Source organism: Nyctibius grandis, chromosome Z (assembly GCF_013368605.1).
Source record: "Nyctibius grandis isolate bNycGra1 chromosome Z, bNycGra1.pri, whole genome shotgun sequence".
NCBI lineage: Eukaryota > Metazoa > Chordata > Aves > Nyctibiiformes > Nyctibiidae > Nyctibius > Nyctibius grandis.
Genome location: NC_090695.1, coordinates 57,198,857 through 57,487,214, shown reverse-complemented (window position 1 = coordinate 57,487,214; position 288,358 = coordinate 57,198,857). Strand labels below are relative to the sequence as shown.

Below are 288,358 nucleotides of genomic sequence, written 5' to 3'. Positions count from 1 at the left end.
TGGTGGTCAATGGGACAGAGTCCAGTTGGAGGCCTGTGTCTAGCGGAGTCCCTCAAGGGTCGGTACTGGGACCAGTACTATTCAATATATTCATTAATGACTTGGATGAGGGAATAGAGTGCACTGTCAGCAAGTTCGCTGATGACACAAAACTGGGAGGAGTGGCTGACACAACGGAAGGCTGCGCAGCCATTCAGAGAGACCTGGACAGGCTGGAGAGTTGGGCGGGGAGTAATTTAATGAAATATAATAAGGGCAAGCGTAGAGTCCTGCATCTGGGTAAGAACAACCCCAGGTACCAGTACAAGTTGGGGACAGAGCTGTTGGAGACCAGCGTAGGGGAAAGGGACCTGGGGGTTCTAGTGGACAACAGGATGACCATGAGCCAGCAGTGTGCCCTTGTGGCCAAGAAGGCCAATGGCATCCTGGGGTGTATTAGAAGGGGTGTGGTTAGCAGGTCAAGAGAGGTTCTCCTCCCCCTCTACTCTGCCCTGCTGAGGCCGCATCTGGAGTATTGTGTCCAGTTCTGGGCCCCTCAGTTCAAGAAGGACAGGGAACTGCTAGAGAGAGTCCAGCGCAGAGCCACGAAGATGATTAAGGGAGTGGAACATCTCCCTTATGAGGAGAGGCTGAGGGAGCTGGATCTCTTTAGCTTAGAGAAGAGGAGACTGAGGGGTGACCTCATTAATGTTTATAAATATGTAAAGGACAAGTGTCATGAGGATGGAGCCAGGCTCTTCTCAGTGACATCCCTTGACAGGACAAGGGGCAATGGGTGCAAACTGGAACACAGGAGGTTCCACATAAATATGAGGAAAAACTTCTTTACGGTGGGGGTGACCGAACACTGGAACAGGCTGCCCAGAGAGGTTGTGGAGTCTCCTTCTCTGGAGACATTCAAAACCCGCCTTGACACGTTCCTGTGTGATATGGTCTAGGCAATCCTGCTCCGGCAGGGGGATTGGACTAGATGATCTTTCGAGGTCCTTTCCAATCCCTAACATTCTGTGATTCTGTGATTCTGTGATTCTGTGATTCTGTGATTCTGTGATTCTGTGATTCTGTGATTCTGTGACCTGCCATTCAGGGCTTAGTATTAGATAACAGGAACTCCAACACTGTCAAATATCATTTGGGAAAAATCACTGTCCAGCCCAGTTTCCCACAAGCATGTCTTAAGGCACAGATCTTTCCATTTGCATTTTTTTTTCTGTGATGGTCATAACTTCCTTTGCCAAATGAGTGGAAGTTAAGTTCATTATATTTAAATGTAGTTTAAGATGGTCAGAGTGAAGGTCATATAGCCTACTCTCAGCAGAAGTTGCCCTTTATTTCATAGTGATGCATGCCAGGTGTGATGCCTTGCTCTATAGCACGGCACTGGCTGCTATCAGAACCAAGTCATCAGAAGAATGAATGATTAATTTCACAATATTTGTGTTTCTGCTTATCATAAATATAAAATTGAAATCTTTCAGTATATTCTTTGTCCCACAAGCCTCCACAGTATTTTTTCTAAGAGCTTCATTCTGTAGTCAATTCCATGATTCTGAAGCTTTTCAGTGAATCGATCTTAGTGAGCAAGAGATTAGACTATGGCAGGGGAAAGAGACATTTTTTTAATTGTGTTGTGCATCATTGTAACTATCAACCCACTTTTGGCTTACTATTTATTTTTTGCCTCTCTTTGCTTTTTAGCTTCCCCTCCATCTTTTTTATTTCAAAGATTAAGACAAATTTATTTAGCTTTTTCTTCATCACTTGTTCAATTCAACAAATTTTCTTTCACTCCCTTTGAATGTTTAATTTGCATCTTTCTTCTGTTGTAATGTTTGATATTTTCATTTTTCATGTGAAGCGTTTGAGCTGGACAGTTATTTTTAATAAAGCTGTGCTACTGTGACCAATACAAGAGACAACATAACTGAGTGGGAGCTATCCTTCAATTCATTTAATGTTTCCTTTTGCTTAATTGAATATTGAGAAGTTCTTTCTCCTCCCCACTCTTATAAACACAATACAATTACCAGAATAGCCTATATTTTTATTACAATATCTCACAAAAAGCTATACCAAAATTTCTGGGTCCATTTTGACTTTGATTTAGATACTTAGGGTTTTTTCTTTTTTTATATAAAAGCTACCACAATTTAAAGTGTTCTAAATAAATGTTACAACTATATCAGTGAAACAGTAGGATTTTTGAGAACAAGGGGTATGTTTATAGAATTTAATACCTTGCCCTGAATATTGCAAGTCTGCTAAATTAAAATATCAGTGTCATTAATGTTCATTCTAGAAAGTACTTCAAAATGCAAAACTAAAATCCATGCAATCGAGATGGGGGAGACAAGCAAATTCAGATATGCGAGCAACTGAACCTGCACTCTGTAGCTGCCTCTTCTATGCCAGCTACTGACAGAACGTCATCCTCCAGATACCTCAGTTCTTGCCTACTGTTAGTTCAACTTGCCTGTGGTATGTTAACTGCCTGGCTACCAAGTACATCAAGCGAGAGAGAGTACCCTACGTACAGCCCGTTTCAGGCAGTGATGGACTTCACTAGCAGGAAGAAAGGAGAGTCTTGAACCTTGCTTGTTCTGCATTATAACTCATAATAAGTGGGAATATGTTTTCATTTCTTCATATCACACCATGAACTGTAAAGATGATAACAGATAGGGCAGCACTCTTCATTTTGCTTCCATCTAATCATCGTATTGCTGCCTGAATACAGTCTTTGGGTTGCATACTTACAAATGCTTCTAAAATAACAAAACACAGACACATCACTCATACTAAAGACACTAACAGGTATGATATGTTAGACAAGTTGATTTGATCTTTTGGAAATGGTTTAGTATCTAAAATTTTGTGTGCCATATATGAAGAAATAGTGCCAGCAGGATATTGAAAACCACAGAGAGCTCTGTAGGAAACGTTAAGAAAGAACAGGGCAACTAAATGAATACCCAGGGAAAACAGATACTATAAAATTGGATCCCTGCTATATCAACCTTTGTGGATGATATTGCCAATTTGGAAAACAGTAGATATCAGTGGTTTTGGTAACCAGAAGTTATATGGAATATTGCTTAAGTCTCTAGTTTTGCATTGGAAACTACAACACTCTCAAGTGTAATAGAAATAACTCTCTTCCTAGTATACAGCAAAATTGTTGTCTCAAATGGCATTATCTATTTGGATTCACAGTAAAATTGTTGAAAGGTGAAACAGTGCAGAAACCATCTGTCAGCTGTGACTGAGGATTAATTGACATAATTTTTTAACATATTTTATACTTACACTTCGTGATAAAACAGTGCATCTGTTACACTTATTTCCTTATAGAACAAAAATAATACGGAATGAAAGCCACACAAATATAAATTAGAAGTGAGTTTTACAGGCAAAAATAATGATTGAGTTTTAGTTCTTCAGTTTCTTTATGTTCAATTTAAGATACTAAATAGCATTCCATGATTGCTGAAAACTTAACTTTTACAAGTTTTTCAGGACTCTTAACCTGAAACTTCAAAATTTAAAATGCTGAAATCATAAGTGAACCTTCAAAACTTTGTCTTGCTAATCATTCAGAAGAAAGTCTATTTGCTAACAAATTTTTGAAAATGGTAACTGGAGAGAGCTTGTAGTTGGAAAAGTCCCCTTCTACCTGTTAGTTTCAAGTTCCTGTAACAACTGAAAATGAGAACTCTTTAAACAACATGCTAAGTTCACAATCTCCTATCAAATGCTGGCTTCAAAGAAAATTACAATTATCTAGAAGGATTTTTTTTCCCATACCTTTTTTAAAATGCTTTATTTTATCATGTTATTTCGTAAGCCTGTTGAGTAAATAATGTCGCATCACCCTCCTGTCTTCTAGGGACCTGTAATTATCGGATAGGCAGCCACTTCATTTTGCAGGAGGTTTCTTTTTGGTTTCAGAAATCAGCCACAGCATGCTGATTGATTTGCACTCAAATGTAATTGTTCTGAAAAGCTATGAAACCTTGACTCTCACAAGATACAGACAAAAGCAGTTTCCAAAACATGCATATTTGACATAAGACAGCCACAAACTTCAACGTGCATAGTAAAAGGAAGATCTTTTGCCTGAAATGTAAAGAGCTGGGATACATTTACCAGGGTCAGAAAACTTGGGTGATAATTAGTTTGGATTAATGATGTACAAATAACGAGCTGCACTTAAAACAACTCTGTTGTCAAAACATTGCTCTTTTAATCCCCGATAAATTATGAGGTTTATAAAAGCAGATTTTTGCAGATAATTGAAGATTATTTAAACATACATGGAAAGCAGATTAAATGTGAATCCTGCGTCACTAAAGTAAACTGTATGTCCGTCATGAGTCTTTGTACTTCACCATTTCATAAATCCACAGCTCGTTGTATGTATATTTTTGCTATAATCCAACTTTATTTTATGTCTAGACTTTTCACGTTAAAAAAAGCCATACATGAACTTAGTTTTAAGGTCCTTTCAGTGCATCAGATCAGAGTGCATTAGGTTTTAAAACAAAACAAATAGCTACCAGATTGGATCACCTGTTTTCACCCCTCTCCACCTGTCTTAAATGGGAAACAGAAGAAGCGCTTTCCTTTAGGATGTTTACATAGGTCCTTTGTTAGCAGAGTTGTGTCTTACTTGAAGCTGAGTGGTACATCTGCTTGATTTTACAAAAAATACTAAAAACATCCTATTGTTTCACTACAAAATTGATTTCCAAGTTAGAAGGAAACATACAAACTTCTGATAATTGATTTAAAAGTCCTTACGTTATTTCCTTTTTTTTTAATGATGGGTGAGTGTCTTCTTGTAGTTTATTGACTAAGTTTTGTGACATGAGGCCAATGGCAATAAGCTCCATCTTTAGGCACCTTTTAAAGTACAAGTACGCTAAAAGTAATATTTCTAAACATTTATATTGTTAAATAAAATGAAATTAATAATTAAAACTGTAATTTAACATTAAGTGTTCTTCATCTGGCTCTCCTCCTTCTGCCTTCCCTTCCACAAGCATATGCAGTCCTTTTTCTCAGAAAGAACACGGTAGATCATATTGTGATACTGTGTTTTGCACTTGGAGAAACAGCAGCTGACAGCTAGGTGCTGACATGTGTGAAAGGTTGTCCACTGAGCACACCCAGCAGAGTGACTCCATTCCTACTTAACTGACGTCAACCAGAGCCACAGGTAGGAATAAATCAAAAAAAGAGAATGAGGAGTCTGTAATTAGTGATACCCACAAAAACTGTCAGTAAGAATCCTGGCACAGCAAAAGCAGTAAGTGCTGAAGAATGAAAGGATTAGCTACAGGGCTAGATACAAGATGATGTGCAGTGGCCATTTTAAATGCAAGTATACTAATTTCACATAACATTTGAGATTTTTGTAAACCAACACCCACAGGTCAAGCTCTGCTGCCTGTGCTTCCTCAGCGCTTCCTTGCTCTGCCTTTGCCAAAAGTTGTGTTAATGATTCTTTACTCTTTGCTGCCAATAATTTCCTGATAATGTCAATAAAACAGACACGGACAAGTCAACTTCCTAAATCTAATAAAATTTAAAATAAAACAAATATTATTCTTCTTGCAGCTCTGAAATGAAGAGGCTTAAACAGTAAAACATTCTTTTCTTGGCATCTCTCCCTGTCAACTTTGTGGACTGCCAACTGCAGTACTCAGAGTTTGTTGCCTTCATTGCCAGATCAGCATCTTACAAACCTACTATATGCCAACCAATGAAAACAGAATTTGTGTGAAGATAAACAGCCCTCTGTCTGCTTCTGAACAGTAACAACAAAGTTGCGAGTAACATGAAGGTGCCAATTGACAGACCCAAGCCTTTTGTAATCCATCATACAAGAAAAAGAAGATGTGTTACTACTGATGTATCTTTGAAGATACAGAATGCAGGTATTGCATTTAGTGACCTGGCCAAAAGATCTTCTCATTGTGGGTCTCAAACCAGAGGCAGCAATGCATAGGTAAGGAAATCAAAATAGTCCATTTCCTTCTTGCTGGGGATTGTTTTTGTTTTCAAAGTACTTTTAGCCAGAGACATGTTGTTGCCTTCAAAAATACAAAGTTGGGTGTACATTGAATACTCTATTTTTTCAGTTTACAAGACTTTATTTGGAATCCCTAGGAAAAAACCCAAAAGGATCTAGATCATCATAATAAGATGAACAGTTACTACTGTTTTAGACAACAGCTGCTATAATGTCCTCTAGGAATAAAAGTTGGATTGGTTCACTGATTGGGAAAACTGTAGTTTCAATCCTTACATTTCCATCATTTTTCTACATTTTGCATCTGCAGCTCTCACCATCAGGATACTTAGAGAATAAGGGAAAGACCACACCTGTGATCCATATTCTCCACAGAATAGTCTAAATAACTTATCGTTATGGAGTGGTGGAGTTACACTCCATAAACTTTTCTGACCTACAAAAGTTTGTGCATACCTTTGCTTATGGGAGCATTTCCTATGCCCACATTTACATTCATAAATCCAGCCACTTGGGTCTGCCATTACCAAAACTGACGGAACACTTAAAAAAATACAGAAATACCTAAGTGAAAGTAAGTTAGACCTCCTTAATCGTGTTTGTACTCTATTTTGATGCTCACTTTCCACAAATATTTAAACTAACACACTTTCTGGCATTGTCACAAATTTTGATGAACACTTTTTAACATTTTCTATGTGCTGCATTGGGTGCAAACCATCACCTCCAGACTTTTCTGAATTTACAAAACCTGAGCAGTACCTAGTTTCATTGTCCATTAGTGTCTCCTAGCATTTGGAACAAGCACTTACTTTGATTTAATGGTCATTCCTCAGTTCCTCTCAGCAGAACCATCCCAAGGCAGCCACTTCCCCCAAAGTAGAGGGAAAATGCAATCTTCCAGCAGTAGTACAGCAGCTGATTTCATGTGGGGAGAGGAGACAGAGCAGCAGGAACTGTTGGGCTGGGCAATGAGTGGCCTGTGGGAAACTTGAGTTTTCTCTCGTTTGAAGCTCTTTTTTCCCCATTGGGGTCCTACATTTTCACCTCACTAGTACAGCCCATTTCTTACATTCCTCCTCCAGGTACAAATGAGGATTTTGTCATTCTCCCCACACTTGTCTATTTCTACCACACAAGAAGATATCTAAATTCAGTGAGATTTGTGTTGCACTTTTTTTAAGTTACCAAATCTTCTTTACCCTAGCATAACTGCATCTGCATTAGGTTATCTGAACTGATCTAAACTCCTGCTGTATCAAGACTGCCCCTTTCTTTTTCAGACAGACAGGAAAGCCACAAAAACTGCAGTTATAAAATACACTTCCTGGAATGTGTGAGATTTTGAATATTGTGTCCACAGACATGTTGTTAGAATTTATTTATATATTCTTGCCTTCACTAGTTGGGGTGAATTTATTTATTAGGTAGCTAAATGAACTTCTTACAGGGAATGATATATTGATTATATGATATTAGAGGACCTATGGGTAGGGTTGCAATGCACTCAAAGAACACAGGAAGCCTGAAGCACCTCCGAGTTGTCTGAGATAGCAGGATAACAGATTAGCAGCCTCTTCACACTGATGTTGCTCTCATACCTATTGAAAAGCAACATCAAAAAGTAAAGTTTACTTTACTCCAGTAAAGTAAATCTGATCTTGTTAAAAATCACAACAGGTTTGTTTTATATAGCAGCGAAATTATGCCAGCAGGCAAAAGGTGATTGTGCTAAGATAAATCAGAAGCTTCTCCTAGATTCTGCTCTGTAGTTAGTTAGATTGCCTATTCCAACTGAAGCTCTCTAAGCCTGACAAATTTTCTACTTTTTACCAAAATTTACTTGTACTGTGCAGAAAAATTTTTTCCAATATATTTACCAAAATTATTTCTGCAAAGTTGCGTAGTTTAAGTAGCCAGTTTGCTTTTAATTTGAATGCTCAAGTGTTTGTTAGCATGAATTCTTTTATCTTTTTCGAAAGTAATAAATTCTACATCCATGATTTTTATTCTATCTGGCTTTCAATGCATCCAAAATTTCTACTAGATAATTTAGAAGTTGTTTTTGCTGCTCAGTTTGTACCTTGGAAGATTCAGGGGGAGGGAGTGGCATCGTACTGCCGGTATCTGCTCTTAATGTATCTTCTAGCCACTTCAAAAACAATTACTTTGTCTCTGGCCCATGCATGATCCAATTTGACAGGCAGATATGAAGGATAAAGCACCTAGGAGCACGAGGAAAGATGAATAAGGTCATGCTTTCAGTTATAAGTACCCATTTTCTCCCTTTCCTTGCATCGGTCACCTCTCGCTCTGGTTGCAGCTCAGCCATCCACAGCTCCTCATCTTCTGTGCCCTACTCTCCAATGAGTCCTTCACCTGTGTAAAGTTATTAACACTTTTCTTTGGATTTCAGTATTATATTTAAACATTCACTCAACCAGCAAGCAGAAGCAGCAGCTCCACGTGTCTAAGGCAATTTCTTTTATCTTTTGGTGGGGTTGCCAGAAATCGTTTTTCTTTGATTGACTCCTCCTGCTACCCAAAGAAATGGACAGGGTATAAGTCTGGAATGTGCACTCATGCTATTCTTTCTGCCCATGGGCCAAGGTTATCTCAGGTCTGTTCCTGACACAGTCAGTGTCAGATGGTCTGCTGGACATTTTTATCTTAACCATGACACAAGCTCTGGGTGTACAATAAACGGAGATTTTTTTTTAAATTGTGATCCTATAGATACTAAGCTCAAATATCTCCTCTTCCTTTGTTTTTCCCTTTCCTTATACCCTTGCCTCATCTGCCTTGCTCTTTTCACACCCTGAGTCAAGGAGGACAGCTTTTGAGGGGACATACTAGCACAGCATTTTTCTGGCAAAGTCAGCAGTTGTGTCTCCAGTTGTTTAAAATATTTTTCTTTTTTTTTTTTAAATAAGCCATATTTCATGCCAGCAACATAACCAGAAGGTCAAATCCTTTGATTTTAAAAAGCACAGTCATATTCTGTGACAGAAAACTTAAATAATCATAAATGCTCACATATGAACTACAGAGGGGGGTTAGTTCTCCACAGTGTTTTGTCTCCACTTCACTTGGATTTATAATTTACGTTGGGGTGGAGAGTCTTGGCTAACTGGGACTCCTGAGATTTTCTGAAAATAGACACATGAAAAAAATAGGCAACCACAGATATAATTGTGTCTCGGACATTTCTAAAAACGGTACTACACAGAACAAGAGATTTCACTTTCTAACGGAGAGATAGATCACAACTGCATTACGGTTTCTCGGTAGGAATATGTCTACGTAACAAATTGCAGTGCTCATGTTAGCTCTAAGGATGCTAGCTGGAAGCTGGCAGAAGGCAGGCTGCATTAGCTGGGACTTGTGGGGGCTAACAAGCTGCTCCCAGGGGCAGGCTCTACACACCAAGGCAGGGCACCACACTAATATGAGGCTGTGGCTTCCAGACAGCCAACGAGTTCATTCAGGATATTATTGTGGGGCACGAAGCTACACTACATTGACATATCTAAGTGGCTCGGCTGTTTGGTCTCCTTATGCTTTGAAGGAGAAATAAAACATGAAAGGCAGAAAAGCAGCAGTGAACTATAACGTGCTGGACACTTGGTTGATCAACGTAATCCCACACTCCAGTCCACCTGCACTGTGTGACAGAGGCACAATTAAAAACGCACAAGGGCACCAGCTACCACAGGGCTATCAGTATTTTACACTTACAGCACACTGTAAAGATTTGGTTATATGCATTTGTACAAATAGAATAATCCAGCGATTAAACAATCATGCTTGAATCTTTACTGTCTTTTCTTCAGAGGGAAGTCATCTGATTACAACCATTAACTAAGAATACACACATGTTCAAACATATTGAAGGCATTACAATCCTCTGTTACAGTATAAAGAAAAAAGAGGTAATACAGGCCCAGTCTTCCTTGCACTTACATAAGCACTGCTGATACACTAATCCTTTCATTCAGAGATTAATGAATAAGGGAGACTGCAAAATTTTTAGGGAGCTCTTTGCCCAATAGAGAAAAAAACAATAGAAAAGGAGAGACTAAAAGGTAAACATATTTGACAGACAGGAAGAGTTCATCAATGTGTGAGCTATGACACACCTATTTTGTTATATGAAATTATATTTTTAAGACTTTGAAGAGTCATCAGAATTTTGAATACCTTCATTTGAATATAAAATGGGCATTTTTTACTTCATTTTTGTTCTTTGTTAAATCAGTATTTTTTCTTATAGGAGATACTGACTTTTAATCCGTAACTTACAGCTGAAATACACATAAAAAGAAATTCAAATACACCTTTATAAGTCATCAGCAGTATACTGTGTGGACTTAAGGAGCACTTTTACTGTTCTTGACTCACATAGGTAAGTATCTTCTCCCTGTGGCAAATTAAAGTTTAAAATCTCACATTTGTAGCTAATCCCTGACTCTATCATGGGAAAAAAAATGAAGCATGGATTAAGAACACACAGAAAAATCATTATTCAGATGTACCTGCACCTCAAGAATATCTCCAGTTTCAATGCAGAACCCCAAACCAGCAAAGTTTCACTGGAAGAAGTCATGAACCATGTGAACCTTGGTTAAAATCTGGTCTGAATTTGTAATAAAATAATAAACCAAGTGAGTTTGTTTTGCCTACTTCTATGAGCATTTCAGAGAGATGGAGTTCTTATCTGACTTTTTCAATGGTGTGAAGCTGTGTCATTCATAAGCAACTAGGACTATGATACAGTCCAGACAGATGTTTTACTGAGGTACCTTTCTGTTAGTCAATGTAAGTGTTTTATAATAAAAATAAACTTGCTCAGGCAAAAGTGGTTGGAGACTCTTAGCTGGCATCTTTCGGCAGTGCTCAGAAAGCAGTAAGCATGCCTTCCCATAACATTATCTTTACCATTTTATTTGCATTACAGTCATGTCTATAAGCGCTTCCTGAAAGCTGCTGTAGTCTAAATAAAGATCTAGGGTTTCACCTTTGTTATTTCTGCTGCTAATGCACCAAATTAAAAACAAAACCAAACATACTTAAAGAAATTATGTGAGATGTAGCAAACAATGCCAGCATCAAGTTACTTTCCCCAAAAATGTGTTTCATTTTTTAAACAGAGACAGATCAAACCCAAAACATTACATGAAGACAATTCAGTGCCAAAGGGGGCAAAGGGTGACATAAATCACAGCCGGGTGCTCTCTTGCATACATCAGACTCTAGTCCTGATCTATTAATGTGGGGACACCTTCACTGGAGTCCAGAGGCACTTTGCCACCTCACTATACTTGAGGCTTGCTGGGAAGATTCCCATTGATGCTGAAACCCATGACAGCAGGAAATTCTACACAAGAACTTGAAAAATATAGCCTCATATGTTGAGTTTCCCTGCTTTCTTACAGAATTATTTTTAAACATGCATGTACATATATATTATAATATATATATATTACTTTTGTTCCTCAGCGCAAGCTATGAAATCTATGAAAGAGTTACATAAATTTCTGTGAATTATAGTTAATTTACAGATGTGTTTGATTCTTTTTAATAGTGAAGATGAAAAGAAGCATCAAGGACACTATTATTCTCTTTGTAATAATCATGAAATCTTCAAACATAGAAAAATTCCACAGCTTAACCTTTTGTGTGGAAGGAGTTCCATTAGAACAAGCTAATAACATCTGATTCACATCTAAATGAGTCATTCTATTATGCCACAAGGCAACAGAATGGGCCAGGACTTGAGGATAGTCTTGGCCATTGGATATGCTCTAAAAGCATCTAAAATCAGTCACTTAAGAACTGTAAACAGATAGGAGAGATTTATTATAGCATTCAGAAGAGCATGGCACCACTGCTTTTGTATGCAGCTATGAAGAGTGAGTCCATGCTGATTTTTGAATTGGAAATGGCAGCATTCCTTCCAAATACAAGCAAAGAGGAGGGAGGGGAATAAACTTTGCTCTATATGCCCTGCATCTCACAATATGCTTTTTAGTGGTGCTCTTTGGTGTTTTATATTTTTACAGTAAACACACACACAAACAAAACAAAAAGGAGAAGACTGAAAAGCAACGCAATTGAATTAAATACTTGCCTGAAGGAAAGCACAAATCTTTCACAACTAAGGGCCCAGCTCTGTAGTCCACATAGAAGCACAGCTCATATTAAAGCAAACAAGTGCACTGCCACTGTGAGAACCAAAGGACTGGAATGTAAAAAGGAAAAAAACCCACACCAGACTTTCATGCCATTTTGAATGCACACAGTAAAATCCTACCCTCTACTATTAGAAGGTCACAAAGAGATATGGTCAAACGCAAGACACTGTAGCTGAGCACAAAACAGATAAAAAATTTGCACCAGTTTTGCATCAAACACCCATCCAGTTTAGACAATTTCTGTGCCTTCAGCTACTCAGAGCATGCAGGGACGGCACCTGGATAATCACCATGCTCCTAACCTGGTAGCAAGGGAAGGGCAAACTCCCTGTCATTGACTGACACTTAGCCATGTCAGGGAGATTAATTTGATCACCATCCATATGTTTCCCATGAGGAAAAGGAACAAAAGCAAAAATCTGATTCTAGCTGCAAATGACGTGTAATTCTCGCACTTAGCACTTGAGTTTAGCAATCTTTGCATCTACAATTGTATTAAGAAAGAACAACTGTATTAGTTATGGTAATCTCATTCGACCATTTTAAGTGACATGTTGTTTGTGTGGGTGCTTGTAGCCTGAATGCCTGCCAAACCAAAAAGGAAATAAACAGCAGGGAATTAAATTATTTTTTTCAGGCTTCTAAGAAACAATTACAAGAAAGAAAGAGTAAAACCAAAAAGTACAAGAAAGCACTTAGCAGTAACTGAGGCTTCTTGGGACCTGGATCATGTTAAAGGATCTGTTCAGGTGTATCCAACCTTAATGTATTATTGTAAATTCACAGATTTTTAAGTCCAGGAGGGTTCATTAGTTGTGATCATCCATTTTCATCTACCACAGGCTATACAGAATTTCTCCCAATGGGGCCTGAATAAAACCTGACACTTAATGAAGCAGGAGACCACCTTTTAGGACACAGCCAATTTTCATGTAAAACTTTTGGTCCTGCTTATTCTTGGGAAAAATGTGCCAGCTATGTATCCTCTTCTGCACATTTTAAGTATATTCATCACAGGACTAGCAGGAGTAAATTTCTCCCTTGCATAGTACCTGAAGAGGAATAGGAAGCAAAAACTTAGATGGGATTCCAGCAGTGGTCAGTCAGTAGCATAAATTTTATCCTTTGCCAGTGCATATTCACATTAAAAGCAGAAACCCACAGGGAAGACAACAAAGCCTTTCACTTTCCATTGCAGTGTCTTGTTCACATCCAAGGGCAAAAAAAAAACACAAACCAAACTAAAATTGTCAACATGAAACAACAGAAACAATTAATTCTCAACCTCATGGAAAGGAAGAACCAGCAAATGGAGAAACACTGTGTCATGAGCAGCCCAGATGAGACTGTAGCACAATTTGGTGCTTCTGTTGTTGGGTCTGATATTCTTCTACCCACAGCTTTTTTCCCCTGCGTGTCCCTTCTAGACTCCCTGGTCTAGGTTCTCACCAAATTTGAAACTATCTACCTTGTTCACCAGCCTCCTCTTTCATTAGCAGGAGAGCAGAGAGGGGATTATCACTCTACCTGCTGGCCCCACTTGTGTGTTGCACATATGTATAATAAATGACTTTACTGTCATAGCAAAAATCATCAGTGAACTAACACCCAGAGATGTGGGAAATTTTATTTAGCTTGGATAAACAACAAGCCTCAACATTTTGTTTCTTTATTTCAACACCAAACCCCTCCTTTCTTGGCAATAGGGTCTTCCTTCATTTCCTTTACTGCAGAGAATAACCATCATGGATTAATCAAACTTTCCACTAGACAAATGAAAAAGCCCAGTTGTAACATAATAGCTATAAGATAGCTCAGGGTAGACTGATGAAGTAGACAATAGACAAGAACTGAAGTTTACTCATAAGCAGGGATACAATAAAAAAATTCCATGTCTGCTGAGTCCTGCTTTCCTTCTGACCGTGCAGAGAAGCAATAACCAGTATTACTCAGGTGATAGGGTACAATAATCCTTATGAGGGGCTACACAGCAATTGTTTCAGAAATTTGCATTTTACCTCAAAACCCCTCACAGGGGTCTACCTCATGTTGACAGTAAGCACTCTGACTTTCTGTTCAAGGAAAGTATTTCCATCACTCTTCTCAGTGGTGCCCAGTGACAGGACAAGGGGCAATGGGCACAAGCTGAAACATGGGAAGTTCCATCTGAATATGAGGAGAAACTTCTTTACTTTGAGGGTGGCAGAGCACTGGAACAGGCTGCCCAGGGAGGTTGTGGAGTCTCCTTCTCTGGAGATATTCAAAACCTGCGTGGATGCAACCCTGTGCAACATGCTCTAGGGGAATCTGCTTTGGCGGGGGTTTGGACTAGATGATCTCCAGAGGTCCCTTCCAACCCTTAACCATTCTGTGATTCTGTGATTCTATTTCACCTAGGAACATCAACCCCTACGTGAAAGGGTTTTGTATACATGTATTATAGGCCAAATTTCAGTCTCCTATCTGAGAACAGATGTTATCCTTCTGTGACTAGAGGCAAAAAATAAGAGAGAAAAGAGAAGGAAAAAGTGACAAGAAGCCACAAAAATTTTCCCCTAAATTGTGAAGGTTGTTCTTTCACCTTTGCAAATAGGCTGCATTTTTGTTAGCCTCCTATTACTACTCTGTGTTCTGCATGTATCGCACCAGGATTTTAAATACCCAGTACTGCATTTTTGAAAAGTTTTGAATTACATGAATATTTTCACTGAAGAGTGTCTAAAAACTGAGCTACCACTAAGCTAACCTTCTGAAACTCAGCATGAAAAAACTTCAAAAAAGCATTTATTCTGAAAGTTAAAAGAAAAAAAAAGAAAAATTAATTATCAGAATCTAAGCCTCAAATGATTCTGTTGTATTTTATCAGGTATTTCATTATTGTTTTTTCCTTTCTGTCAGTGTTGCCCGAAAGTTTTTCTCTGGTTATTTCTAGAAAAGGACTATCTTAATTTCCAGACACAAAAGCACATTAGGACTATACCCAGTTCAGAGCTAGTGAAACTTAGAATATAAAAATACAAACTCTCACAGTCTCTTAAAGCTCTTAATATTAGACTAAAGGTAAGTTTAATAAAGAGAAATCACAAGCAGGTAAAATACTGCTTCTCTTTCTCATTAGGGTGTGGTGAAAATTAATTCCTATGCAGAAAGTGCTTTGAGACCTTTGCATAAAAGGCATTGTTTTGGTTAAGAGCAAACCATTATTATTAAGTGTTATTAAAATAAATTGGAGGCAGAGAACATCTCAAATGTTTCCCTGTAGGTTAAATATGAGAACTGGTCTCTGTTGCATTGTAGCTCAGCTTTAACCTTTAGAGCACCAACATCATATGCATCTCATTTACACTGCAGAGATAAGGATCCCCTGGGCCTTGCAACCTTCCAGTCATGGCCTAAACAGCTAGTTGACAGACTGTAATTGCCAAGGAACATTGTAAGGTAATTTTGGATTACAAAAGGAAGCAAATAATAATTTCATGTTTAAATTTGTTTTCTTTTAAGGATACACAATTGTAAATACACAATGTGTGGCTCAAGTGCAAACCTCTTGGTTTTGAAGCCCATAATTTTATATTATGAACCTCAAATCAGTGTCTACCCATACAGAAATTCCAAGACTTGGAAGGTTTTGCTGAAAAGGAATTAACTGAAGGAGCAGCACTACCAGTTTTCTTTCTGATTCTTGCTGTTGGTTTTAGTGCTTTAAGATGCTAACTAAAGCTATTAAAATGCCAGCCCTGGAGACCTAGGTGCTCTGTGTAATCACAAAACAAGCATATCACAAAGCAGCATCAATACATAATTGCTAAATCATCAGTAGTGCCCACATGCAGAGGCCTGACAAGATTGTACTGTTCATGAATTTGCTGTTTCAAAAATCAGGCCGTATCTGGACATAGATAAACATATCAATTTAAGTCACATTCAGTACCCTGATATCCAGCTGGATTGTGAGCGTTTAGGACTTAGGCTTATAAATACAAAGCACTAGTCATAAAGCCTGCTTAGAAAGCTGTTAACTAAGAATGGGAGTAGAAAAGAGAATGTAGTGGAGAAGAACCAAGAATGTTAGACACTTCAGCTATTAACTCTGACATTTTTTGGTTTTGATTAAGATGTCAAAAATTGAGAGAGCGATGTTTAGTTTATAAAATTGTTACTATTGACATATAAAAATTTTAAAACTTTAAAAATATGTAAAGTGGCCGATAAAAGAAAATTCATTTTGTATTGTTCTCATAAGGGTTATTTAGAAAGATACCTTGGCGCAGGCAGAACTGTGTATCCTCTTGTGAACACCTGTGAACTGTTGAGTTTAATTGGGCAACAGCTGGTGTTGATTGTGGGTTTTCTTGCTGTATTTCATTATTGGTTTCCCCTTTGCTCTTTCCTGATTCAGTGTTGCTGATGTGTGCTGCTTAAAGGATGTTAGCAGAAATAGTTAAAGATAGTCAAAGAAAATTATTGAAATTGTTTCTGTGTACTTCTGTGTGCTGTTGAGCTTATTCAGACTACAGCAGATGTGTGATATACGTGGGTGGTGGTCTGAGGATATCACACATTGGCTGGCAGTCCTCACAGTATCTTTCATTCTCCATCTATGCATCAAGTTTTTCCGCAGAGATTAGAAGAACCTGTCATTTAAAGCCATTTACCGGCCAAAAAGCTCAAAAAAAGTGTCCATAAAAACCTTGCCATTTTGCAATGGAATATATTCCTTGCTTCTCACTTCAATAAAATTATAAAGAAGTAATCATGTATGTCCTACTGCATTATCTTGCTAAGCATACTCAGGGCAAAGCCACCGATCCTAAGAGACAAACTACCATCTTTTGCAATGTTTGGGAGAATTAGGAGTTCAGAGAGAAGACATTTTGAGTGCTGACCTTGTCAAAAGCAGAGAAAATCAGAGTGCTTAAAGTGGGAGAGTAAATGGCTGATGAAAAATTAGGTTTTCTGGAAAAGATTGTTGAAACAAAGTGAAGGAAAAAGCCCTCTGCAGTGAAATTATCAGCCAGATGCCTGTTGCAAAATAAGAACATAATTCTGAGAAAGTCTGAAATTTATAACAGAAGAAAAACACTAAAAATAGAAAAAGTTACTTGCTAATGAATTGAGTGAGACAGAACTAGACCGAGACCACATTCTTTTGAAAATGGAAATTTCAGCGTATTTTCCTGATACATAAGTTCTTCTGCAGAGAGAAAACAGGATTAAAGTTAGCCCTTCAGCTAGTGCTCTTCAAAAAAAAATCCCAAGTCATCAGATACAGTGCTCTGAAATAGCTATTCAGTGAGCATTCATTTTAGTTTTAGTGGATAGTAAGTTTAAATATAGGTCAATGAAGATGATTTTAATACTGCAGATTTTCAGTTGATATTTACAAACAGATAACTTTCCATTTGTGTAACACTACAATATATTATGAACATAATACTGTATACATTGACATTAGCACCATACAGTTTACATATTATAACCACATAGAACCATTAAATATTTTGTATTTCTAATACTGTTTTGATTTCCAATGCCTTTAACATTAAGCTCCTTTTTAATTTTCACCTCTTTAAGACCTGGAAAAAGAAAAGCAGGCAACAAAGAAGATAGATAGTAATGCTGTATGCAGCAAGTTAAAAAAGGTTTTAATAACATAACGCTTTGGGGTATAAGTATAATTTACTTATATATATAAAATTTAAAGTCTATTTTATCGACGACTGAAGTGAAAAGACTTAATCTTTGCACACTGAGGTGATGTAATATCTCCCTAAGTGGTATAGGACAGATATATATTTGGACCTATTTTATCTTTGCATAAGGTAGAAGTATTGAATATATAAATATGCTCAGAAACACTTATACCTCTGAGAGTACCTAACAATTACAAATATTTATAATCCTGAATTGTAAAGAGTTGGAGTTGTGTTAATTTGCATTACCATTGATAGCTTTAGATTTACCTATTAGTATTCTCATAAATCTCATTAATAGAGGTCCCCTTAGCAATGTGCTTTTTACTAATTCTGCAGCTGCAGCAATACAAAGCATTAAGGTGTTTTGAGACAATTTTCAGCTTGTGGCACTGCATATAGCAAGACCTATTTATTGTAGCGTTGTGTCTTTATCTTTGTTAATGCAGTATTAGCATTGTTATTACACTCAGAAGAGAATTTCTATATACAGAGAATACCTAATAATGAAGAAAGAATTTATTTACTGATCCTTTTTAAGATAAGAAACATATTTGTCATGACTTGATGGAAGAAACACATTCTTACTTAAAGATCACAGTCTTTGTATAGAATCACATAAATGTTAATATCAAGTATACTGTCAGTGTCATGTTTCTGGTAGCTCCAAAATTTGTAGCTAATTTAGACTATAATATTTTGTTACTAAAATTTATTTTGTCTACTAGGCTACTGGAGCTTCCACCTCAGCACGAGGTGGCAGCTAGGTTCTGTGTTTGGAAAAAAGAACTCACTTATCACCTCCTTGCTTGTTAGGTAGCTGTTCCCAAAAGAAACTGTGCACATATCCATCCCATCTCTGTCAGGCCCATGTATTTTCCTGAGTCAGATGCAATGACAGACCCATGACAACATCCCTCTGCTATGCTAAATGGCTTCCTCATAAGAGGAAATATGACAGGTGAGTTCACAAGGAACTAAAGAGTTCTCTTTAAGATGAAGACAGATACAACATTCAGCAAGACTCAGAAATTATCTCTTTTTAAACACCAGGTAAAAAATTCTGGGACTGCAGCATTTTTAAAAATCTAGATAAACTTCCTGAAATTCACCACAGTAAAATTAATATACCTTTCCTAAGCTTGGTTGCAAACAAGAGACAGGCCTTTAAGCAGCTTATAGCAATATCAAATAAAATCAGGTTATGGCAAGTTACCTCAGTTTCGTCATACATTTACCTGCATCTTAGTTGCAATTTATATCAGAACCAAAGCGGTATTTCCAAAGGCTATAGACTTTTACATCAAAGGCTTGATTCTTGGCAGAAACAACTAGCCATTTAAAGGAATAATGCCACAAATGCAGAAATACTAGTTAGTTATGTTCAGAGAAAGAAAGTAGGTTAATGACAGTAAAAGCTGCTAAAAGCTTTACAAACACCTGACCCTTCCTAGACTCATCACACCACTTTTAGCCACTCAGATAGTCCTTGGAAGGTTTTCTTTAGGCCCCTATGAGCCATTAGAAAATTTGTTAACTAATTTTAATGTGAGATTCATATAACACACAAACACACAGAATCACAGAATCATAGAATCGCAGAATCACAGAATCGCAGAACCACAGAGTGGCTGAAGTTGGAAGAGACCTCTGGAGGGCATCTGGTCCGAACCCCCTGCTCAAGCAGGGCCAGCTAGAGCCAGATGCCCACGACCATGTCCAGACAGCTATTGAATATCTCCAAGGAGGTAGAATTCATGAACTCTCTGGGCAACCTGTGCCAGTGTTTGGTCATCCTCACCGGGAAAAAGTGTTTCCTGATGTTCAGGAGGAACCTCATGTGTTTCAATGTGTGCTCATTGCCACTGGTCCTGCCACCAATGAAAAGAGGGGGGCTCTATCTTCTCTGCACCCTCCCTTCAGGTGTTCACATACATTGATGAGATCCCCCCTGCACCTTCTCTTTTCCAGGCTGAACAGTCCCAGCTGTCTTAGCCTTTTGTCATAGGAGAGGTTCTCCAGTCCCTTAATCATCTTTGTGGTCCTTCATTGGACTCTCTTCAGTATGTCTATGTCTGTCTTGAACTGGGGAGCCTAGAACTGGACACAGCTGAGTTCAGGTATAGTCTCATCAGGGCTGAGCAGAGAGGAAGGATCACCTCCCTTGACTGACTGGCAACGCTTTTCTTAATGCAGCCCAGAATACCATTAGCCTTCTTTGCTGCAAGGGAACATTGTTGGCTCATGTTCAACTTGATGTTCACTGGAACCACCAAGCCCTTTTCTGCAAAGCTGCTTTCCAGCTGGGGCAACTCACTGTATTCATAATAATAGAAAGACAAAGAAGGAAATCACTATAGAAAAAGAAGCAAAGAAGCAACTGACTATTACCTATAACCATTAGAAAGGTGGACAGTCAGCAACGGCATGAAGTTTAACAAGGGAAAGTGCCGGATTTTGCACCTGGGACATGGCAACCCTAGATGTACATACAGACTGGGGAATGAGAGGCTGGAAAGCAGCCCTGTGGAAAGGGATCTGGGGGTTCTGGTCAGCAGCAAGTTGAACATGAGCCAACAGTGTGCCCTGGCAGCCAAGAGGCACAACTGTGTCCTGGGGTGCATCAAGCATAGTATTGCTAGCTGGTCAAGGGAGGTGATTGTCCTGCTCTACTCTACACTGGTGCAGCCTCACCTTGCATACTGTGTGCAGTTTTGGGCGCCACAGTATAAAAAGGATATGAGGATACTAGAGAGTGTCCAGAAGAGAGCCACAAAGATGGTGAAGGGTTTAGAGGGGAAGCCGTACAAGGAGCAGCTGAAGTCACTAGGTCTGTTCAGCTTGGAGAAGACTGAGGGGACACCTCATTGTGGTCTATAACTTCCTCACAAGGGGAAGTGGAGGAGTAGGCGCTGACCTCTTCACCCTGGCAATCAGTGACAGAACTCGAGGGAATGGCAGGAAGATATGCCAGGGGAGGTTTAGGCTGGATATTAAGAAAAGGTTGTTCACCCAGATGGTGGTGGAGCACTGGAACAGGCTCCCCAGGGAAGCAGTCATGGTGCCAAGCCTGACAGCATTCAAGAAGTATTTGGACAATGCCCTCAGACACACTGTGTGAATTCTGGGGTTGTCCTATGCTGGGACAGGAGTTGGACTCGATGATCCCTGTGGGTCCCTTCCAACTCAGGACATTCTATGATTCTATGACCATTATTCTGTATTCACATATAGCCAACAAGCTCCAAGAGCCATATTCAAATTTATGAAATCAAAGGAGCCTGCATATGTGTCTAAAATGAAATCTAGCCCAAGTAGTTTTAGGTACGTATTTGTTCCACAAAGAGTCTATGTCCAGAAAGAATCAAAGCTTGTCCCTGTGATTGGATAGATGAATTTAAAAATTGTGCAATCATTTTGTAGATATCTACTTGCTTTGGGAATCTCCACCTCTGAGATAAGCAGAGGGTCTTTGAGTCTAATCCAGATGACTGTGTTTCACAGAGGTCTGAAAGCTGAATCATCTCTTCCTAACAGGAGGAAATGCCATAAGGAGAGGTGATCACTGAGCAAGCAAAGATAAGGACCTGAAACATGAATGTTTCTCATGCCCACATGCCAACACGTAGAAACTTACATGTAAGGGAGTTCAGGAACCTGTCAGGTTGGATGGGAGGACACCCATATTTTTGGAGATGTCAGCAGACATCTGCAGGCACAGTGCACAGAGCCTACCAGGGACAGCCACTGAGGGCATGATTCTGTACAAACTATGTGGTATCATGTCCAAACCCATCAGTGCTGCTGCTCAGCAGGTTTAATTACTGTTAGTGCAATGCTGCACTGATGGGGGTCTACACTGTTTCCGGATGCAGTCCTAGTTTAATCGTGTTATCTTGGGTGTGACTCGACCAGGCTCCACTGTGAAATGCCAGTATGTCCCAAGTCTCTACAGATACTTTGTAAGTAAGTCCAGTGGATATTGAGTCAGGTATGATCAGTAGCTCAACAAACCTCTTGGTCTGAGAGGTGAAAGCTGAAAGATATCTCTAAATCAGCAACCAAAGCCAATGTTTTGCAATAATTAAAAAAGGACTACAATGAGGCAGGATGATAAGGCCAACAGTGCTCAGGAATTCATCTCATAGATTACCATGCCTATGCCACTGTTACTGTGGCAGTAATACAGAAATGTGCAGTAAGGTGAAAAATTATAAAGTATCCAACAACAAAAGGTACTCTCTGTCTCCATTGATAAAGCTATAAATCGTAATTTCTCAAATAGCTAATCTGTTATTACCAATCGTTCTTTCAATTACCTGGGTGATGAGGGTGTTGAACATTGGAACTGAAAGCAAGTGAAAAATCACTATGGATCTATACACAATTTCCTATTTAGATCCTTATAGAATTGTCCATGCCAACTGTTAAAACAGCTCACAACAAATTATCACTAAATTCACAGTAAACCACAATAAATACACAATTCTCTTCCTGCTTTCCACAGGCAGCTGGGGACACAATCACGTTGTTTTGTCTTCTCTCCGTTGTTGTTCCTCCTTTTTTCTTTCTCATTTTGCCTTTGTCTCCTTCCTGGGTATTTTTAGCAGCGGCTTTGGAAAAGTGAAGTTGAAAAAGTGAGCCTTAGACTTTGTTCTGAAGGCAGTGAGATTTGTGGTCTTGTTTCCTCTGATAATGAGATGCAAATTTTTTGCCTTGGTGCCAAGGAAGCCCCATCTCCATCTTCCATGAGCTTCATCCTTGAGGCTGACAACCTCATAGTTTCTGAAGGAACATGATTATCAAAAGATGTCACCAACAAAAAGAGAGAGGTCCTCTCAGGGAAGACTTGAGTTGTGTTCATCAGTGGTCTTGAAAATTAATAATGGCACCTTGATTATGATCCAACATATTTATAATTTCATAATAAATTTATTAATACATTAGTTCATTAATTTTGTAGTTTCTTTGAGCTAAAATCGGAAAATGGGGTTGTAGAACTGAGGAAGAAGAAACATAGTGGGCTACCACTGAGTATGCTTAACTCATTGGAGCATTATTATTTAGTTTCTACCTTCTCTTCAGTCCAGGAACGACTTGTTCACCAGCTTTTAGTTAATTGACAGTTTCTCTATGGACAAACCGGAAAAAGCTAGTTATGAATCTTTTTTTCTCCATTTCATATCCAAGGGAACTGACAGGCAAGTCTTGCCATAGGAACTGGATTTGTGTATTACCCTTCTCCAGCTGTTTGTCCTGCTCCTTTGCTGGAGTTACCAGAAGTGGGTATGAGCCAGACTCTCAGCAGCTGTGGCTTACAACTCAGTATATCAACTCAAACTGAAGGTGAAGGCTGTTTAGACTAACACACCAGTCTCCAAGAAGTGCCCACTGAGGAGCCTGGCACAGATTCACTCTTGCTTCCTCTCCCACAGGGCAGTAATAGAAGCAGAGGGAAGAATGAACGCACCAGTCACCAGGGCTTGTCTGTCAGCGCCCTGAGGCAGGCATGGCGAGGCAAAACAAAGTCACAGCATATAAAACCAGGACTCTTCGCATGTATGTTGAAAGAAGCTTAACTTCTACCTCAGAGATGGCTGATCATCTCTACACAGATTGTCTTCTTCCCTTCAAAGACGGGACTTTTTGTTGCTCAACTACTTACAGCTCTCTAACCTCCAACAGCTGTAACAATTTTCATTCCTTAAAATATTGCCAGCATCCGTCTTAAATACTGATATCTTGACTATAAGAGGCATTTTTATCTCACTTGATCATATAAAGCCCAGATTCCGAGCTCTCAGCTGCTTCTACCAAGCAGGCTCCTGGTCTGACATTTATCCTTGTGCATTTTGGTGGACATATTTAATTTCAACTTCCTGTTTCATTTTATTTGCTCTAACAAATGTGCATGACATGTAGATTGTATTTTATAATACTGATTGAAGGTCTTAGCTGTCTTTATGGTAAATCTCACAAGACTGGTCACTAAAGTGAGTCATTGTTCAACCTTTACTACAATTCTTCATCATCGTTCCAACTGACATAGAAATTAAAAATTGTTGTTCTATCACTTTCTTGTAAAATGAAAGAAGCAATTCCACTTGGGGAAATGTATTTCCAATTTACGCCTTCCTTATTTATTTTATCACTTTACTACAAGTGTTTATTTCTTCCTGCTGTTTGGCCTCACAATAGAATTGCTCAGTTACATTTCTACGTGCTCTTCTTTATACTTCAACTCCTAACACATCATTTCAAACTAATGGATCAACTTATTTAAAAATTCCTTCCTTGTTTTCATTTGAAAACTTATCCTTTCCAACCCACAGTGGAAAGCCTCCATTGCTTTCACTGACTACTGAACACAGCCCAGCAGTGAGGCACTAATAAGGAACTGTACCCTGGACAGGAGGGCTGCTAATGTGGAGGATCATTGAATTGCCTTACTCCCAGCCTGGCAAACAGCAGGAAGCTCTCCAGGACAATGCTGAAGCAGGAAACCTGCCAGATACAATGGGTTTTGCTGACTCGCTTTCTGGTACCAGTTCCTTCATGATTTCTTTAATTTGACCTTTTCCTGTTTTGTGCTGTCGGCATTGCTGTTTCTTGCCCGTTTGTCAGCTTTGATGTTTTTAAGTTGTACAAAGCCAATATGTCAGCAATGCCAAAAAAAAAAAAATAAATTCCTTCTGATTATAATTCAACAAGAGCTTGTACCAGCTTGACTGTCCTTTACCTTAAGGCTACCTGACAATACCATAAGGCCAAATTCAGCACTAATGTGTAGAGGAGTTTTAGTTCAAAGGCTTTGAGGCTGGGCTGATTAACCTTCCTGGAATGTCAGGGCAGTCTCCTGCCTCACAGTCCAAGCAGGGATGAGCTCAGGTGGAACAGCTGACCATATTCCCACTACACTCCCTCAGTCCCCCTCTGGAGATGTGAGTGGGGGAGGCAGAGAAGACAGATGAGAAGAGAGTACATGGTGCTAGGCTGGAAGGGCAGTAAAGCCTCATAAGAGTACATTGTATCAGCATTACCAGCCTGATGACATCTGGCAATACGAATGCTCTTAATGCCATATATTGTTCTTGTTTTAAGGCTTTTCTGCAATGGAAGACCTCTGTTTAAAGTTGGCAGACCTTAGTGAGAGTTAAAGCCAAAGAAAATCCCAAGAAAGCTGTTCTGCCAAAGACCCCAAAAGCAGGAATTCAGAACCTAGATGGATTCTGGGACTGAACTGTGGATTATTTCCCCTTCCCATTAAAGCTCTGCAGGGGTTTATTTCTATGGATCTTTTCTGAGACCACTCAGCCCCCTCCTCTTTCTTTGCTTGTTGTTGCTGTTGTTGTTTTACAAAATAGATTGTTCTCTTATAACCTCTCCTACTTCCTAAAGTCAGTCATAAAAAATTGCTTAAATACAACCCCTGAACTTGAATTTATAGTATCTGTCCTCCAGCTACCCTCGTATGGATTGACGGACATGCTGCTTATGTCCAATACACCCCACAGAAACATCTAATGGACTTGGCAGATTGTTTAATGAAAGGAAAATGGAGGACTGCCTGCCAGTTTCATGTAGATCAATATAACAATGCAGGAAGCATTAATGGAAAATGGATGGATTAGTATAATATTTGATAAGATTGAAACTGAGATTTAGTTTACAGAAAAGAAAAAGAGCATATAAATAGATTTTATACTTCCACATTAATGGAGAGAAGTATCGACAGTGGTGGAAGTTTCTCAGAGCAACTACATCCAAAATGAAAAATTGAAGAACATTTTGGAAAGTAGGCACTTGCAAAATCCTTCAGAAGAGTAAGAACTTTCCCTAATAAACACTTATAATTACTATTTTTAAGAAACACTCACTATCATTGAGGGTAATGTAGCATTCCTCTCTCAGAAAGGTTAGTTTTCTGTTTTTTAAACAAGATAGAAAATTTGACAAACAGCCAATGAGGCAATAAAAGATGTTAAAAGATATGGAAGCTTTCTCTGATTCAAAAGTCATTACAGGATAACTTAAAGCAGATTGCATGGGGTATATTTCCTGTTTCCCTCCTCTGAAGAATCCTATTGTTTACCTCTGGAAGAAAGTGTACAATACGCAGGAAGGTTTCTCAACAGAAGATGTGACAGTTGTAAAAAAAAGGTTTTCTGGCACAGGACCTTGTTTCTGAAAGAAACACAAATAAAACAATAGTGCCTTATCTTCAAAACAAATGAACCAGAATTCATGTCTACAATGTTATCTTCCTCCTTATTTAGCCAGCATCAGAGCAAACAAGATTTTCTTGTGAAGCTAAAAGTTAGTGACTTCAGAATGGCTCCCTGTTCGTTGAATCCAGAGGTGGTCAAGGAGGTGCAAGAGGATGGCTTTACGTGTAGCTAACACACATGATTATATTAGTCAAACCTATTTGATGTCTCTGGCTGCCTTTGCCATGTGGTATGTGCACCCCATAGTCATGAAGACTAAGATACCAAGAGCTCTGCTTCGATCAGCTGTGGAGGACTTTTCTGTAGGAGGAGTTGAATGAAAAGCAGCTCCGTTTAGTTATTTTATCTGGGTCACCACTGCAAAGTGTCAGGCTCTAGAGCTACACAACAGCTAGTCTAACCAGGACTGCCTCCAGCCTTGGGCCAGGGGAGTCTCTGAGAAGCTGCTAGGAAACGGTATATAGAACAGGGTACAATAGTTTAGGGTATGGTATATAGAACAGGGTACAATAGTAATCTGTATAGAAATTATGTGTCTTGTAACAGAATTTTGCTTTCCAAAAAAGAGCAAATCATGACAGAAATGGGATTTTGTTCCAGTAATTGTTTAAGATAGGTGTTTGCTAATAGTCCTTTCAGGTCCTCATACCAGCTGTAAAGACAGAGAAAAAGACTGTCATCATGTCATTCTCTCAAAAAACCTGCTACTTGGATATATTAGTTAAAAAGAACGTAGTTCCCTTTAAAACAGAAAATGCAGTCCAGTCTTGATCATGAGGGAGAGGCTACAGGCTGTATCACCTGGCACAAGGAAGATGACACCAGAGTCCTCAGGCAAATCCCTCATGCAATACACCTGGCTGCAGATCAAAAATAATACCAAGTGTTTGTTCAGGAATGGTACAATAGTAAGAGAAACAAGAACATCAGAACGGAAGTGTCTTGGAAAAACTGATGTGCGAAACCTCATCCAGAGGTTGAGGAAAAGCCGGAGCAGGGGGACAGAGTGGGACTGAGAGGGCATCCACTAAACAGGGTGCACAAGCAGTCACAGAGAGGAGCAGAGGCTCTCAGTGGTGAGGACAGCCTGAGCATAGGCCAGCTACCTTGCAAACTGAGGAGCTCAGGCAGGGAAAGTACCCGCAGTAAATCCTGTCCATGAAAAAAAAAAAAAAAAAAGAAAGAAAAAAAGGAAAGGTAAGAGCTATTGCTGCAGAAGACTCATGGCACTGAACTGCAGCAGATTCTGTCACCTACAAACAAGCCTGTAAGTAGGGTAAAGTAGGTGTTCGCCTACCCAACTCTACTAGTATCACTTCATGTGGTGACCCTCCTTTATCATCTGTGCAGGATAAGTGATTCTGTTTTTTCTTGCTCTCCTCCCTAAATTGCATGCAGAATACACCCTTTACCATCCACAGTTTATATGGACTATAATTCTGGTCCTTTAAAAAGGCTGTGACTCCACAGAATATTGAAACTGTGACAGATGTGTTATGTTTAGAGAAAAGCGAAGCTGAAATAATTACATGATTGAACCAAGTTGACACAGAAAAGGAGGAAAAGGAAGTAAAAAGAAGGATTTAAATGTATAGGTGTTTTTACTAGTGGCACATTTGTGAAGCTCACAATGACCAGTTAGTTCCCTCCTCCCTATGCCAGTGGACCACAGAGGAATGGGCCCTTTTACAGCAGAGACAGCTCAAGAAGTAACATCAGGTGGGAGAAGCACAAAATAGAATGGAATAGTCGCAGTAAGTGTATTAAGCAACTGTGACAGTGTAGTTGCTGACATCTACTCCCCTCCTCAAAACCTTCCAAATACTGCTTCTCTTGAAAAGTAAGCACTAGTACACCCTGCATATCCAAATTCACAATGAGAAAATGTCAGCACCATCCCTTTCCCCTCCTCAAATCATATGATGTTGCAAGCTTAGGACAGGTTGGAGTGACTGAGCCTATATGGCATTAAAAATATTACCACACAAATAATGGCTAGTAAAATCTTCCCTACCAATCCCAACAGGGGGATTGTGGGGGAGGTGGCTATTAAAATGAACTTTGCAGTCAAAGTACACAAGAGAACTGTTTGGAAGGGAATTTAATTTTGTAAGTTGCTGTCTTGTAGCAATAATAAAAACGACAGCACTGCTGAGAGTTACTCATTTCCTGCAGACTACCTCATTTGTGATTGTGGTAGCAATATATTTCTAGAACAGAAGTGAAGCATTAGCTAGGCGGTTTTCCCCCTTAATTTTGTCAAAGCAGAGAATTAGGGATTTCCAACACTCCCACTTTTCTATTTCTAAACATGCATCTTCTTTCAGCAACCAAAATTTGACTCCTCTGCCCTATGCAATTACATTTCATGACTCAGGCTGGGTGTTTGTATTTTATCTTGTTGATTAATAGCATTCACATTTAAATGGTCACAACCAGCCTTTGAAGTCATTAATACCCCATTAAGATGAATGGCGTAACTTCACACCCTTTGTTTCAGTCTCCTGACTCTGGAACCAAAAAAACAGCAGCATATTGATTTACAGAGTAAAGACTACCCTCACAGTCATTGGAGGAAAAAATATGTAGGTTTAAATACAAGACAATGCTGCAATATTTGCTGAATAACTCTGGACAACCCACTATCCTGAAATTTCAACACCTGGAGAGTCATTGCCACCTTAGTAATAGGATAATGACATTTAAACCACTAATGAGTCTAGCACAGTTAGCACCATGATGCAAATAATTGTCAGCATGAAGTTTCCATTTAACATCTTCTTAGAGAAAATAAATAAGCATTTGCAGCATCTAACTTCTCTGGAGAGAAAACATCTCCCCAGGTTTAAATATCTGCTGACTCCGGTATATATTCTTATACATAAAACAATAATGTAATCCCTATTGTATCTCTGTCCAGGATGCAGCACTGATACACTACAATCTAGTTAGAATTAAGTGTGTGTGTGTGGGGGGGGGGGTGTTATTCACTATGAGTAATTGTAAGTGAAACCATATTGTGTCTACAGTAATGTGCTTTGTCTTAGCTCAGCTACATTAGTCTTGCTCAGCAGAAAATTAATTTACATGGGCTTTTGGAACGATCTTTCTACAGTGGGTTAATTTTGGGTTTTCTGCAGTAACAAAGAAGCTAAACTACGTACTAGACAAAAAGTCAATACTCTTCGACATGGTAAGATGTGGAAGCTCTCCCATGATCACATTTAAACCAGAGTGTACTAAAAAGTTAGCAAATAAGGAACAAAACAGGAAAAAGGACACCTTTCATATTCTGGCTTTGAGCCATCTTTGGCTCATGAATTTCCTCATAGGAAAAGGTGCTCCAGCATTATTATAGGAGAAAAATAATTTTCATTCACTTCTGCAGTACTGTCTTTCCTTTACTCTGGAAAGTAGGAGGCAGGTATCCTCCATCTCTGTGTGAAACATCCAGGTGGTTTATAAGAGATCATGGGGACCAATGATTTTTCAGTGGACTACTCCAGGTTTGAATCAGGTACTGATTTGGGACTGTTGACATAGGAAAGAACTGTTCAGATTGACCCGTGGTAACAGATTAATACGGCATTTAATTAATCTGCTTAACATTGCTGAGGGAGAGTTAGGCATTCTTATTGCTGTTCTAGAGAGACACAAAGAGCAGCAGAGAGGCGATGACTTGCCCAGGGCACTCAGCAATTCAGCGGCGAAACTATAATCAGGACTTGGAAACTCCTATGTCCCTGCTGCCAAGACCAAACTGCCTAATGAACTGCACTCTGCACTGGTTTGCTTTCATAAGATTGTTTCTTGCTCCAGATCCCTTGTGATGAAGTTTTCTCTCTGCCACAGTAGAGGAAAAACCAAATTAACTTCATCATTGAGCATTTAAAATGCAATGGACAAGCTGGTTGCAAGGAATGTTAATTTTGCTTTCAATAAGAAGAACTTGACCTGTTATACAGTGACAAAAGCAGAAAGGCAGCTCTGAATTCTTCAGCATCAAAAGCAGAAAGGTGGCTCTGATTTCCTCAGTAGTGATCAAGTAACCTCGCTTAGGCAAAATATCTGACCTTCAGACTGGTAGTTAATCTGCTTGCGAATTGGAGGCAGGAGATTCCTCTTATAGTCCCTTCAATATCTCTGCAGCGTTACATTTTAGTAATTTTCTGAAAATACTAGTCAGAGAAAGTGATCTTGTTAAATTTAGTTAGCATTAAGTTTGATGCTCTAGAGTTCAGTGTGTTCTGCGTAGAATTAACTTTGTGTGAGTCAGATAGATAGCTTTTATGATTTGAGGTTTGGGGTTTTTTTTATTGCTATCAGTTGCACAGATATCTCACAAGAAGTGTATTTCAGGAGAGCAAAGATTTAAACATCATTACCTACCCTTCACACTAGGTTTAAACAGGAACAATATGAAACCAAAAGTTCTTATTTCCTGTCTGGTTTTAAACTTTTTTTCCTTCATGGAACATGAAGAGAATCAATATTTCACAGCAAGTCTGTATAAAACACAAAAAAGCTAGAAGCTATGTGAAGTATGGCTACATTTGGGATAGAGTTTCAACGTTATTTAGATAGAGAAATCTGGAGCACTTTGTCTTGATTATAAAACCCTAAGGAATGCCCTGGGTGTTTCACCACATGCTAGGAGAAATGATGGGAGAAAACTGGCAGAAGTTATCTCTTCCCACCCAGTTTAACTGATTCAGACAGGGCAATTTTGTTGGAAGAGTCTGCTGGCAATCAATATGTCTCAGCTTGCTCCTATATGCCTTGCTGAGAGAGAGCGAGCTGTTGGAAGAGAATCAAGACATGAAACTTTTTCTACTCTAGTTTAAAGCTTATGAAAGCAAATGATCTCCAGGGCACTCATCCTTTCACCTTGGTAAACATGCAACGAATCTAAATGAAAGGAAAACAGAAGGACTCCTCACTCCTCCCTCCTCCTCCTCTTTCTGCAGCAGTACTGAGTCTTACAGGCCGCACAGCAGTACCTGCCTTGCCAGTCCACTGCAGACATCCTGTAAAGCTCAAATTTGTAAAAAAAAAAATTGAAGGTAACAAAGAGAAAGGAAGAATATATTCCCTGCCCATTTCTCAATGTATGTTTTCACACAAAAAGCCAGTACCTTGCCCTACATAAATAAGTACAGGTTTGACAAAGGTGAATCAATTCTGGCAGCCTCTTTGTTACTGCTAATGACAGGCACCCATTCTCCTGATCTGCCTGTCTTTCTTGGCACCAAATCTGGAAGTAAGAAGAACAGCCTGACTTTGAAAAACAATTAGAGATATTGCTTGTTCCTAAGGAGTTATTTAGCAGTGTTTACTTATTGACCAAATATTTTTGTACATGATACAAATAAACCTGACTTACTGAGCTCAGAAGGTAATATGCACAAACAAGATTTTTACTTGAGGTATTCACTTATTTACTTAACAATATGAGAATGGATTGTCAGTAATTTAATCTGGCAATTTACATAAAAGTATACCCTTCTGGAAATACAGGATCAGGTCAAAGAAGAAGGCTTTCTCTTTGCTCCCTTCAGGAACAAATGGTGTCCCTGAAAATAGTATTTTGTATATATCCTCCTAAAGGTAAAGTGAAGCAAAAGAGCAGTGAAATTTACAAAAGCTCCAGTCAAGTATATTATACTTGGACTTTAATCAGTGACACTACACCTTTCTTCACTGGAGCTGTATCAGTTAGTGAACCATCCCTGCCTGTTTAAGAAACACATTTCTAAGAGCTGCCAGTCTGCTCTGCACTGGCTTTTTCTAAATCCATCTGTTTCTTAGGGGAGATGATTCAGTATTGGTTACTTGCTGGCTAAATGATACAGACCAAGAAGACTAGATGCCCTGGCTTAAATTACCATGGGCTGACTGTGATCTGAGGAAAATGAAGATCAGGCCCAAAAGTTCACCACCACATGAATAGCAGATGAGATGGAGAGAGTTGGATTAACTTGAAAGAAAAGAATAAGTCATTGTCCAATATTTTACATGATAGCTGATCTATCTCATTTTTCTTCTTGGTATTGGTTAGAGATAGACCGTTGGCTGTCATGTCTTAAGATACATTTCTCCATGCTCTAGCGTTTTCCTTAAAAAATATGTATCTCTGAGGGGACAGAAATGTTCCAAACCTGCTATATTTATCTGGTTCATATGACACCAGGTAGGTGGTTACACTGATGGAGCAGGCCAAATTCAGCAAAACCTGCCTGATGTGCAGTAAGAGGCACTGCTGTGCCCAGACCTATCCTGGTGAAAACCTCTCCTCCTAATGTTATGCAGACAGGTACCTTGCGAGGGAGCCATAGGAGTTTTTGTTTTTCTGTCATGAGGCTCTGGTTAAGAGCATTTTTAGATGTTCTCTCGTGCTTCCCTTGCACCAGTAAATCCCATACAATGATTTCATTATCCCACTGCCACGGGACTACGGCATGTAACACAAATAATGATGAACAAACACATGGAGGCGTGGATAACTCACACATAGGGTTATCGGCTAGGGGACTTCCTCAGTCCCTATATATCTCACCTCTCACCTAGGCCGCGGGTAGATTTGCCTGCCTCATATTGCTCCTTCAGTGCGATTTCCATAACTTGTAGTTTACTCCAGAGTTTCAGTCAAAAAGCGTAGCATGCTTTTTGAGAAATTAACATGCATTTTCCCCTTTAGATGTTTAAAGAGTTAAATTAGCTGGTGCAGAAATTTAGTAGGAAGTCCTCTGTCTCATCTGAACTCCATAACATGGAGTAACTGTTAGGGGCAGGAATTACATTCTCCATTCATTTGCACTGCATATTTGGGTAGCTGGCACAGGTCAGTATTCAGTAGGAAAATGTATATAGGGAGGAGACCAGACATATGGTTGCAGAACACAGTTGCTAGGACTCTCCTCACCAGCAATCTTTCAGGAGCCCAAATGGACAAGGCCCATAGCACAATCCCACCCTCCATAGCCTGCTCTGAATTTCTTCTTCAGTGAGCCTTAATGCAGCACAGCCATGCAAACCCTGTGGTTCCTTCAACTACATTAAAAACAAACTAGCTATGGTTAAGAAGACTACTGTGGTGGCAAAATGATAAAAACAAGCCACTGGTAGCTTTTACAGATAGACATTCTATTTCAATGTGCACTTAAAAATATTTTCCTTGCTATACAGAGGCATGAAACCACAACAAAGATATTCAATATTTGCTTGTAAAGCATACATACATACAAAGAGCCTGAGACTGCCTCCATGTAGCCTGAAATCTTGGAACTGTGCTTAATGCAATCTGCATGCTGTAATACTAAAGCATGCTTGGACTAGCTGAGAGAGGCAATTAGGAGTTTCCTGACTTTGTTGCTTCATCAAGCCCTTTACAGGAATTTAGCATTCTTTTTTTTTTTTTTTTTTTTACTTTGGTTTATTTTCCTACCAAATGAAAGTGTGAAATGCTCTCATGTTGAAAATGCTGACTAATTCCAGAAGCCATTTGCAAGAGTCATCCAGTCACCCGGTTTTGAGAAAAAAAAGGAAAAGAATCAGTTCTGGCATACATAGAAATTTGTCTAGAACTCATTGATAGAAAAATATTCTGTTACGTTACTATTATGATAATACTAGTATTAGAGTAGACAGAAGGGACTCCACCTATGATCTTACTTCAGGGCATGGCAGAAACACATAATTCTTTCCGCATAAGAGTGACTAACAGTAATGGCTAACCAAATGGTTTTCTTTATCTCATTGTATTTGGGAGAGGAAAAAGGAAAAAAATGTTGTTCAAAGAACTGTGTGAAAGTGCATGTTTCTTTTATGCTGAAGATTTAACTAGATACAGCTGTATACAGATAATCAAGTTTTCATCTATCATATCAGAAGAATTTAGGAACTTTCACACAAAAAACAGAAATGTGGTCCATCTACCCCAGTATTCTGTCTCCACCAGAGGTCAACATCAGAAGCTTCAGAGGCAGGCAGCTGTCATATTATCTCCTCCATGACAGAGTATCTTCTTCACCTCCTCCTGGCAATCAAGATTGTATTCTAATCTTGATACTCAGAGATAAAATCTGAAGCATAACATTTTCTGTTAATATTAAGTCCCTGGTTTTGAATTGCATTTTATACCCATATCAAATTAACTGTTTAATCCCAAATGGTCTCTGAATTTATCTTCTACTGAAGTTAATTAGAGCACAGGAAGGCATTTGGAGAATCCATTTCTTGCTCAGTTCAGTTTTCTCTATGCAGTTGCAAAACTAAAGTTCGCTCTATAGTTTTGAAACCCAAAAAACTACAGACCAGTCTCTAAGGCTGGGGTATATTGGTCTTTTCTGGATTCCCTCACATAACTCCTAAAACCAGGAATGGTTTTAGGCCTAACCACACTACCCAGGTAGGTGCTACTGTTGTCTGAAGGGAAGAGACAACACAGCAATCAGGAAGAGAGACCATTAAAGTGCATTTGCCCATAAAATCCCAGTAATGATACAGTGTGCCCAAAACCGCCTTAAACAGACAGCCTAAATCACAGAAAAATTGTCTCAAATTGTGTTCCAGCCATATGCCAGAAGGGATTTCCCCCATGCTCTAATGAAAAAGTAGCTCAAATTCTGAGTACAGCATCAGAGTAAAGGCACAGCTCCCAGCACTCCCCATGTCCATCGGAGGCTCCAGCTGCTGATCCAGACCACTCATCCAGCCTGCCGCAACTCCACAACTGTATGTCCAGCAGCTGGTCAGCATATGCGCCTGTTTACCCCAGGGTTCTCTGCTCCAGCAGTCTGCACAAATGTTTGATCAGTGTGAAAGGTTGCTTACAGATGAAAGCTCACCCAGAGTGGGTGTCACTCGCAGGCAATATCTTCCACTGTGTGGGAAGACTTGCACATCTCTTCTGAGCATACATCCATCCTCTGGCAGCAATCCTTCTGTCGAGCATGAAGGAGACATCTCACAGGCTTCTCTCTCGGTGAGGCTATCCCACCTCAATTCATCTTCTCACCAGGAAGGACACCTGGGGGATATAAGAAGCCCTTCTTATGATGGCATATTGTGAAGGGCTACACAACCAACATTTTCAGAAAAATGAGAGGTTAAAACTTAAATTGACATAATCGCGTTTTGAATGAGATCTGTAGCTGGGTAAAAATACCCATAATATTTAGATTTGTGACGGTGTAGATACAGGTGAGGCAAGATTTTCAAATGCATATGGGTACTCAGTTCCTCTTGATATCACACAGACATAAGCAGCAGAGTGCTACTGAAAATCCTACTACCTGTCTACATGTTTAGCTGCTAAGTACCTTTAAATTCTGGTTCTTAAGAACTAAGGCTAAAATCCTAGCTCTGTTTGAATATGTGGCAAATTCCTATTGACTTCCAGAGTCCCGGGATTTCATCTTAAATCTGTATTCAAATACCTAAACAAATAATATGTTTTTTTCAGTATTTAAATCCCTAATAGCTCTCATATTTAGGTAAATATGGGTCCTGGAGCCAAAGTGTAAACTTTGAAGTTTAACTTTGGACACATATTTTTAGAAATCTTGCCTCTAATTGTACATAGAATCACAAAATCACAGAATCACAGAATCAGTCATGTTGGAAGAGATCTCTGGGATCATCGAGTCCAACCATTGCCCTGACACCACCTTGTCAACTAGACCATGGCACTAAGTGCCACGTCCACTCTTTTCTTAAAGAGAGTCACATCCAGAGATGGTGACTCCACCACCTCCCTGGGCACCCCTTTCCAATGTCTAATGAATCTTTCTGAGAAGAAATGCTTCCTAATGTCCAACCTGAACCTCCCTTGGTGAAGCCTGAGGCTATGTCCTCTTGTCCTATTGCTAGTGGCCTGGGAGAAGAGGCTGACTCCCACTCCACCACAACCTCCCTTCAGGTAGTTGTAGACTGCAATAAGGTCACCTCGGAGCCTCCTCTTCTCCAGGCTAAACAACCCCAGCTCCCTCAGCCGTTCCTCATAGGTCATACCCTCCAGACCCTTCACCAGCTTGGTCGCCCTCCTCTGGACTCGCTCCAACACCTCAACATCTTTCTTGAAGTGCGAGGCCCAGAACTGAACACAGTACTCAAGGTGCGGCCTCACCAGTGCCGAGTACAGAGGGACGATCACTTGCCTAGACCGGCTGGCTACACTATTCCTAAGAGAGGCCAGGATGCCATTGGCCTTCTTGGCCACCTGGGCACACTGCTGGCTCATGTTTAGCCAGCTGTTGATCAGCACCCCCAGGTCTCTTTCTGCCGGGCCACTTTCTAACCACTCTTCCCCCAGCCTGTAGCGCTGCATGGGGTTGTTGTGGCCGAAGTGTAAGACCCGGCACTTGTTCTTGTTGAACCTCATGCCGTTGGTCTCAGCCCATCTATCTAACCTGTCCAGATCCTTTTCATTGTAGTAGTCACTTTAAAGATAAGGAATACCCAAATACAGACTACTATCTTTTGAAAATAAAATGCCATGTGTGTACTCCTGAATATGCCATTCTTTTGCAGGATAACTTATGATAGAGATGATGATAGAGACAATGCAGTATGTGCTGCAGCAAAGCTGCATCTGCAGAGTTTTTAAAGGTCCATTTTAGAGGGTTGCAAATTTGATATGACTTCAGTGTTGGAGGTACAGGGAAGAAAAATAACACGTCTGAGTGTGCAAGTATAAGCAACTTATCACTGGAATGGCCTGAGTGTAACAGGCCGGGTTTGAAAACATTGTACCTAAATCTGGGGCAGCAAAAGACCAGCTGTTTTTGTAGCTGATATCACTTCTTTCCTAAGACAGTAAACCACTCCCTCAATTAAAAAAAAAAAAAAAAAAGAAAAAAAAGAACAATGCAACACTTGAAACAACCAAGCTACTCCACTAAATGATTATTGACATTTGTAAGTAAACATGGTTTTTAAATAATTTATTTTTAAAATTGCTCTTGGTCTGAGACCTCTGTTGAAGTTTCTGTCCAGATCAATTTTTACAGCTGAAATAACTCCAGAACTACAGAGCTTATAGCAGGACCAGCAACAGGTCCTAAACCGTAGCCCTATGTTCAGGTTCTAAGGTATAAAACCCCTAGGATTACTGCATTTTCCTTTGTTTGTTTACAATCCTATACAAAACAACACGAAAAAAAAAACACTAAAGCTAAATTCATTACCTTTGCTTTACTCCTGCAGAGCATTAATAGGTTTTAGAAATGAAATACTCTTATTAATTTTATTAAGTCAAAGGAAAATCTAAGGTTTCCATGAATAATTCAGATTAACATCATATCTTCGAAAGTCATATGTAAAACATTGTTATACCTCAAAAGTCCCTCACAGTCTAACGTACATTTAATTCTCAATAATGCTGATTTATAGTTTTATAAAGCAAAATAATAAATACAATAAATTACCCCTATATTTCCTGATCTCAGTCACTATAAAATAACTGCTGTAGTTTTACATTATCAGTGTGAAATATTAAATACATAAATCAAAACAAGTTTATTTTTCATCTGGAGCTGGGAACTGGTTTCTGAAACTGACAAATTCAATTTAGGTAAAATGAATGTTTTATGAATATTTATGAATAGAGAAGAAAAGAAAATTTTGCTATTGAGTTTACTACTTGAGGAAGCACTACTATTGGCATTAACATAAATGTTTCTTCACAGTAACATTACTTTTGTTATTGCAGTTTACTTCCTCAGCCTTTATTTTGTAGGTGTGTTTCAACAGTTCTGCTTCTAGCTGCATTCAAATTTTCAAGTTAGTATTTCTCTTCACAATTGCAAATAGATCCTACAGGAAATTAACTTATATTTGCAGCACTTCAGTATTGGGAGAGTAGGCTATTCTCTTCCAGTTGGAATTATTGGAAGACAAAGGCAACTGGATGTCACAAATTAATTAAACTCAGACAGCCAGGAAATTCATTAGTGGTACCTGTAATTCTCTGTGTTGACTCAGAGCCAAATCTCGAGATCTTTATGTGGCTCTCATTAAGACAAAAATCCACTGAGGTAACTGTGAATTTTATTTGCTCAAGACCTAGGGAAGGGTTTCAATTCGGCATGTTGTGGTTTTAGTCCTTCAGCCAAACTCTTACAGTCTGAAAAGGCAAAGAATCTTGATACCATCCACTTATTTTCAGACTAGCTGTATTTGACAAGAAAGGTGATATGAAATCTGGACTAAAACATAAAGAGCAATGCATAATATATACTGGCTGAGAAGTCTCTTTGTTCGTAAATATTCCACCACAAAGATATTTTAAATTTTTTATTCTTCTGGAATCAAAGTGTTCAGTAAACCATAAGTAGGTTGCTTGCAGAAAATATTAAATGAACAACTATAGAAAATTATGACCAAACAGAGAAAAAAATGGATGTTGGCTATTAATTCTGGCAAGTCCTTTGTAAGCTAATATGAAAAGACACAGCCATTAACTTCAGTTATACAGACTTGGAGCCTTGCTGGATGCTTCAAGGGAGTCAGTGATAGCGCAGTGGTTGAAAAAAGCGAAGTGTTCACTGCCAGGTAAGGCAGCGGTGGTGCATGTAAATGACCCAAGAATCCAGTCTCTCACTGTTTTGGGCTTCTCTGCATGCCATAAGCTGTGTCCCTTGCCTGTCATTTCCCAGTGGCCCAGCCCTAAATGAAACATGACATTTTCTTTCCATTTTCTTTTACAGAAAGAGAAAGTCTATGTCTGTTAGTCGACAGTTACCTCATAAAAGCAGAAAGGAGACAACAATTTAGAGTACCAGGTAAATGCATTGACAAAGAATCACATAGATTTCTAACACCTCTAACATCATAAAATAAGTTGTCTAGTTGTTTGTTTCTAAATTCCCTTTGGAGTTCTAGTTCAATTCAACCTTTATAAAATTTATCAGATCAGCTATTGTATGAGAGGACTTTTAAAAGTACCTTGAATACAATAATTCTTACGTCTAGTTAAGCAACAGTCCTTGTTTTGTTCACCTCTAACCATTTGTAATTTAATATTGTATTACTGCCACGTACTGTGTGATTAGAAAAGTATGTATATAGTATACAGATATATATAGATATAGGTTATGTATATAGATTCATCATAAGAAATCACAAGAAAAAAATATATTGTAACATGCTGTCTCATCCAAAGTTTTTAGAAATTCAAAGAAGTTCTCAAATTTTTTTTTCTTTTTTTGCTTTGCCTTCAACTGCTACCTTCTGCTGACTTTAAAGAAGCGAAGGAAAACCGAACAGCAATTCTCTTCCAAATACATAAAAGTAGTTTAGGTATCAGGTCATGTCCACAATATAATTAACTTCATCAGGTTTAAATTCAACACTATGTGTTGTTTTTAAAAATCACTGTACTCCTGTAACTGTCACTCAAAATGTTTTCCTGCATATTTGCCAGTTCTTACTTTCCAACTTAATGGATATGTTTTTAGATATTTAAAATACAGAGTTCTTACCAGTCCTCATGGTTAACCTTGAATTTTTACGTCCTCCTGTTGTTTTGAAAATTGCTTTCAAAGTAGAAAAAAGCTGTCAAAGAAAAGACAACACTAAGCACACATTGAACAATGAATATCTGTCAAGGTTACAAGACTGTGAGTCAAATTTAGTTTCTATCATCAAACCCAAGAGATGATGCTTTACAAATAGGTAAGGTGGAAATCAGATGTAAAGAACTTAGAGAAAATGGAAAAATTAACATGCTGAGACTTTGGAACATGCAGAATTGCTGTAGGATTTTTTCTGCTGCAGCATGTCTATGTTGAAATACTTAGAGTGAGAAAAAGGCTAATGGACCACACAGGAAAGAAAGGTTATGATAAATTGAAAGTGAGGAATTGAACAAAGATAAGGACAGTGGGTTAAGAGCACTATATGAGGAGCTGTAAATTAGGAGCTCATCACTTATCTAGAGAAAGAGAAGATAAAATTGAAGCTGACTACAGAACAATTTCACTAGGGGAGAAATCTCAACAGAGCACCTCCAGAAGGTGTACCCCTCTTCCAGGGCAGGCTGCCAAACCCAAATTCTCTGAAAGCCTTAATCCACCACACAGAGGGTATTCTGTGTCTCTCACAATAGCCATATCTCGTTAGGCATGTTGGTCATAAAGCTAACAACTTTGTTTAAACTGGCAGGGATCAAGCTAGTGTGGTTTACAGAAAGGCAGGTGCAACCCAGGTGTAAGGAAGAAGGAGTCATTGCATCATATGGAATGATGCCATGTGCCTTGACAAGTGGCTTTGCTGGAGAGTGACCAAAACCCATCTACTCTCATGTACGTATATTTTATATATGTGACTAATATACACAGATGGATAGGTAACACCAAGAAATTAATTACTAATATAAAATCACCTAAGAAAGAAAATCTTACCTGGAGTGGCCAGTTCACAAGTTTCTATGATTCCACTTTGCCTTATAATAAATCCTTTCTAGGGTTTGTGTCTGTAAGTAAGGCTCAAAGCTGATCGCTCATTATCTATCTGTACACGGATTTTTGCCTTCAAATTTTTACACAGCTCTGACAGGCTCCATTGGGTGATTCAGCTGTGAGGCATGCTCTGTACAGGAATTGCCAACATTCAAGTGTACTGCTTTCGCTTTAAGAAGTATGGTCTGTGCAATGTCCTCAACAAAATGCTTTGCCATACTAACTGCTTTTAGTCTTAGAATAAAGTTTTTAAAATAAAAATGTCCTTATTTCAACAATTAGATGAGTTAAAAACAATGGGCCTAAATGTGAAGACCAAGGTCATTTAACTCCAGAAGTAGTGCCAACTGAGTGAGGCTATTTGAACAGGCTCCAAGGCCCTGACTCAGTTGCCATCTCTTAGACGTCTGCTGCCATGTCAGATGTGATGCTGTATCCCACTTGGCCTCCATCTGTCTCTCCAGAAGGCTGCAGGCCTCCTCATGTGTTGTATCTACCACTTCAGGCAGATGTCTTAGATACTTTAGGGTGTCTAAATACCTATGCTTACACAACACAATCAACCCTCAAATTTTCAACTTCATTCACCTAAGAGTGCAATTTGGCTCCAAGACACATAGTACACACAGATAAATGTGAGTTACAGCTGTGCAGAAGCCTCACTGTCCAAAATCCCATTATAGTCAATGAGAATCTAATCAGCACAGTCTAGAAAATTGCATACACACTTTGAAGTAGGCACCTACGTTAGGTCTACTGCAGAAGAGCTACTGCAAATACCTAAATTCAGATATTTTAATCTGGATATTAATCCCATGCTAAATATCCAAAGAAAAAGATGCAAAGATGCAAAGACAGTAGAAGCTAATGTACAGGAACTTAGTCAGAAACATATGAAACTAACTCTAAAGAATTCAGAGCACAGAACAGGAGTAGAGTGTGTTCTAGACCAAAAGAATAATTTTAAACCCGAAAATCATTCAAAATTACTGGAGCAAACACAATAAGATTTGTGCCACTGGAGAATGAGAGAACACAAGAACAAAAAGCATAATCTGATATAGATCAAGTTCTCACCATGTTTCTGAACCTTTTCCAGTTTGTGAACTTCAATGGTTTTGCATCCGTAAGCCTATCAACCGCTTTGGTCTGCCTATAGATTGATTCACAGACTAACTATATAGGATATGTAACAACGTAATTTCCTAATCATGTCACAACATGAACCATCTTGTTAACTAGGAGTAATCTGACTGCCAAATAATGCTCACACCTATTTAGACAGAAACTTAAAACCTTAATGAGGCAGAATACTTTAAGCATTAAAAATGCAGATCTAAAGGGCTGTGAAGATTTTAAATTAGCAAATGAGCATCACACTGGTCTAGGCAACACAATGAATCATTGTGAATCACTTGGCAGAAACTGCAACTCAACTTCAAAGCAAAAATTAGTGGCTTGGACTCTGGGTGGAGGGAGCCATAAAATATTAACATCAGCTTTTGTATGTAGGAAGCTCATTACAGAAAGCTAACCCTGCCCAGTATCTTGTATTACTAATCTAGGGACTCTTCTTGCAACTCACCTTCTTTTCCTACACTCTCTCTCAATGTAAATGCAAATGCAACAAGTAATACCACTATGGTATGTGAACCCAGTTTCTCTCTCTGTAGGAGTCTTTCCCTTTTTATTTGCTTTGCTTGCTGCAGCAGCTTTCTGAAAATTCCTGTTTTCAGGGACAGCACTTCCAGACGAGGCTTCCAAAAGCATTCTCAAGTCATTTGACCAACCTCCCCTAGGATATTTCTCTTCTCCCTGCTCTGTTCAGTCCTCTCATCATTTTAAATTGTGAGCAACTGAACTGAGTTCAGTAGATTCCCTGAGTTTGAGTCTGTGAGAAGTGGGCATTTGGTGGAAAGCTGCTTCTATCCACCTCTCCTGCATCCTGTTGTTCTACTCACTCTGCAAAGCAGATGCAGAACAAGCTTTTCTTCCCCTAACTGTGTCTTTTTGGAGACCCAGTACTGAAATCAGGCTGGAAACACACCATACCACCCAGAAGCAACACAATTGATTTTAAAATTAGTCTCCAAGTATCAGAGAGCTAAATTTTTGTCTGTGACCAGGCCTTTTCCAGAACTCTGGCATGTGTAGGATGAATGCTAGGGACGGTCTTAACGACTTTACACTGTCAGAACAATGTATTCAAGCCTTCAATATAGATGAGAACCAGACACAGGATCTCTCAGTCTTGTATAAGTCAGCTGTGGAGATGTCTGCACTCACTAAGACTTAACTAAGAGTGAAACGGGACTGAGAAGATACCTTCCTACTTAAAGAGAACTAATTAAAAAATGGAATTAAAAATAAGTCCACTAACTCATCTTAAAAGGTAGAGAAGCACAGCTCATGCAGGAGAAGCAGCCCAACTGCTGCCATCCTCCCTCCAGGGCACAAAAGAGGACATCTGTGAAAAATCCTCCCTTCAGTTTCTCCAGAGTAGCAAGTGCAGGAGTTGAGAAGACATTAATCACAGTCTGAGTGTATTAAGATGTACACTTTGTATCTAAGGAAAAAAACCTCTGTGGGGGGAATAGCGTGACTGAGAAAAAACACCTACCTTTGGGATCAGATTTCATTATGAAATATAACACCTCTTTGTTGAAGAGGTTCTGAATCCCTGCGTTTATGTTAGTGGGAAGTTAGCTGTGTTTCTCTGTTTTACAGAGGGTAAGATTCCCATCAAATCTCACTGTCTCAGGATACCTTCCAGCAATGGAGGGGTAAATATATACAGACTTCTTGCAGCCCATGTATACTCCTAAGATGTTCTTTCAGACACTTAAGTAAATTCAGAGCTTTAATGGTCAGCACTGGTGCCACCACCCAATTAGTGCCTGTGTTATTAGAGCTCTCAGATGTGTGGGTGCTCTGTAGTAATTTTATTTGAATATGATTAATGTTCTTTACTTTCTAGCTCTTCAACCTGTGTTGCTTTGCACAGTGAAACAGTCGACACCCCAGTGATGCCTAAACTTCACCTGGTAGGTGAAGTGATTCATGCATACATATTATGTCTCTAAAAACACTTTGGATCCTACAGAATAAAAGACACATTTAGAAATGCAAGTCGTCTTTATCATCAATAAATTGGATGTTGGAGATACAAAAGCCAAATTCAGAGGCATGAAGATTTTTTTAGTTTCATTTATACCTAAAAATATGGGAGACATACACCACAGTGCTCATGAAATACTTCAAGCTGATTTTAATAACAGTCATTATGTTAAAAAATGAAACTTCTCCTTGTGTCAGAGATGAACTGGAAAGAAACAAAGAAAGAGAAGTAACTCCTGCAGCACCTTTGTGCCCTTCTACAATTGCTGTTCATCATTCTTTCTTTCAGCACTTCCCTTGCTCCTTTTGTGCAAAAGGTACCACCATCTAATGAAACAATTAAGGCCTGACAGTTTAAATATGCTATTCTGTTCTTTTCAAGCACAAGTGCCAGCCATCAAGACAAACTATACCCACTGCTTCACTATCAGCAGAGTCATTGTTATCGCAGATAGAGTGCCCTAAAAATAAAAGCCATTCTGTATGTGCAGCTTCATCAAGTCAGGTCATGTCACCCCTGCAGGGCAGGCAGCACTGTACTAATTTTAATATTCTATTTTTAAACATGGCCTCCTTAGATCTCTTAGTCTGTCCCACATAACAATGCAGAATTGACACATTGTACTCAAGTTCCTACTCCCAACCACCCCCAATTTCTGAATATCCCACCCGGTCTGTACGTTTGATGTCTAAAACAATGATGAAGTGGTCACATTTGGCTTAATGTCACCTGTTGTGCATTGCTTGGCTGTTCAGGGGTCATGAGATCAAATCAAAATTAGTATCTGCAAGACTGATCAGTACTAACAATTTAGTGGCCTGGGAACTATATTTCACAGAGGGCTCCACCCCCAAAAGCTGAACTGAATTTTACAAGCCCATGGACACAGTTGTAGTGGGAAGTTTTCATCTTGAATAACCTCAGATACAGTAATGGCTAGAAGTCACTCTGAGTATGATCGTCTCTCAGAGATAAAACAAAAATTCTCATATCTTTTTGGTACATGTGAGGAGTTTGGTCCCTGATAGGTGCCTTCCTACAACACCAAGGTCACCCAAGCTATCTAAGAGTTATAATGTAGCACAGACACAAAAATAGAGGAAGAATTGCCTATATTTTTCAAGGCAAATTGAAGGAACTCCATTGACACACAGATTTACACCAAGACATGGCTCTTAGATTACCTTTCATATTTGAACTTTTTACACCAGTTGACACTGATACGTTGTAGGGAAGCCTTTCAAAACAAAGAGCTGAACAAGAAAGTACTTTTCCTTCCCTTACACCTACTGCTTACAGCAGTAAAAATAAAAAGCTGATTTTACTCAAACACCAAACTTTTAAAATATCGTACCCTGCACCTGCAATTTGGGAATTAGCAGTTAGTCCAATGTTGACTAGAAACTTGAAGCAGTTTCAAGGTAAATAAAACATATTGCAGTTGGTGCCATGGTGGTGGTTTTAGAACATAACAAGAATCCATTCAGTGTTCAGCATATGCACAATAGCAAATTACACAATCATATGTGAGAGGAAGGTAAGGAAGAGGAACAAGGATGTATTCAGCAGTTGGGTGTAGCAAGTTCCTTAGATTTTCAAACTGTCATTTCTATCATAAGCAAGGTCATATTCCCAAGGGTCAGACAGGCACATTTTTAGGAGCTTTAGGTTGAATCCGTGGACAGCGAACAGTTCTCAATACCCTGTCACAGTATGCTCTGAAATAGCCATATTCTTTCCTTGCAGTATTGTCTGGTAATATCATCCCAAGAAAGTTTTGCACAAGATAACTAGATCATAGGAGTCACCAGGTTCTTAAAAAGGTCTGGTGCCTGCTGCACTGTATTGTTGGCTAATCCCCAGCAGGGCTTCTTCAAACTTGGCAGGGTGCTGCATAGGTTTTTTTCCTTTTGCCAGTTATCTCTTGGTATGTAAGGGTCTGGAGCTTGGTTTTTTTTCATTCCTTTTAACTGTTTGGGTTTCTGCCAGTAAGGAAGGAACATTGGCCCAATATTTGAATTGCACATTAGAAATTATTACTTAATGTCTTTCTCCACATACCTCATTAGCTAAGAAAATAGTACTGAAACAGGACTTAGAGGTGGCTATCATCTCCTCATCTGCTTGACTACTTCCACAAAAATGTATATACCTTTGTACATGTAAATGATCACCTAACAGAGCAGGATGATGACCTGCAAGAAACCCCGTTCATCTTGTTTCCAAAGACTTTTCTGCCAGAACAAAACTGGCTCATTCCAAGAACAGCAGACTGTAGAGAACAAAGAGCATGTTTTCATAGAAATACAGTGCAGTGAAAAATCATTGAAGCTAACTGTGAACAGGACAGTTTTAGGCACTAGTATGGCTGTGTTAACACAGCAGCCTGTCCAACACATTTGGCTCCTGAGGCGTCGGGAAGGTTTGCTCAGGTGATTTTTTTGCTACCCTAACACAGCTATGCTGTTGCCATTATCCCAGTCAGCCAGATGGCACAGAGCCCGGTATCATACCACGCAAATATATCCAAAGGACCGGTGTTAACTGGCCAGATACTGAAATGCAAACCTGACAAAATAGGTATGTCCTACATATTTATTTCAGTTTGCTGTTCTGTCTGCTTTTATTTCGTATTCTCTATCTGTCACTTAAATGATCAAGGCGACAGTGAACAAAGGAGGATGAGAGACCCAAGGTCTCTGTTTATCAGACACAGTCTGAAAGACTTGCCGCCTCCTGAATATTTCTCTCCATAGGAAGCAACCCTGACGTGTACTCTTGCCGTTGGGCAGATCAACTTGCCAGCTTCACACTTGTGTCACTAAAATTTTCTCAACTTTACTTGTCAGAAAAATGGAGAAGAAACATACCAAAAACTTCTCAGAAACACTTTCACAGCTTCTCCTTTAATGTATTTTGCAGGCAGGCAGAAGAATGCTGACAAGCAGCAAGCTATGGAGATGCTAATAAATATATTTGTTTGAAACATATTAAAAGCTGGGCTCATGCTGAACACATGGAACAGTGAAATTTTCACTCAAATCAAACCAATCAAAAATTATTTTAATCTGTCTCACCAACATACGCTTATGCTTCATGTCCTGACAGGCTGAGAGGTCTCCACAATACAGCTTTTGCAGTTTGAAGCTTCCACACACAGCCTCTCAGAATTTTGTTCTGGCAATTCCTGTCTAGCCATCTTTGCTGATGTAAGCTTTAAAACTGTTGCTAATTGGCAATTCTACTGGAAAGCAAAGACCTATCTGTGCTGTGAGAGCTTAAATCCCCCCAAAATACAAAATGCAGTGAAGTGACCTTTTCTTCTGCTTGTTCTGCTGCAGCACTGCGTTCATGTAGTGATTTTCAGGCCTCGTAGCTGACTATTTCTGCAGGACATTGGCATTCAGTGCTTCTTTGTTTCTGGATGAATATGTAAAAACAAAAGTGTCATGTTGTTTGAACAGATGTCTGGCCAGCCTTAATTTAGAACTGGAGTGTGCGCACATAGTTGGCTATTTCGAACTATCAGTCACTCCAAAAGGTTTGCTTTGTTTAGTTAAGAGGCGAAAAACAAGAGTTGGTGAGGCTAATTCTTGGAGGCTGGAATTCTAATATCAAACAGTGCTCTAAACTTGCGACAGCTCAATGTCTCTTCATCTGGCTTGTGCTTTTGGAACAAACAGTGCATGACTTACATAGACTCAGTTTTCATACACATCATGAACTCCAGCCAAATGGAAAAATAAAAAGAAAACCCTAGATTGTTATGACACGGCTATAAATACAGACAGTGAATTATAACAGTAAAATATGTTATGCAAATCACAGCTAATTTTAAAATAGCCAAATATGAGTGCCTACAGAGTGAGTGAAGAATTATATAGCGTTGTTCAAACTCTTAGTTCATTTTTTACCCCTTCGAGCCATTCCTATTACTCCCAAGTTTTTGGTTTTAACAGCTGTTGAAAAGGGATTTATATTGCCATGTAAAAATAGCAGTGGGCAGATCTGTAAAGCACTCTGAGTTACAGAATTTTTCTAATTAACATTTCTTATTTGCTTCAGGTGGACAGCTAGTGATTGCTTCTCCTTGTGCACACAGAGCTTCTGGTGTCTGCTCCTTTCTGCGACATTAGACAGATTTACAAAGATGCCATTTGGCAGAATATTTCAGAGAGATTTGTTTTAAGATGAGTGTTTCTTGAGTGTGAGGCATCACAAGTGGTTTTAGCCTCCCAGCTGTGTTTCTCAGCAGATGGGGCTGGCAAAAGCTGCATGTAATGTGACAGCACAGAATTAAGTTTGAAACAACACTTAAAGAAAAGGTTTGAAGAAGAAAACAAGGTCACTATCCATCTGACGGAAACCACACTGGGTAAACAAATTCAGTGAGAGGTCAATGAATTCTGGTTAAGAAAAAAACCCCAGATCTTCCGACTGGCAAGAGACAGTGCCTAAGAGCCATTTAAAGAGACCACACTACTTGTCACCCTCCTATTCTAGCTGTATCTGTCCTCTACGCCATGTAACATGTCTTACAAGGAGAGCTTCCTGGTTTGGGGAATACCTACACACCAGACAAAATGCTCCATCCTTCCCTTCACCCTCACAAAAGTCTGGCCAAGGCAGAGTTAATTACTATATATAAAGAGTTTCAAAGAAACAGGGCCAAGTGGGGGGAGGGGAGAGAGCAGAAAAATTGTATATTAAAAAACTTTTGGAGAACCAGCCAGGGAGCAATGCCAACCTCTGATCTTAAAGCCAAAATACGTTTGTCTTAGGGGGCTTTCCTGTCTCCCTGTTTCTATGTGGAGGACTGGATGGGGTTCATAAGGGAAAATCTCAGGTTGGGATGAACTGGAAACTCAGCAGTCCCCAGACTGCCTATTGCCTCTATCCTCATCCTGCCAGTATGTCCCCAATGGATGCACAGCCTATTGAAGTTAACACTTTTGAGCAAAATGAAGCCCTGTTTCCTATGTTTAATAGTCAGGCTCAGCACAGCCTGACAATCTGTTTACAATACTCCTTAGGGGCTGGAGCACTCTTACCCATGAATATGTGGTTTGTCATAGTCACGGTCACCTTCCTCTGTTAGAAATAGTATGTCATATAAGTTTTTGCCTGTGCAAAGGCTTTTCAACAACATACATGTATCCACACCTAGCATCCTGCCCAAACAAGTTTGTCACAGCATCTCTCCTGGCCGCCTATCCTACAGTACGAGGTAATGAAGGGAATGCTTTCAAGTTTAATTACTTAGAAATGACTGGCTGCTGGGGTTGGGTAACAGGGAGAGAGTACACTGGCTTTCAAAGAAGAGCCAATGTATTTTCTTCATTTTACCGTAGTTTGCTACCCATTCTTGCTTCCAGTCCATTCAACAACTGTTTTTCAAAAGATTCAACTTCTGCCCCTAGGTTTTCTTTTTAATTCCTAATGATGGAGTTACAAATTCCCTGAAAATAAATAGACAGGCAAATTACACAACTGAATACATACAGCACAGTAGTGTGTGAGTATATTTGTTAGTAGCTAAACTAGAAGGACTGTCTACAAGACACACACTGTGTGACACTACAGTGTTTAAATTCTGTTCTTTCCAGCATGACCTACAGACAGAATTGCTATTAGATATGCTACCTTCTCTTCTACGTTAGCTGGAGACAGACCAGAAATTAAAAGCCAGGGATCACAGCACAGCACCAGCTTCCCAATTCATAAAGTTCCTCTCTGTTTATTGCTAGATTTGAAACACTAGCATTGTTTCTCACTTGTCCTTTTCAACTAACAGTGGATACTCTGAGGTTAGATGACACATGATGGTTTCCAGGCTTGATATCACTCACTCTGTATATGCAATAAGCAGTGTATTGTGTTGATGTAAACAGCTCCCAAATCTGGCATGTTAATATTTCTTGCCTAACTTTTCCCAATGGAAACCGCTTGCCTAGTGAGTCACTGTGTGTTTTCTCCCTCCTTCAGAAGATTCTTCTTGGGAGTCTCCACACCCTGCTGCTGTACCACAAAAATGGCTTTCTTTTTCATTGCTCTGTAGGACGCCCAATTAGGACATTCTTTTGCTTCATTTTTTTTTTTCTCCCAAACTACATTGCAAGACTGCATGTATTTTCTTTTCCATTTCTGAAAAAGTCATCTTTTCCAATTCCTCAATCCCAGATTTAGTGTCTGGGATACATATTCCGAGGACTTGTCCTGGGTTACATCTGTCCCTGCTTCTGCAGATATAACAGGTGCTTCATGTGGCAGAGGTGTGTGTTTTCATCCACGACTTCTTCAGACTTCACTATTTATCCAGGAGAGAAAGAGGGAAATGAAGAGTTCTCATAATGTACTCAGCCTCCTGAAGCACAAGCAGCTAGCAAGCTGCATTACATCTCAAAATAGAAGAGTTTCATTATTCTTCAGTGTATTAAACCACATATTTAAGACATTTATCTGTTGCCTGAGAGAGCTGAAACTGGGGTAGTGGCTGCGATTTTAATTTACTCGTTTGTGATTTTCTTGTTTTAATTACGTTTGAAACAAAGTAAATAGCTTTTGTGGTGGCCTCTGGGACAAGTTTTCACTGAAAGCATGCAAAAAGTGCAAACAGTTGAAAAAAACAGTGACAAGACACCCAGATAATACTGCCAGGAATAACTTGCTCCATGATATTGGTTGCGTGTCACGTAGAAACACACAGAGAAAAGGATCTACCTGTTTCATAGCAAGCTTATTGCCCCTTGATGAAAGTTTTAAAAATAGAAAGAATTTTTCTTCTCTTCTGACAGTGTTAGATATAACACCAAATAAACTTCCATACGGAGAAGATGGCAAGAAAGTAACATAAAATCTATGCTGATTTATTTTAGTCTGCACTGAAGATCAAAAGTCTTCTTTTATTTCCGTGACTGTCCATCCATGCAAATGAAATCAATCTTTTTAAAAGCGCTCAGCTGTGACTTCTTTCAAGTCACTGTTTTAAATTTTATTTCCTTTTTTTTAAGACAAGTAATTTTACTATAATAAATTCCTTTATTTTGCCTCAAATGCATGTGATATCTTCTGTCTCCCTGATGCACATAGGTCCCCAGTGCCTAGTCCTAGGCAGCTTTTTCAGTCCAGTTCTTATCTGAATCATCTTTTAGCTCCTACTTTGAGAGCAAGGCTGCCACTAGGGGCCCAGTTTGAGGCCTGATCTTCATCAGATACGTAGTGAACTGCAGCAGGCAACTTCGCAATGAGCGGTGGGGCACAGCCCTGAACATCAGCCTCGAAGGACAAGTTTGGCCAAAGGTCAAAATTCAGGCAAATGGTTTTTGGTATCTCCAAGTGGAAAAAATATGGAATGGATAGCAGTTATCCAGGATCCAAACCAATCCCTGAACTGAGCATTTTTACTGGGAGAGTGGCAGCAGGGATGGAAGTGAAGCAGTCTGTCAAGACGACAGTGCAGGGAGGTGCTGGCTAAGAGAGAAAGGGTGAGCACACAGGTCTTTTAAGTGGGTGTTCCTTTGTTTGCTTGTTTGGCATTGCTTATCTACACGTACATTGCCTGACACCAGCTCCCACAGGTCCAGCACACCTAGGTATAGTAAACATATAATAAACCCTTGCCCTAAAATTCATCAGAGAGTAAAATGCTCAGTGTTCCCTCCAAGTGTGCCATTATAGTGACCTTACAGCATCTCACTTTTTGGCACTAAAGAGATTAGGCTTTTAGTAGTTGTGTCTATAAACAAAGAGGGTCATGGTCTTTAGGACCTTGCAGCTTCCCTGTACCTAACCAAAGATGAGACCTTAAAGAAATCTCCCTTCAGCATCATTCAGCTGTAACAGGGAGGAGCAGGGATTGCCCTTCCCTGCCTCAGCTCACGAGAACCATGATGGTTTGACTTACGGCCCCCAAACCTCTGTATCTTGTAAACACTTGTCAGTCAGTTGCTCCTGAACAGACAAAGCAAAGTGGCAGCTTCAGATTTAAATGCAAACACTGCTGGACAGTATCTGAAACAAACAGTGTTAAAAAGTTGAAGGCCCTTTGTTAGTGAAAAATGAGCTTTCTCAAACGGAGCATGTAAGAGGTGGCCATGGCACAAAGCATAGATAAAACACCTGCTTTCTGCAAAGCTATCTAAAAGATCTGCATGTCCTATCAGACTAATTTTGGTGCTAGAGGAAGAGGAAGGGGAGGTAGGCATTCACTGCTTGCTGCTCTCAATGGAGTCCCTGCACCGAGACGTTGCTGTATTAACCACTTCACTGTTTTGTGCCAATCTCATTATCTGTTCTTGTTAAAACCTTTATTATTCATGGATGCAAAAATCCCATCATTAAAACAGCAAAAATATTCATACTGTGTGCATTTCATTTAGCCACTTGGCAAAACTTCTCTCGAGTACAAGAGTTTTGAGAAAATCTGGCTAATGAGACCAGAGCACAGGAAATGTGCACGGTTTTCCTTTTTTTAACCCATAAATAAATGCAGAATAACTAATTAAATAAACAACAAAAGGGGCACGTATTCACTAGCAATGATGATATGCATGCTTGTTTTGGCTTCTATATCAAGGGGAATACAAGGCCTTTTGTAATGCAAGCATGTGCCAGAACCAGAATATCATACAACTAATGCACAAAACCTGATAAGCATCACTGCATGGGTTCATCCAGCTTTGCCTCATATTTAACATCTAACCATTAACCTTGTGCATGATCCAGACTCTTGTTCAATCCATTTTAAGACAGAGCAGCCATCTCTTTGCAGTGGTCCTAAATCGAAATGTACCTGTATCCTGCCCCCTGAAAGTCAGTTTATCTGCGCTCTGCACTCCTGATTCACCTTCAGGATCTTTTTGATGGCAAAGAGAAAACAACAACAAGTTTAAAAACAGAAGTAAAAAAAAGAAAGAAAACCAAGTTTAAAAAACACTATTAAAGTATTTGCTACATAGAGTGCTCAGCAATAGGGGGAGACGTCTCACAAGGGCCTGGTTCTTCAAAATCCTGAGCTGCCATCTCCACATGCTGCAGCTCCAGATACAGTCTTGAGGAGCCTTGCAGAGTGCAAGATTTCAAGTTTTTCCTGTTTTAGAACGGCAAGGTGAAGTGCATGTTTTTAAACGCTAGCAGGTTTTCAAAACTGATCAATGTTGGTCTGACTGAATGCTAAATCTTTCCCTGACTTCCAAGAGTATAATGCTTGACCAGAGGACCACTTATAGAGAACACAGTCTGGCACCTTGCAGATTTTCTATTTAACGTTTTTATGAATTTCAACAAATAAGCAAGACTTCTACTCATGGACAGTTGACACCAGTAGCCATTTCCTTGGCTCAAAGTCGGCTGTGTACTTCTCACTGCTGCTTAGTCATCTGTGACTGAATGAGCTCTCTCTTCCCCACCCCTTCTCCATCCTTATTGTAGCAAACAAAAGCATTGCAATACATGCAGTGCTATTTAATCCACAACATGCCAAGTTTTCACTGAAGCATTCACACCCAGCCAAGGGTCTGATTCTTCTGACCCTCCTCAGGCAAGGACAGTTGCTGCAGGACCACAGCTAGCCATTTGCAATATGTAGCACTCCTTTTATTCCCAATACCCAAGTAAAAAAGGATTGGAACTTCAGTGTCACATCAGGGTTGTGACTGCAGGCCCAAAAATGCTTTGCTTTTGTTGCATTGTTTCTAGACTTCTCATTCCTTTGTTTTGCACTAGGTAAAGTGACAGTGAGGGGAAAAAAAAAAAAGCCTCCTAAACTTCTTGAACCAGGTGATCAGTAATTAGTTGAAGCTTTAGTTAAGATACTGCAAGTTACAGTACATGAGAACAAAAGGCACAACTGGTTCTCAGCAGCAGAAGGAAATGAGGGATGCTTATACCTACAGTATCGTATCAATTTACTTGGCCTTTCCTTTTACAAATACCATCCAGACAAAAACTTCAGTTCTGCCAACAGCAGTTTCGTCTGTGCATAAGGAAATGTGTTTAAATGTTAAAATTAGTACTGTAAAATATATATTGCTAAGTAGGCAAGTGTGTCCCACAAAATAGCACTTAGGTAGCGCATACTTTGAATATGTGTGTGAGAATGCACATAAGATTGTATATACAGAAAGAGGTACCTTTCTTCCTTTACTTCAGAGATACATTACAAGGTGGATAAGCATCTAGAAATCATTCTACACTGATCTTGAAGGCAGTGTTCTAGACAAAACAGAAAATTCTTCTTTCCCTCCAAATATACATCTAGCTTGCCGCCCTGCAATTTCTTGTATTCATATTCCTCCTTGCGTAACCAAATGACATGAGAACTTGCTTGAAGAACCATCATAGGAAAAATGAGTGTTTCAAGTTGTGCTGGTGTCTGTTATCTTGTGTTTTGAATTCTTCTGAATGAAATACGACTGACAGTACCCGTCAGCTAACAGATTTATCTGGGGGAGGGAACCAACAAAAAAACTTGTTTACCCCTTCAATATTTTTGCAGTACCATTTCCATTTTGATTTTTCTTTAAAAGATATTTTTGCATCTAAGAAATATTTTAAAAGCTTCTACATGGTCTAGGAGGAAATTTTAATAAAAATTTTAAATTGGTGATACAAAACAGCTTGCTTTGATTTGTAGTAGCAAATCAAAATGATGCTGAAAGCCAACAATCATAAATAGCTGTCTCCTACAAGAGCTGTCTGTACTGCAGCCTTTACAGTGAAGACTGAGTCTTGATCTGGGCTCTTAGGAATACACCTATAACACAAAGTTAAATCATGTTTCAAACTAAACAAAAATAGTAGTTATAAGGAAGGAAGCACTTCTCAATCCTGTGCTGTTAAAGCCTGTAAAAAAAATTTAACCATCCTAGTTGGTTACTTCTCTAACCTATATGAATTAAAGCTTTGTTTTGAATGAATAAAACCACTTTGGCACATAACCATATCATAGTGGTATGATGCATGCCTGAATATTCCTAAGAATGCCCTCAGAGGTACACTGTGAGCAGAATTATTCTGCAGAAGGAAAGATGAGGGAGCACAAAGGCTCATTGTGCACGCTAATGCAGAAAAATGAAATACCATTCTCAGCAAAAGCAGAGTGTCTTCTGAACAAAGGCTATTAAGTGTGTCAGACTGCAGGATATTTTCTGGACATGGCTATTATGTTAAGACATACTGAACATGTGTCACTTATAACCCTGCCCTGGTAGTAACATCACAGCTCTAGAGGAAAGAAATCTGGTGCATCAATTCTTTGTATCAAATACTCACACACCCTTTTCCTCTCACCACGCTGTCACTTCTCATTTGTAAAGAAGGTTAGAGTAAGTTATAATTAGTACTTGCTGTCCTGTCAACTAATTAAATTTAATAAAAAGCTTTCAGTGAGTTTCATGCTAACACGGTGTAATTACAGCTGAGTTTTGAATTCACAGTGCATGTATTATAGGTTTTGGTAAGTGCCCCCCCACTTCGATGACCTAAATTCTTAGGTTAAACCTATCACACGGTTAGTGAATGGGCATTGCCAAAGACAACCATTTCAGACCTAAACACAAGTCAACCCCAATCCACTCCTGTGCATCTTTAGAGGCACTACATCAGCCTCTAGGGGCAGGGCTGGAAAGGAGGAGGAGAAATGGCCAGCCAGTCGCTTCCCCATTCTTCCTCTTCCCTTCAGGAGGCACCCTGCTCAAATTCTCCCACCCATGAGGCTCCAACTGCTCTCAGCCCTTTTCCTCCCTTTTGTAAAGAAAAACATGGCTGAAATTTCAAAGCCACTTGCAACCCCACCTCTTTGTCAGTCTGAGGGACATCCTGCGTAGAAGGGCCCCATGTGCAACTGCCCTGTTGGCACACCTCTGGGGCTGGCTCTATTCCTCAAGAAGCAAGAGTTACACCATACAACCTGATACCCAGGAGAGTAAGGACGACTGCTCAGGAAGCCCAGAGCAGGGCGAAAGTGATGATGGAAACCATGTAACGCTCCCGCACTTGATTGACATAGTTTTTTACTCTCTCAAGTGTTTGGAATAGCTACAAACACATAAAAAAAGGTGAGAAGCAGAGCAGCCAGGCTTTAGATCAGCCAGAATGCTGGTAGTTACAGCTCCAGTTAGTCAGTCTTTGTGCCCACCGCATTCTTCACACTTTCCCACTCATACTCCTCATTGCTTTCCATGGCCCACAAATATGCAAGGTAGGCACAAACAGCCCCCAAAATAAAGACGTAATTCATTGAACAAAAGTGTAGCCTAAGAGAACCAATTAAAATGATGAAAATCTTTAATTTTATTTAAGTATAATTGTACGGACACGTGTATATACAAACACAGATCTTATGGGGCAGGGATTTTGGGTGTTTTGTTTTTTTTTTTAACATTTTCTTTTAAGTTCATATAATGTAAGCATTTCAAAACCAGCACTCAATGAATAAGTGCAAAGAAACTGCAAAGCAGGGCAGTACAAGCACAGGACCACACTGAGCTGGACTTTCATACCCAGATGCATACACAATGAGTGTCTTCAATGGGATGTCAAGAGTAAGCATGGAAAGCGGATTTTGCAGACTCATGGGTAACCTCCAACATGCCAGCATCTATTAAACTGTACAGACAATGGCAGCAAGCTTATTGTAGGGAGATTTGTCTCACATCGAGAAGCTCGAGGGCGAATTCATGGGAAAAACTCAGTGATGCCAGACTAGAAACAGATCTGCCCATTCACAGCTCCAAAATAAAAAAGGAGGAGGGTGGCAGAGGAGGAAGGGCAGGAAGAGGGAAGAGAAGTGTGGAGGGTTGTACATTAAAACTGGTGATTACAAAATCCAAGTGTAATGAAAGGAGGGGAAGAGTTAACACTCTAAGCCTCTGAAAGTGACTGAACCATAGCTCTGACAAAGCAATGGATTAAGTTCAGTTTTGAGAGTTAGGGGTGGGAATCAACAGGTACAAATACAACCATTTTCCTTCCACAATTATATAGGAAAGGAAACAATCTACTCAGCTACTCTCAGTACCTCCCAAATTTGTTTCTAGTTCTTTTGGAAACAAACACATACATATATCGCACATGGCACTGGCAAGATCCTTTCTGGAAAAAACTATTAATGGAAACAAAACTAGAAGGAAAACAGGAGGGGGAAAAAATAAGAAACAAACAAAGAAAATAACAGAAGAGTTGTTATATCCCCAAAGCCTTTTTAGAAACAAACATGATACAAAAGAACAAAAACTAACACAGAAACCACAGGGCTCCAACATCAGACCTTTAAACACTGAGGACAAAACATTGATCATTAAAAGTCATGTTGTTCCAGGTCTTGACATTGTGAAATCTTGCAATAGATGAACGATTTTCAAAGATGAGTCCTGTATGCTGCAGTGTCATGGCCACTTGTCTCTCAGTTCTCAGCCATGATCACACTTGATGCTTCAAAGCTCTGTCTTGTAATCAACGTGTGATTTTAATATCCTGAAAGTCTATTGTTCTTACTTACAAAAGACATAAGAATCAAATTAATACTTTATTATCAAACACTATATACAACAGAGGTTGCTAATAATACAGAATTTAAAGAACATAGCTTTATGTTTTACTTGTCTTTCCTTCGCCATCCAAGCAAGTACAGTACAAAACAATATTCTAAACTAACACGAAATGTTACCTTGTCTATTAAAGGATACACAGTATCCACTAAACTGACTGATCCCTATTTCCCTGCTTCACATTGCAATGCCTTGGCAGCCAGGAGTGCAGGTCATGGGGGTAAGTAAGCCACCTCAGCTGAAGGAGAATCAGTCCTTCAGACTTGAGCTGGAGCAGATAAAAGGGAAAGGAGCAGAAATCTCCTTAATTTGCACCAACATCTGCATTTAAAGCATCCAGACATTTGCAATGCAACACAAAGCCCATTAGCATTTATGTACTTGGTATGACTGGGATTGCCTGATGCCATCAGGTATCACACTGATAGGGTCTGGTATGCTCAGGCAGCACAGGGACCTGCCTTGCAGCTGCATCATTCTTGTTGTTCCTCATCTACCCAGCAAGGCTCTGTGATAAAACAAAGGGTTGAATTTTACCAGGAGTAACACTAGCGAAAATCATTTGCTGTGGATAAATGTACATCTTCAACTCTGCCATCATTCAGATATAAAGGATGAAAAAAAAGTCACCTTTTCCACCTCAAATTGGTGCTACTGGTACGACTGCCTGCAATTGCTATGAATCATTTTAATATGGCTACCTATCATGCAATATTATCTGTGCTCTGGTTAATAATCCATTTGATAAGGTGCATTTTGATTAAGCTCACCTTAACCAAAGCTTTTTAATTCCTACCTACAGGAAGTATTAGTGTGTGTACCAAGCACATCCACATTAAAGAGAGAAAAGTACCAGATAGCCTGTAATGAGATGATGACTTCCCTTCACTGTTTTTGACTGCATATCTTTACTGCGTGCACTTCACACTAGAGGAAATTTCCTACATTCCTCCTGCAAGCACAGGCCCTGCATTAATGACTGCGTTGTATGGTATCAGGCAAGTCCAGATCATAGTTTAGCACACATAAAACCTTCCTTTACATTCTTAACTTTATTTCCTTCTTTCCTCCTTTTTTCAATAGTGGGCTGCTTCAACTTCTGGAAAGCTTTTCTTCATTAAAAAAGGCCCACAAAGATCTGTCCATTAATGGTATCACTCGATTTTGTTACAGCAGAATTTTTCTTCAGAATTAATATAGAAAACTCTTGTTTGGTTTGAATGTGCTCCATCTTTTGTTTCACATTCAACATAATTACCACAGTTTTTGTTAGAAAAGCTCTGTTTCAGTCTTGGTCTGATATTTCCCTGATCATGCTTAGCAGTTCAAATTTCACAGCAGCCTATCCAAAAAATACCCCAAGGCTTGCATTTCCTGGCAAGTGACTTTTGAAGTTCTACATTAGCCAAGGCCCAGATTCCTTAAACAGGGTCACTCCTAATTCCACCAAACAAACAAGACAGTCCCATTTCCTAATTGCATCAAGGGTTACCACTTCTCTCACATGTTTAAATAGGACAAACAAATATACTCACTCTCAGCATAAAGTATATCTAAATAATGTATTTTCTACTCTAGCGGATTTTTAAAAAAATATTTTGTTAAGTCTTTGGGAGCCCATCTAGTTTATCTCTGGATGATAAACACGTTTCCTCCACTCTTCAAACTGTGCTTGAAGGGGAAAAGATAAAAAATCAACACTTGAATTTGTATTCCACACTTCTTTTCTTTCCCCCCACCAAACAATGCTACTAGACTGTCCTGGATTCTTCTATGCGTGGTTTATTCCCATGATTGAGGAACTTGCAGGAGAGACAAATCAAGAGCACACTGGAGATCCTGTGTCCCAAACATGTTTCCTCTGGCCACTGATGTACTCTCTTAGCATGTATTAACACCCAGAGCAGCATCCAAGGCTATCGGCTACTAAGTCAGCGCTGGGGAAGGTCACTTTATTCTCAAAAGTGCCTCTGCATTTCAAGAAAAAAATTGTAGCACCACGGTGATTTGTTTTAAAAGAAAATAATCCGGTGTGCATTATCCCCTTAAAACGAAATAACAGAGGCACTCCCACCCCCAGTGAAGTTTCCTAAATCTGACCTTGCCTGCTGTGTGCTAACATTCCTAAATACTAACTTCCCCCTCTCACCAAAGACAGCATTTCTACTTGTGAGCACAAATTTTACTGTCAAAGATGTTTCAAGACAGTCCTATAAGAAACATTGTCTTTCCCTTTCAGAAGTCTGTTCATTTAGAAACTCCTGGAGGATATGGTGTTATATTATATCTGTTCTTATTATTTTGCCTCCAGTCCTGACATGGTGGCACGATGCCTTGCATGATCATCCTACAGTGCTGAACGAGAAGGCATAAATATTGTATCGGAGAGAAAAACTCTCCCAGGCTTTCACTCACTTGCTTATCCTTCACTGACTGCATCTGCCACTAGTCTTCCTTGTCCATATATGGGTGACATAGTGAGCTAACAGAGGTGACTTCTTAAAGGAGAATGCAGAGGAAAATAAGAATCACTAGTGTCACTATTTTAGTTTGGCATTTTCATTTGGAGTCCTTTTATTTATATAGAGGGGTTAAGAAAGTCACAGGGTAGGCAGGGATGGGTGCTGAATCTAGTTATCCCCTTCAAATTTTTGCTGAGTTCAGGCTAAAAGGGAGAAGAAAAGGGAAAAGGAAAAAATAACAATTTGACATCTGCAAAAACAATAAAGTCCCTTTCCTGGGATGAGCAGTTAGGTGGATCTTTGATGTTCCAAGACTCTGATATTTTCTGCGACAGGTTGCCGGAACATACTGTGCTATAATATCAAAAGCATTGCCAGGAGGAACAATAGAGTTGCCAAAAGCCTGCTGGGTATCCTTGGTGTCTGTGCCGCATTCTCACCACGGGATGGCTCGGCTGACTCATGTACGGTATCATCTGTTCAAACAGAAAGCATACATTCCAATGAGATTTTGCATCCTTAATAAACTCTCACTGAGCTGACAACTGTAAGTAGATTTCAGTGCCTTTATGAAATAGGGCAATGAACCTTGTGCTGTCATTGACTTTCACAAGCGTGTAATACCTCATTATGTAACCAACTTGGGGCCAAGTCCTGCATTTCTTGCTGGCAAAACTCCCGCTGAAGACCAGAGGAGCATAAAGTAAGTCTGATTTCAGCAGATTGAAGAATGAAAGATTCCTCCTCTAATAAAACACTGTAGCTCTAGCTTTGGATGGCTCATTAGACAGCAATGTCAATAGTGAGGCAGCTAAATAAGAACACCTAATTTTCAAAAGGGCTTGAAGAAGAGCTGCACATGCTCAGAATTAATTTTGCAGTTAATCCTCTTATGAGTTACAGATTTTGGCTCCTGAATTTGAAACGACAGCCTGTAAGCCCAAGCATGTATTCCACTTCCACGCATAAAATTTCCACTGAAGTATACTGCATTTGGGGATATGCAGGGGATATAAGACCAGTCTCCCTTTCTTGAAGACAGAATTTTAAAGGCTAACACATGACAATCTCTGACTTTATAAAACACATATAAAATTTTATAAACTCAATCTGGAAAACTTCACAGGTAACAGACTACCTTTTATGGTACACAAAATACAGATTTACATATATGCCACTAAAACTAATGAAAAAAAAGAACCAGCTGAGTTGGGAAAACATGCTTATACATTAGTGGCAGAAGAGAACACAGTAGAAAATACTAAATTTATTACATTAAACAAAGCTTTGTTTAGTTTTTGTAAACTAAAAATCAGCCTTAAAGCCACAGCTTGTACCATAAAAAAGGTAGATAAAGTCAAATTCAACTTTATTGTTGTTATAGGTGTGGTAATTTTCTCTGCAAAGCCCTCCACATCCACAGCTATCTAATTTGGCTATTTTAAAAGTAATCTGGCTGAGGTTTGCCATAAAAAGTCAGCTCTGGGTTTGAATTTTCTTAGTACTAAATGAATGAAATCAGCTAAACCATTTTAGGAAGTGTGAAGTGGCCTCAAAATATATTCATAACTTATTTTAGAGTGCTTAAGTTTCCAGGAAAATTAATAGTATCTCACTACTTAGTGTAATAAGCTCCCCCATTTTATGAGAGGTGTCGACATACCTACAATGTATCTGTCTCGTAGCTCCCATCTCAACAAATTGCACTGCCATGATTACACTGAGTGAGAGATGTGTAATTCCAATTAAAGGCACTAAGGGAAAAGGCACTGGGATCATCATACTGCTTCGGCATGGAGCCTTTCACGTCACTTAGCTTTAGCTAGAAATAAGCTCCCTTCCCTTCATACCCTGGTGCCTAGCACAAAAGCAGGTAGAGTACTTAGCATAATTTAGGTTAATAGGCTCTTCAGCCCCAGTCCGGTTACACAGCAAGATGCACAGTAAACTGGGTTAGCAATCTACCACGTTTTTTCCCAGCACTAACTGATGCTACAATCGAATCAGGCTTATCAACAGGTCATCAGTGCTGCTGAAGGCAAAAGTATGAAAAGCAAGCACTGATCAGCTGTAAATGTTCAGATGTAAAAACTCAGCTTACAAATGTTCACATTTGTAAGAAAGGGACATCATCAAATGAAAGTCCCACTGATGTCAGTGGGAAAGACTGGCTGGAATGACATTGGTTACAGCTCCTCACCATGTATAGCAGGGAGACCCTCCCAGGCACTTGAGCCCTGAATGAGGCCCTAATATTTTTACTCCAGAATTATTCCAAAGGAATCTAAAAATTTCAGTGAATGCTGGCTACTGAAAACTGCCAGTTCCAGTGGTTGTCAGTACCAAAAGCTGTTTCGCACCTCACTTCTGAGTTACATTCTTGTCCTTTGGTGATACTGCAATGAGAATACAGTACTTGACAAAAGCAGCTTCTCAATTAAATCATGCTCTAATAAGTTACGCGGGAAAAATATCCCTGTTCTAACTGTCAGCTCTACCTATTTTCATATATTTAGAGTCAGCTCTTTCCAATTTGGAAACATTTACTCACTGCTGATGAACTAAAACTACAGGGGAGAATGATGTGCATTATCTTCTACCTCTTGCATCACCAATAGAATTGCAAGTACGTCTGAATTTGCAACAGTGAATGTCAACGTTTTTGTCCTAATTACATCCATGAGTCAGCACTAAAACACAATAGGGCAGAACTAGTGTACAGCAGTAATAAATCCTCATTCTCTTTGACTATCAGATACTGCCAAGACTGGAACACTGGCTACTGCTAAAAAAAATCAACGAAAAAGCCCTAAACTAAAAAGATTACTTCTCTTGAATGAAAAATATGGAGATCTTCAATGATTCCAATTTTATAAAGCCATTCTTCAGAGGAGAATTAATTTTCATGCAACATTAAGGGGTTTCTTTCACAAAATCATCTGGGTTTTCTGTCAATGCAGTCCCAAGGTCTCTGCACTTCTATATTAGAGCACACAATTCATCTGTAGTTCTCAAAATCACTTTACAAATATGATTTTCCTTGGAGGTGCAGAGTTATAACACTGCACAATATTAAATGCTTAGGGAAAAGGTTTTGCTTTATTTTAAACGCTGAAGGCAAGTGATAAAGAGGACAAAATTCCTGAGTAAAATCTGGAAGGTCACTGCAAAAGACTGGGAATGCGAGCAGTAATTAGAAAAAATTATTTTTACTGTAATGAATTTTCCAGATCACATAGCTTTACATCATATGCTTCAGGTATAATTTTTCCAGATATGCACACCTGCAATTTTTGTTTAGGGACTATTCAGTTTCATTATTAAGGAGGAAGAGAAGGGGAGAACAGGAATAGGGCCAATTACTTTCATAATTTCTGAAACAAGTGTGATCTCTATAGACCAGTTTCCTACAAATTCCTGAATAAAACCAGTGAAATTACAAGGATTCAAAAACTACACAAATAGTGATTTTTAAAAGAAAGGTGATGGTAAGGAATCTACTGAACATGACCCTCCTGCCTCCCAATTCTTCTGTCTACTGTGGAAGAAGACAGTGGCAGGCTAGAAGAGAGCACAGAAGCAGAAGGTGCATGCCAGAGGCAGGTAACTTAGTACACGGCACAGATCACATGCAACAAGATCCACCAAGGCAGCAGCAAGTCTAACAGCCTAATAACAGAAAAGTGTGACAGCAGTTGGCAGATCTGGGAATGACTGATTATCTAATGGTGACTGGTCCAAATAATAATGCAAATATACACTGATGTCAGGAGTGAGACCTTTTTGGTACCAAACCTTCTCATTAAAGGTATCATTTCCTCCTGGTAATACACATAGTATTTCAACTCAAACTGTAGGATGCTCTGTATAATTTTGGTTCCTTGGTTTGCCCGCTGCTTTCTAATGATATGTTTTTGTGATGGTGTTAGATATAGCCATTCAATGGGAAGTGAGCAGCACTGCTCAAAAAAAATGCTCAGTGAGTTCACTAAAATCAGGCATTTATTACTCGGATGATCTCTTTTGCAACCCAGTAACAGGAGAAATACAAATTAATTAGTCCATGTTCACCAAATCACGAAACGTAAAAAAGTGCATTGAGCTTCTAGATTCATACGTTACCTAGAGGTAAGGAAAGATCATCCTAGTGACTTCTGTAGAAGAATACTGTTAATAAATGTATAAATGTATCTACTGCAAATGCACTCTCCTTGCATTTAGATTTGCTTAGAGAACATCTTTGATTCTCAAACCCAAAATTTTTAGTAGAGTTCTGAAAATCCTCCTAAAGAAAAGTAATAAAATTTATTGTGTATCCATAGGTAAATCACTCAAACTGGATAACTTCTGTATAAATAATGAGTTTTAGTTAAAGGAACTGCAAATAACTAAGAGCGAAAAAATAGCATGTTGCTTCATACCAAAGGAGAAGTCTCTCTCAAATAGCGTAAGAGGGAAAAAAAAAAGAACTTGGCAACCTGTTCTTCAGGGTACGTACTAAATGGTATGTGTGTAATTTTTTCTGGTATAATTTGTTTATTTAACTGTGTATTTTAGTATTGAGGCTCGAATACAACAATGTGTGACCAGTGTGTAGGTACATATAAAACAAACAGGTAATACTACTATTGCAAATACTTTTCCTACGTACCCACCTAATTTTATGTGATGAGCCATCCCACTGAAGTTGGTGGGATTACTACAATTAAACATGCTTCTATCTGTCATAAACCTGAGCCATACAAATAAGACACATGCACTTTCCACACAGAGACACATCAGCTTGACTGATGTGCCCAGAGAGGTTGTGGAGTCTCCTTCTCTGGAGACATTCAAAACCCGCCTGGACGCGTTCCTGTGTGATATGGTCTAGGCAATCCTGCCCCGGCAGGGGGATTGGACTAGATGATCTTTCGAGGTCCCTTCCAATCCCGAACATTCTGTGATTCTGTGATTCTGTGACTGATGGTGGAGGTTAATGCAACTTTGCCCAGGGCAGATGAAGGATTTTATCATAGCAAGCATTATTCTTTTCTTATTCTTAAGACAGTGTTTTGCAAAAAAAAGACAGAAAAGCCCTCCAAAATTAAGTTTGCTTCAATAAAAACAGGATAGGATTTTATATATATCAGAGCATATGTGTGTGCATGCACATATGTAAAAATGATACTTTGCCTAACCAAATATATGTACAAATGTATATAATTTTAAAGGACTAATTTCTTACTTAAACACTAACTGTCAGTTGCATGCCTGTGTCATGCACCAGCATTAAACAAGCAGTGGTTCTGTTTTTCTGAAAGTCTTTTGAAAGCAAATAATATATGAAGTGTGCCCATCGACTTTATTTCTAAAACTTTGGGCCCAGTTAGTAAATAGAGTGTTTTGCCAATATGCTGGGTGTTTGGCTTGGATGGGCCAGTGACTTCAGGATACTGGTGAAAATTTTACACTGGCACACACCATATTTTATTAAACCATGTCACCCAAAAACCAAATAAAGCAACATTTTTCCTCCCCTGCATTAAACAAGGATACAGGAAATATACCATAAGAGATAGCACTGGAGATATTAGCACTGGATAACACTGGAATGTGCAAAAGCAGAGCAGTTGTACCATGCAAAGCATGCAGAGAGAAGAGGAAAAAAAGTACTAAAGCACCAGAGGGGTACACGCATTTGTTAAAAGAGATTCTCTGAGCATACTAACCTGCTGGTTCTAATGAATTTTCTACTTTGTCGTTAACATCGAAAACACGATCATGAACACCTATAGTTTTCATACAGCTGTCTATAACAAAAATAGAGATAACAGCCAAATATGTTAGTGAGACACCCTTAAACTCCCCACTTTTGTTTTTTTCTCTCTCTTTTTTCTCTCTATTTACTATATATAATTAAACATATTCATATTTTAAAGTCTGTGGCACTTGTCCAAATGCCAGCATGGTCTTCCATTTGCACAACAGTTTAAGAAACAACAAGTTAGCAACCGCCATGTAACTAAAACAAAGCTTATGAAAAATGATAAGAAAATACGATGAAAATTGTAACACAAATGTTGCTGTACAGAACAGATACACAAGATTTAACAGTAAAAAAAAGATTTACTGCTGTTTGCTAGACCACACAGTAAAGCATGCGCTACAAAGCCGCCCTTGAAAGCTTAATGTGAAGAACTTACTTGCTGGTCGCACAAAGACCTTAAGCTTTAGACAGGATCTCCTTCCATTATCTGGGATCGCAGAAGCTGTAAATGGGGAAGAAGCAAAGACAAATGGAAGAGTAAGAGAGTGAAAATGCAAATCACCTTTTGTGCTAAAATAAAACATCCTTTGTCCTCCCTTCATCTGAAGGGCTGGACACATTTCAGGCTCTGCATGTAAGCATTTCAAGTGCACAAAGTAGCTTGATTATGCAAAAGCAGAGAAAAAACTTCGGATTTTATTCTAATTCCTTTTTTTTAATTATTTTACATGGAAGAAGTAAAGCACATGGTATTTTCAATGTTTCATTATCTCCTTTCACCTTTCCACACCTTTTTCTCAAGAGGTTGTTTAATATGGTTTCTGCTGTAATGCATGTGTCTACTCTGAAAAATTATACTTCAGAATAATTAAGATTACCTAGAGAAAAGCTAGTCTTGAAACACTAGGCCAGAGGCTTCAGGAACCCAAAAAGGGATGAAAAAACAAAACGACACTGAAGGTGATAATGCTAAAAATAGAACTATGTATCTACTCCCACAAAAGTAGAAATACACACCATTAAATTCTACAGCAAAATCAGCCTCCATATGCTCCAACACATCTGCCTTTGTTGAGAAAATACTTCTCTTGCTTCAGTCAAAACATGATTTCCCATGCTATATAACTAACAAACTAAAACCAGCTTATTCCTTCCTTCTGCCCTCCCTCCTAATTTCCCATTCAAAGTTCTTAATTTTAAGAGTACTTACTGTATTAGGAGAAAAACAATAAGTGAAAACAACATGTATATCACTAATGCAAAAGATCATACACATAGGACTAGTGTCAGCACCTACTTATTTCCCAGGAACAAGTGCTGCTGTGAAAACTTCCCTTCTAGAATTGTGCTTGCCTCAAAATACATCATCATAGGGAAATACACCTGCCTGTCACCACAGACTGGACTCCCTAGTATATTGTCTGCCAATCTGATCACGTTGGTACAATTTTGAAATTGTACATTGGTCTGCAGTTCAACATGCATACTGGCAACCAAGCAACTTGACTTGGGTATGCAGATTTTCACTTGTGAAAGACCATTTGCACACACTTTTATTTTTTCTGCCCTTGAGAAAACCTTCAAAAGCTATGGCTGAAAAATGTTGCCTGAAGAACTGCAAAGTAATTTTTATTTCATTGCCTAGTCCCCCCCATCATTCAAAAAGCTAGGTACTAGGGCAGAACAAGTTGTTTTTTTGCAGAAAATGGCAACTATTGGAAGCTGTCTTGTTTCTTGATTGGTCTGGCAATATAGTTTGTTCTGTTTATCACTGTTTCATCCATTTTTATTAATTCTGTCCCTGTTTGTGACAAATAACTACAATGATTTATACATACTTATGAATGCACTCTCTTTGTCTTCATGCTAAGCTCACACTTGAAGGGCTCCTCAGCTAACTTGAAATGAATTCCCTGAGTCTTTGATGATATGTTTCCAACGCAGACGACAGATTTTTCCGAGAAGAATTTACCAAGAAGAACCAGCAAATTCAGTACAAATACAAAAAACGAGCAAAGTGAGAGTCCAATACAGCTAATACTGTGGTTGTGCACCTGTTGGGAAGTGCTTGAAAAATTGTTTCTCTCTTTTAATCAAAAGACAAAAGTGTGTAGAAATGATGTTCCCCCCCTTCACAATGACAAGCAGTTAAGAAGTGTTAACAGCTGGCTTTGCTGTAGGCTTTTACTAAATCAAAGTCAGAAAAAACTCCTCTACTGACATTTGCAGTAACTGGTGTGTTATTTAGGGCACAATATTTGCACTTTGTGGTTATATTCAGGAAATTGTGTCCTTTCTGTGCCCCTCACTGAATATATGCAACTGGCTAAATGCTTTGCTCAGACTAAACAGGCCGTTGTAGATTTTTCAAAAGATAAGAATCCTATAGTCATTACCATATTACCAGTATAAAGGTGGGAATAACATTTCCAACATTAGCCGAAATAGAGTCCATACAGTAATTTCATTACCTATGGATTCTTCCTGCTCAGAAATTATTTCAGAAGTGCATCATGACACACATTTATCTAAAGGCAAGTTTAGCTTTGATGCTTACATGCTGTTGTTTATGTCCATAAAATAAGCACGTTTGGGCTCACTGATCTTTATTAGAATACTCTGTTAGTCACTGACTAACTAGTATACCACTGACTAGCTAGGATAGCTAACAATATTCTATCCGGAAGAAACAGAAAATTAATGCTTCGTACATATAAAGTTTACAAGTGTGCATAATATTCGCACACACTTCAGAACAAACAGCTAGCGATTGCCATGTTCTTTGGAAGAAAAATATTAAAATTGGTTCCCTGCTTAAATCTTTTTCCACCAGTCCTCACACAGTTTGCATACTAGACTATATCATCGGCTGCAGTCCTATGGCAACCATAGCAGTTGCACTTAACTCATCGTCCCAGAAACTGACACAGTTTTAGCTATAAGTATGAAAAAGTGCTTTTTTCCTTTCAAGGGAAGTTATGTACTGTCAATGTTTGCAGTAAACCCAGAAAGATTCTTCTTTAATCAGTGTTTTACTCCTTCAGAAGGAATAACAAAGAATAATAAAAAAAAATAAAACAAGTGACATATTGTTCTGCTCTCACATCTGCCTCAACAACCAAGAACAAGGTGATAAAGGGACACACTGTAACCTCTTTGGTGTTCCTGAGAAATTAAGAACTGTTTGCCAAGCTGGATGACTGCAATCAATTTTTTTTCTCCTCTTCTTCTCCCTCCCTCTCCCTTCTCCTTTTCATCTTAAAAGAAAAAACACAGACCAGTTGCAGTATTTGCTTTAAGACCAGAGGTATCACCCACAGGGAAGAGTCAGGTTGGCTCATATCATCTGTCCTCCCCTCACACACATCGCAGTAAGCTTGTCAGTATTGTTCTGTTCTCTTCTGTGTCTCCTTTATTCTGCATTGTTTTCCCCAGTATCCTATGTAAATCCTGCTTGTTGGATTAAGATGCCCAGGATATGATGGTGACAGCTGGGACATTTCCCCCCCTCTTTCAGCAACAAGCTCAAGATATTTTTTCTCTGAATGTTAATTACATCACACTTGATCTCTATTATGGAAAGGCAAGAGTCCTCATTAAATTTTTTTTTTTTTTTGTGAGTTAATGCCTCGAAGCTTGAACTGAAGTTGAAGCTTGAAGTCCTATTCTTCTACATGAAAGTAGCTTTAATGGCAACTCCTGCTGAAGATGACAAAACTCCAAATCAGGGTGACTTATCAAACAGCGTTTTGGCTAACAGCTACAAAGAAACACCAAATGACCAAAGCAACACAGTAGGAAGGATAAATGGCACATATTAACATTTACTAAGAATAAATGCTAAATATGCTTTTTCTTTAGCTGAAGTAATACCGCAGCTAGGATCTAACAAAAGCTGAGGCTTATATGAAAAATTCTGGGATCAGTTTGAACCATAAATCTCCTATCAAACTGACTGCAACTGTAAAAAATGAAGTCTTGACTGCAGGACCTAAGGGTAGGAAAGAGCAAAGCATTAGCAGAAGCAATTTCAGTGGTTTTAAAGTGTTTTACTTTCCAGGAAAGGTGGGTTTCCAATGCAGCAGAGTGTGGCAAACTCCCTGACGCTCTGTCACGTCCTTGCAAGACAGCAACGTTGCTGAATGCTGGAAAGGAGAAAGAGAACTGCTCTTTGTCATCTGGGATCTGTTAAAGTTGCTTCCCAGGTAAACTATTGCTGTTGTTGCTACATTCCACTGAAATTAGCTATTGTATAAGAAAAGATGTCCTTTCTAGGTGGTACAAAGAAAAATTTCATTCTCCTTTCTGCACAAAACCAGGTTAGCCCCTAAGGCTTTGGTATAAGCTTTTCTATTCACCCATTTTAAAGTTGATATTAGCTGTAAAATAGAGGCCAGTTCTGAGAGAACGAAGCCTCTGATGCTAATGGAACCTGTCCGAAGCAACATTTTCCATTTCAAAAGCCAAAATTCCCAAGGAACTAAAAAAGGCAATTGAAACCTTGCTGCACAACAAAAAGAAACCTTTGGAAAAAAGATCCCTTATAAGGAGCAAAAGAGGTTATATCCTCTTTTTTCCATGAATGATATTAGAATAGAAAAGGTCTGGCAGGTTTAGTTTCTGTCAGGAAGAATCAATGAAAAACAGAAGAGGAACTCTGCAGTGTTTCTAGTTTCTCTATTCCATTACAATTCCTGATACCTCTTTCCTCCCCTGCCCTACCTCACCTTTACCAGCAACTTCATGACAATCTCCTGGGTCTCTCTTTTAAAAAACATGTTTTAGATATCATGGTTACACAATGACTTGGGCTTAGAAGGAAGTGTATACTAAAATCCCCCTGAAATCACAAAATATATGAAAACACCTCAATGATTATAAAAATAACTGGTTTGGTCTCTTCATCTTTTTTTTTTTTAATACGAAAATTCAAAAATTAAGAAGAAATTTAAGTCACGTTCTCTGTATTTTTGAGATGAAAACTCCATCTTCATTAGTTGAACTAGAAAAAAAAAAAAACCCCATGCAATGAACTACTGCACACAGGACTAGATCCAAGCTGGATCCAAAAATGGCCCATAAAGACAAATTAGAAAATTTCTCTTCTCTGAACCACTTCTGGCTACCATTTTTATACCCTGTAAGGAAAGCAAAGACAGTGAAGAAAATTATTCTCTCCTCATCTAGGGCCAAACCATAAGTATTTCAGTATTTACTAGCTATATTTAAATATGGAAAAAAAACCAACCCACAGCTCCTTTCATCCCACTTCTAAGCAGATCTCTGCTAAAAACCACATGGTACATTATTAATATATTAGATATAAATAACAGGTTAGGTCGTTCCTCAGCCTGATAAGGCTTAGCAGTGTTATTCAATGACTGCAGGAAGCCACAGACAGAGAGCTTATAGAGAAACATATAGAGAAAACACTGTGGGCTTTTTTTCCCCCAACAGGTTTTGCAGTTGAATTTACTATGTTTACCCAAAAGCTCCTTAAAAGTCATCAAGATATAGCACAATCAACCTACAAAATAACCTAATTAAAAAGTAAATGTACAAAAAATAAAAGGTATTAAAATTTCAAAAGTAACCTGGTTATCAGGACCTGCTAGTTATGTGACAAAAGCTGTAATTAACTATTTTCTTTTCTGAGACAGGCAGCAGTTTGGCTGGCAACTATCTGAGGCCCAGTTTCTAACCTACGAGCAAGTTATTAGGATGCCACATGTAAGAACTATCTCAACCATCTTATTCACTGATATTCACATGTAATCAGTGGTTTCCTCTGCTTGTCTCCTCACTCATTCTTAGGTTTCTAATTACAGCATTGCACCTTTTCCTAAAACGCAAGTCCTGATACAAAAAAAAAAAAAAAAAAAAAAATCATAAATGCATTTCAAATCCTCACGTAGTACTACAAATATATATTTAATAGTCAAGGCACAATCCACTATTAGTAAAACTGGAACCGTTCAGTGTACAAATAGCACTCCATTTATCTAAGTCAGGCGGCATCTTTGTTGTAAAATGGGGGGGAAACTGGTAAAGGAGCATCCTTTCCTTACGCATAAGCCCAACACTCCCCAATGTGTCTCATCATGGCCCTGATAAACATGCTGCAGATACTCTGCAGATTATAATTCTCTTACTATTTTGTATTTCAAGTTTCTATTACCGGTTCACTTGGAGTACTCTCCAAAGGATTATAAAGCAATGCTCATGAAACACTGTGGAGACAAGTTTGTTCTCACTATATTTTTGAAAACTGTGATGAATGTTTTCTTCTGTTGTCTGCTAAGATGTATAGCCAGCAGGGCCTCCTTGTTGAGAAGATCTGAGAAATCTCACCAAGATCTCACCTCACTTCATTGTAGATATACTACTACCAGCACCCTCTCTGTGTTACACAAATTCTGGCACTGATAAGTACTTCCCAATCACAAGCACTGAACAGAAGTATTGGTTCAGACCGGGAAGCCAATGAAGAATTAATTTTGAACTTTTCCCCAGCACACTATATAGATATGCCGCATGCATATAGCTGGAGTAAACACCTAACACTTACTGCCCAGTCAAAAGGGTTGCAGTTGTAACTTCCATAGTCACCCAGAGAAACATGACAAAGAGAGAACTTGCAGCAACGCCATACACAGGATGCTGTGTGCTGTAAATCAGAAACTCGTGTTTACTCAGTCCTTCCACTCTTAGTCCTACATGTTACAATCTCTTCAGGAGAAAATATTTATAGCTGTGATTTGCCTCTAGCCCTTTCAGGCACAATACCACTCCCATTAGTCAAATCCAATATCCAGGTAACCTTATACAACCTGAAAATCATAATTCCACCAACCTGAAGTGTTTTAGCATCCAATGTCCTGTGTCAGCTACAGAGCTTTAGAAAGTTTTATTTTTAAGAACAGTTATCTGCTTCTTTCTTTGTAAAGAAATGAGTATGTGTGAGAGCATTAAAAATGCAGTCTTCCATTATGCTTGCCACAGGCAATATTTCTCAATTTGTGCAAGTCAAAAGAAAAAATAGCCTATTAGTTGTTAGAAGAGCTGAGCCTTTCCCCTGTAGGTTTTCATGTGATTTACCATACAACACAAATGTATGCAAATTAGCCAGGTAAATGCAGAATTAGTTATTAATATTCTTCTCACAGTTTAGATGGAAAAAAGTTACAAATTTGCATAAACGGTACAACTGAAAAAGTCAGCTACAATTTAATGAATCAATAAAACACTCCTTTGTGTGCATACATGAAGTAAGGCCCATACCTAAGGACAACAAAGGGTCTTCAACATTATTAATCAAAAAAGAAGATACTTGAAAGGATTTACCGATCATTTTCTCCTTGTAAGTGTTCAATCAAAAATTAAAAACAGATAAATCCTGGTCCTATGGAAATCACAGCTTTCACTAATACTTGAGTTTAATTTAAAAAAGAGTCTTTGCATGTCTGCTCTTTCACTCCAACATATGAGCAAAAGTTTTGTTCTAGTAGTATAAGCACGACTCCATTCTGAGAAAATTAAAATATTGAATGTCCATGACTTACTCATTCTTCAGATCTAATAATCAAGCTCACCTCCTCAGTAAATTGTGACTAAACTTATTTGCATCTTCACCATTGCTGAGTCTACCATCTCTCTGTATTCAGTCATCACCAAGATAAGCTCACAAAAAAAAATGACTGAGCAAGTTAAAGACTCAGAAATCTTAAGCCAACGGACAGGGAGAGAATCTTGTCTGGAAAACCACCTGATCTAGGACTGCCAAAAACACTTGAAAACTAAGAAAAACTACCTAACGAGGAAAATGAATAAATAAAACAAACAAGCAAACAGATGCAAGGTCACAGCTAATACTGCCTATAGCTTAATACAGGCAAAAGTACTATGGATACTAATATTTCCAAATGAAGTTTAAAAATCCACAGTATTAAAACGGCACCTAATACAAATCCATATTTTGCTTTACTCCTGCATGCTTAACTACATCCATATGAACTGAACGTAAAAACAATCATATTATATTTCTGTACTCATCTCTGTATGTGTGTACATACATACCTACACAAATAAACAGACTTATATTCTGCACTTCATGCAAAATATAAATCACTAAGTGCACAGCAATGGAGAAAAAGGCTTGAAAAAAGCAGTGTGCACAACAACAAACAGATTGTAAAATACTACTTTTATTTCCCAATGTCTTATACCTAATTTGCACTGGCTTTGCACTGTGTATAAACACTGGATTATTATGGCCTATCTCACAAGTGACGACTATATTTCTCAGAGCCCCTAAAAATAGGCTGGTAAATGGAAATGACTTGCCAGACAAATGCTCTTTTAGTGAGAGTTCTTGGAAGAAAGTAATACATAGTTACTGTTTCTGCATTAGCATTTAATGCTGAATTAACTGACCCATTGCAACTGCTTGGCCAGGAAGAATATAACTTTTCTTGCAGTTTCTATTCCATTGCAGTTTATATATCTGGTAGAAGGCTGCATGGATTGAAAGTAGGTTTCACATCAAAGTCATACAAAACAAAATCAAATCCTGTATGGTAGGAGATGTAAACCATGGACTTCCAGTTTAATTAAGCCACTTGTCCAATATCTCCTCTGTTAGGGGACTTAGCATGGTCTAGCCCTGTATCTCTCTCAGGAAAGTCCCTTATCTGTTCCAGAAGGTGATTTAACAACAAGACTTCTCTGTTGTTGGCCTGGCTGGTGTACTAGAGTCAGACTTTTTTAGTGCAGAATGTCAAAGCATCCCAAAGCCCAGTCCTCTACCATGCTGGGCACCTCCAGAGGTAAGCAGCAGCTGAGGGCTCATATGAGGCAGATAGCACCACTTTGGATCCAGTCAAAAGGTTTACTATAGTCATACTGTTATCATATGTCCTCCCAAGTTGCTGAGTCCAGTTGAGTTCAGGAAAACACAAGATCACCTCAAGTGCAGGGCAGCCTGTATCCTTCACACCTTCAGGAGAACAACAAAGCAGACATTTCATCAGTGGAAAAACCCAACCCTGTCTGAGTTGTTCCTCTGAATCAAGCCCTGAACCAATATGAGGACCAAGCTCAGTTGTTCTTGGCAAAGACTTTTTTTTTTTCTTCATAAAAGCAAGAACAGTTATGTTTGTTTATGAACCAGGGCAAACCTGTCATCTAACTGCAGCCTGAGCTTCCCAGAGAATCTGTCTTGCCTCTGTGGTGTTTCTTCTCATTAAAAAACAAAGCTCAGCTGGAAATAAATGAAAGGTGTATCTTACTTTGAATGGACCTTCAGTTGCATGTAAGCTCCTGTGAAATATAAGGTATAGATGAAGAATAGATTATACAGTTGCTCACACATGAAATATTTGCAGGCCTTTCTCTCATACAAGAAAGTTTCTCTTTCATAAATGCAAACTGTATTACGTACCATAAAATAAGGGCTAACATTTCTGTACTAGCACAATATAAATGACTGATGTCATACTTTTCTATTGCAACAAACCAATGCTTATTAACTAGAATGAAATAAAAACCTCAGATCTCATTACTGTTTTCAGTGGCATTAACAAAACCAAATATAGTTATTGTACAACATTAAGACTGTATTAGAGTAAATTGCTAATAAAACAAGTTAATACTATCAAATAGAGCACTTAGAGAAAAATATATCCTCCTCATACTTTTCATAAGCACTTTTGTACTTTGATTTTCCCTTGGTATCACTAGAAATAAAAATGTTTTTCTTCAAGCAGGCTACCCATTTTGCTAATTTCCATCTCTAAGAACTAAGCATAAGAAAATCCTTTGAAGAGACATTATAGTCTTGTTAGTAATGACCTTCTCTTTTTGATCTTTAAAGCAACATGTTCACCCACATGGAATTTGTGGGTATTGCATCATGTTACTAAACCTCACATACTTTAATGGACTTCATATATCCGTATCTAGCTTTACCACTGCTGACACTATAATTAAAGCAGAGAGAAGCATTCCATTCTGCTCCATTTTCATGGGCTTGCCACTATCTTTAAAATACATAGAAACGTTTCCAGCTTCCTATGCTATGCTTCTAAATTCTACCCGTTTATAAAAATACAGAAATTATAAATGTTGTATTGTGCTAGGAGTGTGACACACAGACATGAAAAGTTAGTTCTGCTGACTCACCTAAGCAAAGCAACAAAGTATCGTGTTTATGTCTTGTGGAGGAGGGAGAAGACGTAAAGGCAGGAAGAGATCTTCAAGAAGCTGCCTTAAGATCAGGGGAAATTTAGAAAAAAAGGACAGATTGTGGGTTGTATTTTGATGTTATTTAAAATGAAGGCAAACAGTGAGAACAACGCAAGTCTGAATGCGTTTGAGTGCACATGCATGCTCAAAAGTTTGCAAATACACTTCTTAAAGAGAATACCATCTCTCAAAAGATTTCTGAAGGGCTTTTTCTCTTGGCAAAGTTCTAACAGTACCTTGGTACAGCCTTTAGAAAAAAATGCCTTTATGCACACAGTCAGCTCGTACACAGATAAATCCGAATTTGAGCAGGATGGAAACCAGATACAAAATAGAAAGAGTGAAGTGTGTAAAACACATGATAGCCCACTGTAACTCAAGCCCTGATTCTGACAAGTAAAGATCCTCAGGGCAGAGACCTCCTGTTTCACTACACCTACTATGATGGGGTACCAGGCCATGACTGACTACAGTAACAGATGCCAACACTATATTAATAACAGTACATCTTTATCATGTGAATTCCCAGTTTGCTCAAGTCCTGCAGAGGGGCTATTGAACCTTCAATCACTCCACCATATCACGCAGAAACTTTTCTCCAGTCCTTAGAAGGACTTCCTTAACCCTTCATTTTGTCACCTTCACCATGAAAAATTCTGGAACACATCAAGCTGTAGTTTTCTCTTTAATCAAAATTTGTCCAATGTATCAGGGAATAGCAGACTTACTTAAACTTCTAGATCCCTGCTTCTTTCTTTCATTTGCCTGGCTTGTGTTCAGTGCCACAGGTTGCACTCATGCTTTGAAATCTGTATTTGAAAAGAGATAACCTATGTGAGAATAGCCACAGCCTCACCAAGGAGAACTGCTGCCTTGTCAGGAATTTGACATGTCTCACCTATGCCAGAAAAGGACTGTAGACTGTCACAACTATGACTGTGGGAAAGTCTAAAACACCCATGGGATAGCTAACCTTTCATTTTACTCTGCCACAAATTATTTCCTTCTGCGCTTTTTTTTTGAGATTAATGTATACCACAGGATGTTTAGCCCTATTTCCAGTGATCATTCCCAGATGAACTCAAAATTAGACGTATATGCGTACACTTCTCCAAAACTGAGACTAAAAAGCCCTGGTTGTTTCGAGACCATTTCTTAAAAGCAATGAATACCGCATCAGACTGTTGAAACACACAGGTACCTCTCAAGCTTTTCTCTTCCTGAATGCTGTAACAATTGTTCTCTCAGAACTGAAGCATTTCTTTCTCTACCACTCTTCCAGAAAAGTCCCTGCTTCACACTAACAATCTTCCCAAGGAGACTGGGAAATTCTCATCTCTATTTTCCACCTGCTACTTTCTGATCTCGGCAAGCACCTCCCCACTGCAAGCTTGCTCCTCTATTCTGTACATGTTAACCAGTTAAGGAACACATGTAACCAAGTTGTGAGCAGCTTCTAATGGTGCTTCCCATGCGTGTATAAGAGCATACATACGGAAAACAATATGGGATAACACCAACACACTTACTTGAAACCTCCTTGCTGATGCATATTTCACTTCAAAAGAGGTGGACAAAAGTTCTGCAAAATTAACTTCTTTCAGCCACATAGTATCCATCACTGCTCGATGTAAGTGCCTCTATGCTAACGTGGTGTCTCAGGACTCCTCAGGAGGTGGAGACCTCAAGCCTGGTCATACTAGAGCAACCCTGCCAGTGAAATGTGCAAACTCCATCCCACATTCTATACTCATGAAGATCTACTTACACTTGTATCTCAGTTCCTGGCTAGTCCATATCAATGAACATCTGAACTGAATATAATTCTGGTAGCTGTGCAGAGCTGCATGACAGTGTGCACCAGATGCTTCTTTCCCCTCATGTTTAAAAGCACGTGTATTGAGTTTCTTCAAAGATGACTGGATACACTCTCATTTACCTTAGTTAGGAAAAGAGTCACTTGAAATGCATGTATTTTCTCCTTGAGTTACTGCAGCAAAACATGCAGCACTTAAAAAACTCCCAACCAACCAAAAATAGTATCCATCTATAGGGCCTGGTTGTCGTGGGGGATTTCAACTACCCTGATATTTGCTGGGAGGCCTACTCAGCCAGCCATCCTCAGTCCAGGAGGTTCCTCCAGTGCATTGATGATAACTTTCTGATGCAAATGGTGGATGAGCCAACTAGGAGAGGAGCGCTGCTGGATCTTATCCTCACTAACAAGGAGGGTCTGGTTGAAGCGGTGAAGGTTGAGGGCAGCCTTGGTTGTAGTGACCATGAGATGGTAGAGTTCAGGATCTCATGTGGCAGGAACAGAATAGCTAGCAGAATCACAACCCTGGACTTCAGGAGGGCCAACTTTGGCCTTTTCAAGCAATTGCTAGGGGAAATCCCATGGGACAGGGTACTAGAAGGTAAGGGGGCCCAACATAGTTGGTTAGCATTCAAGGACTGCTTCTTCCGAGCTCAAGATCAGAGCATTCCAACAGGTAGGAAGTCAAGGAAGGGTAGCAGGAGACCTGCATGGTTAAACAGGGAACTGCTGGGCAAACTCAAGTGGAAGAAGAGAGTGTACAGATCATGGAAGGAGGGGCTGGCCACTTGAGAGGAATATAAGTCTGTTGTCAGAGGATGTAGGGAGGCAACTAGGAAAGCTAAGGCCTCCTTGGAATTAAACCTTGCAAGAGAGGTCAAGGACAACACAAAGGGCTTCTTCAAATACATTGCAGGTAAAACCAACACTAGAGGCAATGTAAGCCCACTGATGAATGAGATGGGGGCCCTGGAGACAGAGGATAAAAAGAAGGCGGAGTTACTGAATGCCTTCTTTGCCTCTGTCTATACTGCTGGAGGCTGTCCTGAGGAGCCCCGGACCCCTGCGGCCTCAGAAGAAGTCAGGATAGAGGAGGAATCTGTCTTGGTGGATGAGGGCTGGGTCAGGGACCAATTAAGCAACCTGGACGTCCATAAATCCATGGGCCCTGATGGGATGCACCCGCGGGTGCTGAGGGAGCTGGCGGAAGTCATTGCTAGGCCACTCTCCATCATCTTTGCTAAGTCGTGGGCAACGGGAGAGGTGCCTGAGGACTGGAGGAAAGCGAATGTCACTCCAGTCTTCAAAAAGGGCAAGAAGGAGGACCCGGGTAACTATAGACCGGTCAGCCTCACCTCCATCCCCGGAAAGGTGATGGAGCAACTTGTTCTTGATGCTGTCTCTAGGCACATCAAGGATAGGGGGATCATTAGGGGCACTCAGCATGGCTTCACCAAGGGGAAGTCATGCTTAACCAACTTGATAGCCTTTTATGAGGACATAACCCGGTGGATAGATGATGGTAAAGCTGTGGATGTGGTCTATCTCGATTTCAGTAAAGCGTTTGACACGGTCTCCCACAGCATCCTCGCAGCTAAACTGAGGAAGTGTGGTCTGGATGATCGGGTAGTGAGGTGGATTGTGAACTGGCTGAAGGAAAGAAGCCAGAGAGTGGTGGTCAATGGGACAGAGTCCAGTTGGAGGCCTGTGTCTAGCAGAGTCCCTCAAGGGTCGGTACTGGGACCAGTACTGTTCAATATATTCATTAATGACTTGGATGAGGGAATAGAGTGCACTGTCAGCAAGTTCGCTGATGACACAAAACTGGGAGGAGTGGCTGACACAACGGAAGGCTGCGCAGCCATTCAGAGAGACCTGGACAGGCTGGAGAGTTGGGCGGGGAGAAATTTAATGAAATATAATAAGGGCAAGTGTAGAGTCCTGCATCTGGGCAAGAACAACCCCAGGTACCAGTACAAGTTGGGGGCAGAGCTGTTGGAGACCAGCGTAGGGGAAAGGGACCTGGGGGTTCTAGTGGACAACAGGATGACCATGAGCCAGCAGTGTGCCCTTGTGGCCAATAAGGCCAATGGCATCCTGGGGTGTATTAGAAGGGGTGTGGTTAGCAGGTCGAGAGAGGTTCTCCTCCCCCTCTACTCTGCCCTGCTGAGGCCGCATCTGGAGTATTGTGTCCAGTTCTGGGCCCCTCCGTTCAAGAAGGACAGGGAACTGCTAGAGAGAGTCCAGCGCAGAGACACGAAGATGATTAAGGGAGTGGAACATCTCCCTTATGAGGAGAGGCTGAGGGAGCTGGGTCTCTTTAGCTTAGAGAAGAGGAGACTGAGGGGTGACCTCATTAATGTTTACAAATATGTAAAGGGCAAGTGTCATGAGGATGGAGCCAGGCTCTTCTCAGTGACATCCCTTGACAGGACAAGGGGCAATGGGTGCAAGCTGCAACACAGGAGGTTCCACATAAATATGAGGAAAAACTTCTTTACGGTGAGGGTGACCGAACACTGGAACAGGCTGCCCAGAGAGGTTGTGGAGTCTCCTTCTCTGGAGACATTCAAAACCCGCCTGGATGCATTCCTGTGTGATATGGTCTAGGCAATCCTGCTCCGGCAGGGGGATTGGACTAGATGATCTTTCGAGGTCCCTTCCAATCCCTAACATTCTGTGATTCTGTGAAAAAAAACCTGCCAGTCTGAGAATAAATCTCTCACTTTGGGGTGGGGGAAAGCATTGGATCTGCAAAAATGTGTGTACTCTTTGATAAGGAGTATTAAACAAGAAGTGTAGTGGATGCTTTCATACACATCTATGAAGTATACCAAATGGCATTGCTGGCTGGAAGGCCAAAAAACCCCTGAGTATGCCTACATGGATGCTGCATTAGTACTAGCTAAGGCAGGCTATGAACGCCTCCTTCTTGCCCATCCCGCTCTCACAGCTGCCTCAGGCACCAACTGTCCTGGAGCATGGAGACACATGGGATCCAGCATGCCTCAGCAGGCTTCCAGCCAGGACAACGGTAAATCTGTGTCTGTCTTGTGGCCTCCGTCAGAGACTGCATAGCCAGAAACAATGACACAGAAGGATCCTTCTCGTTCTGTGTTCCTAGATAATTTTTAAGATCTCTGTAAACTTCCAGTTCACCTTTTAGGGGTCACTGAATAATTCATTCTTTAGCCAAGTAAGAGTGCTTGTGGTACTTTCCTGCATTTTTCTGTTCTCCCCGTGTGAAATATCCTGCTGACACAAGAATTTTTTTTTTTTCCTTGGATTAAGCAGGATTTTTTTGGTTTTTTTGAAAGCCCACAAGGTGTGTAATCAAAGCTGGCACTGGAGCATCCTAATTATGAAACCCAGCAAGGAAGTTTGGCACACATTTTGTGGACTTCAGATTTCCTGTTCACAGAATCTTCTTGCTGGGAAAGTAGTGATTATGAGAAAAGTTCAGGAAACACAACCCAGAGTGGCAGTAAATAATTTTTCATTTCTGCCTTTAATACCAAGATCAAATAAAGAAAAATTGACCCTGTATTTGTAACATGTCATTCCATTTTTGTTTGAGAAAACATCCTGAACTCCTCAGAAGGAAGACTGACAGGGGCGGGGGAGGGAGGAGATCAAGGTTTGTTTTTGTTGTTTTATTTAGAAAAAAAAAGTACCTTAAAACAGAGCTGCAGAAATAAAGCAGGTCTGAAACACTATCAGTGCTAGTTGCTTTCTGCTGAGTTGAAGTGACCATTTTCAGATCCTTTCAATCTGTGGTGAAAAGATCATTACCATGCTAGTCCCGGGAAGTCAGTCCTCCTGCAAGTGAGCTCCTTTGTTATGAATATGGAACAGATGGAACCAAATCTATCTGCTCCATAGGAACAAAAACACTTACAACCTAGCTCTCTCTATTAAAGACTCTACTTAGCTCCTTTATAGCACTGGCTTTCTGTGCACTGCTGTGAGGTTTTGACTTTATAGAAAAAGGCACTTCATAAAAGCAATAGTTCTTACTCTTAAACCAAAAGCGGCCTAAGAACTGCAGAAGATGAATGCAGAGTTTAACCCGCATGGCTCCTTGGAGATATGCAAATATTCAATTATTTTTTTTTTTAAGCTAGAGAAAGGATTTTTCTGAGGAGGAAAAATAGCCATATGTTGCAAAGACTGTGCATCAATGGCAGTGAAGTACACAGATAATATGCTACTCACTCTAATAAAGGGTGAATCTATGTTATTGTGAGAAGGAACATGGATTTTATTTGTACATATGTAAGTGTGGATCAAGATGACACTTCTGCAAAGACATCTGTATCAGTCTTCTAACAATTGACTTTTTTGGTAGGAGACCAAACTCCCTGAAATTAGGTCCCCACCATGAACACAAAAAAGATTTAATGCAGCAATTTGTCTCCAAATATTGCATCTTGTTTGGCCTGTTTCCTAAGACTTTAACACAAACTACATCAATATTACACCAATTAACTTTGCAAATTGAAAATACGTGTAAACTGTAGCTGAAACCAATGGATGTACTGCTCATTTGCAGTAGAGTTAAGCAGGTACAGGTAGAGTGTTTGTCACTTCTACTATCAGAACAATAATGAATGTTTATTCCTAGCCATACATACACACAATATGGTTTATATCAACTTCTTACAAAAATCCATACAACAGAAGTCAGCGGCCTGCTTCACTCACTGTTTAATACGTTAATACATTTACCGTCTGGTTGCTTTTTCAGAAGTAATTGAAAAAAGGATTTCTGTTGCAGGATGCTTTGATTCTGACTAAATCAAGTCTTCAGGCAAATCTCCCCCTGCCAGCGAAGGCACAGCTTGCCTGAAGTCATAACCTTTGCTGGCGGAAGGGAACTGGCCTTGAAACAGATCATGAAGCAGATGTTTTATGCCAAATCAGAGTCTAGGAATACACAGGCTACTGCAAATAAAACTCTTCTCCTGTTTGTTCTGTCATTTCAATTCCCTGCAGTGTAAAATATGAACTTGCCAACAAATGGCCAGTGTGCTATGCAGCACAGCAGGGAGAGCAAGTGCCACAGATGCACCAAGAGCTGGAAAACTCCTTTATCAGGTCTGCTTTTCAGCCCAAGCTTCAGCAGTGACATGCGGGAGCCACTTCCAATGGAAGGTAATGGCATTTGTAAAGACAAGTTTCCATCAGCTACAATTATAGAAATTGTGTGCACTTGGTTGGGGAAGAAGGAGTTTCATATGGCTGTATCCACAGTTCATGGTCATTAGTGCCTCACAACAAAGGTGGGGATTTTTAAATTATTTTTCTTTAAGATTTTCCTACCTGAGACATGACTGCTGATAAAATACCCACCTACAGGCTCACAAAAAAAAAAATCCCATCAGCTTAATGTCAGAGCTCTGCTACACAACTTATGACAAAAGCCCTACAGGAAATCCCATTGAGTGGAGGAGCACCTTCATACCAGGAGAGGGTATGAGCCCTGCTCCCATCACCTCTGAGGAGCACAGCAGGACTCTGATGGCACCTGAGCAAAAGGCCAAGACAGTCCAATGCTCCAGCTCTCTCTGTTATTGTTCTCCCCATCTAGATGTTTTTGTCTGATTAAAGCATTATCTGTCTAGAGACACTCTTGCTCTTGAGAGCGAGTTGTTTAAAACACTAGCTAAACGTCAAAGAAACCTTGTACTTTCAAGTCAGTTTTCATCCACATCAACACTACAATGACTCTTCTAAGTGTTTCTAAGCTAACAGTTGCACTTTGTGTTAAAAGGAAGGAACAGTTAACAATACTAGACTATCTTAGCCCTTGATTACTGGAGAGCAGAAATGGGGCTCAAGTTGGTAAGAATATTGTATTTGCACTTAAAAAAACAACCAACCAAACAAAAAACCCAAAACTGGTAAAACACAAACACAACATTCAAAAGAACCTACTGACAAGTTTTCAAGATGTTTACAATCTGCAATAGAGATCACATTTTCAGAAGAAGTCAGTGCTTCATGTGCAAAGCATTTTAGAAATCTGGCCAACTATTTGGATACCTAAGTGACAGCTAAGTACTTCTAAAACTATGACTCTAATTGGGAATGCTAAGCACTTCTGACATATGGCCTGTAATACACAATCTATTTATTTTACCTACTTTTGGACAGGGATCAAGGAAGAACAGGATTGAAGAAGCATATGTGCAATTTACAGAGAATAAATTACATATATTATATCTACCCTAGGTTTAGGTGGATTGTGGTTTTTTTTTCTTTTTTTAAAACTTGTGTGTTCAGGTACGTTTCAGATCAGTCCCTTAAAGCCTAAGTAAAGATTCCACTCAAATGTAGATGCACAAAAATCAATGTCGTTTTCACTGATGGTTGAGTCAAAAAAAGACCACAATGATCAACCTATCTGTATGCACAGCTGTCAGAATTTTTTTTTCAGAAGTCCAGTTAACGTGAATCAGATTAATAATTTTTTGCATTCAATGTATATACACAATCCCTATTTACTTTTCAAATCTGAAGCAAAACCATCAGTGGGAAATTTATGTAAATAAAAAAACCTGTTTCTTAATGAAATGGCACAAAAAACCCCTTTCTACTACTTGCAGTCTTTTTTCTCCCCTGCCCTCACAGAAAGCTATTATTTCAAGATCTTCTTTCTTCAGCCTAAAATACAGTTGTTGAAGAGCTAGGACAATTTCATGGGACTTTCCGTTGCTGTTTTATTTGTGTGGCTTTCATTGCTGACTTCTTTGTAGAATGTACAAGTGCTTATAATTTCACGTAATATTTATAATGGTACAGTGCAGATTTACATGTACATAATAGTACACAGAATACCATATGCTCTTCACAAGCACTCTGTGGAATGGCATCCTCGTGAAAATCCAGCTGTACTCACACAAGTACCAAAAGTGTAATTTTAATTTAGATTTCTAAAGCACAATGTTCCTCACCCTCATAGTTGATACTGTTCCAAAAATTTTCTCTTCCTTTTCTGCCTACAACTTCCCCAAGAGATTTATTTTTGGCTTAAGATGATTTTTCACTCAAAATATTCTCTAGTTCACTAGAGAAATATCTCTTCTCAGGTAGGTTAGCATATTAAGTATTTACCCTAGATAGTCCTTTATAAGGACTTTTCCTAAGCTAACTCTTAATGCACGTCTTTTAGACCCGTGTAAAATCCAGAACAGATTATTGGATATCCAAATTATCCCATAATCTGGTTAGAAGCAATGCTATTGTTTCTGATGAGAACAAGCAGCTGGTGTGGCTGAGCAGAGAGTGGTGCAAGGGTTTGGGAGTGCACAGCACCCTGAAATCACAACTCACAGCAAACACCAACCATTACAGAGAATTAGGTGCCAGGTAACTGCAAAGCTACTGGAAAAGGCAGTTTCTCCCTCAATTAAGAAGGCAGCAACAGCATGGCATGACACACAGGTTGGAGAACTCCAATGAAAACGAACATTTGATATTTTGCATCCCAAGGATTTCGGTGGCAAAAAAAAAGGGTTCTTTTCTAGAAAAGTGGACATATTTCCTTACGTAAGCTGGAGCGCATCTGCAGAGAATGGCTCATTCTGACATTTTCTTCAACAGGAGAGATTTCAGTTGGAATGCTTCTCCTCTAAAGCACATTCATTACCACAATAGTTACCAGGAAGAAGGGGAGGGGAACTAAGCATAGCAGGGAAGTAAAGTTAACATCTCATATAGTCACACCTTTACCCTGAGAAGTATTGCAAGCAGTTTCTTATCTAAACTAGGGCTGAATTTATCTTTAACCTCATTTTCACTTTGGAAAGTGTGAACGATGTGCAGTGATAATAGCATGGTTACACCACATCGAGGACAAGAAAGAACAACTGGTCAGCTCAGCCCATAAAGGAGAATGATAATCCAGTGAAAGTATAATACAATGCCCAGAAGGTATTTCATTGGCATTTTATATTACAAACATCTTATCTTTCAGTAGAGTTAAAATTATGTAATTTGCAGTTTAACAAAATTAACATGTTTATAATCACAATAGCTAAAGCCTTTAACACAAAAAGATGATTTTTTATCAAAGATTTAACCAATATGTGACTTCATCATATTATTTTTTTAATGTATGTGTACATATATGCACATATAAAAGCATACAATCCATACACAAATAGTTGCTAAATAAATACATGATAAGTACTGGAAAAAAAGGACAGTGAGTAGAGAAGTAAACTGTTATAAATATTTTGCTGTTTTTGAAAGAACAGTACCTCTAAGACAACACTTGGCCTTAGGGAAAAAAGAAACAGTAATAGATTCTTCACTAAAAAGATTCACTGCAAATTTCACACATGCTTATACTAAGCCACGGACATGATCAAGTTCTCAGACCCCACTGAATTAATCAGCTGTCCTGTACTAATTCTGGGGAACGAGGGGGGCACATTAGCTCCGTGTCGCAGGAATTTCAAAACCTCCATGAAACAGAATCACCCCTGTGGAAATCTCTTAAGTTTGATGCCAAACAGAAGCCTTCCCTATTACAGTTTGAGTATTAGCTATAGTAAGTTTCTCAGGGGAATAACACTACCTCTACTGATTTTATCATGCCCTTTTCTTGTGAAATATTTAACTGAAAATAATTGGAACCTAATGATGCTTCAGAGGAGTCTCTACAGGAGAGAAAGAAATAATAGGAAGAAATGTTGCTTGATACTATACTTTCTTTTCACAGGATCCTTAAGGCATCCAATGGGAACCGTAAGAGCCACCAATCAATTAATTTTCTAATCTCTCTGTAATGAGTTTTTTTCTCCTTCAACCCCTGTTTGTCTCCTTCGTAGCAAACAGATGCATATTCACTTGTGTTTTGATTTCCTTCATTTCATACCATCCTAAAATGCAAAAGTGGAAGAAAAAGGTGAGGTAGCCATAACGGAACAAAATGCAGCACGTCTGTTCTCCAGTTCCTTGGAACATGATAAGCTCAAGAAGTAGTATGCTAGGAAATCGATTTTGTCTGTCCAAAACACATGAAAACGTGAAGGTCATGCTCGCAGTCCGCCCTGCATTGCTGTTAAACCCTGCAATATTCATTTTGACCTCTTTCTTATCATTCTAGTAATTTCTTCACACCCTGTACTGAGTTCATGGGCCGCTCCTACAGTACTCCATGGAACTACTTGCAGGTGCATAGAATATGAAGTGGTCATGCGTACTGCTTTTTCCTGGAGATCTAAATAGGGTACATGAAGCTGTCCTGAGGGAAAAAGAAAGAAGAAAGCATAAAGACAAAATGAATCAAAATGTGCTAAAACTTCTCCTATTGGAAATTTGGACTTGCCAAAAAATTAAGAAATGTGGGTCTGGCTAACCTTATTCTGCCTTGTTGATTAACCTGTTCCTGCTCTTAAAATGAATTACACCATCTTGTGTCTCCACTGTATAATTTTATCAAGGAGGTGACAAATCATGCTGGCAGTGACCGTCTGTGACGAAGTGGAATGTATAGTAAAATACAGTTTTCCTCAAATGAATTGATGAAACCGTTAATCTTTATCTAAATGCCCATAATAACTGTTTTGTTCTCTGTGGCAGTTGGGAGAAAAAAATGTCTTCCAGAAAGCATTTTGGCAGCCAATCTGCTTGTTAATAAAACCTGGCGAAACATTTGTGATTAATCTAAATTACTAATTCCACTTTTAATGCCTAAACGTGACAGTGACTAATTTACACAGTTTTGCTTGAGCTGCCACTGAGTTTTTCAAGTGGGACTGTGAACAAAAAATTCTGTTGCAGTGGTGTATGTTTCTAAGCAAAGCTACCACAGCTGCAGCGCTACAGATGAGGAACTCTATCTCTGGCAATAATTTCTAACCACGCTGGCTGATCGGTCTGCTTGGGCCTGGGGGCAAGGGTCAGCTGTGCAAGCTACCTAACACCCTCCTATTGTAAGTTGGAAGTGGCACACTTTGTACAGAGGTGGGAGTCAGTTAATCAAACTGTGAGGCTGCGAGGCGGCTGTTACTTCTGCTACCTAGTCAGCAGCGTACTGTAGTGCTACAATGGGAGACAGCTAAAATCTTCCTAATTTAAGTTCGAAACTCAGTACTGCAACAAAGCGTGTGGGCTGGAATGTGGGCGCTTCGCAGCACACCCCCGAACAGCTGTCAAGCAGATGCTCCATTTCTTGGAGGCAGTCTTGTGATCGCACAGATTACTCCATTGAGACCCAGGTAATAGATACAGCACTAGCAATGGTGAAAAATAAATAATATCCATATTTCAAGGCTTCAGACAACTGGTTCAACAACTAATATCTTTGTCTTGTTATAAACGTACTTTAAAAAGTATACTCTACACATGATTATTCATTTGAAACTCCAGTAGCATTATGATTTGCCTGCTTGTATTCAAATCCTAGTAATTTAAAAAGTGTTGTGAAATATAAGAAAATTTGAGAAAAGAAATTGCTAAACAATAACCTGCCCATGTTAGTTGCTCATGTTTGAACTATGCAACGCTCTCATCATCCTCACTAGAACATACCTTTATTTCTGAACAAACATATGCATTGCTTCTGCACCTCTCTCTGAGAAAGAAATAACTACCTTGCTGATTGATGTGCCTATGGAGTTTTGACTATGCCATTCTTCCCTTCTACTTCTTGATGCTGTTTACAAAAAAACCTAAGGAAGTCAGATCCCACCTCCATGAAGCACCAATGGGAACTGCACACATAACTCCATTACCCTGGGGAGAAACAAGTTCATGACTTTTCTGTGCATCACCAGCCAGAAGCAGAGAGGTGTTAATACTAAGCCCTCTTCAAGAGGAGAGGTTGCATTCTTTTACTGTCCCCAGGATGGTTAAGACAGACACAAGTTTTTTTCAGCCTAAGGCTACTTTATTTCTGCTCAAGATTGGCAGAAATACATTTACGTGTGTGCAGACAGCAACCCTGCTGCGGCTGCTGCTAGGCATCCTGACTTCAGTCACGATGCAGGGCTGTACGCTGTAGGATAATGCATTCTTCAATGCCTCACAGTTGAATGTGTTCTGTGAAACCCTAAAATATTAGGGAAAAGTAGTCCACATGCAGTTTTTAATGATACAGGCATCAAGATCCAGGAAGATGACCCAGTATTACTAAAAAAAAATACATAAGAAGAAATCCAAGCTCATATTTTCACAATATCCTCACCTACAACTATGAAAACATAATGTACGTTAAACCGTTCTGGTGTATTTTTCCCTGAACACATTTTGAACACCACTATGACTGAATTGTCAGAGCTCTTTAAATTGATTAATATACTGCCATTCTGATTATCCTTCAAATAATTAAGATCATTTCATCCCCAGAAGATCAGCAACAGCAACGTTATTCCCCATATCCATCATCAGGAGCCTGGTTACTTTTGTGCATAGAGGTATGGCACAAGTGAGATTCTGATACACCTTCAAGCCATTCTTAATTCCCTAAAGCAGTGCTGTATCTAGCTGGCTATACCACTTGATACTTTAAATATTAAATATCCATGATGTAAAAGGGAAGCCAGGGAGATTTTAGAGGCAGTAAAAATCTCATTTGGCCAATAATGTAGATCTGAGGATGACCTACTGCTTTCCTGAGGAAAAGTGGAAACATTTGGAAGTCTGAAAAGATTTTTCTGTGATTTTTCAGAATAAAGCACTTCTATGCATTTCTGAATACTGTGAAAAATCTTATTCTACATGATTTATATTGACTTGCCAAGAATCTCGGAGACAGGAGTATTAACTTCATGTGCCATTTTGAGCCCAGAGTCTTGGCCACCTTGTCTGAATAGTATGCATTATTGCGGAATAAAAAGAAAAAGTTTCTGAGAATTCTGTAACATTCTCCTATTTTACAGCATCCTCTAATATCAGAGGGCTAGGTAACTTAGAAACAAACTTGCTTCTTTTAAATTCAAGTATTTATGAAAACATGGAGTTGGATGTTTAATATTAACTTCTGAAACAAGATCATCAGCCAATTGCTCTGCATGTGGAAGCATTTTTTCATTGAGGGAGTTTGGTTTTGGTCTATTGGTTGCATACATGCATACACAGTTTGTATCGTGACACACAGACAGTATCAGCAGAGAAAGTGCTGCCTTGGTGAGTTAAGTCTGAGGAACAGGGAGACTAACATGCTGATGACATGGAGGCAATGAAGTACAACATTGTTATTCCAAATGTCACTGCTATGTTATTTCCATTTCTGTTGGCATCTGCTCCGTGTTACAAAATGCATACTTCCCATACAACAGCTCATTAAACAGGTTTCAGTTTGCTCAGAAATCAAATTAGAACTATGTTACAGAGTTATAAGTCCTCAGATCATTATTAATAATACTCTCCACTTCTATGAGCTCTTTCATCCAAGGAATCTACATGCTTCACCTTATTAATCTCTTAACATCCCAGTGAAGTACCACTGCAAAAAGCCTCACCCACCACTGAGGTGCAGCCACCTCTGAGATGTTAAGTTGTAGCTATTGAATATCAAAACTGATTTAAAGCAACGAATGATGAATGGTCTATCAGGATTCAAAGGGCTATGTGCAATTCATTCAATTGTACTACCAGCAGAACACTGGAATTTAAATACTTAATGAAAGTTGCAATGGGATTTTTACAAGAATCATAAATGTTAAAAATCACAGTAATCCATAGCCACCAGTATTAAACATTTAGTCACCAATTCCTTTAAGGCAGGTGTGTCACATATGGCCTTTTCAAGTTCCTAATGCTCCTTGGAGGTCTTTTATCCAAGGTCTAACCAATCTATCTTTTTAAGGTTTGTGATTTGACAGTCACATAACAACATTCAATACATGCTTATTTTCCTACAAAATGAACTGGCCTTTGTTGAGCACGTTAGATGAGAAGCAAAAAAAGACAGAGGGAATAAAACCCTGTTCCTCATCTTTTCTGCCTGTAGGCACTCCCTCATTCTTCTGACATCCAAAATCAGTACTTCAGTAGAAAGCAACACAAGTCACTGGTCTTCCTAGAGGGGTGAAGACATTATACAATATGCTCATGAGACAGTTTACCAAGTTGCAGATATATAGTATATCCTCTATATTTCTGCTGCTATCAGGATCTTAATGGCACTTGAATTTTTGAAGCACATGATTCCAAATCATCTTCTTTCAGCTTGTTATCTGAAACACATTCATTCCCTTTGAAAAACTCAAACAGTAGAGACCAGCACTTCCGTGAGTTTTCTCTTCATTTTCTTATATGGATTTCTCCCGAGACCCAAATTATTCAACAGATTTTAACACTCCCTTTGAGGATTCTAAGAACACTACCAACGTCAAAATCTATTAGACACTGGTGATTGTTTCTGCTTTCTTTTTAGCAGGACCAGTACTTAATTCTTCTGATGCTTTCTAAAAGAAACCAGTCCTTTAATCTACACACTAGGCTAAGCATGAATTCCCTTTTAAAGGTCACCTTCCTTGTCTGTCTAATGTTATCACACAAAAATATTTTTTAAAGTACACATTTATCAAACCCTTTCAATTGCTTTGATTTCATTCAGAACATCTCAAGTGATTCTGGTAAACCAGCTATCAAAGCAGGATTCGCAGCAGAGTGGCACATCTGAGCCCACTGCTGTCAAAGTAGCATCAGTGTTTATGCTGATCAGATCTTGACTGAAAAGTTAATGGGGGACCTGGCAATAAAAAATGTTTCCCCTAAAGAAAAGTGCAATTAACAGATTAAAAATGTTTGTAACTCCCTCAGCATCCTTTAATAATGTTCTTTAGTTAACCTTCATTTTTTGGCTTTTGTTGCGAACTAGGATGTCTGGAGATAAGAGTTCCAAAAGGGATCTTCTGACCTCATGTCTTCAAAAAGCAACAAGAAAACACAAACACCAGCAGTACCTGCATTAACTAACACCTGTTGAATTCAAGACAGATGGCCTTTTTTCACTTGCTGAAAGACAAATCCAGTCTTCACTTTCAAAGCAAAATATCTGCTACTTAAGTCAACCATTTCCATGAGTAGAAACAATTTTTAATAAAAGTTTAGCCTATGAAGTAAATACAGTCACTCCACTGCTCCCAGTATAAGCTGAGTATGGCATGACAAGACTTACTATCAATCTGCTCTACTCATTTCTGTAGAGCTCGCATAACCCTCTAAAGCTGAAGTCCAAACTTTGCCCCAAGCCAAATCTTTGAGTCCCAGTATTGACATATCCAAGGTGGGAAAATACTCAAATCAGGCCTTTTACAGCATAAAAGTAATTGATATGAGGGAAAAACCCACCCAAGTAGGGGTTTTGCTGTGATACCTTCTCATACAATTGCAGACTGTGCTCAGTGGAAAAAGCAAAATAATCTGTGTTCATGTATGGATAGTCTTATTTTGTCCTACAGAAAAAGGTACCATGGATATTGGTCAAGAAGTCAAATAGAGATTTAGCCAGAGAAATACAGAGTATTGCCATTAAAATGGAAACTAATTTATTCCCCATAACTGTAAGGACGCTCTGAAGAAGAATCAGTATTAGGTGCACTGGTGAACATCAAGGAGCAATTCTCCTTTACATAAAGGCAACTTTCAAATTAGGCTGAGAGTGTCTTTACATTTACATTGGTAAATGCATAGATAAAATAACCACTGTGCTTTCTCTGAATTTTCAAGATGATATAATTTGCCACTTATGCCAAGGTCAGTTTGCTGGTTAAAAGATTTGTCTTTACTGGTGTGACTGCTTAAAGAGAAACCATATATTCTAAGTGTTTGATGCAAAGGAAAAAAAAAAGAAAAAAAAGTGTTTCTAGAGTACTACTAGTTAAATATTACTGTGCTATCACAGCTGGGATACAATAACCAAAGTAACAGCTGACTTCCTCAAAAGAGTAAGTAACGTAACCATTAGCTGAACTGTCTACAATAACCCTTGATTGATTCTAATACTCTCCAGGATGCAACTGAGTAGTCACGTTGGGTTTTTTACATTATCTCCTTTTCTAGCAGAAATTTCCTCAAATAGGTCAGACTCAAAACCTGAGAAGTACTATACTTATGCTCTCAGACAGCATCTGCTACCAGCAGACGTACAGTCCGTGGTATAAACTGCTGCACTAACAACACCAACTGGTTCTGAAAAAGGGAGACTCCCAAGTCTAAAATAGGATGAAAAAAAAAGAAGTGTACATTTTCGGGGGGATTCACATTTACCTTTTCTGATAGTTCAAGATGACAGTTCACAAACTTTCTGTTTTGTGCTCCCATTACATCAAACTAAATCTCTGGCAAACACGCTGAGATCCCCACATCAAATAATCATCTTACAGTGAGTTGTGCCTGTTCATGCAAAACATTGTTACCCACTAATATTAAGCTGGTGCTCAAGCAAGACCAATGTGGTCTATGCAGCTGTTTAATACCATTCTTTGAGCACATGAAAAATACCAAGTAACTCTTAACAAACTACAGTGTAAAGATTTCTCCGTAGTTTTCTCCCATATAGTACCACAGGCTATTCAACCTTCCCTCTACAAAGTCCCCTTTCTTAATTCTTGATATACCAAAACCAATCCCAAAAGAATAATAGACAACCTGGCAACGTAGGAAGCTATTCCAGGTTTTTAGTCACAGAAGGCTTTTGTTAGGTCTGTGTTCATTTCCACAAAAAGTGGATAGCGCCCTTCCTATGCTAAATGCTGATTTGTATAGGGATATATACAGTACCTCCCTGTGAGTTACACTTCTAAACTCTGTCAAAAACTCTTCACTAACAACGAAAAATCCTTACCACAACCACCACCAAGCAGTGGTGGTTTCATGTTCTCTTCCATCTCCAGGAATTCAGTGGGTAGGCCACCTGGAGAAAGCATTTCAGTACAGGTTCTACTACAAGGATCTCAGGTGGAAAGGAAGGAACAGGAACGAGGCAACTTAATGATAACAATTTTAAAATATGCTTACAGCTTTGAGACAAAAAGCCAGTAACCCTCCCAAAAATTAACCTGGTCATGAAACATAGAATTGCACAGGACAGAGAAACTGCTAGAGGACTGTAGGAGAGACTAAAGAAAAATAATAGCACAAACACTCAACACTTAAACACACACTTACAAAACATGGCAGAAAGGAGAAGAGATAACACGTTCAACTTCACTGTCATCAGAGACTGTTACTGCCTCAAAAAGAGATAAGCTAACTACCTAATTAATAGGCAAAAGTAAGACAAAAAGAAGTGGAGGTATTATAAACACTTCTTTCTATTACTGTTTTTTCCTTAAGATCTTTGGAATCATAGAAGCCTCCAGAGGTGTGCAGATGGTTGCAGAGAGATGGTCCAACTACCTGGCAGCTGTTAAGAGAAAATGACAGGAGGATTCAAACAGTCCCACAGTTTTTAGAACATGGTGAGGACAACTTTCAGCCACAGAGATGGAACAACCTAACAGAAGGGAGACAATTTTATATTTGAAATTACAAAATTCACAAGTTCTCCTATAGAAGCAGCAGCTAAGACCATTAGGGTGCAATGTCATTTGAATAAAAGCCCTCAGGAGGTAAGAGTTGGAAATTTCAGGAAAAGAAGGAATTAGTGCAGGGAAACTAGGATGACAAGGAGCACAGGCAAACATGAGGAAAATCAAGGGAACAGGTAACAGCAGGTTCCCTAGGAACATATTCTATGAGGAAAAGGAGTACAGGAGAGCTGGATGTTACTAAGAAGAATTGTATGTACAACTGTAAGTACAACTTTACAAACTCAGTTTCTTAATTTAATTGCAAAGTTAAAAACGATTAAAAACATATTATTTATAACCATAATTGTATTCAAATCCTAAAAGCATACTATCCTGGTGTGGTGAGGAGCAACATGGTTACAATACAAGTTTCCTGAACCGACAGTTAGAAGTCTCATGCAAATAAATTTTGACAACAAAGATACAGTGATAATGACACAACATTAAAGGTGACACAAAGAAACAGCATAAGCATTTTGAAATAAAGGCAGAAAGACACATGCATGAGATGAAACAAGAAAGAAACAGCAACAAAAAAGGTTACACAAATAAGCCACGGGTAAGACAACCGGATTTTTAAAAGATGAAAGGAGCTCTTTTCTCAGTAAGAATGGAGAAAGAACCACTTAAGTTATGTTTAGATAAATTACATGTAAAGCCTGCTAACTGCTAGCAGAAACCTTCAAGATCTTGTGCAGAACAGGAAAGCAGCAAGAGGACTGTGAAGAGCAAACCTTCCTGGTCTCTCTAGGAAATGGGTCTAAGCATGTACAAATGACAATATTCACAGTGATCAAATGACTAAATAAAAAAATAAAAACAAAATCTTGGAGGATAAGATGATAAAAACAACACAGATTTCTTAAGGATAAATCATGTCAAATACCAAATTCTTTGATGGAGTAACTGGACTGATCACTCAGAGAAAAGCATATGCTACAGCTTAATATTAGCACCGCTTGTGACACTGCACCAATGATGATACATTGCTTTCAAGAAAAGAGCAATGTGGTCTATCCTAAATTGACACAGGAGCTTGGTTCAGAAACTGTGGTCAGGATTCTGCAGTAATCTGTACCAGTCTGGTTCTAGCCGTGTCTTAATTTTTTCATTTCATGTACATTTGCTAAGTTGTTACTAGTATTTTATTCAACACTTAGCACATTAATAAACATAAACCACCCATAATTAAGTTAAAGTAATGAAAATGATACCCTCATTTTGATTCATATAATTATATAACATTATACATTTTAGGATCTTTTTTTTTATCCCCTTCCTTGCTTTTGTGTTCTTCTCCCCATTCACAGTACCCCACCTTAACTTGCACACACCCAAACTTACTTTCCCTTCTGAAGGACATTAAAATCACTGTCATACCACTAAGTATTTAATTTCTGCTTTCTCCATATTTCATTTGTTTCTGTTTCACTAGTAATACTATTTTGTCTGTTTTCAGGCTAACATACAGTAACCTGAGGTGAGTACCTGCTAAGAACTAAGTAAAAATAGAGACTGCAGATCATGATCTACTTTTTGTTTTCCCCAGCCCTGCACTGTGCACTCCCTCAATAAATAAAAGTTAATTTCTCTGTAAATATTTAATAACCTTTTCTTCTTTCAAAAGTAAACTCAATCACTACATGCTGACTGCATGTCTGCAATGCTGAATTCACTTCTTCAATGTAAATTTGATATCAGACAGATTTTTTTTTTCTTGTATTTTCCTAGAATGAACATGCAAAGAAGGGAGATCCAAGTTAATCAGAGCAATATAAGACAGCAATAGCATAACAAAGAAAAGTGGCATTTTCAAAACCAACAATTCAGAAAAAGAGACAGCGATTGTTCTCACATTATTGCATTTTCTGAAAATAATGGAAGCAAGAGAGGCAACTCACGTCCTTAAAAGGTAAACTGTGAAGATTTTCGAAACAGCACCAAACAGACAGTAATTAAGCTAAATACCTTACCAACCACTTAATATTTCTGTCTTTCTAGAGGTCTAGACTACCCAACATATTTTGTAACCCTTAAATAGAATATACCAGACTGATGCTACATAGTCAGCCTCCCTGCTCTCCCGCAGAGAGGGCAAACGTTTCAGATCTGCAGAGGAAAGGAAACCTTCCCTGGCAAAGCAGTTATTTCCTTAACATGAAGACACAGAAAGGTAACAAAGGCAGTCTCGGTAGCCTGGACTACAGTCTGCTTACCATTTTGATGAGGAAACAAGGAATAGCTTTTCACCATCTTGTTTCTTCAGCACAAACTAAGAGAAAAAACATTCGAGGATGGACAACTCTTCCCTCAGAAGGTTTGCATTTAATTGTTAACTTAGTGTACAGTGCTTCCCTGCAACTCCTGCATTGCAAACCTTGTTACTGTCCTCAGCAGAGTGAAGGACGAAGGCAAAAAATACTTAAAACTACAGAAAAGGAGGGAAAATGCTTTTGTGTCCTTGAAGTACACCTAAAAATTTCATTTCAGTGAATACCTGGTCAATAAGCTACTAGTAAATGAATATCTCCTTGCTGCTAATTTTTTGCTATTTTACCTTTCAAAAAAAAAAAAAAAATTCCATCTAAACACAGTTGAATACCATAAAGCTCTTCATATTTTAAAGCACTTTGGAACAATTATTTTGAAGGGAGCCCTTGACAGTTAAATGACGCAGTTAAGTGAATGTTATAGAAGATCCATAATGATCTTTAGTGAAATATTGAATTTAACCACAAATGAGGAAAACCAGGCATAAGCAACCTGGTTGTATTTGAATAATAATGTCTTGCTTGAGAGTTCAATGGATTTTGAATGTTCGAACAATAAAGCTATTACCTAGACAGACCAAGCTGAGATTTCTCACATTTTTTTCCTTCACTTTCATGTTTGCTTTTCACCTTTATTAAACATTTTTCTTTCTTTCTTTTTTAAAATTCAGAAAAAAAAATGGTTTTTTATGCTTGCAGCTACTGATGCCATCCCTGTGCTACATTTTATTGCAACCATGTGATGGCAAAGACTACATTCCTTAGGTTAAGTAATCTTGCTTGTTTTACTGATGATGCTCGGGAACTGAATAAAAAAAACCACGCCAAACCAACCCACCAACCAAAAAAAAACCAACCAAAAAATCCAGTGTTCCCAGGGAGCCCGATATCAGGGTTTTGAATGACACAAAAATCCTGTTGAAGTTAATGGGAAGCTTTTGTGACCAACATGAGTAGGACTGGGCCTACACAGTAGAGGTTTATTTATCCTAGAACATTATCCACTTAACTCTGATATCTTTACATAATTTCTCACGACTATATTAAAAACCAGTTTTTAGTAACATTACAGTTTGCCCTTTAATTTTTTTATTATTATTATTATTATTGTGCTTCAGCAGAAGAACAAGGCACTGTTCTTCTGATGCTGAACCACCACTCATTAGAGGTTTTTATTTGTTGGAAGAAAAAGAAATGAATGGAAAACTACCCACTAGAAACGTATTTCCCTGCAGATTTAGAAAGGGAAAAGAAAAATCTCAGTGCTGAAGAAATGAGGCTGAAAAACAGGGATCATACATACTCAGTTTCTCTGGTGAAATGAGGTGGAATGACTGTTTCACAGTAGAAAGGTCAGCTACACGTATGAAGGCAGTATTTACTGGGACCTACAGTCTGTCTAAAGCTTTCAACTCTCTAGTCTAACACTAAAAACAGAAAAAAAACCCTACTACTGGAGCAGTCAAAACTTGTTAGGAGTGGAAGATTCAGGTACAAACCAAATTGATGAAATAAGATCTTTGTTGAAGGATTAAACAAGCAAGACAGATGAAGCAGTATCAGCTGCACAGTGGGGTCAGGCAATCAGTCAGCTCAACCCACTGTTTTTTAACCTCCTGATGTTTTTACTTCCTTAGCCCTGGATTTTATCCTGCATCTCCTCTGGGTGCCCAGAGCAGTCCCAATGGAGGCCTCCGTGGAGGAGAGTGCAGAGCTCTGGCAGGGTGCTCTCAATTGCTTTGGGGAGTGGCCGTGAGGGTGTGTGAGCCCATTCACACTCCTCTGCTTGCCACCTGCTCCCACGGCACCCAACATTGCCCACGCTGACAGAAACAGCTTGTCTGAGAAAAAGGGGAGAAAAAAAGGAAGGAAGAAAAAAGGAGCTGCATGGTGTGATGCTAGGAGTATTGCCTAAGAAATTAAAACTTTAAATATCACCGGACTACTGACATCAGCAGCCATACTGCTTCCAAACTACACAGACCTAACTTTCCTTGGGTGATAAATATCACAGAGACAAGAATATTTCATCTGAGCAAATAAGAAAATCCAGGAATTTCACGTGCAAAGGATTAATTATTTTTCCTCATATTTGGGGACAGCTTCCATCCTACTCTTCTTGACCTCAGCTTCTCCTCCTCCACCTCAGAGCACTGGAATAAATGTAATAGTGCGTTTTGCTTTAAAAGTCAGCCACGATTCAGTGAACAGGCTGACATGCCATTTCACATGAGAAAAGAAGCTGTGATTTAATCTCATTTTCACTAGCTAGATTCCTAGCTAATGTATCTGGAGATAGTTAAGCCCACATTAACTGTAAGACATCTGCATTATATACCGTTTGGCCCTCTGTATTTCCACAGAGCATAGGTGAAAAATTAGTACCTCCTGTGCAACAGTGGTAAATCTCTATATACTCACAGATGTAGAAATATTCCCGGCCTGGCCTGAACTCAAATCCTAGCGAGAAGGGCGTGAAGAGCTGGAACTTTTCAGAGAACTTCAACGGTCCATTTGGGGAATGTGGCCTATTACACTCCCACCTCTTGAACCCTTTGGAGGTGTGATCGCAGGAGCTGTAGCCATCAAAGTTCACCATGTACAGAATGTAGCGTTCGGTCTTATCTTCCGGCACTGAGTCTTCATAGTGAGGGCAGAAAACATCTAGGTAGTCATTGATGCACACATCGATGTGGTAGTCGCCCCGCTGGAACCTGAAATCACAGGAAGAGTTCAGACGTAAGCACAGTTAACTCAGGATGACCTTGTTGCAGGGTCTCTTTTATGACATTCTCATAAAAGCAGCATCAGTAATGGCACTTCATTACACTCCAGCTATGCACGTTCCCCCTCAAAAATAACCCTTACAATTCACCAAAGCTATCAGAGACTGCTTATACAAGACTATGATCATACGGCCTTCTAGATAAAGGTTTTGCTCTCTTCTCTTACAAAATCAGTCTCTTGCTAATGCACTCCAAGATATAGGCCATCATTCCCTATGGTTTATTGAATAAACAAAGTGTCTGCTTTATTTGGTTGTGATTTCTTTTGTTATCATTTGGAGAAAGAAGCAAGAAGAAGCCAAAGCTGTATCAGCCTCTGCAAATCAGTGTCTACATAAACATCTACATACGCATGCAAATAAATAACCCAAACATACGCTGTGCTCTGAATCACGCAGTAATCACCCCTATGCTGAAAGCTGATTTGACTGCAAGTACTTATAGTTACTACAAGAGCACAAACAGGTTTACTCTTTCTTCATGATTAGCAGCCATTTGTCAAGATGCAAAGAAAAGCCTGTACTGCTTTTTAAAGATATTTGAAAAGCAGTGCATCTCCTTTGCCAAAATACACAGTGGAGACGTTGCTCTGTTCAGCAATGATACGAATTATCAGCACTCAGCTGAACGTGACAGCTCTGAATGAGTGCCAGCTGAGAAATGCAGGCCAAGGTACCAGCCCAGATACACTTTATTATTACTATTATTATTACTGAGTAGTCCTTAGAGATGTGGGATTCTTGTTTTGTTGGGAGTGGGGAGGGTGTCCTTTTTTCTTTCCTCCATGTTTCACTTCCATTACTTCTCTAATGCCTACCATAATATCTGGAAGAAACTATGGGAACAAATTCACTGCTCCATGGGAGCTTATACCGTGATGGATTTAATGATTCCATAAACCAGGTCTGTACGTCTATCAAACTCCCTGGGGCAGCCAAAGAAACCAACCACTGACCTACTCCACTTCAGGCTGACTGGGCTACTTGTAGCTTCTCTCTTTCACTGCTGCAGTTGTCAAGTGTACCACAGAGCAATAAAAAGGCCATGACAGATTTAACTATAATACTTCTTTTTAGCTGAGGGGCATATTTTAAACACCTGATGGGCTTGAAATCTGCCATCTGGATCCTTCTATTTAATTTCAGAGAAAAAGCAATGATCTGCTGGCCCACCAAGGATAAATTCAGAGGAAATGACACCTTTTCATATCCCTACAATAATTTAACTTCAATAAAATAGCTTTTTAAAGGGGAAAAACTGTACACGCATCAAAGCATGACATATCTGTATAATTCCAGCCAGTGCACAGCCTCACAGTTCCATTCTGTAACACGGAAAAGCTTCTCTCAACCACAGTTATTCCAGAAGAATTCACATTTATCTAAATCATTAGTTAAAAATATATTTTTGTACTCCAGTGCTTTCAAAACCTGTCACTTGAACAGATACTGTCTTAACACATTTGTAAAAATGTATTGTTTTCAAATTGTTGTCTGTTCTCTGTATCAGTTAACAGCATTCCATTTCTTACAGGTAACGAAAAAGGGTATCTCATAAGTTATGAATAGGAAAGCCACATTCTGGCAATGGTATCTCTATTTTTTTTTAAATACAGTTTTAGCAAGTAAAAATTAATATAAATTTGTGTGTGTGTGTGCACATGGTTTTTTTTAACCATGCAGGTGACAGACGATGTAGTTTTCTCAAGGGATTCTCAAGGTTACCTCTTCTATCAGCCTGTGCCTTCACAATAATGCCCAATTACAGTTTTGTGACAGAAACTATATGCTTTCAGAACTACACTTATGTAATTGTAGACATTCAGGATCAGAGTGGTCTCCTTAACATTAGACTTTTCAACACAAATAACCTTATGCGAACTGCTTCTTCACATTCTCTTTAAGTCAATGGAGAGAAATAGGAACTTCTCAAGTTCAATTCATCTGGATTGTTTAGGCCCAAGGTACGCTGGAATGAGACAGATCACACTCCAGAAGCTGCTATTTCTCTCCCTTAACCAAAAGGAGAGTCTACACAGACATTTCCCAGACACAGTCTGTACTGTAAATAGATGAACTTGAAGGTAAGAACCTGACCGCACAGCCTGTGACAATGCAGATGATAAATACAAAGAGGCGGACAACTAAATTTGTGATCACACCTTAAATCTGTGTTAGCAATGAAAACAAACTTGTAAGCTGCACCAGTGAGCTGTTCTACCCAATACTGCAAACAGAGCACTCATCTGACTCGCTTTTGGCAAAGACCCCTACTGTATTCTTGTTAAACAAACAAAACCACAACACAGCCATTGTCTTTGATCACTGGTATTTTAGTAGATTCATTCTTTTTTCTGCTTCCATAAGTGCTGAAGCAGTTGAGTGTCTTCATTCACCTCAGCACATCCTTGCCTGTCAAACACGTGGAAAGAAGCAAGGGCTGCTTGCAAAGCAGGTCTGAGGGTGAAATACACAACCAAGTCCTTTTTATCCCAGTGTCCTTTCCTCCCCGCTCCCCTGCTCTCTCAGTATTTTCATTCCACAGTCATTCGCCATAGCCAGAAAGTGTTTACTTTTATGTGTTCAAAAAAAGGAAGACGATGGTGCATATTTTAAGTGATGTAAACTGGCCTTTAGCTGATATAGCTGGCACAGCAGTGAAGCTGCTACAGGGACAATGTGTACCAAGGTATTTTATCAAGTAAAGTCTCTTTACTCCATATATTAACAGCAACACTGAAAAGAGGTTATTAGCTAACTAAGAAGCAGAAAGCAGGTATTTATTTCCTCTCTTGTAATATCTTAAAGAAGACAGTAATCAAAACCTCAGCATGTGTACTGAAGAGATGTAGAACTAATTCTATTTTTCCAAAAGAGACCACAAGATCTCCAGCGTGCCTCTTGGAGTGAACTGAGACCATTCTCGTTTCTTCAGTTACAAGGCAGTGTGTTGTATTTACCTTCTCAAAGATGAAACACAAAGGCTTCTAACCTGAACAGAAATGCAAGTGATGGCCATGAGTAACTCACAAAAAAATTCATCAGCCTAGACTCCTCAAAGCTGTTAAAAGAAACACTTCAGAAACACATTTCCAAGAATTTTAAACCACATCTGAGTGGAAACCATTTAACATTTACAGGCTGAAAACCTCTTAGTAGTAGTGTAATGTCAGGTATTAGAGTGAAACAGAACTTCCACTTCAAATGAAAGCATTTATCAATGTTTAGCTGCCTACATATGTTGAGGAGCACAACATGTAGAAGGACGGTGGAATCTGTTAACAGATATATTCGTAGAGATGACAAGAATAGCAGATCTCCTGTTGACTGCATTTAAGGTTTAATAAGTTTGACCCTTTTTCCAGTCCCGTTCAGAATAGAAAGCGTGCTTTCCCACACTCTCTAGTAATGCTACTGATGTTCTTTTCCTCTTCTCAGTTAGGTCTTCATCCTGTTCTGGCAGATCCTCATCTGGACTCTCACGCCCTTCTGGAACCATGTGGTAATCAGGATTCTTTATATAAATCCCACCATGAGGTAGAACCAGACCTATCTAGATTTTGCATAACAGAACACTGTGTTGTGGTAGAAACCAATCAAAAATGTTTCTCCAAAACTCTGACAGGATCTACAAACCTTCTTGCAAATAATGTTATTTGTCTCCATGCACTCTGGCTTACAGACAGCAAAACACAGCTATTCTTCAGACATAATTAACCTTTGTTTTTTGTCAGGTGGCATTCAAATAGTGTCTTGGAAACCTGCATACTACACAGCTAGCTATTAGGCGGTAGGGCTATAAAAGCCATTTTGAAGACAGAGACAGATAGTTAAGTAGCTTCTAAACCTGAACATTTCCACAATCAACAAACATCAGCTTGCTACAGAAAATTTGCATAATACTTCTTCCAGCAAAGACAGTCATATGAATGTTTCTGTGGTCAAATGCCATTGATGAAATGTCCAGGTGTTCAGGATGCAGAGAAAGAACTTCATGGTAATTTTAACCACAGAAACACAAGACTAGCAAAACATTTTCAAAGTAATTAATGCCTTCTGCATTTTGTTTATCCATTAACACAAGTGAAAGTACACAGTCTGTGTGCATGCTTCTCTTCATAATTCTAAGCTCTAAAGCATGTGTCTCATCTTGAATTTAATAACTGCTGGTCACTGAAACAAGTGACGATTTATTTAAACAGATATTTAGAATGCAACAACAGTTTTGTGTGGTTGGGTTTTTTTGTTTCTTTCTTCCTTTCTTTCTTGGAATAAACATTATAAAAATCCAGTTTAAGAACAGCACAAATAACACTAATTGCCCATTATCATTTAGATAGACAAAAAATTGCAATAGCTTCTGCTTGTTGCTTCCCATACAAATCTTATTAGTTATATTCTATCACCCTTCCTGTAAAATCAACACAACAGATGCTCTACTTCAAGACAAGTGTATTGGAAAATTTTCCTTTTACTATGTCAACCTTTCTGTATTTGGAGTGTGTTCTGTCAAATGCATGCAGCAAGGCTTCATTGTGAACCAGAAAAGACTTCAAATAACGTCTCTCACAATGAATTATGAAATTCTGGTCTTCAGTCTGATGTCAGAAGGGATCAGATGCAAATGGCCCCAATCCTGCTGCCTGGAGTCTGCACAGCCAGTAACATCAATGCACAGAGGACACTGTCACTGCTGAATGCCTTACACTAGTTGCCTTGCTCTCAAATGATAATCTGAAATGCAAAGCAACATCAACAAAATTCACTGAATCTACTTATTCTTGGGGTAAACACAAACCATAATTACCCATAGTTCTTCAGAAACAGCACAGCAAAAAGTTACTTATTCTGTTTCCTAAGGAAAAAAGGCTTCTGCAAGCAGCACATGTGCATACCCCTGTAACTGCTGGTCATGCAGCTCCTCCTTTTTACTTTCATGGCCACTAAGCCAGTTTTAACTAAATTTAATGGAGACAGAGCGGTCTGAGAGAGAAGTCCATTCCTACAAGTATCATGAAAAAAGCAGCCAGGTGAGAAGATCCCATTAACTATCCCAACAAAGGCTGAACCACCAGTAGATTAAATGTTATTAGACAACAGAAACATCTCTTATAAATGCTCCAGACATAGGAAAAGCTTCAACTGGAAAAATACAGAAATAGGTTGAAAACTAAGTTTATTTCTTGCTAGCTAGTTATGAAATTGCTTGCTTAAATTATTAGTAACAGAGAGATGAGTATAAAGTAGGTATTTGTATATGCAATAATACACAAAACCCAGGCGTTTTCTGGAAAACATTAACATCCTTTAAAAGGACAACATTTTAATTGCTCTTAGGATATGATGATGTCAGTTATTTACCATTCCACATTACTGAGCTTGCTCACAGCTTTTGCCTCTGGTTAGGTGGCAAGCATAGTGCATTAGACCATCCCAAGCTCTACTCACATGCTGTGACACTAACACAGCAGGGTAACTTGTGCCTCATTATTCTTTTAGAAAGTCCAAGCCTCCTCATTTCAGCTAACTTAAAGCTGTTATGTGTGATGGGGGAAATCTTGTGGTTTTTAATTATCTGAGGGGTTGTGGGATTAAGTGTACCATTTTACTGCAGATAATTTTAAAGATGCTATTTCTGTGCTATGCAAAAATAACCTCTTTAATGCTTTTCTGCTCCTTTTACTGGCTTTGTCACAACAGTTAATAAACTCTGTTCCCATAGCTTTTCTGACATCAACAATGATTCTGATGCACAAACAATGAAGTAATCAAAGAGCTATTTTAATTTTAGCTCCATTCAAACCAAAAGAAAATTCAACATTTTCCAGATGCTAAGAGAAGTGGGTTTGCTAACAGCAGCAAGCCAGCGACATTTTAAACCTCTAGCAGGATATTGCTACCCTAAGCAAGCAAACAAAAAACCCCTGTAATATAAAGGAGATGTCTATGACCTTTTAGTCCTTAGGTTACAGTTTCACAAGTTAAGACAAGTCCAAAACACCATGAGAAAACACTATGTAGGAAGCAAAATACTGACTGACAAAACAAAAGAGAAACAATTAATCAAGGCTGTTGTTCAAAAAAACAGTATTCAAAAATTAACTGCAAGTTAAGTACACAATGCAGAAAGAAACTTATTCTCTTGTCATTAAGTCCTCTATTCAATTACCATTTATTGGAGTAATTAAACACTGGGAAAGGATGCCAGGCTAATTGTTAGATTATGATAATTACACAGCTTTGCTGTGCTACAGCTGATCAAAATAAGATGTGGTCACACGCACTCAGCTAAAGTTTCTCTGCAATCATCAGGCTTCCATGGAAAACTTATTACTATAATAATGCCACTTATTCCTAGTTCATTATCAATCAGGCAGAGCAACTTATTATTTGTAACCTTCGCTTTACTTTCCCACCCACTCTGCCCGAACAAGCCTCCCAAAAGGCTGCGCCCGAGTCTCCGCCTTCGACTGGCTCCCTTCCATCACAATTACACAGCTGAGCAGAATCAGGCTCCTGCACCTAAAAGAGTTCATCAGACTTCAAATTATTGTTTCACAACTGGCTGCAAGAGCCTATCACATTTCTTGAAAGAGCTGAGTGATCTTCCTGTGTGTTTCACTTCACACGCATTTGTCAGAGATCTACCTTCCCCTTTTATTCCTGCTGTGCGCCTCCTCTCTGGGAGATTTTTCACACTACTTGGATGGGTCCAAAAGCAAAAAAACCCAAACAAATTAAGAACAGCAAGAATAGAGCTGGATTAAGCTGGACTTCATGAGAAAAAGAGTCAGCTTTACATGGCTTGTCTCCCTGGAGAATCTCATGCCTTTTCACCTTCTTATCAGCCAACAGTACACAAGGGAGATATTGTGCCTTCCTATTTGGAGGGCTTTTTTTTTTTTTTTTTGTTAAATAACAGGATTCTGATCAGTTACCATTGTATCTGGTACTTCATACTGCCTATTTAAATGAGACAAGTGATCTACTACAGGGACTAAAACACAGGAAGAAACATGAAACAAATCAGTTTGAGCTAGAATTTTCATTTTTAAAGAAAAGAACTCATTAAGCACGGAGTAGCTCTGAAGAGTCAAAGAATGTTTGGCCAGAACAAAAGAAATTCACCAAAAAATACCAAACTGTTGATAATTATTTTTATTCTGTGCTGATACAAAAATTAGACCTTTTGAAATGCCAGAAGCACCTACTCCTGCATAGGCAATTGGTCTGGAAACTGTCCTTAGATAGGACAGGCCAAGGTTTACAACACTGGTAAAGTAACGGCTCAAGCTTCACTTTCTTGAACTTCATTTTTCCCATGCTATCGAAGTTTACAGCTACCCTGCAGATGACCACTTACAACCTTTTAATTCTCTTAACTTCCAGAACCAAGAAACCTCCTCAAAACTAGTCTGGTAAAAGACTTTAACTTGCTGGAAAAGAAAAAAAGAAACCAAAATTCCTCCACTTTTTTTTTTCTTTTAAAAAAACCTGATTGTTAAAAACTTCCTAATGTGCCTTGACTGAAACACATCCTTTGCAAAACAAAGCAAGCCTACAAAACACAGGAGGGAAGGAGTAAGTTTGAATGGGAAGGAGATATATGCTATTTAAAATGTAAGAGTTCTTTGAATGACATATGTTGTATCAATTCCATTAACCTGAGAGACCTGAAATACCTTTTTTTCTGATTCTGTTGCTAAACAAAAATTTCAGTTGCATCATAACACTAACTATGACATTGAATTTAAAGTACGGACACATCTTTTATTTACTTTTATGCTTTAAAAGCTCTTTAAGAAATAAATTGTTCAAAAATGTGTTTACTCCACTCACTGTTAATCATTTCCCCCTTATACTCATAACTGTGTTTATTTGTACAGCTGGGTCCTGTATCGATTTTTTATAGCTGGCACTGCAGAAAGATATATGTTCAATGATAATGCAAACATTAAAAAATAGAAACTAATTGCTCTTCCCTGAGTAGATATGAGGGAGGGAGGGAATAAACAAATCAACATTTATTTCCCACCTATAAATCTGAGTACTCCAGAGACTCTCAAGTACTGTTAACACCCTCACCCACTTAACTTCCCGTCATTCTGCACCTCCTAATCGATTAGCTGGACATTTTTCATTCTCTTTATTAAAACTGTTTCCTCAGATCCTGCATTTGTAAAATTTGTTCAAAGCTGGCACACATGACTTTCACCTGATCTCTCTTTTGCTGCAACTCCTGAAGCGAAACACTTGTTTCATCTTGGGGGCTTCAGTGACACAGTCATGCGGTGGATGATAAGGGTGATAAAGGGGTACAACATGTCACAGCATTGATCCCGAAGAGGTCAGGCTCTCATTCTCAGCCGTCCCAGCTCTGATAGCTTTAATCCCAATGACTACAGACTCTACCTGGCTATTGATTTTCCATTGCTGTGGGCATTTAACTTGTGGAGATGGATGAAGAGAGAAGGAGGGAGGGAAATGTAAAGGAAGAGTTACTATTCTGTCAAAGGCATCACTTAGACTTACAGGACAAACTTCAGTTCGAAGACCATAGTAACATAATCTGAAAGGTACCACACCCAGCCAGATACTAAAGGCAGCCTGAGATTTGTGTTTGGAGCCTCCACCCACACTGTGAATCCAAAACGTCTGGCCTGAAGCCAGTCTCTTTGTTGATTTATGGACACAAGCTCATTCCTTGTGTTCACATTAGTACTATTCTGGAGTACACCAGCAACATTTATCCCACTTTATCTGAGGTGGAATGAGGAGATCTAGTAATTACTACTCACATATTTTTAAATGTGGTCATTGATACCATCCACGCATGACTCTCCATTTGTCTACTTTAGACACACCACACAAGATGTCAGCTTCATCTTTTATTCTATGCTTTTGTTTGAAAATACAAAACCTACCTCAGCTACCTCTGGCCCATACCCGAAAAACTGAAGTTTGCTGATTCATTAGCACATCTACCTTTCTTTAAAAAGCAAGAAAGTCTTACCTTGATCTCTGCTGTACTAACACACACTTTATGATCAGGCACATTCGGCAGAAAATAGCCTCACCAGAGTTTAAATTCTAAAAAACAAACCAAAATAATAATAAAAAAGCCCCACAGGTAGGAGTACTACTAAAGAGTCCAAACTGGACTCTTAACAACATGTGTTGACCATGTGTCTAACCCAGAAGACACAGTCTGTCAGCCTTGATGGAATGTGATTCTGTGACTGGTATTTACTAGCCCTGCCCGAGGCATGTGCTGACATCTGTTAATGGATATGGAGAACAGTGCCCTATCTGCAGAAAGGTCTTGCTTCTCACACTCACAAAATGAAAGAAAAGAACACTTGCTCAACAAACATGTTGACCTGCACACTGAATAACAGAGATAAACTGCAGACTGTTTCCATGAGAAACTGTACACAATGCAAGTCAGCTTTGCAAATTTATTTTCCCGCTAATGTATGAAAAGCAGAGTGATGGCTAATCTGTATAAACTGAAATCTGCATCTTTTCCATACTCTTAAGGAAAAAAAGCTGCATCAGTTTGCACCAGTAAATATATGGGCAGTATTTAAGAAGAAACATACATTTTTATAAAAGTGCATATCTGTTGCATATACACCTACACTTGCTGTTGCATTAGAAATACTTTTCTCTGACATGAAGCCACAGCTGTTTATTATTACTCTCTCAAGCTGTCAACAAACTTAATTTTGTGATCAAATTAGAATTTGGAGACTCAGACACCCTAATAACTTGTAACTGGTAAAATCTACCCCTTAATTTCCCAATATATAAGTGTATAAAATGAAACTAATCCTCAAGATGCTTCACAGTATTTTTGTGTTTAATAAACTGTGTATGTTTTAATAAGCTATGGTCATAATCCACATCCTCCAGCTAAAAAGAATGAATCTAGATGCAATATAAAATAGCCTGAGCAAAATGTAGAGGAAAAAAAATAATCAGAGACCCACATAAACAGACACAGAAACATAAGAAGAAATTCCAGTATCAAACCATGACTTACTATTAACATGAACAACCTATATATTCAAATACGTTCTCAAAAGCCATTTGAACTTGTTCATGTAAAAACAAAGTTAGAATTGCTAACAAGTGCTAACAATTTGCTATCAGGAAAGAGGGCTTCAATCAATGAATTTATTTCTTGCTACATAACTGCCTTGTGTTTATTTAAGAGACTCAGAAGAAAAATATTTCCTTTCCTGACATGGAAACGGCATTTTAGAGAAAGTTCTATGGAGAAATCTGACAAATTAACCTTCTTCCTGTTACCCTTCCATATTAGTCTCTCTCTTACGCTAGGCAAACTAGCAAAAGAAAACAACCAGTTTTAGATTACAGACTGCAGCACCAAGTAGCACAGCTATTATTAATGTTAGAAATTTTTTCTTTTCATTCCTGTAGTTTCTTCTAAAGACTTATAGCACATAGACTATATAATTTTCCATTCGGTTTAATCGTCATACACATGGTCTTTGAATAATAGGACTTAAAATGTTTTTTTCACCTAGAGAAATTTATCTTAAGCTTTGTATATCATATGAACAAGATAGGGCCCGATCCAAATTGGCTTCTTTATTTACAAATATGACCTGAAAAGCTTTGCACTATAAACTGCCAATTAGTCTGTAAAACACCTAAGACATTATGAAGATTACAATCTGATGGACAACAATATTTTTTTTAACTGAATGAGACTGACAAACAGTGGAATTCAATGAAGCCTTTATATTATTCCCCCCATCGCCCCTTTTCAAATTATGAAGCTCCCATAATGTGGTTCCTATCATGGGGTTTTAGAATTCTTACTTCTTCAAGAGTGACAGAAACAGTTTTTCAATATGTATAAATAAAGCTTGAAATGATAAAAGGTGCAATGCCTGCTCATTTATTTTTATATGCGTGTGTAACATAGTCACATAGGAGAAAAATAGGGAGAAAAAAACCGCATTGCTCTCAGATCAGTCAGAAACTTCAGAGAGATAAAACAGAAGCTATTCTCTTCATTTCCCTATTGCATTTTTCCTAAAAGTCTTTCTAAATTAATCTTAAATTAATTCTAATCTTCAATCTGTAGTGAAATTGCTTCATTCACAACTGAACGATGATCTTGTCTGCATAAAACATAGTAAGTATTTTTAAAAGTACAGACACTAAGGTTTAAGATAAGAAGCAGAGAATAACACAGACAAATTAAACCAAACGTTTCTTTCCCTGACCTCCCATCTTCTTCCTGCTTATTATAAAGACACCTTAAGGCAGGTGTGACGAAGGGACTGCACAGGTCTGGGATGAACCATTATTGTCTACTGGGAAACCTTCGCATCCTTCCTGAGATGTTAAAATGAATTTTTGAACTATTTCTTCCTTTCATTCTTTCTCTTAAGTACTAGTTTAGCAATAAAGAAACAAAACAAATCCTAACATTCAAGAATGAAGTGTTCATAGTTAAGGACATAGTTGGGGCATAAACACATAATCTGAGCCTAAGGAGTCAGCACACCAATTGTGTGGGCAAAATCCCAATTACAAAGCACCAATGTGAAAATCAACGAGAGCAGTCATCCTGAGCCAGAGCAAATTCCATCAAGGCTAGCAAAATGCTCCCCACACTGGCCAATGGAAGATGTCTAGACTGCACTAGATACCTACATAGTCGTACCTCCCCAGCATATTCTCACAGCAGCCACCAATCTTTTGCACAGCCAGAGGTTTGGCCTTTCTGTGTTTACAGAGAATGACAGACTTTTCTTCATCAGTTGGTCTGATGATTTTTTGAACCCCTGGAAACTTTTGGAATTTGGTGCATTACAGTCTGTGGACACTGAGTTGTACAGCTTGGTTGCCAAATGGAGAAGTACCTGCTCCTCTGCATTTCTGAGCCTGACACCTGACAATTTCTACCAAAGGTACAGTTTGTACCACAAATATCATAGCTAAGAAAGTAATTTATAATCTATGATGCTGCATTGTTTAGAAGAAGAGTGATAAGAAATTATACAGCTGATTACAAGCGTATAACCAAATGCAGTAGTCCTCAAATGTTTATCAACTGAACATTTTCACCTTTGCTCCTGTAGCACTCAGAGCACACCTCGTCAATCCCTCAGAGACAAGATTCTTGTTTTGGAGTCAAATTTACTCGTTGGAGAAAAAGTAAATCTTGATTTCCATTATTCCAGTTCGTAATTTTAATCAAAATAAACACTCATGTAAAAGAATATATTAAAGTCTCCGTTTAAATGCATCTCACCAGCTCTCCAAGGAGGCTGCCACATAAAAAAGCCTAGACAAATGAAGGCTGGCTGGTTTTCTACTGTCTGCAACACATGTTTAGCTAAGGATTGACTGAAACAGAATACAGACCTGAAGATTTGTCCTTTCCTTTTGTACGTTCTGACTCGTAACAGAAATAATACAACTGAAAAGTCTTTTATTGCACTTCAAAGACATCATAGACTAACATTGCTCAGCTTGTCCCCTGTGCTTTTAGGGATGCACACTTCATAATCAGATGGCCATTTGTTTAGGAACTGTCTTCTACTGCTCAAGCTTGCTCTCTAAGGTTGTTGAGAGGTTATCTATGCCCCAAAGATGTGTTGCAAGAATTTTTACAGTGAAGCAAACATAATCAAACTTGTTTTACACCTGCTTTTTCCTACCACATGGCAAGAAACATCTGTAGAGACCTCCACCTCCTTCCCCCAAATGAAGAATCTTCTCCTAAATTATGTCTTACAAGCTCCCAGGAACAAAAGACAATTTAAGGCTTTGGTGTTCACCAAACTTGCAGACAATATGCTGAACAGCTCGAAGTCATTTGCTTTGTTTCCCTAACTTTTCCGTTCATCAATTAAGTGAAAAAAAAATCTTAATTATTTTGTACATTAAATACGTCAACTGAAAGACAAACCGTGGTTTTAAATATATTATCAATAAGTTTTGATTTATTAAGATGCTAACTTAAGTATAGTGATGTATCTTTTACATCAAAGAAACAAAACAGCCTGAACCTCCCAAATCCTTCAAAAAAAGGTTAACAGTTCCTTGGATTACAGAAAGAAATAAACCAACAGAAAACTACTGCCTTTTGCTAAGCTATTAGACTGTTTTTGCTGAGTTGCTGAATCAAGCTGTTTAACTGTTTCTTTCCATTTCATCAGTTATTTTGCCTTTGTTTATGAACTTGTTCTGCTCATGATCAAGGGTCTTCAGCTTTTTAGTGCGTTTTTCTCCTTACACCTTGGCATGTTTTAACTCAGGCATTTAAATGCACTTAAATATATGTTAAGAGATCTTTTGTTAGATTACAGAATGGTCTGAGTAACAGCGCATGAATATTTATTCTTTATTTAAATAATAGCTATGACTGATGTAAAAAACACATCCTGACACAGTAGCTTCAAAAGTTCCCAAAAGGTTACAGATATGTGAGTATTAATGTCCTCTGTTTTAATAAGCAGCTCTGTTCAATACAGCAATTAAGCTGATGCTTTAGAATTAAGCACATACTAAGCTAAAGGATTTAGGTAAATAGTTAAATGCTTTCCTGAATTGAGGCCTAACTGTGCAGAAACCATTCAACAGAGCAGTGAATCTGCATGGACTACGCAGTGGTGCAACATTATTCATTATTATGCTGATGTCAGAGGAAAACTACCTCAGCCAAAGAATGTGTGAACACAGCATTTTATGATATGAAACATGATAACGAATAACTTTCATATGAGAATCATTCATTACCAATATTATTACAGTAATTCCTCTTATGACTTTCATTTAATTATTCTATCTCCAGGAAACTGAACTACAGATATCTTAGTGGTCAATACTTGACTCTCAGTCCACAGTGGGAAAGGGTTAAAAAGCTTTTACTTTAATGAGCGGGCACCTTTTATAGCACAAAAGAAAAAATTCTTACCAGGATTAACATTTTAAATATGGTTCTTTGCTCCATTAGAAGGTCATAACATCACAACCACTATCCCCATGCTAAGCAAGATAAGTAACAACGTGAAACTTTATCAATATGCTACCATTGATCTCACCAGTAATCTGAATATAGGTGGCAGCACATAATTCCTGTGTGTTCAAACATTAAAGCTTAATTCACTTCACCCATGTAATTTTCTCGGGTTTATGTGCTGAGATGATGCTCTTGATTAAATACCCAGACAGCAAGAGACTAAATTGGCTCCACTGGTTAGTATTAGTTACGTATGTGTGCGCTGCATAGGAACACACAGTCTGTTCAAATGTGTGTGCTCATAACACATGGGGTATAGAATATCTACTCTTGTTAATGCATTAAAAATGAGTAAACTTGCATTAAGGCTAACTGAAACCTGTTCTTCCTTTCAAAATAATTATTTCACACTTCTCAAGCTGAAACACAGAGATCATTTTCCAGTGCAGCACAATAAAGAAGACGACTTCTTAATGTGTTGAGTTTGATTGGCTAAACATTGTTTCACTCATTTCTTTACCCTTAAAATTAGATTTTTAGTCCGCTGAACATTGTTATTTAAATTCTTCAAAGTAGATAAAACTCAAGAATCTCCATACTATTGTCTAACGCTACAAAAACCAGCTCCTGTTTCCAAAATTTTGTTCAGTCACAGTGGTAGCAAGATCACACAGCTAAAAAACAGCCACTTAGAAAGCTCAGTTCTTCCATCAACAAATATGGAAAAAGAATCATCCTGACATGAACAGTTACTTTTATGCATGGATTAAATTTTGTGTAAAACTCCCAGATTGTCCCAAGAAGCAATTCTTATACTCAATAATAACTGAAGGAATCGATATTCTGAAAAAAATTCATAAAAATTTTTCATCACTCCACACTAATTTTTATGCTAGAGAAATATGATGAAATTTACATCAATAGTACCAAAAAGCTTCAGAAAGTCATGGCAGGTGTTGGGGGCAAATTACTGGTTCAATCATCTTCTGTGCTCTTTTTCTTTTGCCTGTATTAGGTATAAGCTAAACATGCCTTTTATATTTTAAATACATTGGGCTTGTTTCATTTTTTTAACAATAGTAAACCACACTATACAAAAGGAGACTAGAAGCTGAAGAAATAAAAGAATTATTGAGTCATTAAGGGTTTTCAAGAATACAGCGGAGAAAGGGGATGATTAAGTTAATGTGACAGCTTGCAAATTTACTTCAGTTACACACGATCTATAAACAAAAATGTCCACCCCTCAAGAGCTACTGGATCAAATTTCGCCTTCTGTTGCAGTAGGGCAAAACAGGTAGCAACCCCCTGGTTTCAGCAGGTAAATACATGGGATGAATAGGACAAAATCAGGCCTACTAACTATAATATTTAGTTCATTTAGATATGAAGTAGACCACTTGGGTAGACAAACTCCAGCTAAGCAGAACAGCATTGGCTGTGTGCAAAAATAATAGAGGAAAAACAGAATTAATGACTGAAGCAGGCTGCTAGCGAAAGGAGTGTGTTGCCATTTACAAACACAAAGGTTCACCACATGACATGCCCAAGTTGTATATTCAATTACATAGCTGACTGTTTAAATATATGTTTACTCTATTATGAAATAAATGTTCCTCATAAAAATACATAATTAGGTACACACTCAAAACACATCCATGGTATATCAAAATAAGGTCTACGATTTTATACTACACATTAGAAACTAAAATTCTGTACTTATTGTCTAGCCTAGTAAGTTTTCTCTTTTGAAGGACAGCTAATGCCTTCCGGTATATAAATAAACATGCACACAACCAAGCACTTCAATAGAAGAAAAGAGGGTCTTAATGACAACAGGTGGAGCAAAACAGGTATTACTCAAATACTTGTTGATAGGATTCAAGAGTGCTCAAGGCCATCTGATGCTTAGGGCCACAGGAGAAATCAGCAGAGACCCAACCTAGCTAATTGTCTCCCTTGATTGTGATGGTTTTGATTAGAAGAATAATCAGCTCTCAGCAGCCCTTAGGCAAAAATGCCAACCGAGGGCTTTTTTGTTGTTGTTGTTTGATGATGATGCACTGCAGAATGAATGCCAGATCACATCATTAAACCACTGTTCCAAATATTAAAGGGCTTCCTATACGAACAAAGCCAATAATTTCCTTCATAATTAGCTTGAACGTTCTTCTGTCATTTTGAGATTGCAGTCATATAGACTAAAAAAATGCTGATATCCAGTTTTTCTTGGATATGGAGGACCAGTCATACTTTGTGACTGAAAAACAAGACCTGTGAAATTCCAGCAGTCCCTAGATCAGCAAAAGGTTATCTAATGTTAAATTAAATTATTAAGAGCTGGCTGCATATGACACAAATTAATTTGAATTCTTTTTTAGCAGTGTTTTGACTGATTTTATCTAAGTTTGTCCATCCACAATAAAACTTCCATTTTCCTTTCTGTAATTGATTACATCATCTCTCCCAGTTTTTTCAGTACATGATTTACATTCCCAGTCACAGGAAAACTTCAAGCCATATTGAAAACAGATTTGACACTACATTTTCTCGGTACTACTCTCTTCTGTATTCTGAGACTTTTGGTTTCTGACTACAATGTAATAAACGGGTTAACTTTGTTCATAAAATCGTATGTGGGTGTAGAGGACTTCACTGTAACTTAGCTAAGAGAAACCACAAACATACTGATAAGTAAACATCTGCTCCGCAAACATCCTGATAAGTAAACATCTGCTCACTTGCTTGTTGACTAATGCCATATACAGAAACAACTGCTGCCTTATCTATACGCTTGCTAAGCAGTCCTAAAAACTGTTTAATCAAGGAAACTGTCATATGCTTGTTGGAATCCCTATGACTAAGCAACTCAACGGAGGGGGTTGGTTTGCACAAACTAACTAAATTACCAGGTCCACTCCAGGACACCTGAGGAAGACTTCGACCTTCATTCCAACGACCACCAGGAGACCGATAACGACCAGGAGACCGATAACGACCACCTAACAACATTCTGGAGGCCACGTATGCAGGAACAAAGGACTGGGGGGGGCATAAATGGGATGATTCGTGTAATAAGAAAAATGTGGTCCTAGATGACCATCCTGTTAGGTAGAGATAGTAGGTTTAAATAACATATGCTGAGCTTGTAACTAGATAAGGAATTATCAACACAACCGACTAACGGCAAACACCGACAAGAGGAACTATCAGAACACAAACAGGAGGAAATTTACGAATAATGAGGGTTCCTGGAAATAATTAACATAATTACACCCATTCCCAGAAACTAATTGTAACAACCCTTACTCATCTTAATGAATATGTATGTTTTATCCAATAAATTGGTGTCTTCCGTGTGATTCGGTGCGCGCCGTTGGTGGAGTGGTGACTCCCCGGCCGCCCAGCGCTGTTTTTGCTCATTTATCGCTTGCTAAATTCATGTTAATAAACTTTCTTATGATTAATATAAATTGGCTTTCCCGATTTATCACGAGCTTCTATAACATAGAAGAATTTCAATCTTCCATTAGTTGCTTTCTGCTGTAAAAAAATGTCAGTATTCATTTGAATCCAGAGTAATATGTATTGACAATTACATTCCCAGGCTAGTAATTTTAAGAAGCACATCTTGCCACTGTTTTTGCACCATGGTAGATTAGCTGATTTAATAACTTCCAAAACTGTTAAGCATATCACACACAAAAAGCTTAAAATTAAAGGAACAAAGGAGCTCAAAACAGTTACTCTCTTCATGACTATCTTAACTATCATACACATGGAAGGAAAGACTTAATCGCAGCTTTCAGTGCTTAAGTAATGCAAGGGGATCTAGGCATCCTTCCACACAGCTGACTGAAAAAGCACACCAAAAGCATGTCTTCAAAAGAATTCTCTACAATGTGATACCAGCCATTTCATAAGGGAAAGCAAAGTCTGAAGCACCAGATCTTTCACGTTCTCCCTTTAAGAATGTCCACATTAATAAAATTAAATACCTCACTGACAACAAGGTATAAATGTCTGAACAGCAAAAAAAATTAAAATCAACAGCCAGTAAGTACACTTGACACCTGAAGGTAATTACATGTATGGGAATCCTAACAGGAGCGATTTCTCCTGTGTCCATTTTGAGCTATTTGTCTTCCAGAACGTTCACCAAAAGAATATGTCAAACTGTCCGTTAAAGGGACAATGAAAAAATGCAATAAACACATCCATATTTTAGCCTCTGACCCTTGACAGCGGGCACATTTTTTACATTTTTCTTGTCAGGATAAGCAAGAATCAGCTATCTGTGTGTATCTGCACCCAGACCCACTCACACTGCTAACAGGTCTTGTCCAGGGAGAGGCGTGCCTGGACCCTTACATTTACAGCTGTCAAGTGTCTTGCCGGAAATCATTTAACCAAAGAATGAATGAGCAAATGTGTGAAAGAGCTTACTGCAGACCTTGTTTATAGATCCTCTACATGTCAGGAGACTATATGTCTTTGCCAAATAGAAATTTTCTTGAAACAGTAACTGTCCCCTGCTCTCAGAATGCTGTGCAAGTATTGAGAGAGAAAATACTTTTTTCCCAACTCCAGCTCCCTCCATTCAAACAAATGTCAACTGACAAAATATTAGCTGTCTCTCCTCAATGTTGCAGTTGGGGCTCAGAGTATTCTAGAAACAGAAACTTTTTCAGATGGCTCAGTGTGAGCTGCTCATTTCACCAAGACTGCTAATGAACTGTAAAATCAACATTTTGGTTCAGTTAACATCGGCATCCCAGCTCCCATAACAGATGACCACACTGACCTACTAAAGCAGAACCTCTGCTTTTGAGTCTTCAGCATGTACATTTCACCTGCATAATTTTGTTGTGCTAGCAGGATTTTTGGTCCAATTTTAATGCGTATGTACACATGCACCTCCTATACCTTACCTTGGTAAACATATCTATATTACTCCAACTACTCTTCTGATATGAAATCCAGTAAGGCACTCAGCAACACTGCAATTAGAACCAACAGTTAATTAAAGCATCTTTTGATCGCACTGCTTTTTTTCTTTTATTAACTTTCTTGATGCCTGCTGGTTTACATTGATGTGACTGATAGCAGTAGTCAAGGGCACTGTCTATGCTCCTACAAAGCCTGGCCACTGCCAGAATCTGAGCCACCTCAGGATTTTGCTTCTCTGTCTGTCACCTGGTCCTCAGCCTCCACAGAGATGCTGGCGGACCTCTTCTGCAACAGTGTTTGTAGCCCTCTCCTCAACTCCAGAAACTGGTGTTTGGGCTAAAGGCTTCCCCCACCCTGCAAAAGCAGTGTACAGTAGTAGGAGTATACAGCAACACTACAGACATCAGAAGAGCCAGCTGCTCTCAGAACTGCCATGTAGCCAAGAGGGTTTGTATGAAAGAGTACGGATTTGCACTATTTTCAAGGTTCGTAACAGTAGCCATATGCAATCAATGTCTGCTTCAGCTAAAAGACACATCCCAGACCCTTCAGTACCCCTTAAGACTGCAGAAAATTTAAACATCCTCTTGGAACAAACAGCAAAAATCTCAGCATAAACAAATGTTCTTATGAGCTTAACCAAACCACTGATGACTCAAAAGCAGTCTCATACGAGGGTCAGTGAAGAAGAGTTGCCTTTGTCGCTGACTTATTACAACTTCAGGAAATAACTTAGGTTTTTGCACTGTAAATCCCTCCTTTCAGTAAGCCTTAGATTTACATCACCGATAAATGTTCTGTAGAGATGGCTTGGATTGGGCCGGCAGGGTTTATGCAGCATCTACAAAACTGCTTTCATTTTTGTTTCCAGCCTACTCTGAAGGATTTTGCAGGTCAGCATCAAACATTTTAATTGACACTCAATCAGCAGAATACCTGTGTAGAGTCCTACCATTTCACTTAGGATGGAGACAATAGTTCCACACTCTTCTCTGTTTCGGTCTGCTTTGACAACTCAAGTCTGTGTTATTTTCCATCCAGATGGCATACTCCAGAGCAGAGGTCATTTGACTTAAACAGAACTCCCACACCAGGAAAGTTAAATGACAGAAGACAGCTTTTAAAGCTCAGCCTTTCTAAGTTACCAACTGGCAAAGTGCAAGAAGCCTTTCCCCCGCACCTCCAGACTTCTTATCAGGAACTTGAATGCACTGAGGATTGTGCCACCCAGACACTTACCACCTGACTACATATTACTCTGAGACCCATCAGCTGATGAGCACAGAGTGTCTCAGCACCCTGATGAGATTGTTACCGCACAGGCTCCCTGTTACTCTGTTTTCTCCTGCAAAGAAGCTAATTTCTGCACAATTTTAACATAAAGAAGGAGGAGCTCATCAAGGCATTCTGAGAAACTGGAAGAGCGGGATGCATTAATAAATACATAGTTAGACCCTACTATGACTATCCACATTATTTTGTTAATATTACTCATTCTTGTCCATTATGGCCTGCAATAAAAAGGTAAGCAGATAGCCTCCATGAGAGGAAACAAAGCACAGAGCAGTAGATTAGGGACCTGAACAACGTGGTCCAGTGTTGGCCTAATAACAGATTTCCTGTGTGCTGCCCTTCCTCAGGTTTTCCTTGGTAACAACAGCAGTATTTCACTGCTGCAGGAAAATAACCACTGACAACTGAGTAATTTGGATACTATAAGGCCACATAAATATCTAATTAGGAAGATGAGATGAGCAGTGCATCCAACTTTCAGATTTATCTGCTATTCCTGCAGATAAACCCAGTTTATTTCAACACCCAGTTTTGCTTTCTGCAATGAATTTTGAGCAGCTGCACAGGCAGGAGACCTGCCAACACCAGGAGTAGCTTCTGCCACCTGAACTTCACCCAAATCTCTTCATACAGTCAGAAGCTATAGGGGCTTACACAAGACCATTTCCTTGCTGAAGCAGTCACCACAGGAATCAGCTGGAAGGAACTACCTGTAGTGTGTAGGATGAATAAACACGCAAGCACTACTGCTGTGCAAGTAACTTTGGTTTTGGGACATGGGGAAAGCTTAACTCTTATAATTTAATTAACACTTTTCAAAAATAAATTTTTATTTTTAAATACCAAAATGACTGTTTCACCTTTTGCAACTGTCTTCCCTAAAATGACTCAATGAATTGAACGTGAATTTATGAATAGCTTTAGTCCACCTGAATCTGATTTTTTAATTATTACTTTCATGCAAAGAAAAACAGATGAAAAACAGAACTCAATGAAACACACGATTTTATTTTCTTCCTCTCTCAATAAATGCTAAACAGATGTTCAGGAGCCAAACATAACAGATGTCAGCTCTTTTCACAACAGGCAGAACTCCCCTCATACAAGAGAAGAATGTGGGTGAGAATTTAATATGAGAAATAACAAAAACTACTCAGGATCCATATTAGTGGGTGATCATAACACATAAAACGAGCAATGGGAAGCTGAAGCATAAGATTATGTTAACAGAGGACTAGAACTTGCTATGATGGAGATCAGCTTCAGCTGGGCAAGGGCTCAACAGTCAAAAGGAGTCCAAAGCACCTTCCTCCTCTTTCTCCATGCCTGCTTCTGCACTGTGTTTCACCCCAGAAGTGATGCCTGGGGCTAACCTCCACTCCAGCTGCCTTCCTGCCTCATGGCTAGGGACCCCTCCAGAGGGCAGCAGCGTATGTCCCTCTTCTCTTCTACTCCTTCCGCACCCTCGGCTACGGCTTTAGCAGGACGGCTGGGACCCAGAGGGGAGAACAGCACTGCTTGGTGGGCAGGACAAACTGCAGGGGAATCCTTGCTGCCTCCCTGCAGGCTGCATCAGGACTCCCAGGCGCGCTTGCCAAATGCATGTCACTGAGGACATGAGGCACTTGGCAGTTCCGCCTAGAAACCTGTCTGGAAGAGTTTATCTCCCTTTTAACCTATTTTTTTTACTATTATTTTATTTTGGTTTTAATAACTGCATAACGTTTTGTTTAGGCACTTTACAACTGCAACACTGTAAAGTCTCAAAGTGTGCACCGTGCTGATATGCCTCAGAGCTAGTTTGCAGAACATGAGGTAACATTGGCTTTATAATTTAATTCCCAGTGCATTTAGCACAGCTGAGAATTAGAAATAAAATCAAACTAAGTTTCAGAGAGCAAGTTTCATCAGGCAGTGAGGAAGAAAAAACTTTTTGTCTTTTTAATAAGGGACAATGAAGCCCACTCCAGAGAAGGAATGCATTGGCTCCAAGCATCAGAGAGGTGGGTGACAACAGGCAGTGAAGGACTATACTGGAATTTGCACTCAGTGGATATGTTTATGGCATCAGCTGCCAAAGGTCGGTGAGTGCGCCTGTGTACTTTACAAGGAAAGCAAACAAGGGACAAGTCAGAGAGGAACAGTAACTGCACTGCATCCAACTGCACTCACATAAATGCAGAAGTCATTCTGACTTCCTTTTCTGATTGATTCCATATCCTGTTCTTTCAGGTTGCCATCTTACTTCCACCTCGTGAAAAAAACGTTTCAGAGATAAATCAGCGAACGGAACTGGACCGTTCCTAAACACGTGCAATACACCGGCAAGTGACACCTTCTGGATTTCTTTTTCTCCTTATTTACTGAGCTTGTAACAACATGTTACTCCTTCATTCATGCTATGAACTGCATCTCAGCAACAAAAGAAATACCCTGTGCTTTGTGTTACAGTAGCCTGGTCTCTGGCAAGACTGGCCTGCCAAGTCAATGCCTTTGAACAGAATTACATCCAATAAGCAATTACAGCTAGGCATGGCCCTTTTCTGCCAATCAGACAAGATAGAGACCTTTCCCTACCCTCATTTAACTTTTTGCCTGTTACAATGTAAAAGGATTGATTTATAAAGAACTAAGAGTGTATCTGCTTTTTGACTTACCATCTGCTTTGTACATATTGATGAGACAAGGAAAAAAACTGAAAGTGGATGAAAGAAGGACCTACTGCCACAAAGAAAGAGGTTGTGGACTCCATCATTTTTTGCTCTGTCTTCTACTATATCCAGCTGACTATTTCTGCTCATAAGAGAGCAAGAACTATCCACAAGTGCAAAATGGATACAGCACAAATTGATTTGGTAACCTCACACAGATATGTTGTACAAATAATGACGTTCAGTTGCAGCTTGTCACCCAGAAAACATATCAGCATAACTGATTTTTGAAAAGCTGACTGAGTAACACATAATTCACGAAAAGAAAAATATCAAAAATAACATCTACTCTTGATATAACATTCTTTTGCATTTTTAAGAAATTGTTTGCTGGGAAAAATAGTATTTAAAGTTACTCTGTATCATATCCCTGTTACAATTAACTCTGATAACTTCAAGTGAAAAACTGAGACCATCTTGCCCAGGTAATTTTTATTGCTAGTTAAATTCAAGTTCTTCCAAAAGAGCTCGTTCATTGGTGTGAAACACTCCAGAAAAAGCAGCAGCTCCATCTGAATATCTTCAGTCTTTAATTTCCAGTTATCTAGATCCTTCACAGTTATTTCGGAACTCAGACAAGGTCATTATCCAAAATGAGAATGGTAAGCAACATTATTTTGTTCTCACCAATTCACAAGCTATGCGCACTGGATACCAATTTATTCTCAGTCAAAGATGTAGTCCTCTTACGTACTCACGGACAGTATTTTCCTCTGACTAGCCATTCAACCTGTTCAGCATAATTAGGTGACTACTGTCATCTCTGAATTAGCTATGGTAAGAGGCAAGTTAGTACTATGGGTAATAGAAAAGCTTGGATAACATACCACAGAATACTTTACTTCAATACATTCATGTGGGTTCATAAAGTCCTGCTAGCTATGCATTAGCATGGCTTTGTCAGCCCTACACTGGTTCCAGAGGCACTCATCAGACATAGTATCAATCTCTTAGGTCTTAGGACACACTAGATAGACTTGAATGCAGGACAAGCGTCTTTATGCTAGCTTTTCTGTCCCAGAAATACCGTCCCCTTTGGTAGCTCATGCTTGGAAGTACTGCCTAGACTCTCTCCCTCTCCACTCGAGAAGGAAACCCCCAACCCAATGGGGTGATGATGGCCCACGGTAGCACAGCTCCTGATTAGCCTCTCTACCCTGCAGCCCCGCACAGATCTGCTGCCATGCACAACTCACGCTACTGCACCAAGTAACTGGCTTGACTGTGACCTACCCAGCTTCAAGACCAGGACAGCAGCTTCCCTCATTTACCCCCTGCACCAGATGGAGCCTCCCAGAAAGAAAGGGACATCCACAGACCATGCCACCTTCTTGCTACTTGGCTAGATGGCATTGCCTGCATCTGGGCAATCCGCATTGACACTTTGCTCATCATCCCATTGTATTAGCTGCCACTTTAGCTGAAAAGTGTAGCACCACTGAAAAGTGTAGTAAGTGACATGGAATAGAGGCTGCTGTCTTTTGCAGAAGACCACAGCAAAAATCTATGTAAAGCACAACAGACATTAAACAAATAAACAAAATGAACAATAAGCTCATTAACTGATTTAACCAAGCTGATTTGTAAAAAAGTCAATTACCTAATATAGGCAATACCTTTAAATAACCATCTGTAACTTACGCAGTGGCTCCTGCAGTATTCTAGACTCAAAGAAAGTTAAAACTGAGTTATTAATTCCTCACCAAATACTCTTAGAGGTTTGCAAAAAGGCTTGAAAGGAAGAAGAAACTTTCTCCTTCAGGCTACATAAATTCCAGTGTGTCCTACATACTGTAACCTCTTGATCAATTATTTCCTGCAACTCTTCAAAATGTTCCTTTTTAGGTTTGCCTTGATATGCCTTGGTATCTCAGGTCACCAATGAAACTGCAATAATTGTACTGCATGTTGAAGATCTTAACTGCATGCAGTTATTTGACAGACTAAGACACAAGCATTTTAAATGCACATAATAAGCTTTTGGCCAAAGCACCAAGACTTGCATTGAAGAAAGTAGCAAATAATCAGAAAATAAAACATCTGCTCCACTGTCGAGTTGGTGTTAGTTCTGTAAATTCAATTGCAAGCTTTTTTCCAAACAAGCCACCCACAATGCTGCATAAGAGACAACAATTTACTACAGGAGGTCTGAACCTTTTTCCATTAATGTCACTGGGAATTCTACCACTATCTTAAAAAGATTCCACAAAACCTCTGCTTCCTGGCTGCAGACTAAAAAAATAAATAAAAAAAAATCAGCCCCTGGGTGGCTAGAATTTTACGTGCGATTGTCTGATGAATCTCACGTGTGTTTTTAACATTTTTTTCTTGCATGTTTAGAGTAGCCTCTGGTCACTTTACAAAATGGAAAAACTTTTCTCTTTCCACTCAGGCAGCTTGAAGAAAAGGAAAGCAGAAAACCAACATAACCCAAGAAGTTCATTCAAAACAGCTGGACACTAACTCTGCGCCTACAAAAATGTAGGTTTTTTTAACAAACACAAGGAAGTATTCACACTGAACTACTTCCCTTAAGGAGTGATCCTCTTTCTGTATCTTTGAGACTTATTGTTGCTTTTAACTGTATGACCTTTCTCTGAACAATCCCAAAAGCCTCTTCCCAGCCAAAAATTAAGAGAAATGGATCAAATACCTCTTAAATCACTATGTAGCAAGGAAACAGATTAAGCTAAAAATATGTTTTCTAAAACAGCATTCAGAAATAAAATCACTTGGGCTTAACACTGCAGACAGTGTAAGAACGTAATACTGATACAAAACTGAACTGTAACCAATGGAATGACTAGATCTAGAGTATATGGTTGAGAAAACTCCTGCCAGAATTGATCTATGAATGATATAGCTGGATATGTTTCCCCACACAACAGCTGAATGGTATGTTTTATATAGTTTTAAATAAATCCACAAACCTCCCCACATCCCATTTTCTCCTTTCTTTGGGGAAGGGGGAGGGAAGCAACACGGAGAGGAAAGGGAGCAATAGACTTTCATCTGAAAATGCTACAATTGTACATGACTCATGATCTGTTTTAAAGGTATAAGGATGCAGTTATTGAGCTATATATCTGGGAATGAAGTGTTTAGCTGGGAAACCTCTTCTAAGCACAGCAGTAATTTTCTTATGCAGAGTCCACTTTCAGTAAGGCTGGAAGCAGGAGGGGGTTTAAGTGTTGAAGGAAAGTTACTCAAAGCAATACATAAAATTTAAAGAGCACTGAAAAACTTAAAGCATGAAAAGCTTTTAAGATACAGTAAAAGCAATTACTTGCTGATACAGCATCAGTAGGAAATTTATTACACACAATTTTGCTGAGAGACAAATAAGAGGCACTCTTGCACTGGAGCAAGTTACCACAAAGTATTTTGGCCCTGGCTTCACCCTTAAAACGTTGCAGCTTTTCATTCCCTGCCTGGCACATAATTCCACTTCTTGACTGAGGTATTAGAGCAAGTCGATACAACTTAGGCTTCCACTAAACTCAGCTGTCCTGAATTTGGAAAGAAAGACGCTGCAGGTTGCATCTCCTCAACCAAACTGAAACAAACTTCAGCTGAAATAAACTTCTTTCCTCAATTTCTCGACTACTACTTGCTTCAGCAGAACCTGGGATTAAATCAAATACTGTACGTGGCAGGTAATCGTCTCACACACAAAAGAAGGAATGTAAACTGAAGAGATAAAACATCTGGAGAACAGTTTACAGCTTCTCATTCCAAGCTCTTTTGTTTAACAGGGATGGGCTGGCATTTCATGGCAGACTGTGCATCCTTGACTGAGGAATGGTATCTGTTGGGAATGTAAAATTCTTTTGTTTTGTACTTGGTGTTAATGCACGAAGCTGTGGGCAAAACAGCACCAAAAGGTTTGTACTTATCACCCAAACATAACCAACCCATGTTTTCTTCAGTGACCATTTTACAATACACAATTTTGCTTTGCACCAGGCTGGTATTTTCACAGGACAAGCAGGTGACTACATGTGTCTCCTAAACACAGGAATACTGCTGAGTCTGTTGCTTTTAAAAAACATAGCTGTTTTCTCTACTGATTGCATTGTTTCTATAGGCTAGCATAGTCTTTCATTGGCTTAAGGATTACACAAGAAATGAACCGGCATTTCCCTCTCTCTATTCCCTTGAAAATGTCTTCAGGTCCCTTCTCCTCTTTAAAAAGAGAGAGAAATGCAATGTATTTAAGATTCTCTTACAATACCTATTTAAAACTGAAAACAAAACCTCTGGCAAAGGAAAATCATTGATGTATTCTTTCTGCAAACATGGCTTAACCTGTTGGCCAAGCCAGTCTGTTAACTATCGTGTCATAGTAACTATAGAAAGAATTCAGACCACTCCAGCTGAAAACATATGAAGCAGATAATCAAAATACTTATTAGACTTTGCTCCTAAGTGAATTCATCATAGGTTGCAGAAAAAATTCACTGAACACTTAATCATGTAGAGTTCCCATCAATTTCTATTCCTAGTTTTCTAAGGGGATTTCCACTTAGCAAAATGAGTTTGTCCAAACACATCAGTCTCACAGCTTGGGGACAGCAAAGAATGTAGAGAAAAACCAGACCAAGGTCATGGCAAAACAGTCCTCCCAGATTCCCAGGGAGGGAATGCATAGCCATGCTCTTTACACTCCTTGCCTCCTACACCATCCGCTGGAGAAAGTCGCCCAGATCACAAAGTGTATCTTGTGACTATAATAACACTTATGAAACTGTAACTGGGGCCCAGAAAAAGAAGTTGAGAGCAAGTGAATGAGCAACCATATGTATATGCATACACACTATGGTAGAAAATCTCAGGTCTGACTCCTGTAGTCGTTAAAAGAGTTCATACATATCTTGTCAAGGGCTGTGAACAAGTCAAAGCAAAACTCAACATCCCACTTAGATCTGTTAATTCAAACATGGAAAGCTAAAATGTTCACGTAATGATATTTATTTCTGAGTACTTCTTAGTGGGGATTACTTTTCTTTTATGTTGGTTAGGATATATTGCGCTCACACACACACACACAAACACACAGAGCATATTCATCTAGCGCTTGCTGTGACAATCACCTGCACAGTTGTGAAGCCAGCACAAATTATAATTTGCATGGATGTTAGAAGACAGTGTTCCAGAAGATGCAATAGTACAGCACAAATCATAGGGAATTAGGAGGAAAAGAAATAAACACTTGTTTTACAGCAACAGATTTTTTCCAGGCTGCGCATACTAGAGTAGAAAAGCACATATTACTAAAGGACTGAAGCTAGAAAAATGTATGGCGCCTGTTACTTAAATTCTCATTTCATATTTCATGTGGTTAGCATCTGCTTCGCAGGTTCTCTTACATGTATTTTGTAAGAAACAGGTTTGCTATGCTGTTTATAGGGGATTATTTGCTTTGCCTGGCTTTTTTGATGAGAAGGATGTGTTTCACTATTTCTCTTTTGGTCTCTGCAGAATTCCAGTTGTGTTTGGCTTGAAACAGAAAACTAGTATGCATGTCAGGTGCACAGCTATATAGATTAGATAGAACAAATATATCTATATAAAATCTGTCTTGAATGATATTTAAAGGAGCATTACAACACAGATGCTTATTTATTTATTTAAGTAAGAGAACTCTTGCAAATGTTTTTTCTCCCAATGCCTGAAACTTGAAAACTAGTTTACCACCAAATAAAATGGGATTATAACACAGATTTAAACCAGCAAGGCCCATATCACCAAAAAAAAAAACCAAAACAAACTTCATTTTAAACAATCTTCCTTAAGCAGAGAAGAAAACACTTTATTTTAATGATAACGTACTTTCAAGAAAAGGGGTGGGGAGGAGAAGATGTCTATGAGAACACAAACTAATGATTGTATTATTATGAGAGCAGAAGAAAATGAATTTTATAGTTTCTCACTCATCAGCAAACTACTTCATAAGATACCAGCTCATGCTAGAAGCGATCCTTTCACAGGCATTCCTGAATCATAATTGTGCCAATCAACATTATTTAGAGGAGTGGGCCCACTTTCCAAAGGTGTTTTTGAAATACTCCAGTATTGAGCTATCACACTCCTACAATACAAGGAGTTCCCTGGGGTCCTACAGTAAAACCTCTCCTTCTCCTCCCCTTTACACACACATGTATTTTGTTTTTAGGAAACAACTTTGAATCAGCAGCTCTGGCAGATCTAAGAACTGAAATTATATGCTAAAATCCACAAGACTGAAGATTAACCACTTGTACTCCAACAAAAGAGAACACAGCTGCAATGTGCTTTAAGGATTTAGTGAAAATGGACCTAAAGGGAACTGTTGAAATGTAACTGAATGCTAGTATGTATACCATTACGTAGCATTGGCTCTAGACAGTTGGTGGACAAACACTTTTTTTCATATTAAGTTAGTATCTTCACAATACAATGTCTGCTCATCTCCAGTTGACAATGCAAGGAAGTGAATAGAAGCAAGTAAAACAAGGACGGTTTTCCCCTCTCTTCTGTCTTGTCTGTCTGTCTTGTTCTCCCCTGTTCTGGAAAGCTCTGCTCTGCAGTTTTCCCTTCTCAGACAGTTATGGGAGAACGTCCTAGTGAAGGAAGCCTGAAGAAGTAGCACAACAGAAGGGCATCCCCTTCAGGGAACCTCTCCAGCCAGTAGGTACAGCAACTTGAAGGGAAAGGAAGGAGTTTTTCCAGTCAAGAAATCTCCTCTCAAACTTTTATTTCCACTTACCTTTCCGGACTCCTATGGCCCTCTATCATGATAGAGAGAAAGACTCCAACTATATTTTTGACAAATTTTCTTTTGAAACAGCGAATAGAAGAGGGAAATATCTGGTAAGCTGTCATCCGTTTGTACTCGGTGCTAGTTTGGCACAAATCTTTCACCCTAGTTGGCGCAAATGACAGCAATGCACAGGCCACAGACTGGCACAAAAACATGAGGAATAAGCTGCTCCACTGCCATCTTCATGAATATTCTCGCTATTGTATTTAGGAAGTGGACTGTGTTAAATGTGTGTTGCTTTGGTGTACACCTACTTATACTTACAGACTTTCACACCTTTTTTTCTCTTTGCTCAGTCTCACCAGACAAAATGGCACTCGAACCATGTAGCCATTGCTAAGGCTGATGAGATGATCTTACTACTATGAACTGCTTTAATGACTGAAGATAGCAATCCTTCAATGCTTTCAAGGCAAGTATTTGCCTGTTTTGATAAAGTGAAGAGACATTGTGACCATTCCCTATGTTTCTACAGTACATCTGAACATATAAATATTGGTGCTCAGTGGACAGTCAAACCCATGCCTCAGGGTTGTTATCATAAAGAATTTGAGTCTGGTACAAAGGAACAAGTTCAGTCATCTGGAATGGAAAAACTGCAGACCATCACTGTCAGCCTGAGCTTGCCACAGTGTAATTTTTCCATCCTTACTAATGTGTCTTTCAGCATAAGACAGAATGTACAAATGAGATAAAGAATGCCACTGCTCTTCTCTGCCAGTGAACACCATTATAGTATTTATACGACCCAGCAGTTCCTGTTTCTGTACAATAAACAATTTTGTCAGTGCAGTTTAGCCCCTAAAAGAAGTTTGACTACCCAAAGACAATAGAAACAAATTTCAAGAAAATAAAGATATACCTAAGTTATGCCTTCCCATCTAAAGATATGTCACATGTAGTCTTTCCTTATTCAGTGATTCTAAATGCACTTCCAATGTAAGAACACTCTCTGGTGATGAAATATGAAGAGGTGATGATTTCCTCAAATTAGGAGGACATTAACAATTAAGTGTTAATGTGAACATTGTTATAGTAAGGCAATTATAACTGTATTCCATGAAGAGCAATAGGAAATAATTACTCTTATTCTCAAGTGATAGATCTAAGCGAATGAGATTCACAATCTTAAACTCATTAGATGGGCAGCTCTCATTTCCTAGTCCAAGAAAGAATCAGTCTTTCTTTATTGGGAAGGTTATCTCCTATCTTTCATCAGTGAAGTGTGCATGCACCTTCAGCTCTGTCTGATAATATCAAGCAGTGAGCTAAAGATGTTTTCAGGATATCCATCTACCCCCAGGGGCAGGTGCAATATCCTCCTCAGGAACACTATTCATCTCTTCCAGATGCCTCTAAATGCTAAGTTCACCCAGAACCAAATAACACACATACCCATTTAGCACAAGAGATTCCTCATGTGTATGCAAGTACTCTCCAATTGATGGTCCTCTGACCCAGTCTGAGGAAAAAACTTATGCGGGGGACAGGTGCAAGTGCATCACATTGCACAATCACCACTTAAAATTTGCAATACAAAGAAGCTGGCCCATAGAAACTTGCATGCCAATGCCTGGCTGCCAATGATCTTTACAATCTAGATCTTCCAAGAAAGCAAGACTATCACAGTCCTTCCTGTGGGTTATTAAGCTTTGATGAAGTACTGGGGGGTGGAGGGAAGGAATCTTATTTGTGACTTTAAACAGCAAAGAAAGCCTAAGTGCATTTTTGGTGCAAAGCAAAACAGAATGTAGAAAAAAATTAAATCAGGCATAATGGTATCACCAACGCCTGAATGTCCTCAGAAGGCTGCATTCTTTGCTGAATTTCAGACACTTATCACTCCACACTCTCCATATTAAACAGAGAGGTACTGGTTGGCTGTAATAATTAGGAGAGCTTGCCAAAAAGATGTTAGCAGAAGGAATGCATCAGGTGACAGAACAGTGCCTCCAAGGACTCTGGGACCTGTCAACCTCTGTAACTATATCCTCCTGGCCTGTCACAGTAGAGTTAATTAGAAACATCTGTAGCACAGAGATCAAGCAGAGGCAGTAGCGGCAGCTTATTTGCACAACAAAGGTACAACTCATGTGGGACGTAAAGAGGTCAGAATCACAAACAGATACAGATCAGTTACATGAACCTGATCAGTTATCTGAGCTATATGCACTTCTGAAATAAAACTACCTAAGTAACGCAAATGCAAGACTGATGAAAAGCTTAACTATAACACTGGCAAACTGACTTACTGGAATCTTTACAGTGAGACCAAGTCTCCAATGACATATAAAACACCGTTCATCTGTTCAGACATTACGGCATAGGCTGCTCCACGTGTTCCTCTGAAAAGCAAACTATGTTGCTTTCACCTTATATTTTTGCTAAGGACGTTAGGACAAACTAAAAATGCTAATTTGTTTAATCACAGTTCCTGCTGCTGCAGTTTCTGGCAAGCAAATCCTTTCAACTGAATTCCCTCCTCCCTCCCACAACGGGACATACTTTGGGAAAGGCCTGTGTTAGAGGTGGAACTAGAACATTTATTTCTGCCATTCCCAAAGCGTGGATCTTTCAGTCTTTCCAAGAGAATGTGCTCCAATTCGCAGCTGCATGATTGACTATTACACATCAAACAATTCAAGAAATTCAAATGGCAAAATAAGTTTATGGCTGGAAGAGAACTTGGCAGAGTAGTGTACGTGCACAAATACAACTCAGAGAACTCTGCATTCCTACAACTCTGTCCTCCTACATCCTCATGAGAAACCAAGACCTTCTGATAAATCAGTACAGGGTAGCTGCAGACTTTTAGGCTGATCCCTCCTCTTTCAACTACAGAAAGTGCTTCCATGCCTGGGCACATCAAAACTTGTCAGAGAGAAGAAACAAAGTGAAAAAAATGAAGAATCGATTTTGTTTTATCTGTAAGATACATGATTAAAGAAAAACAGGATGCAGAGTCCTCGAAGAGAGCATGAAGAATTGCATAAGCAAATCACATGATCAAAATATAAGTCTGTAAACAGTTTTTGGCAGGCATTTTCTGAAGCACTCATTCTCTACTTAATTTTAATTTGATACATTGCTGACCCTTGGTCCCCCAGCACTTACTCCCCAAGCAAACAGTTGCAACTTCATGGGACTGTCACCCCACCATACCTCAGCCGTCACAAGCTGCCTGTTACCGTGCAAGTGCTGGCACGGTATGCCTATATGGAAACACTTGCCCATGAATCAGTAGGTCCACACTTTGGCCATGCCTGTTTTTTAGAAATTTTTAGCATTTCTAGAATCTACTAGAAATATTAATTCTCCTGAGGAATTTTGTGAAAAGAAGATCACCCCCAAACTTCCACAGCAATGCCTGTTTGCTGACTATAGTCCTTCTCCCTCCCTCCGTCCCTCCCTCCCATGTCCAGCAGTACCACTTCAGTCTTCTGTTTCAAAGCTCAAGAAGTCCCAGCTCTTCTTTAGTCCATTTGTACTTACTCTTCCCACTGCTCTTCTTTTCTTTCAATCCCAATTTCTTCTGCTCAGCCACTTGGAAATTTAGAAAGGTTTGTATTACCACATTGCAAAGGAACAATTTATAGTCATGGTACTTAAACAACTAATTATCAGATTTTGACATTTATATACTTATGAAAAAAAAAAATTTAATAAAAGAAAAGCTCTCAGCACTTAAAAGGAATATACAGAGCTGCATGAAATAACAGCTGGAAGCAACCACATTAGTGCTTGGTAAAGCTGGGGAGCTAATAACTCAGGACTGCAAAGATTTACCTGCTTTGGTTACTGATAACTCCAAGTGTGAATGTTACTGAATTCCATAGCACAGCCTGCAGCAACACAAAACTGCAGAGTGGTTGAGCAGAATGCAAAGATTATGGTTTTCAGGGCTTCATTTTAATGCCAAAAATTCCATAAGCAGTTTTGTATGGGTAAAATCTCACCATTTTATTCAATCTGGAGTGTGTGGCCCTAAAATCTCTAGCAGGAAGTCAAGAAGGACCTTAGTATCCAGACACTCCTTTAATATTCTATTACATGTAACGTACATCCTGGCAGAAATCCAATAGCCTGTGCTGAAATGGAATAATGCTTTCTTTTTCCAGATCACTTTTGCTGATCTGAAATATCTGCATCATATACCACTGTAGAAATACCGAAACCAAAAAGGATATCAGTATGCTATTTAATAAGGTACCCTGATACAGAGGGTACTTAAAGCAAAGATATGCAAAAGCAGGAACAGATTTTTTGGGGGTTTGTTTAGGGGTTTTTTTCTTTGGTTTGTCCTTTCAGCAAAAAGAGTGTTCCCTATGGAAAGAAAATCTCTTTTCTTTCACACCACCAGAGACTGCTGGCTGTTTCAACTGCTTTCAAAATCAAGTGTCTGTGCAATTACAAAAAAAAAAGAATTGCTGTTAATGTGTTTCTTCTTTAACAGTCATTAGAAAATAGGCATATATAACATTTTCAAAACATGCAAGTACAGGTTGCATTCCTGACCAAAGGAGGCATAAAAAAATTGTCAGGTATCCAATTACACAGATTTCTAATTACAAAAAATTGTCTAGATGTAGCCACACTGCCTAAACCTTTCCAAATCCATACTCTCTGTGTCAAGTTACGGCTCTGTTCACACAGTGTAGTTCGAGCTCCCCATGGCTTCCTAACTCAATTTAACAAGCCATCAATTAAAGGCAGATATTTAGAGGAAGCAAAACTGATTGGCTGCAGAGGGAATTCTGGACATTTTAACTGATACCCACTGAAAATACATGAGAAGGATTTCAAACTCAGAAAAAACTGACTGCCAAAAGCCCTGACAGATATATAATGCCATGATAGAAATACTACACATTATGTCATATCTAATAAGCCACTTGTGCCACATTACACAGCTGTTTTTGTTACACTGCAGTGCTAAATACAGTCCCCTCTCTCTTTCCCTCTTCCTCACTCTAAATTAACGAAAAAAAAATTAAACTAGCAGTTTTGTGGACACCACCTCTAGCAGAACACAAGTTTTACCCTAAACTGAAGTCACAAAGATGAGGTAAGTAATCTTGAGAGTGAACGAAATTTTTACTTGCTTTCCCAAACTCATTAAGAAAGGGCCTGATTCCCACAGGTTTACCCAGAATAATTAGCAGCAACAAACACTGGTAGGATTTCAGTGTGTATGTCAGCCTATGAGATTAGTCACAAAGGTTTTGTAAATTTCAGAAGATACCTACACAGATGTGTGGGGGGAAAAAAAAAAGAAAAAAAGGCTACATAATGGATGCAGCCAGAACCATTAAGTAGTTTAGAATTTCTAGGACTCCCACAACCAATAAATTTTATGGAAAAAGTCATGAAAGTCAGATGGTAAAAAAATACATAGCATAAAAGTTGCAAACTTCTAGACAGCTTGTAAAACAGTGGTAATGCAAGAGGGAAATGGTAAACACACTAACAAGAGTTCATCAGTCTAACAGGACAGGGTCACACGGGTTTACTTCTGGAACTCATAAAGGTCCCTAAGTATCTAATTATTTCTGAAAAAAAAGTCTGAGGTTTTATTCCCTTCGATTCCTCAACAGATTAGCTCATTCTTCATCAGATACCATTTTAAACTGAAATATACTCCTTTCAAGAAGCTAAGGTTTGTTTCTTATTGACATGATAGAATACTATGTACCATATGTTTTTCTTCCAAGGGAGTATTACTAAGCAATACTAAACACTACATCCTAATGGAAGTAACACAAAAAGTGGTTAAGGAAAACGTGGAAAACGTGGTAGGAAAAGTACATAACAAAATCAGTCATGGCATCAGGCTATATAGTAGCTTCAGATTTTGAAGAAAATGTCGGATTAAGATCAAGAGCTTTCACTTCTAAATTTCTACTTTACTGCAGACTACAGAAATGTCTTTTCTATCACCTTGCCAGGGGAAAGACAGGGCTATATTGTCATCTTTACAAGGAGGCAATCATCCTCCTCACTAGGCAGATTTTTAGTTCATTGGGCCTGACATAAAATTGAGAAGTGCTGCTTGTTCATGTTTTGGTGAACAATGATTTTATAGCACTGCTCAGGCTGATAACTTCAGAAATCATAAGTAACAAATGCTACCTTTGTGACCAACAAAACCAAATAATGAATAACGCATCTATAACTGCAGGGTACATATGTAAGCAAATGCATTGTAATGGGTAATAAAAATAGCACTTTGTTCTGACTGTGGTGCTAATTAGAATCTGATTTGCCTATTTAAAAGCTGTAATTGAGCAGAACCTATGCTACCAAGACTCCCAGGCGGGTTTCACTTTTTAGGAACTAATGTACTGACCTCAGCAGCTGAAAAATTAAAAAAGTGGGACTAAGAGGCCTGTAAAGGTACACCTGCCCTCTGTTACTTTGGCCAAATAATGATTTGTGTTCAAGTGAGATGCTTTTTTTGCTGAAGATGCCACTGCAGAACTCGCTAGGTACCCTTGCTGGCAAACAGGGCATTACCAGAGAGCTTTAGAAAGTAGGACAGGACACAGCAATCGATTTTGAGAGTGTCTTTCCCTCCTCCCTTCTTTTCCCTGGTTCCTTTTTTCTCTTTCCAAACACATTGCTTTGTTTTTTGAGCTACAAACCTATATTCCATAGTAGCATACTTAAGAAATTCAACCTCAAATACAGCAGATGATTACCACCCAAGATATAACATTTGCAAAAAGATTCATATTCATTAAAAATATAGCAAAACAAAACAAGCTAGACAGTCAGACTTCTTTTCATAAGCAATAGCATAAATATCAACAACTCCCAAGTTTTGCACTGGTTACACAGAACAGAATGTCACGTGTGCCCTATCAAAAGCAAAAATCATTATGAAACCCAGAGGAAAAATCAAACCTCCTCCTCCTCTCACCTCCAGAAAGCAACTGATGAAGCCTCAGCTAAATGATGTATCCACTATGTCCTTATTATGTTATCTCAGATATATATTCAGTGCCCCTCAGATATTACTTAAAACCCCTTGGGCTATTGTCTAAATTGAAATGTTCACTATCCCCAGTATTTCAGTACTGTTAAAAATACAACCTGAAGTCATAATGGGATTTCTCCCTCCTCATTTTCTCTAAGCAAAACTGTTCTTATACTTGTGCAGGCACCCCCAAGCACTACTCTCCGACATTCTCATCCAATATAAAAGTTTACTTAGGGTTCCATATGGTCATATCCCACACGCTGCTATGTATATTTAAAAAAAAAAGTCAAAAAATAGGAATCTATATTGCTATATTTCTGTAGAGTGGCAAAATCCTGGGTACTCTGTCCAATATCAAGAAATAGGAATATCTTCTTAGAAATGTCACAATACTGGACACATCTAATCAAGTGTTTAGGTATGGTGCAGAACAAAAAGAATAATTTATCAAACTAAATATAATCTATCAAATTATAGTTATCAAATTATAATGATAAATAATTACATTTATTAAAGCTACTGGCTTCCTAAAGCAAAGCCACTTCAGTACAAAGACAAATGTGTGTTCTAGAGAGTATCTGGAACATTTGCACGATTTGGCATGTTACCCAATTCGTGTGTCAACTGACAGAGAAAGACACAAATCCAAAGCTGCTGAAACACTTCGCATGACTGACACCTGTCATTGCTATTCCTCCATCCAGCCAACCTCCCGCAACGCGCACAGTCAAAGCCAGTGCAGTGTCCCTGTTTGCCTGCCTCCCCCCCAGTCACCCCGATGCTGGGTGAGCTAATTAAGAGACTTGTCAGCTCGCTTAGCATGGAGCTGGGCACAGGGCAACAACAGGAATCCCTTTGGGCCTCGTCATGACATCATTTGGGCAGTGTAGCCTGTGATAGCAGAAAATGAAGCTGGTATTTATACACGGGCATTAGAAGGGGGCCCTCCCGCATCGGGCTTAAGATGACAAAATGTCAGCTTCAATCATCTGACAGGCTTTGGTCTCCCTCCGTAACCTCTTTCGTTTTGGCTGCTCTTCTTTTATATACACATACGACACTAACAGAAAAATAAACTGAAAAGAGCACTGAGGCAGAGTGTATTTCATGCACTGGTGCCAATGTTTCATGTCTCATGAACCTCGGGAAAACAATTCCTCGAACTAATTAGTTTACAGTGTTTAAGCAGCTTGTTTCCTGTCTTTAATCTTCTTTATGTAATACTGCGAACAAAGCCATATTATCTTCTGATTTTTTTCTTATAGAGTTTAACAAATATAATCATTTTTTTTTTTTCCTGGGGATTACTTCATTTAGACATCAAGCTATCCTACCCTCCCTTACTTTTCTTCTTCTCGGGGAGAACAATACAAACAGCACCAATTCATTTGTTTTTCAAAGATCTTCAAGATTATGGTATACTTTTCCTTATTATTATTATTTTTTTAATCTTATCGAGTTAAACCAATTTTTCATTTTTAGCTATCCCTCAGAAAGCAACTGTGTTTGCCGCCTTCTGAAAATGAAACAACTGATCTTCTCCCTCATGGGTCCTAGTAATCAAAGAGCGTCCCTAGCTTACAATCTTTTTTCAACTTGTTTTAAAAAGTACTGGAAAAGCTATTAATAACTAGTCAAAAATAAACCAAGCAAACCTTTAAATCTGAAACAGGTTTTACTTTACTTTTACCTTCATCAGCAACAACTGGCTTGAATTAGAAGAAAACACATAAATAAACAAACAGACCAAACAATCCCTATCCAGGAGCCTGGAAGTATGTCTACTTCCTAATTCACTTACAAGTGCCTCTCGTGATGTTCAGGACTGTGAGTGTATCTGGAGCTGGCTCAGTCACAGCAGCTGACTACCACTCTCCCTATTTCATACTGGGGTCCAAAAACATGAGGTAAGTCCTTTGAAACGCTTGAGCCAGCTGGGACACAGTACAAAACCTGCAGGAGGCCAAGACATCACTGTCCCCACCTGGTCATTCTGCCTCTTGTCATTACCATGTGATAAGCAAAATCAGCAAAAAGCAGCCAGGTGCATATCGAGCTGCATCCGCATCAAGGCAGACAGGCTAACTTCAACCAATGCTGAAGGTGGGTTAACTAAACGAAAGATTAGACTTTCTCAGAGAGCTAGTTAGATTTTCAAGTAAAAACGTATGCTCAAGCCTATTAATGGACAATTGGGGACTGCAGCTTTTAAAGTGACTCCAACGAGGGTCGTGGGAAGATTGTCTTTTATGCCCAACACGTATAGGCAGTACTGGACAACTTCCTCTGTCCTTAGTTGTCAGATACCCAGTAACTCTTAATTAGTACAGAGAGGTGACACTGCTTCAGCTTCAGGAGCACAAGAACACCAGCGAGAGCTCTGTTCTGCTGTGCTCAAAGGACTTCTCCCTATTCCCCCAAGGTTAATGCCTGTAACTCCTCTGGGAGCTAGCAGCTATGCAGACTGCTTAACTGAAGATACCTGAAATCTCCCAGCTACTCAGGGATTTAGCAGTGACTGCAGACAGCTTGCATTGTCTTCTGAATGCCTGAAAGGTTACAGGAACAAACTTTGTAAGTGAGTGAAAAGCATGAAAAATATTAATGCTATATTAACTTCCATTAACCTTTAATTCACCTCCTAAACTGCTGGATTAAAACTTTACGGGTTGAAGTTTTGCTTAAAAATTTTCTCTTTAATACATGCAATCCCAGAACTGCCTAATGTTAAATATATGCCGGCTTTTCTATTCAACACAGACTGGCACCAGTAAACAGGCTGGAAGGAATGAAAGATGAGAAATGACAAAGCTGCATAAGAACGTAAATATTTAACCCTTTATTCACAGAAGGATTTTGCAAGCTTCTTAATTTCTCTCCTCATTTTATGGTTTAGTTTTGGACTGATTTAATGAGGAATGGCAAGGGATAAAGGATGTCTGATTGCTCCCACTTTCTTTCTCTCACTTAAAGCAAAAAGCATGTATTTTTTCAACTTATGTCTAATACTTAGCAATATATGAAGCAGAGCTGTTATTACACTTAATATAATCCATCAGTGTATCCCAGCATCCTATAGCAAGTTTTAACTGTTAGTTCACAAGGAAAGAGAAGAGTTTTCTTCCTAGAAAAAAGTGTTTGTGACTCATGGGAGCTGACGAAACAGGCAAAGTTTTGACGCTTGCAATACTTATTAAGAGAATTAACTGCATCAGCTAAGACCAGATAAGACCGGTTTGGCAAGAATTTTTTTTCTGGTCAGCAAGAAAAGTCAAGTCTCCGTTGGCTCATTTTCACAGATGAATCTTTTAGCTTTTTTTTTTTCTGATTTTTCTGAACCTATTACCATGATTGACAAAATATTATGAAGTGTCATATTAAATGTATTCAAGTGGATGAAATATTCTTATACAATATTTCATGTTTATTTCTCATCTGCATCCTGCCACTTCCTGAAAAGTTTTTTTTTTATTTAAGAGTAAATAGCTACATTATTTGCTGTGGCTAGAAAACCTCCATGCACATCTAGAAGGGCTCACATGTTCTTCCTTCTCTTCAGTTAAAGTCTACAAACAAGACTTCTCATTAAATGGCCATGTGACAGAAATCCATTATTGTTCCTACCAAATGCAACCCCTCAACTTCCATATTTTGCGATCAACCAAAAATACCACTCAATATCTGGCTTACTTCCACAATATTTTTTTTTTTAAATCACTAGCCAAAGACTGGCTGGATTCCATGTGTATGATGTCCCACTACCTTTTCTCAGTTTTTTTCCTACCTTCTCTTTGTTGTGTTTTTTTTTTTAACAAAGAACAAATTGTGCTTTGTACCTGATGACTGCTCGCCCTGACTGTACCTGCTATCATAGCTTAAATCATAGTGCATGCACTACACCTGGAACTCTCCCAGGCCAGCAGCAGCCACTGCTAACACCTCCTCACTTGACAGACTGACAGTGGTCTGCTTTAAGACTGACTCCAGTAAGAACTGCTAACAGAGACCTACAAATACAGATTAAGCCCAGAAATTATATCCCAAAAACAGCTGTTATTATAAAAAATGTATCCACCCACAGCTATTGTACCTACTCTTATCCAACGCACAAAGTTAGGAAATACAATATGAATTGAATGATGTATAGCACAAATACTGAAAGGAAGGATTTCAGCCTTGATCACACTTGAAAAAAACCTACCATTTTTTTCCCTAAGAAATCATTTACACAATTCTGCATTACAGATGTTGTGTTATAGCTGCTCTTTCCCAATGGAATTCTGACTTTCTCTTCGCACTCAGACATACACACACCTCTGCCTGAAAGGGCGAATGTTACAAGCCCTGCTTGCCCTTCACTGGACAAAATCTTCCCTTAGCGCTGCAGGACTGTTGTACTCTGCACATCAGCAGGGGAGGTTCCTGCCACCAATTTCAGCTCTGAATGGTTTCTTACACAACTCAATTTTTATGCAGACGTCTGTAAACCCCTCATCAACAGTGGCACAGGCACAATGCAGCTCTTCAGGTACATTATTAAAAAACAACTAATAATTAAAAAGATAATTGAAAAATAATTGAGGAAGACTGAGAAATAACTGTCCACTCCTGCTGCAGTTTCATCATAAAGCAACACCACTGGGGTTTACACTCTGTGTTTATAGGCATCAGATTGTTAATTACTAATCAAGCTGGCTCACAAGTATTAGTCAAAGATGCTTGTTGAACACTACTAAAAATCTCACACTTATAAGAGTCTTTAACTTATTACAGTTTTACCTACAAGAAAAAATAGATGCCACGCACTTTCCCCAAAGGATTATGGAAGCAAAAGGTGTTGCAAGATGTTTTAAAATAAACTTATTTAATTTGAACACTTAAACTTCCTGTCTACTGCTGTTTGCTACCTATCTATACAGTCTCATTTCAGCTTTTCATTTTGTATTTGAAAACTATTTGCTTTTTACCAATAGAAGAAGAGCACTCCTACAGTAAGGCTTGCTTCTCAAAGCTGTATTTTGATCTTTAAAAACATTATCAAACCCATCCCACTTGCATTTTCAGTAAAATACTGCCTTCTATTTTCCATAAAGTCCCTCTGTTGAAAACCATTGTCATAAAGAAAAGTGCAGAGCTTTATTCAGATGTGTACAAGTGCTCTTCAAAGTTGAGAGCCCAAAAGATAATAAATTGGACTGAAGTTGCTGCTGCGAATTGTGTTTCTGGCTGAGTTCGTGCTCTGAGATTTTTCAAACTATTCCAAGTAAGTGATAGCTGGTGTTCTTTCTACCTTGGTAAAAAGAAACCTGTTAGGTCATAACACCAGTGGTGGCTAATGTAGGATTTAATGCACGAACCTGACTACTTTGGCCAGATCACGTAGTAAAGACTGTAGCTAAAAACATATGGTACATCTCAGGAATAAAGGGAACCTAAGCTAAAAATGTTAAGAGACATAAAGAAGGTATATCTAAAAAAAACACAAAGCAATTACATGTCAAACACCCTCACATTTGTATGCATGTGAATAAGATCAGTCTTAAAAATATTTAAGAACTACATGAATGGAAATAGAGATTAGACAGGCATTTTCTTTACTTGAAATGCTTGACAGCATAAATTTAATGAGCCTAGCATAGTAACAATATGGCATAATTCCTTATTTTGCCAGTGAGTAAGTCACAAGAACAATTGTATTCCTACTAGCTGCTATCTGTGGCTTTGGTCAATGATAACAATGACCAGAAGTAATATTTCTACCTTAACAACCTATGAGGTATAACTCATAATAAACCAATATGTATTTAGATACGGATGCACTTTTATTGGTTTTCTTGTACTAAACCCTCTATTTTTATCATTAAGAAAAAAGTAAAATATATTTTGTGAATCAAACTAGGACATTGTGAACTGTTTTATGACAGCAGGCACCCTGTGAGTTGCTAATTTGGTATATAAGTATTTGATCAGAAAAATTCTGAATTTGTAATTCTGCAAATGTATTTTCTAATATGTAGACTGTATCAACTACAGACTTTTCTCTAGTTTTTCCCCTTCTTGTTTGAGAACAATCAAAAATGTATCAGTATATGAACATGCTGTTTCTTTATTATAGATCCTTTTGATTTAATGGAATATTCTAATCTTCCATCTTCTTTATGTCACAATATGAACTGGAAGGATTCCGATTGACTCCAATATTCTGTCTCTCTCTCAGTATTTCATATGATTGAATCTTAACCAGATCTCATACATATGACTGATAGGCAGCTGACAAAGAATTTCATCTTTTGAAAGTACCCAATAAGCATGTTCTGCTTAGAATAAGTTAGAACACTCACAACCCAATTTTACTTCCAAGTTACCTTTCCAATTATCTGGACCATCTCACTCAAAGACATTCTAATGATACAGAAAAAATATTTTGGCTGAGTATGTGATCAGCTTTAAGGTAGCTTTGAAAACTTCCAATTTTCTCTTTTTGTATGTGTTTCAATGTCTTTCAGAGAAAATCTGAGCAGCATGCATACTGAACAGGTATTTCTTCTAGAAGCCAGTCCTGTATTTAGAAGGGAAGAGGTGATCCTTGTACCTAAGCCATCATCAGTACCCAGTAATAGCTGGGTGAATGAAAATTTAGTCATAGAAAACACTTGTGCATTTTTACTGTCAATGCACAGGTGCTTTTGACAGCAGAAACTGGCTGTGAAATAAATTTTAAAACTTTGTTACCTTTGATAAATGACAGAAAATAATTTAGCTCTTCTCTGGTCCCTCCTGTGTTCGCAAAACTGAAGGTTGGGAGTGCAGATGCATTTAAGTGGACTGCAATACCAAAGGCATGCTTTTCTTTCTAACCGCAGCTGCACTTTTTAAATAAGCACAACTTGTAAAACTACACAAAGAGGCAAAAAGAGTGATGAAAAACGGTAAAGAAGGAGCCACCACATGCAAAACGGTGGGTAAAAAGGGCCAGCTGGCTGGCTTACGCTTAAGAACCTGTATTGTCTTTTTAGAACCTAACTACTCCAACAGCCCCTGCAAAAGAAAAAGTATCTCAACTCTCCAAGAGAGGTACAGAGAGTTTTCTATGTGGTAAATGAATAAATTACCTAACTGCTTGTTAATTACATCCTGCCACCACTCATCATCCCAAGTACTCTTACACTATCACAAGCGTCATCTCATCGTGTAAAAAAGGAACATAACATGATCACTATAATCATTATTTTCCAACAACAATGACAAAAAAAGCTAGGTAAGTACTCTTATTTGAAGCCATCAATGTGCAGAGAATCATAATTAATCTTTATGTAGCATTGCAATTTCTCCTCAGCTACTTAAGTGTCATCATAATTGCAGGTCCAAAACAGGAACCTCTTGGCTTTGCTTAATGATTCTCTTGTATGCTCTTCCCCCAAGACAAGGCTCTGATCTGAGAGCAGAACTGTGAGCAAAATGAAGTGAATATAAATGAGAACAAGAGCAAGGCAGGTCCTAATGTCTTGCCCTGAGGGGAAAAAAGGGTTAAGCTTAAGTAGTTGTTCATTGGACTGCTAGAAATGAAGACAACCTTGGTGATAAGGAGCAAATAAAGGATAGGGCCAGAGACCAAGTAAAGGCAAACACATTTCAGTCTGTATTTGCCCTCATTTGCTACATTTGTTTGTTTACTATGGATGGAATAGTTTTGGGGTTTTTTAAAATGTTTACAGTAAAATGCTCTTTAGAAAAAGCTGCTAAAGGCCAATAAAACCACTGTTTCCTCCCTCTTTCTTCTCCTTGAAGTTCAACTTTATCTACAGAATTGTTATCTTAAGTGAATAACTGATAAGAAAAATTAAAGGGCTCAGCAGCAGAATGTGTTAAGTAATTGGACCCCAGCTCCCCCACCTCTTTGTCTCTCTACTAAATATCCTCTTGTCTCTCTGCTAAACCAATCCACTCTAAGTATCAATCACAGTTGAGGCTGGAAATCACTGTTGGGCAAAAGAAGTAATAACAATAAAAATAAAAAAAAAACCACAAACAAAAACCTCCCAAGAAAACCCACACTGCATTTGCAAGGGCATAATTTTCTCTGATTTCAACCACTGCTTCATTTCTTCCCAGATTTATTAAGACCTTCTGATGCACAGTAGTTCCTCCAAAAGCGCAGATTTGCTTTGTGCCAACTCAGAGGTAAGCACCTAAAAACAACCTCTAAACAAGCATCTCTTTGTCAAGTCAGTCTACTGCCACAAAAGGAGTTACTTATTCAGAAAGATTATTACATCCACATTTAGCTATCTGAGGAAATCAGATCATTCCACTACACCAGAATAATTACAGAACGATGGCTATATCGCAAGAAATTCGTAGACAAAGAGCTTCAGAACAGAAGTGCATAATAGTTAGGGGTTTGTTTTTCTGGTATGGCTTACACAGCTTCCAGAACAACATGAACTAAAAGAGCAATGAAATTCATCTGTTTTATTCTGTAGTAAGAATGGGCACTGGTGAGCCAAAACCCTGTAGTCACTCTCACAGCTGAGCCAACAGAATGGAAAGGTGGGTCCTCCTCCTGCAAAGTCAGTTAAGTTTTCTCAAATGGTCTAAATTCAGGAGGTTTTATATTATTAATATTTCTTGCACAAACAAACTCTAGCAATGTCAATTGATCTTCTTCTAAATCCCATACGTCAAACTGATACGCATTTTAAATAAGAAGGGCTTATCTCACCACTACTCTGAATCCTCCAGAACACTTCTTTTCGTTAAAATTATGTATCAGTTGCTTAAGAATCTTCAAGAAATGCAAAACAGACCAATTATAAAACTGCTAATATGTAGCAGGATATACTACTGATTTTAGATATGATTTTAAGTAACCCAAAGCAAGTTTCCACGACACTGAAGACTTTTCCACAGGTACAAGCCAGAGCTCCTGAAACGTACTCCATATCTTCAGATAAAATTCTCACTGAATTTCTTCATAAAAGAATTAGGTACTTCTTACCTATCCCAGCTTGTTAAATGAAGGAGAGATCTAGGGGGAAAAAAGAGAGCTCCTCTGTTTTGGATGATTACGTTTGGAGCTTAACGAGTTCTTCTCTGGTTTTCACCTGGATCAATACTTGTAAAGTGTCTGTCCTGCATGAAGAATTCTGCAATCAAAGAAATATCATCCTAATCGCACGGGTGAACTGAGCATCTGCTTCTATCTTCCTTGGGTCTTGTATACATGAAAAAATTATTCCAAAATAAGACAGGCTACGAATTTGAAGTGCAATAGCTGTTCCAGAATAGCCACCTATAGGACACAGCTACTACAGTCTAAGAGCATTCAGCAGAGGTGGGGTTTTTTTTGGTTTGTTTTTTTTTGGTTTGTTTTTTTTGGGGGGGGGAGGGGGAGAAGGGGCAAAAAGTTACATTCAAAAACTTTATACTGCAAAGACTATTCATGTCCACTTCCAGTGCCCCTAGCAAGAAGCCTTCTCAAGATAAGGAGTGTTTCAATGTTTCTTTTCTGAAGTCCAGGTCTACTTACTTAGACTGCCATAATCAAGTGTTACAAGGTAAAGGAGCCCTTCCAATGGAATATACTTCCAAATATATGCCAAAAAAGACAGCACAGGGACTAAAATATCATTTCTAGTTTCATTGTCACAGAGCAAACCTAGAAACAGTGAAAATTACAATAGAAATATGGCACTTTTCTAACGGGTATTCATTCTTTGCCGTCCTGTTCTTCAAAGGAGAAGACACTCTGTTTGGAGGAGAAAAACCTTTCTGCTTTTTTTTTCTGCTGGTATATATGAATTATGTTACCACTGTAAAAATCATGCATAACAGACTTAATGTTGAGGCTTGCCAGTTGCTCCACAAAAAATATTACAACAGCCGTTCTAGTTTTGTAACGTTTTCCCCAGGTTGTGACTTCAGCCTTCAGGCTCTTCAGTAACAGTTTAATGCCCGGATCTACTTTAAATAAATAACCATACCAGTTATACTTCAGAATACCTGCTGACCTGAAATATTATACAGCCAGCCCTCCTGTAAATCCCATGACAAAAATCACATGCTGTTAAGTGTTGAAGAACTTTGTTTCTCACTCACGATCTACTACTCACTTACAGGGTCAAGGAAGGTGTCCTTAGGGAGCACTCAGCAGTATCCAAGTTAATTCATACTAAAAAGATAGAGTATACCTGCAACCAGCAGTTTAAATTTAGCAAGCAAACATAATCTTCTTTGCTTATTTTCTATCAGTACTTATTTGTACTTCTCTTATTTGGAGGCTTTTTCTCCACATGTTCATATCACCCTTGCTTTATGCCTTTTGTGGCATAAAAAGCTTGACATATTTTCACCCTGAAGCTGTGATCATCATCTTTTGAAACTAACAGGCACAGACAATGACGAAAAAGCCCATAAACCCTAACACTTGAAGCAAATGCCTGGCAAAAGTTCTAGCCCAGATGCATGCTAAATATAGAAGTATCAACTAATGACTACACCAGAATAAAATATTTTTCTGTTTTTAATTAAAGCTGCCATAACAAGGAGTTTATTTCTTCCACAGTCACTCTTTCCCTGTCAGTGTAAGCCATTTTATTGTAACACTTTGTTTCAACATGGAAGATACGAAGGCCCTAAGGTAAAGTATTACCAACACAGATGGATCAATTTTCCAAGCACGGAGTGACACACAAATCACAAAGCACTTAAACCAGAGTATCTGGAGAAAGCTAAATAAACAAAAACAGGTCAGTGGCTTAGTTCTGTGGTGCTCTACAGCCATTTGGGTAGAGTAACTTGCCTGGTGAAATCGTACTGATCAATAGCTCCAAGGCAGCTGTGTCTTGCCACTGTGACCTGCCTCTGTGACGCTCTATTGACTAGCGCCTTTTTTTTTCCCTTAATCCAAATGCCATACTTTTGCAGCCTGACCCAGGCTGCAAGGTCCCATCAGCAGATGTTGACATTATCTCCTCCTGATTGTAACAGCTCATCATAAACAAGTAGTCTGCTTTTTGAGCTTTGTTTTGGTTGGGTTCTTTGAAAAAAGGCCACATAAGGGAATAGAGGAGGGAAAGAATGATTATCATTTATAACTTGGTACGAAATGCACTTTGGCACTTCTATCGTGTTTTCATTATGATGAAAATAGCAGGATGTCATTAATCTGTATTTTCCTACCTGACCAAGTGCCATTATATTCTATTGTATGTTCCATTTCATTCAACAGACCACCTTAAGAAATGCCCAAAAGCAATGGGTTTGTGAGACTGTTGTCTAGTTGCATTTCTAAAAATGTCTCTCTTTTCTCTTTTGTATCATACTGCCAAGCACAAAAGCTGAACTCAAATACGCCAGACCTTCACCCATGCTTAAGGTCCACGACACATGCATTGTTTGTTTACTGTTTTACACTGCGTTGAACAGTCAACAATTTGAGAAGTGGTTCTGTGTTACAACCACGATCTTTAAATATGTCAAGGTAAGGGCCATGCTGCACCATGTAACCTTGACACTACCATATCAGAAATGAAGATTGAACTGTTCCTCATGCATCACCAAATCAGATGCAGCAGAAGAACAAAGCGCTACTGAAACTCTCTCATGAACAGCCAGCTGCCATGACCTGGAAAAAAACAATTCCTTTTGATGCAGCTAAGAGACTTTTCAAGCATGGCCTGGTGCACAAATTTATTCAAATGGTTTTATGATTTAGGCTATTGCCTATGGAAGCCTTCAGGGAAGCTACTGAGCACCATTTCATGAGGACCATTAGCTAGAACTGACCTGAAATGCCACAGTTAAATCTACAGAGCTCAAGACCAGCTCCATCCAAAAATCAGAGATATTTTTTATGTTGACATCAATTAAAGCAGAGTGGGATTAGTGGGAAAATATGAACCCAACTAACAGTCACACCTACAAATGCCTTGTTTTGGAGTCAGTGAGCAGTTGTACAGTGAAAGTCCAGTACCCAAAATGAGTAAGGCGAAAAGTGCTATGACAGATTTTAATTATTTCTCTGTTTGCTTGAGGTACAATCTGATAGGAAAGGCACGTCATCTAGCAAATTGGCTGCTAGATTCAGCATAGTCATCTATCTCCAAATACCAGTTTGATCAGCAACATGCTCTGTGACCCTCAATAACATGCTGCTTTATACCTCCGTTTCCCCACTTTGTCTTGTGCCTCTTCTGCACATTGCCCAGGCCTCACACTTCAATGCAGCAACCTCGCCACAAATAAATCCAGGTTATGATTCCAAAGGATATTGTTACACAAATAATTACTATAATTTGCAGAAATAGTTGAAGTTTGACATTTGGTTTTGGAATCACTGGCTACCATAACTAAATGTAAGATTTGACTTCACTCAGAAAAAAATGAAAAAGCTATCAAAGAATCAGCTCCAACCCACACATTTAACTCTCATCTCACTTCTCTTATGCAGTCTATACACTTGTGCAGTTTCTGCATGGAATTACACCTCGTACCATGGTGCTGCGTCAGAAATTCTCCTAATTTACTGGACTAGTGCAATCATCGCTGAAGATTAAATCTTGCATTTGCTAAATTCCAGCATTATAAACAGAACTGTATGAGGCTATTCTGAAACTCCCAAGTACTTTCAGTTCTTATTCCCCTTCAAGAAGGGAAAATACTCAATACTGAACTACTGACAGGGGATACTGAATACAGATCAGCAATCTTAACTCCTTAGCCACACACTTTATATTAAATATGCAGTCATAACATTTTGTCATAAAACTAAATCAAATACACATTCATTAATTTGTTAATTCAGGACTCCAGGAAGTTCTGGTAGCAGCATAAGATTTAGTAACTCTCATTACTTTCCTTTTTCTTGAATCAGGATACATGGATTTTGAATGTATGCAGTGTGTACGATACAGGAAGATTTTGATGGACGCACAATTTCTTATACCTTTCCCCTGCCTTTCCTGGTTCACAAAAGCTGAGAGTTAATGGAAGTGCCCAGATTGTACAGTTTGCCAACAGAAACTGTAGATCAAGTGGTGCCTCTACAGCATACCCTGTTATCCAAGCCGGATTTACGCTATCTGGACTGGTAAATTCTCCTTCCACTCTTGCTGACTCAGAAAGGAGATTTAAATGAAGCTGCTAACTCTAATGAGCAGCACACTGCTGCTTGTCTGAAGTGAGCTATACACCACTTACAATCAAACAGTAAACCAGTCATTTCACTTCACTGATCTTTTTCAGGCTTCCCAGAGTTTAACAGACAACTCATTATCCAGTCCATCACACTGCCTGTCTACTTCTCTCCTCCAATTGTTTCAAGACACAAGATGAAGCAACTCATGCTATCTTATACAACTGTTTTCCAAGTCTCCTTGAAGAATGAAGCTGATGCTCACAGTGGACTGAAGGGAAAAAACTCCAAACCAAAACAGAAGACCCCACACCAGCAGCAGACTGTGCTATCATCAACAACAAGCAGTTACAAATTTTCCAGCAAGAAGAATCTGTCAAGAATGGATTTCCTAAACATGATCCCCTAAAATGGTGTATTTCATCTGGCATCTTTTCAATCTGAAGTAAATTAACTAGCAGGAACCTCAGTAATGGAAATGGAATTAAAATAACCTAACCCTTACACTTTGGGATTTTCTCATTTTGTTATGAATAGCAGCTGTATCCCGTTATTTGGGATGGTAGTCTTGACAGCCCGCTGCTGGAAAGCACACACATGGTCATGCGCAAGTTGGGGAACAGCACAGAAGAATCAGGCCTTTTCTTCTGTTCACATACAAAACTGTGCCTCCAGAACTCCCCTCCATCAAACCCCAGCAGAAATGCTTGATGAATGGGCCCTGAGAGAGCACTTCTCCTTGCCTTGGAATGGCTTGCAGGCATATGACACTCCATCAATACTGAGAGCTGGCAGCTTGAAAGGCGGGAAGGACCTTTACTGATAGCACGCATCTGCTTACTAACAGCATTGGTGCTCCACTCCTTTTCCCATCCATTGCCTGCAGAAACGACTCCATTGAGAGACTCACCATCAACAGATGGTCCTAGGCTAAGGTGTAATCAGGAGCAGCTTGCTAAATTTACCCCAAACAAACAGAATTACAGGCTTTTGCTGAATCTGAACTGAACTGGGAACTCGGGTGGTGCAGAGAGTACATCCCAAAAACGATGATCTGAAATTGTCAGCAAAAATCAGCTCTGCCCTGAAGTTGCATATTTATACTCATGCTGCTTATTGTCTCAGCGTATACAATAGATGCTTATTTTGAGAGAATTTTTAGCTGCATCCTAATTAAGTCATTTACCTCCTACAGTCCTCTTTTCCCCTCAGGATATACTCTGCTAAAAATGTTTTAATGCAAAATCTACACTTCCATCACCTTCCACTCATGAGTATTTCAGTATGTCGACTTTTTACTCCATTAAGAAAATAAAATCTACTATTAAAATTGAAAAAGCCTTTACCAAAAGAGAAAACTATGTTATAACATAGGTTTGGATGTGTATATGCCTTGAAAGCATCATTACCTTCAAGTTATTTGCTGTTTTGTTGAATACAACATTTAAGTTTGGAATCATGCCCTGTTACAACTCGTTAATAGCAATTCCAAGCAGAAGAAAAGGAAAAAAGAGATTAATTTCAAATGCAAGTTCTGGATCGACATTTAATATTTGAATTTGCATTCACTGTGCAGAAAACAAATGTTTTCTTTTTAAATAAAAGTTTATACACCATCACCTTATTGGACAACATATCTTATTGCTAGAGATGTTAAGACCTATCTGCTAACTCTAATGACAAAAATAAGATTTTAAATATGCTAACTTGTTGTAGTCACACTGCACATAAAAATAGTTAAAAAAAACAACAGCCTCATCTGCCTCAAGAGAATCTTTTAACAAATCGTACCAGAGAAAAATCAGTTCTCTTCTACAGACTGGCATACACATGTAAAATAATACCCAGCATGCAAGTAGGCTGCACTAGTATAACTGGGGATCTAACCTCGCCAATGGATTTCATACAGTAATTGCATGCAGAATAATATGCATTTGTGTGTCAGTGATTGGAAAAATTTCATTTGTAGCAAAATCAGCAAAACTGACCATTGTCTTACGTATTAATTTGATCACTTGAAGGGCAAATTGTCCAGGTGACAAAAAACATGGAATATCAAAGTCATGAGTGTCATTGCTGAAGGCGACATGTCAGTGCTGCTCTGTGGTTAAAAACTACACATATGAAATGTAGCATTGCTCCATTTTATGTGATCCCACTGCCTTCAGATGGCAAAATCTGACTTAACATTGAAAGCATAATAAAAGCTAATTTCTTCAAACTAGCTTTGAAATAATTAAGTACCTTTGTTTACCTTGTAAAATTTAGGCCATTTACACAACTAATGATAACAGCCTCCTGCACTGTTATTCAACTAAAAGATTCCCTAAATGTCTCTCTCAGGACAGTGTACTGCCCCCTAATTGTACCAAAACAACTGTTTTTGGGGCTACAAGGTGGACCCCAGCACGTGAAGTGATTTGGTTAAGGCAGCAAGAGGTGGCCCACAGCAGAGTTATTTTTAATCTTGATCAATCCCTTGATCCATTTCATAGTGTGCAAGCTGTCAGCACAACTGAGAATGACAAATACTCAACTACAGGGAGATCTCAGCAGTCAGCCAAGGAGTAAGAAACTAGACCTAAAACTAGCTCTTTTGCCAAAACCCTTCACACCCTGGAGCTGTGGCTTATAAAAGAACTGTCTGCGTCATACATCACAATATCAGCCGTCAAGTTCGCACCACCATTTGTGCAGTCACCTGCTTAACCCCTTTTTAGCACTGAATGCTTGCCATCAAGAGCTCCTTCACAGTTACCATCTCTGCCATATAAAACTTTAGGTCAGAGCTTACTGCCCTTATGGGCCAGAGACTCTCCTGCATAATTAAAATCTACTACATCTAGTTGGTACACATACCTGCACTGCAAATGACTACAACTACAGATTTTTTTTTTAAAAAAAGCAACCTACAAAGACGATTTTTCATCCTTGGCAAGATCACAGCTACATTCTTCTTCAACTTAGTTATATAACAAATATTGGCTTTGATCTAAGTAATTGTCAACGTCAGAAATATTTTTCAAATCAAATCAGAAGAGGTACTTAGTGTGACTTCTTTTTATCTCATACGTTCTTTTTTTTTTTAAAAAAAGGAGCTATAGGTATTTACCCTTAAGAAAACAGTCAAGATCCAAGTGCTATGATTTAGCTGATAATAAATGTTCACAGAATCACAAAATCACAGAATCACAGAATGTTAGGGATTGGAAGGGACCTCGAAAGATCATCTAGTCCAATCCCCCTGCCGGAGCAGGATTACCTAGATCATATCACACAGGAACGCATCCAGGCGGGTTTTGAATGTCTCCAGAGAAGGAGACTCCACAACCTCTCTGGGCAGCCTGTTCCAGTGTTCAGTCACCCTCACCGTAAAGAAGTTTTTCCTCATATTTATGTGGAACCTCCTGTGTTGCAGCTTGCACCCATTGCTCCTTGTCCTGCCAAGGGATGTCACTGAGAAGAGCCTGGCTCCATCCTCATGACACTTGCCCTTTACATATTTATAAACATTAATGAGGTCACCCCTCAGTCTCCTCTTCTCTAAGCTAAAGAGACCCAGCTCCCTCAGCCTCTCCTCATAAGGGAGATGTTCCACCCCCTTAATCATCTTTGTGGCTCTGCGCTGGACTCTCTCTAGCAGTTCCCTGTCCTTCTTGAACTGAGGGGCCCAGAATTGGACACAATATTCCAGATGCGGCCTCAGCAGGGCAGAGTAGAGGGGGAGGAGAACCTCTCTCGACCTGCTAACCACACCCCTTCTAATACACCCCAGGATGCCATTGGCCTTCTTGGCCACAAGGGCACACTTCTGTCTCATGGTCATCCTGCTGTCCACTAGGACCCCCAGGTCCCTTTCCCCTACGCTGCTCTCCAACAGGTCTGTCCCCAACTTGTACTGCTACATGGGGTTGTTCTTGCCCAGATGCAGGACTCTACACTTGCCCTTGTTATATTTCATTAAGTTTCTCCCCGCCCAACTCTCCAGCCTGTCCAGGTCTCTCTGAATGGCTGCGCAGCCTTCCGTTGTGTCAGCCATTCCTCCCAGTTTTGTGTCATCAGCGAACTTGCTGACAGTGCACTCTATTCCCTCATCCAAGTCATTAATGAATATATTGAATAGTACTGGTCCCAGTACCGACCCTTGAGGGACTCTGCTAGACACAGGCCTGCAACTGGACTCTGTCCCATTGGCCACCACTCTCTGGCTTCTTTCCTTCAGCCAGTTCACAATCCACCTCACTGCCCGATCATCCAGACCACACTTCCTCAGTTTAGCTGCGAGGATGCTGTGGGAGACCGTGTCAAACGCTTTACTGAAATCAAGATAGACCACATCCACAGCTTTACCATCATCTATCCACCGGGTTACGTCCTCATAAAAGGCTATCAAGTTGGTTAAGCATGACTTCCCCTTGGTGAAGCCATGTTGAGTGCCCCTAATGATCCCCCTATCCTTGATGTGCCTAGAGACAGCACCAAGAACAACTTGTTCCATCACCTTTCCGGGGATGGAGGTGAGGCTGACCGGTCTATAGCTACCCGGGTCCTCCTTCTTGACCTTTTTGAAGACTGGAGTGACATTCGCTTTCCTCCAGTCCTCAGGCACCTCTCCCATTGCCCACGACTTAGCAAAGATGATGGAGAGTGGCCTAGCAATGACTTCCGCCAGCTCCCTCAGCACCCGCGGGTGCATCCCATCAGGGCCCATGGATTTATGGACGTCCAGGTTGCTTAATTGGTCCCTGACCCAGCCCTCATCTACCAAGACAGATTCCTCCTCTATCCTGACTTCTTCTGAGGCCTCAGGGGTCCGGGGCTCCTCAGGACAGCCTCCAGCAGTATAGACAGAGGCAAAGAAGGCATTCAGTAACTCCGCCTTCTTTTTATCCTCTGTCTCCAGGGCCCCCACCTCATTCATCAGTGGGCCTATATTGCCTCTAGTGTTGGTTTTACCTGCAATGTATTTGAAGAAGCCCTTTGTGTTGTCCTTGACCTCTCTTGCAAGGTTTAATTCCAAGGAGGCCTTAACTTTCCTAGTTGCCTCCCTACATCCTCTGACAACAGACTTATATTCCTCTCAAGTGGCCAGCCCCTCCTTCCATGATCTGTACACCCTCTTCTTCCACTTGAGTTTGCCCAGCAGTTCCCTGTTTAACCATGCAGGTCTCCTGGTACCCTTCCTTGACTTCCTACCTGCTGGGATGCTCTGATCTTGAGCTCAGAAGAAGCAGTCCTTGAATGCTAACCAACTATCTTGAGCCCCCTTACCTTCTAGTACCCTGTCCCATGGGATTTCCCCTAGCAATTGCTTGAAAAGGCCAAAGTTGGCCCTCCTGAAGTCCAGGGTTGTGATTCTGCTAGCTATTCTGTTCCTGCCACATGAGATCCTGAACTCTACCATCTCATGGTCACTACAACCAAGGCTGCCCTCAACCTTCACCGCTTCAACCAGACCCTCCTTGTTAATGAGGATAAGATCCAGCAGCGCTCCTCTCCTAGTTGGCTCATCCACCATTTGCATCAGAAAGTTATCATCAATGCACTGGAGGAACCTCCTGGACTGAGGATGGCTGGCTGAGTAGGCCTCCCAGCAAATATCAGGGTAGTTGAAATCCCCCATGACAACCAGGCCCTGTAACTGAGAGACTGCTCTCAGCTGCCTGTAGAAGGCCTCATCACCCTCCTCATCCTGATCCAGTGGCCTGTAATAGACACCCACAACAGTATCACCCCTGCCAGCCTGCCCCTTAATTCGCACCCACAAACTCTCAACTCGCTCCTGATCCGCCCCTGGACAGAACTCAATACATTCTAGCTGCTCACTCACATAAAGAGCAACTCCACCACCTCTCCTTAGCGGCCTGTCTTTCCTGAAGAAGACATAGCCATCCATGACCACATTCCAGTCATGCGAGGTGTCCCACCAAGTCTCTGTAATTGCCACTAGATCATAGCCCCCCGACCGAACACGGATTTCTGACTCCTCCTGTTTATTCCCCATGCTCCGTGCATTGGTGTACAGGCATTTCAGGGAGCAAGCTGAGCACACCGATTTCACCCTAGGGGGATGGGAGGCCTCCTGGTCTGCCTCAACACTAGAGCGTTGCCCCAGTGGTGCAAGCCCAGCTACTACCCCATCCCCCTTCGAATCTAGTTTAAAGCTCTCCGAATGAGCCCTGCTAATTCCTGTCCCAGAACCCTTTTGCCCTTACGACATAAACCTTTCCCATGTATTACCATCACGCCTGGTGTCTTATAAAACCAGCCATTATCAAAGAACCCAAAGCCCTGCCTGTAGCACCAGTCTCGTAGCCAGGCATTAATAGAGAGAATCCTACCATTCCATCCCACGTCATCACCTGAAAATGGAAGGAGGGAGGAGAAAACAACTTGTGCCCCAGACTCTTTCACCAACCGTCCTAGGGCCTTGTAGTCTTTCTTCATTCCCCTCAGACTACGGGATGCAGCTTCTTCCCCACCTGTCTGGAAGATCAGCAGGGGGTAGTAGTCTGTGGCCTTCACCAGGTTGGGGAGTTGCCTGGTGATATCCCTGATTCGGGCTCCAGGCAGGCTGCAGACCTCCCTGTGATGGGGGTCAGCTCTGCATATTGGGCCCTCAGTTCCCTTTAGGAAGGAGTCTCCAACCACTAAAACTCTTCTCTTCTTCCTTGTGGAGGAGGTAGCTATACGCCTGTCAGGTTTTCCTGACTGTGGTGGGACCTCTGATATAGGTTGCCTCTCCACCACATCCCCATTGGACCGGCTGTATTCCCCTAGGGCTTCATATCTATTTCTCAGAGGCACCTGTGGAGGCGAGGTAGGCAAGGAGGGCACTCGCCTTTTGCCACGGCCATAGACTTGCCTCCACTCACTCCTTTCCTCTAGGTTATTGTTTTCCACCTGAGAGGGGGAGAGTACAGGGGTCCCTCGATCCTGGGAGCTCTCCGGCAGGTGCTCCCATTTTTGTTGCAGGGAGGGCAGAGCCTGGCTCCACCACTCTATCTCCATTTCAGCCTCCCGAATGCTCCTAAGCCTTTCTACTTCGGCTTGAAGCCTTTCAACCTGGCTTTGCAGCTGTGCCGCTTGGCCGAGCAGATCATCTACCTGCTCACAGCGCACACAGCCCCCTGTCACCACAGAGACGCTGTAGCATTCCCTGCAGCCTGCAACCTGCACCATCACCTCCTTCCGTGGGAGCTCTGTCTGGGTTCCCACATCCATTTTGATCTTCTTCCACCCGGTGGAGACTATTGTTCTTTCACTGAGTTGGGAAATACCTGTTGGTGACACCCCTGGTTCACAGCTCCCTGACGCCTTCACAGCTTGGCTGGTTCACAGCTCCTTGGCACCTTCCTCGCCTTGTGCACTGGGAGGGAGTCAGCGCCCTCCCCAAAGAGCTGCCAACGGCTGTGGCCTCCCCCGCCCTGGGACACACCCAGTCACTGCTGACTCCCCCTCTCCCCTCTGGACAGGGACTAGTCCCTGCACACCCAGAGGCTCTTTATCACCCGATCACAGGGGGTGGTGTTACGCCCCCCCTCCCCTCCTGATTTGTTGCCGGGAACTTCCGGGTCCAGGGGGAAGCAGCTCGGGGCTGCTGCTCGGGGGGGCCCAAAGTATGAAAACCGCCCGGTAGAGCCCGATCTCGCCTCGCCCCGCACTGACCTCAGTCACTGCCGCTGCTGCCGCCGCTGCCGCTACTGCCGACATGTTTATCAGTTTATAACGGAAAGTCTGGCAAATGCTTATGTACTGCGACAGAAAATGTGAGTTGCGTGTGAAATCCCTCACACAGCCTGTGGTCCATCATGAATACCAGAGGCACACCTGATACCTCGTAGTGAGCTACGGAAAAGGAGATGCTTTCAGGAGTGGTCCTCAGATGGGCAACAGCTACCATCTCCAGTCACCCCTGTAGCTTCACCAAGGGCTAAAGCTGGGTTACCCTGGACTGGAAGCCACACCTGAACCATTCAAGAGATGCAAACTAGTTGTCCACTAGGTAGACAAACCAGGTGTCCATGTGTCCACAACACACGACCAAATACAATTGCAGCTTTGAGTAATACAACCCTCTGCATAAAAGCAAAAAGTTTTCTACTTGTTTCACTAAAATTATTAAGAGTTACCACGATGATAATAGCCAGTGAAAAAGACAGCCCAAGTGAATGAAAAGGAACGAGAAAAGTGGTACTGTAAGAATGCTACAGTAACACTTTTCAAAATAGAACAGATATATTCCAGAATAACAGAAAATAAGGCTGCGAAGTACATCTTCCCTGAGAGGTATCTGTTTCAGGTTTGGAGCTATATTCATTACTGTATAATTTTTCCTACATTTATCACATGTACTTTGTAACTAGTATTAATGTTCTGGTTTTAGAGCAAAATTTTTTTTGTATGATGAGAACCGGTGAATACTTAACGCTTGGAGAAGACATTGCAAACTGATGTCTGCCTCTGTAACACCAGCATTATCATATAAATTTAATAGAGCAGAGTAAAAAGACCAAGCTGTAAGTCTTACCACTTACTTGGGAAAAAAGGTAATGAAGTAATAACTTCAAGACTGCATAGAGCAGCCTGAGATGTATTATGTGTAAATTGCAGATCATGTACAAAATCCACCTAAGGAATGTGTAATTTGTAAATGCAAAACGTACCATCCACCTATCCGATTACAAAATCTAGATGATAAAGCTGTTTCATAAATGAGTCCTAGGTGGATTTCTGTGTAACATGTGCTGTCTTATGTTCCTAAGTCAAAAAAGGAAATTAAAGTGTCCTTTGTGGTATTTACTAAATTTGGCATTGAATAATTTTCTCTCTTTTAACTTTGTAAATCTGTAAGGTTAGCACGCCCATGTAACCATTAGCAACAGTTTTTACTGTTTGGCTAAACTGTGTGCCAGAAAAATCGCACAAAGTGACTTACTCAAAAGCCATCTATTTGAAAAAGTTATTAAAGAATCAGGCCTCTTCTCTGGGAAGTATGGCTTGGCTTCGTAGCCTTGGATAAGGAGACTCCTCAACTTGAGGTGCTCCACTACACTGCTGATCACAGGAAATCTGCCCATCTTAAGTAAAAGGAGAATTATCACCAGCGTGTTATTAAATTCCTGGTAGGCGGATCTGCCAGCAACACACGCAGACGCTGGCAAGTTCAAAAGGACGTTTCTGGTGTTAAGGATGCAGAGGTTTTCCTTTGCTCATTCTTAAATTCGTGCTAGCTGGCATTTAGGAAGATAAGGAATTGCCTAATGAGACCCCAATCTTTGTTTCTTTAGTTGTGGGATCATTTCAGATTTTTTTTAGCGATGCTGATCTCTCCTTGCTTGCATTCCCTGAGGTCTCACACGTAACTTGATCCACAAAAATGCACGCAGGAGCACAGCAGAGGTGCTTCTTTCTCTCACTCTCTCCTGTCCCCCAGCTCGGCCGCTTTCCTTTGCCTGCCATAAAGCCAGGCTGCTTCATGAGAATGCAGCCTGTGAAGTGCCTCTGCGGGGCCTCAGAGGGCACCTCTGGCTCCGGCCGTGTCAGGGACGCTTTGCAGAGGAGGCAAGGGGAGGCTGCCGGGTGGGAGGAGATGTCTTCCTTGGAGCCCTCCGCCACCATCTCGCTTCTGCTGAAGCCCAAGAGCCTCCCAGCCACCAGAGCCCCGCGCTTCAGCACACTCCCAGCTTCACGCAGCAAGCCTCAAGCAGAGGCTTTACTTTTTGTTCTTGATTATCTTGACGTAAATGTAAAATACAGGTAATTTAGGCTGCTCAGGTTATAGGCAATATAAAACAGAAGGAGGAAGCTGGCAGCAGCAGCCTGACTTCAGGCTTCAAAAAGCCTGTGAGAGCCTGCCAAAACACAATCTTAGCTAAAAGCATTAGCACATCTGAGCGCCCCCCCCGGATGCATAAGAACAAAACCAAAACAAACCTGAAAATGCTCTCTAGCAATGCCACTGTCTCCACCTCCAGGTGGGGGGAGAAGCAGAGCCTAATGCATGGGTTTTGGCTGAGAATCTAGGAGCCACCAGTAACTACTTCCCCAGATGAAACTATGTACGACAAGTTCTGCCTGCAGCAAGTTTATGCTGCCAAGTTATAAATCCCTCAAACAGGGTCTCATAATGAAAATGTGAACACTGTCTTAATAGATGGCACCTTGACCTGACAAAAATTTGGCCTCCATTCCTCTGCCACAGCAGCCTTGAGCCACAGAAACGCCCAGTCCCTCCCCCACCTAGGACGTTTGGGGAGGGAGGAGGGGGCTGACAGATGGTTTTGTGGACAAAAGAGAGAGGCATGAGGAATAACCTGCAAATTGTGCAGCAGAATAAAAGCAGGATGTGGTAAGGTAGACCTAGGTCAGTGTCACACAGGTGCAAGCCTTGGGATTAGTTTCCTGAACATCTGCAGCAAGCATAAAAAACAACTGCCAGTACCAGGAGGGAGAAAAAAATAACACATCTCACGTTGCATGGAGCAAACCAACCAACAAAACAACACAAGAGAAAAAAAAAAAGTTTTTTTCTGTGACCATCGCATTCGCTGGCCGCTCTGTTCCTAATTTCCTGGTTTAAGCTGTGTGTTTCCCTACATCATTAAAGAAAATAATAATCCTTCGGCTTTCCCTGAAACTGTTTGGAAACATCCCCCTGTTGAGACCTTAACAGAGCCAGTCTTCCAGATCGAAACAAAGGAGGACCATTGCACAGGGCTTCTAGCATGCCCCTCCCCACCCCCCCACCCCCCGACCCGCCGCCGAGTACTTCAGACTAAATACAAATTGGAGTCTCCTCCGAGGAATCCACAAAGATCCATCTTAACAAAATGTCCGAGTACGTGATAGGCAAGGAGTCATTTGTATGTTTTTCTTTGCTGATGAGAACGTCTGGGAGAAGAAGAAAAGATTACTGTTTTGCCCATAATTATTTCTCCTCCCCCTTTCATCCTTCCTATTCCCAGGGTAAGCAGACAAAACAGCATACCAGCACCCCAAACTGAATTCATTTACAGATCTTTAATTTTTCACGTAGCTGCGTACAAAGCAAATGTACTGAGGAATGACCGTTCACATGTGAAGGGCTAAATTAATTTGCCCAAGAACTTGAGTGCCTTCAGCGCTTACAGAAATAATGCAAACAAGAGAGATTCTATTACCTTGTCAGGAAAACAAACTCCTTGCTCAAAAAAATGAAACAAAACAAGTATATACCTTAAATATTCTTCAAACCTGTTTACTGAACCTCATGTTTTCCAAGTGATTGACTGCTTTTTAACGGTCAGAACTTTTTTTTTAACTACTTGGAACTAGTTTACCTCAGCTAGGAACATCACATCACAAAATCCATGAATAAGTATTTATTAAAATTATATAATTTTTTAAAAAAACACCTCCCAAAAGGCTCTATTTTGACAAAATGAAAGGATTCCCACAAAAGCACACTTTCAAAACACAAATCTGGCTTAGCTTTCCAACAGAAGCTGGTAGAAAAATGTGTACATTACTTACTATAAAACAAAAAAAGGATGAAAGGAAGTACTAGGAATAAAATAACTATATCGTGGAAGGAGACTGAGAGGAAGAGTTATTCAAATTACCTAGTGGTTTGAGGAGCTGGTATCTTTTCTCCCTCAAGATAAAATCCTGGGCACCAAAGAATTTGGAATAGCTCACAGCTGCCCCTGAACACAAGTCCTTTTATGAGGAGTATGGAAAATGTCAGAGAAAGAGCATTAAAAAATTAACAAATCCTGCTACATTTATCTCTTGATGGATAACCTCAAAGATGCAGCAAGGGCTGCTGTTTTTCTACAGGCACATCTGCTCCACAAACAATAGCATAGTTTGAAAGGTCAATCTCCCCATCTCGGTGCAAGACTCCTCCCCACTGTCTGCCTGACCACAGCTTGTAACTACAGCACCCCTAAAGCGCACGGGACATGCTTCAAACAGCTGCCCTTTCCTACCACAGCTGCAAACTTGTACACACATGCAAAAATACCTGTGCTGGAGGCAGCCACAGGTAACACACTAGCTAATTTGATGAACACGACAGCATATTTGCCCAGTTTTGACAAGGACAAGTGAGTCCTTTTTCACTCTCCTTTCACGTTCCTTTTTCAAGCCAACTAAAATGAAAATGAGAAGGCGGCAGCACAGGCATTCCTGATGCTGTAAGAAATCCAGCACTGCTAACGTACCGCAGTGAATGACCTTCTCCCTCCTCTGCAACTGACAGTGTGACACTGCTACTAGTGGTGGCAAACTGTCACACAGAGAAACCTGCAGTAGCTCAAACAGTGCAGTATGTCTGAGCAGATCAGTTCAAGTGGACAGGTATCTCTTCCTTTCTGCAGCCAGAGCTGGCTCAGACATCCTACTGTATCACACAGACCAACCTAACAGGGAGAAGAGGGACGGTCGCTTTGGAGAGGCAGGCAACAGAAGCTTCACTTCTTCACATAAGCCTTGCCCTGTTGTGCCTCTTACTTCCCAGCTTTGTCCCTTATAACACCCTGTCTTGCATAAAAGGCATTTATTTAATAAAAGGAACAGAGCTGTGGAAGAAGGATTTGTAGTTCTAGTCTGGAGTAACGATAGAAGGAAGACGAGATGGCAGAGGACTTTTGCATCCCTTAGTAAATGAAGCCAGGGGATACTTTGTGCTGAATTCCAGCCTGGGAAAGTCATCTATGGCTAGGATTAGTCTTCAAACTTTTTTGTGGGATGGTTTTTTTTTAATTTTTCAGGAGAAGGGGACTACATGGGTGTTTTTATTTAATAAAATGTAACTAACCAGAATGCAAAAAATGTTATAATCTGGATAAAGGACTTTTTAATGAAGGCACTGCAAATGACATTTTCCCTCTACTTTAGGATGCTGCAAATAGCAAATTAGCATACCTCAGAGTGGAATTTCTGCTACAGGAGAGATGAATAAACAGTAAGAATATGTCTGACATCTATTTAGAAAAGAAGGAGTCTCCTAATAAAAGCAGAGGCCCCACTTGATGCTCCTAATTCTTCTTCGGTGTTTGCATACACTTTCAAATAATTAGAGAAACCCACTCCAAAAAGCCCGACTGAAAAATAAAAAAAAAACACAAACAAAAACCACTGCAGACCTTGTTTGCTGGGCTTGTTTGAGGGCTCTGGAGGTCACAGTGACTGACAAGCCTTTGGTGCCTGTAGGACGGCTGATAATGCATAGACATCGCTTGAGAGGCAAGCTCTGAGTACTGACCATGCCTAATAAGCAAAGAGCAGCCAGGAGGCTGAACAATGTAGCAAGCTAACCCTCATGAACTAGAGGCGGCTGAAAGATTGGAAATTGCATTTGCGATTAATTGGTACCAATTAGAAAGCAGGAGGGTATGGTATATCATGCAAATAAAGATCTCCCCCCACTCCGAGGCATTTTCATAAAGCTACCTTTGTTGCCACTTCTTAGCGTGCACCTTGTTGCTACACACACATGCCTGGGCTCCCACGAGGGAATTTGCTGCAAGTGTTACTAGAACAGTAAAGTTGTTTAGAAAAGCAATTTGAGCCAGGGCACACAGGCTTGAATTTCTACATCCTACCATAACCTAAGTGCTAAGCCTGGGGTTTCATAAGGTGTGACAGAGACAGGAAACCACAGCCTCAGGCCAGACAAGGCTCCTTCCACACAGATCCCACCCCAAGCGCTCACTGCACCCTCACACGAATGCTGCCCAGCGCATCGCCGGGCGGCCAGCAGCTCTCAGTGGCTCCCCGTTCAGTCCCTGGTCTTCACTTGGACAGTGAAAGAGGAGAAACACCACTGGGGAAGTACATGATGACTCTTCCTTTTTTGTAACTCTGTCTAAACCAGGTCTTGTGGAGTTCGTGTGTTTGTTCTATGTATGGTTAAAGACAGCAAACTGCTTCCACAGGTGTGCTTGTAATGGTGGTTTATGATGTCACTCTAAGGATTTGTCCTCCTGTGTAAGTGCTTGTCTACTTCTGCAGCTGTTTTAACTCTTCCTTGCTGTTTTGAAGGCATGGTGTAACTCATTAGGTTACACCTCAAGTTGCATCTAACTTCAGCTGGCATTTTAAAGACAGCTGTGTCTGTTTAGCAAAGGAAAACCAGCCCTATTCAGTGTTTAAACGTTTCCATCAACGAACAGACTATGCTTTTCAAGCTTTAGTGAATCTCTGCATAGGGTAGAGGCATAATAATATAAATGTGATTAAACTTTCAACAACAGTAGGTGGCAAGAAAAAAAGCAGCAGTGTTATTTTATTTTACTGAAGTCACCTTAGGCACCACACTTGTAATGAATAACACTTTGATCTTAGCACTTTTCACTAGTAAAACTCAATAGTATTTTGCAAAGGAAGTCAGCGTTGCCATTTACATATAGGGTACCATTACTACACGAAGAACTACTGTTCATTTCTTTTCTCATGCACTTTTTCAAGTGCTATTGTGACAATTGAAAAAAAAAAATCCAGTAAAAATCACAGAGCCTTGGCACAATTATCTTTCAAAGACCTGCTGAGCCCTCATCTTTTTCCCATTCACAAACAGCTGGCCTTTTCTGTCCAGAAAGGATATGGGGCTTGGTCCAGTACTGGACACAATGGGAGCACCACTGTTGTGCGACTGAGCTCAGTGGGTAAGGCTGGGCTCTTCATCTATTTCATTTCATCTATTGTTGTGAAAGCCTAGTGTGCAGTTCAAGTGCAATATGGAAACAAGACAAGAGATAAGTGCAGCCACAAAGTTCCACGAAGAAAATAATACGTTCAACACTACAAGAAAATTGATGCCAGAGCCAGCAAAGTCCTTTCTTTTTTATACTTTCAAAAAAAAAAAAAAAAATACTGTTAGGAAGCTTGGTCGGGTAATTATTTTTGGCAAAACACAGGCATTCCTGGAAAAGCATGTAACACAAAAAAAGAATAAAATATGGGTGTACCTCCTAAAAGTGAAATTAAGACCTTAAATAAGTACCACAGTCTTGCTAAAAATGCATGGGGTTAAAGAAAAATGTAGTCTTGCTTAAATAGCTTCATTTGGAAACTTTCTTCGAAAGCAGAAACAAACAAAAAAAAGGCCATGCACACATTTGAGAAACATTTTAGTATTTCAGCAGCTCTGGAACTGAAACTAAATGATACCAGAGTAAGAACTGGTTTTCTCGTTTGAACTCTTAAGTACTGCTCAGCTTGTGTCAGGTGTGATAAAATGAGTGCAACTGTGACAAAGCACAGTGACTCACTTTCCCTCTCCCAATTTCTCATTCATAGCTTGTTTTTTCCTACTTGGAAAGAAAAAGGGGCCTTCCATTCATTTCCAACAGGGGCACAGAAATATTTCAGGAGGTAGAGGGACAGGGTGTCACCAGGACAACACAAGTAAGCACAAAAGACAGATACAAAGAACAGACCTCTTCAGTGGCATGTTTGTCGATGTTTCATAAATCACAGTGTCACAGTATTACAACAATAACTGCTCTCTTGTAATGTACTCTGGGTTATCCCTCTCTGTATGGGTTAGTTGATATAGTTTGCAAATACCACATCTGGGTTGTCACTAACTACTATAATGGAATAAACCACGAGATTGTTCCTCAGTTCTTGATATGCTCCGTTACAGACAGCTTTCACAGATGCAGACCACATGAGGTATTACCAGCCCTGATTATCAGGTTCAAGATAACGGCTCAAATAACAAGACCATCAAGAGGGTACAAAGGCCTGTTTCGTCAGTGTGCTCCACACCATGGTAACTATCATGGACCCGCTCCGCTGCGCTACCATGAGCTCTGCCACCAAGGTCGCAACCTGAACCTGTTCATTTTCAAGTGTTTTAAAACACATCTTTTTTCTACCTAATTTCATCCAATTTAATCTAGTTTGACAGTGATAAAGGATGGGTGGGGTCTTGGTGATACTTCTTCTGAAAATTCACTTTTCTTCCAGCTCCATAGCACGAGTAATCATCAGCTGCCGCAGGCTATTTATACAGTCAAACGCAGTGCTTTAAGGTTTGTGAGTAGGGCCTTGGTTTCCTCTCCTCCAAAGTCTCTGGCCCACAACATAGCACACACTTCAAAATATTTCTATTCAACTGGTAAAACAGTTAGAAAATGGTAGTCCAGAAAGAAAACTTACCTAAACATATTGAGCCAGTGTAGAAGAAGAAATAAGGTAAAAAAAAGAAACCCTCTCCAAAATCCTTCCCATATTGCAGCAACAAATGATGCAGCCACTTTGGGGCAGATTTATGAAAAAAAGGACCTTCACCAATTTCTGCAAATTGCATTTTCTAGTCTATTCTTTATTTCCACTACCCTTCTGTTGTTCTCCAAGTCTTGGTTGTTTATTTATTCACATGCAAACATACATGGTGGTCATGTCCGTGCAGTACATTGAATTCACTATTCATTTCTGAGTACTTAGTTTTTGGCCTGCCCATTACTTTCTGCTGTTGTGTCTTTCCCTAAATTTCAAGTCTGAGTAGCTTCAAACTAACACGCCCCCCCAATGTAGAGAACCCATTTTAAGGGTTTTTTTAAATTATTTTCAGTTATCACAAATCCAACTATGGTAAGCTCATGAGAAACCATGAAAACCTCTAAAATTATGTAAAATTTCATTAATGTAACTAAAAGCTACATGACTTTGTCTATTATCTGAAGCTTCCCCATGGCCACAACACTATTTAATTCTGGTAGCAGTGTTGCTGGCAGACATGACAAAAATATTTATAGGACATATGTATACTTAAGCATACCTGTTTAAAATTCAATAAACAAAGGTACATTAAAGGACAAATGAGGCAGTCAAACTGGATTAGACATAAATGTTTCACATTCTTCTGACATTACCAAATGACACCTGCCTTAATGTACAAAGTATATTCAGATATTGTTTTATCCGATTTCTACATTTACTAACATTTGCACATGTATTTTATTGGGTATTTAAAGCAGGTGGATGGGCTGAAGTAGAATACAAACATCTCATCTATGAAGTTGACTTATATCAGTGCTGTTCTGAAAAATAAAGACTGCCAAGCCACACAATCCATTATAGTAATCTGCTCAGATCGCTTAACAGATGTTGGTCTGAGAACCTAAAAATAACAGCTACAAAGAGCCCTTCATCATTTTCAAACTGAACAAATACTTTTAGCACAACAGAATATATACACCTTTTTTTAGGGAATGTGTTAAATGTCTAAATTAACTTTGAAATAACTCTAAACATGTGTGATGCACGTCTGTTGAACATCTTTTTGTAAAACCCTGGCAGTCCTTCCTTTTCTTAGTCCCTTTGGCTAACTTACGTACCAACATGCTTAATATTAGCTCCTGTACTGCTACTACCCAAGCACATCCCCTCAGAAGATGCCATCCATTTTGCAAGCACAAAATGGTAAAGCCAGGTCACCTCTTCACAAATGCAACATTGTGGGTTTTTTCCTTCCACAATGGGAAATAAATTACTTTTTTTTTGCAGGGGAGTGCAAAGGCAAGAAAGCTTGACATTCCTAAGTTTCTCTTGGAGCTTGAAACTTAAATGTTTGGAGCTATGCTCATCCTACCATAACCAAGTGAGTGACAGGAAAGGCTCCTTGCATGGGCCAATTGCAGCCTGTCTGGTTTTGGCAAGGCAGAGGAAGTGACTTACGTCAGCTCAGCTACTACATTTCTGAGACTACGACAAGAGAGTCAAAAGGCAGTTGCATGACTTTCCCTTTTTCTTAAGGAACAAGCCATCAGATGTTTTGATCAGTCACTTAAATCTGCCTACTACATAGAGAGCTCTGCAATGAAGAAATCTCCTCCTTGCCCTAAACTGAGATGCAACATAAAAAAAAATGCAGAAGTGCTCTCATATATATGTGTGAATATAAACCATATGCCATGGATTATGTCACTGGAAGCAGCATGTCCTTGTTTTCAAAGGTAAGCAGAAGGAAATCTCAGCAGTGCACCTGCAGACCAGGCCTTCTGCAAGGATCGATGCTTCCAGAGAAGCATGAAAGGAGACCACAAGCCAGGCCACATCGTATTTTCTCAGCAAGACTCTAGCACTAACAAAGAAGGCAAAGCTTATCGTGCTTGGTGCCCATATTCTACAAGCTTGCTGTAATGCTCAAAGGGCTTAAGTGCCCTTATCTGCCAACCCCCTGCTTCATTTCTTCATTGAAATAAATCCCTTTGTAATAACAAATGAGACTTGCTACTTAGCCTGTATGCAGATGAGGAGGGACAGAGCTGCTTTTACATCTGGCTGGCAAAAGACAATCCATACAGGTAGCGTGAACTGTTCAGGGATTACAGACAAAATTAAATGGATCTCCCTGTTTCCCCCCTTCCTCCACTAAATTCTTCAACACTTCTTATTATAACATTGTGTCCAATGCACAGTGATTTAAAGCTACAGCTTTCAACATAATTTTGGCAACTGTTGTTTTATTTAAATAATTTTTAAATTAGTGATGTTTAGGAACACATTCCCAGACTTGGAGTGAGTAGAAACAAGGAGTGAGGGGAGTGGCTTCAGCGCCAATTCCTGCGGTCCTGCCATAGGCTTTCACATAAGGCATAAGTCACTTACAGAGTTCAGGATACCCTACAGTTCACCAGCTTAGGAATGCTTTTAAAAATTGGCTGTGAAGAGGAGTACAGATGTTCATTGTAGTTATTAGAAATAAAAGGAAGGGAGTGATGACCAAAAGCTTATTACAGAAAAAGGATTTCCTGAATGTATTTACATATTCTATAGATGGCAATTTATAAATTACGTGTTTTTCAGTAAACCTAGAAATCAGAAAGTTACAAAAAAACTATTGGAGTAATTTTAAAATATTTTAAAAGCTACAGAAATAGCCTGAGATTTCATTCTGCAAGGGCACAGAGGTCTTGACTGCATCTGTGATTTCTATCATATGGAGCTTGAAGACAAAGAGGACATTCACATGAGTAAGGATGATAAAGGATTAGTTCCGAAATGCTGAATTGTCCATTATAAAACAAATTACACAAGTTTCCTCTGCAATTTAAAAGCCCTAATGTTTTACACACCAACAACTCAAAATTAGTAAGTCACTCTGCACAGTCGAACCTCAAAAGCACCATAACTAAGAAAAAAATAAACAAACTGAAGAGATAAACATGGCTTTACCTTCCTTCTCCCCAGCATTTAGTAAGTATTTACAAAAAGACTTAAAATTTGAAACATAGATCCATACACCCAAATCATACAGGGCTCGATAAAGGCTCCAGGCCATAAGTACCTTTAGAATTTTCTAAAAACAGAAACAAACTCCCCTCACCCTTTCTGTTGATTCTAATACCCTGATGTTATTCTTACAATATACTTTGCCTACAGAATTTAAAAATAAATTAGGTATTTATGCAGGTTATCAACACAAGCTTGTGTTTTGGAATGTCTTTCCATCCCTTCCTTCTCCTGTGGCAGCACTCTTATTTATTACCATATTTATGTAAAATAAAAACATAACATTTTTAGTTTATTCTCCGTGCTTTCTTAGTAGACTTCCTAATCTGTCCTTCAGTGTGTTGTCAGTGTAACAGCCTTCCTCCCTGCAGGAGATCATAAGCACTAAAAATATTTTGAAGATTTTTTTTCTTCTTTTATGCCAGAATTAGAAGAAACTTCACTTTCTATGTCATTTCAGGTTTTTTTATTTCTACTTGCAAGGCTTTGAGTTGTGATTGCGGAGACTGATGCAAACACCTTGCAATCAAGAACTGTCCAGTTTCTGGTGAACAGAACTGGACAGGTGGAGAAGCAGGATGCAGGACTAATTTCTGAAAGAAAGTGCTGTTCCTCTTACATATATCGGTATCACTGAAACCAGAACTTGCCTATCTACAGAAAACAAGCACTTTAATTGAGCTTTAAGATACCCTTTCATGTATTCTACCATAACATGAAAACTGAATAAATTTAATTCTTAAAACACCCTAACATTTTTTTATTTGGTAAGGGACAATGTAATCAAATAGGGTTTTGTCCAGCTTAACATGGATACTCTTAAATAAAAGATGCAACCAAGTGACCCGCTTAGTAGACGAGGGCAGGGCTGTGGATGTAGTCTATCTAGACTTCAGTAAGGCATTTGACACTGTCTCCCACAGCATCCTCCTAGACAAACTGGCTGCCCGGGGCTTGCATGGGTGGACTCTTCAATGGGTTAAAAACTGGCTGGATGGACGAGCCCAGAGAGTGCTGGTGAATGGGGCAAAGTCCAACTGGCGGCTGGTCACTAGCGGTGTTCCCCAGGGCTCAGTTCTGGGGCCGGTGCTGTTCAATATCTTTATAGATGATCTAGATGTAGGGATTGAGTGCACCCTCAGCAAATTTGCAGATGACACCAAGCTGGGTGGGAGTGTCGATCTGCTGGAGGGTAGGAACGCCCTACAGAGGGATCTGGACAGGTTAGATAGATGGGCCGAGACCAACGGCATGAGGTTCAACAAGAACAAGTGCCAGGTCTTACACTTTGGCCACAAAAACCCCATGCAGCTCTACAGGCTGGGGAAAGAGTGGTTAGAAAGCGGCCCGGCGGAAAGAGACCTGGGGGGGCTGATCGACAGCCGGCTAAACATGAGCCAGCAGTGTGCCCAGGTGGCAAAGAAGGCCAATGGCATCCTGGCCTCTATTAGGAATAGTGTAGCCAGCCGGTCTAGGCAAGTGATCGTCCCTCTCTGCTCGGCACTGGTGAGGCCGCATCTTGAGTACTGTGTTCAGTTCTGGGCCCCGCACTTCAAGAAAGAAGTTGAGGTGTTGGAGCGAGTCCAGAGGAGGGTGACCAAGCTGGTGAAGGGTCTGGAGGGTATGACCTACGAGGAATGGCTGAGGGAGCTGGGGTTGTTTAGCCTGGAGAAGAGGAGGCTCAGAGGTGACCTTATTGCAGTCTACAACTACCTGAAGGGAGGTTGTAGTGAAGTGGGAGTTGGCCTCTTCTCCTGGGCAACTAGCGATAGGACAAGAGGACACAGCCTCAAGCTTCGCCAGGGGAGGTTCAGGTTGGACATCAGGAAGAATTTCTTTTCAGAAAGGGTTATTAGACATTGGAATGGGCTGCCCAGGGAGGTGGTGGAGTCACCATCTCTGGATGTGTTTAAGAAAAGACTGGACATGGCACTTAGTGCCATGGTCTAGTTGACAGGGTGGTGTCAGGGCAACGGTTGGACTCGATGATCCCTGAGGTCTCTTCCAACCTGGTTGATTCTGTGATTCTGTGATTCTGCATTGAGACTAATACTCTGGCAAACCTTTTTTCACAGTCATGAGGAGCAAATGTAAACATAGCATGCCAGAAGCTGAGACCCTCAGAACACATCTGCTGTGCTTATGCCTTAGTCCAGCCTAAAATAAATGTAATGAAGTTAAGAAAACTATGTTAGCAGACATATTAAAAAAATACCCTCCCAAAATCCACTCCCCCCCCCCTAAAAAAACCCACACAGGCTGAAATTTCCACAAGCTCAGTGAGTACTGGCAAAATCAATATTTAATCCACACTTGATGCTGGGAGCAGAGGTGACAATAGCCAGGCTGTTTTGACAGACCTGCAGACACCTAAAAGTCTTGGACCCATTTTTGCTCAGTTTATGATCCTTTATCGTACAAACAGCAAGTCTAAAATTCTCTGGACATTCTTCTGCCCTTCTGTAGCTCGCCATGCTCTCAGAGCATTGGAGCTTTTGTTACCTCCCTTTATGCAACACTGTTCTCAGCTATAGCATACCTATTGTTAATGGTTTCCTATTGCCTTTTTTTTTTTTTTTTTGTGCAGTGTTGTGCTATGCAGTCAGAAGATACATAATCAGTAGCACATGACAGAAGTTAAACCCTGAAGTTAGCACATGCAAATGATAGGTCACATATGTTGAACTGGAACTCCTAAGAACAACACTTGGAAAAGTCATTAATCATTAAGCATGTCCTGCACACAACAGACAGAGTAAATGCTTGTCACATTCTGGAGGAAACCCTGTTCACCTCCATCAGCCTGAGTATCATCTTTCCAAAACCAGCAAAAATCTTCTACTCCAGCAAGCGACCTCCCATGTTACCAGTACAGCCTAGGCTTCCCAGTCACTAGTGGGATTAAGTTCCCTAGAACATACCCAATGTTGAGACTGATGACGCTTTCAGAATGATTTTTTTGCTTCATATTTCCCAGATTTCTCTTATTCCTCCTTTGTCAAAATCTGATTCCACAAACAGCACATATTATGCTAAACATGTGTGGACAGTCCTTTACAATTATTTTCTTTTAAGACTAAAAATGATAATTAAAAGTCCAAATAAGGTAAATGGAACAGTATTATTTCTCAGGAGAACAGAACTGAATGGGGAAAGCATGAACGGAATAAAAATAATGGAATCAAAACAGGATTTCTTAAAGTATTTATTAACTTGTGAAAGCTGTATATGCTCAAGGATCACGACCAGAGCTACTTTATTCTGTTTTGGAAAATATTCTTATAAGCAAATAAAACTGGCTAACCCAAAGCTGCTAGTGTCACCCAATATAACGTCAAACCATCACTACAGGGAGACTGCTTTGAAAAAGGGTAAGATGGGGTCTCTCACAGGAAAGTCGTGACTCTTGAAGAGAGTCTTTCCTTGCTATGGGAAGCTACAGATAAACAGAAAAATGGGTAACTGCAGCATTTCATAAATTACAGAATGTATTGAACAGTGTGGCAAGGCAAAAATACTGACATGTCATAATTTTCATACTATATGCTGCTTGGTGCAAGTGTGCTGGGCAAGGTAAACAAAAAACTTTGTTTTTTTCATTTTGCACTGCAGTCATCATTAAGTGAATTTATCTGCAGCCTGTTCTAAGTACACTTGCAGAAGAACATAACACAAGTGCTAGGAAAGCTCACCTCCAAAATGCTTAGCTGTAATAAAACTATACTAATGGTTTTATTTTGCAGCTGAGCTAAGGAAAGCTGGAATGCAGGCATGTAACTATAAATTGAATTTTTAAATATTTGTATTTAGGACTCCTTTGAAAAGTCACAATGAAAACTTAAGTCTGAATTCCCAATATGGAAATTTTATGCTTTTATTAGTCATATTTTTATTTCCTCTTCTGCCATAAATTTGGTTTTTACCTATATAAATAGATCCTAATACAAGTGGGGTTCCATTTAAACTTGTTAATTATCTTTGAAAAATAAATTCTGTAATATATACAGGGATCAGTAATAGTTCCCATAGTAATATAAAAAAAAAGTTTAATATTTGCCATAAATATTATTATTGTAAGAAACACCTTTTCTGTATGCTTAAAATAGCACACAAGACAGTATTACACACAATAATTTCAACATACATATATACTGTTGACATGTAAAATCTTGGTTATATACTTGGATTTACTATTTGTATGCTTCTTTATTTTCCAGATTACAATGTATTTGCATGCTGAAGCCTTTTTTCAATGTAGGAATTCTATCAATCAATCAGATGTATTTTTAAGAGCAGTACTGCAGAAGTAGTTTATTAACCAGAAAACAGTAATGCACGCAGCTGAAAAATATACTGTAGTTCAGCTGAAAAATCCACGTACACAAATATCTCACTTTTATTACTCTTTCTTTATACTCCACTGAATCCACATGCTTAACCATAAGGAAAGGCAGTTTTTACTGGATATCACATGTTTTTAATGAGGAAAGTCAATGTAGGGATTCTAGTATGTCTTTAACACCATTCTTCTTTTCATTATAAAATCATGGCAGGGGCTCTAACTCTTACTTTCTCCATTTTTTTACAAGAGGAAGTGTTTTGATTTTACTAGCCAAGTCTGAGATACTTGTTTTGGGTCTTCTGGGGGAGGCAGGTGTGTGTGTGTGGGGGGGGGGGGGGGTGTTGTTTGTTTGTATGGTTTTTGTTTTAAATCAAGACGTTTCATAATTTAAAATTCAAAAGCTCTGGTTTAGAACTGCAGAATACTGCTGTGGGAAAGGGATGCTGTTCTGCTGGGACTGTCTCTTCAGGATCTCAATATTTAAAATCATCTGGGTATCTGGATAGCTCCAGTGCCACACTTAGCATTCAGTTACCACAAGCATCTATAGACTGTCCCACCCTACTGGTGCAGAAAAAAAAAAAGAATTAAAATAATTTCTGTTTTACCAGACAGAGAATTGAGGCACAGAAAAAGGAAGTGGTTTATCCAAGGTTATGCAGCAAGTCTGCTATGCAATACAAAGCAAAACAAATTATTTTCAACACTGGTCTAGGCACAAGACCCACAACACCATCCTTCTGTTCCCTTTTGAGTGTAAACAGTTTTAAAAATGAGTGTAATATGCACCATCAATATCAAACGTACAAAACTGTATGCCGCAGCCAAAGGGACAGAAAACACAGTCAGCAAGAGAAGAAACACAAGAAGGTTGTCTTTTCAGAGGGTATTTTGACATAATCCCTGGACCTTAGGGCACACCAGAGGAAAGATCTCCCAGAGTTCTGTAAGGTCTCAAAAATCCATACCTTATCTAAATTTCTTACGCTAGGAAACGTATTTGTTCAGATCATTCTTTCTTTCTTCTTTTTTTTTTAAAGTGTGTCAGCCATAAATAAATCACAACCACATGAGCAAGGGAACAGCACATTTGTATAAGGTAAGTAACAAGAGGTAGTGATGATACTCAGACTAAGGGACAGCTAAGAAATATACTGATGGCAAACAGGTAGTCCTTAGGCAAAACAAGTATGTATATCAATTAGGCTCAGGACATGGAAGTTAATGGAGTATTGGGACAGCTCTGTTTTATGGGTCCTGCTGAAGATAAATGATTGTAGAGAGGAGCATAAGGAATTCTCTACTATTTAGAAGGTAAGCTTAAAAGACTAAGCAACAGAGTGTGAACACTACATGGGGCAATGACTGGTGAAGACCCCTGGCTGAAAGTGAGCAGCCTATTGGGGTACACAGGACATTTGATACGTAAAATCACTCTTGCCATTTGGGTCACGACCTCATTAACAGTTAAAGAGCAGTGCTGAAAATTAATGACCTGCATCTGACTGCCCAGTGAAAATCTGCTCTTCACAATGTTTACATGTGAGAATGGATTTATCAAGTAGCAGTTATGGAGAATAACTAATTTTAACTAGAAAGCATTAAAGCAGAAGAAATAAAAATTACAACCTGTGTGCTCTCTGATTTGTAAGGCAGAAGATGGAAGCATTTGGATGAAGATGCAAGCGTAAAGCTCATGAAAGCTGTCTTAGACTCAGCTCTGCAGTGCAGAACCAGAAAACTACATACGATGTTCAATGCCTCATACACTGACACACACCAGCTAATCTGTAAACAACAATCTGGAGGCCTTTACAGTGTATCAGTGATAAAGCACACAGAAAACTGGATGCTTTACACCAAATGTATCAGAAAGCATGAGGGAAATGAGAACAATGTATTACATTAAACACAAAAATACTAATCACATCCTTTTGGCATTATGCTGACACCAAACTATTTAAACTGCTTAAGGTTCAAGGATACCACATAATTATTAACATAATAATTAATAATTATTAATTATTAAATAATTAGCATCATTATTAAGGTAAGCATTTTATGTAACCATAAAGTTAATTCAGATAAAGTATGATTTAAAGTGATGAAATAACAAATAATCAGTATAGTAGAATTATTTTCTACTAACCATACCCTGTGCACCCAGACTACTAACCTACCTTTGCTTCAGCTGATTCCTCTAACTTGGGTTTTCCAGCTAATGAACAACAGCAGAAATGTCCTCAAACAAAAAGTTTCTGATTGAATAAGTTGATGCAGAAAAATTAGAGAAAGAGAAAACCAGATAGTGGTAGGAAAAAACTTGATAAAAATAAAATAAATCTAATTTTTCAACTATTTTCTCTGACTCAAACTAAAACTTTATCCCATTGAATTCAGTTAGGGAAACACAAAAGTTTAGCCTCTAGCTTCAAAAAGGAGTAGGAATGTCTCAGTCCTTTCCCTTGATCCTTTTCCCTCCCCTTTTTCCTAATTTGTACCAACATCATATTTGCAACGTTGTGAAGAGTGCCATCTCTGCTTCTGGGGTCATTTGTGAAATAGTTTCTTATATATGAACACAGTAGTCTGGGGCTAACTGTGGCTGTATCAGACAAAGATGGGATGATAGCAGTGAAGGATGATAGATGAAAAGAAACAGGAAATAAAAGAAGTGAGGAAAGGAAAAGAAGGCTCTAGCTAAAGTGCAGTTTTGGTTCTTCACTGTTACACAGACCATTTTATTCCACTTCCTTCTCCATTTGTCATCTGAGCATTAATAAACAACATCCTAAAAAGAAGGTGTACCCCAGTAGCTAAGTAATACCCTCCTAACAAAACCTTACCGTATTGGCATCAGAGCTTACTTCAGAGAAAGGTTTGAACTTGAGAGAATAATTAGCACAGAAAACAGTTACCACATGTAACACAAAGCCTCTCCAAAATGGCATCATAGCATGTAGTAACATTAAGCCAAATCCACTCCCGCTGAAATGAAATGTTAATTTATTTCCTTATTAAAGGTAGGTATATTTAAACTTTTGCCTATGTATTTGAACCCCTTTTGCTTTTAGATTTTCTCAAAACTTTTTTTTTCTTACATGCTGCAGGACCCTTTCTTGGCAGATCTTTTGGACTGTTGTAGATTTGCCACCAAATTTGGAAAAAATAAAGCCACATCCTGGTGTTCTAATTTCTGAAGTGGGAGGGAACTCTTCCATCTGCTCTGCTTATTAAGATCTGGAAAGAATAGTATTCCCGGTTCTTGCCTTCCCTATTGTGGGAGAGCAATTTCAGGAAAGCCATTGATGGAATATATTGACCTGATAAATGAACAATGATAGAGTAGAGATGCAGTAGCATGTTGAATGGAAACACAGGGGACATAGAGGAAAGGATCAAGACCAGAAGTAGCATTGCACTCTGAAGGAGAAGGGAAGGAAAGGAAAGCAAATGACAGGAGAGGTCCTACTAAGCATGAGAGCTCCTAGTAACTTGAAGAAGTAAAGGCACATGTGAAAGACTTAAAAAACATGTAAAAAGGAACAGACAATGAGAGGATCCCATCATACAAAACTCTGAAAAAGTGACCCAGGGTGGAGAGATACAGACATGTTTTCTCACCTCAAAAAGTCTTCAGTTGTCTGCCAGAGAAATGTTTCTCCTGTGAGATCTTCATGAGCTGACCTAACCATACTGGAGCATAGGCTTTTAGAAGATCTCCCAGAGAGAAGGAGCATCAGGCCAGAACAACTGTGTTATTCAGCCTTCTGCCTGGAGCTTGTGCAGTCCAAAGAGGTCATGGAGAGTGCAGTTCCAGAAAATCTGGCCATTCATGGACAGCGAAGGATTTGTGTCATGATCATGAGAAAAGATTCATTCTAGAGTGAATCTCAATGTCATTGGCTTATGTGCTTCACAAATGTGACGATGAAAGCCCAATTGGCAAAACCTGGTATGAATGTAGCCACCTCTGGACACAAGGGGACTCTTGAACAATTGCTAGCATCTGTTGTACTAGTTATTCACAACTGCTCTGAGAGGATAAAGCTATTTATCAGTCTTCTTAAAGAAAACTATTACTTTCTTTGGCTACAGGGGAACTGGAGAGCTATCACTTCTATTAAACAAAACAAGCATGATGATCTTCATAACGTGTATGTGAATATATCTTTTCTTTCAAGAAAAGAAGTGTTGTTCCCAAGCAAAGGATGGTTTAAAAAAAACCCAATAAATTTAGCAAATGAGAGCTTCTAGCATCTCAAAGACACTGCTCCTGAGATTTACTTCTATATATTAGAGGTGTAGAATAATGGTTCTTGTATCGGATGGTTTACGGTTTGTAGATCTATGGGGACCCATCTCAACAGAATTCTTTAACAGCTGATATGACAGAGATGTCCATTACCCAAATGGACAGCACTCTCTATTGATCAGTGCTCCACTTAGCAATCCCATTTGTCATTCTTTTCTCTCTGCCCTCATCTGCACTAGATAAAAAGAAGGACATCAATTAGGCTGTACAATAGTTAATCCACCCATAAGGCACAATGAGCAATTAAAACACCAAAGGCACAGAACCCGTAGCATATCTACCTCAGACATAAGGAGTTTCTTCGTATCTTTCCATATGACAGGCAGGGAGAATTGAGAAACACTCTTGGTATCAAAAAGGAGCTAAAGAAATACTACAGCCACTGAAAACTCTGCTTATGTCAAGTGTCTTGTTCCCTTCACAGCTTCTTTACAAAATGTTTTTGTTTCTCTCAACATATAGTAGGAAAAAAAGCCAAAACCCCAACAAAATAACAGAGCAACTACCTAATCAACCAGTGAATCATCTGGGGAGACGCAACTGCAATTAATTGGATTTATGCAGTTAGACTGCAGTCATCCAGTATTCCCATACATATAGTATGTTTTTTACATAGTTCTCATCCGAAAGATTAAATTAGCCATGAGACAAGCAATACTGAAACATTTAATGTTCTCCCTCATAGTACACATAAGCACCCATGTCACGGAGACAGAAGCTTTTTTTATTCCTTCACCGAATGCAATAACAGAAATAATTAAACATCTTTGAGACCTGAACTGCATAGTCATTAGCCAACAGTCAATGATTTGAACCACCACTAGAGCTCGAACTGCACTTTGCCTGTGCTTTTCAACCCATTTCTATTCGGAAAGCCTTCCATATCCAGATTTCCCCTGAGAAATGTTTTATGATGCTATAAAGACTGTCAGCCAGAGACGAAAGCTCCTCGGCACCTGAGCCACAGACAGAACTATCAAATAACACTTAATTGCTGGATGACATTGGGTCGCTGGGCTTGAATTCTGATCTCCAAATATTATCCATGCAACTGTCTGCAGACATAAGACTGTTATGATAGTAGCAGATAAAACCAATTAAAATGCGGAACAGTGAGCATATCAAGACCCTGACTTTCACCATAAATACAGTTTAACACACATAAGTGGCAAGATGTGATGTGCTCTCTGCTACATCAAGAACACAGCCCAGGACCTAACTCTTCTGCACTGCAAGGAGGCATATGCATGGGTGAGGTAATAGCATGGTGTGAGTGAAGGAAAATACTGCATATTCAGGACTAAACACAGCAGCTGTTAATGACTTTTATAAACACTGCTCGACTGCAAATGCTGATGCCAATAGCAGAGATACGTTCATTTTATTTAGGAAGATGTTTACAGCTTCAGCCACCAGCATGAATATTCCAGGAGAACTACAAGGCACGTATTTTTCTTTTGCCTCACGTCTGAGCAACTTCTGCTTTCCAGTTCATGCAATTCTATTAGCATCTGTCTTGTATTTTTCATACCCTAATCTACATGATTTATCTCTCAGTGTTGCTGCCAAAACCCTCCAATAAGGCTGCAAGCTTTAAATTTTTACACACTCAACAACTAAGGAACACAGTGAAGATGTTTCACATAAAAGGCACAGTGAATAAGAATTTCTTAGTAAGCGTATAAAATTTTGTTCATTTGGTAGGAAAAGGCAGGAACACAGAAAATGAGCAAAATGGGAGGGCTGATATCAAACCTAACTAATGTATCCTCACCTCCATCCCTGGAAAGGTGATGGAACAACTTGTCCTTGGTGCTGTCTCTAGACACATCAAGGATAGGGGGATCATTAAGGGCACTCAGCATGGCTTCACCAAGGGGAAGTCATGCTCAACCAACTTGATAGCCTTTTATGAGCACGTAACCCGGTGGATAGATGATGGTAAAGCTGTGGATGTGGTCTATCTCGATTTCAGTAAAGCGTTTGACACGGTCTCCCACAGCATCCTCGCAGCTAAACTGGGGAAGTGTGGTCTGGGTGATCGGGTAGTGAGGTGGATTGTGAACTGGCTGAAGGAAAGAAGCCAGAGAGTGGTGGTCAATGGGACAGAGTCCAGTTGGAGGTCTGTGTCTAGCGGAGTCCCTCAAGGGTCGGTACTGGGACCAGTACTATTCAATATATTCATTAATGACTTGGATGAGGGAATAGAGTGCACTGTCAGCAAGTTCGCTGATGACACAAAACTGGGAGGAGTGGCTGACACAACGGAAGGCTGCGCAGCCATTCAGAGAGACCTGGACAGGCTGGAGAGTTGGGCGGGGAGTAATTTAATGAAATATAACAAGGGCAAGTGTAGAGTCCTGCATCTGGGCAAGAACAACCCCATGTACCAGTACAAGTTGGGGACAGAGCTGTTGGAGACCAGCGTAGGGGAAAGGGAGCTGGGGGTCCTAGTGGACAACAGGATGACCATGAGCCAGCAGTGTGCCCTTGTGGCCAAGAAGGCCAATGGCATCCTGGGGTGTATTAGAAGGGGTGTGGTTAGCTGGTCACGAGAGGTTCTCCTCCCCCTCTACTCTGCCCTGCTGAGGCCGCATCTGGAATATTGTGTCCAGTTCTGGGCCCCTCAGTTCAAGAAGGACAGGGAACTGCTAGAGAGAGTCCAGCGCAGAGCCACGAAGATGATTAAGGGAGTGGAACATCTCCCTTATGAGGAGAGGCTGAGGGAGCTGGGTCTCTTTAGCTTGGAGAAGAGGAGACTGAGGGGTGACCTCATTAATGTTTATGAATATGTAAAGGGCAAGTGTCATGAAGATGGAGCCAGGCTCTTCTCAGTGACATCCCTTGACAGGACAAGGGGCAATGGGTGCAAGCTGCAACACAGGAGGTTCCACATAAATATGAGGAAAAACTTCTTTACGGTGAGGGTGACTGAACACTGGAACAGGCTGCCCAGAGAGGTTGTGGAGTCTCCTTCTCTGGAGACATTCAAAACCCGCCTGACGCGTTCCTGTGTGATATGATCTAGGTAATCCTGCTCCGGCAGGGGGATTGGACTAGATGATCTTTCGAGGTCCCTTCCAATCCCTAACATTCTGTGATTCTGTGATTCTGTGATATCCCACAGGCCAAAACCATAATTGACTGCTGGGAACTAGTGTTAATAAGGAGAATCTAGTGAAATGAATCATGGACATTAAGAAATAAAATTTCAACTTTAATCAAAGAAAGGCTAAAACAGCACCAGGCAACTCAGTGTTGCTTAAAACACCTTCCCCTCCCCCCAGTTTCTCTCACAATTAAGTTAGACCTTTATAATTGAGAAGTCATTAGAAAAGGTGCTCATCTCATCTGAGTTGAACAGTGAAAAAAAACCTTTAAAATTTATCTAGACATTATTTTTTTAGTGCTACTAATCTCTATTTAACTGTGAGCTCTCCATATTTAAGTCCCAGAATTAAAAGTAGAACAGAGACCTGACTCCCATTTTCTTTTCTTTCTGATTCTTCCCCTTTTTTAATACTGCATTGCTGTGATCTTACTTAACCAATTAATAATGTTATTTAAATCTTGCAAAGTGAATATTCCAAGAGACATTATGTAGACAATCTTTTACATACTGTTTCAGTCAATTTCAGACCAAGCTTGCTCACATTGTAAAGCAAGAATATGCATTTTTCTCCCCCTTCTCAACCATCCTTGCAAATACTCAACCTAAATATCTAAATAAAAACAACAACAAAAAAAAACAAACACAAAAAAATCTTAACATTTTTCTATTGCTAAAGATTTTGTTTGTCAAAGTCTACCCACATGGACATCTGCTTCACCCTTCATATTCTGCCTCTCTGTCTCTCGCCTTGTAAGCATAACTCACTTGGAGAACAGAAAGGGGAAAAAAAATGACTGAGCATGTTATAACTGGCCTTAAAAATACAAATGAGAATGTTTTTTGAAACTGATGACATTGCTTAAAGATCATTCCTAAAATCCCAGTCATCTCTTCCTACAACTTCTTTTTAGCATTCAAGGAGCACCATGCCCTAACTTTCATTATTTGCATTCTCCCTGAGCCCACAGCAATCAAAACAGATGAGAAATAAACAAAAGCTTAACAGAACAACAACTCTCTTATTGGCAAATGCATGTCACATTTGAGCAACACTTTTACTATTTAGGATAGTTGATTTTAAATGTTTTCAGGTATTTTTAGTCCATTTATAAAAGTCTGCTTTTCCTTAAGCACCTCCTTTTATCTTAATCTAAATAATAGCATTATTTCTGCCTGTATTGGTATAATTTCTGTATCAGCATGTTTTGCTCTTTTCGTCTGTTTTGATCTTGTAGTCTGATTCATTTGAATCAGTGAAGTAATTCTTAGATCACCACCCCTTTTCCCAAAATATGGCCAACAGAAAGGCTTAGTGGCCTATTCCAACCACTTATTTTATTATTCCAGGTTTGCTCATTTCAGTTCTAACTCCAAAAATGTGCCTGGTACCAGATACATGCAGTGCAACCCTGTGAGCAACACACTATTTCAGATACGTATACTGCATCTCTTCAGCATTCAAACCATTGCTCTGCATCTTATTGAGATCAATGGCTTGCTCTTCTTCACCTCGCTTTTCTTCACCTCGCTCTTCTTCACCTCTTCAGAGAGAGAATTAAATCTCCCTTCAGAGCAAAACGTGTTTCAGGAATTAAGATAGTTTGACTGCTAACGCTTCCATATTAGTCTCTTGCTGGGGGGGTGGGGGGTGGGCATAACCCAGTTTGTCTACACAGAGTTTTACTGCTCTACCACAGAACAGCAGTTTTTGCAGCTTTTCTGTTTACACGCTGTCCTGGTTTGGCCCAAACCAGACCAATTAGTCTTAGAGAAACCAAGGTCACTGCTAAATTCCTCACTGCTTACGAGTGAAGAGCCGAAGGGGGGGTCGCACCTGCAGGGAGGAGCAGACAGGGCAGGTGACCCAAGATTGACCAACAAGGTATTCCATCCCATACACATCATTCTCACTTTCCTATTTATCACTAACCCACTGCCTCCTGGAGGTGGGGCCCAGGAGGGAGGGGCCCTCCTGTCTCCCACTGATTGGTACCAGCTTTGCCAATTCTCCAGTTAAAAGCCTGCAGGTGTGATGGCAGGGGGAGCTATTGCATTTTCCCCTCTGCCCGTGCTGGGGGAGCAACTCTGCCTGAGGAGGATTTCCAAGCTCTCAATCTTGGCTTTGTATATATTTGTATATATTTGATTATTTCTATTATTATTGTTATTATACTCTTTTTCATTATTATAGTTTATTAAAACTGTTTTAACTTTCCAACCCATAAGTCTCTCTCCCTTTTCCCTTTCCCTTTCCCTTGGGGGGGGAGAGGGTTAACAGAGAGCATCTGCCACCTGGTTAATAGCCAGCCCAGCTTTAAACCGTGACAGATTTTATTGGTGCCCAACGTGGGGCTCGAGAGAAGCTCCAACAGGTTGCTCTGATAAGTTGAATCCTGGCTCTGGTGGGAGGAGACCCGGAGAGCTCAGCTGAGAAAGTATCAGATTTCTTCCTTTGAGATTTATGAGGGGTTGGAAAGTTAAAACAGATAGTGAAGATGGTGATGTCATTTTTGAATGCTGTGTTATCTCATCTTTTTATGGAGTTTCTTTCACAGTTGAGTATTGCAATGATGCCTTACCTGCCATGGGCACTGTGTTATTGCTTGCTTCTTATGAATGTTTACATGCAGTTTAGCAGTGGGCGCTGGTCGAAATGTATTGTTTTGGTATGGGGTTTGATACTGATTTATGCTGTGATAAACTGGGCAGTTAATATTCTGATCTCTTATCTCTATGACACAATGATGGGCAGCTTTAATCACAAATCAGTAGCAGCGACTTCATTTGCACGCTCCAGGCGTCCTTAGCTGATTCTGTTAATGATTACACTTCCAGTTTTACTTCGGGAAATAGTACCTTCTCGTTTTCTGCCAAGCTGATTCCACTAGATTTTGCGAAATTAGGATGGTGCTGTCTAGGTGGCATGTTTTTATTTTTGGTTGTCCTGAATATGTTTCTGATGTGGGATAAGATTAAATATCGGTGCAGGGACAGATGTAGGTGTTATGCAGCCACCTCAGATCCTACAGTGTGTACTGCCGCTACAGCCACTAAACCCACTGAAGCCTCGGCAGCCTGTACCCCAGCTGCTACACCCCCCAAGATGGCCACTGCAGCTACTCAGACTCTCAGCACTCCCACGACAGCCACTGCATCTACTCAGACCCCAGCATCTATCGAATCTGTACCAATTGCTCCTGTAACCAGCAAGAAATACCAAAAGAAATCAGCTCGTGAAGAGAAGGATGATGACTCAGAGCCTTCTAAGACAGAGCCATCATATGACCCAGGTGAGGGCCCTTCTCAGGCAGAGTTAGGGCCTGACACAGATGGGGGTTTCCTCAATCGTCCTTTTAAAGCAGACCCATCACAGAAGAAAGGTCCTTCTAAAGCAGAACTATCACAAGAGGAGGACTCGGACGTAGAGATAACCTACCACTCTTTATCCCTGAAGGACCTGAGAAATATAAGGAAAGACTTCAGCCGTTATGACGGTGAACCTATTATTACCTGGTTGCTCCGATGCTGGGATAATGGGGCAGATAGCATGCAATTAGATGGCAGAGAAGCCAGACAGTTGGGATCCCTGTCCAGAGATGGTGGTATTGATAAGGCGCTCGCAAGAAAGTCAAACACTATCAGTCTCTGGAGGCGACTCTTGTCAGCTGTAAAGAGCAGGTATCCGTATAAAGATGATGTTATGAGCCACCTAAGCAAATGGACCACTATAGAAAAAGGTATTAACTACCTTAGAGAACTGGCTGTGCAAGAGATCATTTATAGACACCCACGGGACATTGTAGATCCTGTAGATCCTGATGAAGTGGAATGCAACCGATCCATGTTCCGGAAGGTTGTGAAGAATGCTCCACCGACATATACCCATACATTGTCAATATTAGTATGGGGAGAAGATGATATGGCACATTCAACTGTGGGCCAAATGGCTAACTGTATGCGACAGTATGAAGATAGTATTTCTTCCCCACTGCAGGCACGCATCTCGGCTGTGGAAAAACTGACTAAGGAGAACAAGGACTCATTTAAACAACTGTCAGACAAACTGTCCATGATTGAGAATAAACTTGACTCTCTACCTACACAGGCGCGTGTTGCAGCTGTTAAGAGAAAACGCTCTCCTACAGGACCAGCTCAAAGGAAACAGAACACATCACGAGGTATCCTGTGGTTTGCCCTGCGTGGTTATGGGGAGGACATGAGCAGATGGCATGGACAACCTACCAGTACCCTACAGGCACGAGTACGTGAGTTGCAAGCTAACAGAAATACCAGAGAGAATTTTTCTAGAAGGATGGCTGCTCCAGTTACCAGTGAGCAGGACCCCAGTCAGGGTAGATGGGCCTCAAATCACTTTTTCCCAAGTGTGAATAGGAGAAATGAAGGTCCAGTCCCTGTGAGCAGCACGAATCCATTCCTTAATTAGGGGGGCCCTGCCTCCAGCCAGGTGGAGGAGAGGGACAACCGAGTTTATTGGACTGTGTGGATTCGATGGCCTGGCACATCAAAACCACAAAGGTATCGAGCCTTGGTAGACACTGGTGCACAGTGCACCCTAATGCCATCGGATCATAAAGGGGCAGAACCTATCAGTATTTCAGGAGTAACAGGAGGATCTCAAGTGTTATCTGTATTGGAAGCCAAAGTGAGCCTAACTAAAAATGAATGGAAAAAGCACCCCATTGTGACTGGCCCAGATGCTCCGTGCATCCTTGGCATAGACTACCTCAAGAGAGGGTATTTTAAGGACCCAAAAGGGTATAGATGGGCCTTTGGTATAGCAGCTGTAGAGACTGAGGACATTAAACAGCTGTCTACCTTGCCTGGCCTCTCAGAAGATCCTTCTGTTGTGGGGTTGCTGAAGGTTGAAGAACAACAGGTGCCAATTGCTACTACCACGGTGCACCGACGACAATATCGCACCAATCGAGACTCCCTGATCCCCATTCATAAACTGATTAGACAATTAGAAAATCAAGGAGTGATTGGCAAGACTCGCTCACCCTTTAATAGTCCTATATGGCCAGTGCGAAAGTCTGATGGAGAATGGAGATTAACTGTGGACTATCGTGGCCTAAATGAAGTTACGCCACCGCTGAGTGCTGCTGTGCCAGACGTGCTAGAACTTCAATACGAACTGGAGTCAAAGGCAGCCAAGTGGTATGCCACCATAGACATTGCTAATGCATTTTTCTCTATTCCCTTGGCACCAAAGTGCAGGCCACAGTTTGCTTTTACCTGGAGAGGTATCCAGTACACCTGGAATCGACTGCCCCAGGGGTGGAAACACAGTCCTACTATTTGCCATGGACTGATCCAGACTGCACTAGAAGAGGGTGGAGCTCCAGAACATTTGCAATACATTGATGACATCATTGTGTGGGGAGATACAGCAGCAGAAGTTTTTGACAAAGGGGAGAAAATAATCCAAATTCTTCTGAAAGCTGGTTTTGCCATAAAAAGAAGCAAGGTCAAGGGACCTGCCCGGGAGATCCAGTTTTTAGGGATTAAATGGCAAGATGGGCGTCGCCAGATCCCGATAGAGGTGATCAACAAAATAACAGCTATGTCCCCACCAACTAACAAAAAGGAAACACAAGCCTTCTTAGGCGTTGTGAGTTTCTGGAGAATGCATATTCCACATTACAGCCAGATTGTACGCCCTCTTTATCAAGTGACCAGAAAGAAGAATGATTTTCAGTGGGGCCCTGAACAACGACAGGCTTTTGAACAGATTAAACAAGAGATTGTGCATGCAGTAGCCCTTGGGCCAGTCCGTACGGGACAAGATGTTAAAAATGTGCTCTACACCTCAGCTGGGGACAATGGTCCTACCTGGAGCCTCTGGCACAAGCTACCTGGTTAGTTAACACCAGGGGATCTATCAATCGAGCTGGCCCTGCTCAGTCAGACCTTCTACAGTAGGAGGAGATAAAGTCCCTGTGGTGCATGAAAGGAATCTATTGGGAAAAACTGTCTGGGTTCTTCCTGCAACGGGCAAAGGTAAACGTATTCGTGGGATTGCTTTTGCTCAGGGACCTGGATGTTCTTGGTGGGTGGGTGATGTTGCAAGATGGCGACGTCCAATGTGTCCCTGAAGGTGATCTGATTCTGGGTGAGACTACTTAATTCTGAACTGTATGTTGTTGCTGCATAAGTGTCTTTCAGGTTAAGACAGTGGTGATGAGACCGGAGCTAGCTTCATCAAGTGGCGTCCAGTAACCTCCTCAAGTCTGACATCTTTAACCTGCAACCGGTGGGCACGAACCATGACAAAAGAGAGACTGCTAGCCAGAGAGACTGCTGAGAGACTGCTAGCCAGATGGAAACCCACAATCCTGAACCAAATGAACTTAATGAACTTTTTGTATAGAGATGAATCATAAACTAGTGATATGTATATATATATTTGAAATTGAAAAGGTAGTGGTGATCTGAGTATGACGTGAATGGTATGGAATAAGGGGTGGAATGTCCTGGTTTGGCCCAAACCAGACCAATTAGTCTTAGAGAAACCAAGGTCACTGCTAAATTCCTCACTGCTTATGAGTGAAGAGCCGAAGGGGGGGTCGCACCTGCAGGGAGGAGCAGACAGGGCAGGTGACCCAAGATTGACCAACAAGGTATTCCATCCCATACACATCATTCTCACTTTCCTATTTATCACTAACCCACTGCCTCCTGGAGGTGGGGCCCAGGAGGGAGGGGCCCTCCTGTCTCTCACTGATTGGTACCAGCTTTGCCAATTCTCCAGTTAAAAGCCTGCAGGTGTGATGGCAGGGGGTGCTACTGCATTTTCCCCTCTGCCCGTGCTGGGGGGAGCTATTGCATTTTCCCCTCTGCCCGTGCTGGGGGAGCAACTCTGCCTGAGGAGGATTTCCAAGCTCTCAATCTTGGCTTTGTATATATTTGTATATATTTGATTATTTCTATTATTATTGTTATTATACTCTTTTTCATTATTATAGTTTATTAAAACTGTTTTAACTTTCCAACCCATAAGTCTCTCTCCCTTTTCCCTTTCCCTTTCCCTTGGGGGGGGAGAGGGTTAACAGAGAGCATCTGCCACCTGGTTAATAGCCAGCCCAGCTTTAAACCGTGACACACGCACTTTGACGTTTTCTTCCTTCAGACTTCTCTGCTCTCCACCCTCTTCTCACTTCTTTTGATACTTGCACATTTCCTGCTATTACAATTAACAATGCACGTACAGAAACAATAGCCACTGTCACAACATTCACAGCTTCAAAGCTGGCTCCAACTTGCAAGACATAATACACGGAGAGGACACTAATGAAAAGGCTGAATTTAAAATCCCATTTATCCTGAAAAGGTCATGCCACATTGAGATGTCCTTGGGAGATTGCTGGGAGACTCTGGGCTCTTTGAATGTTGTCGTCATCATTTTCTCAGCAAGGTAACTATGCTTTACATGTCTGAACTGTTTAAGGGCACAACACATACTAATGTATCAATGTGTTTTTTGACCTGACAGCGGCGGCAGCAGCGACAGCGGCGACAGCGACTTGAGGTCAGTGCGGGGGCGAGGGCGACATCGGGCTTAACTGGGCGGTTTTTGTACTCTGGGCCCTCCCCCCGTGAGCTTCCCCCCCGAGCATCAGCCCCGAGCTGCTTCCCCTGCTTCCACCCCCACCCTGGACCCGGAGGTTCCCGGCAACGAATCAGGAGAGGAGGGGGCGTTGCCAGAGGCACCGCGGGCGATTTAAACACACCACCCCCTGTTGATTGGGTGATAAAGAGCCTCCTGGAGGGCAGGGACTAGTCCCTCCCAGAGGGGAGAGACTCAGCAGTGACTGGGTGTGTCCCAGGGCAGGGGAGGCCACAGCTGTTTGCAGCTCGTTGGGGGAGGGCGCTGACTCCCTCCCAGTGCATAAGGCGAGGAAGGTGCCAAGGAGCTGTGAACCAGGGGTGTCACCAGCAGGTATTTCCCAGCTCAGTGAAAGAACAATGGTATCTACCCAGTGGAAGAAGATCAAAATGGATGTGGGAACGCAGACAGAGCTCCCACGGAAGGAGGCGATGGTGCAGGTTGCAGGCTAAAGGGAATACTACAGCGTCTCTGTGGTGTCAGGGGGCTGTGTGCGCTGTGAGCAGGTAGATGATCCGCTCAGCCTAGCGGCACAGCTGCAAAGCCAGGTTGAAAGGCTTCAAGCTGAAGTAGAAAGGCTTAGGAGCATTCAGGAGGCTGAAATGGAGATAGAGTGGTGGAGCCAGGCTCTGCCTTCCCTGCAACAAAAATGGGAGCACCTGCCGGAGAGCTCCCAGGATCGAGGGACCCCTGTACTCTCCCCCTCTCAGGTGGAAAACAATAACCTAGAGGAGAGGAGTGAGTGGAGGCAAGTCTATGGCCGTGGCAAAAGGCGAGTGCCCTCCTTGCCTACTTTGCCTCCACAGCTGCCTCTGAGCAATAGATATGAAGCCCTAGTGCAATACAGCCGGTCCAATGGGGATGTGGTGGAGAGGCAACCTATATCAGAGGTCCCACCACAGTCAGGAAAACCTGACAGGCGTATAGCTACCTCCTCCACAAGGAAGAAGAGAAGAGTTTTAGTGGTTGGAGACTCCTTCCTAAAGGGAACTGAGGGCCCAATATGCAGAGCTGACCCCCATCACAGGGAGGTCTGCAGCCTGCCTGGAGCCCGAATCAGGGATATCACCAGGCAACTCCCCAACCTGGTGAAGGCCACAGACTACTACCCCCTGCTGATCTTCCAGACAGGTGGGGAAGAAGCTGCATCCCGTAGTCTGAGGGGAATGAAGAAAGACTACAAGGCCCTAGGACGGTTGGTGAAAGAGTCTGGGGCACAAGTTGTTTTCTCCTCCCTCCTTCCATTTTCAGGTGATGACGTGGGATGGAATGGTAGGATTCTCTCTGTTAATGCCTGGCTACGAGACTGGTGCTACAGGCAGGGCTTTGGGTTCTTTGATACTGGCTGGTTTTATAAGACACCAGGCGTGACGGTAATACATGGGAAAGGTTTATGTCGTAAGGGCAAAAGGGTTCTGGGACAGGAATTAGCAGGGCTCATTCGGAGAGCTTTAAACTAGATTCGAAGGGGGATGGGGTAGTAGCTGGGCTTGCACCACTGGGGCAACGCTCTAGTGTTGAGGCAGACCAGGAGGCCTCCCATCCCCCTGGGGTGTACTCAGCTCGCTCCCTGAAATGCCTGTACACCAATGCACGGAGCATGGGGAATAAACAGGAGGAGTCAGAAATCCGTGTTCGGTCGGGGGGCTATGATTTAGTGGCAATCACAGAGACTTGGTGGGATGCCTCGCATGACTGGAATGTGGTCATGGATGGCTATGTCTTCTTCAGGAAAGACAGGCCGCTAAGGAGAGGTGGTGGAGTTGCTCTTTATGTGAGTGAGCAGCTAGAATGTATTGAGTTCTGTCCAGGGGCGGATCAGGAGCGAGTTGAGAGTTTGTGGGTGCGAATTAAGGGGCAGGCTGGCAGGGGTGATACTGTTGTGGGTGTCTATTACAGGCCACCGGATCAGGATGAGGACGGTGATGAGGCCTTCTACAGGCAGCTGAGAGCAGTCTCTCAGTTACAGGGCCTGGTTGTCGTGGGGGATTTCAACTACCCTGATATTTGCTGGGAGGACTACTCAGCCAGCCATCTTCAGTCCAGGAGGTTCCTCCAGTGCGTTGATAATAACTTTCTGATGCAAATGGTGGATGAGCCAACTACGAGAGGAGCGTTGCTGGATCTTATCCTCACTAACAAGGAGGGTCTGGTTGAAGCGGTGAAGGTTGAGGGCAGCCTTGGTTGTAGTGACCATGAGATGGTAGAGTTCAGGATCTCATGTGGCAGGAACAGAATAGCTAGCAGAATCACAACCCTGGACTTCAGGAGGGCCAACTTTGGCCTTTTCAAGCAATTGCTAGGGGAAATCCCATGGGACAGGGTACTAGAAGGTAAGGGGGCCCAACATAGTTGGTTAGCATTCAAGGACTGCTTCTTCCGAGCTCAAGATCAGAGCATCCCAGCAGGTAGGAAGTCAAGGAAGGGTACCAGGAGACGTGCATGGTTGAACAGGGAACTGCTGGGCAAACTCAAGTGGAAGAAGAGGGTGTACAGATCATGGAAGGAGGGGCTGGCCACTTGGGAGGAATATAAGTCTGTTGTCAGAGGATGTAGGGAGGCAACTAGGAAAGCTAAGGCCTCCTTGGAATTAAACCTTGCAAGAGAGGTCAAGGACAACAGAAAGGGCTTCTTCAAATACATTGCAGGTAAAGCCAACACTAGAGGCAATGTAGGCCCACTGATGAATGAGGTGGGGGTCCTGGAGACAGAGGATAAAAAGAAGGCGGAGTTACTGAATGCCTTCTTTGCCTCTGTCTATACTGCTGGAGGCTGTCCTGAGGAGCCCCGGACCCCTGAGGCCTCAGAAGAAGTCAGGATAGAGGAGGAATCTGTCTTGGTAGATGAGGGCTGGGTCAGGGACCAATTAAGCAACCTGGATGTCCATAAATCCATGGGCCCTGATGGGATGCACCCGCGGGTGCTGAGGGAGCTGGCGGAAGTCATTGCTAGGCCACTCTCCATCATCTTTGCTAAGTCGTGGGCAACGGGAGAGGTGCCTGAGGACTGGAGGAAAGCGAATGTCACTCCAGTCTTCAAAAAGGGCAAGAAGGAGGACCCGGGTAACTATAGACCGGTCAGCCTCACCTCCATCCCCGGAAAGGTGATGGAACAACTTGTTCTTGGTGCTGTCTCTAGGCACATCAAGAATAGGGGGATCATTAGGGGCACTCAGCATGGCTTCACCAAGGGAAAGTCATGCTTAACCAACTTGATAGCCTTTTATGAGGACATAACCCGGTGGATAGATGATGGTAAAGCTGTGGATGTGGTCTATCTCGATTTCAGTAAGGCGTTTGACACGATCTCCCACAGCATCCTCGCAGCTAAACTGAGGAAGTGTGGTCTGGATGATCGGGCAGTGAGGTGGATTGTGAACTGGCTGAAGGAAAGAAGCCAGAGAGTGGTGGTCAATGGGACAGAGTCCAGTTGGAGGTCTGTGTCTAGCGGAGTCCCTCAAGGGTCGGTACTGGGACCAGTACTATTCAATATATTCATTAATGACTTGGATGAGGGAATAGAGTGCACTGTCAGCAAGTTCGCTGATGACAAAAAACTGGGAGGAGTGGCTGACACAACGGAAGGCTGCGCAGCCATTCAGAAAGACCTGGACAGGCTGGAGAGTTGGGCGGGGAGAAATTTAATGAAATATAACAAGGGCAAGTGTAGAGTCCTGCATCTGGGCAAGAACAACCCCATGGACCAGTACAAGTTGGGGGCAGACCTGTTGGAGAGCAGCGTAGGGGAAAGGGACCTGGGGGTCCTAGTGGACAACAGGATGACCATGAGCCAGCAGTGTGCCCTTGTGGCCAAGAAGGCCAATGGCATCCTGGGGTGTATTAGAAGGGGTGTGGTTAGCAGGTCGAGAGAGGTTCTCCTCCCCCTCTACTCTGCCCTGGTGAGGCCGCATCTGGAATATTGTGTCCAGTTCTGGGTCCCTCAGTTCAAGAAGGACAGGGAACTGCTAGAGAGAGTCCAGCGCAGAGACACGAAGATGATTAAGGGAGTGGAACATCTCCCTTATGAGGAGAGGCTGAGGGAGCTGGGTCTCTTTAGCTTGGAGAAGAGGAGACTGAGGGCTGACCTCATTAATGTTTATAAATATGTAAAGGGCAAGTGTCATGAGGATGGAGCCAGGCTCTTCTCAGTGACATCCCTTGACAGGACAAGGGGCAATGAGTGCAAGTTGGAACACAGGAGGTTCCACATAAATACGAGGAAAAACTTCTTTACGGTGAGGGTGACTGAACACTGGAACAGGCTGCCCAGAGAGGTTGTGGAGTCTCCTTCTCTGGAGACATTCAAAACCCGCCTGGACGCGTTCCTGTGTGATATGGTCTAGGCAATCCTGCTCCGGCAGGGGGATTGGACTAGATGATCTTCGAGGTCCCTTCCAATCCCTAACATTCTGTGATTCTGTGTAATTTATGTTTTTAGGGGAGCTGAAGCTTTTACAGAGAATATGCATGGGGCTATCATTTGCACTGCATGCACAAGGGATTATGGCTGTCTTTTAAAGAGCTAATGGCAGAGCTGCAAGAGGCAGGAATGAACATCAGTTCAGTTTCCTGGGAGTGTTCTTAATTCACAATCACTGCCTCGCAAAGAAACTATTCTCATACACAAAAGAGATTTAAGAAAAACCCTCCCGGGCTTTTTAAAGATCTTGAAAAGATTTGGTACATTTATACTCTAAATTAGACAAATCCATACTGCGTATGGATATATTAATACAGGCAATGGCTGTCAATGGCTGTGCTACTGTTGTTTTGCTGTCTGAGCAGCTTCATGCCATCAGTGTTCAAAATAACCTTTAAAAAAAAAATTAGTCTGTAGCTTTAGTCGCTTAGTACACTTAGAGCAGTACCAGCCACAGCTATTACACGGCATTTCACACTAAAAGATTCATTAGCTATCTTATGGCCATGACTATTTGTTTCAGACTATTTTAGGAAGGCTAGGAAATTTGGTGCACTGAAACAGATGGCCTGACAGACTGAGATGAAAAAACAGAAATGAGGGAATTTCAAAGAACAAAAAAATTCTAGGCACTTCTTATACTGTGAAATATTGCCTATGCTGAAATACAATTGCTGTGAGTGTGGATATAAGCAGAACTACAATCACACACTATCAATGAACTACTCTCTTTTCAATTACAACCCCTGAATTCACAGGTGTTGTAAGCGTATGAGGATAATAAATCCTTTCAAGCCACACCTTCAAACAGAAGACTTATTTGAGAGATGCAGGATCTTCTTGAAGTTTCATTCATTTACTATTATTACCTTCCTAAGTTTGAAGAAAACAATGTTGTATATCCCAGTTCAAGGCTTAGTGTGAAGGCTGTTCTCTTTTACATTTTCATTATACAAATTTCAGTACAATATTGGGCATGTGAAGACTGGTGTAAATTATGTTCAGTAATGAGGACTACGAGTTAATGTGACTTCACCATACTCAACATAAAACTTTCCACTTTCGTTAAGAATCCTCCTTCCCGTCCACTAGTTTTTCAGTATCTTCACAGGTTATGACCTCAACTAGATATTAGTTGGCCCTGGACTACAACTCATCACTGAAAGGATGAAAGAAGAAGGAAGAAACACAGTAGGAGATTGTATTTTATATCTTAGTTCTTCCATTTTCTTAACCATTTTTTTCTGAAAGAGCAGTTTTGTCTATGTTTTTGTTTGATGAATGGAAGAGATTTGTGGGAAGCAATGACAAAGGGCCTCAGGAAATAAGTAAAAAATATTTTGACAAAATAATATCATGGTACTGATGAAAAGAACTGAATGTAAAATATTTTTTATGTAGCCCTTTAGGCACATCAAGAGCTTGCTGTGAAGAGGACCTGGAGTCTCAATGTCCAAAGGAAGGGAAAAAAAAAAAGGAAGATGCAGATTCCAGGACCTGGTCCTGTGAAGACAGGAATGCTAAACTCAAATGTATGTAAAAAGCCTACACTATGTGGGCAGGTAGAAAAAGATATGCTTTCTCTACTAGTAGCAAACAGCTTCTATGTGTGCTTGACCAAGGAAACAACCCAAGCCTGTGTTCTCCCAACTACTAGACAGCTTGATTCAAGAACACTTGACATATTAATGCAGCAAGACTCAGAAACTCAGTGCAGCACCTTAGAAAATACCTAAGAAACCCATTTCTCAATTTCACCTCATTAATGGATATTCTGATCCTATTCAAGTATGTATCATTTTCCCCTAAGAGAGGCAAGATAGAATTCGTTACTGTAAACGTTCAGGGCTGAAGAGCTGAATTCAAAATGTCTTCCCTGCGCCCTTCGCTCCTTCTCCCTCACTCAGATCCCACAAACAGAAGGCTTGTGTTTATTCATCTAAGAAAATTCAGCAGAACTCATCTGGAAAACCAAGTCAAGCTCACACATAAACATTGGAGGGACTGAGGCTTAAGACAATTAGAAGGGATACTAATAGGCAAATTTAATTCTTCATTGGTGTACCTCATCCCAAAAAAAAAAAAAAAAAGCTTAAAGCAACTGGCATCTGGCAGTTTCTTCTCAGGAGAGGTCCAAGACGAAAACAGCTGGGGCTCTGAAGAGCAGAATCAGCATGCCCTGGCAAAGGTGTCTCTTGAACACAAGTGTTCTCCGTCTCTCACTTTCATGAGTATAAAACTAACTTGCACATATAAAAAAAACAATCACTCCTACTCTTGAATCTCATGCAAGTAGCATCAGCAACTCTTAATTTATTTTAATGTGTCCACTTTCTATTTAAAAAAAAACCTTATAGTGCTATTCTGCACCCTATCTTTGCATCTAAATGGTGGTGGGGCAGGGCAAGACTGAGAATTTAAACAGCTAAGGATTTTGTTTGGAAAATGTACATGGTCTTCAGGTATATTAATTGCTATGGATTCTGCTTATTTTTTCAAATTTAGGACCATATACATTTGAGCACGGTCTTCTCAGTAATTCAAGCCCCAAAACAACAAGCTAAACAACATGGGCAATACATCTGCTTCCATAATGGGAGGTCAGCTACTATTCTGCAGATGCGAGCATGACATCTGGAATTTCCATTCATTTCTTTATTCATTTGTTTTTTATTATTACTACAATCCTGGTACCAGGACTGAACAATAACATATAGAACTATCTACTCTAACTGAGAAATACATTAGATCTTTTATCAAAGACACTTACATTTAAAGTAACACTGATGGCAACACCTGTGAAGATAATCCAGTATTTCCCATTTATAAAACCCAGTTTTTCATATTGTTCTTTTTTTTCTCAACTTTCCACAATCAGGACATTTCTGTAGGGCATTTTAAACAGGAAAAGAGAGTGACACAGGACAGTACAGATGAGAAAGCAGAAGGAAGGACAGCAGAATCCGTGCCCATTAGAAAATGCTTCCTTATACAGCCTGTCATGGAGATTCCCAACTCCCACCGCTACCCTGCAGTCAGAAGATATCAAAGCCCATTGGCAAATCCCTCCCTACGTAGCGCTACTATGCAACAGATGACAAACTGCTGCTGTTACCATTTATTCAGTTAGCTCAAATAGTGAGAACTATGGAGCGAATTGCAAATTCCAGCATTCCCAATGATCCTCAACACTTTGATTTGTTATGAAAAAAGATGCACTTGCATGCTTCAGAAAAGTGTTAAAAACACTTGTGAGATTGCAAAGTCAAGCTTTTCAAGGTTAGGAAATGCTGAAAAGCTGGCATTTTACCTTGGTCCCAGTTTGCATCTACTACAATACAGTCCATAACTACCTGATCATAGTACTATTTGTTCTATGGGACCCCTGCCTCATTCAGTCAGAGGGAGAAGAGTCTATTCAAGGAACATTTAATTTTTTTTCAGTAGAAAACATTTCAATTAATGGAATTGAGGGGTTTTTTCCCCTATTTAAAAATGGCTTGCAACAAAAAATGTCAGAAGTGTCTCATTGCCTCTTACTCCAGTATTTACTTAGGTTGCAAATATTGACAAACCTTACATTTTAACACTTCTGTCAGCTGAAGCGTATTAACTGTACTGTACAGAGATGGAATTGAGGCAGAAAAGGTTAATGCCAAGAGTGACCAACAATTTGGGCCCCCTGATTTGCAGTGGTTCAGGGTGTTTAGTACTTTGTCACTCATGTTCAAAGCATAGTTGCCATCGACTACAATTGCACCTGTGAGAGTTCAGCACTTTTGCAGATCAGATCCCACAGTTTCAACTCAAGTCACCCAGAAAATGAGGAACATGCAGTTAGCAATCATCCGTGAAAAGTCTAGGTTAAGCCATTTACCTAAAACCACACAGAAACTCTTTTTAAAAAGTTTGCTTCACTCAATATATCATATTCTTCCTGTGCCCAGTTCATTCCAAGCACTAGGTAAGAATGAGGCGCTGGGGATAAAGTAGATTATTACCATATAATAAACTGTACCAAGAATATGCCACTGCAACTAATTCTACTTCAAAAAGGAAATCACTAAAATAATAAACCACTCAATATCAAAATTTCTAAGCAAAGCAGAATTTTTACTTTGAAAGAGGAGGAACAAGAATCCTTCAGATAACCCCAAGCACTTGACTATGACTATTAATCTTTTTGTGAAAAGTCCTTACATAGTAAGTTGAATAAGAACAGTAAAAAAGGTGTAAGATTGCTAAGATATCCAGGAATGCACACACATAGAGAATTTGGTTGGATGACTAATTTATTTTCTCTTTATCCAGGTCAAACTAACTAATGAAAGGTAGGAGGCAGAAGGGAAAAAAACAGCAACAGCAAGAACCCCTATCAGCATTTATATGACACTTCACACGTGTAAACTAATTTTAAAAATTAACTAATTAATCCTCACAACCCCATATTCCCATCTGATACAGTCAAGTATTATAAACCTGCATTTTACAAGAGGAAACTAGGGCACAGAGATTAAAAGCAATATTTCCAAAGTGTCCATTAATTCTGTGCGTCAGTCTGGAGTGCCCAATTTGAGACACTGAAAAAGAGGCCATAAGATATTTTGAGAACCCTCAGCTCCTGAGAAGGCCAGCACCAGTCATAAAAAAGGCATCTGAGAAAAATATCTGAAGTTTGGCACTGTGATAAAACATAAAAACATTAGAATTTAGAAACTTTTTTTTTTAAGAGGTTGCTATTGATACACACGAGTCAGAGACTGAGCTGGGCCTGATATTAATTTAATACTGAATGCAAGACACTGAATTTAATATTTGTGCATTTAAGTAAAGGCAGCTAGCACTGAAAGAAACTTCTGAATGAAGCCTCTATGCTAGGTAACTAAAACAATTTAGAGAACAGAGGAAGAGGTGCACAGAGAAATGGAGAGCGCTAAGTAATGGCCAGTCGGCACAGTTCAGCCAATGCAAACTGAATCTGGTATTTGCTGAGTTAGAAGGGCAGGCAAGGGAAAAAACTGCAGTGCTTGTTCATACAAGAGGCCTTTCTACCTCTAAAGAGCATAGCAGCAAGCAGTACAGAGCTCCTGAAATCTGGCGTCCATGGCAGCCTCCTGGAGCCCCTGCCGCTGGTCGGACCGCAGATGATCTTCTTCCTCTGCGACCTGTGTGGTACCAAACCACATCCATCCCTCTCGCCACGTGAAAAAGTCTGCTCCTCAGAGACTCTTGTGATTGCTTGCAGAGCTCCAGGTTTCAAAGTAGGCACAAGACGTGCTTGGAAAGAAGCAAATACTGGATTTTTATGAACTTCAAAAGTAATTCTTTTTGACCTTCTGAGAACAGGACTGTGGATCAAGACAGCACAAATAAACCTTTTGAAGGGCCCTGTTCTCCTGTGGAGACACACAGTTCTTGAAAGTCACACCTAAAAAGTTCTAACCTCCTCTTAATTTTTAAACTGTGGCTTCACAGAGGCCTGCCTATGATATTTACTGTTTGCAATGAATGCACTTCCATACAGTGGTAACAAACATAGCTGACAGCGTGAAGCAGCCCCGAGCTGAACGACAGGCTTGGAACATATGTTCTTCCCTGTCATCTAAAGCCTTTCTTCACTCCCCATAAATGAGGAAATTAAAACTATATATGGAACCTCTCACATCTCTTAACGCATCAAAACCACATCTTTCACAAACATTACCTGTCTGTCAACAGATCAGGCCTCGGCATGCTAAACAGTGTATGCATTTTGTGATCTCAGCTGCTAGCCATATATATTTACTCCATCAGCTGCTGTATCAAAAGCCTCATGTTTGTGCACCTTCAGGAGAACATTACTGGTATCAAAGGGGTTAATTCTCCTTTTTTTTGGGCATAAATGGAGAAAACCACTATGAAGTAAAAAACCCATGTGCAGGAAACGTTCAGACCTGTATTAAATACACAACTATATATGGGATTTCCAGTTTCTAAAGGAAAAATAGTCAACTTTTTCTAAGTACATTTCTTACACCAATCTTGTTTGTAGGGCACTGAACACAATGTGCTCCCTCATCCACCATTCTGACCAGGACATTTCACAGTAACCCCTCTCCCCCCCCGCACCGATCCATTTACAAAGGTTACAAAGAACTCCATTTCTGCGCTCAGCTCTAAATAAAAAAGAATGCCTACTTCCAAACCTTTCCATTTTTTGAAGAAGGACAGGTATTTTTTCTCAGCAATTCTTACTGAGTACTGCACCATTCCAGAGGCTGTTGTTAATTACTTAAGGCTGGGGTCAGAAACCTGTGGTTTGAAAGCCACATGTAGCTCTTCAGCAGCATGTGTTCAGCTCTTCAAACCTCTGGCACGAGCCCACAATTTTCAACAGCACACAAACGCAAAAGGAGGCTTTTTTTGGCAAGAAAGGTTCTTAATGGCTATGTAATCAACATAGCTCCAGCAGTTCTTTTCTGTATCTCCTAAGAGCAAATCAAACTTTTGAAAGTTAATTTTGACATGGAATATGTTATCTCTCACTTCCCATCAACATCGTTGAAACATTGATATGCATGGAAGACAAACAACAGTTAAGTAAATCATCGTAGCAACAGCTTGATAGAACAGCAAGCAATACTTCCTAAAGAGTTATAATTCTGCATTTTGCATGCAAAATAGTGTGCATTTGTTTTGTTTTGTTAAAAAAAGACCAGCAATACTAAATGTTGCCTTCCTTGATGGCATTATAGATTGGTTTGCAGCAGAGACATTTCAGTGCAGACTCAGTCTTTGTCTGCTTTCTTTTTGTCTTGTACTGTAGAGTGTCTCCCCAAATAAAAACAAACTGTTGCGTGCACACGCGCGCACACACAAATGAGGTTTTTCTTTCCTCCTGTAACTTTCTGGAGGACAGTTAATGACTGAAAATAAGAGGAGGATAGAGGGGCCAGAACAGGAGAGAAATACAGGTTGCAAAGGCTGCCCTCCAACACTGGTACTGCTCTTCAGTTCATCCTTGTGATCAATTTGGTTGTCTCCAGAACATCTGCTCACAAGCTGACAAATAATGAATCCCATCTCAGAATCCATAAGCAGAAAAACAGCAGTCTGATAAACAGCTAACAGAGGAAATATATGCACCTCTCATAAGGAAGACAAATCACTCACTCTCACCAAGTGCTTCCAACAGGAACACTAACTCTGTATTTATTTGCGGAGCATATGTACTGTGTCCAAAGCACTGCATTAAAAAAGATCTCCAGCAGCCAATTGGTTTGATTACATTACTCTTCCCCAGCATAACAACAGCTCTGAAACAATAATAAAAGAGCCTCTATAGAAAGAAAACCCTCTAGCAACATTTTGTGGGGTTTAATTTTTTTGTTCTTGCTTTGGAGCGGGGGGTGCAAGGGGTATATTATTTTGAACGTTTTTCTCCAAGAAATATCTACAAAGTATCAAGGTCACCCAACAAAGGCTTTCATGCACTTTCCCTTCCACACAGCAGTTATTTTTATTAATAATTCCAAGAATACATTGCAGGATTCTCTTTGTTTTAGATCCAGTCATGTGATTTTCCTGACACCAGGGGACACTGGGTAAATTGTAATACTCTTTCAAGCCACAGAATGGTCTTTTTTAAAGCTAGGATGTTGATGAATTGTTATTTGCCAAGGCCTAAGCAAGCACAGAACACTACATCTATTCCTCCTTCTGTGCATTCAGGAATGATGGATGGAAAAATGAGGCAGGAAAGGAGCTGGAGACAGCCTGAGCTGACAACCTAGCAGATATAAGCAGGATTGCTTTAATCAAACTGTGAGAAAAAGCAGCTCTTTGTATTATTCCTCTAGTCTTGTTCTCTTATTGTAAACATAGAACATGGGAAATACTTCACTGCATTTCTCTGTGTGAAAATTGCAACACATTGAAAATAACACAAATGGTCACCCCTGACACCCTGAGACACAAAAAAGACTCTTCTAACAAAGGCAGCTTCACATAAGCCCTGCCTTATGAGTTATGGTCTGCTTGTAATGCCAACAAAGACGCTGGGGTATACACAGATTCATTACTTTGTAAGTGCAAAGTAATATTTACCTCTCCTAGAGTAGCTGGATGACTTATATCCTACCAGCTACTGCCTACACCGTGCATATTCCACACCATAATATTTACTCACAGATCGTGGATAACAAAGCAATTATCAAATATACAAGTTTTCATTAATTTAACAGGAATATCTAACAAGATCCAATTAGCTGTTTCCCAGGAGATGGACTGCAGTGTCCACCAAACGTATGCACCCCTCTAATTCTAACGGGGATTCAGATAGACAGGCTTAGAGCTAGGTTCAGGATGCCATTCAGAGGGACCTGAATAAGCTTGAGAAGCGGGCCCATGTGAATTCCATAAGGTTCAACAAGGCCAAGTGCAAGGTCCCACACCTGGGTCAGGACAACCCCCCGTATCAATGCAAGCTGGGGGATGAAGGGATTGAGAGCAGCCCTGCTGAGAAGGACTTGGGGGTACTGGTGGATGAAAAACTGGACATAAGCCAGCAATGTGTGCTCGCAGCCCAGAAAGCCAACTGTATCCTGGGCTGCATCAAAAGAAGCATGGCCAGCAGGTTGAGGGAGGTAATTCTCTGCCCCTCTGCTCTGGTGAGACTCCACTTGCAGTACTGCATCCAGCTCTGGAGTCCTCAGCACAGGAAAGACATGGACCTGTTGGAGTGGGTCCAGAGGAGGACCATGAAGATGATCAGAGGGCTGGAACACCTCTCCTGTGAGGACAGACAGAGAGCTGGGGTTGTTTAGCCTGGAGAAGGCTCTGGGGAGACGTTATTGTGGCCTTTCAATACTTAAAAGGGGGCTTATAAGAAAGATGGGACAGACTTTTTAGCAGGGCCTGTTGCAACAGGACAAGGGGAAATGGTTTTAAACTAAAGGAGGGTAGATTCAGACTAGATATAAGGAAGAGATTTTTTACCATGAGGATGGTGAAACACTGGAACAGGTTGCCCAGAGAGATGGTAGATGCCCCATCCCTGGAAACATTCAGGGTCAGGCTGGACGGGGCTTTGAGCAACTTGATCTAGTTGAAGACGTCCCTGCTCACTGCAGGGGGGTTGGACTAGATGACCTTCAAAGGTCCCTTTCAACCAAACCCTTCTATGATTCTATGATAGCAGAAAGATCACTGCTCAGCAGTCAGGTGACGCTACGTAGCTGGCAGGCAGACTCTGGGGGAGCACTGATCTGCCTTGACCCAGTGTCTCTGCTTCACAGAGGATAAAATCCTGCTAGCACCTCTTAGTTCATGACAGATGGGCAAGTTTCTGCTGTGGTTACAAGCGCCTCCCATGGTGTGCTCTCTAAAAACACATGCACCCAGCATGGAGGAGCAGGAGATGCAAATTTTATGTCACCAGAATCAAGAACTGTACTTCTTTTTTTGTTTTCACTGAGGTAATACTGTTACTATACAGGAATGGCATGACCTCCAGGGCAAATCCACAAGTCTTGCCACCAATGGTAGCAGTTTTCTGAGGAACTAGGAAGGTCCTAAAGGGAGGCTCAGAGCTGGAGAAGAGCAGCTGCCTCAGCTGCCACCAAGGCAGTTCTGTGATATTTAATTACTGCCTTTAGCTTCCTGCATTCACTGATACTAGCAATCAGTGCAATCCAAGCATATCTAGCCAAAATTTTCTTTGACAGTGAGACAAATCCACTTTGTTCCTGAGAAGAAGTGGAACATATGGAGTAAGAACAGAGTTAATGGGGTGCAGGAGGGCTCAGAGATGGAGTAATCTCTAGACACCTGATCTCAGTACAGTCCTGGTTGCTGCTAACCAAATGAAATATGGCTAGAAATACAGACTACTGACCTATATGAAATTCATCAGTAATTTAAATCTTAGTCCTACTGGCAGGAAACTGAATGCATGGCACAGAAAGAAACCAATCAACCGGGCACAGAAAAAAACCAATCAGGCAGTGGCGTTAATTGGCATATTTTATAGGACAACTTTGTGAAGCAACAGAAAACAGAACGAACCTACAGTCTGAGCTACCTTCATTGGCTGAGTAACTTGTACTTCCCATGCCCTGTGCTGCACAGAGGGCCTGGGATGACATCCTGCAACAGCAACTCAGACCGTGGACCGGAGTGAGTGAGCAATGCAGCACGCTGCAGCAGTGTGTACTTCACAAGCCAGGCAGAGACCTACATATACAAGAAAGGCATCATCTCCAGGGTATTAATCCTGTGTTATACTTGTCTACAGTACATGTTTGTAAATATATACGAAAGAGAAGAAATAAGTAAAATGAATCAGTTCTTCTTTCAGAGGTTTTTCTTTAAAGGACTTAACACTGGTAATGCCCAGGAATGATGTAAGTACATTCCTCCCGTAAAGGTAAAACAATTTTTTTTTTAGCCTTGACATTTCTTGAAACACGGGACTAAGGAAAAATCAAACTACTTAGCTCAGTTGTAACAGCTCAGAAGTGATACAGAAGTGCTTAGAAGCAACACAGAGTTACTTTTGTCGAGCACAGTGACAAAAACACATAAGGTCTGCTATCAATTGACATACCTTAGTAACTATAAGATACTGTAAGTGGGTGGTCTTCATCCATGCAGACAGGTACAAATGCATGGGAGCTACCTTTACTTTTGAAATAGTTGTTAAGTGTTGCTAATAGTCTTCTGCAAAGAAGTCGAGGCATGAATAAATTGATCTCTCTCTTCCCTCATTCAGATAAGTGCTTTAAAAGCCAGACAGGAAAGCTGTGCAGTGAACTGAACCTTTTTTCAGTATTTGGGATAAATGTAGTACGTGGATAAAAGGTAGAATTCAAGAATGTCTCTTGCAGTTTCATCTAAACCCGTCAGCCCACTTCAGAGGGACTCACAGAAACATGCCAACTGTTAACTTTTAACAAACTTGGCTGTACACACAATCTACATAGGCATGCAAATAGTAAACCAGTTTTTCCTGTTCTGACAGAAGTCAGGGCTGCAAGTTGGGCATACAATTTTATATAATAACTGAGGTCCAAAATCTTAACTGAGAAGTGGGGTTTAGATGGCAGAGCAATTAGATGCATTTAAAAAGATATCTCAGCACACAAGGAAACCACTAAATTCTTCGCAGTCTGCCTGTGTATTTTAGCACTGATCAGTGCCAACCACATGGCTTAATGCTCTTCCATAGCAATTTGAACATGACTTACTGAAATAAGTTAATTCAAAGTTATTAAACAGATGCATGTAGTGCTGCATAGTTACAGGGTTCTCTCCAATTACATATACAACTGGAATTTCCATTACACAGATGATGCTTCGCTAAGATGGCATTTTTACTTTGTTTTTTCTTCCCACCCCAGCCTCCTGCCTATTCTTAGTCCTCAAATAAAATGTTTTCAGATTTGTTTTGGTTTTTCCCTAGCATGAGGTTAATATGGATTTTCCTCAGAGAATTTCTTGCATACAAATAAAATTCTCAAAATTTAGAAAATGACTGTGGAGGCAAAATAGGACTTTTACAGAACAACTCAATAATAAAAAGGTTTAAGAATCCCTGGACGACCTTAAACTGCTTTTCTTTCTTTTCTAAAACAGGGAAGTTCAAGGGTTTTTTTTTAAAAGACAGATTTAAGGAATCACTATTCTTTTTAGTGAAGAACAACAAAAGGGCAGAGATATTATCTGGGCTTTCACTGTGCTTCAAATACAAACAAAAAGCAAAGCAGATATTATTTTGCCTTTCGCCTACTTCACTGCATTTGTTACCACATTTCACTACGGTGAGAATCTGTTCCCGCGATCACTGTGCCACAAAGGCGCCTGAAGTCATTACTCACTCTGTTAATCACTAATATGGATGGAGAAGAAGGGCTAGAACCTTTTCACATTACAGTCTCATATTGCTCAGGGGGAAATAAATGATCCAAGTGTTGAAAGGGGATGAAATATAAAATGCCCTTCTTATAAACTTAAAGGTAAAGCTGCCACTTGTTTCTAAACCTTGGCTACCCTTGCAGGCCACATTATCCGTGGTCCATTATACTTCCATAGCACTCGTTATTAATTATTTCCATTGTTTTCCAAAGCCTGTAGATATGAGAAAGTACTTAATACAATTCTAAGTGTCAAATTTAAGCATTGTGGTTTTCCTGAGTTTAGCATCACTGCTCATGCAAGCCAGAGGAGTAAAATTCGACATTAAGAAACCAATTCAGTTAGAAGTACAGAATGTATTTTCTACATACTGCAGCAATTCAAAGAGCTTCTTCCTCTTTGCCTTCCAAATAAACAAGCTAAAGGAAAACTTTTCAATGGTAAAAAAAACAGAAGTAAAAATACCTACATCTCCGCTCCATATGTTTATAGCACAGTTCTTGCCTGCTTTGCAGCCCAGGAATTCTGATCTCATCTCTTCTACTGGGCAATGTAAAAACCATTGTGCAGTCCAATACCCCTGTTTCAGTGACAAAATTTTCACAGCTGTCCAGGAGGCAAGAAACTGACATTTCTTCCACATTAAGGAAGCATCATTGAATCAATTTCATTCAGGGAGAACTGAAAATAGATCCCCATGTTCTTGCAGGACAAGACTAAGACCCATGCCCACTACCTTTCAGCAAAAACACACCAAACTGTTCTATAAAACTACAGCTTAAACCACGCTGCTCACACATGCAGAGCCTCGAGTTCCTGCCAGACAATACTGCTGTTACTTTTCACTATAACTAACAGGAACCCTTATTGTTACCAGCAATGTTTTTCTCTCCATTGTGCAGCCAAAAGTTGCTCCCTCAGTACAAATTAATAGCACACTTGGGATAGGAAGGTCTTTAGGAGACCATTACAGGATTTTGACACTGTTTGTGTCGTCACCATGTGGCGCCTCTCTTACAAAAGGGTAGGGCAGCAGGTTGTGCAGTGTGCTAGCAAGACTAATGCTGGAGATTTTGTTTGTATACCCAGACAGAGGAAACACTTTCCTTTACTGGCTTTAAAAAGGTCAGTGTTTGATTTAATAAATTCCCTGCCAAGAAAGCAGACTCCGTTCTCAAAGGTTTAACACTAGCACTCGCTGGGTAGCTGGGTGTCCCAGAGCATTGCTAGAAAGCTACAAAGACTTTTACATCTGTGGATTTCCCCAGTTTGATTCCAGCCCAATTCAGCCGTTTCTATACTTAGCAGTGTCTCTAAATACATGAGAGATGAGTTTGGCAAGCCTCTGTTCCAGCTCTGCATTACAAACTCATTGCAACATCCTGTAAATTCAGAGGTTAAAAAAACATCTATGGGAAATGCACATTTTAAATTAATAAATTAATAAATTAATAAATCCATCTTCCTTGTCACTGTAAAGCATACTGCAGTTCTGCTGCTTAAAATATGTGTGCCCAAACCTTTGCCCATACAAGCGGTCCTATTGACTTACTTCAGAGAAACCACTCATATGAGTTCAGTCATACACGTGCTTAGACATTTGCATGATTAGGCTAAAATGAGTAAATCCAAAGCAGACTGTCAAAATAATAATTTAAAACTCAAGCGCATAAACGCTGCATGCAACTGAATATAGAGTTGAAAGGAAAACCGTATATTCTCATGCAAAATTGATTTAATAAATACTACAGCAATAATAACAATGATAATAGCTACACTAATATACTACTTTCTAACTTCAGAACATCATAGTAACAACAAATCATAGTGATCAGAGACAGCATCTCACACAGAATCACAGAATCACAGAGTCACTGTGATTCTGTGATTCTGTGATTCTGTGACGATTCATCTGAAAAGGAAACAGTAAAAATAAAGATGATAGATTTTACCTATGAAAAATAACAACACTCTGTATGTACTCAAATATCATTGCACTGATGCAATGTTTTAACACTGCTCTCTGTGCCACATCTGTTATGAGACCCGGCGCCTGGTTGTCCTACCAGTCAGGCTATCCCCAGCATGCAATATTGGGAACATGACAGAATTTGTGCTCCCTCTGTTGGCTACCTTGCTCTTTGGTAGGAAAAAACATGAGCCATTTCACATAAAAAGAAAAAAGAAATCTTACTGGGAGGGAGCACTATTTTAATTTTTTGGATAGGACATGAAAAATTATTTCCTATGCAACAGAGAATGAATTTAGAAAGAGAACAAACACACAAGCAACTAAATGTCTGAACTCCGACTGGGACTTGACCAAGCCTTAAATTTTGCAAGCATAAATATCTGCTCCCAGAGTTTTCTGTCTGTAACGAATCAGTGACACATATTACTAAAATCATCAGGCTTAGGCATGCAAACAAGTATTTAGATGTCAAAGTACTGGCATATTGAAGCACAAAAAAAAACTATCACAAACTGTGCAGCTGGCTGTAAATGCCAACGTTTAGCCACAAGAGCACATTGTGGAAAAATACTGGACTATATATGCTTATTCGTAGTACGTCATACCGAGAAACCTAAATCAAAGTTTTAAGTTTGGATAGTAAGAAATCTCCTTTTAAAAGGCTTTAAAAGAATTCCTACTTTATAGAAATTAATACCAACAGCTATTTGGCTCAGTAACACAAATCAAGCAATTATCTTGCCTTAGTAATTACAAAATCTCCAAGTGGTGATACTGGTCATAATATTGCCTCCGCCTTCTAGATAGGTAATTAACTTGTATGATGTCAACAGTTCAGCCCTCCTTGCTCAGTAACGCTATCGAACAACTGTATCACAAGCACACCAGAAATGCAGGCATATCTCCTGCCGAGAGCCTTCACGCCGCAAGCTCCTGAACCCAGCAGAGCTCTGAGGCAGGGCAAGAAGAATGAAAAGAGGGGGACACTGCAATGTAAACAGGGCTCTCCTGCAAGGCCCCAGGTTGTTAAACAAAAACGTATTAGGTAATGACAAGGCTTAGCGAGCCACTGACTTACTAGTCAACACGTGGGTGAGTGGCTGGCTGGAATTCCCAAATCAGATTGTCTGCCAGACAGTCAATTCCATCACCCTGCTCTGATAAAACCTGCAAAACCTTCAGACAGCTATCCTCCCCTGTCGCCTGGCAGGACATCCAGCAAGCAGATCTGTGTGGTCTCAGGAGCAGGGGTCTATTCTGTCCTAGCTTTCTAGCTGGTTTTATTGTCACTTATTTCTTTGTGTCTCCCACCCACAATAAACTGAACTTCAGCCTGCAGAGCTGCGGCATTTTACCAGGTGACATCCTTGCCACAAGAACAAAGGTGCTGCTTGGAGCATTATTGTGACACTGTATTTAAAGTGAGTATCAACAGCTTAAAGGCTTTCCACCTCATTTTATCAGGCTCAGTCATCTTAACATACTTTGGCTGCTAAATATTGTATAAATTGCAAGGAAACCAAGCTATAGTTTTTGCCTGTTGAGGAACTGGTGTGTACAGAGCACTGCTGAGGAGCAGATGTGAAATATGAACATATATAGATATTTTGTATTTTTCTCTTGACAGCTAAGAAGTGAAGATACCCTGGTCTTCATATTGCAGACAAAATGTTACTAGATCCCAGCTAAGACTAATGGTTAGAAAAGCTTGTCCTCATTCTGTAACCTGCAGAGATGAAGATCATGCATGCCCTTGACACTTAGTTAAGTTCCCTCACCTTCCTTCTTTTTTTTGAGGAAAGAAGAAGACAAAAAAAGCAGCATATTCTATTATATCCTGATTATTCCTATACGAATATTCCTTTGCCTCCAGCAGCAAACAATAGCTCCATCATTTCTGCTCCGTGGGACACGTGCCTTGGCTTGCTCGGGTAAAATCCTCATATCCGTTCACACTCTTTACATACCAAAAGGGATGAGAGTCTTCTAAAGCAGACCTAGTAGTACATGTTACTCTGGCAGAGGATATACTCCTCAAGAGCAACAGAAAGCAGCTCTGTAGCTTCTCTTTGAAAAGTGTTCTGCCTGTGGCACTGAGGAACCTTACAGGAATCCAGGCTGAGGGCAGGGAATGGACATCAGTCACATGAAAAGATTTTGGGGAATGATGGCAGAAGGCTAGAAAAAACCCCAAACCCTGGGACTAAGATGACAAATAGCTTATAACTACCCCTTATTTCTATGAATCCTGAGCTCCGAGTTTTGTATTTGCATGTTTCTTGAAGAAACACAAGCACAGCATTAATATGAATAGTGAACATTTTAGACAACAGATACAGAAAGAAAACTCAAAGCCATCTAGCTCTTCACCCATGCTATACGCCATACAGAGTAGGTCTTATCTACAACAATATAAAAGATCTTGAAGAGTTCACCAAGACAGTAGTCCAGCAAACATGCAGAAACCTAGCATACAAATACCATATATGACAGTCATTCTGAATCTGGGAAGCCATGATACTACTAGCCAGTGAATACCCCTCCCCAACAACTCCTTCCTTTTATTAAAAGAAATGAAATAATATAGTAACGTCATTTTCAAAAGGGAAAATCAGGGGATGTAGAGGATATGAGAAGGTCAAATGTAGCTGTGTGGGCGTTCTGTTCCACAGAGTTTTAATAAGGAGAATAAATGGCCTTGTTTCCAAAGATTTATGAAACCAAATGTGACTAAGTACTTATTTTCCTATACAACCATTGCTTAACGGATATTTAAAAACAAAGGTAGAAATGCAGTTCCAGTGCCATCTGTCCTTTTCAGAAAACACATATACAATGAATTCTTCAACTCCTTAGTGCAAACCCTAGTAATAATCTGTGGCGCTGCTGATCCATCTGTGACTAAATGCAGAGTGACTGTCTCTCAAGGATTTCATCAGCATGTACATTGAGTTAAATAATATAAAGAGTAGAAAGAATATTTTCTCTCAAAGCAGGGGAAATAAATTATTGAAGATATGTTTTTTTAAAACAACTCTCTGCTTTGCTGAAGAGGGAGGCTTCCGTAGTGATCTTTGCAGTACAATGAGTGGAATTACTGAGAGAGAATGTCAGTCACATTATAACTCAAACATAAACAGCAAAGATAGTTGCTGATACATCTGGAAAGCCCATTATCCTTTAGAAAAACTTATTTAGATTTGTAACTTTGAAATAGAAAAAGCTAGACTGCTTTAAACTGAAATGCACATATATATAGCTTACCTCAACACACATTTTGCAATTGACAAGATAAGTAGACTAGCTTTTGATATAATGTATTCAGATCAGTTCTAGCCACTATCAAATTATTGTGAAGTACTTTGAGATACAAAAAAATCTGAAAGATGCTCTATAAAATTCACTTTAAATTCCTTAATTCGTACCACTGAGGTTTAAGTTCCTTGCACTTAACTTTTTTGTTTTAAAAATTATTTTTCTTACATTATGAAATGAATTACAGCACAAATCTATCCATAATATAGCACTGACGTAAGAAATATTTGCATAATGGGCAACAGGAGAGAATCATAGAATCATAGAATGGTTTGGTTTGGAAGGGACCTTAAGGATCATCTAGTTCCAATCCCCCTGCCTCAGACAGGGACACCTTTCCACTAGACCAGGTTGCTCAAAGCCAGGTAGTCAGCTCACATACTGTATAAGTCCCTATAATACAGGCCTGCTTTAATACAGCAGTATGGAGAAGTCTTACTGCTGAGCAGTATTCCACTGAGTCTGAGTGCACACGTGTGAAGATCCGTACTACCTCAGGATCTAGGTAATCTACAAGAGGAAAACATACTTTTGTAAAGGCTAGAATCATTGACAGTTAACCAAAACATAATATATAAATAAATATAACCATAAAAATGCAAGTAGTTGTAAAAGGGCATTTCAGTTTTAACTACATTTAAAAAAAACACAGTAATAAATCACCCCTCAGGCTATCAAAAATTACTTTGTCCTCTGACAGCAGCACAATGATTACATATCTGATACATTTTTCCTAACCATACTCAAAAAACAAAGCAACAACAACCAAAAAACTCTAAACAAATCTTTCAAAGCGAACCAAATTCATAAGTTTAGACAAGGGTGTTGTGAAATAATAAACATACTTCTTCTCCTGCCTTTGAGATCATGCCGGACTATTTCACTAGCTATTTACACCTCCACAACAGACACACTTTCCAGTTCAAAGGGATTGTGAACCTGCATCATAAGGCAAGTCCATACTGCTGCAAACAGATGTTTCTGCTGACACAAAGGAAGAGGCAACGAGAAGGGAGAAGATGGGGGAAGAGCAGATAGTAACAATGCCACTTTATAGTGAACATTTTACTACAGCACTACTTTACCATGTACTCTACTCTGCCAGATTACACCAAATTCTTCATACAATACTGCATGAACTATTTAGCAAGTGACAATCTTCCAGATTCTTCTTTTCAAAGGTATCCTAAAAGTTCAGACACTGGGTACTGCTCTGACATATCAACAGTATTTTTGACGTGTCAAGGATTCCTTCAGATCGCTGCAAATGGAATTTGTACCAATTTCCAGATTTGTCTATTAGTCTACTTAGGGAATAGGCATTACAGTTCATCAGTGATTAAGATAGTATTTCGTGCCTTTAGAGCACCATCAGGGTTTCCACATGGTTTTCTGAATACTGCGGTTTCTCAACAAGAAGTGACAAGAAGACTAACAAGAGCTTGTGATAATATGAGTGGTCCAAAATCATTTATGAATAGAAAGCAAGCATCAGCTGTCAACAGCCCTGAAGATGCGTGCAGTGCAGAGCTTGTTCTGGTGACAGGAGTATCTAATAGTAGTTGTAATCGTACTGCTAACTCCATCTCAGTCAGTGACAAAATCGGCCTTTCCCCACTTCGACTCATATATTCCTTCTTAAAACAATACTGCATTTGAATTTGGGGTAAAAATTCTGCACCTACAAAGGTGGTGGGGTTAAGAGCTGACCTGGTTTCAGAAATCTGTCTTTCAGTTAGTTCTGGAGTACCTGCAAGGCACGCTTTTCTAGCATTTTCAGCATTTCAGACAACAGTGCTGCTTGCTTTGTTATGTAGGAGTTTCCACAAGTTCTTTTCAGAAAGAGGTAAAAAAAGTATATGCAGACAGATTTCCAAATAACATCTGTAAGTAACGAACCACAAAGTCTCTGCAATTCTTCTATTTCCTCCTTTTTCACAGCTTCCTAAAGGGTGCTTCTTGAATATCAAGTTATGAATATGATAGGGACAGTGAGTAATGTGAGCCAGGAATTTGTTTAACAGGGCTAACCCCAAGCCACCCGTGCTTGCACAAGCTGTTATGCTCTGTCATTATACCAGAGCTTCCCAGAGGCCAAGTGCAGAAGGGTCATCTCTTTGAGAAACTCTATACCCTTTACTTCATGTTCTACTCTCTGGGGTTAGCTGTAATGTGACCTTCGGCATGACTTGAGGCTTGAGGTTGGAAAAGTACAGATGCTGCAGCAGATCTGAAGGGTAGCAATGGTGTGAGAGTGGTTCCAAGGCAAAGCCGCGAAGAAAGTCCACGATGGGACTAAATGATGCTGCACAGGAGACGTGCTCCCCCCAACCCCCACCGCACACCACAGGCTCTATGGGCTTTCTACGCACAGAAAAGGAAGGAAGGAAGAAAAGTACACACGATGCAGAAAACAAGCCGTATGAAGACTTAAGAAAGAAAATAATACAAAGCTTGCAGCTCAAGAACTCAGGCTGCACAGTAGAAACGACTTTCAATTCAGCTAGGATGTTCAGATCATCAGAAAAAAAAAAACAGAAAAAGTATGCACACAATGCTTTGTATTTACTATAATCTTTATGTAAATGTCATGGTATGCTTTATTTTCTTTGCTAATATGATTTCTGGCCTTCCACAATGAAATTTGTGTTTGTCAAAAGTACACTTTTTCTGTTAGACAAGATTTTTTAGCATCTCAGGGTAAATGTTTAAACAAAAGACTAGGGAAAACAGCATTCCATTGCAGTTTTTTGATGAGGCAAACACCATGCTTTTAACACACTATTTAAAAAGGTGTCCTTTGGCTACCATTTCAGTTAATGTTCAGCCCTGCTATCATAAACTATAAATAATTACGTGTATGTTCTGACAGTGGCTGGTATGTGTCTGCTTTCATGCATGCACCTAAATAGAAACTGTTTCTGTTCCAAAGAATTTGTACTCCAAGACCCTGTGAAACAAAGGGGCTCAAAAGTTCTTCATCTATCATCCTTTTATGTCCGAGGGACTTGAGGAGAAGGGAGGGAAAGGACATCGATACCCTTCTCTTCAGGCTCAGCATCACAAGTGTGCTCCAAAGGAATACAGAAATTATTCTTGCCTGTACTACTGACTTGGGTGTTGGGTGTTTTGGGTTTTCTTACCCTCTCCTAAATTACAAGAAGAGAACGATTCAAAATCACCTCAGTTTTCAGACAGGAAACATGAAAGAGAAAAAGGAAGACAAGACCAGAATGCAAAATGCAGACCATTCATGGATACCTTTTAAGGAATTCTTATGCACAAACGGGTATGGAGAAAAAAGGTTAATTATAAATGACACTGTATAATTCCTATCTAAGAATCCTGAGGTTTGCAAAAGGAAAGGTTATCCCAAAGTCTAATAAAACATTATGTCTGAATGTCCCTTTCTCACAGCCAAAGGGTACTGCTATTGTTCCCCAGCAAGGCAGACAGCTGGCATTGCACTCTGAGTGCCAACCCGGCCGCAGCCAGCAGCTCATTTACGACCCCAGCATCAGTCAGTGAAAGCAGATCATTTAGCAGAAAACCTCCCAGGCTGGTCGTCTTCCCATCCCTCACTCCCCCCACATGGTAGCAGGCAGGTCCGGTCAGGCTGCACAATTCCCCAGCCTTCAAAAGCCCAACATTTTTCATGTCCGTTTGAGAGGTTCTTTCCCTTGGATTCAAAGCTGCTTTCACAAACGTGTTAGTAGTGGGTGAGAGCTTTCTATTCTCGCACTAGATGTGATTAATTTGCGGCATTCACGTGGCTAGTTCTGCACAGACAATGGGAATGGACTGACTCACACCCCATGTACAAGCAATTTATGCCACAGAAGTTCAGACTTAAAGAAAAAAGGCTTTGACAGTAGCAAGTTTCCTGCTTGCTATGATTCATTCACTTTTGCTGAGTGAACCGCAATCAAATATTTCTGCAAAAAGAAGATAGCGCTATCACCATTAACTCCAATTATTATTAAAACAGACATGATAAGAGACAAAGAGTATTTTTCTTATAGCTGCACAGATGACAACAAAACACATTAAAAAATCAAAACCTGATTCTTACATTTTCTTTGGTTCATCCAGCAAACAATATGCACTAAGCAAGTAGCAACATGAAACCCGAACAGAAATATCTGCTTTAGTTCAGATACTCAGACTTCCCTCTTCCATTTACAATTACAGTTGCAGAAGTGTAATGTTAATAAATAGCAAGAGGCATATTTATTGAATTCTCTTCTCTCAGTATATTCTTCTGGCTAAAGCCCTGAATGACAGTCCTATCCAATTCTGTAATCAATCTTAGCTTACCTTGTTGGACTAAGATAGTAAAAACTCAAAAGCATCTGCAATCATTTCCATCAAAAGAACACTAAAACTTTCTTTATTCCAGCTTCCCTTCTGTACGGGGAAGTGTTGAAGATCACTTCTCAGCCCTCCCGAATAAACTCACTTGTACCATGCATCAAGAAACACACTGACTCAAATTTATACATAGATACGAGAGTGCACTAGACTGAGATTTTATCTCCTATAAATACCCATTTGCTGGCCTAACAAAACACATAACATGCATTATCAGATGCATATGGTAAACATGCACACATTCTAATCTGCATCAAAAAGCAGCCCTCAGTGTTATTCATAAAACAGGGTTTTGCAGTTCTCCTGAATGTCTAACAGAAGCTAACGACATTCTACACAGCAGTCTCAGAGCATGCTGCCTGTCATTACCTGAAGTATTTCATTGTTTGCTGCCTCTCTGGTAGGGTTTAAGAGAAAATTAAAAAGTAGAAAACAGGAAAACAAAAAATAGGCAAAGAGTAATCGATGTCTACTTAACCATATACTGGCACGTGTTTAAAACTAACTGGACCAAATTGCAAAGGAGGAGCCAGTGCAGTGAGCTGGTATTCTGAAATGCAATGTCAGTAAATGGAAGGTCCTCTTAATTTCTATCAATTAACCCAGTACTTTAAAGTCAGTAATTACATACGGAAGCATGCCCTGCACCGGCCTTGAATTTGTTTCATAGCCAATGCGTAAACTTAGTCCTGATTAATATCCCACATTGCACATCAACAGTATCAGCAAACCCAAATGATCTACACTTCTGCTGCCACAGGAAGCCTTAGCAGTGTGATTGGTGCCTTTATCAAAGCACTCTGCCCAAATGGGATCGAGGGCTGATTTGGCACACACGCTGCCTGATTTATTAAGAGAGAAACTGCATTGCCTTCCATATAAACATCTTAATCCCTTGCATCAACTAATTAAAACACAGGGAAAGCTTTTACTTATGTGTGAGCAATTACAACAAGTTCCTGGTTGGTGTCCAAACGGATTAATGACATTAATTTGTGAACAATAAAACCTTGTGTATTAGGGAATTTCAACAGATGACTTTACATACAGTATACACATTTTCATTAATTGTGAGCACATTGGGGAGCAACAGGTGTGAATCCAGCAATAGTGTTCACAACACTATTTCCAAAGGGCAACAGTTAAAAATTATAGCAAAAGAAACTTGCAACAACGATATACACAAAAACTGACCAAAAAAAAAACCCCACTGCAAGGGTAACTAATTGTCTGCAGCATGTAATTTCAACAGCTCCGCCAGTATGAACATTTGATTAACATTACCTTCTTGGATTAGATTTGTCTGTAAGTGAAACTGAGTGACTAATAGTAGAACTGGTAGCAGCTGTTATTGGGGATCATTCCCAGTTAAAGAGAAAGTGGTCTGTGCAAAAAGCTTCATCAAAAGCTGTGCAACCTGCTGCGTGGCTTCTGTTCTTCTGGTTTGCCTCGGTTAGAATGGGAAGCGCTCCAGCATCAGGGATGCGCATAATCCGACATGGGGGATAGTGCATGGGAACCCACTGGGTTGGTCATTCAAGCCAAGGCACTCAGTGATAAAGCAACACATTGTGGTTACAAGCTCGAAGCACACAACCAGTGACCTTTTCACTGGGCAGATGGTATGCTGTCTGAGTACAGCATAACACACCTAAAGCCAGTAAAAGGGATCTATCTTTTGACTTATTTTTATTAAATATATACAATTTACTCATGTTTTGGGGGTATGATGCTAAATTATGCCACTTGCCTTACAAACTGCAATGGGAGAAACTGACATCTGCCAATTAAAGTGTAACAGCAAACAGATCTATGTCAGCACTTCGCTTTCTGAATAAAATTGTACCACAACTAATAATGCACGTTCCCCTCCAGGGTACAAGAAAAAATCCAGTGGGCTTCTCCTGCTAGAATTTCTAGCACGTTTCAAATGCAAGGGCAGTGAATAGTTTTCATACTGACAAGGGAGCGTACATACAGCCTTGTATGTGGAGGAATACACAACAGAGGAACAAGCTTCCCTTACTCCAGAGAGATGAAAGGCTTGACATATTTTAGCAACTACATAACATAACTTGGGAATATTACTGTCTGAAAAGTAACAGTTGTTCCCTAAAGATGATGTTTATTATTCATACACAGCAATTTCCCTACAGCCCAGCAAAATCTCTGTGAGAGCAGTACAATAGAGAACCTACCTACTGAAATGCATTTTGAACAGACACAGGGTACTAAATATTATAAAGAATGCACAATTCTCTGGCTTCTGTCAAGAGCAAAACAGTATCACTGTTTTTTTTGGGGGGGTGGGGAGGAGGAAGGGTGGGAAATACAGGGAAAAAAATCTGGAATTGCTTCAGTGCTGACTAATTTAGTAAAAGGAGATAAATTTAAACTGATTGTTTGAACTCCTCCTCTCTCTGCTGATTCAGTAGTCTTCCCACATCTGTCTTTAATTGCCATGGGCACCTTCTGCTGTCTTCCTCAACATGGGCACTCTCCCTTGCCAGAGAGATCCTTAACTTGATCGGCTGTATTCTGACCAACTGTGCCAAGCCAAGATCTTACCAAGGGATAAAAGAAAAGCAAATGGCTCAGTAAAATAACAAACTTTAAGCCACAATACTTTTCTAGCTCCCGTTCCCTTCAAAGCCAACACAACCCAAGCTGGCACCAGCAAGTGGTGGGCAGCCCTGTGGCTCTGCACCTCGGTAGCAGAGCCATAGCGTTGAGAGAAACAAGTTTCCTCCACTGAAAACAAGGAAGTCAAGCAAATGCTGAAGTTTTATAAGCAAATATTTATGAGGCACAGTCATAAAACAATTTTACATCCTGCTAGTCAACACTAGGGCACATTGTTTGGAGTTATTGTAATACAAACGAAGAGTTCTGTATAGCAACTGAATGTAAGAGTTTTGTATCTCTTTCTCTCCCTTCCATAATGCTCCTATTCTCCAACCCACCTTCACACTTAATTCAACCCTCCCTTTTCACATTGTTTTGTGACTGGGGTTTGACAGAAGTACAAAGGTATTTTGTAGCAACAGTTTTCTGCACCACCAGAGTGGGGCCCCTTTTATCAACAGCCCTGTAGTACCTCAGGGTTTTGACAGAAAATCCTGTGTAACACAGGAAGCGAGCTTGTCCGCCAGCACATTCCCACCATCATCAATTGGAAACGCTTACTTAAGAAAATCTGCCAATATGTTCCACTCTGCTCTGCCCGCTGCAACAGCAATGCCGCTGCTGGAAATGAGCACCGGGCAACTTACTGCTAGGGCTGCCGCTGCCACCCCTGAAAGTTTCACCTCTCTTAAATACCCTACTTCAGATATGCTATCCCAGGGCAAAACCAAAACCCCACCTGTTCATCACCTGTGGGAGAACAACCTGCCCCAGGGTGAGGACGGGCTCGCTGCCCTGTGGACCTCTGCCCTGCGCCTGCTCCTGGCTCTGTCCTCCAAACATGCTCCAAAGGGAGGTCCTACGAGTGAGCAGAGGCATAATGGCTAAAACAAATCAGCAGTCGAAACAACCTTTAGTTTGTCTGGCCTTGTGTTACTGTTCTACTTTAGATAAGACACTAATCACGTGGGAAGTGGGAAAGGGAAGAAGAAAGTACTAGCGAAAGCAAGTATGCTGTTCTCTCCCAAACACGTCTTACCTTCCAGCAAAATATTCTGGGTACAAAGTGTCTGGCAATAAAACATTATGGTCTCCTTCTATTGGCTATTATTCTCAGCATACAATATTAAAGTCTGTTTTCTGCAATAACAAGTCTTTGAAAGTTTCACTGGTGCAATGCTTTAGCCTATCAAAAGGTCTAAAACAGAATTCATGATTTCTCTTTCATTTGAGGATGGGAAGGAAGCTGTGAAAAATTTCAAAAAAGAAAAAAAATAATCAATACATATCAACTTTGACAACACCAGCTGTTGGCAAGTATTCCTTCTTTGGATAAAGCTGTCAATATAGCTAAGAGCTTAAGGGCCAATTTCCAGAGAGAGTTACCTTCCCAGACTAAAAAATTAATGATTATAAACATTCCTTCTTTGTTTCTGCCCCATCTCCACACTCTTTGTCTTCCTGTGGTAATCAGCAGAGGCAAGCTGTCACTTTTATGTGCACGTTGTGAGTACAAAGAAGGGCAGTGTGATGTGATAGCAGCCCTACTCCCCCCAGCCTGCCTGCTCATGAAACAAACAAACAAACAAACAAAAAGCAACAACAAGCACTATGCTAAATCCTTTGCGGAAGGGGGAAAAAAAACCCTTAATATGATTGATTGTGCTTAAGGCTGTGGAGGAGTTGCCCACAGGTAACTATCACACCGGATCCTGGCTCGCATCCAGAAATTTGAAGCGCCAGAATTACATATGGTGGCATGTGTCAGGCCATCTCACTGCACCTAACAGTTGTCTCCAGCTTCATTTCAAGTTAATTAGCTGCAAAAGTCACTTGAGAAAATTCTCCCTTTCATGGGGATTTCACATAAAGGCCTCTAAAAAACATCGTCACCTACTAGAGAACTGAGGAACTGGGAAATACTGGAAAATTCTGTACTAAATGAAGATGATCAACATTAATCAAAAATCAGTCAATGCTTTCAAGTACTAATAGGACAGAATCAAAATTTAAAAAAAAAGAAAAAATCAATAAATTAGCTCTGGCCAATGACAAACCTCATGGGTTTAACTTGATATGCCATTAATATGAGAAGAATTTGACAGTTTATATAAGGGATGTGACCTAGTGCCAACAACCTCTGGCTTCTACATTTTCCAGATGGCAAGAGATTAGGCTATGGTCTTTATTCTCATAAGAAGATTTTTTTCCTCCATGGAAAAACTATAAAGGACAATTCTGTTCCAAACTTCAAGGCTCCTTCACAAATATCTACTCAATTCCAGGCCTTAACTAATGTCTATTAAAAGAAGTCTTTGGGCCTGAAGCTGTGAAGAAGAAAAAAGAATAAAAAAAGAATAAAGAAAAGAAAGCCTAAGGCAAACCTAAGTTTAATGCTTGCCTTTAAAAGATATATTGACAAAAGCAGTGGGGAGAGTTTGGGCCTTCATTAACTTAAAGGAAAAGGTTGGCAAGTTTCAATTGTGGATGTGAATGCCTGCTTGAGTTTGATCTTGATGGGCTTAAGCCAGGGAAAAAGTTAAGCCTACGTAGGTATTAAAAAATGCAGTTATGTTAAATTCAGTATGTACCGTTTTTCTCACTTTGATTTATACCCATCATTGACAAAGACTTTGAAGGACATTCCTGTTTAATATGGTAAAGAGCCACAGCACAGGGCACTGTCTCTGCTTTGCAAACGTTAATATGAAAAATCGTCCTTTGACAAAGCATGATACTATTTCCCATTAATCCCTGAAATACAGCAAAGAGGGAAACTGGAGTCTTTCATTGCTTCTCATCCAGGGGAAGACATGGATGATTAATCAAGGTGGACCATAAGGTGAAAATATACTGTGTGAAATGTAACTCTTGTAGACAGAAACTCCTAACCGATTAATCAGATTAAACATTAAAAAAAAAAATCAAAACATATTCTTTAGTGCCCAAGATATCAAAAAAGTCATCTGCGAGAGTCGTTCACTTCTCCCTCCAACCATCACAAAGTACTACCTCTTTTCTTGCTTTACTAGCATCACCATAGTAACCTTTCCCCTGTAAGAAATATTCCCCAGGGGCCACCACCCCCTCCAGCACATGCCTTCAACACCTCATATGCTGTGCCGTATAAATTGACTTGTCTCTAAAGACTCACAGTAAATTCAAGCGTTCAACACACACCAGACCTAAGCCATTAAAGGATCATCTCCAAATCTAAGCTTAACAAGTGCTCTACACAGAACAGATTTTAAAGTGATCAACATTTTGGCTCAGTCCAAGACGCGGAGAAACAGAGCAACTATTACCATGACATTCTGTCTTTAACTAACCCCCTCTCCCCTCCACCTTTAATAAGTTGTTTTACACATGATCATTTTTCATTCTCAATCATATGAACTGATAAAGATAAGTTTATAGTACTTTCCACATAACAGTTGTGTCACTCAGACTCACACTAGAACAGTTCCACAATCATAAAACTTCAGAATGTTGTTTAAGGAAGTGAGCTCAGAGGATTACATCAGAGTGCCAGGTTTTCCTTGACTGTCCAAAAAGAAAAAAAAAAAGATAAAAAATTTGGATAATATACCAAGTGATCATTTTATAGTCTTCCCTTTGGAAGGAGTAAAATCTGCAGTTTTGTTTGTAAAATAATTTGGGAAATGGTCAAGTTACTAGAATTAGTAGTAGGGCTCAGGGATGTAAAAAAATTTGCCATAAAGGGGTCTCTAACAAAAGACAGGAGGTTTTCTTCCCAGCAAGGTATTTCACTATTTTGCACCAATCCTGGAATCTTCTGTGACTATTAAGTGAAAAAAACAACGGGGTTTGACACACTCCTAAATGACATTTCTTTTCAGTCCCACCCTTGGCCAGTCTCGGGCTACACTGATACCATCCCGCAGGCGGGGACAGTAAATCCTCCCAAACTCCTCTCCCCACCTCCTCGCCAGCAGAGGACTGCTCCACCAAGAAGGACAAGTTTCATGATGATTCAGAAACAAACTCTCTCAAATTCTTCGCCTGCTTTGCCCACGCTGCTTCTCCGGGGGACAGCCCCTCTGCTACTGCCACCCCACCCACGCCCGCTCCACTGCTTCTGCAATACAGCCTGGTACGGCCCCAGTAAGGCAGGGCAGGTTTGTACACCTTTGCAGGTAGGATTTTGTTTTAAACCTGGACTATTATAACCAACACCCTTATATGAGCATTTATTCCAAAAACTCTGTGGCAGCAGTACCTTCTCTAAGAGCACTGAAGTGGTGAAAAGCAACTAGGGGAGCAATCCCTTCGGCTTGCTGAGCTTTAGCTAAAAACAAACCATGAAGTTTCTGGTATTTCTCAAATGCTCAGAGAGGATTTGATGTGTTTAACGAATAAGGAAAATTTAGAAGGTTAATTTGGCACAGTAAAGGATGAAAGAAAGCCATATAGATCTAACTGCCTTTCAATGTTAACTTACTTAGGTTGGCAGCTTCTTTTTCTGCTTTCAACAACGTATCATCTGCCCAGTATTTATGAGTGCCCTTTGGAAAGACAAATTTCTTCAGATCCTCATGAAGACTCAGCTCTGTTTAAGTGTGCTTTAAGGTCTTGCCCTTTTACTTCTTATATACCCCTCAGTTTCTACACACCCAGTTTTGTTTCCTCTTTAGTTACACTGCACTGCATTTCTACTCCGTTCTCTAATTCATAATTGTTTATTTCATGCTTTCCAAGCATACTCAGCAGAGAAGTGCAAAAACAGAAGAAAAGGAGAATCTAAATTACGCCATGTCTATACAGAATTTTATAGGGAGAAAAGATCTGGTACGTGACTGCCACTGAGGGAACATTAGATTCTAGAGATCAGTGAGACAGATGGAAATGCCTTGGTTATATTTTGCCTTCCAGTTTCAAAAAGCCAGTCTCTTTTAGGGTTAAATTAGAAGGTTCTTTCTTGACAGGGAGAGCTATAGATTTGTTTGTTAAAAAATCAAACAAAAAGCAAACCAAAGTTCTACAAAAAACAGTGGTAGTATAGTACAGTCTAACAAAGGAACCCTGATAACTCAGTTTATCCAATTAATTAATACAAACTTTGATGCAAGATTCAAATACAATTCCTATGCAATCTAGACAGCAGTGCACACATTACCAATAATGACTAACTAAAAATAAGTAATAGCAGTAGCAAACTTCCAACCTTTCTTTGCTAGCTTGCAGTGCTCCTTTTAAAAACAGCAGCTTTACAAGTACCTAAAACAAGTTTCTGTTGTTTTTTGGAGGGGGGAAGATGATGGCGAGGCAGGGGGATGCATCCTTAAAGCCTTGGTAATAGATTATAACAGGGATATGATTAAATACATCCTTGCAATCTAGTATCCAGTAGCTGGCATAGCTGTGTGTTGTACCTTGCAGGTGTACAATTCCAGTCCCTTAATCAAAATGAGACTGGACATATTCAAGAGCAACAGAAATTAAAGTACATTTGGACACTGTTCTTGGTTTGCCTACTTCCTCTCTGTGCCAGTAGAAGACATTTTCCCCAGATGGTATGCTAAATTGTGTTCACAGATCAAAAGGACCACAGGCCAATCAAACAGGTTTTCACCTTTCATTGCCAGCACTTCCTTTCATGTCACAAAACCCAAGCCAAGATCCTCACTTTCAAAGCAGCAAACAGTATTCTCATTTCTTGTGTCCTTCAGAGTTCATGTGAAGCTATCATTCATATTTGGTTATTGATTTCTTGAACAAACGAATCACATATATGAACAGTACACCCCTGGGATTCTGGCAAAGGGTTTGTGTATTTTTACATAGATGCTGCTCATACAGCAGTATTTTCAGTAGAGGGAAAAAGCACATCTACCTTTGTCTCAAGGATGGTGACCCCTATCTGTTAAACCCCCAAGAGATAATGTTGACAGAACCAGAGTTGCAATTTGTGTAGTAGCACTTGGAAATCAGAGCAGCTCTTCGCAACAGTGGGATGTTTCTATGACGCACCTAACATTCCAGATGGCCTGCATCCAAAATCCACTTGTCGAACACAGAACAAGGAAGAATATCATTACAAAATATAAAGAGAGATCAGCTTGGCCTCTCCCTACTTTTAGAAGAAATCTGGGCACAGTGTTTTGCCAAGTTTTGGAAAGGCAAAGATGATTTTAAATTGCTGAGCTCCATAAAGAGCTGCTTTTGTAGAAACCTAAAAAGAGAGATTAGTTGGGTGATCTTTAAATGTAAAATGTGTCCCTCAGTAGCTTCAGCCACAGAGCTCATGTCTCCTTTCTGAACAAAGCCATATAGCTTGCCAAAAGTTAAATTATATCACTGACAGAAATCACAGATCTTGTTTACTATTCAAAGGCTGAGGAAAAATCTCATGCTGGAGCCTGAAACAACCTAAGAGCCCCAGTTCAAACTTTCAGGCCCTTTTTCAATTTTCAATTGGGATTTGGCTGGAGCGGAGGGTGGGGACACCCTCTTCTAACTGCATATTTGAGGTATACCTGATTAGAAAAGCTTTGTTCTCTTTGTACATACAAACACTTTGCTTTTACAGGAAAAAATGGACTGCACTACTCCATCCTGCTTAGCAGAAATCTGTGCTAAACATTTTGTAAAACTTTGGTCAGGCAAAAGACAATCTTCAAATTGGGAAGAGGTAAGCAAATTGATTTTGCGCTACCAAGCACAAACCTGTACACAACACTAGAGCAGAGGGCTTAGTTCCCCAGCTTCACAGCTAATCGGAGGGGAAGCTAAGGTTCTCACTTCAATGGGTGAGCTGTCTGGCAGAAAGTAACAGACAGCCCTCCTACCTTCAACGATAACCAAAGCAAAATGTTGTGTTCAAGGTCAGCTCATTTTCAAGCTTTCTCTGCGCTCGAATGGCTCAGCTGCTCCCATGCATATCTTTGAAAGAGCCCTGCAGTGAGCTGCAAAAGTCCTTCAAATCCTCACCAGATTAAAACTGGAAACTCAGGATGAGGGGAAATTGAAAAGGAGCAACAGCAAGCATACGAGGCTACTGCAGCACCAGCTGCACTCTACCTATCTGTTTTAAAAGACGTAGTTTGTGATCTCTTACACCGCATGTAAGACTGTAGTAAGCCATAATTCTGTTCCTGCTTTGTTCAATAATTTTATGTGATAGTTGTTCTCACTCTTCCCTGTTTACAGCAACTGTAACTTGTGAGGCAGAGAATGCCTTACCAATTAAACAACACAGAATGCTCACTCCTGAAGTCTTTGTTAATAAATCTTTTATGAGTTTAAAGTGTATCATTGACTATATGGAACACAAAAAATGATCTTACGTGCTCTGGATAAGGAGTGCAGCAATATCTCAGTCCCGTCATAAAGACAACATACCAGTCAGCTTCGTAATCACATTCTCAAAGCTGCAAGAAAGCCTACTTAGCAACACAGACATCCACACAACAGCTTCTGACAGCCACACAGCAGCCAGGGTACTGCTTACTACAGAAGGCCCATGGATTTAAAAATAAAAAATTACCTATCTAAATATCTTTCAAGTGTATTCATCTCTGGGTGAACTTTGTACTTAAGTTCTATTCCCCAGCTGTTTTAATTTCATGACATACATAAAAATTACATTTTAAATATTTAATCTGCTTCTACTACTTTTTCTCTACTTTTTGAATGGTGTCAAGATCTTTAGTTTCAGAAATTTTATTGCCAAAGTATCAGAATCTGTCTACTAACTGGCTTTGGGATGAAGGTATTTTCAAATAGTGTAGCATTTTTTCTGAAATCAAAACACATTTTGGTGAGGTGAACAATTCGTATCTGCACTCCTAAAGAAAACGAGATATGTGAAATGATTTACAGAAGACTCTTCATAGACATAGCACAGCACAGAGGAAGACTAGACAAGTTTTTCATTAGAGCCCGAGATGTTTTTTCTTCTTAACTACTTACAACCTACAGGCAACTAAAAGAATGATTTTGTGCAATTTTAGGCCGTCAGAAGTATTCATAGAAGGAGTATCCTGCACTATTCCCACACAGAAAAGAAACCCTGTGTCTGTTCAAAATCACAAGAAGTTAAAGTGCTTCCAGATCTCACTTTCAACCAATATTTTAATGGAATCTCCATTTTGATTTTTTTTTCTTATTCTAAGTTGCCACTGACAAAAGCCAGGCTAGCACACCATGGAAATATATTGATTTATATTTGCAACATCTTTCTAAAATTTCTTAGAAGCCTTCAATACTGTTACTACCAGAATCGAAGACCTCATTCTGTGCAAGACAGAGCCAATACGGCTGCACAAACTAATCCATGCACACCCAAAGTGAAAAAAAAAGAACTGATTCTCTGTGAAAGCATCAACAGCATTTCTTCCATAGTTACAAACAGATGCTTAATGACTCCTTCCTTGCAAGTTTATAAAACTTAGAAAGCAATTGCAGTAATGCCAGGTGCATAAGTACAGACCAAAATTACCAACGGAAGAAAGCAAGCTGTTGTTACCAATTTTGCATAACGCTGGAATAGCTAGAATGGAACTAGGCTTCTCTGAGCTCCCTTCACAGACCTCAGTGATATCAGGCAAACTTGAAAATTACCCTTCCAGCACAGTTTTCCTACCTTTACCAACAGTCATGCTCAGGACTTAAATTAGACAGCTTGCTCCCCAGCTCAGTTCAAAGAGAACGTTTATCACTGAACTGGAAATTTTATTGCTTACGGTGCATGCATTCGATTCTAAAACAAAAACAAGCTTAACTGCTCAAGAGATTCTGCTCTGAAAAAAACAATTCCTGTAAAATCACTGCTTCTTTGCTTCCATATTATAACAAAGAATTACTTTACAGCCACAGTTCGCACTATTAAAAAAGTATGACAGACACAAAACACAACAAAACTCATAAACAGCCATCCAGTCATTTTAAACAACAGTCAAGGAGAATTTTGGCTTTTTGGACAAACAGCACAAGTAACTTACAGTCTGGATTCCTTTAATGGTTTCAAAGAAGAGGAGTCCCCATGCTGCATCTACCCCACCATAAGAAAGTAGTTGAGTACTTGCTGAGGTGCAGGATAATTACTTCATTTTACATAACCCTAAAATACTTCAGTGGAGGAAAGGAAGTGCAAAAAACAGTTTATCATGCTCTTTTCACAGCTTTTCATTATTTGGGTAAACATATCACATCTTTAGAAAACAAAATGGAAACAACAGCTGAACCACAACTTTTCAGCTTGCCAACATCTACAATGTGTGACAGAAGATTAAAATAAAATAGAGTTAGTAAGCTGGAAGCTTATCCAAAATATTACAGCAGAAATGCCTCATTTCTTGGTTTGCATACATTTTTATATGAAGAGAAAAAAAGAAGAAAATTTTGGGCTGATTTACATTTGCAAGGAGGGGCAAAATGAAAGCTAAGGGGACTAAAAGCAACTGTTAAAAAGAATTGATCTTTCACGGAGATCTCTGCAGATTCAAATATGTGGATGCTGTTGGCTGAACCTGCTTAGAAAACATTGCCAATCAACATGCGGCTCTTCAGCAAAAAGAAGCCTTCTTCCAGAAATGTTTCATTCCAAGAGAAACTCCCTCCACAGTACAGCCCTGGAGAAACTATGTACTAACAATCAGTAGGAAATGGAATCTGGAAATACACCACTTTGGATAGGAAGGATGACATTAGTTAGGTAATAAATCAACATCAGATCCCACTTAATATGAAACACATTTATGCTATCCTAAATTACATAGTTTAGGAGCAAACTGATCCAGTAATATATTTTCTACTTTTCGATGAGCTGCTGCAAGTTGGGACAACCACATCATTACTTCAAAACTCCTACAAAAAGCTTTGCCTCTAGCTAATCTTTTGTTCCTGAAAGCAAAACCCAGCTATTATTCCCAACACGGAAATTACGATGAAATTTCTGTGGGTTTCTTTTTCTTCATCATTTCAGATGTGCAAGCCCTCAGCTTTTTATAGCTTCATTCTCAGATAATTCTAGCAGGCCATTTAAAAAAATTTCACATCTGAGAGATGTACTAAGAAAGAGTAAGCTGTTTGTAAATGCCATAAAGTAAGATTTCCAAGGTAAATTGCTCTTTTTACTGTTTTCATGGATAAAGATAATTTGGAGGAGGAAAATATTCAGATACACTATACACTTGACAGAATAAAAAGGCCCTGTTAAACCAGCACTGGGCATCTAACCTGCAGCAGAAACCGATTTAACCACACAGCATGTCCTGGACTATCACAATACGGGTGTAAAGGGTAAGACAAAACTCAGTGACGCCATGAGCTCCTGGCTGCTCAGCCAGGTTCTCAAGAGTAAATCTGCAACATACAAGCTGTTATACAACTCACTGCTGCAAGCTGAGTGGCAGCTCCTGGAACCTCTCCCAAGAGCCAAAAAGGTACACTCACAGCCCAAACACTGGATTCCCAGTGACAGGTTATTTACAGGATGGACTGCTAAGAAAACACCGTCTCTGCAGGTGCCCAGATATCTCTGGCTTAAGGATTCTCTGCCAATGCAGCTGGTACAAATCTCCTCAGAATATGTTACCCTACAAGGCCTTTTTTCTTTAAAATGTATCTTCCTCAGCCTGGACACCAGCATGCTTAAAGAAAAACCCCAGGTTCATCAAAAACAGGACAGCTAACACAGGCAGCGCCTGGGAGGAGCATCAGGAACAGAAACCTGTTGATTTGGACAAAGCAGTCTTGCAGATCAGGACGAGAGAGCAGCCAGTATTACGCTCTGCTCACCTGTGCAGGAGGCCAGCTTTCCAACTTCAGTTTTTTGTCCTGTTGTGTTGCCCTACCCTTAAAGCACAAATGGCTCATGAGACAGGACAAGGAGATTTTGGAGTTGGGGGGACTGAGGAAGGAAAATGATCCCATGCAGATTTTTCTTTTTTTTTTTTTATAAGTGACGCTCAAGTTCTCCCCATATTCATACTTCCCTTATCCTGTTTTCACTGCACTGACATTAATCTGCCTTGAAATTGGCTGGTTCTGCCCAAGCCATGTTTACACAGAAGCAAGTTTCATCTGGTTGTCCTTATTCAGAGACCAGTTTCTGGTCTGTGGCAGGAGAGATTATTAAAAACTATATATTACAAGCACATACTTTAAAGTGACTCAGCTTGGAAAGAGAACTGTATTATATCAGCCTTCTACTCCCTAGGTCACAGAGAGGTAGAGGTAGCAGTAAAAATCTCAAATGGAAATTGCTTCCTAAATATATTATCCTCCATAAAAGCCATTTAGCAACTGCTAGTACCCAGAAGACAAAAGAAAAAGATAAAAAGTACATGTGACAAGACAGAGTAGGGAGGGGTATGGAGAACTCATTTGCATTATCACACTGAACATTAACCGCAAGAAGGAAAAAAACAAATGCTCCTTGTTTTGCACAAACATCAATTACGTCCAGTAATTTCACTGATCGCTCTCATGGAGCAGGTGCTTTGCCTCTACGGCAAAGCACAAATGCATGCACCATTCTGGCTTTTATGGCGCAGGCAGCGTTTCATTCACAGGCGGCTCTGCATCAGAATTCCCCTTCATTTGGGGGAGAGGGAGAAAAGGTTTTATTTTCTCCTACAATCAGCAACATGTGTAGTCTCACCTGAGGCCTTAAGCTATACACAGTACCTAAACCTGCTAGCATATTTTATGGCAGAGAATACCTGATAGTTTTATATAAGCACACATCAGTGCAACACAAACACACTTTTCCACCTAGATTTTGGGTGTCACTTTCCTGCTTTACAAGAACTTCAGCAGAAGGAAGGAGGGGCAGTTCTTCCATTTGTCGGGCAAAGAGCTAAGTTCTTTGCTGCTGTTTCCTCATTACTGTTCTAAAACATTCAAAAATGGCCACCCTTTAACTCCTTGTTTATTCATTGCTTCAGCAACTGCTACTAATCACAAGAGAGAAGGATTTCATTCTGAATGCTACCAGTTACCTTTGTTGGGGGTCATCCCCATGACAGCTCCTCCAGTAAGTAAGCCAAAAATCATAGAATCATAGAGTGTTAGGTGTTGGAAGGGATCTCTGGAGATCATCGAGTCCAACCCCCCTGCCAGAGCAGGACCAATCTAGGGCAGGTTACACAGGAACACACCTAGACGGGTCTTGAAAGTCTCCAGAGAAGGAGACTCCACAATCTGTCTGGGGAGCCTGTTCCAGTGCTCTGTAACCCGTATGGTAAAGAAGTTCTTCCTCATGTTGACGTTGAACTTCCTGTGCTCTAGCTTGCACCCATTGCTCCTTGTCCTATCGCAGGGCACAAGTGAAAAGAGGTTGCCCCTTTCCTCTTGACACCCAGCCCTCATATATTTATACACATTAATCAGATCCCCTCTCAGTCTCCTCCAGACTAAAAAGCCCCAGGTCTCTCAACCTTTCCTCATAAGGCAGGTGTTCCAGTCCCTTAATCACCCTCGTAGCCCTCCGTTGGACTCTCTCCAACGATGTTAGTCTTTCCCAGTTGCTAATTCCTAATTTTCTACATCTATGAGCCTTGCCAGAAAAAGAGAAGTGTTACTGGTTTGCTTTCCATCTATTCATCTTACACAAAAAAAAGGAAAGACACCAGCCACAAAAGAAGGAGTGTTAATCTACGCTTTCTTGTATGTTACATTTCAAACAAGATCTAAATTGCTATCATTTTCAATTCCAAATAAAAGGTATCCAGATTAAAAATATATATATTCCTTTACAGGTTCAACAGCTTTTCAGCTCCTAAGCTATGGAGCTGGTAATTCTATGCAAAAAAAACCCATCTGTAGTTGCTACAGCAGCATCTTGAATTCAAAAAGAAATACAAAGCCATCAGCTGCCTACATACACATGCACTGAACCCCTGTCCTGTTCTATTTATTCCCTGCCCCCCAAGAAGTATTTCCGAAAATTATTGCAATTCCAAGAGGTCCTTAAAGACAGCAAGAGACAATGGATGAATGCAGCAACCTTGACAAGAGGTCAACATCAAGCACTTTTGACTAATCTGTAAATGGGATAAATCTGTCCCGCGAGGACAGAAGGAGGAACACATATTACCCACCCACAGAAGGCCTTAGGGAAAAATATCTTTGGTAATAACCACATATTTCATCAAGCTTAAAAAAATAATCAGACACAAGCTGCAGAATGTTACGAATCCCTAAATATATATTTGAGCTTCACAAATGCAAACAGAATTTGGCCCTTCTACTGGGATGCATTTCTTCTCCGAAATCTTAAACTCTAAGGGCAACACTGAGAAGGATGGGATTCTTGAAGTGCTTGAAGAAATTCATTCAAATGCCTGTTAGATAAAGGAAATTTACAGCTCAATGTCAAATATCCATGTCCCAGGACTCTCTTTGAAAGTGTGAGTACAATTTCTGCTACACAAACAAATGTAATGAGGAGATGCATGCAGCTCCTTTAACATTAGCAACAGACTCAAAAAAAAACCCTATCACCAAAAGCTGAAATTAAATCTAGTCTCATTTTTAGCTTCCATAATATATTACTACTTTCTGAAAGAGATGTCAGTATGTAAATTATGCAGTTGTGCACACTTTCCCAGCTACATGAAGAGTTAATTAAATAGCAACACAGCTAAGATTATTTCTCCAGTACCTCAGTACTTGAATGGACTGTCACTTCTAGCATACAAACTGACTCAGTCTGCATACCATGTGCACACAATTCATACTAGTTTTCAGTTCACAGACAGCAATGATGAGTATATTGCTGCCTGTCTCTGTCAAGAACCTGGCAGGCAGCATGGTAGGGAACCAACTGAAATGTAAGGTAGAGAGGAATCAAGTGTGCATCATTTTCAACTGCAAAAAGAGTATTAACAGTGATTAACAAACATTTAACCCACTTTGCTCCAGAGCCCCCTGGCCATTCTCAAATAACATGACAACAAAACCTCTGAAATAGATCCAAACAAGAACACAGGCAGGGGTTGAGCACTGTAATTCACCACTGCAGGCAGGCAAAAAATTACCACCTTTATAACAAAGGACTGAGGGCACTGACAGATGTCTCTGGCGAACCATGCTGGGACAGCTGAATATCAGCTGCCCACCTGCCCCTCCATCACTGAGCGACCTCTCAGCCATGTTCACCCACAGTCTTCAGTGCACTCGCTCTCCTCAGCAGCTCAGACTAATGCACTGACCTGTGAAGGGGGAAGAGGCACATGTTCCCTTTTAGCACTTAGGTACAAAGCTGGTAACCTCTGGCAGAGGGTTAAGTGAATACATCACACTGAACAGGCAGTAATTTTGAGTGAAGGGGTGAAAGCAGGTTGCTGGGGGAAGTAAGCTATTAAAATTGACGAGAGAAGAACTGTTAGATCTCATCTCTCAGACACCCGAATCTCTGATTTGCAGGAATTGCCTGATACTCATGCCGAAGATAATCCGTCATGTTGCATGTTCATTCAGATCAACCTCGGAGTGCAGCGTATTGCATGGTACTGCAGACTGCAAGGGGAAAGAGAAGCCGGGGAAGAAACAAAGACAACTACCCACCGGATGAAGTGAGGAATCACCCACAAGGCAAGATGAGGAATCGATTTCTAAAAGCAGATTTCAGATAGTGACCATACTATTTAGCTATCAGTGGAACAACCACGTATTCCTAAAAGAAAGGGATTATGTCAAGCAAGCAATCCAGAGACACTTTTATTTCCTTCTTGTAAACATAACTATCATTTAAAAGATAACCATTGTAAGCCTAGATCAGAAGGAATGGATGGCTGGGAAGCAGAGGAAAGTAAGCTTTACCTCCAGGTACTTGCTACGGACTAAGTGAGAACACAGGGGAATAAAGCAGAGAAAGATAAGAAAAGGTGTGTGCACGGAGGGGGAGAGAGAAGGAAAATTCAACCTTGTGCCAAACACTTCAATGTGATTTTCTTGTAGCTGCAGGTCTTGTACCTGAAGTGACACACACATTAAGATGAGATCTCCAGTGTCCTCCACCCCTTACAGAAAAATAAATACTCCCTCGACCCTCACATAGTATTCATCTTGGTCTATCAGGCATTCTTTTCAGATTTCTTGAGACAGAAAGCCAAGGCTGCACGTTCATGCCAAATCCACTGTCAACTGAAAGCCAGTATATATTCTTAGGCATTCAATTTATAATAGCAAGCAACAAGATACTGACCACTACAGATTTAGAGGAAGACAGAATATTAAAAAGATTTTCATCCAAGAGCTATGGATATTTGGGCATTTTGTGTTTGGAAGCACCAGTTTGTATGAGTTTTACTGAAACACATACTTCTCTTGGCAGGGTAGCATGTTTCTGCTATAAGACAACAGAAAAGCATTTGCAGGACTTGCCCCACATAATCAGCTTCCCTACCACTGATGGCAAAACATACACTGAATGGGCATAATAGAGGAGCTTGGCTTTAAGATTGTTGTCAAAGTTCTCTTACACAGTTGGGCGATTTTATGAATATGGTAATAACTATAACCTTTAGAATTCAAGACAGGAACAGCAGATGGAACCTAATTAAGAGAGAAAAATTATTAATTCATCTTCATAAGGAGTGGGAAAGGCAACAAGTCTTTGCAAAGGGAGGTCCTCTGTGTCATTTAATAAGTGCAGAAACAACTAACTAGACCAGGGACTTGTTGAGAAATAGATACACCTCACACAGGAGGCCAAGATCTATTACTTGCATCTTATGACACTGAATAGACAAGAAACAAGAACAACAGCAAACAGTGGCAGTTTCTTTCACCGTACATGACTTCTGTGGTCTGACTGCATCCTCAGCTTTAGCATACACAGAAAGATCATGCAGAAAATTATATTTTTTTCAAGCTGTTTCAGTTACCCTCACTTCAACTTCATGAAAATCTCTGAAGAACTTGCATTACTCTGTCCTTCTAACAAATACTGCAACGCAGTAGACACATATCTTCATCGTTGGACTGACTTGCCCTCATACAGCTTAGGGTACAAGACAGAGCAGGAGGAGACTTTTTAAGAGCTTGGGGAGGAGAGGCATTTTTGTTCTTTCTGCTGGAGGGAAGGACTGCGGATGGGAGGAGAGGGTGGGGGGAGGAGGCATAAATACCATCTTAGAAAAAAAGAACAAATCCAAAGCAAAGGTCTCAGCAAATGCTCTGTTTTCTTACTAAGCTTCTGCCGTATCAAGAATGGAACCCAGACTATGTTTTATTTGTAAAATGTTAAGATAGTTCAAGGGAAAAAATAAATAACAGAGGAAAAGATCTCATTCCCAACTAGGAGCCTCACATTCATTTTCTCAAAAATCAACTGGCAGTATCTGTACCTGATCCTCTTCTCTTTTCCCATGCTTTAGCATAGAAATCAGCAAATATGCAGAGATACAGCTGATTTATTCCTCTTACTCCAGCAGTGCTGGGTTTACTTCTAAGGCAACTCAAGAGAAGGTAATGATGCAGCTGAAGTAAAAGCATGTAAAAACAGGTGAGAGATGACAGCCACACAAGGCCCTTCTTCCATTCCAGGCGACGTTCTTCTGATTGCTGTTAGAGAGAGAAAGAGCTAGAGAGACTAAAAACAGTGATGCTAAATACATACACACACACACACAAACCACGCAGCTTCTGCTTCTGTTTACGCAGTCCTTATTCAGGCCCATTAAACAGCATTAGCTGGAGATGAAAGGAATGTTTTGCAGGAGACAAGCATGTGTTACTATATCCAGTTGGGCAAATAGTGGTGCCAGCAATAAAAATCCCATAAACTGTGCACTGTTGATACTTAGTTCATCAACACCTACCCCTGTCATAGTAACATAAATATACACCACCCCTTCACAGTAGCATAAATATACACGTTTGTGTACACACATTTTGTGCGCATGTGGTGCATGCGCTGCTTTCTCCCTCTGGCACAAAGTACTCGTTCATGTCTGCCTTCTTATTTCTACTCCAGCTCCCAGCTCCTGTAGAGGACACCTCTCATCCTTCCTAGCCCCCTTGCCGGTTCTGCCCCCCTCCTTCTCACTCACATTTCCTTTAGCTTTTTAGCAAAAACTATAACTAGGGAAATTAACACATAGTTCACAACATAACTTGTTCACTTAGACATAAACGTCCAACAGAAATACTTTTTCAACTTAGCCATCTGGTTAGTGGAATTTTTTTTCTAACTCCTGCTTTCTGTGGTTTTTTTTCCCAGAACTGAACTTTTCTTGCTGAGTGTGCTGATAGGCTCACTGAAACAATATGCCATATCCTTTCTTCAAAGCACAAAACCAAATCAGAGCATACATAGACACTCAATTTTTACAATAAAATGGCAGAATTTAGAAACAGTCCAGCACTTATTTTAAGTGAAAGTGATAAAATTAAACCAAAACCTCAGGGAGAGCAACTCTGGCCCTAAAGCTCCCTTGTTGCTCATCCATGAGATACACATCAGGCATAATAAGATCCATTTCAATAAACATTAAACAAGAAATCTTCTATGTGATAAGGAGACATATATATATTCTATTTTTACAACTGCTAAAGCAGCAAAAAACTGGAGATTCCCGTGTTTCTGATAAGGTGTGGACTGAGTTCATGCCTCAACAGAATTTAAAAAATAAGAATAATCAGAATGTGTGTATATACACACTGTTCCCTAGCATGAAACTGCATAGGGACTGGTCTTTCATTTACATAATTTTGGGAAGACGGGAAAAAAGTAACCCCACTGCTGTAGTTTACCAAAACAAACATTGAGACAGCTGCAAAATATTGGGAGGGCAGGGAGGAATTTGGGGTATTTTTACTTAGGTAAAAATTTGCATGGATAAATGTCACGGCAACACAGTAACAGAAATACTCACAGCAAATGCTATGAAATGCGTTAGCTTTATCAGTCACTCCAAACAGAAAAAGCCTAAATTCCTTGTTTATAAAAGTAGAGCAAAATTAAAAATTGGTACTGTTAACAGGGAGCAGCATACAGACAGCACACCTACTGTCATACTGAACTATAGTTCAATACCTCAGCTGCCCCCACCCCAGAAGACACCTGTATTTGCCCCTAAGCTGAGCCTCCCACTGGCATCCCAGCAGCAGTCATCACATGCACAGACCTCTATGTTTCTCTGACATTTCACTAGGCAACCCTGCAATTTCATGAAAAAACACATACGAGGCACCTTATGCAACCTACAGGCTCTACTGCTTTCTTTCTCTGAAATTCAGTGTTCATTTAAGCTAGCCTCTGTCTATCTGTTCACAACCTTGGCTGCAGCCAAGCTCCAATCCTCCCTCCAAAAGTCTTCCCAGAGGTGTCCTGACCCCAAGCTCCCTCTAACCTTCCTGTTCTCTCTCACAAGGCCTGACTGATCTCAGGGTCCATTTCTTCCATACATTTCTCTCCTCACTTTCAGCAGGTCTAACTTTTCCTGGCAAACACATCCGAGCCCCAGCTAGCCCTCAATACATTGTTTTCCTACAGGACTACTGCAAGAACTAGAGCTTATTTTACCCTTCAGAAGCCTGAGTCTCCCTTGGATCCCACTTCTCCCTGGAGTTCAGATGAAGCCAACAGGACTATTAGCCCGAGAAAGAATTAGGTGTTCAAAGCCGATTGCATTATTCTTTATCATTAGAGAATGACTTTGGTATTAGTTATTTCAACATCATGGAAAAAGATGAAAGCAAAATTAAGAAATACAGCTCTTTCTTCTAATGGATCACTTTTTTTGAGAAATGGGAGAACTGCACAACACTGCGCTAAGCCCTCAAAGCTGTGTTACACAAATGTACCATGTATCATTACAGCACAAATCATCTTTCTGAAAAGTGTTCTCATACAAACTGTAGACAAGATCGAAAAATTCTTAACTAGTCCTCCTTCCCCTTTTCCACTCAACACTTATCCCCCCCTCCCCCCCAAAATAAAAAAACAAAACAAGCCACCAAAGATAGGAAATGACAGGAAGAGAGTCTATGTAGACATACCTCCAAATTTCAGCAGAAGCAGAGCTTCAATAATAGAGTGATAGGTTTTCGCAAACAGACCTAGATGGCTGGCAAGATAGGTTTTACTCTAATACTGTAAGGCAGAGCCAATAATGACCTGCAGGCAACTAGCTGCAATGCTGTTTATTTTGGAGACCTCAATTTAAAGTGCATTACTTTGGCATCAATTCTTGTTTTGGGTTGGGGTTTTTTTTTGAGGAAATGCCATGGAAATCCTTTGGATCCTTCCTAAACATAGACTAGAGCAGTTTTCAAGTGACATGATAAATGACTTCGTTGAGTTTTACAGGCATGATAAGCAATTTGTACTTAGAAGAGATTAACCTAACTGGACAGGCAGAAGAAAGCTGCTCTGACATGCTCTATACATCTCTAAGAGAAAGGCAGGTTATCTCCCTGGCTCCTTTACATAGAAGTGAAGATACATTCAGAGCTTGTAGAAAAACCTTATCTTAAAAATCAGCAAACAAATGCAGCATCACCATATCTGGCAGCTAAAATGTTTGCATACTCCAAAAACTACCTGTAAAAAGGGTCTTGAGATCTCATGAATTACTAGTAAAGTGTTGTGATTTTTTCCCTTGAGTCATGCACCCCATGCATTTTAATTCTAAAAGGCTTTTAACATTAAGAGGTTTGTACACATATTAACAAAACAAAATCAGCAGTCCTAAAATTTATCTCCTGGACAAACTGTGACCACATTGTCTTAAGCAGACTTGACCTGGAAATACTCCTCTGGCCCACGCAGGCATCAGGTTTCAGTCCCATTTTCCCTTCTTACCTTCAAAATAATATGCCCTCTTCTTCCTGTCTGAGACACCTGAAAGCTGATGGTCCATTGACAGCTGCCTGAATTGGTTTATTCTTTGTTAACTGTTTACTTTGGATCAAATGAAAGCAAAGAGGAAACGGAAAACAGCCCCACTGGGAGAAGACTCATGTGGGACAAATTAGGAGCCACCATAAGATTTAAAAGTCAGGGGAAAAACAGGACTAACTGGAGGCAGCTGTCAGGATGTGGCTTTTCTGTTTATATTCTTCTCCTTTCCTCCCTTAACCCCCTTATGGATATTATGAGAGAAAGTAAACATGTATGAGAGAAAGTAAACAAGCAAGAGCAAGTGAGCAAGCATGCACCCCTCTTCTGACCCCTCTTCTCCATACAGAAGGCATGAAAATATAATGTAATCTGCATGAGAGAGGCAATCTGGTCATAGATAAATAATAAAAACAACTGTAGAGCTACTTATTTAAGAGAAAACTAACTTTTTTCTTATCCAACTGTCATGACATGCTGTAAAATTGCAATTTTAGAACATCAGTGTTAATTATTAAGTGAGCTGCACTCTGGAACTGGAGACCTAATGCTCCACTTTGGTTTTGTGAATGGCAGCCCTGTTGCTGGATCAAATTTTCCTTGTACTCCCTCATCCACCTCCCCCTCTAAATACCAAAACACCAACTGTTAACAATGCACATTGTCATGCACAGAAGAAGTGTATCTTTTTCAGAAAAAAAAAAAAAAAGAATCTCAGGAGTCTGAGTTTTAACTTTAACATACAGTAAGTAATGCATACCTGGTACCAAAAAAAAAAAGATAAAAAAGAAAATTTCATCCCCTGGAGGAATTTTTCACATCTTCTCATGACTACCTCCCCACTTAGGATTGTAATACTCCCCGTGACGCTCTCAAGGTGAACAAGTTCAATAGCTATTTTTAACTAATAGTTAAATGAGTACTCCTGGGGATCAGCCCCCCATCCCTTACCACAATCTTCACCTTCATGTCATATCAGCTCAGGTCATTTTAGGGTGGGATGAACACTGAAGTCACAGATAATAGAAGAGGAGACAGAAGGAACAAATGAATGGGACACAGCACAGGCTGCTTGTTCCAAACCACTGAACAGCTGACAATCCCCAGTTCCTTCAAAGACAGTTCTGCCTCTTCCCATTTTTATTCTCCACCTTTCCTCTGCCTCTTGTTTCTCCCTCCATGCTATTCCAGCTATGAAGCCATAAGAGAAATGGCAAATACTTGGATTTTAAACTTCCAGGCAAATCAGAATTGCGTAGAAACAAAATTATACAAGGGCCACAGAAGCCCCCTTTACTCTTTCTCTTCCTCGTAAGAAGGAATACATCAGAAAAGCTGATCTGGCTCCGTGGGTGATCAACATATTTAGAGGCAAAGGAACATAAAAACTTTTAAGTGCAATCACAGAAAAACAAAACACAAGTGCCTGGCCAAAGCTGACAGATGCAATCAAGAATGATTTTCCTTTAACCATTCAAATGGTTTGACTTTCCCTGCTGGGTGAATGAATCAGTGATAGTGTAGTAGTAGGCATGTGCCTTTCACAGTCCACATTTTCTGCGTAATTATGTGCTTTGGTCCTAGTTTGCCAGTGTATTAGTGCATTAAGAGCCTCAACAGGTGATGCTAACAAAGGCAGTACTATAACAATACGCTTTTCTGCATTCTAGCAGTCACCTAAAAGTAGGTTCTCAGCTTGCTGTGAGCATGTCCCCAAGTCATATGAATAAAAAAAGATACGAGGTTTTGTCTTTCAGTGACACTGGCAAAAAGTTCTAAATCCAATATCCCCAACAACAAGCTACCTGTGGCCCCAGTCAGAGGCTGCTCCTCTGTTACTGTGATTAAATATATTCTCATTTCTTTTGAAACAATTGATCATGCCTTTCAGTTCAGTCCTCAAAACTAAAATTTTTAAGTAAAAAAAAAAAGAAGAGAAAAAGCATCTAGTTTATGAAGGGTGAAAAAGGAAGGTTACAAAGACTTTTTTTTTCTGAATGCTTTGCTTTCATGTCCTTTCCAATAAACAACAGAAAACATACCCAGAGGTAATAATTACATTTTATTCACCCAGCTGCTGATTTCTTGAGAAAGTTAACTAACCCACAATCCCACCATAACACCCTTAATGACTTTAGGCAGGAAAGGTATTGCTCCTTGCTAAGAACACACGTAACAGAAAAGACTGTTTTCCACACCAAATTATGGGTTCTTCTTGCAGAAACTACCATTCCTACTGTTATTTTTATGACGCAGGAGTAATTCGAAAAGATCTAAATGTGTTTTTGAACTACTGCTCCAAGGTGACGACTAAGAACCTCTGGGAAAAGGGAGCAGCATTTTCTACATACTTATACAGGAACACATCATGCCCTCTCAGTCTTTTTAGTACATGTATTTATATGAACCCATTCACCATCATAGGGTGCGATGTTCAACAAAGCACTCTGCCACATATTAATTAAGATTTGATTAACAGTCCAAAAAAAACAGGATGAGAGCAAAGCCACTGAGCTATCCCTATCACCCTCAAGGAAAAAAAAAGCCCCAAAAAACAAAATAAAAACAACAAAAAAAACCAACCCTAAACACAACACAACAGAACAACAAAAACCCCACAGTTGTTTTAGCATTGTTGTCACATATATTTATTCTCCCAGATGCTCACGGGCAGCTGAGGCTATAGAGGCTGAAACCTGAAAGACCTTGTCTTGTGACAAAGCAAATTTAAATTTTTCTAGGCAGCTATGCCCATTTGTTGTTACATTAAAGGCATCAATTATTCCTTGTCTGCATGAGGTTAATCAAAAAGAAAGAAATATTAGCTAATGTCACTGAAAGAAGTTGCAAGGGAGTGAGAGAAACAAAAATTTTTCACGTGCATACAAACAGCCTTTAAATGGCAGTACCTAGAGCAGGCTTGACCTGCTAAACGCTTCCTGCATTGCTTCCCCTCATGAAAAGGACCAAAGCAGACTGACTGGGAGGGCTGAGAGTTCCCACAATCCTTACTCCTGTGTTCCTCAGATTCTTATCTGGGTGGAAGGGAAGGGAGAAATGGAGGAAGGGGAAATAGAAGATGGGCAGGAACAAGACAAAAAATCCTAAATAAATAACTCCAAAAGTGGAGCAGAAAGAGCAGCAGAGCAGCCAAAGCAGACATGAGCAGTACCTTTCTTCACTGAACGAAGTATCTGGTGCATTTGCCACTGTGGTTGGCAAACACTGCTCATTGTCAGATGAGCTACATCTACAGTACAGATGCAGTGGATCAGGCACTTAAAACTAAACAGCTAACACTCCGGTTTTTATTACCTATGTGTCATTCAGTATATCTGTCTGGCTGCTCACCAAAAGCTAACCTGGCAGGAGCCCAAGGCTCAAGAATCAAAAATGGCTTGCTCCATGCAGACTGTGTCCGAGTACCTTCGCTCCCTCTTGAACAGACTTCTCGCGAGGGAGATTTCCAACCCACAGCCAAGCTGTCCCACACGCTGCACAGCATCAGGTTCTCCTCCCTCGGCACACACTCCTTGCCACGTGATGCCTTTCAGTCCCAGGCTCCGAAATGTGACTCTCAACGCCACTCTTACCCAGATGGCCTCCCAAATATGGTGCTGATGGTTAAACTCACATCTACATGGTTAATTCAGAATCACGTTACTTTATTTAAAATCCATTTCTTTCCATAGTGGTTTTATCAGTCAACACAGCGCCACAGTATGGGAGGAAAGAAGCACATCAATCCCTACCCCAGACAAAAACTGTGAGGATGCATCTACTGGCTGCTTATTATGAGTGGGAAGAAAAAAAAAAAAAGTAAAAAAAAAAGAAAAGCCAACTCTGCTTGTGAGTGAAATAAAGCGTCAATGTTTTGCTTTACTGCCATGCTGTGGAAAATACAGTACAGCATCCAAGCTAGGCTTCTTTTTCCACAGCGTGGCAGTAAAGAGAAGCAGCACAACCACAACCCACCCTGGGATGCAGAATTAAATAAGGGCAACAACTGGACTACTTTCACTACTAGTCAAACAACAAAGACACCATTTAAAAAGGAAACTGATCATGTCACTTATTGGAGAGAAGGGAGGATAAGGCCTGCTTATTAAAGGCAAGGATTCCCATCTTCTTCCAAAGGATGCAGCTCTTCCTCCTTACTGTCCATCTGTTTCTGATTTTGGCTCTGAGCAAAACATCCACTCTACTGAAAACGTAGACCACGGACCTATGCACGGTAGCATCTGGGACAAATCATTGCAAAACCAAGTGCCTTTCTTCATTTGGTGTTAATTTAAAAGAGTTATTAAAACTGTTTTGGCTAAAACCTCGTTCCTCCACAGCAAGTTGTTCAAGCACTTGGTACACACATTACAGACAGGCCTGCCTCTCTGGTAGTTTCTGTGGACTCAGCCCTGTGATAACAACTCATGGTGTTCAGCATGGCACCTACTAGCCTGAGTCCTCCTGTTCACTGGGTGGGATGCCAGCAGCCTTGCTCATATTGTTTTCAGGATTGGGATAGGGCTCCGAGTCTGCATACAAAAAACTATTATTCTTAAACCATCGTGATTTATCATTGAGAATACGTACTTAATTCACACAATTTCCATTAGTAAAGCTCTCCTATAGATTAAAGAAATAATAATCCTAACAATTAAAATTAATTGCTTTTTGTGCCAATGAGGACTGCCCTACTTCCCTCTTCCTGGGGCTCTGACTCCTTTGATCTGTCCATATCTGTTACAAACATAGCTGCAGGAGTGGCAGGTTCAAGTAGGAATGAAGCAAGTAATTCCTGAGTGGAACGAAGCCGAAACTGGCAAGCAGCCGAGGAGCCAGCCTGGACTGTTCAGAAAAAATAACAGTAATAACAATAACAATTTTTGTAGTTATCTCTCCAAATAATCCCAACAAAAAGTGTGGCTGGGAGATTCAGCATCATGCTGAATCACTGGCAAAACAGCTTTCTGTCAGCATACAGTCAACCACAGCTATCTTGAACAATCACAAGAAACATTCTTTTTCAAAAGAAGTTTTATTTATTCCAAAAAAATATTTGCATGTGAAACTAGCCTGTATTCTACTTTTCCTTTATTTCCACACTCAACATCTAATTAAAAAAGACGATCAAGTTGAACATCTCAGAAGATTAATCCAATTTGTTACTGTCAAAAGAAAAAATAAAGTGAAAAAACATGAATAAGAGCAAAATAACCAATTAAAAAAATGAACATGACCAGTAAGGACAGTGAGAGTAAAGGACAGGTAACGCCCAAAAGGATGGCAACAGAAAAGAAAAAAAACCCCTTCTGTTCAAAATACAGACTTAAACTATACTACCTCTTTTATTTCTAGGCTTAAATAGACAGATTGATAAGGGTATGAAACACCACACAGCACTGTGATTTTTTATAGAGGGAAACAACATACTTAGACAATTTTCATTTGGGGAAAAAAATTACAGCACTTTGTGCCCACTATAAAGACTTTCAGAGGTTTTTTTTGTTTCATTACAATATTAGACTCTCCCATTTCTGAACATACAAAGACAATATAATACACTGCCGAGCTCAATAGTTTTAGGAAGTATGACCTATTTTTTTCTTTTAGGTTCAGAGGTTACAATACCCATTTCAGACAGGCTAGTAAATGCTGCATCATTGATATTTCCACATTTTCCAATAAATGAGGCTTTGAAAGCCTAAACAGTTTAACAAATGCATGAACTGGCTTCAGTATTCAAAGGCAGTCTTTGTAACGAAGTCATACTAACAAATCTAGGTAGAAAGCAAAACAACCCCTTAAACCGCTGAGCTATTACCTTTTACATCTTATCACAAAAAAATGCTGAACCACTCCCTTTCCTCATTGCTTCATGGGTGCTTCTTTCCCAGTGTTTTGGGTTATACTTTGCTGAGAGTTTGCCAGAGGATAAAAAACATGCATGCCTGTCGGAGAGCTATGGTCTTAGTGAGAGTTTCACAAAAAAAGCTAGCTGCCATTTTCAATGCAGCACACAGGTTTCGGGCATCAAATCTAAGACTATTAAAAACTAACCGCAACAAAACACAATTACATGACCGACTGCTGCCATCCGCCCACATTTTATCGCTGTATCGGCTGGCACTTTTACAGTGACCCCAACGCTGTCACCAGGAGGTGTTCCCCCTCCCCGAGGGGAGCAGGGCTTGGCTTTGGAGAGAAATTTCTGGAAGGGCAGATTCGGGCTGGCGTTGCCTCCGCAGCGCTCCCTGGAGCATTGCGTGCCATGAACAGCAGAGGAGCATGAGAGAGGCGCTGGCAGTGGGTGATGCACCAGGCAGTCACAGGGCTACAGCACTGAGCGCAGGACCCGCTCCCCACTCTGTCTCCAATCATTTCCATACCCACAGAAGCATGAAAGAGGGGCAGTGACAGACGCGAAAACACCGAAGAGGAGCTCCTGTCTAGTATTCATTGGAAATTAACTCCTTACTGGCTTATGTGTTGTTCAAACAAAGCAAAAAAAAAAAGGGGGGAAGGGGGGACCGACGATGGGGCATGAGCTGTAAATTCGACTCGCAACCCAGCCTGGGGGGAAACAGCAAACATTGGTATTGACCTGCACCCAAAAAAGGTGGGGGAAAAAAAAATAATCTCTTCTTCAGTTGTACACTGAAATGAAATTACCTCCACCTGATGGCTCACTCATCCCAAGTCAAGCCTTTGTTCAGGACACCACCTCGCTACCAGCAAGACAAAGTGGAAAAACACAAAACATCTGCTCATTTTAAAAGTGCCATTCTCCCCCTTCTGTACAAAATGTTCTCTCTGGATTTTACCTACAATGAAAAGTGAAGGAAAATCAAAATTAGGAGCATTAAACAGAGTGTGGTTTCAGCTCTTCCACTCCTCCCTCTGAAATGCTGCCATATACTCAGTGAAAATTAATGGTTGTTTTAGAAATAATTTGTATATTTATACACAAATGACATTTAAATTCAATGTCATTGCCATGTTAAAAGAAGCAATTTTTTAATTTGTTGTTTTGGAAAGAATATATACATATATATACACATATGCACACAGATCAGAAGAGACACACAAACACTCAGACAAACATATATTTACATATATATTTATGTGTATAATGTACAGATCATAAAATTGTGTATTAACTATGAAGTCAGGAAAATAAGTTAGATGTACATTTATTTTAAAAACTAAAAAAAAAAAAAATCCATGACCTAATTTAAAAAAACACTCAAATATTTTGTTGTGTATTCATATTTTTAGATTATGTAAACTATGCTAGGCTATTCTGTATGCATTTTTGCTCTGCTCACATTCATGTTGTCTTCTTATTTGATATTTACTGAGATTTAAGTGTCACATAGTTAATAACTGTGTCAGATAATGAATGCAAATTACAGTATAACTAAAAAAAATGGGATAAAAAGCCACCTGGCATAATGCAAAATATCCTCTCATAAAATAAAAGGATTATATATCTTCAGTATCACACCTTACTGAACAACCCTTAGATCACCTTTCCAAATTACCTGGTCTTTTCCCAGACTGTTTGTTGAGATTAGGAGAAGGTTTATTTTTACTAGAAAGTGCGTATTACAGTGCAGTGATCCAAATAAGCACAAGAAAGGCACATGGTATGGTAAAAAATGCTTCTTTTAAAGTTCTGTTAGAGAAATGATCAATGTACTCTTAAATCAGGCTTCCGTATTTCTAACTGACATAAGACCTTTCCCCTTCCTCAGTGTACTTCAATTCTGCACAAGAAGAAGAAAAGGGAAAGAGGAAGGGGAAGGAAAGGAGAAAAGAAAGAAAGAACGAGGGGAGAGGAGAGGAGAGGAGAGGAGAGGAGAGGAGAGGAGAGGAGAGGAGAGGAGAGGAGAGGAGAGGAGAGGAGAGGAGAGGAGAGGAGAGGAGAGGAGAGGAGAGGAGAGGAGAGGAGAGGAGAGGAGAGGAGAGGAGAGGAGAAGAGAGGAGAGGACAGAGGAGAAACCCAAAAACAATGTAGGGCAATGACAACAGGGGCAGAGAAGCAATGATTAAAAGAATAAAAACCTAAAAATTTCTGCAGCTGCACAAGAGAAAAGCTGCCAATGGTACGGCAAAGCACAAGGCTGTACAGAACTGACTGACTGGGGCACCTTACGTGGAACTGCAACTCCTGATGTTTGTATCAGTCACGGTATTAATACAACGGAGTAACTGCTAAAGGAAAGAAGCTGCTAAGAAACTTTCTATTTACTATCCTGTAAAATCTACACTGCCAGAATCCTCTTAGAGAAAAAGCTGCTGAAGAAATGAACCTTCAAGCACACACCATCAGGCAAAAGACAATGAGGAATCAAACAATCACCCAGATGAAACCACTAAAAAGATGCATTTTCCTTGTTCACAAACAGCAAAACAAGCCTCATTTTCTTCATCAAGTCATAAAAGAACATAAAACCGGTAAAGAAATTTTCCATGATGCCTAAGACTACATAACCCTAACAATTTTCTTCTGCAATAAAAAAAAATAAATAGTAATAATGGAAAACCTTGGGAAATGTAGAGATTTCATTAGTTTTATTAACTCAACAATATAAACTTGAATTATCTCAGTTTGTTTATTTGCTAGTTACTCATTTCAAAGTGCCTCTCAGTGCTAATGAAAACAAAATCTGAAGTGCTTTATAAAAGCAATGGGGTTGGCTGAAATGACTAGAGATTTTTATTTTATTTATGTTAAGATGTTTTCTCCTCATTTAGTAACCAAATTGTTAATTTAGGAACCCGTATTTACATTTTGGTATCTCCTGTATTAGTAATGCCATCAAAATAATCAAAGCCAAACAAACAAAAAAAATTAGTATTAAAGTAAATGTTATTTGGCTGATTACTTTTTATTTATTGTCACTAGATATTTATTAATACTAGAATGCTAGAAAGGGTTGTATTTAACCTTTTTGCCCTATCTCTAAATTCTTTTAACTGTATGGCACAGTGTGACTATTTATGCTTAATCTCTTTTTCCCTCCTCCATCTACTTCTTTTCCGGCCAGTTTGCGCTCCCAGCCTGAACTAAATTAAAGAACTATTTTCAACCGATTTGGAGCTATTTAAACTTATTACTCCTTCAAGGATATTTTTACTTGAAGCACCAGGAGTTAAATTGCTACGTTAAAATCAAAGTAATGACCCCAAGCAGAGATTACTGAGTTGCAGAGTAAATTCATATAAATAAAATCGGACTGAAAGGCATTTCCCACTGAATGATAGTGTCTCGATTAAATCTTGTACTGGCACTAAGCATGCCTTGTGGTTCTAACAGCCCATCACTTGCGTTAAGACTATCACAAAGTGAATGAATACCAAACAAACGCAATCAGAACTTTGCCCTCAAAGCTGTGAAAGCCTCTCATTTCCTAATATTTCCAGACCACTTGAGTGACTGCCTCACAAAACATAAGGATAATTAAACTGACATGAAAATACTGCCCTATTTAAATCCTAAGGGCAGTTGTCTAACCTTCTGATCCCAGGGGAACCTACAGCCACTCAAGCACCTGTCTGTGGTCACTATCTGACAACCTTAATGAAAATGCTCTTCCCAGTGTATAGGACCATCTACCACATGCAATAACATGATCCATATTTTACTCTCATTTATGACATCCAGAAAATGCTGATCTTACTCTCATCTGCAAAGGTAAAACAATTTTGTTATGGTTGAACGTTCCATCAGCATCCTCTGCCTGTAAGAAAACCAAATACTCCGGCCAAAACATTTGATATCTCTTTATAAATCACCTCACTTTGAAATTGTTAAAACCCACAGAAAAATAATTGCTGAAGCAAAAATTGAGCATGTGTGCCTTGCCTTAAAAAAAAACCAAAACACCACCACCACCGCCTGGAGTCATTAGAGGTTAAATCAATTTTTGTTCTCAGAAAGATTGTCCTCCTGATTTTTCTTAAGGCAATGGCAGTTTTTTCCACTGACTTCAATGAGATCATGAGTTGGACTTAAAAATTGCAAAATAACACATCTCGTAATTTATTATCCACACTTGCTGCCAATTTTATCCCTTAAAAAGAAAACCAAAAATAATTTCATTGTTAGGCCTTGTAAATTACTCACTTTGCCAATTCTGTTCTTAATTGTGGTTACCAATTTCAAATACATTCACATGTTCTATAAGAGCCAATTTCCTTCTGTCATCTGGGATACTCCACAGCACACAGGTTTGCAGGGACAAAAAGCATTTTGTTCACCATTAAATTGTAAAATAATAGAACCAGAAATTGCTGAATCTAGGAGGAGCTCCAACAGTATCTTTAAAACTTCGGTCTCCATCTGCATTAAGAGATAAAACAAAAACTACAAAGGCAAGCGTCTGAAAGATAGGGGTAAAAAAACAATACCTGTAAAAAGAGAATCTGCAAGCAGCACTACTTTTTCCTTATTTAAAAAAAAACAACCAAAACCAAAACAAAACCCCCTCTCTTTTGCATGTTTTTCCTGAAAATAAAATAATTTACATTTTGATTATTCCAATGTCACATTCTCTAACTCCTTTCAATTTAGGACCAACTGAAAAAAGCTCCTCCTTGGGAGTTTCTCTCATTATGGAGAAAAACAGACCACTCATCTGTCTAAAATCTTCTTGCCTGAGAAAGTTTGGCAGGACTGTAGTGTGCATCTTCCAAACATTGATAACTTTTGCATATAGTGCCATTTTATTCTAAAAATCAGTTCTTTTGTTAGCTCATTTATAGGTATCTTTCTGAAACTTCAAAATATAACTTGGCAATCTCAGGAAGGATTTCAAAGGCTCACTTGATTTTCCTCTCATAGTACATTTGCTATATTAACCACACTTAGCATAAGACCATCAGGGACCACACTTTTATTATTTCCATGTACCCTCCAGGGCTTCCATGTTCATCCTCAGAGCTCAATCACAGTTTTTCACACACTGTTGCTGCCCAAGGATAGAACAGTGCTTACTTTTTTTTTTTCTTCTTTTAAGCTGTATATTCAGATGAATGTCAAGTGCTGATTGAGAACACATTCCATGATGATCCTTATTTTCAGTTAAAATACATACTTACAGTTTTAGATTTAACTCCCTGCCTTTTCAGTCAGAGTCATTTAGCTGGAGTCAATCAAGCGTGTGATTAGAAATAATAACTCACAAGCAATGAAATCAAAAAGATTAGATCTTCACCAAAGTGTGTAAGTGTGGCAAACTGCTACCTCTCCTCTCATACTTCTAAAGAAGACATTAAAAACATACCTCAATAGACACAATTCTTGGACCTTAAACACTGCACTTCTGACTTACAACACCCAACATTTAAATTCTTGTTTTCCATAAGGTGCAATCAATACAGGTGTGGCTTTCCTTGGGTAGATACTTCTTATTAACAACATTGAATTAGCCACGACCAGAAACAAAAAATGTGGGGAGACTTTCATATACTTTTTTTAAAAGTGAAACTATCCACAAGGCAGCAAATTGTTTGTTTTCGAGTAAAAATCTACTGCCAATGATCTAAAATATACAACTGTGATATCTTAATGGTCTTTTTTGTTTGTTTGTTTTACTTAACTACATGAATAGCCAAATTACAGTGTCTAGCATGCAGATTTCAGAGTATTCAGATATTACCCCACCTTGTTTGCGTTAACAGCCTCCAAAGAATTACCTGCCTTTAGAAAAATCTACCATGCTCAGAATAGCTTTAACTCTTCTCTGGTTTCACCCTTGTCCTTTACCATCTATGTCCCACTCTTACTGATACCAGAACACAACTACAGGATTTTAAAATCATTATTTAGCAGCAGCTCTCAAGAATTGTATAAAGCCCTGCTTTTAATGTCAGTTGAGATTACTGTCAGAGAGAAGTTCAAGTGACTTGCATTAGTTAACTCAGCAAGTTATTCATCAGAACATCTGGAGGTACTCACAGTCCAACGCCCTTACTAACTTGCTAGGAATCCTTACATATTGACCTACAAATACTTTTAAACATTGTCCTTTCTGAGGTTTCCTCAGGTACATGTTAAGCATCCTTTTCACTTTCCAAAGCCAGGTATCATACAAGTTACTATACAGTCCTGCTCCCCAACTGCTATTCTATGTTAGCAATAGCAGTATCTATTTGTCTCAGGTCAACTGTTCAAACAATCAAAAGAAGCAAATCTCAGACCGAGTAAACTTTGAGAAATATCTGAAATACATCTCACATCTCAATGCCAAAACTTTAGATGAACACTGGATACAAAGAAGGATTTGCCACTACCACCTAATAAAAAAACAGTACTTAAAGGGAAAACTGCAGCATTTTGCTGCATTTCCCATATAAAGTGAAAAAACTGTCACACAACTGCTCTGAAAAATTACATACCATCTTTCCAGAATAGTCCTTTAAATCAGAAACAGCACTGAAAACATTTAGTCCAAATGAACGAGGATGAACCATATATGGGATATCTTTAAAATCAGGATTTTTTTAGTAAGTTGATTTGCTTTTTTGCTTTCTTCTTCTTAAGACTTTCCTGAAGACAATAAACATTGTCTTTCTTTCTTGAGAAAAGAATAATAAAGGAGTCTATGTTCTTGTTTAGTGTATAATATAAAATGGCTTTAAAAATGTTTCTGAGGAGAACAATCAGAAAACTCTTTAATTTAAATATGAATACGTGTAAAGGTAACTACTGTACTTTAATAACCCAATTCCTGTTTTAAGACCCCACTGATAATTTTGTCACATGATCTATGACCAGTGAAACATTTATCTGCCATATGATTTTTGGTAGGAGTTAACATTCTGTCTGTAACTTTTATTGTCTTCACAGGAGGTATAGATAGGATCATGAGCATAAATTTAACTTATACCTAGAAATAGCACCACCATTTTAATATTAATCCAATCAAAAAAAAAAAAGAGAAAATTATGTTAACAACTCTCCAGCTCTCACATTTCATAACATATAACATATTCCCACAAATTCCTACTGTCCTACAAAAGGGACAGTTAGCAGTATTTTTAAAAAGTCCTCACAGGCACACCGGGCTCTCCTCAAAAGCACTTAACTACAACAATCTTCCCCCTGCACAAAATCTCAGTCATGCAAAACTAGAGAGCTATCACTCATTTTCAGATACACATTTATAGAAAAATAATCAACAAAATAATTTTTGAAAAAGTATCTTATTTAAAATGCTCTTAGGAAAGCACATTTATTACTCCTTAAGTAAGTGAGCTGTTCATACACAGTTACCAATCGGTACCATTTTTAGTTGTAAGCTATTACCCACAGCTTTTACATCTATTAAAGCAAGTGCAATGAAAGATTATTTTTAGGGGATGAAGGGAGGACAACATGACAGTTCAAGATAAAAAGTAATCAAAGCAGAGAGATTTCATTATCTAAAACTCAACTGAAATCCAAGAATATAAGAAGGAGAACAATTAATTCTAGAGCTTGACAGCTATTTTATACAAATTCGGAAAATAATCAGAAGAAACTGAATTATTTAATCTGCTGCCCAAGCTGTCCCCTTCACAGTTTTAAAAAAAAATCTGTTTCAAAAAGGTACAAACTGCATTTCCCCTTCAGTTATATATACAAAGCAAATGATTTTTAGGCCCAACTCCAAAATCCATAGACTAGTGAAAATAATCCTTTTTCACTTAAAAAAGTGTTAGTGAAGTCAAAGAATAATGGCTACTTGATTATACAGATGATTTTCATGATGAAGCCTTTAATTAAATTTGGTTAGTATGTTCTTTTGTTAGAAGCAACACTCAATAATATTTGAGAATAAAAAATATTATCTGACTTCCTTTTGTAGGTAAAAAGGTATTTCTATCAGATTTAATTATTATGTCATATTATTAATTGCAGCAATTACCATATTCCCATTTGTTGTCCATTAGTTAATAACCGTACACACACCCTTCTGCTCATTTCTTACGACAAAAACAAACAGAAAAAAAATCAAAACACCAAAAAGTAGATAAACCTTAATGCAGAAGTAAGAATCATCACAGATGGTGGGCACATCCTGGCACACCATTTGTGGGCCTCAAGTTTGGGGGAAAAAAAGAAGAAAAGACTGTGACATTAAGTAAATCATGTGAAATATATGGCAATGTACTCTTTCTACTAATCTCTATTGGTAATTTATAGCTGCAGGACATTTGTAAATTTAACAGCCCATCAAAGCATTTGAGAGGACTCAGTCCTACGTACTCATTAAGTGAAATTAAACATAACTTTCCATAAGTACTCTGCAGCATGAAGGGTGGGCAAGCTTGTGAGAAGCTACTACTATAATAATTTATAGTTTGTAATCCTGCCTTATTACTTCCAAAAACATTTAAAAAAGCACTTGGCAGCTACAAAAAATACTTAGTCCATGCTATAAATTACTCTGGCAGAAAAATCTTTTATGTCCCTGAAGGGTGTACTAATTCTTCCTTCTCCAGTGGAAAAAGATAAGCTAAATAGAGAAATATACACCACCTCCCTTTATCTGCAGGATAGTATTCCCTGCATGTTTTTCTTGCCAGCTATTTATGTTCTCTCCACGAGTACAAGTCATAAATAAGGCCAGTAAGAATTCAGGTAAACGCCATGGAGATATCCAGACCATCCAGATATGCAATTCCCTAGGAACAGTCTATACACTTTAGTAAGTGTGCCCTCCCCATAAAGAGACCTCTCTCTACAAAATCAAGCACAAAACTGTATTGTTGGACACAAAACAAAAAAACACAAAGACCAAGAAAGGAAGAGAGGAAAACTACATGTGATAGAAGGTACCTATTCAGATGCACATCTTAGACGCAAGTTTCTGAGATAACTAGTTTAATTTTAAAAGCAGCCAAGAAGACAGCTTTTGTGATGTAGCCTGCCTCTGGAAATATTTGTCTCAATTTTAATTTTTTTTTTCACCTGGGAAGCACACCAGTAAAAAAACCCACACAGACACAGACACACACACACAAAAGAGCCACTTTTGATACCAATATAGTTCAAGATTTATGCCTGAGAGTGGATTGACCAAGAAGTATGGGAGACAGTACGTGAAAAATTCACAAAAGAGACCTGAAACAACCCTAAGGATTAAAATCAAAAATAATGTTTAAATTTACTTAAGGAGAGCAAAACATTTTTTAGAAGCTTCCACCTCCCTCATGGTGAGCTGACTAATTGCGGACAGACAGTGCTGGGTTAATTTCTCTATCGGGTGCCAGCAGCGCGCTCCCTCTGCAGTGATTGCGTGCAGAGGGCAAGCCCTGTGCTCATGAAAAGATCTGATGCTCCAGTGAGCCTGAGCCGTCGAAATTGCAGTCGGGAGGTGGAGACACCATCTTAGAAGTACACCTTCGGCCCCTCCTGTGATTCAGTGCGGTCTATGAGTGGTTTGGACACCCTACACAGACCCCTCTGGGCACAGCACTATAAGGTCTTGTGTTTTATGTGCGTTAGGTGTAATTCTCTCATGTATTATTGCTCCAGATAGACTGGAGTGAGTTGAGCTGGAGGCCACAGAGACCATCATGGCTGCAGCACAGGCCCTGCAAAGAGACACCAAGGGAGATGGGCCTGTCCACTGGGAGCATGGATGGCTTCAGGGACACCTGGCAGCACTAGAGACCTACAGAGGTCCCTTCCAGCCTGGATGGTCCTGTGATCTGAGATTTAACTGTCATCGTTTTGACAGAGAGCTCATTAGCCATCTACCATCATGTCCCAGGCTGGGCTCTCACCAGCCACCCCAAAGCACACCAACCAAAAGCTCTCCAACCAAACCAAAAATGGCAGATTTCACAACATTCCCCAGTGTTAACTCCACTCATAAATATTGGCTACTATTTACTAAGTAGTAAACATAATTAACAGTTTAATTTTGGATCAATAAGAAACATAGTTCTACAAGACAGATTCACTATAACTTAGTGCTAATTAACAATTACAACAAAGTATTAAAGGATTGGAGCCTTCTCCTTACAGTCTAATGAGGAACATGGCTGGACAGATTTGAGAAAACAGAACCCATCTTTATTTCTGCAGAAGAAAGGAAACTTTTAAATTTCATATCCTTATCTATTTATAGCTATTTTACAAATATACATTACATAAATACATATATACAAATTTATATTACAGATAATATATATAGCTATCTTATTAAAAATGTCCCAAAAACAGAAGGCAACTCAAAAACAAGACACAAAACCTTGGGAGTGCTGAAGTCCTGGGATGTAAATGATTCATTAATAAACCCACACATATTAGTAGCCCATACCTGAAGATGTTTCATAGATTGATATATCCCATTTTAAGAACTTTTGATCGAATACCTAACTTCTTAAACTGCAACTACTTATATTTGCTGACTTACTAAGCTGTATAATACACAAGAAACGGTAACTGCATTTTCAGTTATCAAAGCAGACTACACATCTGGATTTTTAAAGTGCTGGCACGTGAGAACTTCCCTGACACAACCTTTAAAACTCAGCCTGTCACCATTGCCATTACACCTCTGCAGCTGGGATATGAATTTCTGCCAGTGCTAAATCCTTCACTCACCTAGAGGACTACAAATCTTTTTCTTTAAAGTAGATGTTTTGAATAACATATTAAAACATATTGGGGACATTAAGGTTGGGAACAGCCTTGGCGACAGTGATCATGACATGGTGGAGTTTAGTATTTTACAAGGTAGAAGTAGGGCAATAAGTAGGATTACAACCCTGGACTTCCGCAGGGCCAACTTTGTACTCTTCAAAGACCTACTTGCAGGAATCCCATGGGCTAAGACTCTGGAGGGCAAAGGAGCCCAAGAAAGTTGGTCAATTTTTAAACACCAATTCCTCCAAGCCTAAGATAGGTGCGTTCCCTGGAGTAAAAAATCGGGTAGACGTGCTATGAGACCTGCGTGGTTAAGCAAGGAGCTTCTGAAGGAAATCTCATGGAAGAAAGAAATTTACAGTTCATGGAAGAAAGGTCTTGTCACTTGGGAGAACTATAGGGAAGTTGTCAGGACGTGTAGGAAGGCAACAAGAAAGGCCAAAGCCCTGTTAGAACTAAAACTGGCAAAGGAAGTAAAAGAGAACAAAAAGGGCTTCTTCAAATATATCAGTAGCAAAAGGAAGAACAGGGAAAGTGTGGGCCCTCTGATGAATGAGGCTGCAGCCCTGATAACCGAGGATGCAGAGAAGGCAGAGTTGCTGAAACCTTCTTTGCTTCTGTCTTTAATCCTAAGACCAGCCCTTGTGATCTTCAGACCCTGGATGTAGGAGAGGAAGCCTGGAGGAAGAAGACTCTCCACTAGTCAGTGAAGACTGGGTTAGTGATCAGTTACGGAAATTGAATACACACAAGTCCATGGGCCCCGATGAGATGCACCCAAGAGTGTTCAGAGAACTGGCTGATGTTGTTGCTCTACTGCTCTCCATCATTTTCGTGGCAAAGAGGAGAGGTGCTTGAGGATTGGAGGAAAGCCAATGTCACTCCAGTCTTCAAAAAAGGCAAGAAGGAAGATCCAGCAAACTACAGACCAGTCAGCCTCACCTCCACCCCTGGAAAAATGATGGAGTGGCTCATTCTGGAGGTCATCTCTAAGCACATGGAAGAGAAGAAGGTTATCAGGAGTAGTCAGCATGGATTTACCAAGGGGAAATCATGCTTGACTAACCTGATAGCATTCTATGATGTCGCGACTGAATGGGTAGATGCAGGGAGACCAGTGGATGTAGTCTACCTTGACCTTAGCAAGGCGTTTGACACAGTTTCCCATGACATCCTCGTGAGCAAACTCAGGAAGTGTGAGGTAGAAGAACAGACAGTGAGATGGATTAAGAACTGGCTACACAATAGAGCCCAAAGAGTAGTAATCAATGGTGTCAAGTCCAGCTGGAGACCTGTAACTAGTGGAGTCCCCCAGGGATCAGTGCTGGGTCCAGTCCTGTTCAACATCTTCATCAATGACCTGGATGAAGGAACAGAGTGTCTTCTCAGCAAGTTTGCTGATGATACGAAGCTGGGAGGTGTGGCTGATACACGTGAAGGCTGTGCAGCCATTCAGCATGATTTGGACAGACTGAAGAGCTGGGCAAAGAGGAACCTAACGAGGTTTAACAAGAGTAAGTGCAGAGTCCTGCACCTGGGAAGGAGTAATAAAATGCACCAGTACAGGTTAGGAGGCGATCTGCTAGAGAGCAGCTCTGTGGAGAAGGACCTTGGAGTCCTCACGGACAACAAGTTATCCATGGGACAGCAATGTGCCTTTGTGGCCAAGAAGGCCAATGGTATCCTGGGATGCATTAAGAAGAGTGTGTCCAGCAGGTCCTTCTCCCTCTCTACCCTGGTGAGACCTCACCTGGAGTATTGTGTTCAGTTCTGGGCTCCCCAGTTCAAGAGGGACAGAGATCTACTGGAGAGAGTCCAACGGTGGGCTATGAGGATGAAGAAGGGACTGGAACACCTGCCTTATGAGGAAAGGTTGAGAGACCTGGGGCTTTTTAGTCTGGAGAAGAGAAGACTGAGAGGGGATCTGATTAATGTGTATAAATATATGAGGGCTGGGTGTCAAGAGGAAAGGGGCAACCTCTTTTCACTTGTGCCCTGAGATAGGACAAGAGGCAATGGATGCAAGCTAGAGCACAGGAAGTTCAACCTCAACATGAGGAATAACTTGTTTACTGTAAGGGTTACAGAGCACTGGAATAGGCTCCCCAGAGAGGTTGTGGAGTCTCCTTCTCTGGAGACTTTCAAGACCCGTCTGGATGCGTTCCTGTGTAACCTGCCCTAGATTGGTCCTGCTCTGGCAGGGGGGTTGGACTCGATGATCTCCAGAGGTCCCTTCCAACCCCTAACATTCTATGATTCTATGAAAACATGGAAGTCACGAAAGAATAGGCCCTAATTCAAACCATGATGCTTTTTCTTCCTCCTTCTCTTCCAAAGCCAAAAGTAGGTTGGAGTCTTGATTTAGACACTGATATTCATATACTTGTGGCACACAAAGAGTCTGCAAAAATGTGAGTTTGTATACTAAGTATATACACACAAACACATGATCATGTATCTATAAAAATAGGTATAAACTTACAATGGTATGTACCTACCTAAAAACACTGATTTTCTTATTTTGGAACACAAAAGTAATTTTCAGTGTGCAAATCACTTTGACAAAATCACATTCTTCAAAGTGTTTTCCAATTGAAAAAATGTGCTTCTTAATATCATGTCCTTATAGCTCCTGTTTAACGCATTGCCAGACACAAAGGTTGCTTGAGGATTTTTCTTCCTCAGGATCTAATTACTTTTCTCACTGTTTTTGCCTCCCTAATGTTGTGGCACAGGACTTTGCTATAGTAATTATTTTCAACAGGACACAGGTTCCCTTCTTTATAGCTTATTAGGGAATTTTATAGCACCATCATCAAAGAAGCTGTAAGGATTTGTGTTGCCTCATTAAAAGTTACGAGGCTGTGTTTTCTATATGAAATATAATTTTGTACATTTTTTGTCATTTTAATTGTCATAATAATCTTTGCAAGATTTCCTTAATTTCTTTTTCTCTTTTCTTGCTGTTTGTTTGGGTCTTTTTGGCAGAATTAATACAGGAAATAGTAATCAGACAAGCTTATTAAAGCATAGGGATGAAATGATTTGGGATCTCTGCACTACTCTTAATAATGAATGGGGATGAAACATTCATTTTCTCTGCTTAGAAATAATAATAAAAGTTATTAGCCACTTTATCACCTGAAGAATTGTCAAAGAGTGAGCATTTAGCATGCAAATATCAGCATTAGCACTACCTCTGTGTATAAAGGTAATATAACCAGAGGTTTAGTTAAATAGTACATGGTCAATTTACAACATACACTGAAGAAAGTATGTTACTTAGTATGAAAATATATATTCAGTTCAAGTGCATTAAAACACTGTGTTTGTGTCAAGGGCTCCAACTATGAGAAGTGAATCAACTTCTATCAAAACAAAAGTGAGGTGCACAAATGTTTCATTATTTCAGCCATGCATCCCTTGCCACAATATGTCCATTTCAGCCACACCAGTAGTGTTTACACAAGCTGCAGCCCTTGTTTTCACAAGAGTGGAGAAAGTCCTGCTCATTAGCACTGTTCTTGCCAGTTACACAAGAGCTCTATTTGCAACTACAGAACGAAGCTTAAACACTAGTTGCTTCAAAGACAAATATTGCTACAAAAAAACATCAATGTACCTAGAGACCAATAAAACAAACACAATAAGTTCCTGTGTAATTTATTTTGTTACTCTGACCATCTTCATTGTTTCTGTAGCGAAATACCTTTTTTTACCCTGATGGTAACAGATTTTGGTGATTAGGACATCCATCTAAAAAAACTAGCTACAAAGGAATTGCTTCTGTTACAAAATAAATTAGGACTAAACTTTTACAGACTTTATTAGATACAGGACAAAGCCCAACACAACGACCATTACTGGTTAATCGAAAAGTTATTTCTTTTAATATTGGAGAAGCACTCATTCCTCCTCTGTCATATCATGGTATGAGGTGCGTTAGCATGCTGGAGATACAGAAAAATAAAACTGCTGACTTAAAATTTTAAGAAGCCCGACAAAGGGAGGGGTGGGCAGAAATGAACCTTTACAATGAGCTCGTATTTCTAAATCATGCACATTCTTTACAAAATATTTCAATATTTATGTCAGAAATGAGATATTAAGTTACTTTATAAAGTAACAGAAGCTTCTGGAAATAACATAATTGATATTTTCAAATAATTGGATATATTCTATACTGTACTAATTTGCATCCAAGTGAATCACAGTATTACAAAAGTCATTCCAAAATAGTGCAGTCTTTGGATTACTTTTGTGTGTGAGATATTCCTGTGTATGATAAAATGGCCAGAATTTCTGAAGGTCTGTAGCCTTTATAGAATATTCCTAGTTATGCAATTCTCTGTACTAGAACAACTAGGGCATTATGACCCTTTTGCCATCCACTGATACGTGTCATCACACCATCCAAGATCATGCAAGATTCACTGTAAACTACCCCTTTCTGAGAATACAGACTTCTAATTCCTCTGAAAGCTTTACAGGAGTGGTTTGCAACAAACTACTAAAGCCTTCAAGTCCTTGCTAGTCACGCAGCTCGGCTGAAGAAATCCTTTCCCCCTCAAATGCCAAATGAAGCCCCTGACATGATGCCTGGTGCCAGCCCGTTACCCTGCCTTCTCCAGGCAGCCGCGCAGGCGGCCCAGCCCAGGCAGGCTGAGCCAGCTGGAGATGCCTCACTCGACTTTCGCATCGCATTACTTCCGCTTTTCTAACTTTTCCACTACTGAGCACCATCAATTATGCACTAGAATAACAGAGGCTTGGCTCAGCGATGTAACATAAAGGCCGATTATGAGTGTAAATAATTTAAACACCTGCGTGCCGTGTTTCTTTTAGCAGTGATACGTGGCTGGCGGATGCGATGCACTCACAGGGAAGGCTTGGCCTTTTTAGGTACTGACAACTTCCTCCTTCAGATGACGAGGAGGGCCTGCTGCAATGCTGCTGTAGGTCTAACAACAGAGAGAGTTAAAAGAGAGTTTCTTATTTAGAAAAGAGAACCACTGAGAGTCACATATGCGAGAAGATGCAAGTTTCAGTCTACGGTCCAGAGAAGTTGGCAAACTCTGTTTACATGTCTGGTACATAGACTCCCTCACCTCTTAACTCATTCAAAGGAAAGGTTAAAAATGGGTTTTCAGGCAGGAAATGCAACGTTAAAGTTAAAAGTTGGCTATAAAACAAGCTTAGGCTACTTAAGGTGGAAGAGAAACCTGCCTTTTAAGGAACAGCGTATTAGAAAAATCGGTTTTGTACTATTAACTGTAGAAAGTTCACTTTCCTCTGCTAGGCCATTCAATACATTGGTGCTGCCACTTAGAGACTGATAGCAAATTTTCCAACTTCTATTCTAGAGTGTTTAATTTTGCTCCTAGTATGCGACTCAGAGCTATCTCACAAACAGCCAAAGATCAAGCACCTGATACCTCCTTCAAAACACACAGGTAAAGGTCAAAATGGGGCCCTCCTCAGATAAAAATGGCTAAGGAAGAAGTTTGCAGTATCTGGATTAGTTCACGTATGCTCCAAGCTTTCTATAATCATCCTTTGCATGATTCAGCATTTCTGTCACCAGCCTTCACAGTAATACGATGTTGGACAGCTCTAACATATGCTATTTTAAAACAACCAGGGGACTGTTAAAAAAACCTGCAGTTGAGAGAGTTGGCTTTAAATTACATTTTTTGTTTGCTTTGAAAATCCACTAATAATTTGACATTGTAATGTAGGATACATGGAATGTTTCCACTTGAAAAACATAGTGCACGCTCCAGTTAAATGAGTTTTGAACCAAAAGCGCACATACAATAATACAATTCATAGTTTCACATCTGAGCTGAGGGTCATGCTAAACAGAAAAACTCCAAAATACAAAGGGTGGGGATGGCCAAGGGGACAGAATTAAGAAATATGAAACCATTACATGTATAACTGAAATACACAATCTTTTAAACTGCCATTTCAAAACTGTGTTGGGATTTGACCATGTCAGTTGAAAGAAAGGGGTGAAGGGGGGCAGTGCATGTTGTTGCTTAAAGCAGCAAACCTTAATAGCATCCATATGATTTAGCAAATCGATGTGGCCAAAGTCAATAAATAATCATGCAGTTATTTTCTGAAACAATTTCATTACTTGCTTTGAGCTAACGATTGGTGATTGAGGAAAAGTGTTTTCATATTTCCTCCTGTTAGATGCATCTTTGCTAAGTTCCCTTCAAATAAAGAGGAGGATTTGCACCTTTATTGTTGCATGAATATTTCAAAGCAACTTCTTTGGAAGGTTACTAGGTTCTTACTGCATTTTTTTGCCAGTATTGATCGATGGCAAATAGCCTTGCTTAACTCCTTGTGCACCATTTTCTCCCAGGGCCAGCACATTTATTTGCAATAGACTAGAAGGGCACACCAGACTGTAGGAGTGCCACTAAGTTCCTCTGTGGTGAAGAAGATTGCATGCATGAAATTGCTGCTGTACCACAGCCAGACAACTTGGAAATCTCCTTCATCAAAAAATGTGCAAATGAAACCAAGTTTAATGTCTATTTATTTATTTTTTACCCAGGAGTTTTATTTTATGCTGACTGGTATGCAGCACACAACCTTCACACAGCAGTTCTTTGCAGCCAAGCATTTTATGTGCCATAATGACGGGCATTTTATAGACGCGGTAATTATCATGGATTTTAGGGCTTAGGTAGCTGACAGCCTGATAATGGGAGACTTCCCTACGCTTAAGACAAAGTTTCTCATTAAGTAATATAGATACATTTCAGTTTGGTTCCACACAGGCAGGCTGACAGCTAAGGCCAAACATGTAAAACCAGCCATGCATGGGACGAAAGGTCTCAGCAGTGAGCCAACGTGTAAGGCGATTTTAATCAAGAAGGATTGCAAGGGACAAGACCTCTCCATAGGACTACTACCATTTGTGTAGTATTATACAGTATGAAGAACATTAGTCAACACTACAGAAATCCTTCTCTGACCATCTCACTATATATGTAATGACAGTATGCTATTACATAAGCATGTATGCAAAGTATACATATTTACAGAAAATGAGAAATAAAGATGGATGATACGCTCAACCCTTTACATTGCAACCACGCCACAGCATCCCAAAGTATTTTACTTTCCCAAGTTGACTCTATCATTTATTGTTCTCTTTCTCCTTCCCAACTGTAATTAATCTGTTCCATTAATGAAAACGAGAGCAGTACATCCACACCCTCTTATTTGCAGGAGCACGTCTTGCAGGTTCCATGGTTTCAGGAATGCTAGATTGGGAAAGTTCATTACAATTAGTGATGTTTACTGGGTTTACGAAATAGTTTAAGTAGCCACAGTCAATAGAAGGATTAACAAGTACATATGGTCCAGAGATGCTTACAAAAATAATGAAAAGTAGTCATTCAAAACCATGTGGGTGGAGCATCCCTGTATGTGGGAGGGAAGCACTACCAGCAATCATGAACAAATCTCCTAAATTCGGGAATCTATGGATGCCTCTACCTCAGTCCGCCCCCCCCTTCCATGTGCGTGCGAAAGTTTGCCTGCCCTACTCATCTGTGAGATCGCAAACAGTCTTTAATATTTCATTCAGCCCAAAGCACAGAGCGTGCTCAAATTCAATACACGGAAATGCTTTATCTCTTCCTTCACAGACTAATAATCTGACAAAACCAGAAGCACCAGGGAGTCATGGCAAGTTGTGAGGAAATGACGTGCAGATACTTCTGAACACTTTTATTCCTGTTTACTGTTTGGGACACTTGGAGTGAATAAACATCAGTTAAGAGCCTTTTGTTCACTGATGCATAAAACCAGACCCAATATCAAGGGCTGACTGGTTACCAGAGTACTTTTACTCTAATGAATTCTTTCAAACATTCCCCCACCCCCCAGCTTTGTACATATCATTAAAAATTATTTTCCTCATTTTTTTCATGAGGAAATGGGTTTAATTCATAAAATGGAAAAAACACTGCTAATTTAACAAATCCACCCTAACATAGAAATGGGAAATGATATCCATAGAATGCTTCAAAAAAGATTCCTATTAACTGCTAAATTTCACTGTATTTTTAGGATTGCCTTAGTTTTCCCACATACTGGGACTAACACTATCATTCCATTTCACTAAAGGACACCTAAAAATATTGGCCATTTACAGTATCAGATTGTGTTGCGGGACAGCACTTTGAACAGCGTGGTCTGGATGTGCTCACAGAGACATTTAGATAGCAACACCCTTCTCCATTAACAGAAATCTAAAAACACAGACTTCATTAAAGACATGAGACAGAAGACCAAAATTTTAGAAGTTCTGAAGTAAAATTACTTAATAATTTATTCACTTACGGAATGTGATTCTGTAGTTAAAAGAACAATAGGTGAAGGAAATACATGTTAATGAAATAATTTATATTTGAATGTTAAACTATTACTTCCATTAGAAAGTGATTCAAAATTGCTAGTTAAGTTTATAAACAGTACTTACAGATTATGGTAACGGCCTATTTAACTTTTAATACCTTTTTTTTACCTATTATACCTTTTAACTGTTTTTATTTTATCCAGCTGATCTAAGCTTATTAGAAGTACTTCCACAGTGATTTCTGCAACTATTCAGGAATACAAAACACACAGAAGGACAGTCAGCATTGTTGATAAATGAAGTTTTTTACACACCTGCCTTTATGATACTGGGATCCAATAATTATTTCATGGCATATATTATTAACTAGGAAAAATTCATAAATTCTAATTAGGTGTTGTACCTTTTTTAAATCACAAACTGTAGAGAATCCATTCAGGCTGTAGGAGCCCTTAGCTAACCGTCCATGACATTTAGAATGACAAGCACTATAATGCTGTTCCATGACTCCATCAGGCTTCTAGACCTAGCAGCAGTAGACAGTGTCAGGTAAATTACCGCACATACACTGTCTGCTGACACTGAAATAAAAAAATGTGAAAAGGCTAAAATCAGACACATCATGCTGGAAGGTAGAGGAAAAGGAATAAAAATAAGCCAGTGCTATATGCTTTCATATGTTACAAACAGGCCTTCAAATGTGGTAGCGTTTTTTTCACTCCTGTCTTTGCATGTCTCTCTAGCATTCTTTGCTATGAACAAAGAATCCTGATAGAAGACAGCAAGTGAGAAACTAATCTTTTAATGGTACTAAGAATTAGACCTATCCTAGTATTGAGAAAAAATAAAAGACAAAAAAAAATTTGGCAAAACCTTGAACATTGAGAAGGAACCTATATGGTGAACACGGTTTGAGGAATCATAGGTCTTGTATAGGAAATATCACATAAGAGCTTAAATATTTATTTTGATCAATATTTGGACATTGCAGCAATGCTCAGAGATGAGGGGATGCACATGGCACTAATTTACAGACCAGAAGTCCTTCCGAAAATATACCATTCCTGACATAAATCACTCATATCAGAAACTGGAAATATCTTTAAATAATCCAAAATGGTAATCAAAACCAAGACCCCATTAAGCAACTTCAATGTTACATTGACACATAGTAACACTGTACCATTATTCTAAATAGTTGTGCACATCCTAGCTAAAGTTTTAGCCTGATCTGTCATGACATTCTTAGTCCAGTCTTACATTCACCCAATTCTAGGACAATCAGTGAATCACACTAATGCTCCTGAAGAGCACAATTGCTATTAAATCTAACATTACACATGTATCTATTATCAAAATAATAGCCTAGATGTTCCAGCATGAAACTACACATCCTGCAGCCCGTAGCTGAAATGCAGCAGTACATATGCTGGATGTTCTCAGAAGTGTCAGACCATATACCAGACTGTTAGAAGCACTGTTTATATACACACAAGTAATCTCTAGCTGAAGTTTTCCAGTCTTACCAATCCAAATTGAACAGAAGACTCAAGTTTCAATGTTAAATAAATTGTTCTAATTTATAATGCTGCCTCTCAAGCAAATTGAATTTGAGGACTCAAAAGATAATATCTAAAACGGTATTATTTCTTAAAACTGCACTAAATTTACTCACCTTATCCACTTTAACGATTATCCTAATTATTTCAATGAGTGTGCTCATCAAAGTATGGCAAGCGAATTTATTTCAATACCTGTAATGCCTGGAAACTGCTGCAAGAATTGCACTGTTGGGCTCACTTGATCATTGATACCAGAATTGTTAACATGTCAGCAACCTGCATCCATTACTAAAGTCAAGTTCTCTCTGATTTATGAACATTTTGTTTTTAATTTTGTTATCCTAGTAACACTTAAGTGCAGGGAAAAAAAAGGTCTGATGGGACTACAGGAGAGAAACAAAGCTGATCATTCAGTTTCATAATGGGAGCATATCCAAGCAATCATGCTTATCAGTTTGAAAGGGGCTAATTAAACATTATCTTCAGGTGAACTGTCTTCCTGTTATCACTATTTCTGTTACAAATGATTACTTAACCACAGAGGTATCCCTCAACACAGCTACTCTACTTGAGATGTCCGGATATTCAGAGGAAGGAGGAAGAGTTCAGTAGTAAGACAAACAGGAGGACCCATCTCTGTGCCCTAGCCATCGCCACAAGTTCTAGAGTAAGAAATTATCATCCTACCTTAATTTAGTGTTAATGCTTTGCTATCAACCATTTATGAAGCAGAGCTGTTTATGTACACATTATCAGCGTGCAAAATTCTACCACCAATTCATACATATTATTTTTCTCAGAGAGCAATCAAATACTCTTTTTAAAGTTTGAATTGGAGTTTCAGCATTCCACAAATTAACTTGCTACAGCTTACTGGGATACGGGAGAAGAAACCTCAAGATCAATAACTACAGAATTAGTCCCATTCTTCCAAACTATTCAGCCATAAGACAGTCCAACTGTATGCTTTTTATTTAAGGCAATTTCTCTCTTTTATGACAGGATGCATTTTATTTTCTTATTAAATATGATTTAAAAGAATGAAGTATTCATTGTAGAAGTCAAAAGCAAATGGGCAGCAACTGAGCTCTTTATCACAAATAGTAACTTTAATGTGAAGAGGCACAAATCATTTTTTCTGCCATCAGGGGGTCCAAGGATTAAAAAATCAATGTCTGTCCATCCAGACAGACAACAGCTGTTCAGCTAATAAGCCACATTTCCCACTTTTCGCACAGGACTAAAAGACCAAAAAAAAAAGCTCTGGTTGCACTGAAATTAGCTTTGCAAGCACTTAAGTCACTAAGGAGTGCTCCTTGCAAAAAGAACTCCAAACTTTCTCTCCTAAACCCTGCACTTCCATTATTGCAATGGCTAAAATTTCATCCAAGGAAAAAGTCTTTTCAGAAATCCACCACTTCATTTCCATGTGCTTCATCCAGAAGCCATGCCACACTGCAGAACTTAAATGAACAATTCCTTCTGGCTAAACGTTTGGCCTCCATTAATCAGCTGTATTTTCCAGACTTTCCAGACTGTCCCAGACATCCAGTCAGTTCTGCCTGCAATTTTTGTCCTCTGTTCCCAGCACTAAATTAAGAAGAGATCTCATTCTAGCCCTTTGCAGGTTATTTCTTCCTGTGGGGGCAGCTAGGAAATACTCCTCATAATCAGGGGTATTGTGTTTTTAAATTACAAAGTGCAGCTGCCTTACAGTGAATAGGGATACGTAACCTCAAATTGCGGTTCTTAAGAGGTCACAGTTTAAATCCATTTATGTATAGGAGGATGAGCAAACTTAGCTTTGATTAGCTGCAAAGTGATAGAACCCCCTTATTCACTTCCTTTTCTCCCTCTCCCCACTCCTCATCCTAACCAACGACAAAAAGAAAAAAAAACACACAACACTCTCTTTGCTCCAGTGATCTGTTGTTTGGGGAATGCTATCTTGCCCATGCGAAGCCCCTTGGCCATCTGGGCCATGAAGGGCGCTCAGTCCCAGCCCTGAATGGTAATTGTCTCAGAGAGCACCCTCACAGGCATTTCAGGCAGTGGGGCTTATTAAAATCCTGAAGGGCAGTAATCCCTGAATGCTAGTAAAAAGATCTCCAGCTGCTACCGTTTATGAAGTGGGCTTGACAAGAAAGAGAAAAGGAGATGGAGCTGGGGGGAGGGAGAGAAGGGAAAAGAAGAATTTAGAAGAGGTAAGTTATCCAAACAGGGCCATCAGAAGTGTCACGTTTTATCAGCTTAGGCTTTCTTGCCTCAGTTCCCAAAGGTTTCTCCACCCCAAACCCACATTAAGTCTTCCTTTTACTTGTTCCTGAAGGGGTGGGGAAGGGGGAGAACACCTCATAAACATATGCTTACAGAAGATCTAAAATTACGTAGGAAAGCGAAATGAGGAAGGCAAGTGAGGAAGCTAGAAGCAGAACCGAGGTCTGCCTTTTCCCAGCTGGTATGAAGAAAATTTCTAGATGTGAAAGCATTCAGAAAAAGTTTTCTGTGTATGTGCATATCTCTCCCCCTGTAGTTCTGAAAAGGTCTTTTCATCTCATTAGGATAAGCTGATTAATAAAAATTCAGCAGTTTGCCCATTGCTTCTTCAGAAGTGGTGAAGCAAGTTGAAAGATGCAGGCGGAAGGTTTTTGTGTTGGATACAATAAGTGGGATGACTTTTTAAATCCTTCGTTGTCATCCTCCATTAGAGATAAATAGATACCTTGGCTCGAATTCTTCAAACACTACATTGCTACACTTCTTTATTTTCTATCACTTTCATGAAAAGCTTTAACCCTTCCAAAGTGCAGGGATTTTTGTGTGTGTGTTTTATAACTCACCAAGTATGTGAAAGCTTTCTCTCATTTCAGCAATTATTTAGACAAGCTGTTGAAAAGGCATTATTGAACACCTATCTGGAAAAGAGAGGCTGTGGAAAATGAAGAATATGAGCTGGTCAAGTGCTATATTTTAGTGTAAAAATGCACTCAAAACTGAAGTTGAATATGCAATTTGCATATCTTCAGAAACTGCTATAACTTAAACAGGGTTTTAAAAAATATTCTAGAGGCCATAATCTAAAAATTCTGCATTAATAAAGTTGAAAGCCATTAAATATATTTGTTTTTTTAAATACTATGAATGAATGTAATTCATCATCTAAGGCCTTAAGGATAAAACAATACATCTGTTCTCTAGCTGAAAATTATAAATTTGTTATTTTGAGGTATTATATTTGAAAAATCCATTTCTGAAAACAAATACTTTTTTTCTCAATATGTCAGAAGTTGACTGCTCAAGTAAAAGACCATATTGAAAAATCAAATAACTTCTGCCTGTTTCCTGACTATTCACAACAGAGCCTATTATAAATTATAAGCTTCTTTAAATTATTTTAAGAAAAACAACACAATATCTTAATTAATACAAATAAAACCAGCCTTCCACAATATCATACTTTTCCAAAATGCTACAATGTCCCTGTACTTTAGAGAGGTGCCTGATCAGACAGGCACTTATATCACATGTTCAAAGTATTTTTACAGATACTAGACCAGAATTCCAGGACTTTGTTTTCAAAAATGTGACCAATAAGAGTAACTCTCATGCATAAATGTACATATATGAGTCTGTATCATTTTCTTTATTCTCTATTAAGGCAGAGTGCTAGACCAGATAGCATTAATCTTATCTGCTGAAACTTGCACAGATCATTGTAAAACATGTGCCAATTTTGATATTCCACGAGGCAGAATCACTGCAACTTTTAGCAAGAATCCTTGTGTCAAACCAGTGAGTATCCTCTCTAGGCATTTGCTTTTTAAGGATGATTTGGGCTTGTATGTAACATCCACAGAGACTAAATAAACATTTTCATGTTCTCTTTACAAAAATGACAGAAAACTACGTTGTTCTGAACTTTTAGTTCAGATAAGAGACTATAAACTACAACGGACTTTCAGGAACCCGTTGGGTTCATACTTTGTTATGCCCTGTTTGGTACAGCCATTCTAATACTTGGCAATAGGATGAGTAATTACGCAAAAGAAAATGCCCATGCGTGTTGGGGACTCTATACTATAAAGAAGCAAATTTTAATGCTTCAAAAAGAATGTTCAGTGATGCATACTGAACTTTCCTGGCTGTAAAATGCCAGTCATACTACTACACCTGTTCTGTTAGGTGAGAAATAAGGAAGAAAGGCATACACACAAATGTGAAGGATATAGAAAAGAAGAAGGAAACTGGCTTAGACATAACAGTTTGGTAAGAACTGCTTTTATTTCATTGGTGTAAGTCACAACTCTTTTTTTAATAGAAATATGAAATATACATACAGGACATATATGCATATCCTCAGTGTGGGCAAAAGCTACAATTCCAGTATGCCTTCCCAAGAATAACTGAAACATATTGTAATAAAAATATACACCTGTATATTGACCTGAATTTCATGTCCGCAATTATCCTCTCATTACAATTAAAATATAGCAGTGAAAACCAGTATTGGATTGTCAGGAAATAAAATTATGTTGCCCAATTACAGTACCATTGTTTGCTACTGTTTCTGACTAATCAAGCCAAGTTAAGTTTAGTTCTGCTAAATGTCAACTTTCACATTTCTCATTAGTTACAAATGAACAAGTCCATGCAGAATCTGATTAACAAACAAATATAGAAGAACATAAAATTCAACTCCTTTCTGAATCCGAAACACAGAAGCAAAGACACATGAACTGTGTTCAGTTAGGAGGTTATGTACATCCCTGATAAATCTACCTAAAGCAATGGACTGGCTGGGTGCAAACCCTGTGCTCCAGGAGAACAGCTCTTTATCATGTTTTGTGATTTGAATTAATTAATTGAAAGGCCACACTGCCATAAGAAATGGGCTGTACCAATGAAACCAGGAAACTGATTACGGTGAAGCTGAACTGAAAATCCATAGCTGCACGGATGATGAGGGTTTTTCTTCCCTTTGTTCTCAAGCAGGTATTTTTCAATGTGAAAGGTGTAAATGGTTAGCAGTGCACTACGCAGTGTAACTCCTGCCTCCGCACCCATTGCTTCAGCCTTCACGGAGACATGCCTAACAGGTCTTCGTATGATTTTGTTTTGTTCTTTGCAGACTTCTACTGTAAAATAAAACACTCTTGTTGAGAAGAGTGTTGGAGAAATTCAACCCCTCCCAGCCCTTACAACATTTAAATTCTTTAAGTTCTTTCACGAAAACACTGGTAGAATTAGATTTTAAAAAAATAAAATAAGAAGATTGCAATAAATCCATTCAATTTTGTGTTAATATTTGTTCATCATAAAATTTTGTTATTATAAAACAGGAAAGACAAAGGTAGAACTTCTAAGAGAAGCAGTGGGCATGACTGCATATGGAGGAGAGTATTATGCATTAACATAGTACAAATATCATACTTATTTGAAATTCAGATAAATGCTTACAGAATAAAAGGATGAAAAAAGTTTGAAGAAAACAGATGCAACTCAGTGTTCAGTGGTAAGAACCAACAACTACCTGTTTTTCAAACTGGCTTCTGCTAAAATGGGAGAACAGCTGGTTAGAATGTTAGCATACAAAACAAAGCTCCATTATGCTGTCAGGCAAATGTAGCATTACAAAGAGAAAAAAAAAAGTAAGGCCGTATTTCTACCAAGACTTATGAGCTTTCTAAAAAGCTCATGGTTACAGCTGAGATATTAGCTACAGTCGTGAAGGAACACAATTTCTGGGTTTTTTAGCATGAGATTGAAGAAAAAGAGCACATAAATACATTACAATTTTGATTGATTGGCCATTTTTTTCAACTAAAGGCCAGTCAATTCACAAAAGAGTGTTATTTAGAACAGTTGATCTGGCAAGTACAAAGAAACAACTTACACTAAATTTTAAAAGTAGAAGACAGATAATTTGTACAACAATATGTTGTTTTCCAGTCTGAACAACAAACCCTTCCAAAATGCAGGCATTTTATACTATCTGATATACACATCCTTTAAGGTTAAAATAAAAATCTTAAGGCTTATGTAACAGAGAAGTGTTCCGATTGTTATAGAAGCAGTAACTCTGAATTTTCCTGTCTGTAAAGTATCAATCACAATATTAAAATTGTTGCATTAGGTGAGGAAGGGAAGCAGATACACAAGTGAGAAGGATATGAAAACAAAAAGGAGGAGAGGAGAGGAGAGGAGAGGAGAGGAGAGGAGAGGAGAGGAGAGGAGAGGAGAGGGGAGGGGAGGGGAGGGGAGGGGAGGGGAGGGGAGGGGAGGGGAGGGGAGGGGAGGGGAGGGGAGGGGAGGGGAGGGGAGGGGAGAGGAGGGGAGAGGAGAGGAGAGGAGAGGAGAGGAGAGGAGAGGAGAGGAGAGGAGAGGAGAGGAGAGGAGAGGAGAGGAGAGGAGAGGAGAGAAGAGAAGAGAAGAGAAGAGAAGAGAAGAGAAGAGAAGAGAAGAGAAGAGAAGAGAAGAGAAGAGAAGAGAAGAGAAGAGAAGAGAAGAGAAGAGAAGAGAAGAGAAGAGAAGAGAAGAGAAAGGGAAAGCTGTCCTAGACAAGAGTGGTTATTTGTTTTTTATACTGGCTTTATTGAAAGTCACTTTGTATTCAAGGCATACACAAAAATTCTTTCTACTAATTATGTTTTAACTTTTTCAAGTTAGTCTTTTGTGATGTAGTTTTTTTCAGTAAAATATATTTTCCAGCTGTTGGTTTAAACTCCAAGACAGAAGAAAACATAAGTGATGGCTAAAACTGGAAAACTAATAAGATGTAAATCTCTTATATGTTTAAAATACTAGTTCAAAGGAAAACAGATTCACTGCAGAAAAAAAAAATCATAAACTTTCCTCTTCTGTATCACCACTACAAATGCCTCAACTATGCATTTCTGTCTTCAGAACAGATAAAGGAACTTGAAAAGGATCTGGCAATCAGCATACAGCATTTACAGAGTATTCTTCTCATTACGGTAAAAAAAAAAAAGGAAAAAAATGTTGGGGGTGGGGGTGAGAATCTACTTCAACCTAACAGATTTTACACTCTTAAGTATTACACACACCAAATCAGCTGATGTCTAGTGAAATGAAAATCCCGGTTAACTAAAATTCCACCACATTGTTCCACAGCAATTTATAATAATGTGTTACCTACTTATCAAAAGTCATTTTTTCTGGCTTTGAAATAGTACTGCTCTCTTTAAGCTTGAAAAACAATGCTTTTGCTAGCTTTAAGGCACTGTACTTGGGGCGTCTTATCAACAGTATAGTCATATTTCAGGTAATTCTCATCTTTGTTTCAACTTCTCCTACCCACCCTTGAAAACTGGGTTTCTTCCTGCTCCAGTGCTGCTACAGGGTGCAACAGAAGCACAGTACAAACTCATTGTTATTAGCATGATGTCAAGCACTTCTCCTTCCTAGATGAAGACCCAGTGCAGTAACAAGACAATCTTACTCCCATTTGAGGAGAGTAAACAGAATTTCCTTTTACACATCTCCTTTCATATTCAAAATACCCCACTATGCTTTACAATAATGATATAGATACACTGTCATTTCTGTAATCTCAAATGCAGAGGGCAAGGCTTTGTCTTGCAAGTAGGAAAAAAAGGAGGTCATGGGTCCTTTGAAGTTTCCTTACACCATCTAGACGAAAGGACAGGAGGGAATGGAGAACATAACTCAGGCAAAATAGAAAGGGATGAGGACAACTGATCATTGTGAAATGTATGGGACACATCTCTCTCATAACATTCAAGGAGCACCTATCTAGAAGCAAAAATGAATGAGCAGGAAAGTTTGGTTTGGTTTTAAGACTGGCAGAAGGTACAATGCTAATCATATTTTTCTTTGAAGGCTTTTCTTGGGCAGCAAGGGAGGAAGGGAGCTAGGAAGCCTGGTGAGATGAATTTCACCTTCATCATAGCAAGTCAGGCATCTATATGCACACAGAGATTCAGTTCAGGTGAATGTAATGTAGCAGGCTGTATCACCCACCCAGTCAACACAAGTACTCATCCTAAAAAGATATGAAATATCCTGGCAAAAAAGAATTTGAAGGGAACTCAGGAAAAAACACTCCTAAGGAAAATGAAAGGGGACAAGGGTGCGAACAGATGAGACAGCTCCCCATCCCGTCTGAGAGCAGGGGTCCATCACCTGCCCAGCACTGGCTGGCAGAAGCTTCTCCAACGAGGATGGACTGGTCAAGGAAGGCACAACAATCTGTCAAGGAAGGCACAACAATCTGCAGTCTGTCTCTCCAAAATCCTTCGTCCACCGCTGCTCTGATTAGAGCCTCAAACACTGAGGGACAGAGAGTTGTCCAAGAAGCTATCTTCATTGCCTAGCTGTTCACAAAGTATTGCAGAATCTTTGGCAGGAACCATCCCCTGAAGGAAAAAGTTGGTACCTCTTCTCCACATCCTACCTAAAAGATGATAAGGCTATGTTCATCTAGCACCTACACAGAAAGTGGGCAGATGGTGTTGGAAACTCCACTTCTGCAAAGATTTATGCAACCTGCAGTGAGTCTTTGCCTCTTTTTTTTGTTGGAGGCTTCCCTTTCCTCTGCACTGAGCAGTTATGCCTTCAGCTGTGTTCACTGTTTAATTTCCCCAACTGCCTTTCTTCTTCTCCTAACACATGCATACTTTAGCCTTGGCTATGGAGTGCTGACTGAGAAAAAACAATAGGAGCCTTTCAAGTCTTCAGAGTGAGCTTTGAGCAAGGCTCAGCTTAGAGACCCAGTCAATATTTACTGCAGTTTGGCTCCTTCCAAGTGGAATGCACTAGTCAGGAACCCTGAGACCTTACCCAATTTTATTCTAACAAGGTAAAAATAAGGGGGTAAACAGATTACCACCAACAATACCTTTTCTTGGAAATACTCATGGTCACAGAACAAAAAGAGAAAAGGAAAAGGTAAGGAGGACAGGAAAGGTGCAGAGGACACTGACCAATACTACAATTTATGTTTGAAGAGTAATCAGCCACTTATAATTAGGAAAGTAATTCTTTCCCTAAAGCTGATCAGCGAAGTTTGACAATCACACATCAGACAGCTACTGTATGGAAATCCATTTACAGTGACCCAAGCAAATGAAGTATGCAAAGAAACCCACCTCATCTACTATTTAAAGCTCTCATTCTCATTGCAACAACTAGGTCACAGCATGACCACAGATTATAGCATGACCATGGATGATAGCAATGCACCTTTTTTCATAGATACAACCTTCTGATGTTTAAAAACCATAAGTAAAAAACACACTTGCAGCTTATTGAGAGAAAAAGGATCAAGAAGTGACATTTTTCACGATAATGACCTAAGTCATATGCAAGATGTAATGACTTGCCCCCAAAAAGGGTTGACTTCACATGTAACGGAAGTACAATGAAATGTTTTTAAACAAACATTTTTCTAAGTAAAATCTCAGATTTTTTTTCTTTTCACATTGCAATCACACTTCTGAAGAAGTATTCATCTGTTTCCAGAAGTCTGCAGAATTGCAGCAAAACCAACAAAATCAACAGAAGCGTCCTAGCAGAAAACTGAGGTTGTCATTTGTAGAATCTCCTTCCCTCCTTCTTCATCTTTTTCCCTTAGTCTCCATAACCATCCACATTATACAAAAAACCCCTCCCAAACCCACATTTCTGACAGTGAAGTACAACTGGATTGACAATCATCATTTACCAGTTCAGACTGAAAGGCAGCTGTATGATTTTTTGTTTAGAGTGGCTGGATTCCTGTCTGAACATGCTTTCTCATGTCAGGCTCCACTGAAAGTTTTGAGTCAAAGAGTCTGACAAGCCACTGTTAAAACAGGAAAAATTACAGCTTCAGCTTCAGATGTCTCAGGATCTTTTAAAAACACATTTTATGTCAGCCCTGGGGTTAAAGGGCATGCAACAGCAGAACAGATGCACCTTTGCACCTCACATGTTCAGTTTTCAGATGCATGGAGTTTTGATTGTTTGAGTGCTTCATTTGAGAGTGTTGCATTATTGTCACGACATTTGTTTTATTTCTAAAATTTGATAACATCAGATGGGATTCCCAACCACTTTCCACTCCACTCCTCTCACTTTAAGGGAATGCAGGAAAGATTACAAGCACCAAAAGACAGGTAGAAAGAACCAGTACTATTAAAGGAAGACACAAACACATCTGCAACAGAGGTAAGACTCCCAAGTAACTAAGAAATGCTTCTTTCCAAAACACAGTTCAAAAGAATAAAGTTATAAGGCTTCCTAGTCCTAAGAAAGTTAGTACAGGCTCATTTATATCAAAATCAGTTTGTAACAAATTTCTCTTACCCATCATTTGTATGACCTTCTCCTAACCCCATATGCACCTTGAGAATTTTAATCAGTATATGGATAAATAAGCTTTAATATATACAAAATAAATATGTAACTCTGCCTGAAACAGTAGCTAAGATGGAACCAAAGTTTTGAAGAGGAAAAAAACATTCACTAAACAACAATCAAAATAAAAAGTACAATGGTCTTTGCAGAAGTGGTAAATAAAAACACATGGTAAATCTTTTGAGAGAGATTTAATCATGTTCTATTTTTAAAAATAGCTTAGCATTACTAATAATGTTTTTGAAATTTGGACTGGAATAAAAGAGAATGAGGCACAGTTATGTACTGTCAACTGAACAGTTGATACTTCATTCTCTTCTATTACTGCAACTTAAAAAATAAACTAACTTCCCTAATGATTCAGTAAACTCAATGGGAATTGCATGCAAACATAGCAGAGCATCTGGTCGGAGTATGTTAACACACTATTTCTTTTACTCTCTGTTCGTTAGATAAATATTGCAGAGTACTACTTACAGTCTACTCCAAATCACTTACTATGGAATACTGCAGAAAAAGTTAATTAGTAATCCTGTATTATCATAAATCAGGATATTCTGTATTACTCAGATAATTTCTCAACTGGCAAGCAGTATGTGTAAACACTATTCTTGCTTCTAATACGTTATTTAAATAAGAATATTACTGCAGTGATGTGGACCACAACAAGTAGAGAGTGCAGGAAAGGTTCTCTCTAAAATCTATGAATTTATCTTAAAAAAAAATATTATTTCTTTTCCTTCTCAAAGATGGGAATGTTTCTCATACCAAAACCATTAAGAATACTATCCCTAACAGGAATCACAGGTAACAGTACTAATGTCTAGCACATTTAACTGAAAAACACAGAAATTTTTCAACCACGTACATCATACTTTTGGGCCTAAGACACTACCAAGTCTTGCCTTGTCTCTGACGTTTTCATTCAGTGTGGAAAGCAGAGGACATTTTGTCTTAAGGACAGGGCTGAATATGAACGAAAATAGATAATTCAAGAAGATTGGGTTAAACCTACCTGATACTAATTCTAATCTATAAATCAAGTCTTGTAGGCATCCACTGTACTAGTTTTATGAAGAAAACAACCACACAAACACAAATAAGATGCAATCATACCTCCGTCGTACATAAGAGAAAACCAGTACAGAAATCCTAATTGGGTACTGCAACAGTCTGATTTACTCACAGAAGTTAGAAAGGCAAAATTGCTTTCATCTGTAATAATATATTAGCTCCAAACTCTACACCTAAAATAAAGTGCTTATGAAACTCTTCCAAATTCTTTGTTCTGAAGAAAGCCATTATATCAGCACTAAATCAAGACAGTTAGTATGAAAAATGGAAAACTGAGATTTCTTTTTACAGTAAGCTATAAAATGTAGTTCAGTCAGAGACAAGGTCTGAAAAAGTAATATTAAAGTGATGCTGTAAATCACTAAAAAAACCCTTTTTTTTAAAGCTAACTATTGTGCTTTGGACTAGAAACTGTGAATACAGAGATTCTCTTCATAAAGCATTCTTCACAAGTAAGTTTTACATAATTGAGATATAGAGAAAGGGTTTGCTTGTAATTTGAATGCAGTGAATAGCCATGATAGAATGAGAAACAAGTATGATCTACCTCTCTAATTAATTTTCCTTCTTCACCCACACTGTCACTTGTTATGATAATGTGAATCTTAACCTTAATGAGAAATTTCATACCACCTTGATTAAATATACTGCAAATAGCAACACTCTTTTTATTTTGTTTTTATTTTAATGAAGAATCTCTTTATACTCTCAAAACCCTCAACAAATGTACTGAACTTCTGCTAGTGAAGTTCCTAACTGCTACACAACTTTTGTACCAAGTGTTAAGAGACTGATTAATGTTTTTAAGTGAGGATTATGCTATTAAGCATGTTGCAAAATGATCATGCTCTCTGCAGGAAATGTTCCTAGTATTTTTGTAAAGGTAGTTTGTCTGAGGACTGTTTAAAACGTAAGTTCTTCAATAAAATTGTGTATGCATTCCTTTACAACATTTGTGAACTCAACGTAAAAAGCTATTAAACACTCACAAGAAATTTTTGAAATATATTTAAAAAATCAACTTCACAGAAAATTTCAAAGATTTCTGGGAACCTGGCAAGTAACATTAAACTGGGTCCAATGTCTTACAAGTGGATCTACCAACATAGAGACTACAAAACATGATCAAATTTCAAATGTATGCACGATGAATACCGTTCAAGAATTAGAACTTTATATTTTTTGTGACACTCAATTTTAAGAAAAAGAGATTTATTTCATCAACATCTGTCTTCTCAAATTAAACATGTGCCACATTTCCTGAAAGATGTGTTGTCCTCTCATTATGTTGTATCTCATAGCAAGTCCACTGGAAAGCAAGAAAAATTTAATACTTGGTACTCCATTAAATGAAATCGCTTCAAGAAAAATTGCTTTCTCATTCTCCCAGCAGCCTCAAAATATAGTGACATGCCACACAACAAGAATCCCCGCTCACCATTTTGGTAAACAGGTAATAAATTACATGGTATATATATTAAAAGCTTTACATTCGCAAGAAGAGGCAGCATTCTCCAGCAAAACAGGGACTTCTGTTTTGTAGAAGACAATTGCTCTACATTCTAGAAAACAGACTTCTTTCCTGAATGCAGTGTTTTAATTATTTCAGTGGGGAAACAATTCTGTCCTGTTTGGGCATTCACAAGATCCATCTGGTCTTTAAGGAATATCTTATCTGGAAGACAGCAGTATATTTCATATACTGTGACAAGTGCTTTGAAAAATACATAACCTGTACCCCAGTGGTGTACTACTATATCTGATTAATTCTACCTCCATGATCTTAAATTAATGATTTTTTTTGGCACACACCAAATTGTTCCACCACCTCAGAATTTCACTAATGTGTATCTGCTAATCATGTACAATAAGCCAATTCTCATTTTTGAAACTGCTGACAGCAAAGCAACTACTCATTCCACCAGGTTCACTTTTACTCCCTTCAGCCTCCCAACGGTGAAGGTCCCAACTCCGCAAAAACTCTCCAAAAAAATATCAGTCTAGAACTTATTTGGACCCAATCAGGCAAATACCCACAGTGCTTTATAGTCCCATGCTCCTGTGCCCTCTCACTAGATTTGATTCACGGCGATTGCGCAGCCTCACAAAAAAATGACGGGTCTAACTACTGAAACTCTTATTCATGAACTACACCATAAAGTCATCAATACAGGACCTGAATCAACTCCCATCCAAAGCAGTGGGAGAATCTTTTTACTTCAGTAGAGTTGGATCTGAACACTGCTGAAAACACTGCAATAAAAAAGCATCAAAAGATGGTGTATTAAAAGAAAATACCAACATTAGATCCTGTACTATCTATCGAGGCATACAATTCAAATAAATAGATGGATTGCCATTCCTCATTAGTATCCATCAGCTCCTACTGACTTCATCAGCTTTTAAAAACTAGAATATTTATTTAAACCACTTTCCTTAATCAGCTTTAGGGATCATTTTTTGAAACGTATTTGAGTACCTAAGGAAGTAAAAAAGCAGAAACAAAATCTAGGCATCAAGCAGTCTCAAAAATCCCACATCGCTCCTGTCTGCAACTCTAGGTACCTAAATATATTCAAAATTCTGGTTCTGGGGATCTATTCTTTTTTTAATCAGTGGGCTAAAAAACCTGCTTAAATAAATTACTCATTTTACAGGCTACAAAAAAAAGCATTAGTAAACATTAGCGTGAAAGCACAACTTCCCTCTTTCAATGTCTTTAAGGACAGCATTCAAGATAATTCTCTCTGCAATTATGCACTTATGCTTGCATTTGGAAATATTTGTGCATTGATAAATAGAAATGGCACACATTTCACCAAAGCCACGACTGCGGTTCTCCAAAATCTTAACCTGATTTCACTGAAGATGACCTGCATGTCATGGGCTGAAAACAGAAAAAAGGTGAACATGCAAACTAGCTTCTTTCACTCAGCTTTTTTTTTTAAATCCAGTTTACTATGCAAGACACAAGCAAAAGCATACAAAGGATAAGATGATTTGCACCCACTTAATAGATGCAGGCAAATACCGGCTTTGATCCCAGCAATTTTATTGGAAAGCTCAGTTTGCCAGAAAGTGTGCAAGACAGAAAGAAAGAGAGAAAGGCAAAAGTGACTGAAATGCAAAGGGAAAAGTATATGCAACTTAGGCGTAAGTGAAGGGAAAAATACAACCCTAGAATTAAGGTCTTTTGAATGCCGGAATAATAAACTTCCAAGTAAATGTCACTTCAGTACGAATGAGTTTCCCCAATTGGGTATTGTATATATATAATTTTATATATATAATTATTAGGCACACACTTTCCATGTTCTTTCCCCCCAAAAGCAGAGCTGACAATGGTGACAGCAGAGTGTGTAATTAGTTTTTATTGTTCCCCTGACAGCCATAGCTCTGTAAGGACCCCTTGCCTTTTCCATTGTAAATGTTACGGAAAAATACACTAATGACAGGCATTTAATTATGGGCACAGCGACCATGATGGGACCTGTGCCAAAAGTGATTGGCAGCTTTGGATACCAGATATTCATGGCAATGGTTCTTTTTCTCCCATACCTTGTAACCCAGATTACTGAAGATATGAGTTTTTTAAAGTATCTTTTCTAAAGCTTTGCTTATTGTCTATAGATATTGTTATTAATGACTACCACCTTAAAAACAGACAGAAAAAATAAACAGACAAAATGGTAACTTTTTCTGTTCAAAAGTAGCATGAGGTTTTTTGAAAGAGGTCTATCTACTGACAATGCCAACAACGTAAAAGAAATCCCCACCAACGCTGGCACATAGTTGACTCTTTTTTAATTATACATAGCTACAAACAAAACAATACTCTGCCTGCTTAACATATCTTTATTCCATATTTACAATAAACTGTCCCACATTCAACTGTACTTGCTGAGGTGCTTTTTCGCCTGATTAATTAGCAATTGGAAGACACGCTTTTTGGCAGCTTTTGTATCCCTATTATTTCTTCTGGCTTGGCACAAAAACTCCCTTTTGGGAGCACCAGTATTTGTACTGCACCCACTTAGTGATGGATCACTAATTTTTAATAAACTAAACCCTAAGAGAACTGCAAAAAGATGTATAAGTGTATTGGAGCAATAACTGTAAACAAATAATAATAAAAAAAAAAAGGCAGGGGTGGGTGGGTGGAGAGCTGTTGCAGTACATAAAATATTAGGTCTTTTCCAGGCTTTGCATGGAGAGCCTATCCAGGAGATCACACATAGTCTGAAGACACGGGCCTGAATTGGCTTTTAACTACTTGATCCAAATCTCTGCCTTTATCTTTAAAAAGCTTTAAAAAAGCAACTAGCTAATGTGGATGGTGCATTTTCCTTGAAGAATGCTATATTTGAATGTCCCTTCATTGTTTCTCATCCCTCCCCCACCACCAGATGAATGAAATTACTCTGTGAAGCAGATCTCTATGAAGAATGACCACACAATTCTGGACCAAATGGTTCTAAGTCTATGTAGCAGTCACAAATCCCTGGCTAAGCTGAACAAAGCAACATTATTCCTAAGTGTTAAGTTTGGGAATATAAAAGTGAAGCTGTCTGGCTCTAAAGTGGTAACTTGCAAATAGCTGCAGAATCAATGTTGGCTGTCCATCCCCCATCCAGCTGGCTCTCATCTCAGTAACTTCAAAAATGCAGTTTGCCATTATGGTGGCTTAAGGCACTTTATGTGCCAGTGCAATGACCATGCTGTGTGTGCATGTCAGAAGGTCAATACGTTCAAATTCCAGAGTCTCTCTTTATTTCCTTCTTTTCTGGAAACAATAGGAAAGAGAGCAGGATTGATAGCTCCTACTTTGTTAACTTCTGCTCACCAAATGCCCTGCCTGTATGAATAACTATTTTTTTAAAAATCTGATTAGACATCAACTAAAGTTAAAAAGAAAAACAAAAAACAAAAAACAATGCAGCTTGTTTTCCTGCTCATTAACAACATTAATTAGCAAATTTCTTTGTTATAAGCAACAGCTTTTAACAATTCCAGAGGGCCCAACATTATTAAAGCTGCTAGAAGTCCTTACCTAACACTGATGAACAAGCATCACAGACTGGTGACTGTGCTACAAAGATCATATCTACCAGCAGGTGAAGTAAAATACTTACTTTTTTCTGTTTCCTCACAAAAAATACATCTATATGTTATTTACACAGCACTAGCAAAACAACGAAGTATTAGACATTGAGAGATTTGGTATTTTTTTTGTTTAGTTTTGATTGATTAAAAGATTTTGAATATATTCAGCTTCAGTTTCAAAGGCACAGACTGAGATAACATACTCAAACTTATTTACAAAATTAAAACAAATGTGTAGTAAAAATTAAAATAAAAAATCCTATGTACAGTACTAGTATTATAATAAAAATTAATATAAATTTCATAGCAATTCCCTGTGTGATAAGATAATGTGATTTGAATGTCTGCAGAGAGAAGAAATTTCTTCTGAACTGTAATATGAATATGAAAAATACTACTTTGAAGCTCACAAAAGCAAAAAGGTAGTACTTCGTCGCTACCCACTAGGGAAAGGCTGCAGCGCTCAACTACTGATGATGAACAACTCACACAATGTGAATATGCCCGCCACTGGCCAGCATCCACTCCCAAGCAAAAGAAAAAAAAAAAAGAAAAATTGTATTATTTTAACAAATAAAGAATGTAAATGCTACAGAGCAAACAGTAATTATGGCACAAAATACATTCTCTCAAAATACACATCCTTTTAAATGTCACAAGGCCAAATTTTATCTTTAAAAATGGAATAAAAAGATATCGTAGCAGAGGGTGACCAGAGTCAAAGCAAAGGTATCTCCTCCAGTTTTTTGCCTCACCAGATGATTCACAAGCAAATCATTCCTTCTCTGTGCTCCAGCACCGTTTCATTACTGGTATCGAAAACTAGAAATGGTACCTATCAAATAAGACGGCCCTTCAAGAACCCAATGAAAACAAACAAAAAATATAAAGTTATTCAGTGATAAACATGAAGTAAATTTTTTATTGCACGTATTGCTGTTGAACAGTTCCTCATTAGATAAATAAGCTGATTTAACGATGGAAAAGAAAATTAATAAAGTGAAAATTAACTAAAACTGTAGTTACAGGTTTTGTCAGTCTAAGATCCTTTTTTTCCATGCCACATATCAGCATGGATAGGTAAATTCTTTCACCAGATTATAATGCAAGTGACAATAAGAATTGTCATTTTCAAGGCTTTTCAAGTAAAAACTCCCAAACCAGAAGCATTTGCTATAAATTGGTATTAGCAATTCAAGCAAATCTTGCTAATTAACAGGACTCTTGTTTACCTTCTCGTTAGCTGATTTTTCTTTTGACAGCATTTTTACTGGTCATGCATTTAAACAGAAAAATGGCCAAAAAACACCTAGCATGCCAGTTAATAGAACATGGGCATCAAACAATTTCTCTACATTTTGCAGCAGACAAAAATAAACAAACGCATTTTTTCATAAAACTAGGATCTAACAATGTATTTTCATCAACCTGTCAACAGTAAAATATGAACAATGTTTCCCCAGATGAAAAAAAAAAACATATATGGGGGGTGGTATTTTTCTTTTATTGGAAACCTTGGCGTTCTATAGGAGCGAAATACAACCTCAGTCCTCACAGAACAGCATCCTTTTTTCATATATTTTCAAATACTTGATTTTAACACAAATTATTTTTAAAAATGTGCAGGAGCGGGAATTTGTAGTTGTGTAATTTAACAATCTATGCTCAGTTTCTTAAAAAAGAGGATTTCAGACATCTATACATGTTTGCACACTATAAAATAACACCTACCATTTTAAATGAGCTCAACTATAATCTAGCCTGTAGAGACTACAATGAATAGGGAGAGTGCAAAAATGCAAGGAAGACTTCTAATGTGTGAAGGATTCTATTCTTCCATTAAGCTATGCTGAAGTACATTACAGTAGGGCTTACTCACAATAACTGCAATACCACCAAAAAGCAATTTCAATAACATGTCTGTTTATTTTAAACCAAATGTTTCCATTTCATTATGTTGGTGTGCTGCTGACTGACTAAATTTTAAGCACAAATGTAACAAAAACTTAAACAAAACAGGGCCCTTTATCCTCAACAGTGAATTACACCATTCAGAAACACTGGAAGATTAGATTAACCATGAGACTAAAGACATTTTTTAAAAAACAATGCTCAGAACTGGATAGCAGAGCAAAGAGTGATTATTGGAAGAAAATCCCAGTTCCAAAATACTTCTAATTGCATTAAAAAATTTGAAAACCAGTGAGCCAAAGCAAGAGAGGTACATCTCACAGCTATGGACAAACTACTGTCTACTCATGCTTTCCCCAGGAAAGGTTACGTCTTTGTTAGCATCTTCTCTAAGGTGATCCAAATGACCAGCCTTTAGGCGCATTCTTGAAGTCTACTATTTCAACAATGCCGTACTCTGCGCAGCGATGGACTGGTTTAGAAAGACGCAATAACAAGGTACTCTAATAAGCCCAAAGAGTTCTCAACCATATCCCTGTAATCTTCTGTTTCATTTTACATGTGTGTGTCTGAGTGCTTGCTTATCTAGCTGCCCACCTACTGTCTCAGGGACTACTAGCACGCGAAGAAACAGCACAATGGAAAGATGGCAAAGGACTAAATCACACATTCTACAAATAATATTTTTAATTTTAATACAAAAGATCTTAGCTGAAAGATGCGATCCGGGAATTAGTTTGTAAAGCTATTCATTTTCTCAACATTTAAGAGTTCATCAGTTACAAAATTTCATTTTCAGAGATTTTTTTTCTCACACAACATTCATGATTTACTCTACACCACATTACCTTCTAATGACACACTTCAATGCATACGTACATACATATGTATATATATGCATATATTTACATAAGTATACATATATATACCTTGAAATGCATACATATTCACATATGAATGTATATATACAACATATGCCTCTCCATATGACTGCAAAGACCATGACTCCTGAAGGACTAATTGCATTCATTCATTTTCTCAGCCCAGCATGAAGCTGGTAGATTGCTGGGATCATAGCAACAGGGGAGAGAAAGGCAGGCTCATCTTTATCTGTCCCTCTCCAAAAGGATATAGGGCTAGCAGAAAGAATGCAGTGAAGTGTCCTCACTATGTGCATTTAGGAAAGATGTAATAAGAAGCATTTCATGAAAACCGCGTACCACTTAAGAAGGTACCTTCTTTCATATGAAGGCGGAAGCCAGTGAAACTATTGTTCTTTGTGTAGTTTTTCCATAGAATGTTTCAAACTGTTTCAAAACCCCACTTTTAAAATAAACACCAAAATTCTTTTGGAGACACAAGGTGTTAGTTAAAGTATTAAAAATACAGAAAGCAGGTGTAAAGAATTGAAGGCTCTACTGCTGATCTTTTAATTACAAGAGATCGGTCAGAGATTTCTTCAGCTCTCAGAGCAAGCTGCTGGATAAAATGCTCTCAAAATACAAGCTATGCTGTTTCAAAACAGTTATACATAGATGTGTGTTTGTGTGTGTACATCCCCAGGTATTTAAGCTCTTATGTTTCCCTTGACACATAAAAATTATACGGAATACCAAAACCAAAGCAAATACTTTGATTTTGCCCCGCTTTTGTCCCCAGCTTCTTAGTTGTTCTTCACACATGTAACTGCCTTCTTCCTATTCCAACCATCTCTGCATGATTTCCCTAATCTCTGTACATAGGAGAACTATTTCTAGACAGAAAACAAACAAGCCAAATCAAACAAAAGAACAACCACATGACCTCAGCATATACAACCAACATGCCACAGTGAAATCTGCAAATACATATAAATGGATGGTAGGATAGTCAGACATCCATCCAGCCGGCCAGTGTACTCCTGAGAAATGCCAGGCGTGCACAAGCAGCCACCGTGAGAGCTTCGCAAAATTAAGTCTATGCATTTGGCTGGTTCAGGGAGGCACCTAAGTACACATCCATTCATCCACACAACTGCAACAGAACTTAAGTGTGTCAGTAAACACTTCACGGAAATCAGATGCCTAAATCTGAATCAGTGCCTAAATACTCAGCTACAAAATTCACCTAAGTTTAGACATCCAGGTTGTGAAATTCTGGTCTATGCATAGAACTTTCAGAAGCATCCAGTAATTTTTCTGTTTGCTGCTCCCAAGTGTCTATCTTAAAAAAAAAAAACAAAACACTCTAGCAATATTGATCAAATTCTGGTATCCAGCTTAATTATGGGAACCTACCAGTTGAAACTGAAGTGGATTTTTCAGTATCTAAATTCTCTAATTATCATGTGATTTCTTCATTTTATTATCCACATAAATACACAAACAGAAAAAATATCAGCATCCTATGTCTTTATAATAATTCTCTTGTGGATTTAACTTTATACACAATTTTCTTGCATAAGATTCAGCCAAATCCAATAATACTCCTAATAAAAATATTTGCTTTCAAGAGACTACAAGGTTTGGCCTCTATATATGACCAGAAACTAGACTTGAAATGCAAGTATCTTTAACCACCTTGAAACTAGTAACAATTTATGAAGCTACATAACCTGCCACTGAAACAACTTATAGGGAAACACCTAAATATAAACCACAATCTTGAAGCACAATCCTACAAGCAGAAAAATGTAGCAATAATTACCAGAAGTAGTTCAGCTTGAACTCTGACAAGATTAAAAGCAGTAGCCAGCACTAGGCAAGTAGACCGCTTCAAAATATGGCCCAGGTACATGACATTTTGGCTGAATTCTAATTACAAGGACACTAGTAATCAGCATTCAATGAATATGCCCCATTACAAAACAAACTCCCCAAACTATTTTAAGTGTTGGATTCAGAATAATATTCTTTGACAATAATATTTGTCTGTCCCATATAAGAACATATGTACACAGTGCTGAAAGACTAATGCACTTTAAGGTGATAATTAGATTATACGTACAACTAATTCTAAGTCTACATAAATAACAAAAATATTAGAACATATTTTCAAGCTTACTGGAGGATTAATTTCCAATGCACAAAAAAAGGATTAAAAACCTTATTTTATTATACTTTGAAATCCTAATACTTAAACATATTCTCATCCGGAACTGAACTACAGCATTTATGGTACTTCATGTAAGTTGATAATTAAATATATAACAAAAATAAGGCACAGGAATACTTAAAACTTTCTAAGAACAGACTTAGGCTCTGCAAGAAGAACACAATTTTGTTACTCACACATGCTAACAATAATGATCATAGAACATTTTTTAATTGTTCTAGCAGAATTTTGGCAACTAACCAAGAAATGTAATAAGAACTTTGCTAATAGACTCTTAGGACTTTTTATTTACCAAAACATTGTTCACAGCAGGAGTACTTATCAATTGAGCCACTCATCAATTTACTGATGTCTTTTAATAAGGATGAGATCTTTGTGTATTTCAATAAATTGCTGGAGTTTCACACTAAAAACCTAAACATCATCGTATCTGAGGGAAGTTCAATCATTATTAAATTCTTCAAAGTTTTTATGAAACCTTAATTCAGAGCACCTTTAAATCACTATAAAAATGATCAACATTTCATTTTTAAAGCGAATTAATTAGTTATACAGTGATTTGTTAATTCTGAATAAATACAATAAAGAGATAAGCTAAAGCACAATGGTTGCATTTGTGTTTAAAGAATGACAGTATACTTTGTCTTCTAACTTTAAATGGTTATCACCAAGTCAGTATCCCTACTTACTTCGAAGTGTATACAAAACAGATTGTTCACCTCCTGTGTCTGTCTCTGGAAGCAGATAAATCACCGCAAAGTTATTCCTGAAACATTGTTAACTGCTCTAAAAATTTTGATAACCAAAGTGAATTTTGCCGTCAGCTTAGACTCTGACAAAACGAATTCAAACCAGAAGTGGTTTATTTTCTTTAGGTCTCTTACACCTACCAATCCGGTGTTTGCCTATTTTTCTGTAATGATCATGTAACTTGGGAAGAACACAAAAACTGGCACACTGCATAAAACAAAGGAGAAATACATCTGCACCCTGCTCTTTCTCATATTTTTTACTCACAGATAAACATGACATGTCCAAATAGGTACTTCCATCATGAGAGCGCAGTGAATATTTTAAGACAAGAAGAAATGTTTCTTTTTAATAGAGAAGGTTTAGAAACATCTTACAACTAACTCTTCCTCTAGTGTTTGGAAGACTAACAAAACCAAGTGTTCTTGGCAGTCTGTTGGACTAAGAAGAGATTTCATTAACAGTAATAAAATACGATTAAACTTACTAGAATCCTTACAAATCCATTCTATGAGTAATACCTACCGACTAGGTAAGCGTTGCTTGTACCTTCAACTATCTTTACCTATGTGAAGTTATTGTGTAAGCTCACCACACTCAAGAGAGCATAAGTTAAAAATCTTGAATGTAAGGTTATTTTTGAAGTATTTCAGCTGCTACGCCCGCAACATGTGCATTTAGTCGAACCTATTTCTTTCAACAATCCTCCTTCTGCCCAGTGGGATTTGCAAATATTACTTTATTTTTTTCCAGCAGTTACATTTCATTTTGCCTAACAACAACAGCAAAAAACTCTGGTTTTGAGAGACAAGCAATTTTTGGGGACATATCTTCTTTGATGTGTGATGTGAGACGTAACTTTTCGTCTTATTTACGTTGAACAATTTATTTTTCAAGTAACGCATCAAAAAAGAGGAAAATGTGGAGACAGGCATTTAAAACTATTGATGCTCATCATTCCCAAGCATGATTGTTACTTTGGATGGATAGATCCTCTTTGTCTCAAGCTTTTTGTGCCAGCTATTTATTGCTGTAACCAGGACCACAGTATTAAAGTGCTGGACAGACCAGCTAACTCTGGGCACTTGAAAATTCTGCCCGGTAACTTCTGCATCACCTAATTTAAAGCCACTCTGGAATACCGAGTAGAGGAAGGCTTCTGCAGGCAACACAGATCTATTAAAAAACATGACCTGTGACAAAAATCAATGTGCTAATCTCAAACCAAATAGCAGTATCAGAAGCATAAAAAAGAGATAACCTAAGATAAAATGTTCCTAAATTTACTTAGACTAGCTTGACATGTTTTAAAAAAAAAAAAAAGTCTGCTCACACACACGGATACCATTTGGAGCAGGACTTAAATTTTCTGATTATAAACATGAGGGAAAACTGCAGAAACATTAAATGAAACCTCCCTTCCCAGTAAACGGTTCGTTTAAGCGCATGCAAAGCCTGGCGCCAGAAACCCCCCGGCGCGCCTGGGCGCGAGGGGAGCGGGGCGGCAGCGTCAGCACCGCTCAGCCCCGACGGGGACCCCGCCGATGCGCCGTCCTGTCCCGGCGGCACCGGCATCCCCGTGCCCCAGGACGGCGTACCTACCTCGCTTCCTCACTCTTACCCCTAGCCCGCCCGGGAGAGGCCCCCGCGGGAGGGCAGGGCAGGGGAAAAGCTACCTCTCCGCCGCGGCTGCCGCCCCTGACAGCGATCCTGCCCGGGGCTGCCGCAAAACCGGGACCGGCCGCTCCGCTCCGCTCCGTCCCGCCGGGAAGGGAGACCTCCGTCTCCCTGCCCGGGGCCGGCTCCCCGGTAACCGGCGGGCGGCCCGAAGCCGCGCCTCGCCTGGCGAAGGAGCCCGCCGGGGCACAAGCGGGAGGCCGCTACCTGCGCCCCGTCATCCCTCCCAAACTCCTGGAGCAGGCTCGGCCTCGGGTGGCTCCGCTGCGAGGGGCACCCACGCCGCACCGGGGGCGCATCCGCCCGGTGCCCGCGGACCGGCGGCGCCCGACACCGCGGAAGCGACTAGCCTGGTGCAGCGCTGGGGGGCGCGGGGGGGCAAGAGGAGAAACATACCACCACCACCCGCCCCTCCCTCGCTGCCTGCAGCCCCAATCCTCCGAAAAAGAAAGTTTCCCACCCCCATCTTGCAGCTGGGCTCGTTTCTGCAGGCGCTGGTCAAGAGCCGCTAGCGCCGGGGCGCCACTTCCCGCCCGCCTGCCCCCCGCGCCGAGCTCCCCGCCCGCCGCCGCCTGGCGCCCGGTGCGCGGCCGCCCCGCGTACCTGGGGTTGGTGCTGTTCCAGTAGACGGCGTAGCGGTCGGCCACTGCCTTGGCGCCGGGCTCCTGCCCGCGCACGCACACCCACAGCGCCGCGGCCGCCAGCAGCAGCATCTCCACGTGCGGCATCGCGCCCGGCCGGCGGCGCGGCGAGACGGGATGCGGAAAAAATTAAGAAAAGGGGAAGAAAAAAAAATGGGGGGGGGGAGAAGACGGGACCGAGCCGGGGCGCGGGAAGCAGGAGGGAAAAATAAATAAACAGCGAGGCGCGGAGGCGGGTGGGCTCCGCGGCGTGCCGCGCCGCAGCGAGCGGAGGGCGCCTGCCGCCGCAGACGAGCAGCCGGCAGGGAGGTGCGATCGGCAGTCCCTCAGGGAGCCTCACCCCGGCAGCGGGAGGTGGGGGCCGAGGCGGGCGGCGGCGGCACGCGGCGGGCGGTGCTCATTCACCGGGAGTCCCGCACGGAGCCCACGGCACGACATACACCGGCCCACCGGCCTGGCGGGCGGGCGGACGGGCGAGGGGCGCCGCTCCTCCGCCTCCTGCGAGTGGCCCTGGCGGCGCGGCTCAGGGGCGGCCGGGGGCCGCGGAGATGGAGGGAGAGGGCGGGAGAGTGGGAGAAGAGCGGGGAGGAGGGGAAGGAGATCTTCCTCCTGGAAACCCACGGGGGGTCCTGGCAGTATATTAAAGGCCGCCGATTGGAAGAGGGGCGGGAAGTACCAGAAGATCTTAAGTACAAAGTTTGTGTCTTCCTTCCTGGCCCTCCGCCCTCCGCAAATGAAAAACAAACAAAAAATCAAAAAGGAAAAAAAAAAAGAAAATAAAGAAAAAAACAAGGGGGGGAGAGGGGGAGCAAAAGCCCTGAGGAGTTTGTTTGCTGCGCTGATGGAGTTGGGGAGCCTGTTCTGCAGCACAGAGAGTGTCTTGAAGGAGACTTTGTGGAGTGGTTTTCTTGTCCTTCCTGTTCCTGGGCGGTGGATGCACCAAGGACTGAGCAATAGCAAAGGCGGAAAAAAAAAAAAAAAAAAGGCAAGGAAAAAAAAGGGGGAGCACAAAAAAAAAGAACGGCCAATCCAAGAAATATTGCGGCCTGGAAACCAAGGAGATGGTAATAAAATATTGTTTTATGAGAGGGCGTGG

General features: G+C 39.8%; 1 protein-coding gene across 2 annotated transcripts; it reads right to left on the bottom strand.

Moving 5' to 3' along the window:
- Nucleotides 1–56,041: 56,041 nt before the first annotated feature.
- On the bottom strand, nt 56,042–287,349 carry EFNA5 (ephrin A5). 2 transcript variants are annotated; one of them, XM_068422726.1, is made up of 5 exons: nt 287,225–287,349; nt 98,766–99,058; nt 65,921–65,986; nt 65,447–65,527; nt 56,042–60,211 (listed from the first exon to the last, which is right to left on the bottom strand). In XM_068422726.1, exons 1-5 carry the CDS (start codon nt 287,347–287,349, stop codon nt 60,090–60,092), a joined length of 687 nt encoding a protein of 228 aa, XP_068278827.1. In that variant the 3' UTR covers nt 56,042–60,089. The 2 variants fall into 2 exon arrangements, with proteins under 2 accessions (XP_068278827.1, XP_068278828.1); XM_068422727.1 differs by lacking the exon at nt 65,447–65,527.
- Nucleotides 287,350–288,358: the final 1,009 nt, after the last annotated feature.

Bases quoted from the DNA above. Each gene is read 5' to 3' on its own strand.
- EFNA5 (XM_068422726.1), bottom strand. From the start codon at position 287,349: ATGCCGCACGTGGAGATGCTGCTGCTGGCGGCCGCGGCGCTGTGGGTG. The intron at 65,987-98,765 runs GTGAGTATATAG...CCCCATTTACAG, and splicing joins CCGGGAATATTTCTACATCT to CTTCTGCGATCCCAGATAAT. The intron at 65,528-65,920 runs GTAAGTTCTTCA...TTTTTGTTATAG, and splicing joins GGTCTTTGTGCGACCAGCAA to ACAGCTGTATGAAAACTATA.